General features: G+C 46.3%; 9 protein-coding genes across 19 annotated transcripts; 4 read left to right on the forward strand and 5 right to left on the reverse strand.

Annotated features, from left to right (window-relative positions):
* Positions 1–20,886: 20,886 nt before the first annotated feature.
* On the forward strand, positions 20,887–72,394 carry DCAF8 (DDB1 and CUL4 associated factor 8). Of its 10 annotated transcripts, none has more exons than XM_053604509.1 (14): positions 20,962–21,182; positions 22,269–22,342; positions 39,499–39,573; positions 44,826–45,490; positions 46,465–46,605; positions 49,088–49,182; positions 55,631–55,741; positions 61,549–61,621; positions 62,103–62,160; positions 62,663–62,770; positions 64,453–64,583; positions 69,507–69,626; positions 70,634–70,750; positions 71,358–72,394. In XM_053604509.1, exons 3-14 carry the CDS (start codon positions 39,525–39,527, stop codon positions 71,472–71,474), a joined length of 1,785 nt encoding a protein of 594 aa, XP_053460484.1. In that variant the 5' UTR covers positions 20,962–21,182; positions 22,269–22,342; positions 39,499–39,524; the 3' UTR covers positions 71,475–72,394. The 10 variants fall into 10 exon arrangements, with proteins under 10 accessions (XP_053460485.1, XP_053460484.1, XP_053460486.1 ...); XM_053604513.1 differs by lacking the exon at positions 20,962–21,182 and adding an exon at positions 21,189–21,352; XM_053604514.1 differs by lacking the exon at positions 20,962–21,182 and adding an exon at positions 21,372–21,481.
* A 1,273-nt stretch (positions 72,395–73,667) lies between these two features.
* Positions 73,668–84,271, reverse strand: PEA15 (proliferation and apoptosis adaptor protein 15). The gene is made up of 4 exons (XM_053604522.1): positions 84,083–84,271; positions 78,143–78,316; positions 75,731–75,886; positions 73,668–75,581 (listed from the first exon to the last, which is right to left on the reverse strand). The coding sequence occupies exons 2-4, from the start codon at positions 78,312–78,314 to the stop codon at positions 75,517–75,519; spliced, it is 393 nt and encodes a 130-aa protein (XP_053460497.1). The 5' UTR covers positions 78,315–78,316; positions 84,083–84,271; the 3' UTR covers positions 73,668–75,516.
* Positions 84,272–88,380: 4,109 nt separating this feature from the next.
* Positions 88,381–98,150, reverse strand: CASQ1 (calsequestrin 1). Its single transcript, XM_053604523.1, has 11 exons — positions 97,405–98,150; positions 96,202–96,286; positions 95,334–95,434; positions 94,477–94,588; positions 94,095–94,168; positions 93,619–93,749; positions 92,500–92,545; positions 92,020–92,074; positions 91,709–91,809; positions 90,771–90,845; positions 88,381–89,027 (listed from the first exon to the last, which is right to left on the reverse strand). The coding sequence occupies exons 1-11, from the start codon at positions 97,681–97,683 to the stop codon at positions 88,887–88,889; spliced, it is 1,200 nt and encodes a 399-aa protein (XP_053460498.1). The 5' UTR covers positions 97,684–98,150; the 3' UTR covers positions 88,381–88,886.
* A 3,481-nt stretch (positions 98,151–101,631) lies between these two features.
* ATP1A4 (ATPase Na+/K+ transporting subunit alpha 4) lies at positions 101,632–142,288 on the reverse strand. The gene is made up of 22 exons (XM_053604524.1): positions 142,136–142,288; positions 141,853–141,912; positions 138,390–138,593; positions 137,701–137,814; positions 135,871–136,005; positions 135,132–135,249; positions 129,830–130,098; positions 127,800–127,998; positions 127,449–127,558; positions 127,111–127,245; positions 123,813–124,002; positions 123,518–123,690; positions 121,291–121,427; positions 120,743–120,893; positions 119,946–120,114; positions 118,237–118,391; positions 117,965–118,088; positions 116,207–116,352; positions 106,207–106,340; positions 105,990–106,091; positions 101,932–102,023; positions 101,632–101,660 (listed from the first exon to the last, which is right to left on the reverse strand). Exons 1-22 carry the CDS (start codon positions 142,286–142,288, stop codon positions 101,632–101,634), a joined length of 3,099 nt encoding a protein of 1,032 aa, XP_053460499.1.
* Positions 142,289–148,105: 5,817 nt separating this feature from the next.
* On the reverse strand, positions 148,106–173,862 carry ATP1A2 (ATPase Na+/K+ transporting subunit alpha 2). The gene is made up of 23 exons (XM_053604525.1): positions 173,720–173,862; positions 168,955–169,059; positions 168,700–168,759; positions 166,368–166,571; positions 165,859–165,972; positions 165,469–165,603; positions 164,693–164,810; positions 162,511–162,779; positions 161,483–161,681; positions 161,250–161,359; positions 160,961–161,095; positions 160,135–160,324; positions 159,824–159,999; positions 156,297–156,433; positions 155,718–155,868; positions 155,439–155,607; positions 155,084–155,238; positions 154,711–154,834; positions 154,380–154,525; positions 154,051–154,181; positions 151,279–151,380; positions 151,038–151,129; positions 148,106–150,078 (listed from the first exon to the last, which is right to left on the reverse strand). Exons 1-23 carry the CDS (start codon positions 173,729–173,731, stop codon positions 150,050–150,052), a joined length of 3,063 nt encoding a protein of 1,020 aa, XP_053460500.1. The 5' UTR covers positions 173,732–173,862; the 3' UTR covers positions 148,106–150,049.
* Positions 173,863–188,802: 14,940 nt separating this feature from the next.
* Positions 188,803–195,763, forward strand: IGSF8 (immunoglobulin superfamily member 8). Its single transcript, XM_053607157.1, has 7 exons — positions 188,803–189,050; positions 192,016–192,393; positions 193,062–193,523; positions 193,890–194,297; positions 194,503–194,916; positions 195,211–195,340; positions 195,543–195,763. Exons 1-6 carry the CDS (start codon positions 188,993–188,995, stop codon positions 195,324–195,326), a joined length of 1,836 nt encoding a protein of 611 aa, XP_053463132.1. The 5' UTR covers positions 188,803–188,992; the 3' UTR covers positions 195,327–195,340; positions 195,543–195,763.
* A 169-nt stretch (positions 195,764–195,932) lies between these two features.
* Positions 195,933–205,401, reverse strand: KCNJ9 (potassium inwardly rectifying channel subfamily J member 9). The gene is made up of 3 exons (XM_053607158.1): positions 205,256–205,401; positions 202,050–203,016; positions 195,933–199,468 (listed from the first exon to the last, which is right to left on the reverse strand). The coding sequence occupies exons 2-3, from the start codon at positions 202,897–202,899 to the stop codon at positions 199,137–199,139; spliced, it is 1,182 nt and encodes a 393-aa protein (XP_053463133.1). The 5' UTR covers positions 202,900–203,016; positions 205,256–205,401; the 3' UTR covers positions 195,933–199,136.
* Positions 205,402–214,925: 9,524 nt separating this feature from the next.
* On the forward strand, positions 214,926–244,911 carry KCNJ10 (potassium inwardly rectifying channel subfamily J member 10). The gene is made up of 2 exons (XM_053605918.1): positions 214,926–215,173; positions 243,570–244,911. The coding sequence occupies exons 1-2, from the start codon at positions 215,057–215,059 to the stop codon at positions 244,707–244,709; spliced, it is 1,257 nt and encodes a 418-aa protein (XP_053461893.1). The 5' UTR covers positions 214,926–215,056; the 3' UTR covers positions 244,710–244,911.
* A 9,842-nt stretch (positions 244,912–254,753) lies between these two features.
* On the forward strand, positions 254,754–262,111 carry PIGM (phosphatidylinositol glycan anchor biosynthesis class M). Of its 2 annotated transcripts, none has more exons than XM_053605915.1 (2): positions 254,754–255,522; positions 260,634–262,111. In XM_053605915.1, the coding sequence occupies exons 1-2, from the start codon at positions 254,900–254,902 to the stop codon at positions 260,800–260,802; spliced, it is 792 nt and encodes a 263-aa protein (XP_053461890.1). In that variant the 5' UTR covers positions 254,754–254,899; the 3' UTR covers positions 260,803–262,111. The 2 variants fall into 2 exon arrangements, with proteins under 2 accessions (XP_053461890.1, XP_053461891.1); XM_053605916.1 differs by having other exon boundaries at positions 260,638–262,111.
* The last annotated feature ends 20,951 nt before the right edge of the window (positions 262,112–283,062 follow it).

The following is a 283,062-nucleotide window of genomic DNA, read 5'->3' on the forward strand; positions in this document are numbered from 1 at the left end:
GGCACTACCAAGGGCAACATAGACTCTGTCGTCCCCCCCCCCCAAAAAAAAGAAAAACACATCGTCTTGGCGATTTTAAGGATTCGTGGGGTAGATGCCAGGAAAGGGGGGCACAGACTAAATACATGTTTTACAGTATCACAACTGCGGGAAGAATACCCATATTTTATGAGTTGGGAAACAGGTGTACAGAGCCTGAGCTGACACTGATATCAAGGAACTCAAAGCAGCACTGTGGCAGTGCCGTCCCTTCCAGTACCTCCACCAGCTCTCATTACATGGAGGAAACACAGGCTCTGGTAATAAAATGAAGTGCTGGCCCAAATATGTATGTCAGTGAATCCAGGAAACCTACTTTATGGTCATTTCCCAGTTTCCAAATATTTAATCAGATTGAACATGTTTAACAGTTGGCAGAAAGCCCAAATAGAAGCTCCTGAAATTTTACCTCCACCTCTGCCAAGATAATAAAAAATAATGGAAGAAATTAGTCAACCCTTTAAGATTTAAAGGTTATTGGGGTATTGGTCTCCATCGTATCTTCATTTAGTTTCATCTATTCGACCCTTGCAAAAACGATAGCTTATAGTGGATAACAAAAGATTCGCGAACTTAAGCAAGTAATAGTTCCAGTTGTAGTGCCCTGTTGGATATGGATTCTTCTGTTGCTCTAGCTCAAGAATTAGCAAACTAAAGCCCACAGTCCAAATCTGGCCGGCTACGTGGTTTTTTTGTTTGTTTGTTTTTGATTTTTTTTGTGTGTGTTTTTTTTTGCAATTTTTGGCCAGGGCTGGGTTTGAACTGGCTACCTCTGGCATTTGGGGCCAGTGCCCTACTCCTTTGAGCCACAGGCACTGCCCCTGCTACATGTTTTTGTAAATAAAAGTTTTATTAACAATGAAACCATGATTATTTATTTATGTATTATGTAAGGATGCGTTAGTGCAGAGTGTAGCAGTTGTGGCAGAGATCATATAGCCTGGAAAAATATTTACTATTCGAAGTTCATGAGCCCCTGATTTAGTGAATGTGTTCTCTCAATGCCCATTAAGAGAAATATGAAAATAGTTTATATTCTCAAAGGATGGGCAGCATTGTGTGTTCACAGTCTTAGAGATGTTAATTCTCATCTTCTCTGTCATAGTCCAAAGAGTCCTGGCTAGTCTGCATAATAATCATGTTTTTTCTTATTTAAGGTTATGATGCTAATCAGGTATCAAGGATATGTTTACCTGATGACCAAGCAGTGTCAATTACTGTGGATTCCTTGGTAACATATATATACTCCATCCAGTGGTGGGAGATAAATCCTCCAAAGATGCAGCAGCCTGACACATTTGTGAAATTTTGAGGAGTCCAGTAGTCTGGAGCATTCTAGGACATATGTAAAGTCAAGAAGAGATTATTCCAGGCCTCTTACAGTTTTGGACTAAGCATGTTCTGTACTTAAGAATGCAAGAAAGGGCTCTGCAGCAGGTTGAGGGGGTCATATGACTTGGAAAATTTTGTCTCCAGAAGTTTAGCACTTATCTCTGGGCCAAACAAAGAAGACAAGTGGTTTGGGGAAAAAGTTTATAAATTTGCCAGCAGATGAGGATGATAGATTCTCATCTTCAAGAACTATTAGCATTCCTCTTATCAGAAATACAGAGATTTTGAAAGGGGGTTTTCAGCTTCAGGCTATTACCATTTCAACTATAGCATCTCCAGTAAAGATGACCTTGTGTCTATTGAGCCATCTCCTGTGTTTTTTTGTTTTATTTTGTTTTGTTTTGAGACAGAGTCTCACTGTGCCGCCCTCAGTAGAGTGCCATGGTGTCACAGCGCACAGCAACCTCAAACTCCTGGGCTCAAGCGATTCTCTTGCCTCAGCCTCCCAAGTAGTTGGGACTACAGGTGCCCGCCACAATGCCCAGCTATTTTTTGTTGCAGTTGTTGTTTAGCAGGCTCAGCCCGGGTTCAAACCAGCCAGTCTTAGTGTATTTGGCGCCATAACAACTGGGCTACAGGCACTGAGCCTGCCATCTCCTGTGTTTAATAAACTAGAAACAGGGTGGCGCCTGTGGCTCGGTGTGTAGGGCGCTGGCCCCATATGCCGAGGGTGGCAGGTTCAAACCCAGACCCGGCCAAACTGCAACAAAAAAATAGCTGGGCATTGTGCCGGGCACCTATAGTCCCAGCTACTCGAGAGGCTAAGGCAAGAGAATCACCTGAGCCCGGGAGTTGGAAGTTGCTGTGAGCTGTGTGACACCATGGCACTCTACTGAGGGCGATACAGAGAGACTCTGTCTTTACAAATAATAATAACAAATAAATAAAATAAGCTAGAAACTGGGCGAAGTAGCTCATGCTAGTAATTCTAGCAGTCCAGGAGGCCAAGGTGGGAGGATCTCTTGAGATCCAAAGTTTGAAAGCAGGCTTGGTGCCTGTAGCACAGTGGTTACAGCACCGGCAACATACACCCAGGCTGGTGGGTTTGAGCTCAGACTGGGCCAGCTAAACGATGACAACCACAACAAGAAAATAGCCAGGTATTGTGGCAGGTGCCTGTAGTCCCAGCTACTTGGGAGGCTGAGGCAAGAGAATCACTTAAGCCCAAGAGTTTGCAGTTGCTGTGAGCTGCCACAGCACTCTACCAAGGGTGACATAATGAGACTGTCAAAAAAAAAGTTTGAAAGTGAGTAGGACACTGGCCACATACACCAGAGCTGGTAGGTTTGAGCCCAGCCCAGGTCTGCTAAACAACAATGACAGCAGCAACCAAAAAGTAGCTGGGCTTTGTGGCAGGCACCTGTAGTCCCAGCTACTTGGGAGGCTGCAGCAAGAGAATCGCTTAAGCATGAGAGTTTGAGGTTGCTGTGAGCTGTGATGCTAGGGCACTGTACTGGGGGCAACACAGTGAGACGCTGTCTCAATAAATACATAAATAAAAATATTTTTTAAAAAAGTTTCGAAGCAACTTGAGCCTAGCAAGACCCCACGTCTGCTAGAAATAGACACATTAACAAGATGTTCTGCTGTTAAAACAAACAAAAAAAAACAACCAGCTAGCCCAGGCCAGGTAAATAACAATGACAACTGCAACAAAAAATAGCCAGGTGTTGGGTGGGTGCCTATAGTCCCAGCTACTTGGGAGGCTGAGGCAAGAGGATTCGTTTAGCCCTGCAGTTTGAGGTTGCTGTGAGTTGGGCTGAGGCAATGGCACTCTAGCCCAAGCAGCAGAGTGAGTCTTTATGTAAATGAATGAATGAATGAAACTAATGTAGGTTTTAATTTCCAAAAAGGGTGGAAGGGGTGAAAGAGACAGCTCATAAAACATTTTTGTTCTTTTTCTAGGGCTTTGTCTCTTGTTATATATTCCCCACTGTCAATTTCACCCTTCCTATCTATGGGAGGAGGGGCAACATAGTCATTGGACTACTTCCTGCTGAATTAGGGCTGTGTTTTAGATGGAAGTTTTATTTATGCCATTGCAAAGCTTTGGCAATAGATTTCCAAAAATAAAGCTACATTACAGGGCGGCTCCAGATTTTACTCCCCTTGGTACCTAAGACCAGTTGGATTGTGGGTCTTTACAGTCACCTTGTACATGATGTCTGGTACAGGTATGAGCAAGAAAGTAACATGGGATTTCTGAGTATGGTGCTATTAGTCACAACCTGTACGTGATCCAAGAGACCAGTTTGGATAATTCAGAAATTATATACAGGAATACTTGTACCAAAGGGGGGTTAATGTGGCAAACCCAGCAGTGAGACAGATAGTAGAAGAGGCAGTAGCCCAGGAACTCCTTACTAAGGAGTTGTCGCTCCATCCTATAGATTGAACACATAACCAAAGAAAGGTTAGTGAAAATATCAATATTTTCATTTTTCTTTTTTAAACAGATACTTGAGGTTACCCAAAAGTTGGCCCATTTACCAGGGCCTTGGGTCTACTTCCTCTATGGAACACCTTATTACTCTGGTATGATGGATCCAGGGTTTTACTCCTGGCAATTTTAATGAGGTTTGAGCTGTTAAAGGCACTTAATAGGGTCCTTTTCACTGTATATGGTTCAACATAGACCCGTCTATAAACGTGATTCACCATATAAACAGAAGCAAAAACAAAGACCTTATGATCATCTTAATAGAGGAAACATTTGACAAAATTCAGCACAATTTTATAATAACTTGTTAACAATCAGGCATAGATGGAAAATACCTCAAAATAATAAAAACCATATATAACAAACCCATAGCCAACATCATATTGAGCAGGGAAAAATTGAAAGCATTCCTTAGATCTGAAACTAGACAATGGTGCCTATTGTCAACTGCTGGAAGTCTTAGCCAGAGTAATCAGAAAAGAGAAGGAAATCAAATGGAGTTAAAAGAGCTGAAACTATCATTCTTTGCTGATGAGACGATCTTATTTCTAGAAAACTTCAAAGACTCTGCTAGGACACTCATGGAATTGATAAATAAATTTGGCAGTCTCAGTTTACAAAATCAGTGTAAACAAGTCAGTAGCATTTCTATATACCAACAACAGTCGAGAAGCAAATCAAAAACTCAATACATTTCACAATAGCAGCAAAGAAAATAAAATATATAGGAATATAAGAAGGTGAAAGACCTCTGCAGGGGAAACCATGAGTCACTGAGGAAGAAAAGAGCAGAGGATACAAACAAATGGAAAGCCGGACACAGTGCCTCACGCCTGTAATCCCAGCACTCTGGGAGGCCGAGGCAGGCGAGCCTGAGCTCAACAAGTTCAGGAACAGCCCCAGCTAGAGTAAGACCCCATCTCTAAAAATAGCTGGGTGTTGTGGCGAGTGCCTGTAGTACCAACTACTTGGGAGGCTGAGGCAAGAGAATCACATGAACCCAAGAGTCTGAGGTTGCTGTGAGCTGTGACACCATGGCACTCTACCAAGGGGTGACAAAGTAAAATTTTGTCTCAAAAAAAAAAATAGCCGGGTGTTGTGGCGGGCGCCTGTAGTCCCAGCTGCTCGGGAGGCTGAGACAACAGAATCGCATAAGCCCAGGAGTTGGAGGTTACTGTGAGCTGTGTGAGGCCACAGCACTCTACCAAGGGCCATAAAGTGAGACTCTGTCTCTACAAAAAAAAAAAAAAAAAAAAACTGAGGGAAGAGGATGGCTTGAGCCCAAGAGTTGGAGGTTGCTGTGAGCAATGAGGTTGAAACAAGAGGATGGCTTGAGCCCAAGAGTTGGAGGTTGATGTGAGCACTCTACCCAAGGCAAAAGCTTGAGACTGTCTCAAAAAAATAAACAAATGGAAAAATATATTCATGATCAGAGGAATCAACATTGTTAAAATATCTATACTATCCAAAGTGAACTGCAATCCCCATCAAAATAGCAACATCATTTTTTGCAGAGCTATAAAAAAAATTCTACACTTCATATGGGAATCAGAGCCCAAATAACCAAAGCAACCTTAATCCAAAGGACAAACCATGAGGCATCACCAGATTTTAAGCTATGCCACAAGGCTATAGCACATACACAAAACAGTGTAGTATCGACACAAGAACTGAGACATTGACTGACGGATCGGAACAAAAACCCAGATATAGAACCATCCTACTTTGCCATCTGATGTTTGACAAAGCAGACAACATACACTGGAAGAAAGAATCCCTATTCAATAAATGGTGCTAGGGAAAGTGGATAGCCACATGTAGAAGATTGAAACAGGAATCTGCATGTCTCGCTGCTCACAAAAGTTAAGTCATAATGGATAACAGACTTAAACCTAGGACATGGAACTATAAGAATTCTAGAAGATGGCTCAGTACTTCTACTCAGTGATTAGGGTGCTGGCCACATACACTGGGGATGGCGTGTATGAACCTGGCCCTAGCCTGCTAAACAACAATGACAACTGCAACAAAAAAATAGCTGGTCATTGTAGCAGGCACCTGTAATACCAGCTACTTGGGATGCTGAGGCAAGAATTGTTTAAGCCCAAGAGTTTGAGGTTGCTGTGGCACCACAGCTCACAACTTGTCAACTCTACCGAGGGAGACATAATGAAACTGTCTGAAAAAAAAAAAAAAAAAAAAAAGACTTCTAGAAGAAAATGTTGGAAAAACTCATAGACAAAGAGTTTCTTTTTTTAGAGACAGACCCACAAAAAGAAAGAAATGGGACTGAGTAGGATCAAAAGCCAAGGTGTTTGCCCTCTTTTGCAGGATAATGCATTTTCTTGGTGTTTTTTTTTAATAGACTTTATTTTTAAAGCAATTTTTGGTTCACAGCAAAATTTTGAGTGGAAAGCAGAGGAAGTTCTTGTGCATTTCCTGTCCCCTCCCCCCAAAAAACAGCCCCCCATAAGTATCCAGCACCACAGGGATACATTTGTTACAAGCATCAGCCTGTACCACCCACCACTGTGCGGAAAGTCCATAGTTTACAGCAGGGTTCGCTCTTGGTGTACTTTTTATGGATTTGGACAAACATACAAGGACATGTACCCTCCATTGTGGTGTCACACAGAATAGTTTCATGGTCCTAAGCCCTCCATGCTCTGGGATAATGCATTTTTACCCATCCCCCCAAAGTCAGGAGCAATCCCAGAAATGTGGCAGTTGCTTGATCATAAGAGGCCACACATCCAGCACTCTGAGAGGTCTGACCAATGAAATTGGGAATGAGAGTGGAGGTGGGGAGCGGGGAGACACTGCCGTTGAGATACAATTTAAACCAGCATTTTTCAACCTTTTTTGTCTCACAGCACTCTTGAGACAAACCATAAATTTCATTGTCATACTTAAATTATGTTGATCAAAAAAGAGTAAAAAAAACTGCTTTGAAATTTTCAAAAATAATTTAATTAATGATCTTTAAAATTTTTGCAGCACACCTAATATCCTCTCACAGAATACCAGTGTGCTGTGGCACACTGGTTGAAAATCACTGCCATAGGATATATGATTGAAAGGTACATAGTTGGGCGGCACCTATGGCTCAGTGAGCAGGGCGCCGGCCCCATATACTGAGGGTGGTGGGTTCAAACCCGGCCCTGGCCAAACTGCAACAACAACAAAAAAAAAATAGCCAGGCATTGTGGCGGGCGCCTGTAGTCCCAGCTGCTCGGGAGGCTGAGGCAAGAGAATTGCCTAGGCCCAGGAGTTGGAGGTTGCTGTGAGCTGTGTGACGCCACGGCACTCTACTGAGGGCCATAAAGTGAAACTCTGTCTCTACAAAAAAAAAAAAAAAAAAAGAAAGAAAGGTGCATAGTTAACATTATGTATGAGAACAGAGAGTAAAGCAGCTAATTCAGGGATTCAGGGATTTCCAACCTTTTTTTTTTCCTGCCACACATTGGAAGAAGAGTTGTCTTGGGCCACACATTAAATACAGAAACACTAACGAAAGCTGATGAGCAAAATAAATGTCCGTGTATAATTTTTGTGATATCTGACACCACAGATAAGCAAAATAGGCCTCAAAGAATCCACTTGTGGCTTGTGGGCTGCAGATTGGACACTTCTGTTAGTTACAATTTGAAAAAATAGAAATAAAACAGATCGGGCATCGCCTGTGGCTCAGTGGGTAGGGTGCTGGCCCCATATGCTGAGGGTGGCGGGTTTGAACCCAGCAACGGCCAAACTGCAGCAAAAAATAGCCAGGCATTGTGGCGGGCACCTGTAGTCCCAGCCACTGGGAGGCTGAGGCAAGAGAATCATCTAAGCCCAGGAGTTGGAGGTTGCTGTGAGCTGTGACACCAAGGCACTCTACCAAGGGTGATAAAGTGAGACTCAGTCTCTAAAAAAAAAGAAAGAAAGAAATGAAATGGACTCTCCCATGTTGAAATAAAAACCCACAAATAACAAACACAAACTGACAAGTAGATAATACAGGGAACTCCTTCCTGGCACAAATCATTTTAAGGCTGAAGCCTACCAAAAAATGGGAACTGTACAAATGAGAACCAAATTTTCCAATTCCAAAAGGGGATGAATCCCCCTCGTTCCACTCAACCATGATATATGCCCCCCAGTGGTGCCACAAACAAGTGCTCTTCCACAGGGCTGGAACATTCAACAGCCTTCCCCCAATGGGTGGAATCAAGGATCTCCATCTGTACACTAGGGTGTTTACTAAAATGGCCAAAGTGTTGCATCTCTTCCGAAATAAATTTCCTTTTCCTCAGTGAGGTTTAGATTGTGAGGAGCTGTGTCTAATTTGGGGGAAGGAAGGACAGGAATTCCCAGAGCTAAACAGGCTGTGGCAACTACTGGTGTGGTCCCTTACTCTTTCACCCTGAAAAGATGGTGCTCCCACTGGAGGACCCACAGAGTGACCTGGGGCTGCTGCTACCTGTGTCATCCAGCCACAGCAGCAGTCTGGGAGCGGCATTTAACCAAGGTGCACCCTAGGGATGCCAAGTTCTGATACCAAAACCCAATACTTATCTCTATGGACAAATGAAGAACAAGGACAAGTGGTTTGAGGAAAAGGAAAGAGAAGTTTATTAATTTGCCAGCACACATAGGAGATGGTAGACTCTCATCTTAAAGAACCATTGTCCTCCCTTTTAACAGAAATTCGGAGCTTTTAAAGGGACGATTTCAGCTTTGAACTATTGCTGTTCAACTATAGCACCTCCAGTGAAGACAATATCCTGATCTCTGCTCTGTTGGTTCTCTTGTAGTTTAACATATTACCCTGCTTCCCCGAAAATAAGACATCCTCCGAAAATAAGACCTACTTACAGGAAAGATAAGACGTCCCCTGAAATTAAGACCTAGCGCATCTTTGGGAGCACACCTTAAAGTAAGACACTGTGTCTTATTTTCAGGGAAACAGGGTAGAAACAAAGAACAGTTTTCTGCCCCTTTGATTACTGGCCTGGGGAACAAATTCTGGTTTTATTTCCCTAAGAAAGTTAAGAGGGCTTTAAAGAGACATCTCGTAAAACATTTTTGCTCTTTTTTCAAGACTTTGCTTCTATTACAATTTCATGACACTGGAGGTATCTATGGTAGGAAAAGATGTGAGGATTCTTTCCCTGTTAGGAGAAGTTCAGTCCAGACCTCCAGAATTCTGGAGTCAAGTGATGCCATTTTTATCAGAGAAAATTTTACACTTGAAAAATATCTCCTGGCATGCTGTTAAGCCCTGAAAGAGACACAGTGCCTGACTATGAGATATCAAGAGATTGTATGACCAGTTGCCCATGTATCCAGCTGGTTATCATCAGACCGCTCCAGTCATGAAGTTGAATGTATAAAGCAGTAATCCATCTTTTTTTTTTTTTGAGACCGAGTTATACTCTGTTGCCCTGGGCAAAGTGCCATAGCGTCATAGCTCACAGCAACCTCAAACTCTGGCTTCAAGTTAAGTGATCCTCTTGCCTTAGGCTACTGAGTAGCTGGAACTATAGGTGCCAACTACAATGCTTGGCTAGTTTTTCTATTTTTAGTAGGCACAAAGTCTTGCTCTTGCTCACGTTGGTCTTGAATTTCTGAGCTCAGTCTATTTACCTGCCTTAGTCTCCCAAAGTGCTAGGATTACAGGCATGAGCCACCACACCTGGTAGCAATCCATCTTAAAATTTGGGCAGTGCCTGTGGCTCAAAGGAGTAGCGCGCCGGCCCCATATACCAGAGGTGGAGGGTTCAAACCCAACCCTGACCAAAAACTGCAAAAAAAAAAAAAAGAAAAGAAAAGGTAGATTTGGGGAGCGGCCCAAGCAAACTTTACGGTATAGTTAATTTGAACAAGAGACCTCACCATTGACCATGCCATCTCTCTCTGTTGCATAAATATTTTTCTTAGTCACACCTATAGCCACATGAGAATTCCTTCTGCCATCTAACAGAGGAATTAAAAATTGAGATCTGGCTCATGGATAGATTGGTATGGTATTTGGGGTCAAGCCAAATATGAACTACGGCCTCTCAATAGTCCCATTCTGGAGTGACCCTGAAAGACAGAGATGAGGGGAGGTCCTCTTATTGGATGGAGCTTCAAGTAATGTACTTCATCATCCCCTTTGGAGAAAAAGTGACCTGACATAAGAATATATTAGTACAGAAACACATGGTCAGTGGATTGGTTGGTCAGGGGCCCAAAGGCCCAGTATAAGGAAAAGGGTGGGAACAAGGTTTGGTAAAGAGTGTTGGGATGGATCTGTGAGAGTGAGGCCATGTTGGTCAAGACTGCCCCACCTCTCACAGTGCTTGCAGGGTGTGCTCATGAGTAGAATCACCATAGTGGCAGAGATGGTGGCCTATTAGCATAGACTCTTCACCCACAGCTGATCTAGCTACTGCTATGGCTAAGTATTCAACATGTCAGCAATAATGACTGGTGCTGTGCCCCCAGTTCAGTACCACTCAAGGAGAACAACCAGATACTTGTTGGTGAGTTGATGACACTGAACCTTTTCTATTTTGGCTAAGGCATACACTTATCTTGACCAGGACTGATACATATTTTGCTTTCCATATTCTGTCTACAGTGCCTCAACCAGTATTAGCATCCAGGGACACATACTGGTATTTACTTGTATGGGGTCTTATTTAATAATGCCTGGGAACAAGAGAGCCACTTAATGGCAAAGCAGGTATGGCAGTGGGCACTTGACATTGGTCATATGGGCAACCGAGAACACTGATCTAACCAAATACCTTTCTATTGAGAAGGTGCTGGTCTATACCAGGTGCAGTGGCTCACACCTGTAATCCTAGCACTCTGGGAGGCCGAGCAGGTGGATTGCTTGAGCTCATAAACTCGAGACCAGCCTGAACAAAAGTGAGACCCTGTATCTACTAAAAATAGAAAAACTGAGGCAAGAAAATCACTTGAGCCCAAGAGTTGGAGGTTGCTGTGAGCTACGACGCCACAGTACTCTACCCAGGGTGACAGCTTGAGATTCTGTCTCAAAAAAAGAGAGAGATAGAAGGTGCTGGTCTAGTAGAGCAGTAGGATGGCTTTTGGAAGGTGCACTGTGGTGCTGGCAAGGATGGGGCACTATCTTTCACGGTGCAGCATGAACTTACTTGAGCATAATAGGGCACTTTATCACTGATAGGTTCTGGAACCAAGAGGTAGAAATAGGAATGACCCTGCTGAACATTACTCCCAGTAATTCATTTGAGGAATTTGTGCTCCCTATCTGCAATTTTAACCTCTGTAGGCCTGGAAGTCTTGGCTCCCAGAAGGGCTGTGTTTCTCCCAGAAACCACACTTAAAAGGTGGGGTTGACATCTCATCAGTTTGGACATCTAATGCCAGCAAATTTACAAGTAAAGGATAGAAGTTACCATACCGTCTGGGACAGTTGACTCTGATAATTATGGAGGGGCATTATGAAGGGGTAGGACATAGGATGCTGCTACATTAGAGGGATCTATATGTTATCCCTGGGATGTCCTTTGGTCCTTCCAGACCCAGTTTTAATTATAAGTGGGTAAGTAAACAATTATTGCCTGATCAGTAGGGGCTCAGAACTTTCAGGGACGAGAGTCTGGGTGACCTCCCCAGGTAAGCCATATAGACCAACAGAAGTGCTAGTCCAGTGGGAGATGAACCCAGGATGGGTGGTAGAGAAGGGAGATAATGAGTAAAATTTATACTTCAGGACCATAAGCAGCAAAACTACTCTCAAGTGTCCCTAGAAATTGTGACTGATCAGAATGTTGGAGCAACTATCTGTATAGAGTGAACTTAATGTACAAAGCAAATGTATCTGAGCAGTGCTAGAGGTGGGCTATAAGGGACATTATTGGTACCCTGTCCAGATTCCTTTAACCAGGAAAGGAGTGGAGGCTGCTGACAGCTCAAAGCTGCATCTTTCTCCTTAGAACTACCCTTTGCCAACAGAAGCCCCTTCTGGATCTTCTTGCTATGCTTTCCCTCCCAGGCGTAGCACCCTAGCTAATGGTGTGGTGTCAGTTTCTGCAAAGAAATCAGTTAGGATTCTGATAGAGATTGTATTGTCAATGCTGACATGCAACCAGTAACTGTGTTATCAACAAGAGATACCAGGATACAAAATTCCTCTTCCCTTACCTCAAAGTGGGACAAGTGTGGTGCTATTTATGTCCCAGAGTTCCCAGAGGAGGCTAAACTTATCACCTGAACCTGTATCTTTGCTTAACTCCCAGTCCTATCTTGCTTCCATCACTTCATTACAGGTTTTGAGATCATTCACTCAATTAGCCACATGTACAAAATCCCTTTCTCAGGCTCTGTTTTCAGGGAATTCAACATAAGGCAAATGAACAAGAGGTTCTAAGTGATAACAAAATAGGAGCAGTTCAGTTTGACAGAAAGTAGGGCAAGGATGAGTTTAGTTTTGGAATGTTAAGGTGTCAGGGCGGGGCATGGTGGCTCATGCCTGTAATCCCAGCACTTTGGGAGATCAAAGCAGGAGAATTGCTATATGCTAGCCTTGACAACAATAGTGAGACCCCATATCTACAAAAAATTTAAAAATTAGCCTGACGTGGTGGTATGCACCTGTAGTTCCTCAGCTACTTGGGAGACTAAGGCAAGAAGATCACTTGAACTTGGCCAAGAGTTGGAGGCTGCAGTTAGCTGTGAGGGTGTCATTGTATTCCAGCCTGGGCAACAAAGTGAGACCCTGTCTCAAAAAAAAAAAAAAAAAAGACCAGGTACTGGGTCTTCTATCTGTAATCCTAGCACTTTGGGAGGCTAAGATGGGAGGATTGCTTTTTGAGGCCAGGAATTTGAAACCCCGAGCAACATAGCAAGATCCTGTCTCTACCAAAAAAGAAAAAAAAAAAAGAACCTCAAACCACCAGATCAATCTCAAGAGCCCCTAAGAGTATCACCTCATTGTCATATTTCTAATATTATATTTGTTACTTATAGTGATGAGCATTGAGTATCAAGGAGGGTTAACTTTTGTGGTGGGTGCCTGTAGTCCCAGCTACTTGGGAGGCTGAGGCAAGAGAATCACTTAAGCCCAAGAGTTTGAGGTTGCTGTGAGCCGTGATGATGCCATGGCACTCTACCTGAGGTGACAGAATAAGATTCTGCCCAAGAGTTGGGGGTTGCTAGGAGCAGTGACACCACAGCACTGTACCAAGGGTGACATAGTGAGACTCTGTCCCCCCCCCCAAAAGGTACTCAGATGGGAAAAAAAGGACATAAAACTATATTCACAGGTGGCATTGTTTTGTATATAAAAAATGCTGGCCTGGTGCAGTGGCTCATACCTGTAATCCTAGCACTCTGGGAGACAGAGGTGGGTGGATTGCTTGAGCTCAGGGGTCTGATAGCAGCCTGAGCAAGACAGACCCTGTGTCTACTAAAAAACAAAAAACTTGGCACCACCCATAGCTCAGTGGGTAGGGCGCTGGTCACATATACCAAGGCTGAAGGGTTCAAACCCAGCCCAGGCCAGCTAAACAACAATGACAACAAAAAAATAGCTGGGCGTTGTGGTGGGCGCCTGTAGTCCTAGCTGCTTGGGATTACTTAACCCCAAGAGTTTGAGGTTGCTGTGAGCTATGATGATGCTATGGCACTCTACCTGAGGTGACAGAACGAGATTATGTCTCAAAAAAAAAAAAAAAGGGAGGTGGGCAGCACCTATGGCTCAAAGGAGTAGGGCACCAGCCCCATATGCTGAAGGCAGTGGGTTCAAACCTAGCCCCAGCCAAAAACTGCAAAAAAAAAAAAAAAGAAAATCCTAAGGAATCAACTAAATTATTAGACCTAATAAATGAGTTCAACAAGGTTGCAGGATACAAAATCAATATACAAAAATCAATTCCATATCTATACATTTAGAATGAATCATTAAAAAATAAAATCAAGGCTCGGCACCCATAGTTCAGTGGGTAGGGCCCAAGCCACATACACCTGAGGCTGGCAGGTTCGAACCTGGCCCGGGCTTCCTAAACAACAATGACAACTGCAACCAAAAAAAATAGCCAGGCATTGTGGTGGGCACCTATAGTACCAGCTACTCAAAAGGCTGAGGCAAGAGAATCACTTAAGCCCAAGGGTTTGAGGTTGCCGTGAGCTGTGACACTATAGCACTCTACTGAGGGCAACATAGTGACACTCTGTCTCAAAATAAATAAATCAAGAAAATTATTTCATTCATCAGAGTCAAAAAGAAAAAAAACAAATTAATAAAGGAAGGGGAAAACTTATATTGTAAAATTACAAAGCATTGTTGAAAGAAATTAAAGAGGATCTATTTAAATGGAAAAACATTCATGTCCACAACTCAGAAGACTTAACATTGTCAAGTTGACAACACTCTCCAAATAATCACCAGATTCAATGCAATCTCTTTCAGAATCCTAGAGGACTTTTTGCAGAAATTAATAAGCCAATTCTAGAATTTATATGGAATTAAAATGGACTATAATAACCAAAACAATGCCAATGAAGAATAAAGTAGGACTGGGCAGTGCCTGTGGCTCAAAAGGGTAGGGCGCCAGCCCCATATGCCAGAGGTGGCGGGTTCAAACCTAGCTCCAGCTAAAAACTGCAAAAGAAAAAAAAAAAAGGAATAAAGTAGGACTCATTCCTCAATTTAAGACATACTTACTATAAGACAGTGTGGTGGTTCATGCCTGGGTATTGTAGAAGACATCTGTAGTCCCAGCTACTCGGAAGGCCTCAGGAGGATCACTTGAGTCCAAGATTTTGAGGTTGCTATGAGCTGTGATACCATAGCACTCTACTGAGGGTGACAAAGTGAGACTCTGTCTTAAAAAAAAAAGAAAGAAAATAGATTGTTTTTTAGGGTTGGGTAGAGGGATGGAAAGATAGGGGTGGGCGATAATTAAAAGGCACTAGGTTTCTTTTTTCTTTTCTTTTCTTTTTTTTTTTTTTCCTCAAGACAGAGTCTCAATATGTTGCCCTTGATAGAGCGCTGTGGCATCACAGCTCACAGAAACTTCCAACTCTTGGTCTTCAGTGATTCTCTTGCCTCAGCCTCCCAAGTAGCTGGGACTACAGGCACCTGCCATAACACCCAGATATTTTTTGATGCAGTTGTCATTGTTTAGCTGGCCTGGGCCGGGTTCAAACCTGCCATCCTGGTGTATGTGGCTGGCGCTGTAACCACTGTACTATGGGCGCCCAGTCAAGGCACTAGGTTTCTATTTGAGGTGATGAAAATGTTCTAAAATTGATTGTGATGATGGTCACACATGTCTGTGAATATACTAAAAGCTATAATTATATACTTTAAGTGGATGACCTGTGTATGAATGATATATCTTAATGAAGCCATTTAAAAAAACAAGTGTAGGAGCGTGGCCATTTCAAATTCTTCTATGCTGTAAGCTCCACCGGCTGAAATAAAGCCCTTCCTCTTATAAACATGGTGTTTGGGTGCTCTTCTCTCCACTGGGTCTTGTCTTCCTGCAACATTTTTGGTTCCCTGACCGGGAAGCGAGATCACAGGAGGAGAGAACATGCACCTGGAAGTTGCTGCCAATCTTCTGGACACTCATGTGGGGGGCCCCTTATCACCCTGGGCGACGTGAACCACTGAGTGCACCAGGGAGGCAGCTTGGCCTCCCTGTGTGGACGCCTCAACTGGGTGGAGAAAGGACCCCCTTGACAGGTCTTCAAGGAGTCAAACACTAGGAGGAACTGACATGCAGGAACTAGTACCTGCACAGGGAGACGTATAAGGCTAGATACGATCCCTTAGACATAAGGGAGTCCCACCATTTGGGTGGAAGCGGGGTAGGGGCGCGGCAGGGGGTCTGATCAACCCCTGGGGTATTAGATCGCCAGCAGGCCTAGTGAGAGGAGTATGAGAGTGTGTGGATGTGATGTGACTGGAATGAACTCTGAGAGTGGGGTTGGACCTTCCCTCACAGGGCGTAGGGGAGTGTTGGTTCACCTCCTATGGCTAAGTGGCGATTTGGGTGGGAAATCAAGGTTGCCCAGTTTAGAAATGAGTTGGAATTGTGTACATGTGGGTGCTTGGAGAATGACTGAGATGGGTAACAATAGGTGAGTTTCTCCTCTTCACAGGGCGAAAAGCTTGTGTGAGTGGCTCTTTCTTCCCTGCTCCAACTTTGCCCCTGGGCTATTCTGAGCGAAACTGGAAGTTCCAGGTTTTCTGCTTTCTGTCTTGGACACAGGTCTACTCTTTGGCAGCCACGTGGCCATGTGAGACTTAGGGGGAAAATGAAAAGACATCAGAAGGGATGACTGTGTTATGGTTTTGTTACTAGAATTTCTTCAGTGAGTCCTTGGTCTTGGAGATTCAAGAATTGAGCCCACGTCTTGGTGCCTGTGGCTCAAGCGGCTCAGGCGCGAGCCACATACACCTGAGCTGGTGGGTTTGAATCCAGCCCGGGCCCGCCAAACAACAATGACGGCTGCCACCAAAAAATAGCCGGGTGTTTTGGCAGGTGCCTGTAGTCCCACCTAGTTGGGAGGCGAAGGCAGGAGAATCATTTGAGCCCAGGAGTTGGAGGTTGCTGTGAGCTGTGAAGCCAGGACACTCTACCCAGGGTGACAGCTTGAGGCTCCGTCTCAAAAAAAAACAAACAAAAAAAGAATTGAGCCCATAGGCCACAGATCGGTGATAAAATAGGATTTTGTTGGATGGAGGGGCAAACAGAGGGAGTGGAGAGCACCAGTGCTACTGGCAGAGGGAGGACACCCAAGTCAGAGGCCTCCTGCATGGGTCCTACCCAGGGTGACAGCTTGAGACTCTGTCTCAAAAAAATAAAAACCTCACTTTGTCACCTTGGTAGAGTGCCATGACATCATAGCTCACAGCAGTCTCAAACTCTTGGGCTCAAGTGATTCTCTTGCCTCAGCCTACCAAGTAGCTGGGCCTATAGGCGCCCGCCACCGTGCCTGACTATTTTTAAAAACAAGGTCTCACTCTTGCTCAGGCTGGTCTCCAACACTGGAGCTCAGGCAATCCACCCTCCTCGGCCTCCCAGAGTGCTGGGATTACAGGTGTGAGCCACTGCACCTGGCCTTTTCGGTTTGTTTTATAAGGCCCTTCACTCTCTTGCATTTTCTTATTTTTCCTACATCCAGAATAGTCCTCTTTAACAAATTTTGCTGTCCTTGCTTCAGCAGCACATATACTAAAGATTTTTGCTGGATATTCTTCCTCTCTGACTAAAGTCAGTTGGAATCCCTCAGGATTAGAGGTGTCAGTCTTTAAACTGCTTCTTTTCCCTTCCAATATTAAGTGAGTTTTCTCCATTCTATGGCTGTCTGTACCATCTACAACCTAATGACTCCTTAATTTATACCTCCTATTGTCCTTTCTCCTTTGTACTTCAGATTCATATTTCCAATAGTTTACTCAGTAGGTCTATTTGGAAATCTAATGAGCATCTCCAATTTAACATGTCTGAAATAGAACTGGATGTTTCCCCCCCAAAGCCTTCTCATGTTTCCCGACATGGTCTATTTCAGTATATGGCATTACTATTTATCCAGTTATTCAAGTAAATTACCTGAGACATCCTACCTTTGAGTCTTGTCTTTATCTTGCTTCTAACATTCAATCAAGTCACCTCTACGCCTTCTTTTTTTTTTTATTATTAAATCATAACTGTATACATTGATATGATCATGGGGCATCATACACTCGCTTCATAAACCATTTGACACATTTTTATCACAGTGGTTAACATAGCCTTTCCGGCGTTATCTCAGTTACTGTGCCAAAACGTTTACATTCTACGCCTTCTTTTTTTTGAGACAGAGACTTGCTCTGATGCCAGAGTTAGAGTGCAGTGGTGTCATCATAGCTCACAGCCTTAAACTCCTGGACTCAAGTAACCCTCTTGCCTCACTCTCCCAAGCAGCTAGCAGTGCAAGGATGTACCACCATACCTAGATAATTTTTATTTTGTTGAGTTGCCCAGGCTGGCCTTGTACTCCTGACCTCAAATGATCCTCCCACTTCAGCCTCCCAAAGTGCTGGGGTTACAGGTGAGCCACTGTGCTGGTCCTCTACATTGCTTTCAAATGGATTAACAAGCTGTGGTATATGTATACCATGGAATACTATTCAGCCATTAAAAAAAATGGAGACTTTACATCCTTCGTATTAACCTGGATGGAAGTGGAAGACATTATTCTTAGTAAAGCATCACAAGAATGGAGAAGCATGAATCCTATGTACTCAATCTTGATATGAGGACAATTAATGACAATTAAGGTTATGGGGGGGGGAAGCAGAAAGAGGGATGGAGGGAGGGGGGTGGGGCCTTAGTGTGTGTCACACTTTATGGGGGCAAGACATGATTGCAAGAGGGACTTTACCTAACAATTGTAATCAGTGTAACTGGCTTATTGTACCCTCAATGAATCCCCAACAAAAAAAAAAATCTATAGCAGAAAAAAAAAAGTATCTCTTTGATTCCAGCCACTTTCTACCACTTCCATTACAACACCAATCTTGCAAGTCTTCTGCAATAGTTTCCTAACTGATCTTTCAGCTTCTATTTTGCCTCCCTGCAGGCAGTTCTCAAAGAATCAACAGAGCGAATCATGCTACTCTTTTGCTCAGAACTCGTCATCAGTTCCCGGAACTCTTAGGATAAAATCCAAAGTCCTATCTTTGGTCCACAAGTCCATAAGTGATCTGGATCCCATCTTGTTTCTCCAACCTAATTTTCTACCTGTTCCTTTGTCACCCTGGCTTCTTTGCCAAGGACACTCAAGATGCAGGGTCTTCATGTTGCTATTTCCTCTGCCTATAATGTCCAAGTGTATGTAGCTTACTCTCTTAACTTCAGAGCTTTATTCAAATGTCAGCACATCAGAGGGACCTTCCCTGAACCACATAGTAAAAGAGCACACCCATCCTGGTAACCCAGTTTTACCTTGCTTTATTTTCCTTCACAGTCATCTCCATAACTTTATTTTATTATTTGCGTGTTTCTCTCTCTATACATTGCCAACCTCTTTAGTAATAAGTTTCTATCCACTGTTTTCTGCTTTATTTTTCCTTACAGTACTCTTCATAACTGAACATTGTCTGTGTGTTTCTCTCTTCCACAGTCCTAACCCTTGTACCAATAAGTTCTATGAATGCAAGAATTTTGATTTGTTATATTCACTGCTGCAGCCCCAGCACCTAAAACAGGACCTCCTATGTAGCAGGAATTCCATAAGTAGTTGTTGACAGAGAAAATGAAAGAAATGAATAAGATGGTTGGGTATTAAATAGCTACTTTATGCTGTAGCCCTTTTCTTTTTTTTCTTTTGTGTTTTTTTTTTTTGGCTGGGACTGGGTTTGAACCCACCACCTCCAGCATATGGGACCGGTGCCCTACTCCTTGAGCCACAGGCACCACCCGCTGTAGCCCTTTTCTGTATGTTGAGGATGAAAAAGACAATATTCTCTGCCCTGAAGAGTTAGTTTACATTTTAGTTGTATAGCTTGATTATAAATGTATGAGTGTAAGTTAAATGGTATAGGTTAAAAAAGTTATGAAAAAAACAATTCAGTGTAAGGAGGTAGAGGACAATGATGGAGTGACATTCCATTTTCATTGGAATAGCATTTCAGTAGAAACCTGATTAAGGTGAGAAATCAATCTTTTTTATATTATATTATTACTTGATACAGTCTTAATTTGTCACCCTCAGTAGAGTGCTGCGGCATCACAGCTCACAGCAACCTCAAATTGTTGGGCACAAGCGATTTGCTTGGCTCAGCCTCCCAAGTAGCTGGGACTACAGACGCCCGCCACAACACCCTGGCATTTTTCCAGACGAGGTCTTGCCCTGGCTCAGGCTGGTCTTGAACCTGTGAACTCAGGTAATCTACCTGCCTTGGTCTCCCAGAGTGCAAGGATTACAGGCTGAGCCACAGGTCGGACCCCATGAGAAATCAATCTTTTTTTTGAGAGAGTCTCAAGCTGTCGCCCTGGGTAGAGAGCTGTGGAATCACAGCTCACAGCAACCTCAAACTCTTGGGCTTAAGCGATTCTCTTGCCTCAGCCTCGCAAGTAACTGGGACTACAGGAGCCCGCCACAACGTCTTGCTATTTAGTTGGCCAGAGCCGGATTCGAACCCCCCAGCCTGGGTGTTGTGGCCAGCGCCCTACCCACCGAGCACAGGTGTCACCAGAGAAATTAATCTTTTAGTAAAGATCTAATGATGGACCTTCACAGGAAGGTCCATGTCCCCCAGGAAGTAAGTCCTGGGGCTGGGACATGAGACTAAGGCAGAGCTAGGCAGTGTGGGACGAGATGAAATCAGAGAAATAGACAGGTGCCAGATCATGTAGGGCCTTCCTTAGAAGTCATTGTGATAATTTTGAATTTTATCATGTGACAAGCTATTTGAGGTTTTGAGAGGGTAAGGGGATAATGTGACTTAACTTAGGTGTTTAAATGTCACTTTGGCTGTCCTATGTTTAACTGAAACAGGGCAATAATGGAAGTAGACAAACCAACTAAGTGTCTATTGCAGTAGTCCTAAGTAACGTACAATGACTTAAAATAGGATGGCAGCCGTAGGCGAGGAAAGTGGGGGTCAGGTTCTGGCACCCTGGCTTTCTGGCTAAAAAAAAAAATCCCCCAGCCTGGTAGCTGGTGTCAGTCCTTCATGGATCTATTAGCGTCAGGAGGAAGCAATGAGTACAAAATTCACCCCCATTTAACCCATTCTTGGAAACCTTCACATCACAACTTTTTTGGAGGAAGCCCCTTGAAAACTTTAGCTGCACCTCAAGTTTCTGCGCCCCTACTTCAGGAATGGGTAAACGGAGGCTCCCACGGGAAGCAGTCTCCGTGATCGCGATAAAGAAACCACTGAAGGAAACAAAGTCCTCAAAGGGAATGGTAGTACTTCAGAAGAAATTCTCTGGCAATAATTGCTCGTTCCCAGTGATCAAAAATCGGCAAACTGGCGGTCGCACAGGAAGTTGCCTGCCAGTTCCTCTGAAATGAGATTTATTTCATTGAACAAGTCTGCGCCGTCCCTAACTCATATTTATCACAAACTTTGCCTCCTAGGTAATGCGCACGCGCCCCTCGCTCTGTTTGCCGTTGGCCTTAAGCCCCGCCCCTTACGCGTCCTTCGAGGCTGGTTGCGAGCCGCAAGCCTGCGCGACCCCTCTTCCCTCAGTCTTCTCCAGCACCTCGTCGCAAACGGGGCCGGAAAGCGTGGCAGCGCAGGCGCAAGCGCAGAGAGCGGAGGCGGTCGTGGTGGCGGCCGCTGGCCAGTGTAAGATGGCGGCGGCGTTGGTGGTGGCAGTGGACGGGGCGGCGGGGCCTGGAACAGTTGGAGAAACCGCTGGCAGAAGGATGACCCAAGACGGGAAGCGGGCCGCTGAGCCTCGCCGGCTCCCGTGCTTGTAACTGCCCCAGCCGGACATCCCCCCTTTGACCTACTCGGTCCGTGTTTCGTTCCGGCTCGGCCTGACCCCCTCTCCCTGTCCGGTTCTCCGTCAGGATGGCCCTTACCCCTTTCCTAAGCTTCTAGGACTCAGATCCTCTTCTTCCCCCTGATTCGATTTATTCCTGGTAGGACTGGCTGCCCTTTCCTCAGGTCAGCTCTGGGTTGTCCCCAAGAGCCAGCACAGCAGTTCACAGGGATGTCTTGCTTCGTCGGATGACCTATTTGTGTTATCCCATTTCTCCGCTTAGATTGAGGGACATGGTTCACCCAGCGTCTACCCGTCACCTTTGGGCCACCGCGCAATGTGTCCCCCTCCCCCCTCCCAAGTTCTCAGGCCCAGCACCTTGTACAAAAGGCCGAGGTCCAAGAATCCCGGCGTCAGTTGTTGTTATCTGGTCCTGTACGCTTTGTAATATAATTTTCTTAATTTATCTCCCCAAATTCCAAATCTCTTAAGACTCCTCAGAACGGTCCTATTTGTTCCCTGTTAGTTGGAAAGCATCTGGTGGCTTGAATTTCTGACTCATATGATTGTTACTGGAGTCTGTAAACAAACCTGCAGCAGCGCTAGCTATCACGTTCTCTCCGGGATTTCCCCCCTTGCTTTGTGGCTTCTTGTTGAGTGGTTGTTTTGTCATGGTTTAGCGTTGAAAAGATTCAGGTTTTCCTTTTAAAATGACTTTTATGTTTTACTGGAGCTGGGAGATTACTTGCCTGGCTTCTAATCCTAGTGTTGGTTGATTTTATTTCCTTATATATGTGGGTTATTTGTTGAGTAATCAGAATTAGAAAAATTATTCCGGTTTTAAATAGTTCTGAGGAAGTCTAAAACTAGTGAAATGTGTTCATAAATATTTTTTTTATGTTTAGTAGAAGACATATCTTTGTCATGTAAACTTTAATTTTTCTCAGTCCTTCAGTGAATCTACAGACCTATTTTCTCGGGAACTCAGCCTGGCCTTACTTCAGTGATAAAAGGAGGAAAGGTGAGTGGGAGCTGAAGGCATTTAAATTCCTGAGTTCAAGACAGACCCAGACCTGATGCTGAAGTGCTGACTGCTAAAGTCATAAAATTCCTACCACAGTTTCCCAAAGAGTTTGGGTATTGTTGATGGCTTTGTTCCAGTTCTGGTTAAATTACTTTTACAAGTTTATTTGGTTGTGGGCTTCTTGTCTTTCTGTCCTAACTATTGCTGTATGTATTCAAATGACTTGACTTAAGCCTAGAAGTTAGTGTGTGCTCTTCACCCCTTGTTTTGCTCTTTTTCTTGTTATTCGTTTTCCTTTGTGTAGTTCACATTTTTCATGTTGTTGAAACTTGGGGATTAGTTTGCCTGAGTTCGGTTCAGCTTTTTGTCATATCAGGTCTCTTCACTGCTCATGGTTTTGAGGTGTCTTCTCTTGCCATTGAGAGATTATTTAGCTGTTTCTGACTAAAAGCTGGGAAGTGATGCTGCCTTTAATTAGTGTCTGAGGTCAGTCCATCTCAGAATTCCAACTTTTCAGGACATAGTCGGAAATTTTGGATAAAAAAGTGAAATAGTGGCTGCTCTTTTATAACTAGTCTGAAGAATTCTTGGTTAGCAGAAGAATCATGCAGTGCATTTAGCAGTGTGGGAGTTAGAATAGACTTATAAATGCGGTTTTTGTAAGGCTTTTAGGTATCTGGTAGCAGAGGCTCCTGGGTTGTGATGGAAGAGCTACATGGCTCTGGAAAGTAGGCCTGGCCAATTCTTAATATCTTTATGATTTATAGAAGGAAACGTTTGAGTGATGTTAGTGAATTTTATTCCTCTGATGCATGGATTAAAAAATGCTCATTGTGGGATAAAATTACTGATGATGGCGGGTGTATTTCAGTAAGATACAAAGAGAAAAGTAGTTTTCAGAGATAGACCAGATTTTAAATTCTGTACTAAGGTTTATTAGCCATGTGATCCTAGGCAAGTTATTTAAACTTCTTTGTGACAGTTAATTTTTACAACTCTAAAAGTGGTATAGTACCATTTATCCCCCAGGGTCATTGTTGGGATTATATGAGGGAACCTATATAAAGCTGTTAAGATTATGCCTAGCACATGGTAGACACTCAAAAAATATTTTCTCTTTTCTTTCCACATCATTGATACAGCTTTGAATAAAGCATTTTGCTTTGGAACACATTTTCCTGGTTAATTTTTTAAATTCATTTTTAATTGGTTAGCTTAGGTGTGTGCTTTGTAAGTGCCCACCTAGGATTGTCTTTTGAACATGATTCAGGGCAATCTGGTGGGGTTCATGACAAGAGCGCAGAGGGCGTATTAGATGATGTATATATACTTCTTTTTTTTGCAGTTTTGGCCGGGGCTGGGTTTGAACCTGCCACCTCTGGCATATGGGGCCAGCGCCCCACTCCTTTGAGCCACAGGTGCCACCCCGATGTATATATACTTCTTAAACTAAACATCAGGGATTTTTGTGTGTGTATTTTTGCTTTTCCTTGGGCTTTTTATTAAGCACACCTGGTGAGAGTTGACAGTGTGGTAATTAATTCCTTCCCTTTCTGTGATGATGCTTTTTTTTTTTTTTTTTTTAAAGACCGAGTCTCACTGTGTTGCCCTAAGTAGAGTGCTTTGGCGTCACAGCTCACAGCAACCTCAAACTCTTGGGCTTAAGCGATTCTCTTGCTTCAGCCTCCCAAGTAGCTGGGACTACAGGCATCCACCACAATGCCTGGCTATTTTTTGTTGCAGTTGTCATCGTTGTTTAGCTGGCCCGGGCTGGGCTCGAACCCACCAGCGTTGGTGTATGAGGCTGGTGCCATAACCATTGTGCTATGGGCACTGGGCTGACGATGCTTTTTTTTTTTTTTTTTTTTTTTTTGAGACAGAGCCTCAAGCTGTCACCCTGGGTAGAGTGCCACAGCAACCTCCAACTTCAGGCTCAGGCGATTTTCTTGCCTCAGCCTCCCAAGTAGCTGGGACCACAGGCGCCTGCCATAACTCCTGGCTATTTTTTGGTTGTAATTGTCATTGTTGTTTTGGTAGGCCCGGGCTGAATTTGAACTTGCCAACTCTGGTGTATGTGGCTGGCACCTAAGCCACTTGAGCTACAGGCACTGAGCCAGTTTTTCTATTTTTAGTAGAGAATGGGTCTTGCTTTTGCTCAGGTTGGTCTCGAATTTATGAGCTCAAGCAATCCACCGCCTGGGCCTCCCAGAGTGCTAGGATTATAGGCGTGAGCCACTGTGCCCAGCCAGTGACTATGCTTTTCACTTCTGCAACTACTCATTATGCTTGCTTTCTTTTTTTTTTTTTTTTAGAGACAGAGTTTTGCTTTGTTGCCCTCGGTAGAGTGCTGTGGCATCATAGCTCACAGCAACCTCCAACTCCTGGGCTTAGGCAATTCTCTTGCCTCAGCCTCCAGAGTAGCTGGGACTACAGGTGCCCACCACAACACCTGGCTATTTTTTTGTTGCAGTTTGGCCAAGGCTGGGTTTGAACCCGCCACCCTCAGTATATGGGGCTGGCGCTCTATTCACTGAGCCAGAGATGCTGCCCTATGCCTTCTCTTTTGCCATAGAGGGAATACATTTTTTCCAAGTTGTTGGGTGCTACAGTGATCATCATCACCAGATTATCAAAGAACTAGACCATGAAAAGGGCTCATTTCTTTCTGAAGTGAATCAGGGCTAGGGAGTTAGGAATGCAGAGTTTTTTCTTCTCAACAGGTGAACCATCTTAATAATATGACAGCCCAGATGAAGAATTTTGAGGGTGGGGTGAGGATAAGGTGGACTGAGACTGCATTTGTATTTTTATGATATCAGAAGATCCATGAAGGGTGAGGCAAAGAGTGGGAGGAAAAAAGGAAATAATGTTGAAAGAAGAATAACTTTGTTTATTTTGTTAAGTGCTGCATAAGAATCTCCTTCCTCCTAACCTGCAGGAAGGGTTTCACATTTTATATTCTAAGTGCTATCTGTGTATACAGTGAATCATTATTTCTAGTTTGTGGACCTCAGCTCTAAAATTTTTATCTCTGTGAAGATAGTTTTAGGGTTTTAGGTGTTACCTAAGAATTGTGACATCTCATTAGGAAGTATTTTCCTTGCGTGGCTTGGGTGAGAGGCTAGTTATGCTTGTGACTTTTTAGTTTCCATCACCAACTTGGGAAGGCATTTTATAATGCAGCCTATTAAATATATAAGAATCATTCCTAGTGCCATGGTTCTTAGTGTTCATTAGGACCAACTTAAGACAGAAGCTTGTCTTTTTTTTTGTAGTTTTTGGCCAGGGCTGGGTTTGAACCCGCCTCGTCCGGCATATGGGGCCAGTGCCCCACTCCTTTGAGCCACAGATGTCACCCCAGAAGCTTATCCTCAGAGAGAGCCTTTTTGTTGCTAGTTTAAAAAGTACTGGCAGCCAGGCACGGTGGCTCATGCCTGTAATCTCAGCACTGTGGGAGGCTGAGGAGGCAGAATTGCTTGAGCTCAGGAGTTCAAGACTTACCTGAGCTAGAGTAAGACCCTGACTCCTAAAAAAATGGAAAAACCCAGCCGGGCATTGCAGCAGCCACCTGTATCCCAGCAGCTTCTGGAGGCTGAGGTAGAGGGATGCCCAGAGTCCAAGTCTGAGGTTGCAGTGAGCTATGACGCCATTGCACTCTGTGCAGGGCATAGGATGGGACTTTGTCTTAACAACAACAAAACAACAAAAGAACAGTACTGGCATTTCAAAAGCTAAAGGATTCTGGGAGAAGACATTCTGCAGAGAAATATACCCTATTATGGAAGACTGAGATATTTAGAGTTTCATACTCTAGGTTCTTGATCCTATTAATAAGGTCAGTTACAGGCTTTTAAAATTATGAAGTGATTAGATAACTTCCACTTATGGTAGATAAGAGTTATTACTGGGTTGTTAACATATTTAGGAAATGTCCAGATTATAAAAGTAAAAAGATGAGCAGTGCCCATAGCTCACTGGGTAGGGTGCTGGCCACATACACCGAGGCTGGCAGGTTCAAACCCAGCCTAGGCCAGCTAAACAACAATGACAACAACAAAAATAACCAGGTCCTGTGGCAAGCACCTGTAACAGGTCTCAGCTACTTGGGAGGCTGAGGCAAGAGAATTGCTTATGCTCAAGAGTTTGAGGTTGCTGTGAGCTGTGACGCTATGGACGTCTACCTAGGGCAACATCTTGAGACTCTGTCTCCAAAAAAAGGTGAAAAGAGGTAACTAAACAGAACTATTTTTTTGCGTAACATTGGTGTTAAAGTTAGTTTTTAAGTCTCTTGAGTTTTTCTTTATTTTTTTCAAAGCAGATTGTCAGTGAGCCAAGATGATCTGTTGTTTACCCTCACCCATTTCTAACCCAGGTAACTTGAGTCAGTTGAATCAGCAACAGGCATGGAGGTGGTGACTATATATATCCTCATTTTAAAATCAAATGCCAGGCTTGGAGGCTGTAGCTGAATGAGTAGGGCTCCAGCCACATAGACTGAGACTTGTGGGTTTGAGCCTAGCCCTGGCCAGCTAACAACAATGGCAACTGCAACCAAAAAACAGCGGGGCACTGTGGGGGTTGCCTGTAGTCCCAACTACTTGGGAGGCGGCCGCAGGAGAATTGCTTAACCCAAGAGTTTGAGGTTTCTGTGAGCTGTGATGCCATGGCACTCTACCAAGAGTGGCATAGTGAGACTTTGTCTCAAAAAACAAAACAAAACAAAACAAATGCCAGTGAATTTTAGATTATAATAATATTGAAGTTTTTTTTTTTTTTTTTGAGACAGACTCTCAAGCTGTTGCTCTGGGTCGAGTTTCGTGGCGTGATAGCTTATAGCAACCTCCAACTCTTGGGCTCAAGCAATCCTCTTGCCTCAGTTTTTCTATTTTTATTTTTTATTTTTTTTGTAGAGGCAGTCTCACTTTATCGTCCTTGGTAGAGTGCCATGGCGTCACACAGCTCACAGCAACTTCCAGCTCCTGGGCTTAGGTGATTCTCTTGCCTCAGCCTTCCGAGTAGCTGGGACTACAGGCACCCACCACATCGCCCGCCTATATTTTTGTTGCAGTTTGGCCAGTCTGGGCTTGAGTCCTTCACCCCCAGTATATGGGGCCAGCGCCCTACACAATGAGCCACAGGTGCCGCCTAGTTTTTCTATTTTTCTATTTTTAGTAGAGACGGGGTCTTGCTTTTCCTCAGGCTGGTCTCACACTCATGAGCTCAAGCTATCCACCTTCCTCGGCCTCCCAGAGTGCTAGGATTACAGGTATGAGCCACTGTGCCTGGCCAATAATACTGAAGAATTTAGTTTTCATGAATGTACCCAGGAATCTTCATTGCTGTTAAAATTGTCAGAAAAGGGGGCTACCTGCTCATGTTTATTGATTTAGTCATTCTGCTCTTGGACTGGGAAGAAAGTCCTTGAAAGTTCTTCAAAAACTAATGTGTGAGGTGGCACCTGTGGCTCAGTAGATAGAGCGCCGGCCCCATATACCGAAGGTGGTGGGTTCGAACCTGGCCCCAGCCAGCTAAAACAGCAGTGGCAACTGCAACAAAAAATAGCTGGGCATTGTGGCAGGTGCCTGTAGTCCCAGCTAATCAGGAGGCTGAGGCAAGAGAACTGCTTAAGCCCAAGAGTTTCAGGTTGCTGTGAGCTGTGACACTGGCACTCTACTGAGGGGGACAGAATGAGACTCTATCTCAAAAAACAAACAAACAGAACTACGACAAGAAAACCCTAATGTGTGGTGAATTTTATGAATTAGTCACTTTTTTTCTTTTTTTTTTGTTTTTTGAGACAGCGCCTCAAGCTGTCACCCTGAGTAGAGTGCTGTGGCATCACAGCTCACAGCAACCTCCAACTCCTGGGCTCAAGCGTTTCTATTGCCTCTGCCTCCCAAGTAGTTGGGACTACTGGTCACAATGCCTGGCTATTTTGGGGTTGTAGCCATCATTGTTGTTTGGTGGGCCCGGGCTGGATTCGAACCCGCCAGCTCAGATGTATGTGGCTGGCGCCTTAGCCACTTGAGCCACTGGCGCAGAGCCTTTTTTTTTTTTTTTGAGACAGAGTTCTGTCACATTGGGTAGAGTGCTGTGGCATCATAGCTCACAGCAACCTCAAACTCTGGGGCTTAAGCAGTCCTCTTGCTTTAGCCTCCTAAGTAGCTGGGACTACAGGCACCTACCACAGTGCCTGCCAGTTTTTTCTGTTTTTAGTAGAGATGCAGTCTCACTCTTGCTCAGGCTGGTCTCTAACTCCTGAGCTCAAGCCATCCACCTGCCTCTGCCTGTCAGAATTCTGGGATTACAGGTGTGAGCTACCATGCCCTGCCAAATTAGTCACTTTTTATAGCAATCTTTTATCTCTACCTCTGCAAGACATAGTTTCTGGGCTAGAAGCCCAATTTCTCAAATACCACCTTACCCCAGAAATGTGTTATGACATAGATTATTTAAATTAATGTACTGCGTTTGCCAGTGGGGCATTGGAGAGTGATTAATATGACAGCGATGGCATCTTAAGAATGAAATGTGGTATGTTGAATGGATTGGGCCATTGCAAAAATTTTTATCATTGTATTGGAGAAGTTAGATATTTGCTTTTATCCCTCTAAGGAGACTACGTAAGGAGGTGTGGCCAAGTTCTAATGTGAAACATCCATGCTTCATTTCTTTGTTTTTTCCTTAGCTATCTGGAAAGCTACTGTAGGATTTACCTCTAGTAGTAGCAAAAAACTGTATTCCTCTGGTATACTTTAATCATTGCTGAATTATCAGGTATGTTTTGTTCCTTGCTTAGGACCCAGTATTAGACTCTGCTCTCTAACCTAATGAAGGTAGCAAGGCACTTCTTGATGTTTTAAGGCTCTTCATTGTTTGATTGTAAGTTGTACCTTTGGAGTGGCATCCTTTCATTTCTCTAGTGTCCTTTTCAGTGATTTAAGAGAAATTTGAAATGTGAAAAACAGGAACTGGTAATGGGAACCGAATTCTGTTGTAAAGGAAAATCCTTTTTCCAGTCCTTTTTCTACAATTGTAGAATCACAATGGGGAAAATATCTCCTTTAGAATTAAATTGAGATAAATGGGCTCAGTTATTACTATGCAAAGTTTCTGAGCTCTGCTGCTAGAGATCGGCACTTAAGGGTTAGAGTGCTATTCCTAACATAATTCTGAAATACTGTTGTTAGAATTAAAGCCAGTAAGCTGTAAACACTGGCATTTGGTATTAGCAACGGAGAGAGAAGACATTAATCCAAAGAAGAAATGAAGTTCCTTATTTATCGTTTGGTTGATGGAGGACTTCATCCTCATCTGTGGTGACTGCTTTGCTGTCCTACATCTTGGATATCTTCAGAACCTTTAAGAGGGAGAACTTAAAGAGGTCTTACTCAATTTCTGAGATAATTCCTTGGGGAAAGCTGTTTTCTTTTCTTTCTTTCTTTTTTTTTGAGACAGAGCCTCAAGCTGTTGCCCTGGGTAGAGTGCTGTGTAATCACAGCTCACAGCAGTCTCCATCTCCTGGGCTTAAGTGATTCTCTTGCCTCAGTCTCCCAAGTAGCTGGGACTACAGGCTCCCGCCACAACGCCTAGCTATCTTTTGGTTGTAGTTGTCGTTTGGCAGGCCTGGGCTGGATTCAAACCCACCAGCTCTGGTATATGTGGCTTAGCCGCTTGAGCTACCGGCACCAAGCCAGAAAGCTTACAATCTTTTCTCAGTATCCATTTTTCTGTGCTTTGCTGTAGCATTGGAAACATGGATCATCCTCATCTCAAAATAGTTCTTTCTACTTCTCTGCCCATTTTTCTGTTTATACTCTTTCTTCTTTTTCCTAAGGGTATGGGTATCCCAACATTTTCTTTGTTTTTTTATGCCCATTTTACAGAAATAGAATTCCCCAATATTCTTTCCTTGAACTTCTTCCCTCAGAGCTTTCTTTTCTTTCTTTCTTTCTTTTTTTTTTTTTGAGACAGAGTCTTACTATGTCACCCTTGGTAGAGTGCTGTGGTGTCACAGCTCACAGCTGTGGGCTTAGGTGATTCTCTTGCTTCAGCCTCCCAAGTAGCTGGGACTACAGGCGCCCACCACAGTGCCTGGCTGTTTTTTTATTGCAGTTTGGCTGGGGTCAGGTTTGAAACCGCCACCTTTGGTATATGGGACCGGCGCCCTACTCACTGAGCCATAGGCGCCACCCCCTCAGAGCTTTCTTAGCTACTGGTTTGTTGCTGTAAAGTTTCTCTTCTTGATTCTCTTCTTGTATTTCTGGCCCTAATTTATTTAAGTTCCAGACTTACGTTGGTTTCTCACTACCTTCCTAACATGTCAATCTGGATTTTAAACATATTCTAAAACCAAATTCATCTTTTGTACCACGTACAGCTTCTCATTTGTAGCATTTGATTTTCTCTGAGCACCAGACTCAAAAATTGTCTTTTTGACTCTTTCAGCTTTTTAAGTGGATATTAAGCCAAATACTTTATCTACTTGACAATGATTCTCATGTTGACCTGTTTTAATTCCCTCTGTCATATTTCTTAACTAGTCAATTATACCTTACGGTGTAGCCAAACTAGACTACACGTATACTTTTTTGGACATGTCACTCCCCTCGACCCCCTCTGAGACAGAGTCTCATTCTGTCATCCTGTCATGCCAGTGCCGTGGCATGACAGCTCACAACAGCCTCCAACTCTTGGGCTTAAGATATCCTCTTGCTTCAGCCTCTCAAGTAGCTGGGACTATAGGTACCTGCCATGATGCCTGGCTAATTTTTCTATTTTTAGTAGAGATGGGACCTAATTCTTGCTGAGGCTGGTCTCGAACTCCTGAGCTCAAGCAATCTTCTGGCCTTAGCCTCCCAGAGTGCTAGATTACCAGTGTGAGCCACTGCACTGAGCCTGACATGTCAGATATTTAGCTTCCATGTCTTTTCTCATTCTGGTGCAGTGGAATGGCTGCAATAGCATTCTGTTTATGCATTTATATTTAATGATACTGATACTTGTATCTCTTGCATCATACTTCTATACTTAATTGATTAGTTGGCTACAAAAGGGATTGTGACTGCCTTGTGTTATTTGTAGCTTCTGTATTGCCAGGTACATTGTTTCAAACCAGCATGTTTGTGTACAGATAGGCCACTGGGTGGTGCCAGAAGCCTATAATTTGTATAAAAATGGGCAGCCTAGAGCCTCTGTATGGTTGGTTTGCTCTGTGTTGTCAAATCCTCTGCACAGTAGAAATAGGTATTAATTTCCCTGATCCAGAAACATTCAGAGTTTCTTTCTCCTCTATCCGGCCTACCAGAAGAGATAGTATCTCCAATTACTTAAAAGAAAATAGCCCAGAGCTGAAGTCCTCCCCACCATAAGTATGTTTTATATAGTAGGAATGTCAGTGAATTTGGGGTCATTCTTTGATTTTCAGTGCCTGAAGTTCTCTGTCTGCTTAATAAATGCTTTACTACATGTATTGGAGTGCAGCTGGCAGCAAGTAGTCAGGAAAGCTGGCTGGAAGAGGTATTCTGAAGTAGAAAAATACTAAGGTAAGGAAAATGAATTTTAAATAAGTCATTTCAGCTTGAAAACAAAAATTGTGGGTGGGTAGAGTAGAGCTAGTTGATACCAGATGGACTGTGGGTCCTAGAAAAGCAGATTTGTACTTTGGATGGAGATCAGCCCTGAACAGCTGCTCAATTATGAGTAGTATGGGACATCTGTCCTCCTCAGAGGAAATAGGGACTGTGTGGCTCTCTTGTCTTAACTAATAATTGAAGTATTTTTTACCATCTCCTTTCAGTTTCAGAGGAAATTCTAAAACCTGCCTCATTTAAATGTGAGTAAAAGTTTATATAGGAAAGTTAAGCACTTGAGTAGTAGAATGAGACTGGCCTGAGAGAATGCTGAGATTATGTAAGTCCTGAGACTTGACAGAGACTGAGTTTAGATCTTTACTAAAGGGATCGACCAAGGACAGTACATTTTTTAGATGTTGATGTTTCTATTGGTCCCAAGGTACAGTAAAATTGTCAGACCATGTTCATAGATCCTAGATGCCAAAGGATTTAAAATGAGTTTGTGAGAAATGTAAAACATAAAAAGCGTAAACATACAAAGTACTAGTACAACTGCTAGAACTACTCTGAACTACTTTAAGCTTCCAATAGTCTTAGTTATCACCAAGACAATAGGATTTATGTATTTAGAATTCATCTTGCCATTAGTATGATTGCTGATAAATCACACAGCCAGCTTTGGTTACAGCAAAAATCCTTATAGCACTTTCATTTTCAAGTGAGAAGAACCAACATTTTACTCATTTGGGGTGACATATTGACCACTTCAGTCGACTTCTATTAATAATCACAGACTTAAGGATTTAGCATTTTTAATAACTGGATATTATCTGTCGTTTAACAATTTGCATGATTTCCTCCCCCCACCTCCCATTGCTCTCTCCTGTTCTCTTATTTTTTAGGCCACATTTATTGAGGTATAATTTACAATACAGTAAAATTTATACTTTTTTTTAGTTGACCCATTATTTGAATTCTGACACACAAAGTCACGTAACACAACCATGATTGAGGCATAGAAATTTCCATCATTCCAGAAGTTTTCTGATCTACTATCTCTCTCTGTAGTTTTACCTTTTCCAGAAAGTACCTTAAAAGTAATCATATATCGGGCGGCGCCTGTGGCTCAGTCGGTGAGGCGCCGGCCCCATATACGGAGGGTGGCGGGTTCAAACCCGGCCCCGGCCAAACTGCAACCAAAAAATAGCCGGGCGTTGTGGCGGGCGCCTGTAGTCCCAGCTACTCGGGAGGCTGAGGCAAGAGAATCGCTTAAGCCCAGGAGTCGGAGGTTGCTGTTAGCTGTGTGAGGCCACGGCACTCTACCGAGGGCCATAAAGTGAGACTCTGTCTCTGCAAAAAAAAAAAAAAAAAAAAAAGTAATCATATATCACATATCTGTTTGGGTCTGGATTCTTTTTTATTTATTTATTTCTGTAGAGACAGAGTCTCACTTTATGGCTCCCGGTAGAGTGCCGTGGCCTCACACAGCTCATAGCAACCTCCGACTCCTGGGCTTAAGCGATTCTCTTGCTTCAGCCTCCCGAGTAGCTGGGACTACAGGCGCCCGCCACAACGCCCGGCTATTGGGTCTGGATTCTTGCATTTACCCTAACATGTTTGAGATGTGTCCATGTTGCCTCTTGGATGAGTAGTTCATTCCTTTTTATTGCCCAGTAATATTCCATGGTGTGGGCATACTATTTGTTTATTTGTGACTCAGCTGAAGAACATTTTTTTCCAGTTTTCTTATGAATCTAAAGAAAACTACTAACACTCACCCATAGGGTTTTTTAACTTTTGTGAAGATATATTTTCCCTTTTCTTGGGAAAACTCTTGAAATGGGATTCTTAGGTTGTATGGTAAGTTTATGTTTAATAAGAAAATGTCAAACTGTTCTCCAAAGTGTACTGTTTTGAATTTCTACTAGCATATGAGAATTCTAATTGCTCTACTTCTTACTAATATCTAATGAAGTAAGTTTTCATGAGTATTATTATTTAAAAAATTTTATTTTGGGGTGGTGCCTGTGGCTCAAAGGAGTAGGATGCTGGCCCAATATACTGGAGATGGTGGGTTTAAACCTGGCCCCAGCCAAAAACTGCAAAAAAAAAAAAATTATTTTTATTTATTTATTTTTTGAGGCAGAGTCTTTGTTGCCCTTGATAGAGTGCTGTAGCATCACAGCTCACAGCAACCTCAAACTCTTGGGCTTAAGTGATTCTCTTGCCTCAGCCTCCCAAATAGCTGAGACTATAGGCGCCTGCCACAATGCCCAGCTATTTTTTGGTTGTAGTTGTCGTTGTTTGGCAGACCTGGGCTGGGTTCGAACCCTCCAGCCCCTGTGTATGGCAGGCACCCTAGCCACTGAGCTACAGGCACTGATCCTATTATTTTAAAAATTTTAACCCTTCTTATAGGTGTTTCCTATATTCTCATTGTGGTTAATTTATATTATTTTAATTTTTTTTTTTTTTTTTTGAGACAGAGCCTCAAGCTGTCGCCCTGGGTAGTATGCCATGGCATCATAGCTCATAGCAACCTCTAGCTCCTGGGCTTAAGCGATTCTTCTAACTTTGGCCTTCCAAGTAACTGGGACTATAGGCGCCTGCCACAATGCCTGGCTATTTTTTGGTTGTAGTTATCATTGTCGTTTGGCAGGCCTGGGCTAGATTCAAACCCTCTAGCTCCGGTGTTATGTGGCTGGTGCCTTAGTTGCTTGAGTATAGGCGCCGAGCCATATTTTTCTAATTATTAATAACATTGGGGATCTTTTCAGGTGGTTATTATGTAGTTCTGATTTGAATATATTCTAGTTATCATCCTTTATCAAATATGTATTTTGCAGATATTTCTAATCTGTCACTTGTCTTTTCACTGTCTTGACAGTGTCTCTTTAAGAGATTTTAATTTTGATAAATCCAGTTTATTAATTTTTTTATTTGTGCTTTTTGTTCCCTGTCTTAAAGAATAGTTGCCTAACCCAAAGTCACAGAGATTATTTCTTTTGTTTTTTCCTGGAAGTTGTATTGTTTTGTTTTTTTTGTAGAGACAGAGTCTCACTTTATAACCCTCAGTAGAGTGCTGTGGCATCACAACTCACATCAACCTCCAGCTCTTGGACTTAGGCAATTCTCTTGCCTCAGTTTCCTGAGTAGCTGGGACTACAAGCGCCCGCCACAAGGCCCAGCTATTTTTATTATTATTATTATTTTTTTTTTTTTTGCAGTTTTGCTGGGGCTGGGTTTGAACCCTTCACCCTTGGTGAATGGGGCTGACGCCCTACCCACTGAACCACAGACACCGCCCTGGAAGTTGTATTGTTTTAGCTTTTACATTTAGGCCTATGATCCATTTTGAGTTAGATTTTGCATATTCATATGGGTTGACGTTTTTTTTGGCTTTTGTTTTGTTTTTTGCAGTTGAATGTTCAATTATTTAATTATTCTAGTACAGGTTGAGCATTCCACATCTGAAATTGAAAATGCTCTGAAACCTGAAACTTGTTGAGTACCAACATCATGCTCAAAGGAAATGCCCATTAGAGGATTTCAGATTTTTGTATTTGGGATGCATAACCAGAATAATGCAAATATTCAGAAATCTGAAATTCAGTACACTTTTAGTCATGAGCACTTCAGATAGAGAATACATAATCTATATACATGATCTTTTGTACAGATTCTTACCAGTATTGGGGGAAAAAACAGCCCCAGTGTTTTTAAACAAGGGACGCTTGGTGCCTCTCTTGCAAAATACTTTTATCCAGTGTGCTAATTACTCTCTTATTAAAACAACTAGGTTACTGGAATTTCCTAGTGGAATTAAAATGACACTTGGGTCTTTTTCCCCCATCCTCTAATAGTTTACTCTTTAACCTTCAGTTTAGCAGGGGTTATGGTTATTTTTAGAGTACAGGCAGTAGAGTTAATCTAATTAAACTCCTCCAGCTGCCTAGGTCAGTGGGCTCAACAGCTCTTCCAAGCTCAGCATAATTTGCCCTGGACTGGATTTTACAATGGAAGTTAAAGTAAAACGGTGAATTTTTTGGGAATGCAATGCATTGAAGAATGAAGAAGATAGTTTGGATTTGGATCAAATATGGTTCTTAACCATAGAACCGTATAATCTGGTTCTCAGATTATAAAATTGAAGATTATATTTTTTTGGTGATGGAAAAGATTCTAAAGTGGCTCCTATACTTGGCCTAAGTCATAGTCATAGCATTTCTTTCTGCTTTAATTTGGATAGTATCTTGGCTCAGCTGCCATAACAAAATGCCATAGGCAGGGTGAATAACAGAAATTTACTTTCTCATAGTTCAGGAGGCTAGAAATCTAAGATCAAGGTGCCAGCATGGTTGATTTCTGGTAAAGGCTCTCTTCCTGGCTTGTATCTAGTTACCTTCTTGCTTCATCCTTAACTGGTGAGGGCTGGGGGAAATGGAAAAGAGTGCTAAAGAATAAGCGTGTGTCTCCAAATGCTCTGGTGTCTCTTATAAGGTTACTAATTTCCATCATGAAGGCTTCACCCTGATGCCCTCATCTAAAACTTACCTTGTAAAGGCACTGTCTCTAAATACCTTCAGTTTGGGAGTTACAGCTTCAGCTTATGAATTGGGGGAAGGGGTACACAAGGGGTTCATAGCAGGGCTGCTCTAGAGTTGAAGTGGTTTTAAGTTTCTTTATTTCGATTGACATTTATATTGTAAGCATAACGAGTCATACCCCAAAGTAGTTGGTTTTTATTGTTGTTGTCATTTTTTGACTTCCTAAAGAATTAGTCACCCAAAGTGGAAATTTATGCTCTCCCAATAGGTATGCAAGATGACCTAGTGATATATAGAAAAAGAAATGAAATGATGAAAAAGATTGTTGAAATATCTATTTGTTTTTTTCAGAAAAAATTAAGCTAAATGTTTAATGTGAATCGGTGTATGTACACACATATTGAGAGTTTATGCTCAAAATTGACACTGACAGAGGTTTATAATCAAAGTTTTGAGACTACTGCTACAGTAACTTACTGTAGAAATTTTAATATTTAATTCTGTCATCTCTGGAATTTGTACTTCATAGATAGAGTATGAAAATGAATGGAGAAATGAATTCCAGAGAAGATTAAGAAGCTAATCCAAGAGTACAAAGTATGTTAATGGCTTAGTGATGTCAGAAGCTTAGTGATTCTGCTAAACTCTGGCTTCAAAAATGTGACCTTTAGATGCTTATCTGCCTATCAACTCAGTGATTAAACAGGGTTGACATAATTGTTCATAGGATTTTCTCTACTTCTGAATTTAGCAATAAATTCGATCAGCTGTTTTCCTCAAGAGATCACTTCTTGGAAGAACCTTAACCTAATTTTTCCTAAAGACTACTCTGCAGTATAATATGGGTATGAGCTTCCTTTATCCCTCTTAGAACTGAGTGAAAGTGTAAGTTTTGGCTCCTCCTGGTCAAGGAGGCTGGGAAAGTATGTATGGTTTCTAGAGCAATTACAGGTTTGTAGGTCAGGCATCTAGGCTCCTGTAGGCTTAGTTTTGAGAAAGTATTCTGAGAATAGATGCGGTGCAGACATAGTATCCTAGACAGTGTTGATTCTAGAGGTAAGAAAACACCAGATCTGCTTTAAATTGACCATGATACACTGGCCTGCTTATGACTTTAGTTTTTAATCTTAACAAAGTAGTGCAATTGTTTTCACTACTCGTAGTACTTTTGCAATTACTGTGATTAATTTTACACTCCAGATGGGGGAGAAGATATTGTTGAGATGCTAAAGAATATAAACAGATTTCTTTTTTTTTGAGACAGAGTCTCACTATGTCGCCCTTGGTAGAGTACTGTGGCGTCACAGCTCACAGCAACCTCAAACTCTTGGGCTTAATTGATTCTCTTGTCTCAGCCTCCCAAGTAGCTGGGACTACAGGCGCCTGCCACAATGCCTGGCTATTTTTTGTTCCAGTTGTCATTTGTTGTTTGGCCCGGGCCAGGCTTAAACCCACCAGCTTCAGTGTATGTGGCCGTGCCATAACCACTGTGGTACAGGTGCCGAGCCCACCTGACTGTTTTTTTATTGCAGTTGTCATTGTTGTTTAGCTGGCCCTGGGTTCGAACCCGCCACCCTTGGCGTATGTGGCTGGCACTGTCACCACTGTGCTACGGCCGCTGAGCCATAAACACAGACTTTTTGAGAGGGAAAAAATAAGTTGGTTATACACCAACATAAGAGGAGGAAAACAGCATGCTTTGCATCTAGCGCTTCACCAATTTTTCTTTATGTGGCTGCTTTACATGGTTGTTTTTTTGCCAGCATTGTCTTTCATCATTACCTTTCCAGGTGTCCTTTCTACAAATTCAGCCTCAGCCTTGCTTATGTAGTATTTCTACTTTGCCTTATCCTGATGTGAACAATCTTTGGGCAACTGTCTTTTGGCAGAGGACATTTTTTATTCTTGGATTTCTGTAGAGAAAAGAGTAGGGGGTAAGGATAAAGATGGGGCTGCTTCTGGGATAATTGTTACGGGAATGAAAGGGCTGTTGAAAGATTAGAGGCCATTGTGCCTGGGTACAAGGACTGGTATCATAATTATACTTTGTCTTTTACCAGTGCCTTTTGTCCAAGGCATTGAAAAGGCTTAACAAAATTCTGGTCTGAATAATATTATTCTTTGCTCTTTGGAATTTACTGGAGGTGGCAGTGAGGCCCTGAAAAAAAAAATGTGTTATAGCAGCATGAAAGAAAATAAGCTAGTAGATACCCTGGTTTCCTAGTTAGGAAATGATTAAGTCTGGTGAAAGTTGGTAAATTAGGTGAAAAAATATTTGCTATTATATGAAATGGGCTGAGATGGTTTAATGGAAATGTTGCCCCTCCCCCTTTTGTCCCTGTGAGTTTTAGTCCTCAGAGAAAAGCAGTAGCTTTAAGGTCCTTAGGGCAGGGTGCTCCTGAGTTCTAATTCCAGCTCTGCTTCTTATAATCCTTAATTAGTATCTGTGCCTATAATAAGTTTGAAGCTGGGCATCTCAGTGAACATAAAGCCTAAGCTTTTACCCCAAGAGCTTGATTTCTTCTGTCTGTTGATGTAATGTAAAATGATACTTAGGATCTGAGCCACCTCATTTTGTTGTGAAGACAAGTGTTTTACAGAGTTTGTAGATACACATGACTATTTACATAGTCATTATACAGAAGACACATTGGGAAAGGGCAGTGCAAAAGCTAGCTGTTTGTATTGAGCTGAGACTCTTTGTTGACAATACCATCATTTCGTGGGTCTGCTATTCCAGGTTTTATTTTGGTTCCAGCTTTCCCATCTGAAAAGCCACTGCTAGTTACTCAGTGAATAGGGTAAAGAGATGGCAATTGACCCACCCTAGTTTTTCCCTTTATGAAATTTAGACTGGGGAAAAAAATCCTGGTGTGCTTTTTAGCAGCTGAGAAGCCATGTTAAGCACACACACAGAAATCATTTTTATAAAAATGAAAAATTCTGTACACTGTTACATCTCCTTGTCTCTTTTGTCATCTTTCCCAGGTTGTTTCCTAATTGTTTTATTTTCTTCCTCTCCCAAATTCAGGCTGGCTACAACAAACATCATTCAAGATGTCCAGCAAAGGGAGCAGCACAGATGGCAAAACAGACTTAGCTAATGGTAAGGGGCCAAAATGAAGGTGAAGCTAATTTTAATGTCAGCCTGAGGTTCTTCTTGTCCTTGCAAGATAGAGTGGAGACCTGGATTTTAGTAGAGGAAACTACACAAGAAACATCTTGGAATCTGGTACTTTTGCTCTTTGAAATTTTATTTGGTTGTTCTCAGAAGATGAGTAAAAGAGCTAGTTGTACTTCATTCTTTTCTCTCTCTTTCTTCCTCCCTCCCTTTCTCCCTCCCTCCCTCCCTTCCTTCCTTCTTTCTTTCTTTCGACAAGGTTTCAGGCTGAGCATGGTAGCTCATGCCTGTAATCCTAACACTCTGGGAGACCGAGGAAGGATGGTAGATTGCTTGAGCTCGTGAGTTCGAAACCAGCCTGAGCAAGAGTGAGACCTGTCTCTAAAAATAGCTGGGTATTTCGGCAGGTGCTTGTAGTCCCAGCTACTTGGGAGTCTGAGGCAAGGGGATCACTTGAGCCCAAGAGTCTGAGGTTGGTGTGAGCTAAGACGCCACTGTACCTCTACTTAGGGCAATAAAGTGAGACTCTGTCTTAAAAAGAAAAAGACAAGTTTTCACTCTGTTGCCTGGGCTAGAGTGCAGTGGCACCATCATAGCTCATAGCTCATTGTAATCTCCAGCTCCTGGGCTTAAGCAGTCCTCTTACTTTAGCCTCCCAAGTAACTGGTACTATATATAGGCACATGGCTACCTTGCCTGGCTAATTTTAAAAAATTTTTTTAATAGAAATAGGACCTTGTGTTGTCTAGGCTACTCTCGAACTCCTGGGCTTAAGCAGTCCTCTTGCTCAGCCTCTCAAAGGGCTAGGATTATAGATGTGAGCCACCATACCCAAACAGAGCCATACTTCTAAGAGGTCAGGTGGTTTGGAATTCTGGAAGCCAGAATATGGGCAGAACCTAGGAGATGCTGTTAATAGAGGAGAAGAATAAGATCCAATTGGTAATGGGGACAAGAGAGTTTTGGGGAAGGTGGAAGTTTCCTGATTATATATTGAGAGGCACCTTTTCATAGTAGGTCATACTTTGATAGAGATATTAGATAAAAGTTGAAGCTATAGTCCAAACCAACTAGGATTAGGGTTGCCTTCCTTCTGTTCCTTATTTCCTTCTCTTTTCTTCCATTCTTTTTCTTCCTTTTTTCCCCCTCTTCCTTTTTTCAGGGTCAGTGCTGGCCAGTACTGGGTCTAGGGCTGATGTGAAAGTAGGATATCAAGTTTCTAGTAGATTATAGCAGCCACCTGGGTTATTTGACCAATGCTGAGCCAACTTTAAACTAGAGAAATCTCCTTCAAGTGCATATAATTGTGCAGCACAAAGTCAGACTTCATTAGCACCATGGAGGTCAGGATTATAGGCTAAATTCTAGTTGATGTCATAGGTGGAGCAGTGAAGTTGAGGGAAGGGTAGTTGAGGTTTTCAGCATGCTTTTTTTATTGACCACTTGTTATTTTCTTACTACTGTCATTCATCTTTTATAAAGGAAAGTGGTTCAGGTTTTTTACTGAGCTTATTTGTAAGGTATGGGGATCTAGAGAAAGTATGCTGTTGATTTGGAACTTGGCCATTAGCTAGATCGGAGATTGGCAAACTGTAGCCTGCAGGCCAGATAGTTTCACTTGTTTTCTGTGAAATTTTATGGGAATAGTCATACGCCTTCCTTTATGTGGTATCTGTTGGTTGCTTCTGTTCTACAAGTTGAGTGGTTGTGACAAAGCTTCATATGGTCTGCAAAGCCTAAAATTTTTACTGTCTGACCCTTTACACAGAAAATTTGCCAATTCCTGCTGCACTGGATCTTGATGATTGACTGTTGGGGCTCTTGTAGTGAGCTTGTCGTACACTCTAGCCCTTATGTCAGAGCTTCTGAGGTCCTCCGAATTTATTAACCACAGTTTTAACAATAAATGCTAGTAGTTTTGATGTTTAAAAAAATTTTTTTTTTGCCTTAACCACTAGGAGACATTTTGATGATTTTTTTTTTTTGAGACAAAATCTCACTTTGTCACCCTTGGTAGAGTGCTGTGCGTAGCTATGCATAGTGCACAGCTCACAGGAACTTCCAGTTCTTGGGCTCAAGTGATTCTCTGGCCTCAGCCTCCCAAGTAACTGGGACTACAGGCACCCACCACAACCTCTGGCTATTTTTAGAGATAGGGTCTCACTCTTTCTCAGGCTGTTCTTAAATCTGTGAGCTCAGGCAGTCCACCTGCCTCTGTCTCCCAGTGTGCTAGGATTACAGGTGTGAGACACTGCATCTGGGCCAACATTTTGATATTTTGTCTTTCCTTCTCCAGAGACCTATTAGATGCGGAGTTATTCCTTCTAACCACTCCAAGCTTAAGCACAATTGCATTTTAAAAAACCACAGCCACTGGCTTAGCGCCTGTAGCTCAGTGGCTAGGGTGCCAGCCACATACAGAGGAGCTGGTGGGTTCAAACCCAGCCTGGGCCTGCCAAACGACGACAACTACAGCCAAAAAATAGCCAGGCGTTGTGTGGGCGCTTGTGGTCCCAGCTACTTGGGAGGCTGAGGCAAGAGAATCGCTTATGCCCAAGAGTTTGAGGTTGCTGTGAGCTGTGACGCCATGGCACTCTACTGAGGGCAACAAAGTGAGATTCTGTCTCAAAAAAAGCAAAAACACCTACAGCCACTAAACTTTCTTTTTTTCTTTTCTTTTCTTTTCTTTTTTTTTTTTTTGAGACAGTTTCACTGTGTTGCCCTGGGTAGAGTAAATACTGTGGTGTCACAGCTCACAGCAACCTCAAACTCTCAGGCTTAAGTGATTCTCTTGCCTCAGCCTCCCAAGTAGCTGGGACCACAGGCGCCCGCCATAACACCTGGCTATTTTTTGGTTGTGGTTGTCATTGTTGTTTAACTGGCCCAGGCCGGGCTAGAACCCACCAGCCTTGGTGTATGTGGCTGGCTCCCTACTCACTTGAGTTACAGGTACGGAGCCACACAGCCACTAAACTTTCTCAGCCTATATAACAGCATCAACAAATGTGGGTCTTAGGTTCAGATTTCTCTTTTCTTCCTTTTTCTTCTAGCCCCTAGCCCACTTGTTTTCACACTGTGCTCTTAGTTGAGGATTTTTGTTTTGACAGGAACTACTTCAACCAAAGCACTTGCATTGTTTACGTTTTCCAAATTTGATTTTGCCTAAGAGTTCACTGAAAAGCGTTTCCATTGCTTCAAAGATCTTCACAAATTACTGTACTAATCCACATGACTAGGTATTAAGGTGTTCCAACTTTGAATCTGAAACATCAGTGTGGTATTTTAGTTGAATAGCTCATACTAGAGTCACACACAGCTCATCTGCCTTTCCTATAGAGCTTTTATTTCTGGCAGGATAAAATATGTAGCCATCTTAGGAAAGCTGGCCATGAACAGTGTTTAGCAGCCTCATTCTCCCTTTCCTTTTTTTCTCACCTTGACACCTTGGGTTGGAAGTTGTTGTATTTGGCCCTAGGACATTGCCCAAGTGCTCACTGTAATATGATTTGGCTATTGTTAGATAAGAGAATGCAGTATTCTAATTGTAGGAGATTGGATCACAGTTGCAAAGCAGCCAAGTTATTTACGAACATTGCATACCTAGAAAATACTAAGCTTTTTTCCTCAGGCACTACTATAATACCCCTTATTTTTCTCAATTTTACATATGTTTCCTAATTTTCAATAAAGAGACTAAAAGGAAGGCTAAAAATTATAAGCTAGTGGAAGTAAATCAGAATACATTTATACTAGCAAAAGGTGATGAGAGCCCACTGAAATAATTCCTACTTACCTTTTCAACTTCCTTTCTTAGTAGATTTTAGGAATTTAGGGGAAGAAACCTAGGACCTAGACAAAAGGCATAATGTTGCTTTTGAAGTAGGAAATAGTTCACCTACACAGCTATAAGAGTGATTTTTTTTTTTCCTTTCCTTTTTTTGAAGATAGAATCTTCTGGCTAGAGTACAGTAGTGTCATCATAGCTCACTGCAACCTTCAACTCCTGTGCTCAACTGATCTTCCTGCCAAGTAGCTGGAACTACAGGTGTATACCACCATGCCTGGCTAGTTTTACTACTTTTTTGGAGAGGCGGGTTCTTGCACTTATGCAGGCTGGTTTTGAACTCTTTCTTTCTTTCTTTTTTTTTTTTTTTGAGACTAATCTCCCTCTGTTGTCCAGGCTAACATGCCATGGTGTCTGCCTAGCTCATAGCAACCTTAGACTCCTGGGTTCAAATGATCCTCCTGCCTCAGCCTCCTACATAGCTGGGACGACAGGTACCTGCCACAATGCTCTTAAATTTTTTCTATTTTTATTAGAGATGGGGTCTTATTCTTTGTCAGGCTGCTCCTGTACTCCTCAGCTCAAGGGACTCTCCTGCCTTGACTTCCCAGAGTGCTAGGACTTAGATGTGAACCACTGCACTGGGCCTGAACTCTTGACCTCAAGCGATCCTCTCACCTTGGCTCTCAGAGTGCTAGGATTATAGGTGTGAACCACTGCTCTTGTCCCAGAGTGATTTTTATCAGTTATTTTCCATCTTTTCATACAGAGATGGCCATGCCAGCTCTTGTTGGAGATAGCCATTCTTTTTTCTTATATTCTGTTTAATTATTTGCTGTAACTTATGGATGCCCATCTAACAGAAGAGAGTGTATGGTACTTGTATAAGGCACATTTCATACAATGTGCCAATGCTTTGCCTTTTGAACACTTAACTATAATTTTAGACTGCCATGAGATTCTTCACTTTTGAAGTACCTTTATTGTGTGATCTTCTCCATTTCTTGTTTTTTACAAAATTTTCCCTCAGAGAGTACTCCTTCAAAGTATGATATAGGCTGAGTTATAAAGAAAAATAATAAAAAAGGACTCGGGCAGTGCCTGTGGCTCAAAGGAGTGGGGTGCTGGCTCCATATAGCAGAAGTGGTGGGTTTAAACCCAGCCCCAGCCAAAAAAAAAAAGAAGTACTCATTACGTTCATTTGTATTGAAAACACTTTAACAAAAGTTCATTTCTTGGTCTTTCGATGTGATGATTTCTTGACTAAGGTAGGAAATCTTTTTTTTTTTTTTTTTTTGCAGTTTTTGGCCGGGGCTGGGCCTCAACCCGCCACCTCCGGCATATGGGGCCAGCGCCCAACTCCTTTGAGCCACAGGTGCTGCCCGGGAAATCTTTTTGATAACTCTCCTAGTTCCTTATTTTTTCCTTTCACCCATTTCTCACTAACATACAGGAAGCCTGTCTAGCAGTCCAGAGGAGATGTCTGGAGCTGAAGAGGGGAGGGAGACATCTTCAGGCATTGAAGTGGAGGCATCAGACCTGAGTTTGAGCTTGACTGGGGATGATGGTGGCCCTAACCGCACCAGCACAGAAAGTCGAGGCACAGACACAGACAGCTCAGGTGAAGACAAGGACTCGGACAGCATGGAGGACACTGGCCATTACTCTATTAATGATGAAAACCGAGTCCATGACCACTCAGAGGAAGAGGAAGAAGAAGAGGAAGAAGAACAGCCTCGACGCCATGTACAGCGCAAACGTGCTAACCGTGACCAGGACTCATCAGATGATGAGCGGGCTCTAGAGGACTGGGTGTCCTCAGAAACATCAGCCCTACCCCGACCTCGCTGGCAAGCCCTTCCTGCCCTTCGGGAACGGGAGCTGGGTTCAAGTGCCCGCTTTGTATATGAGGCTTGTGGGGCAAGAGTCTTTGTGCAGCGTTTCCGCTTGCAGCATGGGCTTGAGGGCCATACTGGTTGTGTCAATACCCTGCACTTTAACCAGCGCGGCACCTGGCTGGCCAGTGGCAGTGATGACCTGAAGGTGGTGGTGTGGGATTGGGTGCGGCGGCAGCCAGTACTGGACTTTGAGAGTGGCCACAAAAGTAACGTCTTCCAGGTGAGACAAGGGAGCATAATAGTAACTGAGAGAAAATTGGGCATGCATTAAGACAAATTGAGCTGCTAGCTGGAATGGGAGCTGGAAGTGAGTTTTAGGCGTTAGACATCAGCACTTGCCTCTGTCCTGGTTCCCGTAATGACTTCAATATGCTGAAAGATCCCATGGCAACCATTTGTGTCCTTGACCATGTGGACTGCTGAAAGCCTTATTATAGGTAGGGTGCTTGGAACTCATCAAGAAGGCATTAAATGTGTACTAATAGGCAGTATGGTATAAAAGCATAAGCTTTTGAACCAAACTGCCTGGGTTCAAATCCTGTCCCTTCCACTTACTATCTTTGTGATCTTGGGCAAGTTATTTTACCTTTGTCTGTAAAATGGGACTACTAACATATAGGGTTATGAAGATTAAATAATAATAGAAGCAAAGCAGTTAGAACCATGGCTGGTACTTAGTAAGCATTGGGTAAATATTAGCTCATATTGTTAATTTTTCTGTGGAGATTTTATTTTTTAGCCTCATCTACTGTATTGATACTAAACATTTATCTCTGAGCATGTTCTCTTTTCCTCTTCAACAAATTTCCCCTAGTTTTCTTTTCATATATGACAAATTTATGTTTGCTTTCTGAATCAAGGTAGATTTTCCTCTTTCATTGCTTGCTTTTCTCCCCTACCAGCTCTAGTTCACTTGAACACCATGTTCCAATTCAGCCTTCCAGAGCCAACCAAAATGATCTTGTACATCACAAGGTTTTTTTCTTTCTTTCCTTTACTGCAAGAAATTGTGCTTAGCAAACTGTACAAGAGTAGGAAAGCTGTGTTTCCAACTGTCATGTAAGAAAAGGTGGTAAATTGTGGTCAACGCATTTTTCTCTCTCAAATTCACTTCTTCCATTTCTTTTCTGTGTCCTTTTTTTTTATTCTTTTTTTTTTTTTCTTTTTCTTTTTTTTTTATTCTTAACACCTCAGGCCAAGTTCCTTCCAAACAGTGGTGATTCTACCCTAGCCATGTGTGCCCGTGATGGTCAGGTTCGGGTAGCAGAGCTATCTGCCACACAGTGTTGCAAGAATACAAAACGTGTGGCCCAGCACAAGGGAGCATCCCATAAGGTAAAGAAGCCCTTGCTCCAAACTCTGTGCACTCCAGATCCTCTGTGGATCTCAGCCAAGATCTTCTCATCTCTGCCCATTGTGTCACCTTTATTGTGGTCACTCCTTTCAGTCCTAAGGTTTGTAGTTAAGGAAATAAAAGCAGGCAGGAAAAAAAAAAAGGCAAGTATTTGAGAGACCCCCAGATCACACATGTATAGCATTCAGTTAGTTATATCTAGCCCCTGAGCTGAACTGTCATTACTTTGAAGATCCTTGAGGTTTCTTATATCCTCCAGACCTCTGAAGTTTACTGATTGTTTTTGGATCATTTTAATAGTTGCATAGTGCTAGTGGTTGGTTCCTCATGTGTGAGAGCTTTAACTTTTCCTGCTCACAACTTTTAGCTCACATATGGCACTATATCTGAGATTAGATAGAGCTGAGATTATAGGCCAAAATGTCATGGTAGCAGCCAGTGAGGAGCTAAGGAGCTACCCCGTCTCAGGTCAGGGTAGGCCTGGTGTTTGTCTATACCATGGAAAGAGGATGGTATTCTCAAACACCCTAAGCAAATATGTAGATGGACCTGGAGTATTTTTTTCTAGCCCAGATGGTTCAGAAAATGTGAAGATGACCTATTTTATTTTTACATATACATGTGTTTATTAGGTTTCCACTTTTTGCCTTCACAAAATTAAAAAGGCTTAAAATTTAACAACGGTAATGTTTAAGATAAGGACTAGAAACAAAAACCTCGTAAAGAACGAACAAAGGGGCGGCGCCTGTGGCTCAAGAAGTAGGGCGCCGGTCCCATATGCCGGAGGCGGCGGGTTCAAACCCAGCCCTGGCCAAAAACCACAAAAAAAAGAACGAACAAAGATAAATACATTCAGAAAAGAAATCAGACAATTGCTGCAACGAAGTATTAAGCAATAATAATAATAGTAATGCAAAGAAAGTAACATTCACATTGTCAAATAAGAGTAAGGACTAGAAACAAAAACCTCGTAAAGAACGAACAAAGATAAATACATTCAGAAAAGAAATCAGACAATTGCTGCAACGAAGTATTAAGCAATAATAATAATAATAGTAATGCAAAGAAAGTAACATTCACATTGTCAAATAAGAGTATGTCTATTATAGAATGTTTTGACTCTGAGGTTCAGTATGGCGTCATCAATTAACTTATTTTTTTCCCAAAGTCTCAAAAAATAGACAACTAATATTTATAAATATTTAGGAATACACCTAACAAAAGAGGTGAAGGACCTCTGTAAAAAAATTATGAAACCTTAAGAAAGGAAATAGCAGAGGACTTTAACAAATGGAAGAACATACCATGCTCATGGCTAGGAAGAATCAACATTGTTAAAATGTCTATACTTCCCAGAGCAATTTACTGATTCAACGCCATCCCTATTAAAATACCAACATCCTATTTTCAAGACTTGGAAAAAAAGATTCTGCATTTTGTATGGAACCAGAAAAAACCCCGTATAGCTAAGGCAGTTCTTAGTAATAAAAACAAAGCCGGGGTATCACCATTCCAGATTTTAGGCTTTACTAAAGGCCATAGTGGTCAAGACAGCATGGTACTGGCACAAAAATAGAGACATAGATATTTGAAATCGAACAGAAAACCAGGAAATGGAACCAGCAACTTAACAGCCACCTAATCTTCGATAAACCTAACAAGAAAGACTCCCCTATTCAAGAAAATGACCTATTTTTTTGATTCTTAAGCCTATCTCTAACCCACAAGATCACTAATTTTTAGAACTCAGATGTAGGGAATGAAACTTGGGCACCATTTTACTCTGTACCTGTAAAGAGTACAGAGTAAAGAGTACAGAGTAAAAAAGGGGTAGAAGAATTGATTTTTTTTGGTAGAGACAGTCTCACTTACTTGCCCTTGGTAGAGTGTTGTGTCACACAGCTCACAGCAACCTCCTAGCTCCTGGGCCTAGGCGAGTCTCTTGCCTCAGCCCCCTGAGTAGCTGGGACTACAGGCACCTGCCACAACACCCAGCTATTTTTTTGTTGCAATTTGGCCGGGGCCGGGTTCAAACCTGCCACCCTCGGTATATGGGGCTGCCACCCTACCCATTGAGCCACAGTCTCTGCCCAATTTTCTTTTTCTTTTTTTTGAGAGTCTCACTTTGTCACCCTTGGTAGAGTGCCATGGTGTCATAGCTCACAGCAACCTTGAACTGTTGGGCTCAAGCGATTCTTTTGCTTCAGCCTCCCAAGTAGCTGGGACTGTAGATACCTACCATGATACTGGCTATTTTTAGAAATGGTCTTTCTCTGGCTCAGGCTGGTTTGGAACCTGTATGCTCAGGCAATCCACCTGCCTTGGCCTCCCAGAGTGCTAGGATTACAGGCATGAGCCCCCACGCCCAGCCTCCTGAGACATTTTAAACGTATCCCATCCTCAAGTTAAAGGAATGAACTAAATGACCTCTAATTCTAATCTTTAAAAGCCTCTGTCTTTCAGTTGGCCCTGGAACCAGACTCTCCCTGTACGTTCCTGTCTGCAGGTGAAGATGCTGTTGTCTTCACCATAGACCTGAGACAAGACCGCCCTGCTTCGTAAGTATAGGAGTAGTATCTTTGCAGAACTATATCCTTTGGCCTTGAAACTATTTCATGTGTCCTGGTAATGTCCAACTCTCTTGGCCATCAGGATAGTACCCCCTTTGGGCCGATAATTAGAGGTAGTTTGAGGTTTAGGGAATTTCCTTCCTTTATTTCTCAGCAGTGAGATGCTATTCAGTCTACCTTCATTTCTCAAAGTTATTGTACTATATGTGGCCTTCATAACTTGATAATCTTTTACTCTCCATTCACTTGAGTGCTGTTCAACTTACACAAAGCATATTATTCTATATACTAGCTTAGAGATCCTCTTGTAAAGTTTTCAATGCAATTTTGTATAAAAACATACAAACAATTAAATGATAAATCTTGAATAAAAATATTGGTAGCTATAGTAGAGTTCTATCATAGCACTTTTCTTTTTTTTATTTTTTTATTATTAAATCATAGCTGTGTACATTAATGTGATCATGGGGCACCATACACTGGTTTTATAGACTGTTTGACACATTTTCATCACACTGGTTAACATAGCCTTCCTGGCATTTTCTTAGTTATTGTGTTAAGACATTTACATTCTACATTTACTAAGTTTCGCACATACCCTTGTAAGGTGCAGGTGTAATCCCAGCACTTTTCATTTGTATGTGAATTTGAGATTCATAGGTTAATTGTATCTCTTTTTAACCATGTGACATCATAAGAAGAATATAGCATTGTGTTCGGAACCAGGAAGACCTTGGTCTATCTCAACAGGCACTACTAGTTATGACTTACATAACCTTGCAAACCTCAGTTTCTCCAGGCTTACTATGGGCATAATGTCCTCCCTCCACTCCAGGGTTTCTGTGAAGCTATTATTTCTTTAAGATGTAAGGTCTTGCTTTTCACCCAGGCCAGAGTGCATTTGTCTGATCAGAGCTCACTGTAACCTTTGAATTCCTGGGGGCTCAAGCAACCCTTCTGCCTAGGTTTTTTTTTTTTCTTTTTTTTTGAGACAGAGTCTTAAGCTGTTGCCCTGGGTAGAGTGCCGTGGTGTCACAGCTAACAGCAACCTCAAACCCTTGGGCTTAAGCGATTTTCTTGCCTCAGCCTCCCAAGTAGTTGGGACAACAGGCACCTGCCACAGTACCCAGCTAACCAGCTAATTTTTGGTTGTAGTTGTCATTGTTGTTTGGCAGGCCTGGGCTGGGTTTGAGCCCACCAGCTCCAGTGTATATGGCTGGCGCCGTAGCTACTGAGCTACAGACGCTGAGCTGTTCCCAGGCTTCTTGAGCATCTGGGACTACAGGCATGTACCACCATGCCCAGCTTATTTGTGTGTGTGTGTGTGTATGTAGGTGAGGTCTCACTGTATTGCCCAGACTGGTTTGAACTTCTAGCCTCAAACATTCTCCTACCTTGGCCTCCCAAAGTGCTGGGTTTATAGGCACAAGCCTCATTGGATCTGGCCTTGTGTGAATATTGTTGGTATATGTATTTATTTTTTTAGTTTTTTGAGACAGAGTTTCATTATGTCACCCTTGGTAAAATGCTGTGGCATCGCAGCTCACAGCAACCTCAAGCTTCTGGGCTTAAGTGATTTTCTTGCCTCAGCCTCCCAAGTAACTGGGATTATAGGTACCCTCCACGACACCCGGCTATTTTTTTTTTGGTTGCAGTTGTCATTGTTGTTTAGCAGGCCTAGGTCGGGCTTGAACCTGCCAGCATCAGGTGTATGTGGCTGGCGCCCTGCTCACTGAGGTATGGGCACTGAGCCCATATGTATTTGATGCCCCAGCATAGTCTCTAGCTCCATGGCTGTAACTTATTAAGTTATAGTTACTATTTTAATTATTTTATGTTCCTTTTTTTCATTTTTATTGCTTTCGTAATAAATATATCTCATTTAAGAGATTTGAATAATGAAGTATACAGGTAAACTAAATGTTCCTGCTCCCTCTGGCATTCTCACTTCTTATTTTTCTAGCCCTCGCTAACTTGTAATTTTGAACACTTTTTATAAACATTTGTGTACCGAAATATATGCTTTTCCCTTATAAGTGGATAATTATATGTATATAGCAACATAGACATATGTACATATCTTGGTTTTTTCTTGTATGTTTGGACCTTTCTATGTTAAACCATGAAAGTCTATCTCACTTTTAATCATGAAGTACATGTCATTGGTGTGTACCATAGTTTATCACTACTTTGTTGATCAGTTTCTAGATTGTCTTAATAGTCTTAAAAATTATAAGAAATCTTGTAGGTCAGTACCACTATTGAGTAAGTGTTGTCAATGATTTACATAGGATATAAGTAAAATATAAATTAGGTTAAGGAATACAATCTGAAGGTTGATTGTTACTAGATCTCTATTTTATATACCCTTCATGAAGAAGGTTGTGAGATTACAGGCCTATACTGGAAAGGAAATATGTCTAAGTGATAAAGGGTCTGCCTCCTAGTACTAGCTCTCTAGTTCTCTATCTTTGATTAAAATCATTTAATCTCTTGAATTGAATAATGTTATTTCTGTTTTTAAAGTTCCTGGATTCTGTAATGATAATGGGACATTAGCAGGTTTTCCATAGGGAATGGGAAGGGCAAAATGCAAGAAATGATAATGAGTTTGTCTGATCTGTGTTAGAGAGTCGTGAATCAGAATGAGATCTTCTCCTATGGATCAGGTTCAGAGGGATTGAGAATGTGGTTCAAGAAATGAGATGAGCAAATGACTTTGACAGATTATTGAATTTAGATAAATGAAGTGATAGAGGCAGAAAATCTGGCTGAGAGTTGATCATGGAACTGGACCCCGCAATGCTAGACATATAAACTGAAATGGGGGGACATCAGAGAAACTTGAGAATTGGAAGTCCAAATTCTAGATTTTTTTTCAAGGTTTTTATTTATTTATTTATTGCCATTGTTGTTTTTAGCAGGCCCAGGCCAGGTTTGAACCCGCCAGCCTCGGTGTATGTGGCCGGCACCCTACCCACTGAACTATCGTGCCACCCCAAATTCTAGATTTGAGGAATGAGAGACAGTGAGTCTGCAAAAAGTTTTTGTATTAGGGCTGGGTGAGGTGGCTCATGCCTGTAATCCTAGCACTCTGTGAGGCCCAGGCAGGTGGATTGCCCTAAGCTCACAGGTTCAAGACCAGCCTGAGCAAGAGAGAAACCCTGTCTCTAAAAATAGCTGGGTGTTGTGGTGGGTGCCTGTAGTCCCAGCTACTTGGGAGGTTGAGGCAAGAGAATCGCTTAAGCCCAAGAATTGGAGGTTGCTGTGAGCTCTGACACCACTGCACTCTACTGAGGGTGACAAAGGGAGACTCTGTCTCAAAAAAAAAAAGTTTTTGCATTAGGGGCCCATAGTAGAAGTTGTGTTACAGGCTGGAATGGGATGGAGGGCAGATTGTGAAGGTCATAGCCAGAAAATCCAAGCCATCTTTTTGTATTAAGTTGATGCCTGAACATCTGTTTATATCAGAGGCATTTTTCTGTGAGGTTGGCATAGTGGAGTTTTTCTGTCATATATGTATGTGATAGCTGAGTCTCTGGAGTTGGTGAAATTGGCTAACATCTTAGGAAACAAGTTGGACTTGAAACTGTGGATGGGATGCTCCTTTAGCCAGTGGAATCCAGTTTGAGGTATTCCTCAACAGGATCCTTTGGTTTAATCTGTAATTATTTTTCTCTTTTTGCTGGGACATACCTGCTCTTTAAGGCAAAAATTGGCAAATTTGTTTTGAATTGTTAACTCTGATGTGAAAAAGGTTTTTCTCCTTATTGCCACAATTGATCTTTTTTTTTTTTTTTGAGACAGAATCTCACTATGTTGCCCTTGGTAGAGTGCTGTGGCGTCACAGCTCACAGTAACCTCAAACTCTTGGGCTTAACTGATTCTCTTGCCTCAGCCTCCAAGTAGCTAGGACTATAGGCGCCTGCCACAATGCTCAGCTATTTTTTTGTTGTAGTTGTCATTGTTATTCAGCTGGCCCAGGCTGGGTTTAAACCTGCCAGCCTTGGTGCATGTGGCTGGTGCTGAGCCAATTAATCATTTTTGTATATATAACACTTCTGCCTGTCCCTAAAGAGCTCAGGTCACTCTGCATTTATCCGTTGGGAGAGAGAAACATTTGCTTTAGGGGAATAAATTGAAGCATAGAAGATTGAGCTCTTTGTCAGGATTATGTAACAGTGGAGAAAGTACTTCATAATCTGTCCCTTAGTTTTTTCATTTTGCTTCTATATGGTAACTTTTATATTTGATCGCGTCCTTACGAAAATTCAAATTGTTGACAAAATGAGATGGGCCTTGGGAAAGGAGTAGCACTGGCTCCCACTCCTTTTCCATCTGAACCCAAGTTACAGCTGTGCGTTTGTTTTTCAAAACTGTTGTTATTTTGACATGTTTTCTACCTTGTGTTTTTGAGGGGTCTTGGGGGGGTCTCCTTAATGACACTCATTTTCAGTGACCCCTGTATTCTTTTAATGGAAAGATGCAGAGAGTTTAAAATCAAGTAAAATCTCTCCACTTTGCCTAGAGCAAGTCTAGGCTGGAGTGACTTTGACCATGCAGAGAAGATGCTAAAATAATTTCTTTACAAAGAAACTTGTTGTCATGGTTATCTTTCTGTTTCCATAGCATCAGAGACTAATAGAACCTTAGAATTAAAAATAAAAGCTAATGCTAAGTCCTTTCTTATAGTTTCTTTTTCTTTTATTTTTTGAGACAGAGTGCTATTGTGTAACTCTCGGTAGAGTGCTATGGTGTCACAGCTCACAGCAACCTCAAACTCTTGGGCTTAAGCGATTCTCTTGCCTCAGCCTCCCAAGTAATTGGGACTACAGGCGCCCACCGCAATGCCCAGCTATTTTTGTTGTTGTTGTAGTTGTCATTGTTGTTTAGCAGGTCTGGGCCGGGTTTGAATCTGCCAACCCCAGTGTATGTGGCTGGCACCCTAACCACCGAACTCCAGGCACCGAGCCCCTATAGTGACTTGAATGAAGTCTTCTCTTTCCTGTGAGTTTACTAATCTTCATGGTATTATTATATTTTACTGGCTGGACAATTTGATCTGGGAAGAGTATTCGTTAGTACCACCCTTAAGCTGGGACAAATTATGATTATTTAGCCAGATTATTCTGAATTTGTTGTTTAGCCAGATTATGCTGGCTAAACTTCTAAAGTTTTCTAGGGTTTCCTCAGGACCCTAGTCCCTCCTGAGGATCACCTGTCTTGTGTTAAAACCATAATAATGTGGAAATGCTCTTTCAGCCTTACAAACAGCTATGCTTATAAAAACCCTCTTTCCTAATTTGCTTCAGGTAAGGGAAAAAGAAAACTATTTTTGTCTGGATTGTGCCTGTGTTAAAAATGATGGCTGGTCATTTTTCAGCATGTCTTTTTTTGTTGTTTGTTTTGCTATATTGTCCAGGCTGATCTTGGGTTCCTGGGCTCAAGTGATCCTCCTACCTCAGCTTCCCAAGTAGCTGAGACTAATAGGGTGACATTACCGTGCCCAGATAGGTTATTATTTCTTTTTTTAATTTTTTAGAGATTGAGTCTTGGTATGTTGCCTAGGGTGGTTTTGAATGCCCAGCCTCAAGTAATCCTCTCACCTCACCCTCCTGAGTTTATTGTTCATTTTGTTTATTTATTATTTGAGACAGAGTCTCACTATGTCATTCTTGGTGGAGTGCTGTGGTGTCATAGCTCACAGCAACCTCAAACTCTTGGGCTTAAGCGATTCTCTTGCCTCAGCCTCCCAAGTAGCTGCGACTACAGGTGCATGCCACAATACCTGGCTATTTTTTTTTTGCAGTTTTTGGCCGGGGCTGGGTTTGAACCCACCACCTCAGGCATATGGGGCTGGCGCCCTACTCCTTTGAGCCACAGGCACCACCCAATACCTGGCTATTTTTTGTTGCAGTTGTCATTGTTGTTTAGCTGGCCCTGGCTAGGTTTGAACCTGCCAGCCTCCGTGTATGTGGCTGGTGCTGTAACCACTGTGCTACAGGCGGTGAACGGTTAGTCCACTTCTTAAATGAATCTGCCTGTACCTCTTTTTGTTCCCAGGTGACTGAGAAGATATATGGATAGTATTGTCAGTTTATTGACTTGATGGTATTGGACTCCAGCTGAACTGAAGCTTCTTGAGGAACAGTACATTCATGCAGCTTTAGCTTATGCTTCTTAAAGGAACACTAGAAAATGACTTTACTAGATGCTTTTTCCTAATATCCAAAGTAGGGTATAGTAAATGTAGGTGTTTTCTTGTTCCAACATTCAAAACAGACAACCAAAACACCTCATTTTTTTTCTTTTTACATGAGACTCTCTTTGGTTTCTTATTAGCCATGTCTGCATGCATTACTCTCTTGGCTCTCACTTACTATCACCATCTGATCTTTTGGCGAATATAACTTGGTATGCTCTTCTCCTTTTAAAGGAAACTGGTGGTGACAAAAGAAAAAGAAAAGAAAGTGGGGCTGTATACGATCTATGTGAATCCTGCCAATACCCACCAGTTTGCCGTGGGCGGGCGAGATCAGTTTGTAAGGTAAGTTTGTGGCTCTTTGTATCTTTGATAGTTGGAGACATTGACTTACTGTGTACTCCCACAGTAAGGAGAGGTATGAATTGCCTAGGAACCCATTAAACACTGTCCTAAATTTTTTCACCGTTTTCCAAAAAGTTTACATGTCTTTTGAGGTTTTCTCTTCCCTAATGTAACAATCTGGTGGCTTTACGTGTTGTAGAGATTATCAAGTTTTAAAGAGGTTTGATGAATTGACCAAGGTCTTCACATTGCTGTTAATACCTGTGTTTACCAGCAAGTTCTGTATTAGTATCTTCTGCCATCTTCGTATATAAATTAACGTACCCTTGAAATTTTAAAAAGTGGTTATGAATTTGGAAATACTGCTGTTGACTTGGGAGCACTCAGTTTGAACTGAAGGTTTTTGCCTCCCACTGTCCTACACCACTTTTATTTATCCACAGTGATAGCCTTTTTACTATGAATATCTGTTGTACCACTGGCGGTTGAGATATGTTCTGAAGAAAACAGACATCGTGGATTTAATCCCTATATGTACCAGTTAATTTCTTTTGATCCTTGGTAATAAACTGTATCCATCCCAATCTAGTTGGCCTCTATTAACTATATTTCTTTGGGATCATAAGTTTGAAAGAGAGGAGGAGCAGGATCACTAGAAAAATAAGTGACATTTGCTGTCCTTATGGTGGGTGAAGGGTATTTTCCTTTTGAAATGAGAGCACAATTTTATAACTATGTTGAACTTAATTCTGTTAATAAGAATCATGAGATAAGCTTTCAGAAAACATGAGCAATCACTTGTTTACTTGTTCAAGAATCCTGGACAAAACCTTGTTACTCTCAAAATTCCTTTCTTCTAGTCAATACTCAAATATGTAGCAACTGATTTTTTTTTTTTTTTAAGAAGAAGCTATTAATCAAAAAGGGTTATAGTTGTCCAAACTTCCAGTTGCTACCTCCTCCAAATTGAGCATTCGATGAAATTTCTAGTTGAGATTTTCCTACTTAGAACTCTAGATTGGTTGAAAGTCTTGTGTCTGTAAAGAATTCAAACACTAGAACTGAGATTCTGGAAGGGAATGGAGAGCTGGCTGCACTGAGATTGGCAGTTAATAGTGCCTTATTCCAATACTGGTACTTTCCCAGGATTAGAGTGGGCCTTAGAGTCTTATCATTTCAGCACAAGGAGTAGTATTTAGATCTTCTGGCTCTTACGATCCTCAGCATCTTCTATCCCTTTTTACATCCCAAGTTCTCAGCAGATAAGAGGCCATGACAGAAACACACACTGATCCTGCCCAGGCAGGTAGCCCTCTCAGCTCTCCAGCTCTCCTCTGACCTTATAGTTGTATCTCAAGTTCTGTGGTACCTCTTCGATGCAGCCAGCTGAATGTTTTGGGATTTCTCCTTTCTAACTCTTTCTTTGGAAGAACCTGAGAACATTTGTGCTGAATATTTTATAACAACCATTAACTTTTATTCCTAACCTAAAGGAATTCCTTCAAGGGAATACAGAGAAATAACTTACTCATCCTCAATGCTTTGCATCATTCGTACTGAATTTTAGTTTAGAATTGTAAAAAAGCACTTAAGGGAAGCTTTAGGGAGGCATGCTTTTTGGCCCATGACCAACAGAAAAGCAGGAAAAAGTAGACAAATAGAGTTATAGAGGTGAACCTTTTCTACTAAGTCTTGCTTATGTTTCAGAATTTATAGGAGTAGGCTGGGCACAGTGGATCACTCCTGTAATCCCAGCACTTTGGGAGGCCAAGGCAGGATCACTTGAGTCCAGGAGTTGGAGAGAGCACAGCCTGATCAACATAGTAAGATAGTGAGACCTTGCCACTACAAAAAATACAAAAGTTAGCTGAGTGTGGTGGCAGGTGTCTATAGTCCCAATTATCTGGGAGCATGAGGTGGTAGGATCACTTGAGCCCTAGGAGATTGAGGTTGCAGTAAGCTATGATATAAGCTATGATTATGCCACTGCACTCTAGTTCAGGAGACAGAAAAAAGAAAGAAAGAGCTTACAGGAGTAAAGAAAAGGATAAAGTACGATTGGTTAACATGTAAATTTTATGGTAAAGAATTTGGTATAGGCCCTGATTCATAAAGTACAGTTAAATAGTCCTTTTTCTCCCCAGTTCTTAGGCCAAGATCATCCACACACTGACAGAACATTAGATTAATAGCAGGGAGGAAAGAGCTACTTAGGGTAACAAGTTAGTGGGTACCTGAGAGCCTATGGAGAGAGATGCAGTATATTTGTTGAGAGGGTGCTAAAACCACTCTTTATGTGACTTAAAATGTCCAAGTCCTGCTATATGCTTAGAAGACAGAGGGAAATTTGTATTCATCTTTCTATCACCACTAACTCACAAAGGGTTGGCAAACTGTACTGCTTGTTTTTGTAAATAAGGTTTTATTGAAACACACTTGCTATAATGGTGGAGTTCAGGAGTTGCAGTAGAGACTAGGTATACCAGCTTAAAGTATTTACTATCTTGCTCTTTAAGAAAAAGTTCCCCAGCCCTTGGTCTAACATTACATCTAGAGTATAGTGGCTTATTAATAAATACTTGTGGAAAGAGGGAGAAGGGAGGTAAGAGTATCCCTGTAAAGAAGGACAAAGAGCGTTAGACACTGAGGAGCATAGAATGGTCCGTGTACCAAAAAGCACCTCATGGAGCTCAAATATTTGAATAGTTTTTACCAATTGCTGACTTGCTGAAGTTTATGTTGACCTAGTGACATATAGTGCTATTTATTTATTTATTTATAGACATCTTCTCACTCTGATGCTTGGGCCAGAGTGCAGTAGCGCCGTCATACTTACGGCACCTCAAACTTGTAGGATCAAATGATCTGCCTGTTTCAGCCACCCAAGTAGCTAGTAGTGCAGGTGTGCTACCTGCCACCACACTCAGCTAATTTTTCTGTTTTTTTAGAGACAGGTCTTGCTATGTTGCTCAGGCTGCTCTTCAACTGGGCTCAAGCCATCGTCCTGCCTCTCAGAGTGCTAGGATTATAGCCCAGACAAGAGCTATTAGTTTAAACTTAGTGGCCTGGCACAGTGGCACACACTGAAATCTTAGCACTCTGGGAGGCCGAGGTGGGTGGATCGCTTGAGCTCACAAGTTCCAGACCAGTCTGAGCAAGATTGAGACCCTCCCTACCAGTGACTAAAAATAGCCAGATGTTGTGATGGGTGCCTTTAGTCCCAGCTACTTGGGAGGCTGAGGCAAGAGGATTGCTTGCTTGAGCCCAGGAGTTTGAGGTTGCTGTAAGCTATGACACCACAGCACTCTTTAGGGCAATGAAATGAGACTCTGTCTTAAAAAATAAATAAATACACTTAGTTAAGAGAAAAAAACATATTATCAGCTGATAAATTTGCTGAAGGGTAGTAATTGGTAGTGTGGCCATCTTCTTTTTGTTTTTTGGTTCACTTATCAAACATTTCCTGATAATTCTCTGTATGCAGGATATTATTAAGCAGGGGATTATGGAGAATATGGAGATATATTGATTCATTCACTTACTTATCCAGCATCTATTTTGTGCTAGATATACCCTTGCCTAGACACAGTCTTTGCCTTCAAGGAAGATTTTTGAAGACACAGACATGTAAGAATTAAAGATATTAAGTAACTTACTCAGTATTACTCAGGTAGTAAGGAGAAGAGTTAGTATTTGAACTCAGATCTAACTACTTAAAGTGTAAACTTTGTATGCTAATTTTTCTCAGAGAAAGTATTAAAGACAAATGGCAAATTAGTATTTGGGATAGAGGGATCATTATGTTTAGAGACAAGGTAACAAGATTTGACATGGTATGTTTGAGGAAAAAGTTTTTTTCTGTTTTGTTGTTTGTTTTTTTTTTGTGTGTGTAATGTTTAGGATCTTGGAGGAGAAGTGGTAGGCTGCCAGACTAAAGAGTTTGAACTTTAATCAGTAGATAGTACAAAATCATGGAAGAGCTGAGTATGGTGACTCATATCTATTAATCCCAGCTACATCAGAAGGCTGAGGCAAGAGAATTGTTCGAGGCCCGCATTTCAAGACCAGGCTGGGTAACATAGCAAGACCCTGCCTCAAACAGAACAAAAGAAAGCAAAAAAACTAAAACCATAAATACTAAAATCACTGATGAGATTTAAGTAGTAATTCGTATGAAAAATTTACCTTTTAAACATGATTCTGTTGATAGGATGAGCAAAGAAATCAATTAGGATATTGTGGTAATTTAGGCAAAAAATGACAAGAGCGGAGGAGAAAGTTGATACATTAAAAAAATATACCCAAGGAGTAGAATTGACAGGAAAGAAATGACCTGATTTCTGATTTGGACACTTGAATTTTGGATAGTGCTATTAATGAAGATTCATGGGGCAAGGAGATGGGCTTGGAATGAATTTAGTTTTAGAAGGAGAATGAGTTTACTTTGGGGCATCCCAATGTTATACATAATTATAACATTTATATATAATACTTATATTTGTCAAAGATAAAAGTCAAGAGCTCAGAATAAGTGTACAGAATAAGGTACAGATTTAAGTCATGTATCCATGTGTAGGTGGTAGTTAAAGCATTGATAATAGAATTTGATAACCAAAGGAAAGTGGAGTAAGGATTTTTCCTGCCTTTCAAGGGGTGGACAAAGACAAGTCCATGAACAACAATGAGAAGTGGTTGGAGCTCAAAGAAAGAAGTGTTTGAGGGAAGGAGTAGTAAACAATGTCAGGGCTAGAGAAAAAGGCTTGAAAAGTATCTTGTTGGTTTTGACCTTCAGTGGTGAGTTAAAGGCCAAAGCCAGATTGGGATGGGTTGAGAAGTAAATAGAAAATAAGGGAGTGAAAATCTTGAATGTTGATTGTTCTTTCCAGTAATAGGCTGGGCACAGTGGCTCGTGCCTGTAATCCTAGCACCTTGGGAGACTGAGGTAGGAGGATCATTTGTACCCAGAGTTTGAGACCAACCTGAGCAAGAACGAGACCCCATCTTTACAGAAAAATTAAAAATAAAAATATTAGTTGGGCATGGTGGCACATTTTCTTGCCTGTAGTCCCAGTTCCTGGGGAGGCTGAGGCATAAAGATTGCTCGAATTCGGGAGTTTGAGGTTTCAGTGAGCTGTAATGACAGCACTCCACTCTAGCCCAGGAGGCAGAGTAAGATCCCAACTCAAAAAAACTCTAGGTTACTTGTTTCAGTAAAATTTAATAGTAAGTGATATAGAAGTTGAGAGAAGAGATTAACTACTCTGAGCCACTCCAAACGGATAGAATTGTGGATCGCCATTTGAAATGTCAAGTACTTGGATGAAAGAGGGTTTGGAAATGGACTGGGAAAGGGAGGACTTGTAAGGAAAAGTATGAACCAAAGCTTGGTTTGGAAAATATCCTTCATGTGATTTCAGTTGGCTGCTGCTTGCCAGTACATCAAATTGCAGCTCTTTAAAGGATCAGTCTATAAGTTATGACATTTTTTTTTTTTTTTTGACAGAGTTTCACTATGTCGCCCTAAGTAGGTGCCGTGGCTTCATAGCTCACAGCAAACTCAAACTCTTGGGCTTAAGCTATTCTCTTGCCTCAGCCTCTCAAGTAGTTGGGACTAAAGCCTCCCACTACAGTGCCCAGCTATTTTTGTTGTTGTTGGTTGTTGTTGCTGTTGTTGTCGTCATTGTTGTTTAGCAGACCCGGGCCGGGTTTGAACCTGCCAGCCTCGGTGTATGTGGCTGGCGCCCTAACCACTGAGCAACAGGTGCTGAGGCAAAGTTATGGCATTTTCATTGCTTCTTCCACTACAGAATTTATGACCAGAGGAAAATTGATGAGAATGAGAACAACGGAGTACTCAAGAAATTTTGTCCCCATCACCTGGTAAGATTCATGAAGGTCCAGTGGCTCCAGGCTTCCCTGACTTGAACCCCAGGCTGCATCCGATCTTGTTGGTATGGTGGGAAGAGCTTGGACTTTTGAGTCAGTAACTTGGATTTGAATCCTGGCTTTACCACTTACCAATATTGTGAACTTGGGCAGTCATTTCGCTTTTATTAGCTTTGGTTTTTTTAAATCAACAAGATAAACATAACAGTAACTGCTTTGCCTTGTGATGATGAGGCCTAATAAGACAGTGTCTATAAAATGGCTGGCACACAGCAGACAACCAAGAGAAGGCCCTAAGCCTCTCCCTCCCTGAGGTGGTCACATTTCACCAGTTGTATTCCTGTCTCTGCTGTCTGTCTTTCTCTTTCAATTTTTGAGAGAAGATGTAGGGGAGTTTGAAGGAAAGCCTGTTTCCTGAAGGTGGTATAACAAATGGGGGGGTGGGGTGTCAGTCAGTATCTGCTCCTTATTGCAGGTGAACAGTGAGTCCAAAGCAAACATCACCTGTCTTGTGTACAGCCACGACGGCACAGGTACGTGAGCAGGGCCCAGCTCCTAGGCTGGCACGCCTCTCTGTCTAGGGAGCGCTGGGCCAGTGAGGCACATGCCCTCCAGTGCTCACCACTGTGCTGGAGCTCCGAGTGGAGCAGCTGGGAGTAGCTGCCGATGGTGAGCACATAGTGGGAGGATGCAGATGACCCTTGGAGATGCCAGGCACCATTTGCAGACTGCTGCAGATGATATTTGGCAGGGCCTGTCCTGAAGCCCAGGCTTCTTGTCTGAGCAGGTTCTTATGCCTTTTACTCATTACTGAGTTAATGGGTATGATTTTTTCTGAGCATTCTGCTACCCCTGGGTTGGCAGTATGTTCCTAGTATACCCTGACTTGCCTATTGTTCCAACTAGGTAAGATGGGTGTTACACCTGGGTATTCGGAGGGGGCACTACTGGCAAGAAGCCCCACCCCAGCCCCCAATTCCTGGTCCCTGCTTTTTTCAGTCCTTGCCTTCACTGCTCTGTTCTTGTTCTTGGCAGAGCTCCTGGCCAGTTACAATGATGAAGACATTTACCTCTTCAACTCTTCTCACAGTGATGGGGCCCAATATGTTAAGAGATATAAGGGCCACAGAAATAATGCCACAGGTGAGACTGTCTTTCTAGGTCTCTGTGGCCCAAGTCTGTTGGCTTGGGAAATGATAGTATCTCATTGAGGTTGTGCAATGGGAACTGCTTAAGAAGTAGGCTGCCTGTGTCACGATAGGCAGTGTGAGGTTATCCTGAATCGGACTAGAGTTACATTTTCTCAGTGTGCTAGAGGAAAGAAGCTCAAGAGCTACTTTCGCCACTATAGTGATAATGCTTCTAAGTGGTGGGCATGGCATAAGACTAGGCACTAGGCTTTATTTTTTTTATTTTAGGTGATTTCAGAGTTGGCACAAATGCTTTGTTAGGGAGTCAGGGAAAACCCTCTTTACTTTTTTTTTTTTTTTCTGTAGAGACAGAGTCTCACTTTATGGCCCTCGGTAGAGTGCCGTGGCCTCACACAGCTCACAGCAACCTCCAACTCCTGGGCTTAAGCGATTCTCTTGCCTCAGCCTCCCGAGCAGCCGGGACTACAGGCGCCCGCCACAACGCCCAGCTATTTTTTGGTTGCAGTTTGGCCAGGGCTGGGTTTGAACCCGCCACCCTCGGTATATGGGGCCGGCGCCTTACTGACTGAGCCACAGGCACCGCCCAGCCACAGGCGCCACCCGAAAACCCTCTTTAGTTAATGGTACTGAATTGCCTAAAATGGGGGTGGAGCTTGTACCTCTAGGGAAGGAGCAGTAAATGATTTTTTTGAATGAGGCAGAGGAGGAGGAATGGTGTTAGTACCTAGCTTTAGATTACAATGAAGACTGGACTTTTTTGTTCCACTGTCCATGGTTCTCAAAGTTTGGGGCATGTCGGAGTCACCTGACATAAAAATATAGCTGCCTGGCCTTATTAACTTCATATAGTCTGGTTTAATTGGTATGGGGTACAGCTTTTGAGCATTGGGATTTTTGAAAGCTATCCATATGATTATGATATACAGAAAAGTTGAGAAATGATTGCTTTGGTTGTTGTTAACCACTTTTTAACAAGTATCTGTGATAATTTTGACTTAGAGGTAGTGAGCAGTTAGTTTTCCTTTTTTTCCTGAGCTGGTAAGAAGGGAGGGGAAAAACTTAGTGCTTTGATCTCAGTCTGCAGGCAGACAAAAGGAACAGTAACAGTCTCATGCAGTATTGGCCATAATAGTTAGGACTCCTGGCTTATTTTACTAATTATGATTCCAGAGAATTGAGTCCTGTTATTCATAGTCATGGTAGCAAGCATAGTTCAATTCCTTCTTATAAGCACTTGTGGCATATACCTTCATCGGTCTTAGATCAACTGATGACCCAAGAAGCACAAGGTACCAATAAAGGAGACATCCAAGATAATCTGAGAGCATAGGATATTGCTGCCTAAGAGTGGGTAGAGCAGGGATGATCCGGGTTGGGGCAGGTAGGATGTTAGACCTGTGGTTGCCTGATAGGGTATAAGGTAATGAAACTGAGGCTGTTGCTAAGGGACTGCAGACACCTGCCCTAGGATCTCTCTGGGAGAACATAAATAGTCTCTGAGACTGATTTGATTCTTGTAACTATCTATTATATATACATAATCTCTTTGCTTTGTGAAAATGAATTCTTTGGCTCTCAGTTGATTTAAAGTTTGTGAATAAATTTCCTGTGAGATAAATATATATAGGTCTGATGCCAACCTTATGTGGTTTGTTCTCTCATTTATCATTTCAGTAAAAGGCGTCAATTTCTATGGCCCCAAGAGTGAGTTTGTGGTGAGCGGTAGTGACTGTGGGCACATCTTCCTCTGGGAGAAATCATCCTGCCAGATCATTCAGTTCATGGAGGGGGACAAGGGAGGCGTGGTGAGTATGGTGTGCTGAGCTGGCTGGGTCCCTAGTCTCTTCAGTCATTAAGGTAGGTTTTAGCAAGTCCACTGAGAGCTCACCGTGACTATATGATACTGTGTCTTAGATGACGGCCAGCTAAATTTGAAAAGGCAGTATTAGGCCAGTGAAGTGGTATATACCTGCAGTCTCAGCTACTTGGGAAACTGAGCTGGGAGGATCATTTGAGACTAGGAGTTGAAGTTCAGCCTGGGCAGCATAGCAAGACCCTGTTTCAAAAAAAAAAAAAAAGGCAGTATAGCCTGAGAGTGCTGAATTTTTGATAGAGTATTTTCTTTCTTTTCTTGTCTTCTGTTGTTGAAGGCATGGTTTCTTGAGAAGAGAATGGGATCTTAAGGAAGAAATTCTGTCCGGAGTGAGATAGCATATCTCTAGGCATGGACCTTTTCCAAAAGAAAAAGCAGTGGCAAAAAGAAAAAAGAAAAAGCAGTGGCGTTCCAGGCACACCAGCTACACAGTGCTAAAACTGTCTCCACCTCTCATCCTTCAGGTTAACTAAGTAGCAATCTTGGCTGGAACCTAATCAGCAGATAAAACTAGGAATAGCTTTTTTTGGACAATATGGTTTATACATTAGATGACATGGTATTTAGTATTCACTTTATTTGATTTGATAATCTATTCATATAGGAGAATATCCTTTTACTTAGGTGATCCATTTTGAATTATTTATTTAGGGTTGAAGTGTCGTACTTACATTTGAGTGGATACAAAAACAAACATAATGTATGTTTACAAATAAGGAGAAAGCATATGTGGCAAAAATATTTTTTTTAAGTGGCTGAGCATATAATTGCTGTATAACTCATGATCCTATCACTGTCTGCCTGTCCTTTGAGTTCTTCAGACAACCTCTGTGGACATAGAGCAAAAGGGAATAGTGAGGCCCGAATTAGGGAATGAAAAAGGGTCAGCTAGATGTATCTGGTTAACTTTCATTTTTTTTTTTTTTTGCTTTCCTTTTTTGGGAAAGAGTTCAGTAGCTTTTTGTAGTAAGGCTTTTGGACTGCAGAAGATAGGAAAGAGACAGTTTGGAAGACTAGGTTGTACTGATCACCCAAGATGGCCTCGTTACCCAAGGCCTCTAAGGAATGACCGAGCCAGCTTGGTCGTGCTCGCTCGCTCGCTCTCTCTTTTTTTGAGACAGAGTCTCACTTCGTCAACATCGGTGGAGTGCTGTGGGGTCATAGCTCACAGCAACCTCAAATTCTTTGGCTTGAGACTCTGTTGTCTTAACCTCCTAGGTAACTGGGACTACAGGTGCCAGCCACAGTGCCTAGCTATTTTTAGAGACAGAGGTCTCACTCTTGCTCAGGCTGGTCTTGAACCAGCTCGGGCAACCCATCCACCTCAGCCCCACAGTGTGCTAGGATTACACGTGTGAGCCCCCACACCTGCCCTTGGTCTCCTTTTCATTCCTTCTAAGCTATGGGGAACTTCATAGAGTCCAGCCATCTCTTACTGAGGTTTATCTTGAGAGTGGTTTCAGAATTTAGAATGGTTCCATAAATCAGGATTCCATTCTTGTGTTTTTCTTGCCCTGATATAAGAGTGTTTTAGATTTTCTGTTGGTTTTCTCTCAATTTTGGGAACCTCAGACATACATAGATCTAGATCTTTTGAGGCCTGTAAATATAAGATGATCTAGAAGTTCAAGCGGTGTCTTACTGTGCCCTGTTTTATTCCCTTCTCTTCCATAGGTCCCCCTCTATTATCTGCAATGAACAAACCCAGACAACTGGAGTCTTAATGAAAATTATGTAGTAGGCAGGTAGTCAGAAGGCTGTCAGAAGGTGCCAGCGAATCCTTTCTTGATCATAAACTATTGTCTTACATTCTGTTCCACTGAGCTTTTTTTTTTTTTTTGAGACAGAGTCTCAAGCTGTCACCCTGGGTAGAGTACCATGGTATCACAGCTCACAGCAACCTCAAACTCTTGGGCTTAAGCGATTCTCTTGCCTCAGCCTCCCAAGTAGCTGGGACTACAGGCACCTGCCACAATGCCTGGTTATTTTTGTTGTTGCTGCAGTTGTCTTTGTTGTTTTAGCTAGTCCAGGCCTGGTTCAAACCTGCCAGCCTCTGTGTATGTGGCTGGAGCCCTACCCACTGAGCTACAGGCCTTGCCTTGCATTCTGTTCCAGAGAGATGCAGGGCTGAATGCACTCTGCGGGCCAGTTTGATTTCAGCACAGCCAATACCTGGGTTTGATGATTAATGGGGTTTAATGATTAATCCCGGTGCTCAGGTGGGGAGGGCATCTACTTGGAATGGGTGGGCCAGCCCTAGGCCTGAGTTTTAGTGATCCTAAGAGTAAAAGAGAAGAGATACAGAGACTACCCCCTGAGGTGAGTTTCCTTACTTGTTCTTGCCTCTGTATAAGCTGAATGATCCATACTGGGCCTCACTTGGCTCTTTCTGTTTATTTTATTTATTTATTTATTTTTTTGAGACAGAGTCTCACTTTGTCACCCTCGGTAGAGTGCTATGGTATCATAGCTCACTGCAAACTCAAACTCTTGGGCTTAAGTGATTCTCTTGCCTCAGCCTCCGAAGTAGCTGGGACCACAGGCACCTGCCACAGTGCCTGGCAATTTTTTGGTTGTAGTTATCCTTGTTGTTTGGCAGGCCCGGGCTGGATTCGAACCCTCCAGCTCTGGTAAATGTGGCTGGCGCCTTAGCCGCTTGAGCTATAGGCTGAGCTTCTATTGTTTTTTTATTATAAACTTTCATCAATGGGGGTCACTAGGTACCAGGGTAGACTTATAGCTGTTCGGTATCATAAAGTAAAATATTAGAGCCAGGCTGGTTCACACCTGTAGTCCTAGCACTCTGGGAGGCCAGGGTGGGTGGATTGCTTGGGCTCTTGAGTTCGAGACCAGCCTGAGCAAGAGTGAGATCCTGTCTCTACTAAAAGTAGAAAAACTGAGGCAAGAGCCTCACTTGAGCCCAGCAGTTGGAGGTTGCTGTGAGCTATGACACCATGGCATTCTATCCAAGGCGACAGCTTGAGACTCTGTCTCAAAAAAAAAAAAATGTTAAGAGCCAGAAGAGATCTTAGAAATTATTGTCCACCTTGTTTAGGTCTCTTGACTCTGTTTTGGGGACCTCAGACATAGGTTCCCATTGTTCCCATTCAGCCTCAGAGGGACAAGGGTGAGGGGTGATGTCAGAAGACAACTCCTTAGTCTCTCAAGAACACTTTAGTACTTGATCCCATTCCCTCCATTCTTCCACCCCGGTCATCTCAGCCAGAGCTCTTTTTGTGCTCAGGCCTTATTGACCTGAGCACAAAATGCTCAGGTTAAGTCCTGGCATTCAGACAGGTCTGATGACATTCTCGTCGGTTCCCCCAAAAGGCTCAAACTCAGGCACTATATATAATTTATTCTCTTGTTCCTCTTGTCATTGCCTTTGTCCTTAGTTTTCTAAGTTCTAAGGAATTGTTCCCCTGGGCTTTTTAATTTGCTGATTTATTCAAGCAGAGCTAGTTCAGAGTACCGGTCTATAGCAAGGGCTTATCAGGTTGTATGTCTCAGTTGTCACATATCTTTTGGTAATACTTTTAGTCAGTGGAGGTTTTTCCTAGTTCTTCTCTTGTTACAGGTGCACTGCCTAAAAGAGCTCAAACACAAACTGCATAATGAGCTATAAGTGGAATGGGGCAAGGAGAAAAAGAATGGGGTTTCTTTTTTTTTTTTTTAATCTATTTATTTTATTTAATTTTATTTTATTTTTTGCAGTTTTTGGCCGGGGCTGGGTTTGAACCCACCACCTCCAGCATATGGGGCCGGTGCCCTACTTCGTTGAGCCAGCACCACCCAAAGAATGGGGTTTCTATATTACTTCTAGCCTCAGACTTACCTTCAGCCTTTTCTGAGCATTTGTTTGTTTATTTGTAAAATGGAAGTCAGAGAAGGCTGGAGGTAACTCTTGTTTCTACATGTGCCCTGGCTCCTTAGCTGCTCTGCCAGTGCAGGCAGGGTGCTGGTCCTTGGAGGACTCAAAGAGGCTTTTGGCCCGGGGTGGTTTTCTTGGGTTCTAGGGCAGCTATAAGACGGAGTGCTTTTCCTGTGTGTCCTTATCTGACTAAAATTTGAAAATGCTTTAGCACTTAGATCTAGGACTCACATTTCCGGCTGGGATGGGAACTGTCCTGCCCTGCCCTGCCCTGCCCTGCCCTGCCCCTCTCTACCCTCCCCTGCTGCCTGCCTGGACCTCCTGTGTCCAGGTCAGACAGCAGGGGGCAGGAGAGCTTTCCAAAAGAAGGGGGGTGGCTGAGATTGAGACTGGGGGCCCCTGGTTGCTGCCTTGTACCATACTCTCCTGTAGCCGAGCTGTTCTGCTGTCAGGGCAGGTAGCAGGATGTTGCCTCCTGGGATATGTGTGCTCCTTCCAAGCAGATGTGACCCTCCATCACCCCCACGCCCAGCTCAGGCTCCTCTTCCAGCCTGTCTTCCTCCAGTTGTAATAAACAGTACCAAGTGAGTGTAACTGGGTGCTCAGCTGCTGCTTTCTTCATTTTTTAAAATTAATTTGCCACTTGTTAAAAGCCATTGAGATGGTTTTTTCCAGCCTTGGGCAAGTTGGAGCTTTGGAATCTGGAGTGAATGAGGTCATTTGGATCCTATTGCATTTTTGTGAAGCCAGCAGTAAGCCTGGCCAGTCACTCCCCCACCTCTACAGCTGTATCTGGGAATGAAGCCACCTCTTATACATAGGAAGTGATGGCTGTGCCTCCTCCTGTACCCAGTGTGTGTCTGGTGTTTTTCTCTACTGCCTCAGCCCTGATCAGAGGCAATTATTTGGCTCAAGGTGAGTAGTGGTTTTTAAGCCCTCCTCCCACACATCCCTGACCCTGTATTTTCCTTTCCTTCTGACCAGGTGAACTGTCTTGAACCCCACCCTCACCTGCCTGTGCTGGCAACCAGTGGCCTAGACCATGATGTGAAGATCTGGGCACCCACAGCTGAAGCTTCCACTGAGTTGACTGGGTTAAAGGATGTAAGTAGCTGACTGCAGAAGTTCTTCTTTTTCTACTTTTCCACATGTTGTTATGATTCCTTGTTATCATAGTTAGGAATAATTTGCTGCCCAGTTTCTTTAAAGGTACTGATTAGCCCTCCCCTCCCCCATTCCTGTCGTTGTTGTAGGACCAGTCCTACTCCAAGGGGCAGCTGTAAAGTACCACTAGTTGGGAATAGGATGGGGTAGGGAACATCTTCAAGAATTATTCTATTTTGGCTCGGCACCTGTAGCTCAAGCGGCTAAGGCACCAGCCATATATACACCAGAGCTGACGGATTCAAATCCAGCCCATGCCTGCCAAAACAACAATGACAGCTACAACCAAAAAAATGGCCAGGCACAGTTACAGGTGCCTGTAATCCCAGCTACTTGGGAGGCTGAGGCAAGAAAATCACTGAAGCACAGGTTCCTGTGAGCTGTGATGCCATGGCACTCTACCTAGGGTGACAGCTTGAGGCTCTGTCTCAAAAAAAATAAAACTATTCTGTTTTAAAGCCTCCCGTGGCTAGGTATGGTGACTCATGCCTGTAATCCCAAGAGTGAGACCCTATCTCTACTAAAAATAGAAAAACTAGCCAGGTGTCGTGGTGGGCACCTATAGTCCCAGCTATTTGGGAGGCTGAGGCAGGAGAACTACTTCAGCCCAGGAGCTTAAGGTTGCTTTGAGCTGTGATAATGCCAGAGCGCTCTACCCAGGGTGACAGAGTGAGACTCTGTCTTAAAAAAAAAAAGCCTCGGGCGGCACCTGTGGCTCAGGGGATAGGGCGCCGGCCCCATATACTGAGGGTGGCAGGTTTGAGCCCGGCCCTGGGCAAACTGCAACAACAAAAAAAAGCCTCACACTTTCTCAGCAGCTGAACCTGAGGTATCCTTCCTACTCTCATCTACTCCAGCTTCTGTCATGATAGGTCACCAGCCTTCTTGATCGAGTCTAGGGTTCCTATACATTGCTGCCCTCCACCCCCAACTCTTTTGGGTTTCAGGTGATTAAGAAGAACAAGCGGGAGCGGGACGAAGATAGCTTACACCACACCGACCTGTTTGATAGCCACATGCTCTGGTTTCTCATGCATCACCTGAGACAGAGACGCCATCACCGGGTAAGCTGGGGTTAGAGGTGAGCTCCCAAGGGCAGCAACCCTTTCAAGAGGGCTAAGAAGTTGGAGAGTAGTGAGTTTAAGGAGGAATCAGGTGGTCTCGGTTGGGTTTCCTACCCATTGTCCCCTGTCCCCATCAGAGCCCTCATACAGCCTTGGAAGAGCCCACCAGCAGAAGGGTGGTGTCTGCTCTTATTCTCCATTACCATACATGCACAGTGCTTTTCATAAAGGCAAAGGCAGGTGGGTAGGACAGAATTGAGAAGAAATAAGTCTCAGGTGACTCTTCTGTTTTTCCTTTCATGTCCAAAGAGGCCAGGACAGGAGGTGGCAAACTGGAATTTGACATGCTGCTGGTTTTTGTAAATAAAATTTTATTGAAGGCAGTCACACCCATTCTGTGTATTGTCTGTGGCTGCTTTCATGCTACAGTGAAGTTGAATAGTGACAAAGACCATATGGTCAACAAATCTAAAGTATTCAGTGTCTGGCCCTTTAAGAAAAGTGCTGCTGCTTTTTGGTTTAGAGCATCTGAATTCTAGCTAAGACTTAACAGGCTTGTCCTTGTTCCATCAAGGGGAGTTACTAACAAGCCTTTCCCATCCCACAGCGCTGGCGAGAACCTGGGGTTGGGGCCACAGATGCGGACTCTGATGAGTCTCCCAGCTCCTCAGACACATCGGACGAGGAGGAGGGCCCCGACCGTGTGCAGTGCATGCCGTCCTGAGGCCTCATACCTAGGTGGGCCGGGCTGGGGCTACCCACCCGATCCTGCCTGGGCAACCCTTTCCTGTCCCAGGCCCTTATGTTCAGCAGAAACGCACTTTGGACTTTTTGCTTTAGATAAAAGAAGGACATCCCAGGAGAAAGACAAACCAGAAGGGAATGAACCAACAGAGAGTACCTAGGAGTGGGAGTTGAGCCCTGCAATGGGGCTCATGGAGAGGCGCACAGGACTCAGCAGAAATGGCCTCTACTCAAAGCCTCTTTTTGGTGGGGAGAGGGGAGCCTATTTTGTTAACTGGTTTGGGATAGGGAATGGGGTTTCTTTTTCTTTAATCTCCCTTGTTTCACTTGGGCAGGGGGTTGGGGGGAACAACTGACTATTCAGTACCAAGGGGCCAGAGTGGGGGATAGAAGTGCCACTCTCTCTTTGGTTTACATTTTTGACCTTTTTTTTTCCCTTTGTTTTTTAAAAGTCTATGACAGTTTCATCACCCTTCCCTCCAGCAACCCTATCCCAGGATCCAGTTTTTCTGGGAAGTCCTTAGAGTCCTTGAACATCACTCTTCACTTTCCTTTCCACCTCATTTATTCTCTGTACTCACCACAGTGTTTTGCACTTGATTATGTATCCTTCACTCTCTTCTCGTCATCCCATCACCCCCTCAGTAGGTTAGGTGAGTGAGGTTGGGGAGAGGTGGGAGGAGGGGCTGAGGTGGAGGAAGAATAGGAAGGATGTTACCTCTTCTATTATTTAAGAAAAAAAGTTTGGTGGCAGCAATCTCCCTGTCCCTATCACTGTTAGAGGCCTAATTTTATATCTATAAATATATTAAAAAGCAAGTCAAACTTGGATGTATCAAGGTAAAATTGTCAAAGTTTAAATACCTATATATTCTCTGTGAATGCAATAAAGGGACTGAAAGGAAGAGCGAGCAAGAGTAATGATGTGGAGGTGACATCTGGGGCCAGCTCACCCTCTTTGTTTGCCCATTAAAGATTGGGGCTTATCCCTTAGGTTTTAGGAGACCAAGAAGGGAAGGATCCCCATCGTTCCCTTCCCTCCTTCCCTGCCTTGGTGTGGGTTTTGGGAAAAACAGGAAATTTCTCTCAACTCTTTTCCTCATATTTCCAACCTCTCCTTAAGTCTTATGGGGGTCCCCAGGATGGCTCTTCTAACTTGAGGCTAGCCTGTCTTTAAAACTTGACTGAAGTATGACTTTAAGAAGGGTGCCGCCACTGTAGATTCTTTCCTGATGCTCTTTGTGATGGAAGACACACAGAGGCTCGTACCTTTAACTTTAGCTGCTTTGATTCTTTAAGCCATTCAACTCCATGCCAGCTCCCTTCCTAGTGGAAGAGTGAAGGGGGAAAGACTTTCTGGGTTTGACTTTATACCTTGTCCACCTCTTGATATCTTGGTATTGAGGAATAAGTCAGTAATCTAAGGATTGATACTGGTGGCTGGAATTTGGACACTTGATCTATGGTCACTGAGTATGAAAGTCCCAGTTGAATTCTTGCTCTTAAATGCATTTGCTACTATTTTTTTTTTTTTTTGTCCCCAGTTCTCAAAAGATCCAATGAGTAATTCTGAATCCTGAGATAGTTTCTTTTAAACCAGGAAGGAGGAGAAAAGAGAGGATGGTATTCTCAGACACTCCTTCCTCCTGCCCCTTTCCTAGCAGCTCTCAGATGAGTTGTTAGCCGCTGCACGTCCTCCCTGACGTAGAGTGTGTGTGTGGTGAGTGAGTGTTCTGTGTTCCTATTGCTTGTGGGATGATGGGGCGGGTTGAAAACCATGCACTCTGGAATTTGTTGTATTTTCTCTCAGTAAAGCTTTTTTTTTTTTTTTTTCTCTCCTGACTGCTGTTCTGTGTGCTGTGTGGTCCATTTATGATGGACTGTTCTGGCTCTTCCCAGTCTAAGTACATGGCCCTGCCCTCTCACTCTAGACTAGGTAGTCATGTTTCCAGGGTTTGGGCTCTCAGTAGTACTTAGAAGATAGGGGCATATATTACTTTATGCCCCTACTTTATGGGGATATATTACTTTATTATATATATTACTAGAGTACTGCCCAGCCCCTATTCCATGCTACAAAGAGGGATATGAAAATATGCTCCCCCTCCTTTCCCAGTGATTTAAAGACTTCAAAATTCTGGTCACTCACAGAAATTTTAGAATCAGTCAGGTACAGTACAATCAATCACCTTTTATTCCAGGGTTAGAACAAGGCCGTGCACACTGCAGACAGAGGAGCACAGGATAGGGGTGATCTCACAGCAGTGTAAGAGGCGGGTGGGCAGGTTAGTCTTAGATTACTTTGCCTTACAGAGAAACTACTAGACTCTGCTGAAAATAACCCTGTCTCTCTTCTCCCATTCCCTCCATAAGGAACGCTCCTGTTCTCACTCTCACGTAACATACCCCGATGGAAGGACAGCTCATGCTCACATCCCCTCTCCCAATTAAGCAGGTATCTTTCTTTTAAAGGAGAAGCCAGACAGGGCTGGGGAGACTTGGGAAGGTCCTTTAAGGCAAAACCGTGGAGTCCTCGAGGTGTGTGTGTTAAGGCAGGTGTCCGCAGCAATGGCCAGAGGGGATGGACAGGCTAGACTGGGTTAGGAGTTGAGGGTACTCCCTAACCAGCCTGGCTTCTTCTTTCTTCCAACAGCCAGCCCTCCCTTCCCACTGAAGTTTTGTTCCTACATTCTAAAAGCTCCTAACTTCAGCTTTCTCTAGTCTCTGAGATTGCATGTGAGTTAAGTTTTTTAAAAAGCTTTCTTTTTTGTTTGGACTATGTAGCAATTTGACTCTGCCACTCCCTTCACTGTGGCATTCCCCTCCCACCCCCGCTCTGGCCTTAGACAATAAGTTAATGCTAGACACCACAAAAAAGGGCAGACGTGGCAGTGCGGGTTTTTAATATACATATATGTAGAATATATATGTACACACAGTTAGCACGGTCGGGGTGGTGAGAGGCATCTTGGACAGGCAGGAGGCTGGGGTCACTCACTGTACTCTAGTGGTTTGGCTAGGAGGCATCCACAAGCCCAAGGACCAGGGCTTGAGTGAGAAGGGTTACTAAGTCCCCTCCTGGATTGGATTGGGGTGGGGATCAGTGCAAAGGAAAACATTGCAGTTAACTTCACTTCTTTCTGGCTCAGGGTGTACTAGATCAAGGACAGAGGGAAAGACCCTGCAGGTGGGGTCAGGATTGGGGTTAAAACCTAAGGATCTCATCCCCGTTTCCCTAGGTTCAGAGTCAGTATATGCAACAGTCTGAGTAATAAAGGAATGGAAAAGGGTATCCCCCTCTCTCTGCCCTCATCCACCTCAGGCTCAGTGGTGCATGTTCCCAGCATAGTCTCTCCAGAGCACAAGTGGGTGGGGCATCTACTGCTGGCTGCTCCAAGGGGTTTGATCTTAGGGACCAGGAAGATCCCTCATACCCATCCTAGGCCCATGAGAGGGGAGCAGAAAGGAACCTGCTGGCATCTAAGCCCTTCAAGCTGAGGGTCAGTGAGAGACTGGACTCTTCAGTTAGTTCATTTGAGGGCACAACACTGAACTCTGGCTTTTCTTTGCTGCTTCCAGGTGGGGGTTGGGTGGCCTCTTCACCTTCCCTCCCTACTTTTTCTTTGATCCATCTACCTCCTCATTTCACCCCCACCTCAGCTCCTCAGTATAGGAAAATGTAGGTCCTTTCTACTTCCATACCTTAAAGATGCTGGAGAGTAGGAGGAATGTGCTGATTTCTATTTGCATAGAAGTAGCCCTCCTCCTGTCCTCCTAGAGTGGGGCACTAAGCCCCTCCAGCCCCTGACCCCCATACCCTCATAAGGAGGAACTAGATGAGCTAGACATATAGACATAACAGCCAGAGCGTGCGCACACGCACACACACGCGCACAGTAAGGGGGTTAGGACCAGGTTAGTAAATGGGTAGATGGGGGAGAGGCTTGCCCCCTCTTCTGAAGGATGGAGGGAAGGGAATGGTCTGATGAAGGTCCAACCTTCCTCCTCTTCCTCCACCTTGCTCAGGCCTTCTTCGGTGGGGGAGCCAATTTGATGATCTCTTCCTCAGAGGGCTGTCGGATAATATCTGGGAGCAAAAAGGGATGTGTCCAGGGATAGAAGTTGGGGGAGATGCCAGGTAGGCCCATTAAGCATCATCTTTCACTCTCCCCAAATTCAAGGATAACCAATTGGAATGGGCAGAGGTTCTGCTGTATTAAAGGCATGCCCTCTTACCTTTGTACTTCTTGGCACTGGGAATACGGGTTAGCTTGGTGTCTAGCTCATCCTCCTCAGAGATCTTCAGCACACGGGTTCTATAGTCAACCACCATAGTAAGCAGGTCCGGACGGCGTGAGATCTCAAAGATGTGCTCAATGTAGGAAAGGTTGTCTGGGGGAGGCAAGAGATGGAAGGTCAGAGATAGGCTGTGAAGGCTGTATTCCCTGGCTCTGCCAGACTTATATTCTAGAACTGAGGCTGAGGCACTCATACTGGTTATGGGAGGGGACAGCATTAGATGATGGGCAACCAAGCCAGGAAAAGAAAGCTAAGGCACACAAATGATGCAGACAGCTATTCCCAAAAGGGCAGATAGTTGGATCTGCGAAGTTTCTTGATTGTAGATTAAGAATAAAAAGATTTAGGGTAAATGCCAGGTCCCATATTGGAGGGAAGAGATAATAAAAAATTAACTTGCCTTCCAGATACCCCACACCCACCCTGTCCTTTTTTTTTTCTTTCTTTCTTTTTTTTGTAGAGATAGAGTCTCACTTTGTCACTTTCGGTTGAGTGCCATGGCATCACATAGCTCACAGCAACCTCCAACTCTTGGGCTTAGGCGATTCTCTTGCCTCAGCCTCCTGAGTAGCTGGGACAACAGGCACCCGCTGCGACACCCAGCTATTTTTTTGTTGCAGTTCGGCCGGGGCCAGGTTTGAACCTGCCACCCTCGGTATATGGGGCCACAGGCGCCACCCCCACCCTCTCTTTTTTCTACATTCTTTCCAACTAAGTATCAGGAAGAATTTGATGACAGTTTATGTAGGCCTGGAAGAGTGGACTCTCTGGTCAACCTAGGAGAGGTCCTCGGTCTCATCAGAAAGGGTATTCTGAATGAGAAAAGGCTCACACATCACCAGAAGAATGATTGCCAAGGCTTGGCCAGTTGCAGGAGTGTATAGGTGCCCTCAAACCTTCCCTAGCTCCTCCCACTGAGTGTTACAGTTGTCTTTAACTGTCACAAACCCCCTCCAGCCTCTCTGGTGTCCATGCTGTCCACACTGTGGTCAGAGTCATGCGTCTGAAGGGCCCTGACTGAGGCCCTTCACCTCACCCACCAAATGCCCTGTCACTTGCAGTCTGCTACAGCAGCCTTAATTACCTTCTCAGCCACCACTAAACACCATGTGTCCCAGGCAAGCCGACTAGGACTCTGCTTTTGCCAACACTCACCAAACACTCATTTCTGTACTACGTCTTCTGCTTGGCATGCCTTTTTTGAATTCTGCTTCCCACTTGCTTCCAGGGCCATCTTAAATATCAATTCTTCCCTAAAGCCCCCAGCTGCATGAAATTTCCTGCCCCTTGCCAGCAGTAGTCTCTAAAAGTGAATAAGAAGGCTAGGGTGCCAGCCACATACACCAGGGCTGGCAGGTTCGAATCCAGCCCAGGCCTGCCAAACAACAATGACAACTACAACTAAAAAATAACCCGGTGTTGTGGTGGGCGCCTGTAGTCCTAGCTACTTGGGAGGCTGAGGCAAGAGAATCGCTTAAGCCAGTGGTTCTCAACCTTCCTAATGCTGTGACCCTTTAATATAGTTCCTCATGTTGTAGTGACCCCCAACCATAAAATTCTTTTCCTTGCTACTTCATAAATGTAATTTTGCTACTATTATGAATTATAATGTAAATATTTGATATGCAGGATGTATTTAGACCCCTGTAAAAGGGTCCTTCGACCCCCGTAGGAGTCACAACCCACAGGTTGAGAACCACTGGCTTAAGCCCAAGAGTTTAAGGTTGCTGTGAGCTGTGATGTCACGGCACTCTACCTGGGGCGACAGCTTGAGACTCTCAAAAAAAAAAAAAAAAAGTGGATAAGAAAATGTTAGAACTTGTGGTTTGATCTAAATTTTACCATTTTGAATTTCTTTTTTATTACGTATATTATAATAGCATAGGAGTATCTGAATTTTTTTTTTTTTTTTTTTTTTTTAAGAGACAGAGTTTTACTTTGTCGCCCATGGTAGAGTGCTGTGGCATCACAGCTCACAGCAACCTCCAGCTCTTGGGCTTAGGTGATTCTCTTGCCTCAGCCTCCTGAGTAGCTGGGACTACAGGCACCCGCCACAACACACGGCTATTTTTTGTTGCAGTTTGGCCAGGGCCAGGTTCAAACCTGCCACCTTCAGTATAAGGGGTTGGCGCCCTACTCACTGAGCCACAGGTGCTGCCCAGAGTATCTGAATATTTTTTACTGATACTTGGGGGCATAATGAAAAGTATCTAAATGTCAAAACTGTAAAGCCTCCCATACTTTCTGACTCAGCCTTGTCAGAAGGGTGCACTTTGATCTCATTTCTATCTGCTGAATGAACTGAGCTTGAAAGGCTGATGGCAGGACCTCTGTGCTCCCCTCCCCTACCTTTGTCCAGCTTGTTGTGGCTCTCCAGGAAGCTAAACCAGGCACTGCCAGTAGTGATCTCCTCACTCTTTTCACTGGGAATGTCCTCCTTGCAAGCCGACTTGAGCTGCTCCAGATCTTCAAGGGTGATGTTGTTGGTCAGGTCCTGGAGAAGGGTCCCGTACTCAGCCATGACTGGGGTTGGGAGGCAACAAAGGGAGAGGAGTTGAACGAAAGGTACAGGGGTCTGCTTTACACAGTGGTGGCTCCCTACCCTATCTCCACTTTGTCATACCAGGCCAGGGCCTATAGCACATGGAGGCTGGGGGTGGCCATGGCTGAGGGAGAAAAGGAAGACCTAGGGAAGGTGATGGGGACAAACAGGAAGAAACTCAGAAGCTAGGAGCCAGGCTGGACCCTAGAGTGGCAAGTCATATCTCCTTCTCCCCACCATCTTTTCCTTCTTTTTCCCCCTCTAACAGTAACCCTGGCAACAGCTCCCCTGACTGAGGAGGCGGTTACCATAGCAACCTGCTCCCGACTTTCTCACCCGCTATCTCCCAAGTCCCCCCCAGCATCGCCCCACCCACCTGTAACCACTCCCCATGTCAGGAAAAAAACCCAATACTCAACACAACTAAGAAGAGGCTGTGGTAGTGAGAAGCTGAGAAGGAAGAATTAGAGGGGGTGGTAGGAACTCATGTTCTAGTTTCCATTCTTCCCCAAAAGTAAAGGGGTACCTCAACTCCCCACCAGCCCACTAATGACTCATTTTGGATGAATGCCTAGTTGCTTGGTCTGGTGGTTCCCTGGCCCCTCCATGCTTAGCCTTGTATTCAATCTTTAGGGCTCGAGGTGGGGGAAGCAGTAGGCCACTCCCACCTTTGTAGAGCCCATTTTCTCCCTTGATGGTTACCAGGCCCCCACTCAGCCCTCTCTCCTAGCCTTTGTGCTATGCCTGCAGCCCCCGCGCCCAAGAATACCAAGCGGCTGCCTCTGGCCCCTTGCCCAGTTCCCAGGCTGGCTGGGTGGCAGGGGGAGGGGAGTCTACATGCAGCTTTGGGAGAGTATGCTGAGGGACTGCTACCCCTTTTTGTATCAATATCCTGCTGGCACTGCTTTCAGCACAGCTTCCCACAGAGTACTGGGCAGGGCCAGGTCTCATCTTCACCCCATCCCTTCATCCTTAGGCTTACTTCCCACTAGGGTATGAACTGGCTAAGACAGAAGAAAAGAAGGTTAGACTTTAGAATGAACTTTCTGGATTTGACAAAATGTAAAACTTTACTGGTAAGCTAAAAAGGACTTATTTTCTATAAGGAGTATGTATTTCCTTCTAAACAGAAAAGCGAAGTGTTTTTTTTTAGAAAGTACATCATGTCATAAACACTTTATGACTAACCCAAGGGTTAGATGAGCTAGGAGCTCAGAGCTAGATGAACCTGTACCTGTTTGACCCTGCCTACAAATCGAGCCTGCCTACAAATCACCCAGCATTGGGCTGGGACTTCAGGTCAGAGGGGGCTGGTTGACACACTAGTCTTTCCCTTACTTCCGTCCGGTCTGTACTGCAGGGGAATGGAGGCAGAGGCATGCAAAATAAGAGGTGTGGACTTGTAAGTCCCCATTCCCTGCACTTCCCTTGTGGACCAGAATAAACAAGCCTCCCTTGGTGGCAGGCACCTTGACACAAACAATGAGCCAGACAGCAGGGCTAGCACGACCCCTACAAGAAACAGACGCTTGCAGGCATGCTCAGTTGCACAGCCAGGTGCCACCATACAGAAGGCCCAGCGGTGGCCCTGCCAGGCCGGGCCAGGAACAATGCTCTCTGACTGTCAGCACCAGGAACTGTCTCTGCCTTGAAATCTAGGTCATAGCAGCAGGCTCTGGAGCCCAACCACCCACCCCTCCACTGATAATCCAAGGACAGAAGTGGGGGATGTGGATGAGGGGGATGATGGGGAGGGGGTACAGAGATGGAGATAAAAATGGGGAGAGGTGAGGAGAGCTGGCAGGAAAAGGGCAGTATGAGAAGAAAACAAAATGACCCTGCCCGATGGAGGAGTCTCTGGGGCCTGAAAAAGAGGGCAGAATTTAGGGTTACACTCTCCTGCCTTCATGTGGAAGAAGAGTTTGTAAATATGAGAAGCCTGTGGGAGGAAAGTGGTGTGCGTGTGTGTCTTGGGAAGATTTAAGATTTAGGGCTCTGAATCTAAAACACATCTACAGAGGAGGTGGGCGGGAAGGGATTAATGTGTGTAACACACCCACCCACAAGTACTAGGGTGGGGAGGGCAGCTGGTAGGAAATTCTCGGTGGAAGATACAAGAGGCCCCTAAGAGAAGTTGGGGTGGGCATGTTAAAGTGGCAGAGGAGAGAGGTGTGTATGCCAGGATCCTGTGGATGCTGCTCTGTGGGTGTAGACATGGGTATCTATCTGTTGTCTGTATGTCCTGGTAATGGGGGGCAATGTGCCAGCACTGGCTACAAGTGTGTGTATGTAACTGTGTAAGCAGGTACATAATCATAGTTTCAGATCCAGAGGGGAGAGGAACCTGCAGAACGAAGGAAGAAAACTGGGGTTGGGACAGGGAAAGAGGCTGCAAATGAGGAATGGGGTTGAGGGGGCGCAACATCCAAAGCTAGAAGGCTGTAGCTCCAGTTCAGCTGTTACCGTAGCAACCTCAGTCTCCCCAGTTATTAGGATAATGATACCACTGGATGGGAGGGGTGTGGGGAATGGTGAGTAAGATGGGACAGAAAGGAATAAGGCCCCCTGAGGGAACAAAAAAGGGCAGCCTGCTGGCCTCCCTCCCTGGGGAGATCCATTTAGTCAGGCCTAGGTGGTATGGCAGCAGGGACAAGGGCATAGTTTGAGGGGGAATTTGCAAGTTGTGGGGAAGTGGAATCTCCTTACATTGTTCTTAAGTCTCAGTGATCAACTCTTTGTCACTGAGCTCGGGTGAGGCTCGGCAGAGCTCGGCTCTTTCATCCTCCATGTCACTTTCCTCACTAGAGATTCTGATTTCTTGAGAGCTTATGGAGAAGTGAAAAATCCTCCTGTTGTCTGGAGCAGTACAGAGGCTGCCTGGGAATCACCAGGCAGCCTGGGAGGAGGCCATTCTTGGGACAGGATACCAGGGCAGGAACCAGGAACTGGAGCCTCAGCTGCCAGGAAGCCAGTTCCCTTCCCTCCCAGCTTTCTGTGCTCACCACTTCCTCACACCTTCCTTCCTCCCTCTCCTTCCAAGCTGGCCCCAGGCAGCGCCCTGACAAAGGTCAAACAAACTGAGGCTGCTGAGCAACAGGGGCAGGGTAGGGGTTGGGAGGATGACATGACAGGTAAGTGCTCCACGGGCTCTGAGGGAGGAAGAGGTGGCTTGGAGTGCTTTGAGAAGCCTGGCAAATGGGATAACCACCTGTAGATGGGGTGGCAGGACCAAAAGAATTTTTGTGCATTTTGACTTTGATTCATGGTGGATTATCCCCTCTAAAATTTAAGAAGTGAGAAGGAAGCCAGAGGATTAGGCCAGAGGATTAGGAGTTGCTGCCCTTCCCTTTCACATCTGCAGCTCCCTAAGGCTGAGGGGAGAGGCCATTTCACAGTAGCAAGTACCTGTAGGGCCCTGGAGCAGAAAGGAAGGGGCTCCCAGACTCTTCTGAACTTGGGGGAAGTAATAAAGGAGGGACAAACAGGTGGCACAGGAAAGATTAAGTTTATAGCTATCATTTTAAATTATATCCAGGCCCCAAATTCAAGTAATCCTATAGTTTATTTCTTTTAATATCATACTCAGTTGGCTTCTTCCCTGTTTTTATCCTGCTTTGGGGGATTGGAGGGTGTCTTTATTTCTATAATGAGGAGGATGGTGAGGGTTTTAGGCTCCAAAGTCAGCCTGGGAACCTGAGGAGGCAAGATGCCTAGACCCTCAAATGTTCACTTTAGCCCAAGAAGCAAAGTGGGTTACCCCTGGGCATGAGGACATGGGCTAAACCTTTCTAGATGTGGCATCAGATACCCGGCATTAGGTCAGGCAAGACAGAGGATGGCTCATGACTCTCCAAGACCGAGGATGGCTGTGACTCTCCCTAGCCCAGCTCTGTCTCCAGTTATCTGGTTGTGGCACTTCCTGGTCCTATTTCTGTCTCTCTCCCATCTCTCTTCTTCATCCATTCCCTTTCTCCCTAGTCTCTCAGTCTCTCTCTTTTCCTCCTTTCCTTTCAACAGGTTTTCACTCCTTCCAGCTTCTCCTACTCACACATCCCACTTGGTGGTAGCCATGACTACTGAGGGCACCTAGGTTCTGTGATTCAGTTTCCCCATCTGAATCCTCGGAGCTACTATGAGAGAGTGGTGAGCGTTCCTCCTGCAAAAGATAAAGTTTTAGTGGGAGAGGCCTGGAGATCTAGTGGTGGGCTCCCCACTGGCTGGTTGAGACGCCCATCAACACATTGTGGCACTGTGTACTTCTGTGACCCCCTTCTTCATGCATAATACACGTACACATTATGGGCACAGGTGTCACAGGGGTGAGTGAGGGAATAGGCAGCCAAAGAAGCTGCAGCCTGAGGCATCACTGGCAATTTCTCCTACAAGTGTTTAACCACAAAGGAAAGAGCAATTAAAGCTAATCTCTTTGACAGCGCGCCCCCCCCCCAGACATGTAACTAAACAAACACGTTTGAGCACCCTCCCCTAACTCCCCATTCTGCCTTCATACTCCCTAATTTCTGAGCCTCTTTAATCCCTCCAGTACATTTCACACTCCTCTGACCTTCTCTGTCTCTCACTTCCTCTTTTTTCCTGGTTCCCTGACTGCCTCTGGCCCTCTGGCCCTTTCTCAACGTCTGTCTCCTTCTTACACACATTCCTCTCATTCTCTTTCTGATTTGGGCTCCATCCTTGGCTGACTCATGCTCATTCTTTTTCTCCCTCTTCCTTTCTTCCACCCCCTGCTCCATCCATGGGCCACTCATGCCCAGAAACTAGCCACTCCCACCACCCTAAGCTCTAACTGGTCCCAGCAAGAGAAGCCACGAGAAGCCCCTATCTTCTTTCACTCAGCTGAGAGCAGGCACCTGGTTCCTTAGCCCTCAAAATACCATCTCCTTTTCCTAGAGGAGTGAAATCACAATTTTCTCCCATCCTTTCCCACTGTTTTAAAGAGGGAAGCCTGGGGCTAGGAAAAGCTTTCCAGAAAATCAGGGTGGACATGGGGATGTTGGCCCTTTCTGTCCACTCAGCAGTTCTGTTAGACTGATGACTTGGAGCCACAGTTCAGTAGACTCCATGTGGGAGGTGGCTGGGGGTGTGCTGAGCTGTCTGATGCTTAGTGCGGGGACGTTTGTGATTTGGTGTGTGTGAGAGGATGTGTGTAAGCATCACATGGGTGTGTGCCACTGTGTGTGCTGGCGTGTCTCCTGTAGGTGTGTGTGTGTCCCTGTCAATTTTGACACGGATTCTATGACAGTCATAGATACACGTTACATACATCATTCATCTACACCCCCAGCTCTTTCTTCCCTTCGGATAAGCTGTGCCAGCCCTTCCTCTCCCCCAGGTGCGCTGGGCCGGGGGTGAGGGCACGTGGTGCCGGCGGGTGGCAGAACCGACACAGGGCTGGACCGAGAGGCCGCCTGGGAGGCGGGTCCGAAGCCACGGCGGGCAGGGCCGGCTGGGCGGGAAGCAGGCTGAACCCTAATCCCCAGGCCCGTCCGAAACCCGGGCCGCCGATCGGCTTGGAAGGGGCGGCCGAAACCACGCTACCTCCAGCACACGCCAGGCGCTGGGGACGCGGGGGCCGAGAGACGGAGCCCGGGGGCCTGACACCAAGAGGACCCGTCGGGGGTCCCCACGCTCCCCCATCTGGCCCCGGGCGTCCCGGATCCTATTCCCTCCAAGCCCAGACCCCAAATCTGCCCCTTTCCCGCGACATGTCGCCTCTCCACCCCTCTCACCGCCTCTGGAGCTGAGCGCTCAGGGCGCGGGCGTTCCCGGTTCCCGAGTAGCGTCCGGAGCCTCCTCCTCGGCTCCCGCCGCCGCCGCTTCTGCCGCCGCCGCCGCCGCCTCTTCCGCCCGCGGAGTCAGAGCCGGAGCCCAGCGCCGCCTCCACCCACCCGGCTGGCCGGTGATGTCAGAGCCGGGGAGGGGCGGGGAGTGGCAGAGGAGGGGGAGGGGAGGGGAGGTGACCAAGGGGCTGAGATTCTGGAAGACTGCGAGAATGGGGGACACGGTTGGGTGCAGGGCTGGAGTAGGGACGCTGCTGCTTCTCCCTAAACTGCGGAACAATTCTCATGTTTAATTCGTACTCAGATCACCCTCCTCCCTCCCCTTTTGGCCTTTGGATGACCACGGTGGCTGGGACCTCTGAGAAGCACATAGTTAAGTTCAGGTTTAGGGGTTTGGAAGGCCTTTGGTGACAGGGTTTTCTTAGCTGCTTGCCTTGGTATTTATGAGAACTTCTTGCCTTGCCTTAAGGGTTAGGGGTTCAGTGGTAAGTGACTGTTCCTTACCCATATTGGCGGTTGAAGGTAGGGTCAGGGTAAGCAGCAAGGTGGGGATCTCCTCTATTTGACCTGGGCCACGGATCTTCTCTCTGCAGAGTGTGCCAGCAGGTCCCTTTGTGTTTCTCTCACCTTTCTCAAATACACCGTCTCCTGCCTTCCCCCCATGATGTAATTTTATTTTCTGGGGAGAAAAAGAGTAGCAATGAGCTCAGCATGCAAATATAGACAACTAGCAAAGCCACACTTAGCTGTCTCCCAGCTCTGCCCCTCTGCCCAGGGCCAGTGTGGCAGTTCTCACTTCCCCTCCACCCTGGGACTTTCCTCCTCCAGATTCTTAGCTAGACTATAAGAGGAAAGGAAGAATTGGAGATAAATCTGTTCTCACCCCCATCTCCAGTCTAAGGGGTCTTGGCTTAGCTCTGGGCAGGGTCTGGTCCTGGGAAGGGGTCTGAGCCCTGGGTGGATCCTTCCTACCGACAACCCCAGCAGGCCTAGGTCTGGGGGGGTCCTTTCCGTGTTTGTACCTCTTCCTGGAACACACTGACTCACCTGAGTTCCAACCTGGCTGCTACCCTTCCTGAAGCTTCAAATGACCTCCTCCTTTCTTAGGCTACATTGCCCCTAGAAGAGGCTTAGGGCTCTTGCTGCTCTGAGTTTCATAGCCCTGCTCTTTGTCCCTCTCCCCCAGTGTGGCCTTCTCTGCCCCTCTGACAGAAACCCACCCCCATAACTTGCTTTTGTATGTATCATATTTGCTCTGTGTTGTAGGGACAAAACCTGTTTTGTTAACCCATCTTTGAGAGTCATTTCTAAGTGAAAGGCTTGAGTCTTCTGGAGGCAGTCAGGCACAGAAGACTTGGACTACATGCTAGCGCAACCCCTTCCTTGAGCAAGTTATGCTTCAAGCCTTAGTGTACTCACCAGCAAGGTGGGGGTGCCAATGCCTATTTTATAGGGTTCTTCTGAGATTCAGTAAGAGTAAGTTTCCAGGGATTAGAACAAATCGGTGCTTACAAAATAGGAGTGATTATTTAGTCAAGGGGCTTCCATTGACCTGTGCTAGACAGTAAGTGCCACAGTATTGTTATATTAACTTAGTGCCCACACTCCTTATTAAACATTTGTTAAATGGGTACGAGTTAGATAAATACACGGGTTCTGCTTTCTACACTCCTGCCACTTTCTCTAGAATGCTTCCTGAGGGCCAAGCGAGGTGGCTCACTGCTATAATCCTAGCACTCTGGGAGGCTGAAGCAGGTGGATTGCCTGAGATCAGGAGTTTGAGACCAGCCTGAGCAAGAGCGAGACCTTGTCTCTGGAAAAAAAAAAAAGTAGCCAGGAGTTGTGGAGGGCGCCTGTAGTCCCAGCTACTTGGAAGGCTGAGGCAAGAGGCTTGCTTGAGCCCAAGAGTTTGAGGTTGCTGTGAACTGTGACACCATGGCATTCAACCCCAGGGCAACTGAGTGAAGCTGTTTCAAAAAAAAAAGAGTGCTTCCTGAATTTGTCTGTGAAGAGTGAGAACTTCCTAATCTCAGACCTCATATTTTCTTTCTTTCTTTTTTTGAGACAGAGTCTTATTTTGTTGCCCTCAATAGAGTGCCAGTGGCATCACAGCTCACAGCAACCTCAAACTTCTGGGCTCAAGCGATTCTCTTGCCTCAGCCTTCCAAGTATCTGGGATCACAGGTGACTGCCACAATACCAGCTATTTTTTGGTTGTAGTTGTCGTTGTTTGGCAGGCCCGGGCTGGATTCGAACCTGCCAGCTCTGGCGTATGTGGCTGGCGCCCTAGCTGCTTAGCTATAGGAACTGAGCCTTTCTGTCTTTCTATCTTTTTTGTTTGTTTGTTTTATGAGACAGAGTTTCACTTTCTTGCCCTGGTAGAGTGCCATGGTATCATAGCTCACAGAAATCTCAAATTCTTGAGCTCAAGCAATCCTCCTGCCTCAGCCTCCCAAGTAGCTGGGATTACAGGTGCCTGCCACAGTGTGAGAGATGGAATCTCGCTCTTGCTCTGGAACTCCTGAGCAAGAGAAACTCCTGAGCTCAGGCAATCCTCAGCCTCCCAGAGTGCTGGGATTACAGGCTTGAGTCACCACACCCAGCCTTCATCTTTTCAGACTTAGACATCCTCCAAGTCTCCCAGCAACACTTTCATAACCTGATACAGACATGAAAAATATAACATCTGTTGAATTTACAGGCTTGTTGAGCTGTTCAGTCCTCCCACCTCCCCACCCCCAAATTCCTTTAGGTTCCCTGCATCCTGGGGCTGTCCAGAGTGACCATGGCTCTTCTTGCCAAGAACTCTGGCAGGCTGAGGTCTGGGGAAACCCCATGGTACAAAACATCTCTTCTCCTTCCCATGACTACCACCTGGGTCCATGTTCTGCCAGTTCTACTCCAATTATTGTTTTAGCAGTCTCTGATGGTGAGCTGGGCTCCTTACCTCTGGTGTCTTCGTCATCTCCCTTCCCTACATCCATTCTGCTCATTACTACAGATTCCATTTTGCCCCCTCCTCCTCAGCTCACAGGATTAAGTAAATAACTCCCTTGTAACTCAGCCTGGCAGCCACAGCATGAATTTTTCCTCTTGTCTCTCTGTGTGCCCCCAATATGACAATCACATCCTGCCAATGCTTTTGATGTTTCCCCCAACTGAGATGTCTCCTCCCCAAATCCTTTGTTTCCAATGAAATCCTATTCTTCAATTTAAAGCCTGGAAAGGGCTCACTTCCTTTATGAAGTTATCAAGCCCATTCTGATCTATCTTTTCTGAGTCCATTCTGTTCTTTCCTTTGTTCTTTCAACAAACTTTTTTTTTTTTTTAAGACAGAGCCTCAAGCTGTCACCCTGGGTAGAGTGCCCATGGTCACAGCTCACAGTAACCTCCAACTCCTGGGCTCAAGCAATTCTCCTGCCTCTCAGCCTCCCAAGTAGCTGGGACTACAGGCACCCGCCACAATGCCCGGCTATTTTTTTGGTTGCAGCCATCACTTTTGTTTGGCAGGCCCAGGCTGGATTTGAACCCGCCAGCTCAGGGGTATGTGGCTGGTGCCTTAGCCGCTTGAGCCACAGGCGCCGAGCCTCAACAAACATTTTTGAGGGAAAACTTTTTGAGTGCCAGGCCCTGTGGAAACAAAGAAAAAGCTTGGGTTCCCGCTTTCAAGGCACATGTAGTTTAGTGGGGCAGACAGACACGCAGAGGAAGAACTGTCCTAGAATGTGCTGAGCACTAGAATAGAGATGTGCATGGGAAGCGCAGCAGGGACCCAGCAGAGGGCAGGTGCGCGGGGCAGCCTCTGGGAAGGCCTCACTGGGGAAGCGTGTAGTATAATTGGGGCTCAGTCTTGATGTTCAAATAAGAGCTGCAGGGAAGGTGCTGTCAAGCAACACATAATCACTTAATTACAGATAGCTTTGTGCTTTTCTCCACTTGTTTAGTGTGCTTGTCTTGACTTCTCAGTGGGGCCAGTCAGCTCAAGAGCAGGGATAGGCCTGGCACTCTCTGTTCTCCCAGAGCCTAACAGCGGCACTGGACAAACACCATGTGTTCAGAAAAGACTTGTTGACTTGAAGCAAATAAATATTCCAGGCTTGTCTGGTATAACTGCCTAGAGGGAGCCCCAAATGCCTCCTCTCACAGTTCCCTACTCATTCCTAATGAGGCACCCACACCTAAATCCCCATCAGAGAGAGGCCACCTCTTCCTGCCATAGGGGTGAGACTTCATCAACAGATACTTGCTCGTGCTGCCCCAGATCTCTTTATTGAGGCCTCTCATTTGACCCAAATACATTAACAAAAGATTGCTGACATACAGCCCCAACACAGTTCCTCCCTTCCTCCTGGCCATGGGCAGGACAGCTTGAAGGATACAGGATTTGAGGGAGTCGGGGATGGCTGTGCATAGAGTGGGGGCTGGGGAAAGAAGATGGAAGCCCATAGACAGGGCAAGAGGAGAATCATAAGAAAGAGCATGGGGAGTGAGGGAAGAGACAATTAACAGATACAGGTAAGTTATGGGATAAGAAACAGAAGTCACATGAGACAGCTGGGCTGGTGTTGAGGGAAAGTAGCTCCTTGCCTCATCAGATGAGGGGGTCAGGGACTCAGCACCCAGCAATAGACCCCAGTTATCCCTAAGACAGAAAATGACCTATTGTCCCTGGAGGAGCTCAGGGAAGGAGATAAGGAAGGCAAGAGGGAGCATAAGGAGAGCACGTGGGGCTGGGAGATGGTTGCCACAGCAACTAGTCATCATCATCATCATCGTCATCGTCATCATCTTCTGTGTTGATCTCTCCTGACAGCACATCCTCCAGCCAGTCCTCCAGCTCCTCGGCAGAAGGTAGGTCCTCCTCATCATCCATTTCCATCCATATGCTATCTGCCTGGGAGACAGCATAGGCAGAGCACCAAATTAGCCCCACCACGTCTTTGGACATGTCCTCCCACTTACTGGATTTTGTATGTCTTTCCTGCATCTCAGTCTCTTCCTTTCATCTATCAATGGCCAGGAAAACTGTCCAGGTGAGGGTTTAGGTTAAGGTAGTGACAGGTAGGAGTGGAAAGAAAAGCTAGGGGAGCCAACAAGACTTCTCCTTTCAAGTGGCCTTCCATGGTCTTGCTCATTAAGTTTCCTAAAACAGCTCTCTCTCTTTTTTTTTTTTGAGACAGAGTGTTACTTTGTCACTCTTACTAGAGTGCAGTGGCCTCATAGCTCACAGCAACCTCAAACTCCTGGGTTCAAGCAACCCTCTTGCCTCAGCCTCCCAAGTAGCTGGGACTATGGGCATCCACCACAACGCCTGAATAAATTTTTTAATTTTTGTAGACTCAGGGTCTCACTCTTGCTCAGACTGATCTTAAACTCCTGACCTCAAATGATCCTCCTGCCTGGGCCTCCCAGAGCACTAGGATTACAGACGTGAGTCACTGCACCTGGTCCAATAGACCTCTCTATCGTGCCTTTGGTGGCTTCTCATTGTGTGTAAGACAAAGTCAGTAACTGTTCATCATTCATGGCTTCTCATAACCTGTTCTTCCAGTACCATCTGAATAAGTTCTAGATTCTCAAGCCATACACATTACTGGCCTTTTCCTGAACCTGACACTCATTTTCCTACTTTTAACATTTTGATCTTGTTTTTTCCTAATTTGGAAATGACCTCCAAGTCATCACTTGTTGAAATTTTGTATGTTATACATAGTGTCCATTTTCTTTTTGTTTATTTATTTGTTTGTTTATTTATTTATTTTTGAGACAGAGTTTTACTTTGTCATTCTTACTAGAATGCTGTGGTATCATAGCTCACAGGAACCTCAAACTCTTGGGCTCAAGTGATCCCTTTGCCTCAGGCTCCCAAGTAGCTGGGACTACTGGCACCCGCCACAGTGCCCCGCTATTTTTAGAGGCAGGGTCTCACGCTTGCTGCTCAGGCCAGTCTCGAACTCAAGAGCTCAGGCGATCCACCCACCTCAGCCTCCCAGAGTGCTAGGATTACAGACATGAGTCATTGCACCCAGCCCCACAGTGTCCATTTTAAATGTCATTTTTAAACTCTTCTTTGATTCTTTAAGCAGAAATCACTTTGATTTCTGTATCTTTCTAGCATTGTATTTGTATCTTTATTATAAAGTTTATCAGATCTGGCCTTGTTGTTAATACCTGCCTACCTAATCAGCCTGGGAATTCTATGAAAGGAAAGTCTGTGGCTCATTCAATTCAACATTTTTGAAACACCTAATATGTGTGCCTGAGCAAGACTTCTGCCCTCAAAAAGCTCAAAGTCTCCTGGAAGAGACAGTCTTAATACATAAATAGCCACATAAACACCATATTCTCAATGCCTAATGAACTCTGGGCGTGCCAGGGAAGGAATGCTTCTAAGTGGGATATCTGGGTTATGGAGGAGAAAGGATTTGAGCTGGGCCTTGAAGGGTGAGTCACTCATTCCAATGGGTGAGGACAGTGGCTTGTTCAGATTGTGAATCTCCAAGTCCATCCAGCTGTTAGATGGGACTATCTGCTTCCTCTAGGAAAGGCTCAGTTCCTGGTTAGCAGAGAGGAAGAGAGCTAGCTCTGCTAGGAAGTAGAGTTGGGGGTCAACCAGGGATGAGGGAAGGACACTCACATCAGTAACATTGACAACTCCTATTTGTGGGGCTGACAAGTCGATGTCAAATGTCTTCTCCCAGTATGGGACCAGCTGTAGAGAAATCCAAATATGGCAACTTAATGGATTTTAGGAGCACATGAGTCCAGGAGGGTGAGTGTGAAGGTCAGCCCAGGGATAAACAGAGGGGACAGCATGAACTGGCAGTGGATGGGAAATGATTCCAGCTGTGGGACCTGAGGATGGTGGGCAGAGCTGAGCAGAAGAGCAGAGTGCCCAGAGGGAGAGTTCGGGGGGCCGGCCAGGCACTCGGGCCTCTGTCTGAAGAAAGCTGGACAGGAGGTTGCTATTCTGATCCAGACTTTGCTACTGACTGACCTTGCGGCGAAGGTCAAGTCACTGTTTCTCTGTGGCTCTCAGTTCCTATAGCTCTAAAATAAAGTAGTTATCCCATTGATCACCAATGTCCTCATGTTTGTGTTGTTCTTTCAGTTACTTGCTCAGTAACAAGTACTAGGTGTGGGGGTTCATCTGGAAACAAAGCCAGCTCCTGAAATATAGAACCTCTGTGCTGTGATTCTGTGGTTGAGTGTTATTGTACCTGTGTGCACCCATGTGTACCCGTGTATACCTGTCTGCAGGGCTGCTGTGCCCATCTGCTCACTAGAACTCTGGGTTCCTTTAGGAGGCAGCCCTGGCATACAGCTTCCTGTCCAGCTTCTGCTCTGGGAATTGTGTGTTATGTTGAGTGTGATTCACGCCCCCACCCCCACCGTTTCCCCTGCTCAGGAGGCTTTCTGTGCCCAGAGTGCCCTTGAGCATGCAGCAGGCGTCACCTCCTGGGGTCCCACAGCTAGAAGATGGGGACAGGAACTCTGAAACAAAGCCCTCCCTAAGAAGGTACTATAGTCTAAGGCCCCACCTCAGGAAAGCAGGGCCTGGGCCATGTCTCTTACCAGCGGAAAGTCATCAGGGTCGACCCAGATGATGCTAAGATCGGGGTTTTCAGTGTTATCTTGGGCCACAGCCTTGAGAGTCTCTAAGAATTCGAAGCCATCTTGGAGGGAACACAAGTGAGAAATGTGAGGTAGGGTAGAGAGGAAAGGGACACAGGACAGGAGTGCAAACCTACTTCCTTGCTCCCGTTGCCACGTGCCTGGCCCCAGGCTGCTTTTGCCAACTCCTCGGAAATGCCTCCCAGGGAGGCCTGAACCACTTGCCCCACTCCTGAGCCTACGCCCTCCCCCCCTCTCCCACTCTTTCTCACCAGGATCAGCTTCCTCTGCAAAGGCCACAATATGGATCCCATCCATATCGTCCTCCTGTTGGGGAGAGAGGGAGAGCAGGATGGAGAGGGGTCCTTACTATGCTCCCTAAAGTCAGAGTGCCCAGAACAGATCCTAGATGTTCCCTGAACCTGAATTTTGTGGTAATCCGGCTTCTGGACCAGATATATTCTTGTGATAGTAACTCTTTTCTAAGTGACACCATCTCTTTCAGCTCTGAGGCCCCGGGCCTCTCTGGTAATCCCTTCATGCCCAGGGTTCAGGGCTCCCGCCTTGTCTTCACCCACTATGTCTGTCTTCCAATTCCTGACTTGTTCATCAGAATAGAGATCCTTCTGCTTTGCTGATGCACTGTTTTTCCTACACGTGGGCCTGAGGAGCAGCAGCAGGAGTGTTTCTAGGCTTTGAGTCTTCAGCCACCCATAGTCCCCATGGACCTGGCCCTGGCTGGGGGCACTCACCCAGGTCTCGTACATACTCTCAGGCTTCAGTTTCCGCAGGGTCGATCTAGCAGAGACAGGTGGAGCATCATCACTCAGTGGGCGAGAGGGATACCCCCTTCCAGAGTGTCCTAACAGCAGAGGCTGCCTCTGGGTCAGGCCCAGGGCACAGACAGCTTGTGGCCCAGAACAAAGCCATCTGGCAAAGCCTAGCTCTGGGCACCAGGCCCAGATCATTGCATGGTTAAAGCAGTGGGAGAGGGGTGGGTGGGCAAGGGGACAGGAAGAAAGGTAAGAACGGAAGATCCGGGTATTCATTCATTCATTTATTTACTCATTCACTCATCTAATGTGATTGAGTGCCTGATGTATCCTAAGCACTCTGCTAGGTGCTGGGCCTGGGGACATGCTCCTGCCCTGCTGAAGGGGCCACTATCTAGTGGGCAGGAGAGAGTAAGTAGCATTCACACTGATGTGGAGTGAGGAAAGGGAACTGCGTGTGAGCACAGGCAGGGGTTTTCAGCCTCAGCACCCTTAACATTTGGGGCTGGAAATTCTATGTTTGGGGGGTCGTCCTCAGCACATAGTCTTGTTAGCAGTGTCCCTGGCCTCTGGGCACTAAACACCAGAAGCAAAACCATCTCTGGACATTGCTAAATATCTCTCGGAGGGCAAAATCTTACACCCACCTCAGCACTCTCTCTCCTCTGCAGAGAACCACTGTTGTGGGGTAATGTGTTAGGAGGAATATGGACCAGAGGTGAAGTCCTAGTTCTGACATTACCTGTGGGACCTCTTTTGCTGAGAGGGCTACAAGGATTAAATACAATAATAGAGGTAGAAAGTGCATAGCAGCTTGTGGCAGGCCACAGGCATTCAACTGTCTTTTGTTGATGGGGATTATTTAAGTCACAGGCCACATCATGGTGAACCACACACTTTTATGGAGAACCTTCTCTGTGTAGGGATCAGGGTTAACCACTGGGGTGCAAAATAATATAATGACAAGTATCAGTGTGTCAGTGAGCGCTAGTGCCCAGATGTTCATTCATCCCTAGGTAAGACCAGCCTGTCTCGGTGGTGATCTAGCCCCGGGGTGGGGGTTGGCTGCCCTGCCCAGGGGTGCCCCCCAGTCCCCACCTCCTGTGCTCTGTCACGAAGTTGACAATCTCCTCTTCACTATTGGGCTTGTCTGGGATGGTCACAGGCTCGTCCATGAAGGCTTCATAGAAATCGATCTCATTCAGTTTCAGGGTTAGCTTCTTTGCCACCTTTGAGAGAATAGGCAGGAGTGAGTGGAGCAGGGGACACAGGGTCACGGTGAGAGGCAGTATGATAGGGGAACAAATGTTAGAAAGGGAGTCAGAAAACTTGGATTCTTGACACTGCTCTGTGACACTGGACAAGTGTTTAACTTCTCTGGGCTTCTGAGAAGAGTGGGTTAGATAAACTAAAGCCCCTCTTCAGCTCTAAAATCTGTAGGGCAGGAGGAGCCTGGGAGCTGGGTGGGGATGTCAATGTGTGGGAAGGGACTAGGTCCCTCTGCGGTTTGGGAGAGGAGGCTGGAGAGCAGGTCCCTCTGCAGTCTGGGAGAGATGCAGCCGTGGGATGAGAACCTTGCTGTCGAAGGTGGCGAAGAAGGGGATGTAGGGATGGAACTCCTCAGCCGCATCCTCGAAGGCTTTGTAATCTGAAGGGGGAATGCAGAGTCAGTCTCTGAGGGAACCAGCGTCGACTCAGGGCCATCCCTGTTTGCCTCCCCCACTTCTTTGGCTGGTGGGGTTCATTCTGAGACTCAGCCTTCTAGTCCTCTGAGAGTGGGCAGAGTGCAGAGGGCTGTAGCGGGGGAAAGGGGCAGGTTGGAGTGTTTGTCTGGATGCCCTGCAGAGGGAGGGCAGATGTTGGTGAAGCTGATGGCAGCCAGAGGAAGAACTGGACCCGATGTGTGGGAAGACAGGGCTGAGGGTGAGATGGAGGTCCTTTGTGAGGGTTACCCACGCTCTGAGTCCTTGCTCTTGAAGTAGCCAATGAGTTTGTTCTCATCCTCAATGTTCTCAAATGCCTGCAGCTCCCGTTCCCCCTCAATCAGTTCCACGGGGTCCTCTAGGACCTGAAGGAGCAGCGGCATTAAAGAAAGGGTGAGTCTCTGTCCTCACTGGGAGGACCAGGTGCAGGGGTCAGAGACAAGAAGGTGGGGGGGGCTGGAAGAAGGGGCTAGAGATATGTGTGTGGGGGGAGGTGTATGAAATGTGTGTGTGGTGTGTGATGTGTGTGTGTGTGGGGGGAGGTGTATGAAATGTGTGTGTGGTGTGTGAGATGTGTGTGTGGTGTGTGAGATGTGTGTGGTGTGTGAGATGTGTGTGTGGGGTGTGAGATGTGTGTGGTGTGTGAGATGTGTGTGTGGGGTGTGAGATGTGTGTGGGGTGTGAGATGTGTGTGGTGTGTGTGAGAGGTGTGTGTGCATGTATGTGAGATATGTGTATTTGTTGTGTATGTGTGGTGTGTATGTGAGATGCGTGTGGTGTGTGTGAGTGGTATGAGTGGTGTGTGTGTGAGATATGGGTGGGAGATGTGTGTCTGTTGTGTATGTGTGGTGTGTGTGAGAGAGAGAAGTGTATGTGGTGTGTGTTAGAGAAGTATGTGGGATGTGTGTGGTGTGTGTGTGGTGTGTGTGAGGTGTGTGTGGGATGTGTGTGGTGTAAGATATGTGTGGGCGTGTGGTATGAAATGTGGGATGTGTGTGTCGTGTTCGTGGTGTGTGAGATGTGTGTTCTGTCTGTGCAGTGTAAGGGGGTGGCAGGCACTAAAGGACAGTGGAGTCTTAACAAGGCGGCCCGGCCCAGGGGAGCCCTCACATCCAGCAGAAACTCCACCAGGGTGTCGGCAGAAAGCTCTCCATCGTACTCTATGACTTCGTCCCCCTTGAACACGTAGATGCTGTCCTCTTCAGTTAGTCCTGAGGGGTGAGCCGGGGTGACCAGGATGATCCCAACCTTCCCACAGACCCAAGCGTCCAAATCCTGGGTCACAGCCCATCCCGTAATCTCCCAGGACCCCACATCCTCTGCTCACACTTCCCCTGTCCCTGGGTTTAGCTCAGAGGCTGACCTGGCCCCGGGCTCTAGGAGAAGCTGGGCCACCAGGTAGCGAGAGAGATTCTAGGAAGATTCGTCCCTTTCTCTGCCTGCACTACCAGAGCTGGGTATTCAGGCTACCCCTCTGAGGACTCCGGCAGCTGGTTCCCAGGCCAGCCCTTAACTCGCTGTTACTGACCAGATGACTTCATTATTACCAAGCGCCCAGCCCCCATCCACAGCGGGAGTCCAGGCTCAATTCTGTGCTGCCCCCTGGTGGCCGGGCGCTGTAACGCTAGCCGCCCCTCTCGATGGGGAGGGGCGGAGCAGGAGCTTGCAGAGGCCTTGCAAGGCGGGCCTGTGGCCCTTGGCTCCCCTTCGCCCAGCACCTAGCCACGTTCTTAAGGTAAATATAGAGAATTCCTCCCTGGACTCTTTCTGGGTCTCTGTAAGGACTAGAGAGGCCAGAACTCCCAGCCATAACTCTCCCAGTCTCATATTTTCTCCCCCGCTTCCAGAATAAACTTTGTGGATAAACTTGGTGGAAGAGTTCCCTATCCCCCCAGATTCCAAGGCCTACTCAACACATTCTCCACTAGAGACCTCCCCCAGGGTCACGGCCACATTCCCCTCTCTGCTACTCCCTTACCTAGTTTCTTGGCCACAGCCGCATCCTTCTCAGAGTCCACCAGCCCGAAGCCAACACCCTTGTCTTCTAAGACTTGGGCTGCTAACTGAAGGGAGGGTTAGGGTTAAAATTAGCTCCTGGAATTCTTATTAAACTCAATTCCTCATCTCATACTTTCAAGTTGGGTCAGTTGGGGTGCAGGAAATATGAGTTAATCTTGACCCTATGCTAAGATCCAGAATAAGTTCTCTACAACCTCACCTCACCTTGTCTCTGGTTCACCATTTAGTTCATGAGTATTTATTGCTAGTTTGCAGTATGCTTATTACATTGAGCTTTAGGGCACTGCACACTGCCGGGTTCCTGAGGATGCTGAGGCATCTGGCTGTAGAATGTCTGAGGGCTCTACACCTCCTCAAGGGTCAGGCCCTGCCCTCCATCCTGATCAAATGCTAGGCTCAGGATAGTGTGATGTTGGAAGTCCCTGGGATTCTTCAGAATGACTGAGAAGATTTTTAAAGGGCAGGAGGGTGGGCATGGGCCTGGGCATGTTGCTGAAGAATGAGAAGGCCGAGAGCTGAGAATAGATGTTACCTCTCATCACCCTGGGAGGGAACGAGACTGGCAGGACTGCATAACTGTGCAGACCAGACCCAGCGTGCCCCTTTCACAGTCTACTCAGCCTGTCCTTAGCCTGTGGACAGTCGTGCCTACAGGGCCTCGTCCCCCCAAGCTTCCCAGCTCAGCTCCCAATCCTGATTCACTCTGCTGCCGGCATAGCTTGCAGCTTCCCCACATTCAGCACAGGCTTAGGCACCGTGATTCTCAGGAGGGTGGGAAGGGAGGCAGTGGACAGGTAGAAGGCCAGGGAGACTGAGCACTGAGGGTAAAAACGTTTAGCTCACTAATCAGATGGCAGGTTCTAGCACTCAGCAGAGGCACATAGAAATGCCAGCCATGGTCCTAGTGTGTCACCCTGAAATGCTCCAAGCTCTGGATGAGTTGGGGGTTACTGCATACCAAACCAGGGAAGGAGACACAGAAGTCTGGACAAGGAAACTTCAGCGCACCCAACTCCTAGAGGGGTATGTGTTGGTCATGACAGGGGACCTGCCACACTTCCCCCCTCCTCCAGATCCTATTCTCAGAGATCTGCCTGGGCATAAGGCAGAGGACTACAGAGAGGGACTGGGCACGCTCTGCAGGCCTATAGCCCCCACTCACCTCCAGGATTAGCTCTTCCATCTCGAATTGTCTTTGTGAGGCCTTGTCATCCTCGGGGGGCTCGTGGTAGAGGAGTGCCAGCACCTCATACTTCTTGAACACATTCTTGTAGTTCTTTGCGTTGACATTGACCACACGATCCACACCATCATACTTGGGGAAGTCCAGGCCTTCCTCCCCCTGTACCCCTGACTTGGGAGTCCCTAGCACCAGCAGTAAGAACAGTACCAGCTGCAAAGCCGGCACAGCTCTGGCCCCCATCCTGTCTGTAGTGCTCATGGAGGTAGGGAGATCTGGGTCCGCTCTCCTGGTCCAAAAGAGCTTAGCTGGGAGGGAGGGGCCCCTGGGTCCTGAATCCTGAGTTAGGGGCTCAAGGTGGGGGTGGGGTGTGGAATGGCCCAGAGCAGTGGACAGAGGACACTGCTGGGTCTTAGAGAAACTGCCGACAGAGCCAAGAGAAAAAGGGTCAGGAGAAGGAATAGGAGCAGGGGGCGGGGATGGAACTAGAGCTGCCCCCTGAAATTGGCACCCCTCAGTCCCCACCTGGTCCTGTCTAAATATGTCTCTGTGGTTGGCAGGAGAGATGGATAACCTTCTGAGGCCAGGACAGTTCCATGAGGGCTGGAATCCTCCCACCTCCTACGTCTCTCCCCCAGGCTCCAGTGGCTCCTTTCCTCCCCTCCCCCAGTGTCCAGGGCTCCTCAGCCCCTGTCCCCATGCTGGACTAAGAGCTCATCGCCATATTAAGAAAGGAAAAGGGAGAGACGCTGAAGCTAAAAATAAGACCAGATGAGTCGGAGGTAAATGAAGCTGGGGCTGGGGGAGGGGAGGTGTAGGGGTAACTAGGGAGAGCCGAGGGCAGGGCAAGAGTAATTAGAGAGTAGTTAAATGTAGGTGGAAAGGAAGAGGTATCTGATCAGGGGCTAAATTGATGATCTAGGACAAAAGGGGGACAAAAGTGGTATTGACACGACATCTTAAAACCTGGGGCTCTTCAGTAGGTTAAGTGTTTCTTTGATCCTATGGAGGAGAGGGAGGCAGTAAAATTGCAATCCAGGCTGCAGGGAAGAGACCCTCTGCACTTCCCTTTAAAGAACCAGGACCAAAGATGAGGTCATTCTCTGAATAAAAGATGGAGCCTTGTCCAAGACCGGCAACTTGGCCTGGCTCCAACCAGTTTCCTTGGCTTCACTCAACACTCCTAACTCAGGATTGCAGGGGAAGCACAGGGTTGGCCCACATATCGTCCTGCGGAGATATGAATGTGGGGTTTCTCTGCCCATAAGGCCCATAATGAGAAGGGAAATGTCATTTGGCTGCCACCTTATGTGTGCACTCTCTCCTCTGATCCTATAGGACTTTGTTTTCTAGGGCAGAGTAGGAAGGAAGGATTCTCCAGGTTGCATGATTCCAAGGAAAGTGAATAACTACTATTTATTCCTATGTCTTTGACAAGACAAAGAAAGGATCAGATATAAATACTCGGGGGGTGGGATTAACACTAGGAAAACATGAAGAGGTCAGCTCTGCACCCTGAACCTAGGTTGTTAATTCTGCACCCCCAAGGCAGAGTTGAGGGGTAGGGGCTTTAACTTCTGGATCCCAGCTTGGAGGTGAGGACAGCGTGCATGAATCCAGTTCTGGGTACCTAGGAAGGAAGGACCCTCTTTATGGCCCCATAGAGCTCTCACCATGCACAGGTAAATGGGGCACGAGGGAGACTGTGCTCTCCATGTTCAAATCTGATGCCCCCCACCGCATCCTGAGTTGGGTGATTCTGGAAGAACAGTGTTTATTGTAGGAGCATTGAATAATGTTAGTAGAATAACTTTCCACACTCCCAGGGGAGGGACCTTAAACAGTTAAGCAAGGAGGCTGCAAAAAACCTCAAGAACGCTGCAGGAGTTGGTCCAAGAGAGACAGCTGTCACTGTGGCCGGGGAGGCCAGAGCTGGCCTAAGTGTAGCACATTAGAGTAGAAGAGACCTCAGAATCCCATTTCCCGGTCTCTCAGAAGAGCAACGTGCATGGAGACATACAGCCAGAGCAAAGACACCTGGGAGAGATGGCAGTCCCACCCAGAAGAAGATGACATAGATGACTTCCAGGCCCAGTTTGTGCTTCTGCTGCATTCTGGTGGGGGCGTGCATTTGCACAGAGACAGTGGAATATTACGACTATAATGTAATATCATGAATCTGACATTTCATACCCCCAAAGGTATGAGATGGGACTCCTTGGTGGCCTGGGCTTGCTCCATCTCCTGGTGTTCTGTAGTTACTAGACATTTTTATCCATCCCGCTCCCTCTTGTTGCCCTCTTGGGCTCCAGTTCCACCCTTACCCTTTCCAGCACTCACCCCCATCCTTCTCTGTCTGATGCCTGCTCTCTACTTTCTCCCCATTTCCCTTCCCTTCAGGCCACTGGGCTTAATAAGCCTCAGCCAATGGTATCAAATGACCCTGAGTTGGGGCCTCTGTATTTTTAACCCACCAGACACCCGAAGCTCCTGCTACTGAAACCTGAGGAGCTGACCCCTTGGTGCACCCCTTCCCCCCCACTCATGTATACCCTTGGCCCCTCGATCTTTCAGGGTCTTGTTCAGCTGCATCAGCAGCTGTGAAAGGACCCCAGACTGGTACAGCCCCATCCCTAGGAGACCTTGTGTTGGAGGAGGGAGAGGACCAGGATGGTGAGAGAACTCTAAGGAGGGGCTGATAGAGGGGATAGTAGGTGGCTATACCTTAGGGGCCTCCTCCTTGCTGGCCACCGCCCTTCCTTCTCTAGACCTATCCATAGCCCTCCTCCATCCTTATCCTATTTTTGTTTTGTTTTGTTTATTTGTCTATTATTGACCCAGCCCTCATCAAAACACTAGTGTAAAAAGTAGTTAAGGGCACAACTTCTGGAATCAGAAAGATCCTGGTTTCCCCATCTATAAAATGGGGTGGGGTGTTAGGAAAATATCTATGTGAACTTTGTGATGGTGTGTGCAAACCCCTTGCCCAGTATTAGGCATGGTGTTCAGTCACTTAATACATGGGATTTGCTTTTGCTAACAGCTGGAGATTTGCTCACAGCTTTCCTTAGCATTCCTCTCTCCCCTCTTCCTTCTTTTGAGTGTAGCCAGCCCTCTACTGTGAAAGAGGTCTGAGAATGAGCTGGCCAAGGGCAAAGTGGAAGGGTTTACAAAGCAAAGGCAAGCTAGTGGGGGAAGAGGGCAGAAGAACCGCAAAGACGAAAGGCTCCCATGACTTCTCCTCATCCCAGAAGGGATGAGGGAGGCTCAGCTTTAAGGAGTGTCCATCACCCTGTGATGGGTGGGATAGAGCAGGGTGGGGTGCTTTGCCTGAAGTGAGGCCTACAGTGCCTCAGAGAGTGTTTGTGCCTCTACTTCAGGCGACACCAGAGAAAACAAGCTGGGGGATGGGATGGGTCAAGGTGTTCTAACAATGGAGGGTGAGGGGCAGGGACCACCAGTCTGGCTGGAGTTCTTCCTCCTTCAGACCTTCCTCAGCTGAAGAGGGCCACTCACTGGTGGCCATTCCCAGTCACTTCCCTTCTCTGGGCCTCAGGCTCTTAATGGACAAAATTAGTTTTTTTCCAGCACCACCCTGTGGTCTGTAGGCTGGTCTGGGGACCCCAGCGAGGGATAAGAGGATCTGCCCTGCCAGCTCCCTGTTTGGATGCCCCTGTTCCCTCTATGGTGTGTGGCTCAGATGCTCCTCTCATCCCCCTTCCTTCTCTCTGATCCCAGATGGACTTTGTAGTCATTTGTCCTGTCCTGGCTGTCTAGGGGATCAGAGAGCGACTTTAAGATGGAAGATGGATGCCTGATTCGGATTGCTTCCCAGCCTGGACAGTCCCTGAATGATTTCCTCCACCTGGTCATCACGGAGACCTGAGAGGAGAGCTTACAGGGAGCCCTGCTACCCCAGAGTCAGCATCCAGCCATGTGAGAGCTATTCCAAACATTTACTCTCCAGACTGGCTGCTGTATTCAACAGGACTATGCCCCTCCCCCGGGGTCCAGCCAGACACAGGCTGGGTGTCCCCTCAACCCACCCCATCTTCTGCCTGTGATCCCCTCAGTCCAGCCCCAGGAGGGTCTGTCTCTCTAATCCAAGGTAATTCATCCTAGCATTTCTCTCAGATGTCATGTCAAACTCATAATCCTGACCCTTCTCCTGACGCCCTCGTCTCACACGAAGCTCTTCCTCTGCCGAGTTTAGTAGTACGTCTCCCTCTCCAGCCAGCCTGTGGAAGAAAAGAGGCCAGTATGAACTGAGAGCAGGCACAGGGGAGGCATCCTGGGGAGACAGGTGGAGGCCTGAGGTCTGGACACATGGCACAGAGGCCTGGTCGGAATAGGGCCGTTCAGCTGAAGAGTTGGGGGTTAGGGTCCTGGCACGGCACACACCGGGTGGTGAGGTGGGGAGAAAGCCAGTGGGTCTGGAGGAACTGGATAGGTTGGGAGAGCGAGTTAGGGACTGGTGACCACTCAGAGCAGGGCCCAGGGGAGCCTCACCACCAGGCCGTTGGCGAATGATGTATCTTCTGGTTTCATCATAGGCAAAGATAAGAAAGCTGTAGGGAATGGCACAGACCCACCACGTTAGCCTGCAGAGAGCAAGAGTCAGTCAATGTGGCAGGAGATACAGGGGCCAGAGAAAGACAAGTGTCCCGTGTGTGCCCGGGACTGTGCTGAGTGCTGGAGACAGGGAGGTGATTAAGGTTTGATTGGTCTCTAGCTTTAAGAAGACCACAACCTGGGCGGGTGGGGGAGGGTGTGTGAGAAAGAAGGGTGCAGAGGAAAAGCCAAGACAGCAACATAAGAAGCCAATGAGGTAATACGACGAATGTCATATTAAAGGTATGTGCAGTGTGCATGGAGCTTGTCTACTGACTCCTGCAGAATTGCTGAGGGAGACCTCATTTGCTCTCTGCATTCTCTAGGCTTTGCACCCTCAAATGGGAGGTTGTCAGAACAGGATGTCTGTCAGAAACATTCTCTAGACCTCTTGTGTGGGGATACTTCACCAGGGAATATGTAGACTCTTCCATACTACAAAGATGGGCACAGTTTTTTATTTTTTTTATTTTTTGAGACAGAGCCTCAAGCTTTCACCCTGGGTAGAGTGCCATAACAGCTCACAGCAACCTCCAACTCCTGGGCTCGAGTGATACTCTTGCCTCAGCCTCCCAAGCAGCCGAGACTACAGGCACCTGCCACAACGCCTGGCTATTTTTTGGTTGCAGCCATCGTTGTTTGGCAGGCCTGGGCTGGATTCAAACCCGCCAGCTCAGGTGTATGTGGCCGGCACCTTAACCACTTGAGCCAAAGGCACCGAGCCTGTTTTTTTTTTTTTTGAGACAGAGTTTCATTATGTCACCCTCGGTAGAGTGCTGTGGCGTCACAGCTCATAGCAACCTCAAACTCTTGGGCTTAAATGACTCTTTTGCCTCAGCCTCCCAAGTAGCTGAGACTACAAGGGCCTGCCACAATGCCCGGCTATTTTGTTGTTGTTGTTGCAGTTGTCATTGCTGTTTAGCTGGCCCAGGCCGGGTTCAAACCTACCAGCCTGGGTGTATGTGGCTGGCATCCTACCCACTGAGCTACGGGTGCCACTGGACACAGTTTTTTCTTCCTGAACCTCTCTTATAGTTAGGGACCAGAAAGATGGACTTTGGAGAGGGGTTGAATCCAGACCACAGTTATTCCCATGGATGAGAGAGACAAGAGATGGCCTAGACCAGCATTGTCTAATAGAAATACAGGGGCTGACTCGGAGCCTGTAGCTCAGCAGCTAGGGCACCAGCCACATACACCAGAGTTTGCAGGTTCGATTCCAGCCCGGGCCTGCCAAACAACGACAACTACAACCAAAAAATAGCCGGGCGTTGTGGTGGGTGCCTGTAATCCCAGCTACTTGGGAGGCTGAGGCAAGAAAATTGCTTAAGCTCAAGAGTTTGAGGTTGCTATGAGCTGTGAAACTATGACACTCTACCCAGGGCGACAGCTTGAGACTCTGTCTCAAAAAAAGTAAAAAATAAAAAAAGGGGGCTGTCTGGAAGATGTCCAGCCATTGTTAATATAACTGAATACTTTCCAGACAGCCCCCCTCGTGTAATGTGAGCCACATGTGAAATTGGACATTTTCTAGTAGCTACATTAAAATAAGTAAAAAGAAACAGATGAAATAAATTTTAATAATTTTATTTAACCCAGTTTATCCAAAATATTATCATATCTATGTGTAATCAATATATACTTTTTTTCTCTTTTAATTTTTTTTTAGAGATAAGTCTCACTCTGTCTTTCAGGCTAGTGTACAGCAGCATAATTATGGCTCATTGCAGCCTCCAACTCCTGGGCTCAAGCAATCATCTACTCCTGTCTCACTCTGCTAAGTAGCTTGGACTACTTGCACACCACCACACCCAGCTAATTTTCTTTTTGTAAGTTTTTGTCGAGACAGAGTCTCACAATGTTGCCTAGGCTGGTCTTGAACTCAAGGCTAAACCATCCTCCTGCCTCAGCCTTCCAAAGTTCTGGGTGAGCCACTGTAACATAAACATTATTCATGAGATATTTTACAATCTTCTTTTCAACCTAAGTCTTGGAAATCTCGTAGTTTTCACTGACAGCACATCTCCAACCCAGACACTAAATTTTCAATGGTTACCAGGGAAATGTAGTCTAACCAAAACTATGAAGTTATAATAATAGAAAAATATTTCACAGTGCTTTAGTTAACTTAAATTAATTAAAATTAAGTAAAATTACACATTCAGTTCCTCAATCTCTCTAGCCATATCCCAAGAGCTCAATAGTCACATATAGATATTGGACAGCACAGGCCTAGCCATGGTTCATTCTATATAAACATACACCCCCAAAACAACATTCATATATCCCAAATGGTCACTCATTCATTCAACAACAATCTTTGTATGTCTGCTCTGTGTCTGCGTTAGGTATTTGGGAAATGATGACCTGTCATTTGAGGAAAGGAGTTTGAGACTAGCCTGGGCAACACAGCAAGAACCCTTGTCTATAAAAATAAGAATAACTAGCTGGTCATGTGATGTGTGCCTGTAGTCTCAGCTACTCAGGAGCTGAGGCAAGAGGATCTCTTTAGCCCAAGAGTTAAAGACTACAGTGAGCTATGATTGTATTCCTGCATTCCAGCCTGGGTGACAGAGTGAGACTTTGTCTCTAAGGAAAAAAAAACAAAAGAGAGAGAGAGACTTACTTAATTTGGAAGGTCACTCAGTTTTTTGTACCCCAGCAGTAACAGATTATGAAACAATGTTATTAAACCTTTTAGCCCCAATAATTAATCTAGCACAATATCTGGCTCAAATAAACCAATCAACATACATTCCCCGATTAGTTTGATTTTACCATTTCACAGTTGTATCTATATAAAAAAAATCACATTGTAAAAAAAAAAAGAAAATGATGACCTCATGGTCTTTGATCTCCAGGGGTTCAGGAGAATCAGAGAGAAGAAGGTGAATGCACATTCAAAGAATCACAACACGAGGTGCTCAGTTTTATGGGCAAGGTTTACACCCATAAACCTCTCTGAGTGCTTGAGAGCTCAGACAACCCTCAACTGCATTTGTTATTACTTTTATAATGACATTTATGCCCACAAGAGTAAAGCTCCTATAGCAAAGCATTCAGCCTGCTTTGGGCTTTATACCCATTTCTATAGGTAATCTTCACAACTCTGTGCCAGGTCCATACCCAGCATGTCATCATTGAGACTTCAGGTGAAGCTGAGGGTCAGCATGGTTACAAACATGTCCCAGGTTGCAGGGTATTACGCAGTAGTGTTGAGATGCAGGCATGGGATTGTCAGTATCTGAGGCCTGTGCCAGTGTTTCCTATTAAACGTTGAGCATCCACACGAGGTAAAGAACATGTACAAGACTGCAAGGGATGGAAGGGTGGACAGAGTGTAAAATGCAGAGAAAGTGAGTTGGAAGAATTAACAGAGGCTACCTACGCAGGGTGGGGTAGTGGGGATGTGGGCGGGATGGGACTTTTGCTTTTTTTCTCTCCAAATTTTTTAAATAGGATTTTTCCACAACAAGCATATCCTAACGTTAAAGCAAAGCAAAACAAAACAGAACCTACAGTTGAAGAAGGCAAGGCATCAGACAATAAGAGTTTCAGCAGGCCCACTTGCATACATACACATTTAAACATATTTGCATAAGTACAACAGAATTAGCTAAGCATAGATTAAGCTATTTTTATGGTTTCTTCAGCTCTAAGCAATATGTGTCTTTGGACAGCTACACCACACTGAAAAAGATTCCACCCTGTAAACACTGATGAATCTGCTAAATTTGCAGGTCTGGTGGGTTGTGATCACTTGGCACGGTCTCTGGTACCTCTCAAAGTAAGATCCATTTCTCGGAGCACAGGTGACTTTCTTTGTATCACTGAGTGTAGCCCCATCTATCCCAGCAGCCCCTAACTTGTGACTTTCCTATTCAGACACATACTTCCTCCCACGTGCTGTCCCTGTGCCTGGAGAGCCCCCTGCTTGCACCCATTCCCCTACTCACTTGAGTGGGTACATGCGCATGGCCAAGGCCATGCCTGGAGTGTAGGACAGAAACGCAGCCAGCAGTGTCTCCTCCAGGAGCCCAACTAATAGGATCTTGTTTCTGTGAAGAAACATTTATGGGCATGACGGAGTTAGAGAGGAAAAGGCACAGGACAATGGCACGTCCCCATATACAAGCTTGGGGGTGTATTGAGGCCATTTGGTGGGACTCTCACTTTAGCATGCCCTGCTGGAAGACAGAGTTGCGTCGGGTCTTGCAGATGATGAGGTCAGCCCACTGCACGATCACGATGCTGACAAAGAAGGCTGTTTGGCACGTGAACTCCACCACCTTGCGCTGCTCGTAGGTCTGGGGGGAGGGCGGGCAGACAGGAGACATAGGTGTCAGAAGGCGTTTAGAGGGCTTGGCACCCGTAACACTGTCGTTATGGCACTGGCCACATGTACGGAGGCTGGCAGGTTTGAACCCGGCCTGGGCCAACCGAACAACAATGACAACTGCAACAAAAAAATAGCTGGGCATTGTGGCAGGTGCCTGTAGATCCAGCTACTTGGGAGGCTGAGGCAAGAGAATCACTTAAGCCCAAGAGTTTGAGGTTGCTGTGAGCTGTGACACCACGGCACTCTACCGAGGGCAACATAGTGAGACTCTGTCTCAAAAAAAAGAAAAAGAAAGGAAAAAAGAAGGCGTTTAGCGGCACTCTACGGGTTCCTCTCTCTCACAGCCTTCAGGACCCTGGGTCTGAGTTGAGCACCCTCGCTAGATGCCCACAAGCATTTTCCAGGGTGTCCTATGATTTTTTTATATGTTTTCTTTACCTGACTGAGAGCTCCTCAAGGACAAGGATGTAACCGTATTTATCTTTGTGTTTCCTCCCCATGCTAAGTTTTGTGAGTGGCCTGTGGCATGGCTCCATAAATATTTACCAGATTAATAAGAAGAGTGGTGTAGAAGAGGGTGTGCTTAGAGAGGAAGGCAGAATCAGAGGACAGAGGTCAGAAGGGAAGGTAGGGCCAGAGGGCAATATTAATACAGAGGGAAAGGAAGCCCCAAGGAGTGGTACCAGATAGGAGACATTCATTCATTTTATACATAGGAAACTTAGAGTCTAGTGGGGAAGAAAAATCCTATGTTGGTACAATGGATTATGAAAGAGAGATGACAGAGGCTATAGGAACACTGAAGGGGTGCATTTAAATTAGACTGGAGAAAAGGCTTATGTTTTAAAAGATAACATAACCTGGCTTATTATATCCTCAATGAATCCCCAACAATAAAAAAAAAAAAAAAGAAAAAAGAAGAAAAAAAGAAAATAAAAGATAAAACAGCATGTTTTTATATAAGTTGCAGATCAAAGAAATTTGAAAATACGTAGGACTGCATGACACTACATGTCAAACTTCATGGAATGGGGTCAAAGTCGAACTTGGAGAGAAATACAGAGCCTTAAATGATTAGAAAACAAAGGCTGAGAATTAATGAGCCAAGTGTGGCACCAGGAACGAGCTCAATCAGCACATTAGTGTGCATCAGGCCACACCCCCACCCCCTTACTTCAGTTGTCACAGTGCCGCTCCCCAGAATTTCTTGAAGATTTTAGTTTCTGAATCACTGTTCCTCTACTCTTGCTCTGACCTTGTTTTGTAGATTTAAAGATCCATATCCATGATGCTTCTGATACCCTGGTCTCATGGTTCTTGATCTCCTTCCTCCAGTGATATTATTTGTCCTTTATTTTCCACTGGGTCACTTGCTGCCACGGTTAACCTCCAGATATTACCCTTTCCAAATAGGTGCGTTTGCCTTGCAATTTTGATTTGAAGCCTCTCTCCTGTTTTTCCTCTCTCTCTCCCCACCATCTTTATCCTTCCATCTTACTTGAGTATCTCAATTCCAACATTTTTTAAAGATTTCCTTAGATTTATGATCCTTTGAGGAGATATACTATGTATTTGGTTATCTGTCTTCCTTTCTGTGCCCACCTCCATCCCTAACTAGAAATATGCTCCAGGAGAGCAGTAACTTGGTCATTTTTGTTCACTGCCATTTCCCCAGGTCTTAGAACAGTACCTGGGACATATGAGATGCTCAGTGAGTATTTGCTGAATGAATGAATGAATGGGGATCAGTGGAATTAATGGTGGAATGGAATCAATGGAATCAATGGAATAATGGCGCCATGTAGAAGGTGAGGGGCTGTGCTCACTTCTAGCAGTGTGCAGTGTCCTTCCTGGGTGGGGGGTTTTGTATAGATTACCTACAAGTTGCAATAGTGGGAGAGACATGGATCCTGCCTTTATGGAGTTTATCCCTCAAGGCAACTGTTCTCAACATGTTTTTGTAATACCTCAAGATGTCTTAATTGTGCAAGGGGAATTCTTGTCACCTCAAATTATTTTTAATTACCTGTAATTTATTATAAATAAGCATGTGTCACCCTGCATCTTAGTAGCAGGGAGGAGACACCAGGCTGTACAACTAACAAGGACTTGGGTTGAGAGTTGAGGAGATGCTGGCAGGTGCATGATGATGAGTGTCATTGGATCCTGAGCAGGGTTGGTAGCTGAGAACACTGACATCTGATGGCCTCATAAGGGTCAGGTAACAGAAGCCAAGTGTATATGAAGGGGCCTCTTTCCAACAACTCAGATTTGAACATGTTTTTGAGAAACCTGTAATCAACGTGGTTTGCAGACATCACAGTGAAGTGGGAAGGGATCAGGAGTCAGAATTCTGGTCCAGCCCTTCTAGGCATTCACGTGGGACTCTGAGCACTCAGTTTCCTCATATATAGGATGCTGAGAATGGACTGTATGTCTTCTAGGGGTCCATAATTCTAGTAATAGTTGGTGTCATGTCTCCCACTCTTAGAAATAGGGCAGCAGTGTTCATAGATACTAAAAACATACTCACTAAAATTATACAACTCATACTGTTGGGGAGAGGGCTTCAGTTTGAGCCGCCTTTCTTTCTTTCCTTACTTTCCTCCCTCCTCCCCTCCTTCCTTCCTTTTTTTTTTTTAAATTATTTTTGATGCACCATAGATGTGGCCCCACCCATTACCCTCCCTCCACCAAAACCTTCCCCCTCCCTTCCCCTTCCTTGGTCCTTTCCCCATAGTCTTGTGCTATAGTTGGGTTATAGTCTTCATGTGAAAGCTATAATTTAGCTTCATAGTAGGGCTGAGTACATTGGATACTTTTTCTTCCATTCCTGAGATACTTTGCTAAGAGAATATGATCTTCTTATTCATGAAAGAAACATGAAAGAGGTAAAGTCTCCATCTTTCTTTAAGGCTGCATAATATTCCATGGTATACATGTACCACAATTTGCTAGTCCATTCGTGGGTCGATGGGCACTTGGGCTTCTTCCATGACTTAGCAATTATGAATTGGGCTGTAATAAACATTCTGGTACAGATGTCTTTGATATATTGTGACTTTTGGTCTTCTGGGTATAAACCTAGTAAAGGAATTATAGGATCGAATGGCAGGTCTATTTTTAGGTCTCTAAGTATTCTACAAACATCCTTCCAGAAGGAACGTATTAGTGTGCGTTCCCACCAGCAGTGTAGAAGTGTGCCCTTTCCTCCACATCCACGCCAACATTTCTGGTTTTGGGATTTTGTTATGTGGGCTACTCTTACTGGGGTTAGGTGATATCTCAGAGTAGTTTTGATTTGCATTTCTCTGATGATTAAGGATGATGAGCTTTTTTTCATGTGTTTGTAGATTGTGCGTCGGTCTTCTTTAGAGAAGTTTCTCTTCAAGTCCCTTGCCCACCCTGAGATGGGTTCACGTGTTCTTTTCTTGTTAATACGTTTGAGTTCTCTGTGGATTCTGGTTAGTAGACCTTTATCGGAGGTATAACCTGCAAATATTTTCTCCCATTCTGAGGGCTGTCTGCTTGCTTTACTTACTATGTTCTTGGCTGTGCAGAAGCTTTTTAGTTTGATCAGGTCCCAGTAGTGTATTTTTGATACTGCTTCAATTGCCTGGGGAGTCCTCCTCATAAAATATTCACCCAGGCCGATTCCTTCAAGAGTTTTCCCTGCACTTTCTTCAAGTATTTTTATAGTTTCATGTCTTAAGTTTAAATCTTTTATCCAGTGAGAGTCTATCTTAGTTAATGGTGAAAGATGTGGGTCCAGTTTCAATCTTCTACAGGTTGCCAGCCAGTTTACCCAGCACCATTTGTTAAATAGGGAATCTTTTCCCCACTGAATGTTTTTAATTGGCTTGTCAAAGATCAAATAACGGTAAGTGGCTGGATCCATCTCTTGGTTCTCTATTCTGTTCCAGACATCTACTTCTCTGCTTTTGTGCCAGTACCATGCTGTTTTGATCACTATGGATTTATAGTACAGTCTCAGGTCTGGTAGCGTGATTCCTCCTGCTTTGTTTTTATTGCTCAGTAATGTTTTGGCTATTCGAGGTTTTTTCTGATTCCATATAAAACGTAGTATTATTTTTTCAAGATCTTTAAAGTATGACAATGGAGCTTTGATAGGAATTGCATTAAAATTATATATTGCTTTGGGCATAATGGACATTTTAACAATGTTGATTCTTCCCAGCCACAAGCATGGTATGTTTTTCCATCTGTTAACATCTTCGGCTATTTCTTTTCTTAGAGTTTCATAGTTCTCTTTATAGAGATCTTTCACGTCTTTTGTTAGGTATACTCCCAAATATTTCATCTTCTTTGGCACTACTGTGAAAGGAATAGAGTCCTTGACTGTTTGTTCGGCTTGGTTATTGTTGGTATATATAAAGGCTACAGATTTATGGGTGTTGATTTTGTAGCCTGAGACATTGCTATATTCCTTGATCACTTCTAAAAGTTTTGTAGTAGAATTCCTAGTGTTTTCCAGATATACGATCATATCATCTGCGAAGAGTGAAAGTTTGATCTCTTCTGACCCTATGTGATTGCCTTTTCTTCCCTAATTGCAATGGCTAAAACTTCCATTACAATGTTAAAGAGCAATGGAGACAATGGGCAACCTTGCCTGGTTCCTGATCTAAGTGGAAATGATTTCAATTTAACTCCATTCAATACGATATTGGCCGTGGGTTTGCTGTAGATGGCCTCTATTAGTTTATGAAATGTCCCTTCTATACCAATTTTCTTAAGTGCTCTGATCATGAAGGGATGCTGGATATTATCAAAGCTTTTTCTGTATCAATTGAAAGAATCATATGGTCTTTATTTTTAAGTTTGTTTATGTGTTGAATTACATTTATAGATTTACATATATTGAACCAGCCTTGAGACCCTGGGATAAATCCGACTTGGTCATGGTGTATAATTTTTTTGATGTGTTGCTGGATTCTGTTTGTTAGGATCTTATTGAGTATTTTAGCATCTATATTCATTAGTGATATTGGTCTATAATTTTCTTTTCTTGTTGGGTCTTTCCCTGGTTTGGGGATCAAGGTGATGTTTGCTTCGTAGAATGTGCTGGGTAATATTCCTTCTTTTTCTATATTTTGGAAGAGGTTTAGTAATGTAGGTACTAGTTCTTCTTTAAATGTTTGGTGGAATTCTGACATAAAGCCATCTGGTCCTGGGCTTTTCTTTTTAGGGAGATTTTGTATAGTTGATGCTATTTCCGAACTTGATATAGGCCTGTTCAACATTTCCACTTCGTTCTGGCTAAGTCTTGGTAGGTGGCATGCTTCCAGGTATTGGTCGATTTCTTTCAGATTTTCATATTTGTGAGAGTAGAGTTTCTTGTAGTATTCGTTAAGGATTTTTTGAATTTCTGAGGGGTCTTTTGTTATTTCATCATTACCATTTCTGATTGATGAAATTAGAGATTTTACTCTTTTTTTCCTGGTTAGGTTGGCCAAAGGTTTATCTATTTTATTGATCTTTTCAAAAAACCAGCTTTTGGATTTATTGATCTGTTGTGTAATTCTTTTGTTTTCAATTTCATTTAATTCTGCTCTGATTTTGGTTATTTCTTTTCTTCTGCTGCATTTGGGGTTGAAGTGTTCTTCTTTCTCCAGTTGCTAGAGATGTTCCATTAAGTTATTGACTTCCTCTCTTTCCGTTTTCTTGAGGAAGGCTCGCAGTGCTATAAATTTCCCTCTTAGGGCTGCCTTTGCAGTATCCCAGAGGTTCTGGTAATTTGTGTCTTGATTGTTGTTTTGTTCCAAAAATATGGTGATTTCCTTCTTAATCTCGTTTATAACCCATGTATCCTTCAGCATAAGGTTGTTTAGCTTCCATGTTTTTGTATGGGTATGCAGGTTCCTGTTGTTATTTAGTTCAACTTTTATTCCATGATGGTCTGAGAAGATGCAAGGAATAATTTCTATTTTTTTAAATTTGCTGAGGTTAGATTTGTGGCCTAGGATGTGGTCGATTTTGGAGTATGTTCTGTGGGCTGATGAGAAGAATGTGTATTCAGTTTTTTGGGGATGAAATGTTCTGTAGATGTCTGTTAAGTCCAGATGTTGAATGGTTGAGTTTAAATCTAAGATTTCTTTGCTTAGCTTCTTTTGGGAGGATCTATCCAGGACTGCTAAAGGGGTGTTAAAATCTCCAACTACTATGGAAGTGGAAGAAATTGAGTTGCTCATGTCTGTTAGAGTTTCTCTTATAAATTGAGGTGCGTTGTGGTTGGGTGCATAAATATTAATAATTGAGATCTCATCATATTGAGTATTACCTTTAACAAATATGAAGTGTCCATCCTTATCCTTAATTATTTTGGTTGGTTTAAAGCCTATTGCGTCTGCAAACAGGATTGCAACACCTGCTTTTTTCTGCTTTCCATTTGCCTGGAATATAGATGACCATCCCTTCACCTTGAGTCTATATCTGTCTTTTAATGTAAATGCGATTCTTGGATGCAGCAGATATTTGGCTTGAGTTTTTGTAGCCAGTCCGCCAACCTATGCCTCTTTAGAGGACAATTTAAACCATTCACATTGAGAGTATTGATAAGCCTTTCGAGAGACCAGTGGACATTTTTAATCCTTTTGTGACTGTGGAAGTTGGAATTTGATCAAAAATTTTTTGGGTGGGTTTACTTTTGTGGTGGAGAATTACGCTGGTCTTTATGGAGGATAGGTCTAAGAATGTCCTGGAGAGCTGGTTTAGTTGTGGCAAATTTCTTCAACATGTGAATGTCGTTGAAGTATTTAATTTCTCCATCATAATGAAGCTCAGTTTAGCTGGGTACAGGATCCTGGTTTGAAAGTTATTTTGTTTTAGGAGATTAAAAGTCGATGACCATCCTCTTCTAGCTTGAAAGGTTTCAGTAGCGAGATCTGCAGTTATTCTGATATTCTTTCCCTTGTAGGTAATGGTTTTCCTTCATCTGGCAGCTTTCAGAATTTTCTCCTTCATATTAACTTTAGTGAAATTGATTATGATGTGTCTGGGGGATGTCTTATTTGGGTTGAGTTGTGCTGGAGTTCTGTAACTGTCTGCTATCTGAATTTTGGAATCTCTTGGCATATCTGGAAAGTTCTCCTTCATAATCTCATGGAGAAGAGACTCTGTGCCTTGTGAAGCCACTTCATCACTTTCAGGGATCCCTATAAGATGAATATTGGTTTTCTTCAAATTATCCGAGAGCTCTCTGAGAGAGTGGTCTGTTTTTGCTCTCCATTTCTGTTCTTCTTTGAGGGTTTGGGAGCTTCGAAAGCTTTGTCTTCAATGTCAGAAATCCTTTCTTCTGCTTGCTCCATTCTGTTACTGAGGGATTCTGCTGTGTTTGTCAGATCTTTGAGGGATGCAACTTCTTGTCTCAATGTGTCAAAATCTTTGGTCATTTGGTCTTTGAATCTGTTGAATTCTTGAGATAACTTTTGGAATTCTAATTCAATCTTATTTGCTATCCAGATCCTGAATTCAATTTCTGACATTTCAGCTATTTGTTTGTGCATGGGGTCTTGTGCTGTTTCTGCCCCATTGATCCTTGGGGGAGTTGACCTACTCTGATTATTCATATTGCCAGAGTTTTTCTGTTGATTTCACCTCATGATTGTTTTTCCCTGTTGCCTCTGGCTGTCCTCAGAGTTGGGGAGGTGTCTCTCCAAGATTAGACCCCAGTGGGATCACTCTATTGTTGCTGGATCTTTGTAGGGAGTGACCCTGTGTAGTTCCTCTGGGGCTGCTCTAGCTAGGGAGTTCTGGTTGTGGAAGCAGCTCCGGTTTGTGACACACCCGGATCTAGCAACAGGGTTGGGGGTGGTGCGCATGGTTCTAGGAGTGCCAGGCGCCCAGTGACTTTGGCACAGAGAGTCCAAGGCTCCAGCAGTCTCTGGCCAGGAGAAGAGCTCTGTGCAGAGGCAGGGAGGGCTCCAAAGGGCATGGAGCTACCAGAGTCCCTGTCCAGATGAATGGGCTAGTGTGGAAGCTGGGAGGACGCAGGGTTGCATGGCTCCCGCAGTTCCTGGTCAGGGAATGTGGAGGCCCGGTGGATGCGGGTCACGGGTCGGGGGTCGCTGCACAGCTCTTATGGAGGTCTGGGTGGCACCAAGCCCAGGAGTTTGAGGTTGCTATGAGCTGTGATGTCATGGCACTCTACCCGGAGCAACAGCCCACGGCTCCAGTGTGCCAAAACCATCTCACTCTGCCCCTAAGGATTAAGGCTGTAAGGCAGCTCAGCCCCTGCCTTTAGGCTGCTCAGTCAGTAGGTTACTTTGACCTGCCCAATCCTTGCTCTGAGACCCTGAGAGCGGAGCTTGCCAGGGCAGTTCTTTTGCAATGGCTTCCTGCACCCAGCTCAGTGGCTCAGTCTGGGGCCCCAGACAATGCCCAAAGTTCTTTACACTCCTGCTCAAGCTCTCCCCAAGGCAGTTCAACTGAGTGCCAAGTCCAAGAACACCGAAACAGTTCACAGGTAAGGCCTTTCCGGTTTGCAGTCTCACTGCTGCTTGTACTTATGGTTGCCGGCGTGATTAGGTCGATGGAACACACACAACCACTTGCCAGTTTTCCACTGTTTTTGTCCTCCTCTTTGGGTCCAGAAGTCCCTTGCTAGCTCCCTGTATCCTCAAAGGCATGATTATAGGCAGATCCCACTGGCCAGAGATGCCTGGAGTCTTGTCTCCCCAGACTCGCTATTCCCAGTTGCAGGGAAGCTGTTACTCGGCCGCCATCTTTAATCTCTCGAAATCACTGACGACCACCTTCCACGAGATCACAGCCACCTTCCTTCCTTTCTTTCATCTCACTATGTCACCCTTGGTAGAGTACTGTGAAGTTACAGCTCACAGCAACCTCAAACTCCTGAGCTTAAGCGATGGTCTTGGCTCAGCCTCCCAAGTAGCTGGGACTACAGGTGCCCGCCACAACACCTGGTTATTTTTACAGATAAGGTCTTGCTTTGGCTCGGGCTGGTCTCCAATCTGTGAGCTCAGGTAATCCACCCACCTCAGCCACCCAGAGTGCTAGGATTACAGGCATGAGCCACCACCACCCTCATTTCCTTAGACATTAGAAAGGAGTACTACTGCTGCATGTGGTGGCTCATATCTGCAATCCCAGGACTCTGGGAGGCTGAGGCAAGTGAATTGCTTGAGCTTAGGAGTTTGAGACCAGCTTGAGCAAGAGCAAGACCCTGTCTCTACTAAAAGTAGAAAAACTATCCAGGCATTGTGGCTAGGACTATAGGCACCTGCCATTATGCCTGGCTATTTTTAGAGATGGAGGTCTCACTGTTGCTCAGGCTGAGAGATTCTATCTTGAGAAAAAACTATGACAGACAGGCATATTCTAGGTTTCAAAAGTTTGAAATGATGTGGAAGGGATATACAAAGAAAACAGGTTTTCAGATTTTAAATGATATTATTTTAACTCTCACGGAGTGAGGGTGTATAACAGAAGAGCCAGCATTTGTTTCTGGGGCAATCATGGTTAAATCCTGGAAAAACAGAAATCACAGAAAAGTTGATACAACAAAGACAAGCTCCAGGACCAAGGGAACCAAAGGGTCCAGGAAGGTAAGGATGGACAACAGATAGTAGAAATGAACAGAAATGAGGTTATTTTAAGGACAGAGATGACTATTGGCCGGTGTGCCTGGAGACCAAGTTTGATACGAGAACGCTCATGCAGGGTGGGGGATGAGGGATCGGCTCTGTCCAGTGCCCCTCTTTCCCCTCTTCACACGTTTGCTAGACTCACTCTTCCATTTTCCTCCCTCACTCTTCCTGGTCACTTTCTGCTACCCTATCCCATCTTGCTCACCCACTGCTGCCCGTAGCTGTCCTCCAGGTCATTCAGGTTTCGATCTTCCCAGGGGAGGCGGATGCCCAGCAGGTCCATAGGCTTAAAACCATTCTCAGCCAGGATCACAAAGTAGGTGAAGAATCCAGCCACAGCTTGTATCATCCCTGTGAGCAAGACAGTCACAGACAGGGTGGGGAAATCTGGTTAAGAGAAGGGCTCCAGGCTCGGCACCCGTAGTACAGTAGGTACGGTGCCAGCCACATGCACCAAGGCTGAAGGGTTTGAACCCAGCCTGGGCCTGCTGAACAACAACAACAACTGCAATAACAATAACAAAAATATAGCCAGGCGCTTGTAGTCCCAGCTATTTGGGAGGCTGAGGTGAGATAATTGCTTAAGCTCAAAGGTTTGAGGTTGCTGTGAGCTATGATGCAACAGCACTCTACTGAGGGCGACATAGTGAGACTCTGTCTCAAATAAATAAATAAATAAATAAATAAATAAATAAATAAATAAGAGAAGGGCTCCAAAAGACAGACCATGGAAGGGGTGAGGGCTGGGATTGTGGGGTGTTTGAGGGACATGGCTAAGAGTCTTGCTACCAGCCCTCTGACCTGTCCTCTCCGTGGGACTTGTCTCCAAGCCCTGAAATTTGTTTCTAAACTCTAACCCAGAGTCATCTTTGAATCGCATCATCTTAAAATGAAAAAGGACTTTAAGGGCAATTTATTCTCTGTCCTTATTGAGTGCTGGACTCTGCTTCCTGCATTTCCCTTGCCATTCAGACATTCACCAGGTCCTAACCGCTCCCATTTCTCCAATCTGCACCTTGCCTCTCCCTAGTCCAGACCTCTATGCCCCCCATGGCTGGACCATAGCAACAGCTGACATTAACATTTGCCTACGAACTGCGGCTCCTCCTGACAATTCTATAGATAATTCTGACATTATTATCTATATTTCCCAAATAGGACAACTGGACCCAAAAAAGCTTCCGTTATTGTCCAGGGCCACCTAGATAATCAAGGCACAGTTAAGATTCATGAGTCTTACTCCCAAATCCTTTTTTTTTTTTTTTTTTGAGACAGAGCCTCAAGCTGTGGCCCTGGGTAAAGTGCTATGACATCACAGCTCACAGCAACCTCCAGCTCCTGGGCTCAAGCTATTCTCCTGCCTCAGCCTCCCAAGTAGCTGGGGTTACAGGTGCCTGCCACAACGCCCGGCTATGTTTTGGTTGCAGCCGTTATTGCTGTTTGGTGGGCCCGGGCTGGATTCGAACCCGCCAGCTCAGGTGTATGTGGCTGGTGCCTTAGCTGCTTGAGCCACAGGCGCCGAGCAGCTTTTTTTTCTTTTTTAATGCTGCTTGTGTAGAGACTAAGGGCTCCACCAGTTGGCTTATTTTCTCTTCTGTAGCCACTTTGAACTTCCCCTCTCCTCAGGTCTCCTACACCTGGCCATGTATTTATTTACTAGTCTAAGCCCTATCCTCCAACACCAAGTTTAAATCCTATTTCCTACATGAAGTCTCTTTAACTGCTCATAATTGGTGACCCTGTTTACTTTGTAGACCCTGCATCATGTTCTGTCTATATTCATTATTTGATGCTTGGAGTTACTTTCATTTTGTTTACGTTTGTTCCTTTTCTGCTGGACTCTAGGTCAAAGGCAGATCAGAGATCAGCACTCAGCAGTTTGTTGTTGAGAAAATCTCTCCCTGTCCTCCAAACTGAGATGGCACTCCCCCCCTCCCTCCACCTCTCATCCCTCTGGCCGCACCGATTTGTCCATAGGCCATGCCAATGAGACGCTCGTTCACTAGCTTATCCGTCTTTGGGTTCCGTGGGAGCCTCTTCATGATGTCGCTCTCAGCCGGCTCATAAGCCAAGGAGATGGCAGGGAGCTGGAGGACAAAGGGTGGGCATGGCAGGGATCACAGAGTTGAGAAGGAAACTCAGTGGTAACTCCAGCTCTGCCCCTCTCCCTTGGCACAGGTTTCCCCTACGCCTTAGTCCATCTCCCAGAAGACCAGGTCCCAGCGTGGTCCTCACCATGTCCGTGCCCAGGTCGATGCAGAGGATAGTTATGGTACCCAGAGGCAAGGGCACACTGAGGACGATGAATATCAGGAAGGGGCTGACCTCAGGGATGTTGCTGGTCAGGGTGTAGGCGATGGATTTCTTCAGGTTGTCAAAGATCAGGCGGCCTGGGGTGGGGGAAGGTCAACTTTTCCATGAGAAGTACTGAGAGAACACACCTCCCTCACACCAGCTCCTAGACAGGCCACTACAGAGAAGTGTCATCATCCAGGGGAAGGGTCTGGATGTCCTAAAACCTTGGTGATCCCAGTTTGGGCTCTAAATTGTGTGATTTTTAGTGAGAACCAGGATTTATTAGCATGCTATGGCCATGTACTATGTTCTGGGATTCAATGTGGCTAATGCTATCTGACCTCTGAAAATTAAGCACAGTTGGATCTAGTTTAATCCCGAGATGTCTGAACATGTCAGTACAAAAGCCTTTACAAGATTAAGACTGAAATGGAAAGAGCCTGGACTTGGGTTCAAATCTCATCTTCTGCCATAACTGGTTGTGACCTTGGACACCCTTCATGTCTCTGAGCTTCACTCCTGCTGGGCAAGATTGCTGAGTCCTTCCCTGATCACCTTTTCAAAGATTGTAACCTCTCCCTGAACTCCCTGCTTTATTTTTTTCCATCACACTTATCTTCTTTTAACATACATACCATTTACTTATTTTATTGTGTCTCTCTGACAGTAATTAAGTTACAAGAGGGCAGGGGCTTGTGTCTTTTACCTCCCTAACTCCTGTATCCTCAGCATCTAGTCTAGTGCCTTGCAATAGTCAGTGCAAAAGATAATTTATCGAACTGAATGGACATAAAATACCAAGCAAAGTGTTAGGATCATATTAGGTTTCAATAAAATGGTAACCATTATTAAAATGTGGTTTGTTGTGTTTTGGTAAGATAGCTCCAGGCAGAAAGCAGGGAGCCTGGGATGCAGAATTCTAGGGCTCTCCTGTTCCCCACTGGGCCTTCTTTTTAGAATTCTCTGAGAAAGAGGGTGCTGAATTGGATTCATGCAGTCAATTCATAGATCAGGCTCCACTTGGCCCTTCTGTGTCACCATAATACAGGCACCAGGTTTAGAGGGCCCTCCTAAAGATTGTGGAACATGGAGCAGTCCCGGGGTAGGCTACATCTTGGAGCCTGCTGGAGACCTACCTGGACCTAGTGAAAGGGCAAAGAAGATACTGTGCCGCACCAGAGTTCCAGTCTCCCTGGTACATCTGGACTTTCTTCTGATCTCATAAAAAAGGGTTGCAGCTCTCTCCCCCTCTCTCCTCTCTCTCTCTCTCTTTTCTCCCCTCTCTTTCTTTCCTCACTCGTCCTTGGTGTTGTCCTGCAACATCCCCCACTCACCAATAAAGACCTTTTGTACAAGCAAAAAAAAAAGGGTTGCAAATGGTTATGTCCTATGTACTAGCAGAATCTAATTTGTAAGATTTTGTGTTACAGTAATTTTTTTTCCCAGTCTGAATAGCAGCAGTTCTCAACCTGTGGGTCATGACCCCTTTGTAACAATGAAAATACATTGCAGCATTAGGAAGGTTGAGAACCACTACTGTACAGGATCATGGAGTTTGGATGATGGGCAAATGGGATGGAGGTAATGTAAACCAACTCCCACCTGAGTCCCTGGTCCAAGTCCCACCTCTGGGCACCCTGCTTCCTCACCCTCCTCCACCCCCGTGACGATGGAGGCAAAGTTGTCATCCAGCAGGATCATGTCGGCCGCCTGCTTAGACACGTCAGAGCCAGTGATGCCCATGGCAACACCAATGTCAGCCTTCTTTAGGGCGGGGGAGTCGTTCACCCCGTCCCCTGTCACAGCCACGATGGCTCCCTGGGGAAATCCAGAGAGAGGAGTGAAAAAATTACAGTGTCAGCTTTAGGACCAGTCCCAAAAGTCTATTTGATCTCAGCACCCCTAATTTCTTTTTCTTTCTTTCTTTCTTTTTTTTTTTTTTTGAGACAGAGTCTTATTATGTCGCCCTCGGTAGAGTGCCATGGCATCACAGCTCACAGCAACCTCAAACTCTTGGGCTTAAGCGATTCTCTTGCCTCATCCTCCCAAGTAGCTGAGACTACAGGTGCCTACCACAACACCTGGCTATTTTTGTTGTTATTGTTGTTGTTGTTGCAATTGTCATTGTTGTTTAGCTGGCCCGGGCCGGATTCAAGCCACCAGCCTTGGGGCATGTGGCCGGTGCCATAACCATTGTGCTACGGGTGCTGAGCCTCCCCTATTTTATTGATGTAGTTGTGCTTGATCTAGGACTCTCTTCCTTTTCCTGCTCTCCCAAGATATTTGAACTATCAAGGAACCTCCAAACCAAAGGCCATCATGGAGGTCCAAGATGGGATACTATCTGGAGGCTTCTCTGGCTCCCACACGTTCCTCTGCTTGGTTTGGAGCAAGGCTAAGACACATGATTTCTGCCAGATTCCCGGGGCTCCTTTGCCTTCCTTACCAGTCTCTGACACCCCTCTACAATGATAAGCTTCTGCTGAGGGGAAGTCCGAGCAAACACAATCTCAGTGTGGTCTAGGAGGATCTGGTCAAGCTGCTGTGAGTTTAAATTCTTCAGATCGGAGCCATGCACCACTATGGCTTTGGCAGCCCTGAGGGAAGAGAATTTCAAAAGGCTAGTTCTGAGTGTTGAGAATTCACCAGGGGTCCTGGTGCCAAACTTACCATAATCTCCTTATTTCTCCTTTTAACCCAGTCTTCTCACTTGTACCTCAGCCTTATGCTGTCCCCAAACTGACACATCCCTTCCCTCCCCACTGTGCTGACCACTCTTCTCTTTATTCTACCTCTTTCTCTGTCTTGCTTCCTTTATTCACCCACTGTCATAGTCACTTGGTTATTTTCCTGTCATGTTTTAGTTTGTAATGTGTAAACGCCACACATCCTGCTGCTGAAGGAGACTCCTAGAACTTTAGTTAAGTGGGATCTGGGCGGGGCAGGCTGAGGATGGAAGACAAACGGCAGACCTGAGTTCTTTAGGGATCTCACCTGGCATCAACCTGGCTGACAGGGATCCTAAGCCGAGCAGCAATGTCCTCTACTGTCTCAGAATCTTCTGAGATGATGCCCACACCCTTGGCAATGGCCTTGGCTGTAATGGGATGATCTCCTGTAACCATGATGACCTGGATTGGGAAGAGGAGGGAAGAGGAGCAGAATCACCTCAGAGAGGGCCTGGACCCTTCATCTTTCTCCTCTAAGAACTAACAGACTGCTGATGTCATTCAATGAGGGTTTTAGGAGTATATTCACAAGAACTTGTAGCATGGATCAAGAACTTTGCTCCTGTGTCTTCAACCCTTGGGAGTGGGTCGAGACTATCAGACTATAAAACCTACCATGATTTGGTTCTAGATTTTCCAGGAACAAGTCAGAGATTTGAGTGTATTACTATATTCAGAATTTCATTTAATTGCTCCAGAAATGATTCTGCTTCCTTAAGCACAAAGACAGAAACACCTACACATAGAACAAGTGGTAATAAAGGAATGTCCAGAATAATCCATCTGCCTAGCAAAATTTCATCTAGGCTCAGTGCATCCAAATCCTCCCTCCACTTCTCTTCTTTCCACTACTGTATCTTTCTTTGTTTCAATTCATTTTTGGATATCTGCTACCTGATTCTGTCCCATTCCCACACAAAGATCATGCACTTATGCTCTGTGCTTTCGTAGCATTCCATTTCTCCGTATTTCTGCACGCATCACTTCTCTGTGTGCTGACTGATTGTTGGTCTCTCCTGTGCTGGACTGAGAGCTCTTGAGTTTCTTGGTCTGTCACAGTGCTGAGTACATACTGAGCCATGGACAAGTAATCATCAAGTGAAGGAAAGAAGAAGTGATCACTACCCTGAGTCCAGGACCAGGATTCTCAAGTCTCCCAGCACAAAGCAACTTTGGAATTCTTTTTCTGGAATGGCCATCAGAGCTGTTGTTGTATGAGATCTGACAGGTTCATGAGCTCATCCTAGAGAAAGTGCTTTGAATCGTGGATTAGGTGGAGGCATCTGTGCATAGCTTCCCAAGGGGCGTACTTTGAAGGTAACCATTGTGTTGTTCAGCAGAGGCAGGTAGCACTTTTCCTGGGATGAATTCATGAACGTGATTGTCTGACCTCGTAATGACACAGGTTAACCCCCAGAAAAACTGACAACAGTCACAGATCTAATATAAACACAGCCCCACCAGTGAGCATCAAGTTCTCCTTAAAGCCTTGCAGTCTCTCTCTCCTCTAACCCGGCCTCCCTCTAGTCTGGGAGCCAGGACACACAGGAGAGCTGGAGTACAAGGTAGGAACAGGAAAGGTGTCAACATTCAATCAGCAAAAACATGTCTGAATCTCAGAATTCTACCTGGGAGATGTGGGATATGGAATGACTCAGAATTGGAGGAATTCTATTGCTGTCAACCCATGAAGTCCAAGGCTTGCCCTGACCAAAAAGGACTTTCTACCTCTGGGTCTGTTCTGCTGCTGAATTGCACTCTTGGTGTATTCTGTTCTGGTTTCCAATTTTTATTCCTAGACATGTACCTGTCAGGGCAGGTGCTCATGCCAAGTCAGGCCTGTCCGGGCTCCCCTGGCTCTCAGGGTCTTGTCCCCACTATACCTGCTGCAGACTCCCCACCCTCATGGCCTCCCTCTCACAGCCCATCCTGGCAGTGACATCTTCTAGCACCTTGCTATTCCTACTGTGGTCTGCAGACCAGCTGCAGCACGTCACCTGGGTGCTTATTAAAAAGCCCGAAGCCCAGCATGCCCTTGACCTACTGAATCAGGATCTGTATTTGCCAAAAAAATAACAGTAGTAATAATAATAACCCTCTAAGGGAGTCACATCCACATTGGTTTGAGAAGAACCATTGTAAGACACTGGTTCTCAAATGTGTCTATTCGTTGGAATCTCCTGGAAAGTCTTTAAAAGTGCAGTTGCCCTGGGTCCCATCCCAAGAGTTTCTAATTAAATTGGTCTGGGATGTGACCTAGACATCCGATTGTTAGAGCTACCCTGGTGATTCTAATGTTCTATGCAAGTAGAAGTCTAACTAGAGGGAAAACTTACTAGTAAGTATCTCATAAGATAAAAAATTACAAGCCCAAGGAAGCAGAAATCAATTCAATTAAACCCAGGTTATTAAGCACCTACTCTGTGCAAGGTTGTCTGATATCTGCTCCAACTTGTGACAGGTGGGGCCCTCTGGGGCCGGTAGGTATTTACCTTAATCCCTGCACTGCGACACTTGCTTACAGCATCGGGCACTGCAGCTCGGGGAGGGTCGATCATGGATATGAGGCCCACAAAGCAGAGGTTATCCATGGGAAAATTGATCTCATCTGTATTGAAATGGAATCCCTTGGAGAAACTGCTAGGCAGATTCAAGAAGCAAAATCCTGGAGAGAGACAGAGGGAGGAATCAGAAGTCCTTATCCTGCTCACTCCAATACTCTAGATTTTTCACCCCACAGTAACAGTTTGATGTCATTCTTCCAAGGCGTCTTCCCCAACTCCTCACCTAGCACACGCTCCCCCAGACCCCCCAGCTGTAAGTAGGCGTCTTGGAATTCTTCCTTTATGTCATCGTTCAGTGGGTACTCCTGCCCATCCAGAAGGATAGTGGAACAGAGCTCCAAGATCCTCTCGGGAGCACCCTTCATCAGCAGCACATAGGCATGGGAGCCACCCTCCCGAAGGTGGATGGACATCTGGGGAGAGAGAGGAGGTTTCCGTAGAACAGGAGGAGAGAGAGAGAGCGAGGGTCAGGGCACAAAGCAAGGGCAAGGTTTCGAAGGTAAAATGACAAGTGACCATTTCTCACCCCTATTTCTTCTGTCCCCTACCACCAGTCAAACCTGACCCTATGTTGATCCCAGCTCTGCCCCCTTTCCAGGAATCCCCAACCTGGTATTACTTGCACAGGGAAACTCCATTATCTTCTCAGCCAGACTGGGAGCTCTGTGAGGGCAGAGCCGGGCACCCTCACTGTCCCTGCTTCCTTGCTGACCTGGTGGCCAGAGAGCACCACCCCTAGTGAGGCTAGTCGAGAAAGAGCAGGGTTGGCAGGGAAGGAAGCTTGAAGAGTCTGAAGACCTGTGTTCTGGGGCTGGCAAGAAAGCTCTGCGTCCTCAGGTCAACCTGTTTAACCACGCTAAACCTCAGTTCCTCAATAAAATGTGAAAGTTTCTGTCTTGCCTCCTTCATTGGGTTTTTATGAGAAATAGTGAAAAAAAATACTTTGAAAACTATAAAGCAAAATCCAAAAATAGGTCAGTTATTCTAGTCCCTGGGCCACTGTCTCCTAAATGCATGGGAAGTCCCCTAAGAGTGGCCAGCGAGTAAGGGCCTCCCTTGTAGGTGTGGCTGGAGGGCATATTCAGCAAGGGAACCTGAGGAGACACAGCCAGGAGAGAAACAAGTGGGGTTGGGTTTTGTGTTTCCTCCTGATCTCTAGTTTGTGAAAAGGAACTCTCTCTGGGGTTCCTCTGGTGCTTGAAAGGAAAGCCCGCCAGCCCCTGCCCTCCCCACCTTGGGTACAAAATCAGTGCATTGGAAGGAACTGTGGGAACACAGAGGCCAGACTGCACCGCCCACAGGGAAAGCAGGGTGGGAAACCAGTGTGCAAAACGCGGGTACGTTCAAATCTCCCCCGCTATGTTCACAATATGCTTAAGCACTTAAGAGGAAAAACCTTAACTTGTTTAAGCTGTAAAAGGTCAAAAAAGCTCAGTTTTCTGAGTGCTCCATAAATAATCTGTGGGATGAATGAAAGCCCTGGAAGGGTATAGAAGTCCCACTTAAGTTGGTAACTTGGTCACAGAAAAATCACATCTTGATAGAAAATTGCAGATAAAAATGACGGCAGGAGAAATCCCAGGAACTGCCTGGACAGAGTGTCTTCTTTGTTCCATTTCTATCTCGGAGAGGGATAGAGACTCAACTCAGCAAACCACAAATAGGCTAGAGACGTCCTTTGAAAAGACTGGCGTGCCTGCCTTCAGAGGAGCTAAAACATGCGCCCGACAGAGCAGGGTGGCCAGTGAGCTGACCTGTCACTCTTGGTGGACTGCCCAGGGCAATTTTGTCATGAGAGCTGGATATATTCAGTAGGTCGGAAGAGGCACTGATGTAGTCATTTGGGGGAAAGTCGCTATCTGTTGAATGTTCCAGTAAATGTTGTGAATACGTTTTGCTTTTATTTTGAATCACATGGAGGGAGAGATCCCTAATTCTTTCCAGCCAGAGGCTTTGCTCCAGTCAAAGGTCCTGCCAAGCCACAAAATTCCTGTCTGGTTAGTGAGGCCACTGAGCATCAGAAAAAAATAGAAATTAGTTCACAGTTTGAGCCTAGGAGACTTATTACACTAACTAAAAACCACTTGAGACAAAAAAGGATGAATCTATTTAACTCTTACTTGCTCAGTCTTCAGTATGAAGATAAAGGTATAATTTGGTTTTTAAAACTGTATATAGCTTGTGTTATTATGTGTTTTTTAAGACAAAGAAATAAAACTGAGCTGGGCATGGTGGCAGGTGTGTGTCTGTAGTCCCAGCTACTTGGGAGGTTGAGGTAGAAGAATCATTTGAGACCAGCCTGGGCAATATAGCAAGACCCCATCTCTAAAATACCCCAAATAAATAAAAAACTGGAATGACCTGAGAGTCTCATTTCCTCTGTTTCCCGTACGTGAATGCCTGGCCTTTTCGGTAGTGTGTGGAGTTGGAGAAGCCACTCCCCCGGGCAAATCATGATTGCCCCATGGAACTCAAACCTCACGTCAGTCATGGTAATGCCCCTGTTCCCACTTTCTATCATAATCCTTTCTTCGAAGTCTACCAGGATTCCCACTTGGGAGAGAAATACTGTCTTTCCTGTCTCTCTCATGGATTTCATTGATAGAGCCACCACGGTCTCTCACTCAGCATTTCCCTTCCCTTGTCTACTGTCCCCTGGATAATGGATCAAAATGTTTCTGGGAAATGAAAAACTTCATGAACACAGTAGAGACTTCTGATCACCTACCTGATGGCAGCTGCTATAACTACAGGCATGGAGTGAAAGGAAATACTTAATGGCTAATGAAATAGTGTCATGCAAATGAAACTCAATTCTGCAAAGGCAAGTCTCAGAGTAGACACAGAGGTGCCTCCTAACAGCTGCACATGATGTTAACGTGACTTTCACCAACCAGCCTCTGCTGCTTATGGACATTTCAGAAAGCATTTTATGACTTGTTTTCTCTACAAGTGGTGTAGGCTCAGATCCCTGCTTAGGACCAAATGTCTCTTCCTTTATCACCTGTTTCACCTCTCTTCACCTGTTTGTCACTTTCTCTCTCTCTCTCTTTTTTTTCTTTGAGACAGAATCGTACTTTGTTGTTCCAGCCAGAGTGTGGTGATGCCATCATAGCTCACTGCAACCTCGAACTCCTGGGCTCAGAAGATCCTCCTGCCTCAGCCTCCCAAATAGCTGGAACTACAGGCATGTGCCACTGTGCCTGGATAATTCTTCTATGTTTTTGTAGAGATCGCGGGGGGTGGGGGTCTTGCTATGTTGCTCAGGTTGGTCTTGAACCCGTAAGCTCAAGCAATCCTTCCAAAGTCAGCCTCCCAAAGCGCTAAGATTATAGCCATGAGCCACTGCACCTGCCTAGGACTTTCACATGAGGCGAGCCTTCCTCTTAACTGGGACACTGGGTCTGTTAAACGATTCCACTGCTCAGAGAGGAAGCTGAAGGCAAAGGCAAAGCTCCCCTTTTCCCTGAGTGATGAGCCTATGCCCCACCACCATTCTCCTATCTTTGTTAGTTCTGTACCTGGTATTTGTTGGTAGAATTGAAGGGAATCTCTGCCACTTTTGGGTATTTTTCTCTCATCTGTGCCACAGAACCGTGGGACTGCTCGATGAATTTGAGGAGGGCTGACTCAGAGGCATCACCTGTTGTTGTCCTCTGCCAGGATAGGGTTTGTATAATTAGCCCCCGGGGCATGCTACTTGGGCATGGGGCTTACCTGTGACAACAAGGATGGGGATAGAATAGGGAAGGGAGGGGTGCCTGGGGAAATCACTGAGCGCCAGGGAAGGCAATTTTTAGGAGGGGACAGATTATACCCTGGACACCAAGCTACCCCTTCTCCCTTGTAGGCCTGACACCTTAGCCACGGGCAAGGTCTCCTGTTGAGGCTTAAAGTCAGCCCGGTTGCAGAGGCCAGCGATCCTGGCCAGGATAAACCAGGTATCTGAGCCTTTGGCAAATGTTCTCCCTAGGGAGAAAGAATGGAAGAAGTGTGAGCAGGAGATAAGCGAGTTTAGAGCAAGGGATTATTGACATCCTGTTTCAGACCCCAAAACTTTACAGAGACAACAACACTTCCTTCCTCCATACTGCCCTTTTCTTTACTCTGCTTTCAGCCTCTCCTCTCTGCGTCTGGACTCACCATTCCCTCTCAGCTCACCCATCTGCACCAATCCCTCCACTCTTGCTCCACCAGCACCCCTAGTCACCAGTCTGCTCTTCGCTGGTGTCAGCCTCATACACGACCCTATCGAACCATAAGTGGGAGACCGTCATGCGGTTCTGGGTGAGGGTGCCCGTCTTGTCTGAGCAGATGGTGGACGTGGAGCCCAGCGTCTCCACCGCCTCCAGGTTCTTCACCAGGCAGTTCTTCCGTGCCATGCGCTTGGCTGTCAGGGTCAGGCACACCTAAAGCCAAGGGAAGAGAACACACAGCAGACACGGATTGTTTGCATTTTGGAAAATTGGTCATTTTTATTGCGATTTTAATTTTTTGTACTTATTTCCCTTTTGTTCCCACCTACTCTTTAGAAATTCCATCTGTGGCTGTGGTAAAGGAAAATTAGAAAAGTGGTTTTGGTTTGTGCTTTATGGCAAGAGTTCCAAAAAGAACGTATTCATTTACCAGGGTATCAGAGAATGATCCTCCTCCTTCCCCCTGAAATGTTCCTCTCCCCCATTGTTCTGATTCAGCAGCTTCTTTTCTATTTAAGTGCAGGCCACACCATACAGACCAGATAGACCATGTAGACAGCTGATCTCTGATTATGCTATTAGATGCTGTACGTGGAGGGGCTTGTACCAGTAGTTTAAAAAAAGAATGGGGAGGAGATGACCATGCTGGGAAAGACTATCACAGCATTGAAAAGGACTTGAAAAATCATTTAAGCTGAAAGATTTTTCTTTGTTTTTTTTTTTTTTTCTTGAGGCAGAGTCTCATTATGTCACCCTCGGTAGAGTGCTATGGCGTCACAGCTCACAGCAACTTCAAACTCTTGGGCTTAAGCGATTCTCTTGCCTCAGCCTCCCAAGTAGCTGGGACTACAGGCTACACAATGCCTGCTATAAGAAAGATTTTTGATCATAAATTCAGTGTAAGCCAGGTATGTGGCAAGGTTGTTTTAAAAGCTAATGAATTGTTAGGCTGTGATTATGTAAGTATGGAATTCTAACCATGGGACTCAGGGTTATAATTTATTTACTTAATGACGCGTCACAGCTCACAGCAACCTTAAATTCTTGGCTTAAGTGAGTCTCTTGCCTCAGCCTCCCAAGTAGCTGAGATTACAGGTGCCTGCCACAACACCTGGGTATTTTTTTGTTGTAGTTGTCATTGTTTTAGCAGGCCCGGACTGGGTTTGAACCCCCCAGCCCCGATGTATGTGGCTGGCACCCTAATGACTGAGTTACGGGTGCTAAGCCTGGTCTCAATGTTTTCATGCTAGTCTAATTGTACCCTGAACATTATTCTCATTTCTATTTTAAGAAGAATATTGATAACCTGGAGCATACCCCAAACAGGTGATCAGTAAGGTAAGAAGTCTGAAGACTATGCCACAGGAAGAATGGCTAAGGGAAAAGGGATTGTTTTACCTTCCATCCAGAGAGTCTGAGGGGATTTAACGGCTACCATCAAAAAGCTAATGGGTTAGTCTGTAGAAGAGGGAGAATTAACTTATTTTAAGTTTCTTCAACTGGCAAAACTAGGACTAAGCAGGGCATCATATTTCTGCTTAACACAATGAAATGTAACAAGACCAATCCAACAAGGAAATGAATGACAAAAAGGGGTGGGCTTCCCTCTACTAGAAATATAGTAATCATCTTGCATGGAAGTTTAGAGGATATTCAGCCATTGAAGAACTTTGAAGGACTTTCCAGTAAAATTCTGTAACTCTGAATTCATTTTCCTCTATAAATTGGCAAATAAATTGAGGCCTGGAGATGTTAAGGTGATTTGGACAAGTTCACCAGCCAGAGCTAGAACTCACTCCTAGTGACTTATAATCCAATCTTTTTTTCCATTGAAATTTGTTTCCTTTCTTATTGAGGAGAAAGAGAAGGCACCAGAAAATATGAGCAGAGGAATCCAATGTAATATTGGGAGCTAAATTATTCCTGACACCTGTATACACACATCAGGAATACTCTGCACTTGAGAATTTCAAAAACAGAAGAGATACTAGTGATTTCATTTCCCTGGGGTTCCCCAAGGCCACCTGCCCACTTGTCTACTCACTGTGACTGTGGCCAACAGCCCCTCAGGCACATTGGCCACAATGATGCCAATAAGAAAAATGACAGCCTCCAGCCAGCTATAGCCCAAAATAAGTGAGAGCACAAAAAAAGTGACACCAAGGAAGATGGCCACCATGGTGATCAGATGGATGAAGTGTTCAATCTCAGCAGCAATGGGGGTCTGGCCAACTGCCAGGCCTGATGTCAGGGAGGCAATTCGGCCCATCACTGTGGAGTCTCCTGTTGCAATGACAATACCCCGAGCTGACCCTGTGGATGAAGGGAGAGGGACGATGTGACTTTGTGATGTAAGACATGTATACATTGGTCTCTTTCCCCAGCTCCTGACATAGAGTTCCTGAAATACTTTGGGAGAGGGGTGGTAGGAGAATATTTTGTTTTCATGTTTGTTCTTTGATGCAGATTCTCAACAAAGAGCTCCAAGACCTTTGTAATTCCTGGAGTGGTAGGAACGTCTGACACAGAACTCCTAAATCTCCTGTGTTTCCTGTGTCACAGGAGAATCTTTGTTCCAGTGAGGTGACTCTTGGTTCCTTAGAGCCTCTTCCAAGCCCCTTCCCACATGCCTTGCTTGCCCTACGTATCTCTTCTGTCTGGCTGTCATTGGTACTCTTCGTAATATCCTTTATAGTAACTGAGTAAGTGTAAGTAAAGTGTTTCCCTGAGTTCTGTGAGCCACTCTAGCAAATTAGGCAAACCTGAGGGCGGATGTGTGGGAACCCCAATTTATAGTTGTCAGTCAGAAGTATAGGTTACAACCTGGGACTTGTGACCGATGCCTGAAGTTGGGGGCAGTCTTTTAGGACTGAGTTCTCAACCTGTGGGATCTGATGCTATTTCCAGGTGATCTGCAGTCCCAGCCCCTGGCCATGGACCAGTACCAGCCTGTGGCCTATTAGGAACTAGAGGCTCAGGAGGTAAGCAACGGGTGAGGGAAGTTCATGTGTATTTACAGCCACTCCTCATTACTCACATCACCACCTGGGCTCTGCCTCCTGTCAGAGCAGTGGCAGCATGAGACTCTCACAGGAGCAGGAGCCCTACTGGGAACTGCGCGTGGGAGGGGTCCAGGCTGTGACTCCTTATGAGAACCTAATGCCTGGTGATCTGAGGTGGAGATGAAACAAGCTTGAATCATCCCCAAATCATCCCCCATCCCCTTGTCCATGGAACAGTTGTCTTCCATGAAACTGGTCCCTGGTGCCAAAAAGGTTGGGGACTGTTGAGATAGATAGTATCTAAACAGAGTTGAATTTTGGAACACCTGGTTTATGTCTTCTGGAAAATTGGTTGTTGGTGGGGAGAAATCCTCACACATGCTGGATGTAACAGTTCTGTGTTCAGTGTGACTTTAGGGAAACAGAAAATAAAACTCTTCCTTTTTTTACCAGAGGTGGTCACTCAAGATATGCCAAGTCTGAGTTGGCAAGGCTGTTGGGTGTGGGTCCCACAAAGAGAAAGCTGTCAATGGTCAAAACAAAGTGGAAACTCAAGGCCCTCTGGGAGGTTATGCTGTTCTGTTCTCCTACATTTACTTTCTACAAATAAAGGTCTCCTAGTCTAGAAAAATCTCTGAAGAGATTTTGCAGTTCTCCAGAGATACCCAATTTTATTGCCTACTTGCCTTCACTGTCAAGAAGGCCTTCATTACACTTAATCTAAATATCTTTTGTGGCTTGTGTATTTCCTGCTTTGCCCTTGTTACCTGTCTGGTAGCGTCCTATGTTCATCTTCTAACATCTGCTCATCCTCTAACCCAGTAGTTCTTAACTGGAGGCATTTCTCATCCTACGCCCTGCTCCTAGCAACATTTGGCAATGTTTGGTTGTCCCTTTTGCCCATCACAACTGGGGTGGAGAGGGTTGCTACTGGCAACTGGTAGGTAGAGGCCAGAGATGCTGCTAAACAACCCACAGTATCCCCCCCACCCCCCGCCCCAACAACAAAGACTTGTCCAGCCCCAAATGTCAGCGGTTGAGAAATTTTGCTTTAGCCTGGATTGCTGGCTAGAGGATTGCTCAAGCCCAAGAGTTTGAGGTTGCTGTGAGCCCCATCCCTGCCTTGCTGGCTGGAGTCACTCTGACCTCTGCTGGGTAGCACAGGCCATAACAGCTGGACTTCTGGGCCTGTTAGGGTCCTTTTCTCTCCAGTGGCACCACTCCTGAGTCAGAAGGGCAGTTGGAAAACATGCTTGGCTTCACACACACAGTCAGAGTATAGGTTACAACCTGGGACTTGTGACCGATGTCTGAAGTTGGGGGCAGTCTTGTATGATTGAGTCCTCAGCCTGTGGGATCTGACACTATTTCCAGGTAGATCTGCAGTCCCAGCCCCAGGCCATGGACCAGTACTAGTCTGTGGCCTATTGGGAACTGGGCCACACAGCACCTGTATAACCTCATGACGCTAGCCACTTACTACATCTTGAAATGAGGTGCAATATAAGATTCTTTGTTTAAAATAATTCTTCCTACCTTACCATAATGTTGAAATTTCTACTATTAGAGTTATGGAATCAGTCAGAAAAGCAACATATTATGGAAATACCACTTATTCTAGAAGCAGAAAGACTCAGGGCTAGAAGTTCAACTTTCTAAATCACTAGCTCTTTTCCTTTGGGCAAGTCACTTCACCTCCCTGGGACTCAGGCTTCCTCATCTTGAAAATGGGATGAAAGCACCCACAAAGTGGTGAGAATGAAATGCTTTTAAAAGATCTTAGGGGAACATTGGTCACCTAGTAGGCACCCAATTATTAGTTTCTTTCTTATCATTTAGATGAATGTAGGGTCTCCAGAAGGATTAATATGAAATTATACATGTGACCGAGGAGGGGCAGCTCTAGTCTAGGAGCTGAAACCAACGTCATAACTTATGGCAGCTAGCAGTTCCTATTTCTAAGGTCAGCTTCAGCTAAATGAGTCTGAGAGCAGGGTCCTACTCATACAGCAGATGGGTCAGGTCAATGTGTTTGTGGAAAAGGAATTCTGGAAAGGTTCACAGTATGAAGCATCCTATAGATGAGCTTCAAACTGGTTACCACAGATGTTCACTGAGCCTGGTGGAAAAATGATAGAAAAATACTTGCCAGATGCTGAAGGGTTTCATATTTTTGGTGGGGTGGGAAGATGAGTAGAGTGTATGGTGTTATCTATTCCTATTTTTTGCCATGGTTTAGTCTACTCTGTCGCCTTGGGTAGAGTGCCATGGCATCATCATAGCTTACAGCAACCTCAAACACTTGGGCTTGAGCAATCCTCTTGCCTCAGACTCCCGAGTAGTTGAGACTACAGGTGCCTGCCACTACACCTGGCTAGCTTTTCTATTTTGAGTAGAGATGGGGTCTTGCTCTTGCTCAGACCTAGTCTAGTTCTTCATTTTTATTCCTTCTGCTATGACTTCCTCGGGCTTGCACAGGTTATTCCCTTTATGTCTAAAGATGGGATGGTTTGATGTCAACATGGAAAGGTTAAAAAGGCTGAGCATCCCATATCCAATGCTAGGCTGGCTCCTTCATATGCCTTCCCATTATTGCCAGAGAACAGCTTAGGCTCTGTTGATGATGCATGTGAGAACCCAAGGAGAGAAGTTTGAAACACAGCCTTGTCAAGGTCCATAATGATGAGAGCTGGGAGGCAAAGGTAAAGGCATAGGTAATGCTACTCGTCTGTAAATTGCAGAATAATTCCTCATTTCAACAGTCAAGAGCTCCTTCAACTCATTCCCACTCTCTTGGTCACGTCTTGGCTTCTATTTATCTTCTATACACCCCTTACCACCTAAACAGACCCTTCTTTGGTGCAATGCCTCCCAACACTTTCCTTCTATCCCACATCTGAAGCATATATTCAACTGGTGATAAACTTACTTTGGAAGGGCAAATCAGGGATAGGATTTCTTCCTAAAACCTAATATAGAAATCTAGTGTCTTTGGAGATAGCTCATTAACTTGCATCTTTCTGTCCAGTCAAGGTTTAAAAAATTATTTTAATATGTATATTTTATTTTCCAACTGGATTATTTCTGATAGTCTATTCAGTCTTAACATTACCCTTATCCTTTAAGACTTTTTCACATTAAATACTTAATTACCAGAGAGGTCATGAGTGATCTTTTGGTGCAGAGGAGGGACTATGGGAAGAGCATGGGCTTTGAAGACAGACCTATGTTAATTCCTGACTTTCCCCTTTTCTGTTGAGTTGGACTTTTGGGCATGGCACTTAATTTCTTTGAACCTGAGTCTTTCATATGTAAAACAGGGGTAATATTTGCTATACACCATTGTGAGATATCTTCAGAGAGATAATATCTATAACATTTGACACATTCTATGCATTTAATAAAAAACAGGTATTTCTAAATACCCAAACATTGATTCTTAAGCATGAATAATGGTTTTTCAAGTATGTTTCAGGTAGTCTTTAGGCTTCCTTAAAGCAAGAGGGCAAAATAGAGATCAACATAATAATATTGAGTCCCTGGTCATCAGGTTTTTTTTCTTGTCATCAGTTTTGTTTATGTGTTTGTTTGTTTCTAGAGGCAAGAGTGCAGTGACACAATCAGAGCTCACTGCAGCCTCAAACTCCTGGGCACAAGTGATCCTCCCACCTCAGTCTCCTGAGTAGTTGGGACTACAGGTGCATACTACTACACCTCGCTTTTTTTTTTTTTTTCTTTTTTTGTAGAGACAGGGTCTCACTATGTTGCCCAGGCTGGTCTTGAACTCCTGGCCTCAAGTGATCCTCCCAGGTTGACCTCTAAAGCATTAGGATTACAGGTGTGAGCCACCACATCTGGCCCCTTGATACCATTTTGGCCAGAAGTACCTCCCCATTAAACGATGTTCTAAGTTCTAGGAGTAAAGCAAAATTTGGCAAAAACTAGGTGGCACTTCTGGTAACCCAAATTTCCACTGCCAGTATACTCTGTTGGAGAGAGGAATGATTACGTCTGTGCTATTTTCAGCTCACAGAGCAGAGTTCATTTACTATCTGGAATAATAGTTAACAATTATAGGTCACAGACAGTGTATTAGGCCTTGTGCTGAACATTTTATACATATTACTTCAATCCACACAAAAATCTACGGGGTAACAACTTTTGGTATCATCATTGAGTACATGTGGAAATGGTGGCTTTGACCTTTCACCAAATGTCACACAGCTCATGGGAGACGGAGAATTTAGCTTTTACTTACCCCACTAGCTTTAGAAGATAGTTACCGAAATTTTTTTGTTTTGGTCTCTACTTTTGAATCTATGCTACTTAAGATGTGATATTCACCTTCCACACAGTTGGTGGAAAAGAAGCAGATGTTTCGTGTCTCCAAAGGGTTCTCATGGGTGAAATCAGGGGAGCGGGTCTGGGGTTCTGACTCCCCAGTCAAGGATGAGTTGTCTACCTGGGATGGGAAAGAGGATGAGTTGTAAGGTGAGCATGGGAAAAAAGGCAGATTCGTTTATAAAGACAATGTATCTGACCACACCATCACTGTCATACAGAAAAAAACAATTTATACACTATCACCTTGACTTTAGCAAAATTGCACTTGTAACTAACTTCTCAATGTTTTTTTTTTTTATTAAATCATAGCTGTGTACATTGATCTGATCATGGGGCATCATTCACTAGCTTCACAGACCGTTTGACACACTTTCATCACACTGGTTAACATAGCCTTCCTGGCATTCTCTCAGTTACTGTGCCAAGACTCTTACATTCCACATTTACCAAGTTTCACATATACCCTTGTAAGATGCACCGCTGGTGTAATCCCACCAATCCCCTTCCCTCTACCCACCTCCCCCCTCCCTCCCCTCCCTTTCCCCCTTCCCCCTATTCTTAGGTTGTAACTGGGTTATAGCTTTCATGTGAAAACCCTAAATTAGTTTCATAGTAGGGCTGAGTACATTGGGTACTTTTTCTTCCATTCTTGAGATACTTTACTAATTTCTCAATGTTGTGAATAGGTCCCTACAAGACCATGGTTGGCCTCTCCTCATAGCTTTCCACCTCTCCTCACCTTACATCCTTGCGAAGAAATAATCCGGAGGTCAGCAGGGATTCGGTCTCCACCCTTCACTTCTACCAGGTCTCCCAACACCACCTCTTGTACGTTAATCTGTATCTTCTCTCCTCCTCGAATTACTAGAGCTTGCTATGGGAGGATAGAGCAAGGTCATTTCCAACACCTGCTTCCCCCATCCTACTTGTAGCCTGGTCTCTTTCCTTCTTACTCCCTTTTCTTATTGTCACTCATTACAACATTCTTGAAGATGTCTTTAGTAGACTGCAAATTCCTACCATAGATGTCTGTTGGGCTGTTTGCGCTGTGACATTGATGATGTTCAGATTAAAAAGTGGGGTCTATCTCTCCAACCCTAACACTGAGCTTGGCCATGTGACTTGCTTTGGGCCATAGAACATTAGCAAATGTGATGCAAGCAGAGGCTTAAAAAGTGCTTTCAGGTTGGTCCTCGCCCTATTGTTTTTGGGAACCTCTGTGCCACTGTATGAACACGGCTGAGCCAGCTACCTGGGAGAAGAGAGATCAGGAAGAGAAGGCCTCAGCTGTCCTAGTCATCTCAGCTGAGGCCGCAACACCTGTGAATGAAGTTGACTCAGCCCATCCAGCACCAACCGAGCTCAGCCCAGATCAGAACAACAGCCCAGCCAGAGTACTATGAAAAGTAGAACGTTTTCAGCTACTCAGTTTTGAGGTGTTTGTTAGGTGGCAAAAACTAACTGATCATTTTCAAGCTCCTACTTTAAAACTATCAAAGCACTTTGTCCCCAAACTCCTACCCAAGAATGGAATTGGGTTATTTTGATACCAAAGGGGGATGAAAATTCTGGGCTATGATGCTAGAATATGATCATTATCATCGGGAAACTTTAGAGCACATTCCTTTCAAAGTTTTCAGCCTCAGGACCCCCTATACAGTCTTATTTTTGCCAGGTACTTTTAAAAACCTTTTACTTTGAAAATAATTTTTGAACTTTCAGAAAAGCTGCAAGAATAAACATATTACCAACAACACCTGTATCACCTCTGCCCAGACTCACCTATTAACATTTTACACTACCTGTTTTATCATTTGTTCCCTGGCTCTATGTGTGTATGTTTTTCCTGAACTATTTAAAGATAAGTTACACATATGATCTCTTTTCCTAAAATATTTCAATGCACATTTCCTGAGCATTAAGATATTCTCTTAACTACAATATAGTTTCCAATTTCAGTAAGTTTTTCTTTCTTTTGCAATTTGGCCAGGGCCTGGTTCGAACCCGCCACCCTCGGTATATGGGGCCAGCACCCTACTCACTGAGCCACAGGCACTGCCCTCAGTAAGTTTTACATTGATATAATACTTTAATCTGCTGTTCATATTCCAGTTTTGTCAATTGACCCCAATACATTATTTACAGCATTATTTTCTCCTCTGGCACAGAATCAGGTCTAGGGCCAGGTACTACATTTAGTTGTCATGTCTCCTCAGTCTCCTTTATTCTGGAACATTCCCACAACTATTTTTTGCCTTTGATGTCATGGACATTGGAAGAAGCTAGCCTCTCCACCAATACCTGCCTTTTTTAAAAATAGAATGTTCTCATTTGAGGTTTGTCTGGTGTTTCCTCCTTAGATTTAGACTGTACTCACTAGCACAGATGTCTTCATAGGCTACCCTGTCTTTCTCAGGGTCTCACAACTTTTATAGGCACTTTGAAGGCCTTATCACCAGCCTCACTCAGCTCACTCATTGTCCGATGTTCTTCTCCAGGGGACTTCATAGTTGTGTGTGTGGTCACATTCAATACCTTCTTTCACTAGATCCTCCCTCACCAGTCCTACCTGTGGCACCATGTTCTTAAAAGATTCCATGATCTTGGAGCTCTTGGACTCCTGGTAGTAGGAAAAACAGCCAGTGATGATCACCACCAGGGCTAATACGAAGCCCAGGTACAGCTAGGGTGGGGAAAGAAAGAATTAATCAATGGGTCCATCTCTTCCCCTTCATCCTAAGAAAATCCGCTGGCAAGGGTAAGAGCATTTTCTCCAGGTGTAAGAGATCATAGGGCTGAATTGGAGAGCAGAATCTGAGACTGGGCCAGCACACTTGGCTTCTTGATGAAGGAACCCTGAGCTATGGTGAGCACTCAGCAAAATCCCAGGTCAGAGAAGACCTGTATCTTCCTCTTCAGGAAGGATATTCATGTGGTGGGGAGCAGATGGTGAGGGAGGCTGGGAGGAAGGAGATGAAGAAGTTAAAATTGTGGGGAAGAGAAAGGGACTACAAAATGCTTTGATGCTCAATTGGAAAGATCATCAAAGGACAGCGAGTTTTTTGGGGGGAAATCCCGTAACTCAGGAAGCTGAACCAGTAGCTTTCTAGATAAAAAGAAAGGGGACCCAGGAGGGACCAAGGGTTCCCTTAGAAAGTGCTGGGAGTATTAGGGATTTAAGGCAGAGGACTGCTGAACAGAAGAGAAACAAGGGCTGACATGAGACTGGGCTGGCCAGTATTAGTTGAACAGACTCACATTGTCTTTCGTAGTGTCCTTATGGAAATGTAACTGGACCTCATAGGCCAGGAAGCAGAGAATGGCCCCAGTCCATAAGAGGAGGGAGAAGCCACCAAACAGTTGTTTACAGAATTTGACCCATTCTGGAGTGGTGGGAGGTGGCGTAAGTGCGTTGGGTCCATCTCTAGCCAGGATTTCCTTTGCCTTTTGCGGGCTAAGGCCCTGTGTGGAGAAAAAATAGGGATGGAGAGAGAGCTGTGAAAAGAGAGGTAGCTGTAGCAAAGGTAACCTACCACTTACAGCCCCAGCATGAGTCTAGGGACCAAAGAAGCTCTATGAAGGTCTGGAAGTTCTTCCTAGATAAGGTAGGATTTAAAAATTTGGTTTATAGAAGAGATACCATTTAGCATACTTAAGTAGAAAGTTTTTTTTTTTTAATTTATGGATTGATTCATAAACCTTTTTGAACTTGAGCAGGTGTCTTGAGGCCTGGTACTGTGGTAAGGTGCTGAGGCTACCAACATGAATAAGAATGATCTCTATCTTCAGGAACCTCTAGTGGGGAGACAAATATATACAGATAATTATAATGTGCAGGGCCAATGTAATGATGAAATATCGCACATAATGTTGATAACATATTGACACCTGCACTTTGACTATCCAACTTGGAATAAGTTCTAGTGTTTGGTAGCATAAGAAGGATGGCTATAATCAACAATAATTTATTGTATATTTTAAAACAACTAGAGGAGCGGATTTGAAATGTTACCAACACAAAGAAATGATAAGGTGAGGTGATACCTTACTTTAATCACCACACACTATATGCTTATGTCAACATATCACATGTACGCCATAAATACATATAATAATTATGTATCCATAAAAATTTTCAAAGAAATAGGCTGGGTGCAATGGCTTATACCTATAATCTCAGCACTTTGGGAGGCTGAACTGAGAGGATTGCTGAGGCCAGGAGATCAAGACCAGCCTGGGCAATATAGTGGGATCCCAACTGTACAATTACAACAAAAGAAGAAGCCAGGTACAGTGGCTCACTCCTACAATCTTAGTACTCTGAGAGGCCAAGGAGGGTGGATTGCTTGAGCTAAAGAGTTCCAGACTAGCCCTGAGCAAGAGCAAGACCCTGTCTCTACTAAAAATAGAAAATTAGCCAGGTGTGGTGGTGCATGCCTGTAGTCCCAGTTATTTGGGAGGCTGAGGCAGGAGAATCACTTGAACCCAGTAGTCTGAGGTTGCTGTGAGCTACCAGGGCACTCTAGCCTGGGGCAACAGAGTGAGATTTTGTTGCCAAAAAAAAAAAAAAAAGTGGTGGAGGGAGGGTAATGGGTGGGGCCACACCTACGGTGCATCTTAGAATGGGTACAGGCGAAACTTACTAAAGGCAGAATACAAATGTCTACATTCAATAACTAAGAAAATGCCCTGAAGGCTACGTTGAACAGTTTGATGAGAATATTTCAGATTGTATATGAAACCAGCACATTGTACCCCTTGATTGCACTAATGTACACAGCTATTATTTAACAATAAAAAAAAGAAAGAAAGAAAAAAAACAGCTAAAGACATGAATTTGTAGATTCTCATTCTAGTCTTGTGCACAGCTTATGTATTTATTCCTTTAAATGAAATTGATAGTAGAATAAAACCTACCAATCCCCACTGGCCACTCCCCAACCTCCCCCTGAAACATCCAAGGGGTCTTAAGACTCTTTCAGGGAGTCTCAAGATCAGTTTTCCTACTTTACTAAACCATTTGCTCTCTTTCATTCTCATTCTCTTAAGAGTATAAGGTGGAATTTTCCATTACATAATCCAATATTCCAACAGATTTAATACAGAAAAATACAAGAATCCAGCTATCTTCTATTAAAAAGCTGGTTATTAAAAAGGTTTGCAAAAGTGCAAGATGCTTGATTCGGTGCCTGTAGCTCAGCAGCTAGGGCTCCAGCTACATACACCAGAGCTGGTGGGTTCAAATCCAGCCTGGGCCCGCCAAACAACAATGACAACTACAATCAAAAAATAGCCAGGGGGCGGCGCCTGTGGCTCAGCGGGTAGGGCGCCAGTCCCATATGCCGGAGGTGGCGGGTTCAAACCCAGCCCCGGCCAAATAAAAAAAAAAAAAAAAAAAAAAAAAAAAATAGCCAGGCATTGTGGTGGGTGCCTGTAATCCCAGCTACTTGGGAGGCTGAGGCAACAGAATCGCTTAAGCCCAAGAGTTTGAGATTGCTGTGAGCTGTGATGCCACAGCACTCTACCCAGGGCAACATAGTGAGACTGTCTCAAAAAAAAAAGAAAAAAGAGCAAGATGCCACTAATCTTTTTTTTTTGTTTTTAAAAATATGGTTATCTGTCAAAAATATTATTTATGCTAACATACAATGAATTTATTCTTGTTTTTTTTATTTTTAAAAATGTATTATTACTATTATTTTTGAGAAGTGTCTCACTATGTTGCTCTTGGTAGAGTGCCATGGCATCACAGCTCACAGCAACCTCAAACTCCTGGGCTCAAGTGATTCTCTGGTCTCAGCCTCCCGAGTAGCTGAGACTACAGGTGCCCACCACAATGCACAGTTATTTTCAGAGACAGGGGTCTCACTCTTGCTCAGGTTGGTCTCAAACTCCTGAATTCAAGCAGTCCACCCATCTTGACCTCCCAAAGTGCTGGGATTACATGTGTGAGCCTAATCTTGTTGTTTTTAAACAAATTGTGAAATACTTTTCAAATTTCTCAATTGTAATTTTTAATATGGTAAATATGGATAGATGTAAACTACATAAGTGAAAGCTCTTTTGGATCCTTGATGAATAATGAATGTAAAGGGTCCTAAGGATAAGAAGCTTGAGAGGCATTGCCTTACACCATTCTTACCTCTTATCTAGTTCTAAACTTTCTTTGGGGTAGTTACCATTATCATCCTTCTCTAGGTAATGTTCTGTGGAACTTGGCCAGAGAGTGGTAGGAGGTAAAACTTTGGGCTGGAAGTTAGAGGGCTTGACTTCTACCTCTACTTTTTGTTAATAGATACTTTTTGTTTATATATACATATTTTTTTCTTTTAATTTCAAATCAATGTGAGGGTACAGATGTTTAGGTTATACTGTTTTCAGTTCTAAGATAAAGTTTAAGTTGTAGTTGAGCCCTTCACCCAGGGGGCAGGCTGAACACCCTCACATTGTGCATATTAGGTGAGATCCCGCCAGTCACCCTCCCTCCTCCTCCCTCTCCTCTCCCACCTTTCCCCTCTCCCTTGGTAGACTATATTTATTTTTCTTTCAGGTGGGCATATAGTTGTTTATATATTGGTTTCATGTTAGTATGGAGTATACTGGATACTTCCCCCACCCCCCCATCTTTGAGATACTTTACTAAGAAGAATGTGTTTCAGCTCAACTTTTGCCCTGTCAGACTCAAATTCAGAGTCAGAGACCCTCTGCCTCCCTTACTCACCTTTGTCAGGTCCACGGAATACTTGGCACTCAGCTCTTCCAAGGTTAACTTGTGATCATCCTGTGGGGGACAGTAGAGTCATTGAGGTGGTGACCCCTCTATGATCAGCTGACCCACCACCTTCTTGAAGTGGTGACCCCAGGTCAATTCCAGGGAGGGAGAAGCAGGTGGCTGTGGCCTGAGTGGTTAATTCTCAAGGGAAGAAGTTAAAAGACATTTAAGCTTAAGGCCGAGGAGTGTTTTCAGAGGGCAACTTGTCAGCATCCATTTTGGGTGTTCTTACCATGACCACTTCCTTCTTCAGTTCCTCTAAATCTCTCTTCTTTTTTTTCGTCTTCATCTTTGTTTTCTTACTAGATTTGGACCCCCTTTTAGATCTTGGGCTTGGATTCTGCTCATGAGGAGTCACCGTCCCTTTTTTCCGCCCAACCCCCATACTTATTATCCTGGATATAGCTGACCCAGCTCAAGTGGTGGGAAGAAAGCCAAGAGGGCGGAGGGTGTGGGGGTAATGGAAGGGGAGAGGGGGAAGAGAGGGGGCAGCACTATGGCTGCAGACGGAGAAAGAGGGAGTCAAGCGTGAGAGGCAGGGAAAGGGGGAGGAGGAGGAGGAAGAATCTGGAGTGAGAAGTGAGGGATGAGAAGAGCCAGCTGGGAGTCTTGAGGGGGTGAAGAAGTGAGGAGGAGATGAGGAGTGAAGAGCAGGGCCTCAGGAAACGGAGGGGAAGGCTGCCTAAATGATGAAGATGCCACAGGGTACTGGTAGGTGGGAAATATGGTGGGAGTGAGGAAGCAGAGGGAGTATCAGGGGCACTGGGAGCCCCCCAGCCCCAGGTCCTGTGATTGCCATGGCAACCACCCTCATCTGGCCTCACAAAGGCCTCATGCAAGTTCTAACCAAGAATCCAGAATTCTCAGTCTTTGGGTTTTGAGGGTGACCAGAGCAGGCTCTGCTATAGAGAGATTCTCCTTTTGAGGCAAAACTACAACAAAGCACTCATGTAGTCCTGTGATCTTCTGAGGCTTAGAGCTATACCAGATAGCTGACAAAAAATAAAGCCAGGTACTCTGTGTGTGTGTGCTGGTTAGTGAGGCACGTCTCTCCACCAGTGTTGAGTTAGATCATAGATCTAACATAGATCGCCTAGTTTTAGGCCATCAGCTAGCAGAATAGAATAGATAAGATCTTGGGCTTTTGAATCAGTCCTGGGTTTGAGTCCTGACTGCTCAGCCTGCCAGGGTTATGGCTTTGGGCAAGTTACCTAACCTCTCTGTGCCTCTCTTTCCTTCCCTGTAAAGGGGGATACTAGCTACCTTGTAAGGTGGCAAGAGTGGGGATTAAAGTGAGGTGCTCAGCATACAGCAGCGTCTGATATGTGCAGAGTGTGTGCAGTAAACAGCTTTGAATTCAGCGTTAGTCTTATTTTTGGCTTAATGTGCCACTCTTCCTAGTGGGAGTGAAAATGTGCTTTCTACAAGTTACCACTGCATTTCTTCATTTTAAAATGATGTACTTCTTTATCGCTTCCACTCACTTTCTCTGGCATCTCCCTAAGTACTTTGACAGTACTAACTGTGCATATTCTTTACGTGTAGATTTTCGTCTACCTCTTTTGAAGAAGGAGCTGAAGTAGCTATGTACCTCTATCAATCATTTATGGATTTTTTTCAGTTATGTGTGTCACAGACATTTCTCCCTTTCTGTTGTTTGACATTTATTTGATTGCATTTTGGTTGGTCCTGCTTCTTAAAAATATGATTACACCTGAAAATATCCATCTTGGGGCTGATGCAATCCCCTTTCAATATTCAGAAATAGAAATGTTCCCTTCTCAATTGTGATAAGTGATCATCTATTTCCTTAATAGATTGGACTTTTCTTCTTTACTTTTAATAAACACCGAACGTCCCACTCTCCCTCCCTCCAAACTCCGAGTCTCCACTGCTGAAGTTACTGCTATTAGCAATGTGCTGCATAGCCTTTCAGTCTTTTTTCTACTTTTGTACAAAGAAATATCTAAAAGAAGATGTTTAAAAATTGTGATACAGTCATTCCGCTCTCATTTATCAACCTGTCTCATTAAGCTTATTTTTTTATGTGGCTACAAGGCATTCTATATTTGGTCAATTCTATCCTTCCCATGACAATGGATTTATAGGATATTTTTCTTTCTTTTTTTAACCATTAAGACCATTGCCACAGTGTCATCCTGATGTATAGGTATCTTTAGACCATTGAGCTTCTATTTCTGTTGAATCAATTTCCTGTTGCTGAGTCATAGGGTACACTCATTTAAAATCTTAAAAGACTCTGCCAATTGCTCCTAAAAGAGCTTTATCTATCTATACCCCAACAAGCAGCAAAAACGTGCTTGCTTCAGCAGCACATAGACCAACAAGATGCAAAAATGTGCACTCATTACATCTTTGATCACAATGAATGACCTTGATCTTTTACATTTGTACCATTATAATTGGTGGACTTTGGTATCTTGTAGTTTTATTTTGCATTTCTTGGTTGTCTATGTGAGAATTTTGTCTTGGTTTATTGGCTTTATGGACTTTATATTTCTTTTCATGAATTGCTCTTCTTATCATTTGCCCAATTTTCCACTGTTTCCTTTTGTATATTGTAGAAACCTCGTCATGCACATTACAAGCATTTTTTCCTAGTCTTTGTGTTTAATGTAGATCATAAAATTCTTAAGAATGAGTTTAGAACTAAGATCAAATTGCTAAGTTCATCTATGCCTCATCTATGTGACAACAACACTTGGCCTAACTTTGGACATGGCAGGTTCCCAACAGCAACTTTGTGGAGATAAAATCATTTGAAATTATTTTTGGAAACTCCCTTCTGTTCTACAGGTCTTAGTTCAAAAATCCACCTCTTCTGAGAGGTCTTCTGTGATCGCCACATCCAAAGTCACCCACCCGCCCCAACCCTCTATCCATTGCTTGTGGTCTTCACAGCACATTTTACCCTGTGAAATTATCCTATTTATCTGTTGACCTGTCTGGTTGACTTGTTGTCTGATTCTCCATGAAGCCAAGGACCTTTTCCTGCTTATTCATGGCTGTAGACCTAGCCCCTGAAATATCTATTGTATTAGATGTTGAGTATAAAGATGTTGGAAAAAAGAAAAAGAATTTCTATCTTTATGGAAATTATTCTGGAGGAGTCAAAGTGTAAATAAACAAAAATGTTTATTTAAATTATATGTATATAATTTTATATATTACATCGATCTAAATTTGAGATACTAAGTAGCCTGGCTATTTTTAGAGACAAGGTCTCGCTCTGGCTCAGGCTGGTTTCAAACCTGTGAGCTCAGGCAATCCACCCACCTTGGCCTCCCAAATGCTAGGATTACAGGGATGAGCCACCTCACCCAGCCCTCATGCTATATTTTCTATCTCCCTAATTTTTAGGGATACATTTGATTCTTAAAAACTGATACCTTGTGCCCTGTGACTTTGAACTCATCACTTCTTGGATTTTTTGTTGTTGCTGCTGTTGCTTTGTTTTAGTTGACTTTCTTAGATTTTTAGTCATGTTCTTTATTTTTAAAAGTTTTTATTTTTTTAGACCTTTTAAATACAAACTCCGTATTTAGGACTTCAAATGTTCTTGCTGTTATTTTTGTTGCTGCTTTATTAGTTATCTAGACTTCCTATATCCCTGGCCTCTGAACATGATCGTTTTATCTGATACACTTTTTCCTCCAACATTTTAATCAGGAATAAATTTTGAATTTTACTGATAGCCTTCTTAACCTCTTTTAAAATGATTATTTAATCATTTTCCTAGTTAATATTAGTTGTTAGAAACATTTTCCTTGTATTCCATTAGTGGTGGCAGTCAAATTATTTATTTATTTGAGACAGAATCTCACTGTCGCCCTGGGTAGAGTGCCATGGCGTCATCATATCTCAGTCAAATTATTATTTACATTAATTATTAAATTTTATCAAAAGACTACTTGTGTCACAAAATAGGCTAGGCAACATAAAAGTATTTTCTATATTCTAGTACATTTAAAATAATATAAGGACATTCTGTGAGGAATTTGGAAAAACTTCTCCACTGAATTTACTGAAGCCAAGGATGTTTTTGAAAGACTTTTTTTGTATTAAATGTCTTCCTTCGATATTGATCTAATCACTTTCCTATTTATTTATTTATTTATTTTTGCTGCATTGTGAAAATTTAGCCTCTGTCTCCGATACATTATCACATTTCCTACTCTGTACTTGAAAAGGAAATGGCATGAAAAGCATTTCTGCTAAGTCAGAAATTAGCCTCGGTGTCTCACATACACCTAATAGGAAGATTCTCTCCTCCTTTTGCTAAGATCCCCTTGCCGAGTGTTAAATCTCTTTGGATCTTTTTTCTTAATCCCCACTGCATCTTTAAGATCACATCTTCTCCCTTCCTGAGGTTCCAATCCATAGGTCTGCGCTGTTGCTACTGCTCAAATATTCATTTTCCAAAAATTCCTGGCTCCTTTCATAGCCTCCCAGTCTGCGGTGCCACTCAGCTAATCAGGCACCCTCTGTGCCCACAGACTTCCTGTGTTTGCAGTTGCCGAGTACGGCATGGTGGGTAAGAGGGCTGCCCTGGAGTCAGCCTGACCTAGGTTTGAATCCAGCTTCTGATGCCTACTCTCTTTGAGACCTTGAACTAGTAATTTAACCACTCTGAGCCTTGGTTTTCTCATTTGTAAATCTGAGCTAATAATACACTTCATCTTATTGTAAAGATCCTTTCAGTCATCCATCAACTGTTAGTTGGCTAGGGTGTGTCAGACGTTTTATCAAATGCTAAGGAAGAAGATGCTGAAGAAAAGAAAAATAATCTGTCTTTATGGAACTTATTCTGGAGGAGTCAGACAAACAAACAAAAGTGTAAATAAATAATATATATATTTAAATTTTATGTATATATTTTTGTCTATTATATCTATCTCTCTAAATTTGAGGTAGTGAGTATGTATGAATAAAAGAGAGTGGAGAAAGAGGAACCAGGAGTGATTTTATTTGAGGCATGGTGAGGGCCTTCCTGAGCAGGTAATTTAAGGAGTTATCTGAACAAAGTGAGGACACCAGGCTTGTGAAAACTGGGGCAAAAGTAATTCTGGCAGAAGGTCCATCAGGATAAAGGCCTAAAGGTGGGCTTAAAGAAAAAAGAGTGTGACACAAATAAGAGTGTGACATAGTCATGGCACAAAGTGAACCAGTTAATGCCCCTATACCCACTACTGTCATCCACCACCATCTTAGAGTCATACTAAGGAGACCGCAATCTGGCTTGGGTGAGAACTGACTTCTCACCACTATTGTGAGACCCTTGTGAAGGCTGTGAGAGCTGGAGTCTTCCTCTCGCACAGTCCCAGAGCCCCCTGGAGGAACGTGCAACCCCCCTTCCATTTCCAGCACGGGTGTCCCTCCGTACTGCAGTGACATTCTGTCCGTGAAGGTCTCCCATGTCTGCTGCTCAGGTGAACTTCCAGTACTGACTGCATCCACCTTATGCCCTCCCCTAAGCACAGCATGCAGAGCACAGCTCTCACATAGGGCAGATGGTTAACTAGCGTGACTCTTAGGACCCTCAGCTGTCTCCTTCCCCCACCCTGTCAGGTTGAGAGTGACCTGATTTGGGTCAGGAACAGAAAAAGCAGAAGTGATCCTGAGGATTTGGGCCCTCATAGACTCATGGGACCTCCCCTGTCCAGGACAAACTTTGTGGCTCTTGGGGCTGGACCAGCCGTGGGCAGGGAGGTCCCAAGGATGTTTTCTTCTAGGTTCTTTTGCAACCTAACCTCTCCTCTAGCTTTCTCAACTGACTTCATCTGCTCCCAGATCATTCTCCTCTTCTTGTTAATTCCTCTATGAGTCAAGTTCTGCCACAGCACACGTCTATATACCACAATTTAAAAGGGAGGCAGGCTCGGAGCCTGTAGCTCAGTGGCTAGGGTGCCAGCCACAGACACTGGAGCTGGTGGGTTTGAATCCAGCCCGGGCCTGCCAAACAACAAGGAGAACTACAACCAAAAAATTGCTGGGTGTTGTGGCAGGTGCCTGTAGTCCCAGCTACTTGGGAGGCTGAGGTAAGAGGATAGCTTAAGCCCAAGAGTTTGAGGTTGCTGTGAGCTGTGACACCATAGCACTCTACTCAACATGGTGAAACTCTGTCTCAAAAAAAAATAGAAGGGAGGCAAATATAAAGTATAGAAATGATTTATGAAAGATATTCCTTTTTCATAAAGAAATTTATTATTTTCAAGTACATACACAGTGCCTCAAACTAACGGCTTACAAAAGGTCACCCATAAAGATACGCTAGATGTTTCTTTAACAAATACGTAAGAATTGATGATAATTAGCCCATGCACTCACTACCTCTAAGTGGAAGTAATTCTACAGTGCCTAAAAAGTATTGGTTTATGTAGACTAAATAGGCCACCCCTAGCAATATTGTTTATGCTCTTAATTTACTAAACAAATATCATTTTTTGATTGTGCAAAGATAAACTTTTGTCCACAGGTAAAAATGTCCAATTAATCGGGCCCAAGTTAAAATGGTCTCCCATTTAGAATTCCAAGCCCAAGGCAATAACTCACTTACTTCCAGGTACTTCTGATAAAGCAAAATTCCAGTGTAATGAAATAATAGCCCCTGGGATTATTCATGAACCTGACCTAATGTTTCTCTTTTGTGCTTTTTTCCTTTCCGCCTTAAGTCTCCATTCTCCTCAGGTGTCTCTCACTTGCATGGCTTACTAGGTCTCTCTGCACTGGATGGTCTAGTGCCAACAGACTTAGAGGATGGGCAGAGTTGCCTGCAGAGCAAAAATGTCAGGTGGGGAGGGAGCAAAGGGAAGAAAGGCATCTCCCCTAGGAAACTGAAACCAGCTCCCCATGTTGGGGAAGTGGGCAGAAAAGCATCAGAGTGAAGGGCACTCGCTGGGAGGAACAGTCCTGCCTGTGAAGGTCAAAGACAAGTCTTCTAATATTTTCCCTCTTGTTGTCCAAAGGTTCTGACCATGTGCATGGCCTGGTCTGATTCTGCATGTCCCTGGAAGACAGGAACATTCTGGGAAGTTTCCACCCTGATTCCAGCCAATGGCCAGGGAATTCCTTTCCCAGGGCTGGCTTGGCAGTGCCCAGGAATGACGCAGGTTCATAGAAATGGGGACGAGGGGGAAAGGGGTGGGAGGGGCTAAAAAGGAGCTGGCAGAGACAGTTCCCCTGAGACAGCATGGAGCTTCCAAGGGCCCAGCGTTGCATGTGTTCCTCAGCGTGCCTGGGAGCTGGTGCTTCTGTGACCTCTGGGTCCTCATGGACCAAGAAGAGCACTGACCCAGGGTCAGCGGGAACCCCATGGCACACGAGTGTGGTGTCTCCGAAAAGCTCCCCACACTGCCTCTGCTGCTCTGATGAGACCTGAATTTGGTCTGCCAGTGGTTCTAAAAGGCCAGGATGTAGGGCTAGAGCCCACTGGGTCTATCTGTAGACTCTTGAAATGCCACGTGCTTGTTCTTGGTGTTTTGTCTCTCCTTCTGCAGCCAGCCCTACCCCAACCTCCAGCCAGTCTACCCAGCTCCCCTCTCCAGGTCCCTAAACCAGCCTAGATGGGAGGATAGTGGCCTCTGCCACTAGCTTCCCCTTCTGGTCTCAAGCTCTTGTACTCATCAGAGGAGCCTTTTGTGACTTCAAGGTCTGAGGTGGGAGTCAGTCCTCACAGAGCTGGGCAGGCAGCTAACCAAGAGTTACAGTGGGCCGCAGAGTGAGGCTGGAGGGCTAGAGGGACATGTGGTGACTGGAGAGACTTTTCTTTTCCCTGCCTTTGATATTGATCTGGTATAGTAGGAGGTGGGGGTGAAGAAAGAGGGGACGGGGAGGAGTGGGGTAATCTTCAATTCCTCAGAAAAAAATAGACAACATAGTGGAGAGGGATGCAAAAGGGTCTAGGGAGGGGCCCTAATATGTGGTGTCTAGTCTGACCGCTCACAGCCAGGGCTACAGGCAATCACCCCAGCCTTATTTACGCTTCACCTGCAACTTAGCCTGCTGAGTTGCCTCATTGCCTCTCCCCCAAAATACCACCCCATTTTTTCCATCCCTCTCCATCGCCATCCCCGTAACACCTCCAGAGCTCCCATCTTCCCCGTGCCTGCTTCTTCTTCCAGTGAGCTCAGTAGTACGTCTCCTTCTCCACCCAGCCTGTTGGAGAGATTGGGGGTAGGGGTTGCAGCGTGAGCTTAAGAGAAGGCAAGAGATGGAGCTCCTAGGGGGTTGAGCCAGAACCAGAAGGCTGGTGAAGGGGGGTGGGGAGGCAGCTACAGAAAGCTGGCGGTGTGGAGGAGACCCAGTGACCTGGGCCACAGATGAGAGGAGAGGAGGATGAGCCTGCCATTAGAGGAGACATGTTCAGCACAGTGGAAGGTTGGACTGGAATAGGCCAGCGGACCAACATGCAAATGCCCACAGGACCTCTTCAGGTAAGGAGTGTCTAAGGGAGCAGCTGTCTATTGCTGCTGTGCAGAAATGTGACCATGGAGTTGACAGCTCTTCTGAGTTTTCTAAAGTCAAATTCAGATTTAATGTGAAAGTCCCTAACTTTTGGATATTGGGCTAATTAAAAAACCCACACACGCCCCCAGTACTAGGCAGGTCAAACCAAGCATCATCTTCAGACTATATTGGTCCGTAGGCCATCCCTTGCGAACCTCTAGTATAAGTGATCCAAAATGCTTATTGGAAAACAACTTGTTGGTTGATGCCTGGGAATCAGGAGGCCTGAGTTCTGGGGCCAGTTTTGCTACTTCTTGGTTTATGACGCTGAGCAAGTAAATTCAACTCCTTAATTTATCTGTAAAATACGGAGGTGGAACTATACAACCTTAAAGGGTCCTTCAAATCCTGATGTTCTGTGATTCTAGGTGGAAGGTGGAATGGTTAGTGAGTGGACCATTTTGGAATTAGGTGGGACTTGGAATCTGAGAGGAACAGGGAGGATAAGTTCAACAAGTCAGGGCTCCTGGGACCCAGCAGCCCAGGATCGGAAGGACAGGAGCAGCAATCACAGCGAGAGTGGAAGGTGGGTTTGGAGCCCTGGAGGGGTAGCTAGCCGTGGGGGGCTGGGCCTTGGCTGGGACTGGGTGCTGTGTGGAGGGGCTTACCACCAGGGTATCGCCGCAGGATGAGCTTGCGGACCTCATCATAGATGAAGATGAGGAGGCTGTAGGGGAAGGCACAGAACCACCAAGTGACCCTGAAAGCAACGGAGGACAGTGTCAGGAGTATCAGACGTCAGCATGATAGGCGCATGAAGTGCGATTCAGGCCAGTCAGAACTTGGAGCTTAGGAGGGGCTCAAGGTTGTCTATGCTACTCATGCAGGTTGCCCTAAAAAGACACTCACTTGAGTGGGTACATGCGGAGGGCTACGCCCATGCCCGGGCAGTAAGAAAGAAAGGCAGCCAATGCCGTCTCCTCCAAGAGCCCAAATATGAGGATCTTGTTCCTGGAAAGACAAAGAAAGGAGGGTAAATAGTATTGGAAGAGAAATTGAGGCAGGAGAGATGTAGGGACAATGCTGGGGAAGAGGAGAGAAGAAATGTGAGGGAAGGGGTGTAAATGACTTCATCCCATGTTCTCTTCCAACATTTTCTACTCCGGCTTGATGCAACCAAGGGAGGACGTTATTTTCTTTTCCTGCGTACTGATTTATCTGCAAATGCTATTGCACATGTACCCATTCATGAAATATAGTTGTTTCTATGTGTGGGGTGACATGCTCTGTACTGGAGATGCCACGGTCAAGGTGGGGCCTGCCCTCGTGCAATTTATAATCTTGTCATTGCTCCAGGCACGTGGACTGTGGAAGTGCCCTCTCCCCAGTAAGATACTTTGGAAGCAGGGCCCACGTGCGTCTCTTCCACTTCCTGGTAGTTGGTTGTTCATCACAGATATTTAATGAAGAAGAGATTGTTTGCAAAGTTTTTAGTATAGGGGATGCTCACCGCATAGTAAGTGGTTAACATCTGTGTTCACTGTATCAGTATTGAAAAGCAGAACAGAGTGGAGTTCTGAGGGCAGCTTCTGCAGTCAGACAGGTGGGGCCTATTCCCAGTTTTCCACTTACTAGTTTGGGTTGTAAGTGATGTGTAACTTCCCTGAGCCTCTTGTTCCTTCTCTGTAAAATGGGGATTTTACCTTATATAAGATTGCAGGGAAAATTATAGGAGACAGAGTCTCAGGCTGTTGCCCTGTGTAGAGTACCATGGCGTCACAGCTCACAGCAACCTCAAACTCTTGGACTTAAGCGGTTCTCTTGCCTCAGCCTCCCAAGTAGCTGGGATTATAGGGGCCAGCCACAACACCCGGCTATTTTTTTGTTGCAGTTGTCATTGTTGTTTAGCTGGCCCAGGCCTCATTCGAACCTGCCAGCCTTGTACACCCTACCCACTGAGCTATGGGCGCCACCTGGACCTTTCACATTTTTATGCACAGCACCTCCTAATGGAGCCAGAGGTTCTCAGACTTTTCACTCACTAAGCAGCCTTCTTATTTTTCTTCTATTGAGACCACATTTTAATTGATCTTTGTTTTTCAAGCTCCATTGGTTAATAAGTAATGAATACAGTCCCCTATTTAAAATTGATTAGAAATATTTGTGGCTTCAAACAGACTGTAGGTCAGTGTGTGATCCCTATACTTCATACTTGCTCTTGGCTCTTCCTAAAAACGCACATTAGTAAGCCTGGTAGCCTTCTCATAGGTCAGTGCTTGATTTCCATGAAGCTTTTCAAAGTAACACAGATAGCATCTCTGCAAATCCACACTCCCCCCACCCCCCTTTCCTGCAATGGCCCAGGTACCAGGATGAGACCCGAGATGTTCTGAGGCCACATCCGGGTTTGTTATCCTTCTCTGCACCCACTTGGCTTTCATTTTGTCCCTTTCCCATTTGCCTCTCAGATGGGCTGGACACAGCTGGTTTTCCTCTGTTCCCACCTCTCAGTGCTGTCCATGCCCTGCATAGTAAGACCCAGGCCCCAAACCATACCCAGTTTCTCAGACGTTCTGCTCCTTATTCTCTTCTAATTGCGTTTTCCTCATTAGTATTTTTAGCTTAACTAGAATCTCCTTCCAGGTATGTTTATTTATGTAACAAACTTTTCACTTTCGTCTTCTTGGGATCTTAAGTGCTGTTAACTTCCCCAGAGTTTTGGCATCTTCCCTGCCCCTCTCCCTCCAACTAAGAAATTGTGACTAAGCTTATTTGGAGTGTTGGGCCTATTGTTTATGATAAGAGAAAAACAAAGAGATCCAGGATGATACCTTCGGTGCTCAGCCACCATCCATGCCAGGATCACAAAGTAATTACTGAGTGCCTAACTCTGTGACAGGGGAGCCACCACAACAGAGGGTGGTAGCCAAGGGCTTGGGCTTTAGAGACAGAGCTGGGTTACCTTAGGCAGGTCATTTAACCTTTTAGGGAGCCTCTTATCCATGACACATAAATAATATAGCTACCTCACAAAGCTACAGGATGGACAAAGAATTCGTGTGCAATTTATATTAGTTTACTATTTAAACTGCAAACTTTATGTCTACCCCGTATTGTGAGGTTACACATGTTTGCTATGTGCGTTTGCTCTGCGCGTTTGCTAGTAGGGTGCCCGGGCAGCTGTAACTCCCATTCTGAGAAGGCGCGGAGCCTGCCTGAGCTGCTGGGGGCACGTGCTGTGCAACAGGCTGCCCGTGCTGAGCTGAGGGGGGCACAGGAGACTCCGGACCTGGGGCTGGGCTAGGAGGCACTGAAGAGCTGGGGATGGGGAAGGGTCTCTCTGACCTCCCTGATGCCCTCGGATCCTCCTCCACAGGCTGCCTGATCTTCGACGGGATCAGGGAAGGGTATCAAGGGAAGGAGGAAGAAAAGAAAGAAGGAAGGGAGAAGAAAAGGTATGGAGGTGGAAGGAGATGATAACAAAAGCACACTTAAGGAGCAAAGTTAGAGCTCATTACAAATAGTCACACCATTCCTTCCTCTCCTCTGGTCTGTTTCAAACCCCGTTATTTTAGCTGGACAGTTAAAAACTGATGCCCCTCGCGGATCTGGGGGGGGGGGGTGTCTAGGTGACCTGGAAGTGGAAGCTGGCCTGTGAGGGGTGCCGGGGGTGGCACTCACTTCATGCCCTGCTGGAAGACTGAATTGCGGCGGGTCTTGCAGATGATGAGGTCAGCCCATTGCACGACCACGATGCTGGCAAAGAAGGCTGTGTGGCATGTGAACTCCACCACCTTGCGCTGCTCGTAGGTCTGGCCGGCAGAGAAAGGGGAGAATGTCGGAGGACAGGGTGAGACTAGATCGCAGTGTGGCCTCAGGGTAGGGGTTGAACCCTGGGTACCTTGTCCACCCCAGTCCTGAGGCCCCATTTGCCACTACTGGCCTCCCCTGCCGGGTACTCAGCACCCCTCCTCTGCACTCATGCCTGTGCATTTCCCAGTGCCACTCACCCACTCCTGCCCGTAGCTGTCCTCCAGGTCGTTCATGGAGCGGTCATCCCAGTCGAGGCGGATGCCTAGCAGCCGTGATGGCAGGAAACCGTTCTCAGCCAGGATCACAAAATAGGTGAAGAAGCCACCCAGTGCCTGAATCATCCCTGTGGGCAGGGGGCAAGGCAGGGCCTGGGTCAGAGAAGGAAACAGAGCGGCCAGTCCTCAGGGCCAGAGGTGGAGTCCCTGACCCTGGGGAACTGGCTCCTGTCCTGGAACTTTGCTTGGGGCTTATCCTCCAGGAGGCTGGGGAGGAGCCCTCTGGCATCCCCTCGGAGCCCTGGGCCCGCACCGATCTGTCCGTAGGCCATGCTGATGAGCCGCTCGTTCACCAGCTTGTCTGTCTGAGGGTTCCGCGGCTGCCGCTTCATGATGTCACTCTCAGCTGCCTCATAGGCCAAGGAGATGGCAGGGACCTGCGTGGGGTGGGCATGGAGAGGGAGGAGTATTTGAAGGGAGGTGACAGGAGCAGTAAAGAGTCTTTGACACAATTCGGGGAGCATTGACTAAGGCCTTGTCTTTTTCCAGGCCTGTGCTTATCTTCTCTGTACCCGTCACAGCCTGGGCAGCTGCCTGGGGCCCCTCTCCTTCCCCCTCTCTGCCCCTCTAACCTGGTAGGCCCTCATGGCCACCTTGCCTGTCCCCTGCTCTGCCTCTGGGCTCACCATGTCTGTGCCCAGGTCGATGCAGAGGATGGTGACAGTGCCCAGAGGCAAGGGGATGTTGATAATGATGAACAGCAGGAAGGGGGTGATCTCGGGGATGTTGCTGGTCAGAGTGTAGGCGATGGACTTCTTCAGGTTGTCGAAGATCAGGCGGCCTGTAGAGGAGGCTCTGAGGCATCTGGAAGGTCATAGGGACCCTTCCCCATCCCTGACCCCAGAGGCATGGCTGCCCGATTTCCCCAAAGAGGAAAGTTGGTATTTGAGGGAAGCTGCAGCAGGCTGGGCTGCCCCAGGAAGCTGGAGCGGGTGCAGCATGATATGTCCCGGACACCACCCAGCCGCCCAGCCTGCTCACCCTCCTCCACCCCCGTGACAATGGAGGCAAAGTTGTCATCCAGCAGGATCATGTCGGCCGCCTGCTTAGACACGTCAGAGCCAGAGATGCCCATGGCAATACCAATGTCAGCCTTCTTCAGAGCAGGGGAGTCATTCACCCCGTCCCCTGTCACAGCCACGATGGCTCCCTGGGGAGAGGACACAGCCAGTGCCCGGGATGAAGCCCCCCTGGGTGCGGCCCCTTGCCCTGTCCTGCCTCCCTGCCCACCTGCCATCGTCCTCCAGTGCTGCTGCTCACCTGCCTCTGACATCCCTCCACAATGATGAGCTTCTGCTGAGGGGACGTCCGGGCAAAGACGATCTCTGTGTGGTTCTTGAGGATCTCATCCAGATGCTCTGATGTCATGTCCTTCAGGTCGGAGCCATGCACCACACACGCCTTGGCTTCTCTGGGGAGGGACAGAAGGGCTGACTCTCAACATCTCTGGGCTGCCACCTGCGCCCTTGCTTCACTCTCTTCTCCTCGAGGCTCATTTCCCCCAGTCCTCTCTGGGGAGGTGATGCTAACTCCTCAGCATCATTACAGTCATCAGTGCATATTGCCAAGTCCTGGGCTGGGTCCTTCAGACATATCTCACTCCTACAGCAGCCCTGTCATGCTTGGGCTGAGACAACCGGGGCTCGGGGAGGCAATACGATATCTCTGATGTTAAACAGCTGGTCAGTTGCATAGCTGGACAGACTCAGGACTGAGGAACCAAGCACAAAAGTGGCAGAGGTAGGTCCCAGAGATTTTGTCCAGATATCCCCAGGGACACTCCAGCCTTTTGTGGGAGAGGATGTGCTGAGGGAGACAGGGTATCCTGTGTAGTCTCACCTAGGGTTGACTTGGTTCACAGGGATGTTGAGCCGGGCGGCAATGTCCTCCACTGTCTCATTGCCCTCGGATATGATGCCCACGCCCTTGGCAATGGCCTTGGCTGTGATAGGATGGTCCCCTGTCACCATGATCACCTAGCGCAGGGGGAAGAGAGCAAGGAAAGCAGTGTTACAGGCCCCCCCCCCCTTTCCCAGTGTCAGGAACACCATGAGATGTCAGGGGCTGGCACATCCTAGCCAAGATAATGGGACTGTGTGTGTGGGTGTGTGTGTGCGTGTATTCGTGTGAATGGATGAGGAGGAGAGACAATGACAAGCTATGTTATATTCAGGGGAACAAAGATGTTTGCTTAAATAGAGGGAAACGTCCATGACAGAGTAAGAAGTGAACAAGAGTTCCTTGGAAAAGAAGCCACGATTCTTTAGGATGATTTGGGAGATTTTTTAGGAATTTGGGTTTCATGGGTTTCAAGGAAATCAGAGTTAGAAGGACCCTTTGTTTCCTTAGTTTACAGACGAGGAAACTGAAACTTAGAGAGGGCCTGTGATTTGCTCAAGGACCCAGGACTGAGACCTGATGATCTAAGTAACTATTGTAATATGATCAGTGCAGCAATCTAACTGGGTGAGCAGGGAAAAGATGAACACAGCACCCCTGCCTTCGACACCTTGCTCATCTGCCCCTGACATCCCGCCATAGCGTGCTTCACACTGGATAATGTTTATTGCTGTCACTGCAGTGTGAATGGAATTGGGGTGGGGGTGCGTGGCCGGCACTGCCAGCTAAGAGGCCATGATGAGCACTAGGTGATCAGAGCGGGGCTAAGACGGCATTTGTATGTGTGAGCTCTGGGGGCAAATCCCACAGTACTTAGAAGGAAGTCTCTCTAGGCCCCACTACCTTCTCCACCATCCCCACCACTTCAATCAAACTGCCCCCAAAGGCCACATGGGCCTCCCAATTGAATAATGAAAGTGTCTTTATGGTCTTTACCCTACTCAACCTCTCTGAGGCATTTGCCACTGTCGACCAACTCTCCTTGAAACCTTAGCCTCCCTTGGCTCCACAGACCCCCCTCCATTCCCAGTTCTCCTCCCCTCCTCAGGATGACCTTCCCAGCCCTTAGGGGAATGGGAGGAGCCGTGGCTTTGGAGATGGTGAAAGACTTAATTTTAAACATTGACCTTGTCTAGCTTTCATGCTTAGGCAATTCACTTCATCAAGAGGATGAAGGCCTACCTTTCCAGGTGGTCATGAAGGTTACGTGGCATCAGGTGGATGCCCAATAAAGTTAGTGGTGTCCTTCCTCCGTGCCCCCTCCACACTGGTTCCTCGTCCTGCACTTGCCCCTATATGTCAGTGTGACCCAGGGTTTTATTCTCCTCCCTTTCCTGACCCATGTTCTCTTCCTGGGCAATATGATAAAATGTACTAAAAACTATAGTTTGCACCCTTGTGCTATTGAGATTTGAGTCTGGTTCTGACCCTTGTTTATGGGCTCTATGCTGTATTCCAGCTTTCCCTGGAGGATCTCTCCTAGAGTATCTTATATATGCTTCAAACTTACGGTCAAATTTGAACTCATAATCTCTACTCCCACCACCCCCATCAAGCCTGCCCCTCCACTCCCTGCTTACATATACTGTCCTCTTCGTTCATTCTGAGCCTTTCTCTCCTATGTCTTCAACCTCCTATACTCACTTTGTCCAAGTTCTTCAAACAGGGCTCAAATGCCACTTCCTTCCATTCTCTTTATCATTGTCCTCATTCGTGTCATTGTCCCTTGTCTGAGCAACTGCAGTGGCCTCCCCAAATCCAATCCCTCCTCCATCTATGTAGCCTCCTAAAAGCTAGACCTGCTCGGTGACACCTGTGGCTCTCTGTGGCCTGCAGACTAAAGCCCAAATATGGTGTTTAAGCCAAGTCCTTGTAATGGTTCCTAACCCAGCATTCCAGTCTCAATCCCTGGTGCTTCTGGCACCATCCCCCTGTGGCCTGCACACATGCTCGGTGAAGTCCAGCCATGTGTCAGGGCGCCCACTGTTCCTGCTCCCTTGCTGCCTTACAGATACTCTTCAACCATCAAAGCCCAGATCAGGTATCATACCCTCTGTCACTCTCTGATTCCTGGAGGCAGAATTAGCTGTTCTTCCCAGGCAGGTCTCTGCCTAGTCAGATCACAGTGAGAAGCGCCTCCCGGAGGAGGAGGATCATGGGCTTCACATTCCCAAACCACTTCTTACCAGCAGGCTTATTTTGAAAAAGCTACTCACCCACTCCCAGTTTCAGTTTATTTTTAAATGGGGATAATGATGCCTACCTTGGAGACAGTGGTTATGGGGTTCAGAAATGACATATATATACAGCACCAAGTCCTTTGGTGTGATAGTTAAGAAATATCAGACTGCTTTGGCTCAAATCCTGGCTCTATGACTTACTAGCTGTGTGGTCTTGGGCAGCTTACTTTGTGTCTCAGTTTCCCTCTCTGTAAGAAAGGGAAAATACTAATGCTTACTCATAGGGTTGTTTTGAATATTAAATGAGATCATACCGCTTTAGAGCTTAGAATATTGCCTGATTTATATGAAAGTTCAAAAAATAATCGACTGTTTTTATTATTAGAGTATCTGCCCCCATAATAGGTGCTCAGTTACCCTAACAACTATGACTGTTCTGTGATTAGTTGGAAAGACATCTGTTTTCCCTGAGACCTCACACACTGAGGAGGTGGGGCCTTGTGTCTTGTTCATCTCTGTGTCCCCAGTGCCTGGTGCAGTATTTGACCCTGAGTTGACAGGCTGCCTTGAATTTATTTGCCTACAGGTAAGATGTTGCAAACAGAAGAGCAGCAATGAAACCAGAACAGGTGACCTGACAAGAGAGCTGGTGAAGAGTCGTATCTGGGAAACAGGAAAGTAAGCCCCAAGATGGAAGGAATTTTTATCAGCTTATTAACTCTAGTACCTTGCATGATGCCTCATACACAGTTGGTAAAACAATAACTATTTGCTAAATGAAGACCGAACATAGCACAGAGAAGGGAGTGGTCAGTGAGAAGCCATTGCAGGTAAATGAGAGAACCCAGGAGAGGTGTGCTTGAGTGGGAGATGGTCTGTGGGCGTCTGGGGTGAGCCAGTGGGAGCAGAAAAAAGCTTGCTAATCCCATTGCAAATGATTAGAGAGAGCAGAAGTTGGGAAGGATAGGATCACCAGGCCTCCAAGACAGGGTACCAGGCCATGCTTGAAATCGGAGTGGAAGGGCATCCCTCATCCCATGCATATGGGACAGTGAGCTGTGCCACTAAGGAAGAGTTGGGCATGATATCTGGCCACTCTAAGCAAGAGGGATGAGGGTGAGAGCTCCCCTGCAGAGGTGAACCTTTCCTCGAAGATGGACAGGTGGTCAGCCTCTCTGAGTCAGTGTGATGGAGGCCACCAGTAGCCTGGGTCTTTTCCAGGCAGCAGTCACTGCTGTCCCTTGACCTTTACCATGAGGGAGGTGAGGATGGAGGGGAGGCCAATACCTTGATGCCTGCACTTCGGCACTTGCCCACCGCATCTGGCACAGCAGCCCGGGGAGGGTCGATCATGGACATGAGCCCCACAAAGCAGAGCTTCTCTGTGGGAAAGTTCAGCTCATCTGTGTCGAACTTGAAACCCCGAGGAAACTTTCCAGAGGGCAGATTCAGCTGACAAAAGCCTGAAGTGGAACAGAAGGGAGGCATAAGAACAGCAGAGTGGCTGCCTGGGAGTCTTCAGAGCCCCCCATTCCAGGAAGGTCAGCAAGGCTTGGCAATCTCCTTCCCAGCCCTCCTCCCTGCTCCTGGCCCCTCACCCAGCACACGCTCCCCCAAGCCTCCCAGCTCCATGTAGGCATTTTGAAAGGCATCTTGCATCTCCTTGTCCAGCGGGATCTCCTTGCCCTGCACAAGGATGGTGGAGCACCGGTCCAGGATGCGCTCTGGCGCCCCCTTCATCACCAGCACGTGGCTCTGGGGGAGGTCTTCCCGCTCGTGGATGGACAGCTAGAGAGAGGACAGGCAGTTACAGAGAGGGCCAGACGTTGGGTAGCTCCAGGGCCCAGCACAGGGCCTGTGTAGACTGGTGGCTGGGGCAGAATCTACCCTTGAGAAAATAGTCTTGATCCTTCAAAGATTGCTAACCAGGGGAGAATCTCCAGGTGTGAGAGGTTCTTGGAACTCACAGTCCCAACTCTTGTAACCTGAGCATTGCCTCCATGGGACAGTCACTCATTCAATACACACTTATTGAGATCAGTGAAGACAGGCACTGTGCTAATGGCTGGGTGGCCCCCACTGCCACAGCAGCCTCAGGCTGTGCTCCTGTGTCTCATGCAGAATGTAGCTGAGATTGCCTTCTTGCCGTTCAAGATGCCTGAAGGCTGAAGGATGTCATGGAGGGGGTTACAGAAATGTGTTTCACCTGAATGGGATGGGATAGTTGGAGGGCTAGGCCAGAGGATGGGGCCAGTGGGGGTGATACCGTAGGGGGTTTGGGAGATGGGGTAGGTGTATCAGTTGTGCTGGGTGTGAGGGGACATGACCCTTAGATGCCACCCTCCGATTGATGTTTCCCCCTTGGTTTTGCCCACTCCCATTTCTTTCCCTCTCTCTTCCTTTGTCCCATCAATCCAGCCAAACCTGGTACTTATTGGTAGAGTTGAAAGGAATCTCTGCCACCTTGGGATTCCTGTCCCTCATCTTCCTCACTGAGCCACAGGACAGCTCAATGCACTTCAGCAGGGCTGACTCAGAGGCATCACCAGCTGTGTCCCGCTGCCAGGAGAGAAAAGAAATTAGGGTCACAGGGTGGGCGGGAAGGGCGTGGAAGACCAGGCCAGAAGGACACTCGGGCCCCCAGGGCAGCCACAACGGGTGGGAGGGAAAGCCAGGCATCAGCCAGGGGCCTGCTGCGTGTTCCAACCCCCACCTTGGACACAGAGATGTTCTCCTGCCCAGCTTTGAAGACCGCACGGTTGCAGAGACCAGCAATCCGGGACAGGGCTGTCCATGTGGGAGATCGTTTATCGAAAGTGGCCCCTGTGAGGACATGAGGAGAACTAGGAGCGTGGCTCCCCTTCAGAGCTTTCCCTCAGTCCCCCTGCCACTCTGGCGCCCTTAGCACCCGCTGTCCCCTTCACTCCCTCTGGAGCACCCAATCACCAGACTGGTCTTCTGTGGTGTCAGCCTCATGGATCTGGTTGTCAAACCACATGTGGGCGACTGTCATGCGGTTCTGGGTGAGGGTGCCCGTCTTGTCTGAGCAGATGGTGGACGTGGAGCCCAGCGTCTCCACCGCCTCCAGGTTCTTCACCAGGCAGTTCTTCCGTGCCATGCGCTTGGCCGTCAGGGTCAGGCACACCTGGTAGAGAGAGAGAGGGAGAAGAAAAAAGGGTGAATCCTGGAGCCGGTGATGACCATGATCTTACTCTGGACTATGACTTTATTCCTTTATTCCTCCTCCTTCAATCCCACGCCACTAACACGTGTGGGTGGGACCTAGCTGTAAATGGCAAATGTGCGTGATTTTACATGTGTTGAATTGCAACTGTGGGTACATATGAAGATGAAAAGCCCAGCAGGCAGTTGAAGGCATTTGACTGGAGCTCCAGAGAGCAGCAGAGGAGAGTGGGGCAAAGGGGTGGGAGGTCATGTGCACAGAGGGGATGCTGGAAACCAGGAGGAGGTGGGCTCTCTCTAGGGGCTTATGAAGACCAGAGACCTGAGGCCTGAGGATCAGTGTGGGGGGACAGGGAGGGGACTGAGGAGTAGAAACCAGGATAGTCACCCATGAGTAACCAACAAAAGGGAGAATCCTAGGAGGGTTGACAGAGTATCTATTTCAGAAGCAGAGCTGGGGATGGGAGCTGAGAAAAGGTCACCAGATTTGCTAGTCTGTCACTGGTGACCTTAGAGCCTTCCCAGGAGAGTTGGAGCCTTAACAGGAGTCCCAGGCTCCAGGGGGTGAGCGAGGGTGACCGTGACATGCTCCAGGGAAGAAGCTGAGAGCCATGTAGAGATGCCCTAAGGTTTTCAGACCCATGCTGATTCATATCTAAGTAGCATCTGATGTACAATGTTAGAGATTAGAAGGGAAATTACTGAGGAGTCACAGGCACCTGCGCCTCTCTCCTTTTGAGGAAAGGGTAGTGAGATCCTCCCCCAGTGGCACTTCAGCTTGACCCACTCACAGTGACTGTGGCCAGAAGCCCCTCAGGCACGTTGGCTACAATGATGCCGATGAGGAAGATGACTGCCTCCAGCCAGCTGTAGCCCAGGATGAGGGACAGCACGAAGAAGGAGACCCCCAGGAATACAGCCACCCCCGTGATCAGCTGGATGAAGTGCTCAATCTCCATGGCTATGGGTGTCCTCCCGACCTCCAGGCCTGAGGCAAGAGTGGCTATGCGGCCCATCACTGTCCGGTCACCTGTGGCAATTACGATGCCCCTGGCAGTGCCTGCAACATAGGAGAGGATACAGGTTAGGTGTTTTGTGACTTCTGGAGGACTGGAATCCTGTCTTGCTTTCTGAGCAAGGAAAACCATTGCAGAGACATACTCAGAGGCTGGAGGCCACTTCCAGCAGATTTTAGGCACGTGCCTCACTTGGGTTGCTTTCCCTGGATAGATTGACCATCTCAGAATCCAGACAGCAGTAAATGATTCTCCTGTGCTTGGACCCCTGGAGAAGCTTTGCAAATAATCTCAAAATTCAAATCCAGGAGAGTCAATAAATGGAATAAAAATTTCCTGTGGCATTTCAGTAAAATCAATCTCATACTTTTTGTCATCCAAAAGTATACTATGAACACAGAGTAAAAGCACTCACTGTGGATTTTCTGTTTAGTCTTAGGATTTTCTTTCTCAACATCAGAGGGAAGTAGGCAATTCCTACCTTGTGTGACATCACAGGGGTTTGGGAGAAGGAAATGTATAGTGGAAAGGTGTGCATGTTGGAGCCAGCCAAATCTGGGTTGGAATCCTTTTTTGAATTCCTACCCTGGGGTTGCTTGAATATTTAGGTCAGGTAGCACTGTTGTACACCCAGACCAGAGTCTGAAGCATAGGAGGTGTTTAGCACATTTTGGTCCATTCATTCCTCTCCTCTCTTCAAAGCCAAGTGCAGAGTAAGCAATGGGAGTGTATTACCAATTGTGGGAAATGTAAATTTCAGAATTTCAGTACACTAAACATTTAGGCAATTTAATGTGTGGTGATTTGGGTTGTAGAGCCAACCTTCTGTATCCACGGATTCCACATCTGCAGAGTCAACCAACCTCAGATGGAAAATATTTAAAAATAAATGACTAAATAAACAAAAATAGCAATACAACAATAAAAAATATGCATTTAAAAACCAATACAGACTAACAGCTATTTACATAGCGTTTACATTGCATTAGATCTTGTAAGTAATCTAGAGATGATTTAAAGTGTACAGGAGATGTGGGAAGGTTATATGCAAATACCATTGTCATTTTATATAAGGGACTTGGGCATCCATGGATTTTGGTACTTGTGGGGGTCCTGGAAACACTCTCTTGTGGATACCGAGGAATGAGTATGATTCCAACTTGCTGAAGGAGGAATAAAACCCCAGAGAAATATAATATTCCAAAGAGAATTGAGAAATGAGAGGGGCAGGTGTGCACTGGGGACAAGGCCACCTGTGGTCGAGTGAGGCTTCTCCCCTCCCACCATCTCTTACCTCCTGCTCCTTCTGAGTAGTGGCCCCTGGCTTGACTGCACAGGCACAGATTTCAGTTGTGCCTGGGCCCCTGCCCTTCAGTGACGGCCCCTCTAGGAGTTATTTACCTTTGTTTGTCTCTAGAACTCAGTACTAGGCTGGCAAGCTGGGCAGCCTGTGCTCCCTGAGCAGTTTTTGTTTTTGTTTTTTTGGTGCAGCACAGGCTTAGGTGAAGCCTGGAGGACAGCCCATGTGCTTACCTGGCCTGAAAGCTTTCTGGACCCTCCCACAGCTTGGGGCTCTGGTCAAAGCCAGGGTCAGAGAAGGAAGCGACTAGAGCCTCAAGCAGTGGAAGTCCTTGGTCAAATTCAAAGACGTCTAGGGATCAAGGGTGGTCTAGAGCATCTCTATGTGGTACTTGTGCATGTCTGCACACGTAGGTCCAGACCCATAATCTGAAGGCTTTGAACCCATTCAGTCTTGGGGTGGAGAAGAGATTTTCCTGGGGAAGGTGCCTTTCCCACGGAGTCAGGCTGCCCCTAGTACCTTGCTCTCTGGAGGGGACAGTTTCTGTAACATTTGGGGCTCTCTGGATCCTCCAGTCCCGCCCTCTATGGTAGAGCCAAGTTAGTAGAACCACAGCCCCAACCCAGACTGAGGGTTCTGGATTCAAACTCTTCTCACCTTCAACACAGTTGGTAGAGAAGAAGCAGATATTGCGGGTCTCCAGGGGGTTCTCATGGGTGAACTCGGGGGAACGGGTCTGGGGCTCTGACTCGCCTGTTAAGGATGAGTTGTCCACCTGAGGAGGAGGGGATGTGCCATCACCAAACTGACAGGCTGCTTGTATGCATACATGTGTCTCTGAGCCGACTGCAGCCATTCTCAACCATCATGACACGAGGGACAATGTCAGACCCTCATCACACATTTATGGCGTTACTGTTATTGCCACTGCTCTGGTTGAAATCCTGACCCTTACTGATGCCTTCTGTGACCTTGGGTTACCTACTCATCCAACAGAACTTCCCTCTACTCATCTGTAAAATGGGGAATGTAAACAGAATCTCTGCATGGCACAGCACGGGTCTATCCTTAATATTGCAGTCTATAAAAATGGCACTTCCTAGGGTTGCTCAGGACACAGTCTGGGTGGCCACATCATTCTTTCAGAGTTAGATTATTAGACTGCACATGTGAATGTACATGAAGCATCTGGACACACAATTGGTACTCAATGAATAATTATTGAAAAGTAGGAATCAAAGTACTAGGAGAGACAGAGCGTTCGCAGCACACAGAGGCATGGAGCCACTCATAAAGTCATACTCTGAGAGAAGGATCAGCTGAGAGTGTGGGGGAAGGTGTTGACATTTGGACCTGGGTCTCCTGACCTATAAACTTCTAACCGGGCCCTCTTGGCTCTATACAGCCTGCCTGCTTCAGGGTGACCATCTCACCTTACAGCCATGAGAAGAGATGATCCGGAGGTCCGCCGGGACACGGTCTCCGCCCTTCACCTCCACCAGGTCCCCCACCACCACTTCCTCTGCATTGATCTGCATCTTCTCTCCTTCCCGGATCACGAGGGCTTGCTGTGGGGAGGCCACGGGCATCTCATGAAATGTTCAACTCTACACCTGCCTTCCTCCTCTGGTCTCCCACTGCTCCCCCAACCCTACCAAGGGGAAGGAGAAACCTCCATGCCTATGAAAAACTAGTTCCTGGTGTGGAGCTCTGGAGTGTCTTTTCTGCTCACCTCTCTCTTAGAGCACAAGGAATCAAGAGGGATGAGTTGGACACTCCCAGAAATCGCAGGCCCCAGCTCAGAGCCCAGCCCTGCCATCTACCTGCGGCACCATGTTCTTGAAGGAATCCATGATCTTGGAGCTCTTGGCCTCCTGGTAGTAGGAGAAGCAGCCAGTGACGATGACCACAGCTGCCAGCACCACACCTAGATATAGCTGGGGAGGAGAAAGGGTTTGAGGGACCTGCCCCTTCCCCCTACCACTTGGGATGAACGAGTCCAGATTTTGGGACTGGAAATGAGACTGGTGGAAAAGTCCTCCTCTCTAACCTCCCCCTCTCTTGCCACCTTCCAATCTCCTAAGACTAGAAGGGGCAGGGAAGTCTCAGGAAGTGCCCAGGGCTAGGACTTGGAGGATGTGCCTGTGTGTGGTGGGGGAGGTGCTTCCTGGATACATATGGAAACCTCACCCCTTCCCAGCCCGCATGCAGTGCTGAGGGACTCTGAGGGACTGTGATGTGACTGTTTTGTCTCCCCTCCACCCGCTGGTTGGAGGTTCAGGGTTGCAGGACACAGTCATGGGCTGGCCCAGGAGTCAGCTGTGCTGCTCACATTGTCATTGGACGGTTCATCCTCCATGGCCGCCTGGATGCCATAGGCCAGGAAGCAGAGGATGGCTCCAATCCACAGCAGGATGGAGAAGCCCCCAAAGAGCTGACGACAGAACTTGACCCACTCTGGAGTTGTAGGAGGTGGAGTGAGGGCATTGGGCCCATCGCGAACCAGAATGTCTTGGGCCCGCTGGTTGGTGAGGCCCTGAAGGAGGGAGAAGAGGTGTAGAGCGTGCACACAGAGCCAGCCCAGCTTCCACCATGCATGTCCCTTCCCTCTTAGACAGGGGAATAATGTTCAGGTGGGGAGTAAAAATCCCACTTGGTTGGAAGAGGCAGGGGACTATCCATTGGGAGAGCTCCACCTCTGTTTACTGGATTAAGATAAATTTTGTTTTGGGCCACAACATCTCCCCTGGAGGCAGCCTGGATAACCTTCCCAGAAAGGCACCTTAACCAGATCTTCCCCCACTTCTCTTCCTTCAGATCCCCCTTTTTATGAAGAGTTGTAGGGGAGTCCTACACTATTGACCATCTGTGTCAAACAGCTTTGGCAATTGCCTGTCACTTTTCATAGGAAGGCTCACAGACCCTGTTCCCTCTGCCCCAGGCTGATTCAGAGGCCCCTTTCTGGATCCCATGCTTGATTCCAGAGCTGTCCTCACCGTATTGCCTTGGAATTCTACAGAACTTCTTATTTATCTACATTTATTCATTCATTTCATAAATGTATATTGAGCACCTATGACATGACAGGCACTGACGTTGACTCTGGGGATCTAGAGACAGACAAGACTGACAAAGTCCCTGCCCTTGTGAGCTCATGATCAAGAGGGATGATACACAATAAACACATACATATTAATGCAGAGAGTAAAGAGTGTTATTAAGAAAGATAAAGTGGATAGGTGCCCGTAGCACAGTGGTTATGGTGCCGGCCACATACACCAAGGCTGGTGGGTTTGAACCTGGCCCGGGCCTGCTAAAACAACAGTGACAACTGTAACAAAAAAATAGCTGGGGTTGTGGCGGGCACCTGTAGCCCCAGCTACTTGGGAGGCTGAGGCAAGAGAATCACTTAAGCCCAAGAATTTGAGGTTGCTCTGAGCGGTGAAGCCACAGCACTCTACCGAAGGTGACATAGTGAAACTCTGTCTCAAAAAAAAAAGAAAAAAATAGATAAAGTATGGAGAAGAAATAAGGACAGAGAATTTTAGAAAAAACTATTAGGGACAGCCTGTAGAAGGAGATATGCACCAACTCAATTTTTCTTTTTTTTCATTTTGATACAGAGAGTCAGTTACTCTGTTGCTGTAGGCTGGAGTGCCCTGGTATTAACTCACCTCACAGCAACCTCAAACTCTTGGGCTCAATCCTTTTGCCTCAGCCTCCCACGTAGCTAGGGACTGTTGGCCACATCACAATGCCCAGCTGATTGTTTCTCTTTTTAATAGAGACTAGATACACTCTTGCGCAGGCTGGTCTTAAACTCCTGAGTTTCAGAGATCCTCCGGCCTCAGCCTTCTAGAGTGCTGGGATTACAGGTGTGAACCACTATGCCCAGCCCACCCACTACATTTTTAATGAATGTTTGTTTTTTTTTTCCCCCAAAATGATGGGTTTGGCAATCTGACTATGCCTCTTACTATTTCTGTGACCTTGTGAAATTACTCTTCCCCTCTGTGTCTCTTTGCTTTAATTAACAGGTCTATGAAACCTATCTTGTAGGGCTGTTATAAGGATTAGAGTAATACATACGTAAAGCGTCTAGGTTGGTCTGGTGCCTCATATCTGTAATCCCAGCACTTTGGGAGGCTAAGACAGAAGGATAGCTTAAACCTGGGAGTTTGAGGCTACAGTGAGCTATGATGCTGCCACTATATTCAATCCTGGGCCACAAAGCAAGAACTTGTCTCAAAAAAAAAAAAAAAAAAAAAAAAAGAAGTGTATCCTAATGCCACACATGTAGCAGGGGCCCACCGAATTACTGTCATTAGAGGAATGGGTTAGCTCATGCTCCTGTGTGTCAGCTCCATGGGAGGTTGGGTGTGACTAAAGTTGCTTGGGGTAGAAGTCAGGTCTCAGCCTGGAGGCCCTCTGGGGCCTGGGTTCTAGGGAGCTCTGGCTCCCAGGGTATATAGGGAGAGAGCTTTGGGCTAGGAAGTAGGGGATCCAACCTCTAGTTTGGCTGTGCTACCATCTAGCCATGTAACCTCAGGCAAGTCTCCTGTGTCATCTGTTAGAGGGCTGGTGATAGTGTGAAGGCTCCTCCCTCCTGATGGGGCGCTCTTCTCTCACCTCTTTGCTTCCCTCGTTAAAAGCCCTCCACTCACCTTGGACAGGTCCACTTGGTATTTGCGGCCCAGCTCATCCAAGGACAGCTTGTGGTCATCCTGGGGAGGGAAAGGCCAGTTACTTTGGGGAGGAGGTTGAGTGAGTGTATCCAGATGGGCCTGAGGCCCTGGGGATGACAGGGGTGAGATGAGCAGCCCAGGGGCACAGAGTTTCTCTGAGTGCACTGGCGCCAGGGCAGTCGTCCCTGCATAGGCCCCTCCTCCCCACCTGGTGGCGTGGGCTCTGGGTCTCACCATGGTCACTTCCTTCTTCAGCTCATCCAACTCCTTCTCTTTCTGTTTCTTCTTGCCACCACCATTCTCTGCAGTGGTGGCGGCAGGTGAGTACTCACGTCCAGCCTGCGAGGAGGCAGAGCCCAAGGAGTCAGGGAGGCCAAAGTTGGAGGCTGCATTCCTGCCAGGCAGCTGGGGGCCCCGGCACTGGGATTGGGGGCCCTGGATTCAGGGGCAGCGATTGTCTTGGGGGAAGAAGCAGGGCCGGAGGCCAGAGGGACCCCAGGCCTTAGCTCGCAGACTATTGGCAGAGCCACGGGGCTCTGCGTGTGACCGGCAGGGAGGGGAGAAGGGCTCAGGACTGAAGAGCACTGCTTTGTGGTTTAGGACTTCCGGCCACTGATCTTTTGCTAAGATTTTGTTTGTTGAAAGGACCCTGCTGCTAAATACAAACCAAAACAAAAATTAAAAAATCCGCCATCCTGTGCTGTTTGGGAGAATTCTGGAGGGGACTGGGCGGGTGGAGTGTACTGAGGGAGTAGGAATGTCTTTGCCCAATACCATGGGTATTCTCCATAGAGAGGAGTAGAGACTCCTCTACTAGAGGAGGAGTTGGGAACCTGGTGAAGCAAGAGCTTGTCGGGAGCAGGGACAGACAGGGAAGTGTCGGAGGAGACTAGGGTAGAGTGGCAGAAATGGAAGAGGGGCTGGTGGACTGAGAGAAGTTGTAGGGGAAGGGTGAGAGTGTGACAGGGAATGGGGACACAGGTGGGCTGGGAGCCCCCTCCATCTTGCTGGGCAGGCTTGCCTACTCCTGGACAGAAGGCAACTCACAGGACTTGACACCCCAAAGTACAAGTGGACAAGAAGGGAACTGGGCCCCATTTGTCCAAAAATGTATGACGTTGTAAATCTAAAACTAACATTCGTGTCACTCTTAGCTCTGAGCACTCCTGGGTCATGTGGGTGAATCAGATGGACATGTTGACTGTGGCCTTATGAAGCTCCCATTTCCTCTTCCTCCCCAGAATCTGGGTTCTCCCCACAACCCAGGCTCCAGGGTCTTCAGGAAACTTCTCCTTCCATGGGAGGAAATGACAGCTTAGCAGGGGGCTGGGAAAGGCCTGGGGTGGCCATGACAAGTGTCAAAAAAATGCCTTTTCACATCTTCTTATGCCCAGGCCCCTGTCCTTCCACTCCTTCCAGATCCAGGGTCCCTGTCACAGAGGGGCTGCTCCATTTCTGCCTGGCATCTCTGTTTCTCACTGGACTCTACAGACTGCGCTAGGCTTTCAGGTATGAGCTTTTCCATACTATGAGGTCTGGGTTTTTTTCTGCTATTAAGAGTGGATAACTGGGTAGGATCAACAGCTAAGTTGTTCGCCCTTTTTTGCAGGATAATGCATTTTCTTCCTTTTTTTTTAGCAGACTTTTTTTAAAGCAATTGTCAGTTCCCAGCAAAATTGAGCAGAAAGTAGAGAAAGTTCTTGTGTATTTCCTGCCCCCCACACAAACACAGCCACCCTCACTATCAGTATCTAGCACCACAGGGATACATTTGTTACAACCGTCAGCCCGCACTGTACCACACCACTGCGCACAAAGTCCGTGGTTCCCAAGAGGGTTCACTCTTGGTGGGGTGCATTCAGTGGGTTTGGGCAAATGTATAAGGTCATGCACACTCCATTGTGGATCACACGGAATAGTTTTTCACTGCCCTAAATCCTCCAGCACGGAGGGATAATGCATTTTTACCCATCCCCAAAGAGTCAGGAGCAATCCCAGAAACGTGACAGTTGCTTGATCACAAGAGGCCACACATCCACACATCTGAGAGGTCTGACCAATGAAATCTGGAATAAGAGTGGGGGCAGGGGAGCAGGGAGACACTGCTGTTCCAGGAAACTAACAATCTAAACGAATATGAGCTTGGGGAGGCTGGGTACTCAGAAGCGCTCTTCTCGGAGAAGGTGACCAGTAAATTGCACACTTGTCTCCATCTGCAGCATCTGGACATCTGCTCTATTTTTGGCCTCCTAAAGACTGATCGTCTTGGGGAGACTGAAGCAGCCCAAGGGAAGGGGGGGCAGGTCTTGTGAGTAGTTCTCCCTCTCCCTTCCCTGGGCAGCTTATGGGGGTTCATTAGTTGGGATGGATGGAAATGCTGTAGATTCACTAACTCCATCCTCAGTGGAACAAGGCTGAGAAAAGGATGAAATACAATGAAGGGGCCAGAGGCAAGAGATCCAGCTGGATGTGTGACCCTCAGGAGCTTCATGGACAGGAGCAGGCCTGGGCATGCAGGGAGGAGGGGGCAGAGCCCAGAGCAGTTTCTGTACATTCAGATGTGAAATAAAGTCTATGAAAATTGGAATCAAATGTGCACTTTTAAAACACTTGCTGGCCCCCGCACTTTGGCATGTTGGGTTGCAGCTGAGCTAAGCAGCTCCATACCATGCCTCCTCTCCCCCAGCTCCCACCCTGTCCCCCTGCCGGCTCAGAGCTTGGGACACACTGCCCCTTCCCCCCTCCTGGTGTCCTGGCAAGGATCTCAGGCTCTGCAGCCAGGAACCTGCGGAGATTTGGGGCCAGCCGCTGCCCAGGCTAAAAAGAAAGAGAGGAAGCAAGAACACCCCCTCCTCCCTTCAGTCTCCCTCCCCCAACCACAAGTCCCCCCTCTGGGTCTTGAATGCTGAAGGAGAACAGAGAGTTCTTTTTGAGAAAGCCAGAGGCTGGGACAGAGTGGGGGCATCTGGGACTCTGCCAGCCAGTGCTCCCCCACCTCAGCCTCTCTGTGGCAGCTGGAGAAGGCTGGGCTCCCTTCTCCCCAGTGCTGGCCCTTCCCCCAACTCCCACACTGTCCTTCATGGCCACAAGGTGATGGGGGGACAACAGGGCCTGGTTCTGGAGTGGAGATGCAGGGAAGAAGGGATTGGAGGTGAAGTGACCCCCCCTACAATGGTTGTGGGATGCTGTCCCTCTTCGGGGATCTACTGGCAGGTTCTACGTTCCAGGCCCTAAGTGCCTCCACCCCTAGCTCCTGGGGATGGAGGATGAGAGAAATTGTCAGGAGCAGGACCCCTCAAGCTGCATCCACCTTGCTCCAAAGTGCAACAGGGTAGGGGGCCATCTTCCCACTCTCTCTCCATTTGGGTCAGGGGGTGGGATCTTATCTGACCCAGGCAGTCCTGGACCTCAGCCGGGGACTCCTTTCTGTGGGGAGGGAGAGATGTCAAGGTGCAGTTCAAGGTGCCAAACAGCTCATCTTTCCAGACTGTGACCTCTGCCTCTGTGAAACTCACACCTCACAAACCCCCAGGCCTGTGCACATGCACTGAAGTGAGACTTGCACATTTGCAAACTTGCCTGCTGAGACACAAATGCAGGTACTCCTTCATGCATATCTGCAGGACCTGCAGCCTGCAGAGAACACGTGGTCTCACACGCACGCACACTCGGTTCTATTTATAGCTCCCACCCTAGCTCAGGAACCCTGGTGTCCAGGCTCACAGTTTTCCCAGCTGCTCAACTCTGCAACAACATGTCCTTGCCTGGCTTGTCCTGAGCCCAGAAACTCACCCACAGGCTCCTGCAGGCACTGACCCCTCACAGCCTCCCTCTGTTCACCAAGCCCTTTCCTTCCATGCCTTTTTTTTTCTTTTTCTTTCTTTCTTTCTTTTTTTTTTTTTTTGACAAAGTCTCACTCTGCCCAGGCTAGAGTACCCTGGCACCATCACAGATCACTGCAACCTCATAGTCCTGGGCTCAAGTGAGCCTCCTGCCTGAGACTTCTGAGTAGCTGAGACTGGGGGTGCCTGCCACAATGCACGGCTAATTTTTTCTATTTTTAGTCAGTGTGTCACTCTTTGTCAGGCTGGTCTTGAACTCCTGAGCTCAAGGGATCCTCCTGCTGTGGCCTCCTAGAGTGGTAGGATTATGGGCATGAATCACCACACCCGGCCTCTGTGTTTTCTTTTGCCAGCATTCCAAAAAGGGAAAGCAGCCAGGCACAGTATGTGAAGAGTTTGGGTCACTTTTCTCCATATGGGAATTTCTTTTCCAAGAATTCAGAGCCCTGTCCCTGCCTGCCCCATCGTGGCTGTTAATCTTCCCCTTGGCGTAGCCATCATAGCTGAATGCCACGGATGGGGTGGACTAGTGGGGGGCGGGGGCAGCTCTCACTAGCCTCTGGGAGAGTCCTCAAAGCCCATGGCCCAGGGACCGGAGAACAGTGCTGCTTGGGACATCCGGAGGGTGCTGGGCTGGGGGCACATTGCTCTTCCTCCCCACACCCTTCCCAGCTGTCCCTGGCACTCAGGGCCCACAGAGCTGGTGTCCGGAACTGCTTGGTGATTCTGAGAGCAGCAGGCTCCACTGCCCCTCTCCAAGCTTAAGCTGGCCCCTACCCCTCCAGGCTGACTCGCCCAGGAGTGGAGACTTTCAGAGGTAGCAAAGGTGGAAGGACTACGCGTGCAGAGTTGTGGTGGGAGAGGAGGACAAATGGGGACAAATGGGGCCAGGGACATGGAAATGGGGTAGAGGGAGAGCTGGAGGGGCTTGGGGTGGGGCTGTGGGGTTAAGGTGCTGGGCTGGGGGCGGGTACAGAAGAGAGGTGCCTGGCGTGTGAATGCCATGGGATCCAGACACGGTTTGCAGCTTGGAGACTGTAGCTCCAAGTTCCAGCTGTCCGCTTCTCCCTCCCTCCACATCCTATTTCCACTCCAGCCTTTTTCTGTAGCCTCCCTCACCCTCCGGAGAGCAATGCTTGCTCTTTGGGGATACTCACCCCACGGCCCATCTTGGGGCAGAGTAGCTGAGAGACCTTGGCTGGAGAGGTCACCAGGAGGATCCCAAGCTCACACTGGCCAGCTTGGGACAGCTGGAGACCCTGGCAGACAGACAGAGACAGCCGAAGCAACAGGGTAGCTTTAAATAGGTCCTTCTCCCCCTCTCCCCCGCCTTCCCCTCCTCGGGAAAGAAACGTTTGTTGAAACAGGATCCCTGAGGACTCCTCCCCTCCTACCCCTTGAGCTACTGGCCCTTGACAGTCCGTTTGTCCTGCAGCTTGTTCCCTCAGCCCCCTCAACCCCTTTTGACCTGTGGTAGCCACAACTGAGGGAGGTGAGGGGAGTGGGCTGGGGCAGAGAGTGGGAATCTGCCCCTTAGGAACAGGCTGAAGAGGAGCAGTTGGGCTCAGATGCCCAGGATGCCATAGGCCATGTGGTCTAACCCTTTCTCTTCTTTTCCAGGTGGGGAAACTGAGGCTTAGAGGGATTAAACAATCTGAGCTGATAAGACAGAACCAGAACTCAGGTCTCCTGAGTCTACATCCAACATCCCAGAGAAAGAAAGAAACAGAGATTATTCCCTCCGCCTGTAGAGTTGCAGAGCCAGGGCCAGCTGTCTAGGGGTGTCATTGCTGCTTATCTGATGAAAAGACCCAAGAATGATGAGCAAAGAAAAGAAGGGAAACCAGAATAGGCAGAGAGAAAAGAAAAAGAAAAAGTTAGACTTGGAACCCAGAGCTGGCCCTTGCATGTAGGCAGCTGGGAGGGGGCCCTGGTGGGAGCCAAAGGTGGCTTAAGAAGCAGCATGAGTCTGGAGATGGGTGAGAGGGTGTCCCCAAGGCCTCCCAGATGTAAACTCTCCAAAATTGGGGAGGAAAATGAAGACTCCTGGGGCCAAGGGCAGACCAGAGATAGCAGGGTCTGAAGGACCAGGAGGGCCACCTGGACCCAGCCCTACAGCAGTTTGATGACATCCCCGGCTTTTGATAACCAGTCTGTGGTGTGGACGTGTCTCTCCTTTTATCACTGCTGAAGAGCTCTGGGCTGAGTCTGAGTGGGGTTGGCAAGTGGTGAGGGGAGAAGTCGAAAGAAGACAACACAGAGCCTCTGGGAGGTGCGTGGCAGTCTATGTCATGGCAGACCCCAGATATGTGAACTGGAAAGAGCCACTGCCCCTTCCTCTAGAGGGGAAGGGAATGTGTATTGAGCGGGATCTGGGTTAGACAGAGGGGAGGCCTTTCTGCCTGGAAGCATGGGAGAAATACCTGGGAAGGGGGAAGGGGCCTTGCCTAGGCTGGATGGGCCCTCTGCAAGCTCATCCTGCACAGGGAGAAGGGCAGAGGAGATGACCCAGGACAGGGCTGGCTGTCTCGGGATGTCGTTGCTGTTCGTTTGATGAAAGAGCCCAAGAATGCTGCGCAAAGGGAAGAAGGGAAACAAGAAGGGGCAGACAATAAGGAAAAATCTTGCCCCACCTTCCCTTGGGAGTAGTCAGAGGAAGGGTCCTCCTGGAATACCCCTATTTCTCTGGGCACAGAAATGGCATGTTGGAGGGCAGCTGCCTGGGGGCAAGTGTGAGCCTCCTGAGTGCAAAGGAAACGAGTAAGAAGGAGGGACAGGTGGTGGGGGCTGTGGCTCAGAGGCCTGAGGTGCCCGCTGGCTGCGTGGGCTGGGTCGCTCTCTGGCCCCAGAGGGAACTGCCTGCAAAGAGATTATCAATCTCCCCTCCAGCAAATCCACTCTCAGAGCACAGGGCTCACATCTGAATTCCCTAAATAACTGGCCTCCTTCAGGCCTGCAGTTGAGATTTTCCATTACAGGGGTTCGGAAGGTCACTTCCCACTTCCACCCTCCTTCCTGCCCTGGGTTAGAGACAGAAAGGGTGGGTAGGATGGGGTGGGCATAGGCCTCCTCCTGTCTTTCTGTGGTCCCGGCCACTGACCTGGGATTTGGGCCGGGGGGCAGCAGGCAGAGGGAGGAAACAGTGCGGGTGTTGAGAACATGAGGGACGCCAGCTCAAGACCCCATGGGTAGAGGAGAGAGTGAGAGGAGAGTAGCTGCTGGAAGAGTGGCCCAAAAGTGGCTGGGGCATTCAAAATGGAGACAGCCTTGCCCTGGGGCTGTGGGAAACGATGACTTGGGGTTAGGAAGCCCTGTTCCTTCCTTCTCCAGGACACACAGTGAGAAAAGAGAAAACTTCAGTGTCAGAACCTGGTGGTGTGCAAGCTTCAGGCACTGGGCTCGAATGGATTTCATCCCCCCACCCCTTGCTCCTGCTGGCACCTCCCAGTACTGCCCAGTCCTTCCAAAGGCCCTGGCTCTGGTCCCTGTAGCCAGGCTCAATACCGGAAAGGACAGTGCCCTTCCTCTGCCCCTAGAGCCTGCTGGGGCTCCCTGCCATGCTCTGTATTTGGGCTACAGCACAGCCCCACTCCCCTATCTGGGACTCAGAAAGGCAAAGGGGGGACATGACACCCAGGGCCCATCCTTCACCCACACTTCACTGACGACCCTCCCTGCGTGATGGGAGGTGGGGCCCTGGGGGTCTACTTCCTTCTCTCACCTGCCCTGTATCTCAGACTGTAGGCCATAAACGGGGGAGGCACCTGATCCTTTGATCTGGAGGGCCAGAGGTGCCAATTTGGATCAAGGCCTCTGGAGCAGGAGGAGCAAAGGGGAGAGAAAGACAGGAGGTAGGAAGACCAGAGACACTGGGCTGGGAAGCAGGCTTGAGAGAAGTGGTAGATCAGAGAGGGGTCCACAAAGGGCAGAGAGGAGGTGGAGGTGGGTAAGAACAGATCTGGGAGGCAGGGACGTGTGTCAGCTGTGCGTGAGCACAAGTGTAGTTAGTGCCCAAGGGGGACCTAGTGGGTGGGTCCTGTGTTTGGTAAGAGGCTGAGGCTGAGCCCATGTGAATGTGCCAAACAGTAATTCCAAAGGAGGAACTGCTCGGAGGACTAGAAGGTGATGCCTGTTTGGAAGTGTGGTCTATCTATTACAACCCCCGCTATCTCTGCACAGGTGTGGCCAGCACACAGGTGCGTGTGTGCCTGTGTGTGTACATGCATGTGTTTGTGTGGGCCAATGGGGAGTCCATGTGAAGCTGGGTGTGGGCGTACGTGAGAGTCCATGGGAGAATGTATATGTGCACAGGGAGGGGGTGGGGACACTGCTCAGCTGCAGATGGGCTTTCAAGGTCTCCAAGAAACAGTTTTGTTTCCTAAGTGACTAGCCTCCTGGGGCCTCCAGCCCAGACTTGAAGGTTGTTTCAAGATCATGAAAGAGAGAGGAGGAGGAAGAAAGGGGAGGGAATGAAGAGCTGGGAGGCTCTGTCACCCCATGTCCCTCTTCCCACCCCCTCACCCCACTTCTCTGCCCCAGTCCTGCTCTTCCCATGCTCCCCTGGGCTGCCAGGCCTCCCCGTGAGTCTCTCCTCTCTCCTCTCCCTTGTTCTGTTCCTCTAATCCTCCCTTTCCTTTCTCCGTTAAGATCTGTGGGTTTGTCACTGTGTTAGACTTCTGAGGCCTTCTGGGGGGAAAGTTTTCTGCTTCCAAGACAGGCTCATCTTGGGGTGATAGGATAAGGGGAGCCCAGAGGGCCTGGCCTGCCTTGTCGTGTCCAGGAAAGGTGCCTCTTGACTCCCTCTTCCTCTCTAGCCCTCTCTCCTCCACTCCCTTGGAGCATAGTCACCTTTGCAGTTGGAAGTTTGGACTCAGAGCCACAGGGTGGCTGCACAAGTCCTGCTGCTTCCTCAGTTTCCCTACTGGACCCCAAGGATAGTGTTAGGTTTTCCCTCCATCTCTCTCTCGACATTTGGTCTTCTGTTCCCTTCCTCCTTCTTTTCAGTCTACTCAAAGCAGCACATAAAAATCTCTTCCTCTGTCTCTCCTTGGTTCAGTCCTCTTTAATGTCTCCCCCAGATTATTTTTGTTATCTCTTCTATTGTTAAACCACATTATATAGCATTTAGGAAGTGGGAGGAAAGTGTCCGGAAGTATTTTCCTCAGTCTCTCCGCCTGTGCTCCACACCCACGGCTTGACCTGACTCCCCTCTGTGTTTGGATAGCTCCACGCTGTCTTCCTACCTAGACACACGGGTGGAAATCAGGGAAGAAAATGAAGGGACCCTGTGTGGTCCAGGGGGCCCGTCCCAACCGTGTTCCCGAGATGACAACTCAGGGCTGTTCGGTGCCTGTTTTCCCCTCTGCCCCCACCGACACCCCAGTTGGTTCCCAGTGCGTCTAACGTGGTGGATGCTCGCTTGCAAGTCAGGTCAGCTGAAATTGGTCCTACTGCGCTATTTGCACCTGTGTGAGCATGGAGACAAGGCTTCTCTGCTCTGGCATTGTCATTGTCATCTGAATGACAAGGAATAGGACTAGAAAACCTCTTGGGTCCCCTTCCAATTCTGATGATTCTCAGATTCTGGGATACTTCCCCTCAGCTCAGGTGAAGCAGCAGAAGTTACCTGCAGCTATATCTGTGCAAGAACCATCAGGTGGACCTGGGTTCAGCAGGAGATCCAAGGGCGTGGGTGCCCCATCTTGTTTGTTAAGCAGGCCAGGTGCTCCTGCTTTATTAGTGGAACCTGCAGAAATGGGCCTGACCCCTTTAACTCTTGGTGTAGAAAAGAGGAAGGGCTCAGATTTGGGTAAAGACTACCCTGGTTTCTATAAGAGGTCCACTAAGAGAGATGGAACAAGGTCTGGGTATCTTTTGGGGAGAAAGGCAGGGCTGAGGTGAGGCTGGGAAATCTTGGCATCTCTTGGCTGGTATATGACCAGCAGATACCAGAGATGCCTATTTCCAGATTCTCTGAGCTAAGTATGTTGGAGGCACAGGGCAGATAGGGTTAAGGGGCCTTGCTGAGTGTGGGGGGCAAAGGTCACAGCTGGGCCCTCTAGGGTTCCTGTTTTCCTTTGATTCCATCTGGGGAGGGAGGGAGCAGCCCCCCACCCCCCTGAGGCAGGTTTGCTTTGGCTGGAGATCTGACCCAGCCAGTGGCCCGGAGCACCCCGCCTCCCAGCTCCCCCTATCAAGAGGCAGCTTGGCCTGGCCCCCAGCTGCCTCCTTCCTACCTCCTTCTTCCCCTGCTAGGCCCCCTCTGCTTGGCCCAGGATGCAGCTCTGTTTATCTGCCTGTCTCCTTTGGCATTCTGCATGCTCAGCTAGGGCAGGGTGCCCTGCAAACATCTGGCATGCAGGACCACTCCCTCCCTCCTCAGAACTTCAGGGAGCTTGGCCTCCGCTGTGCCTCAGTTTCTCAGAAAGCACACTCTTGGGTTTCTGTATGAATGTTCTCACTACTGTTCCTTGGGGAATGTGAGCACTCCCTCCCCCTGTAACTTAATCAGCAGTATACATATTTTGTGATGCTATTGCTCCATTCATTCAACCAGCATTTGCTAGGCGCTTACTGTATGCTGTATTTTGTGCAAGGTAACTGGAGCGATCACTACAATCAAGGCAAACAAAATTCCCACCCTCACTGTGCTTTTGCTCAGAATCTTATGCCCTCTAGTCACTAAATCACTGCATCTCATCCTTTGAACTTGTCTTTCCAGGGCAAGCTCCTAGCACTTGGGGAATCTCCCCCACCAATTATTTTCTCAAATGTCCCCTCCTCTTCCTCCACTTCTTTACCTCTGTTTCTGGCAAATAAGACTGGGTAGGCCTGGGCTCTGCCTTTTGCCTCAGTGAGTCTTCCATCCTAGCAGTGCAGGAGCAAAGGCTGAGCCACAGCACACTGGAAACCAATCTGGACTGGGCTAGAGGGAGAGCAGAGGCTCTCAGTGTGGAATCTGCTTTACCACTAACAAGCCATGAACACTTGACTAAGTCCTGTACCTTTCATCAATAAAGTGAAGTGTTGGCCAGGGGGCAGTGTGCGTGCCTATAATCCTAACCTTCTGGGAGGCTGAGGCGAGTGGATTGCTTTAGCTAACTAGTTCGAGACCAGCCTAAGTAAGAGCTAGATCCCTCTCTCTAAAAAAAAAAAAAAAAAAAAGGCCAGGCATTGTGGCAGGCACCTGTAGTCCCAGCTATTCGGGAGGCTGAGGCAAGGGGATCACTTAAACCCAATAGTTTGAGGTTGCAGTGAGCTCTGATGCCATGGTACTCAATCCCAGGGCAACTGAGTGAGACTTTGTCTCGGAAAAAAAAAAGAAAGAAAAAAAAAGTGAAGTGTTGGGGTGGGGACCCTGCTGCCTTGGGGCTGCACGTGGCCTTCTGGGTCCTTTTGACTGAATCCAATTTTACGAAACAAATCTTATTTATGTATTTATTGCAACAGAGTGCAGTGGCATCATCACAGCTCTCTGCAACCTGAAACTCCTGGGCTCAGTGATCCTCCTGCCTCAGCTTCCTGAGTAGCTGAGACTACAGGTGCCTACCATTGCACCCGACTAGTTTTTTTCTATTTCTAGTAGAGACAGTGTCTCACTCCTCCTCAGGCTGGTCTCGAACTCCTGACCCCAAGTGATCCTCCTGCCTTGGCCTCCCCAGAGTATTAGAATTACAGTTGTGAGGCTCAGCACCTGTAGCTCAATGGTTAGGGCACTGGCCACATACACTGGGGTTGATGAGTTCAAACCTGGCCCGGGCTTGCTAAACAATAATGACAACAACAACAAAAACAAACAAACAAAATAACCGGGCGTTATGGCGGGTGCCTGTAGTCCCAGCTGCTTGGGAGGCTGAGGCAAGAGAATTGCTGAAGGTCAAGATTAGTTTGAGGTTGTTGTGAGCTATGATGCCATGGCATCTACCCAAGTTGACATAGTGAGACTCTGTATCTAAAAAAAAAAAAAATTACAGTCGTGAGCCTAAGGAATTTTTCTGTGAAGTTTAGAATCAGTCTAGGGGCCACACTTGAATCAAAAGGTCACAAGTGGTTGTGAGGCTTGAGTCAGCAGACAGGGTTGAGAACCATTGAGCCAGATTGTCCCCAAGATCTGTAGCTTGTGGTAAGTAGCAGTTATGAGCATTCGTGAACCCCAGACTCATGTGCTGAAGCTGCTGTGTAATGATATCAGGAGGCGGGAACTTTGGGAGGTGATGAGGTCATGAGGGTAGAGCCCTCCTGGGTGGGATTAGTGCCTTTATAAGAAGAGGCACGAGAACGCTTGCTTCCACTCTCTGCTATCTGCCATCTGAGGATGCAGCAAGAAGGTAATGGGCCCTTACCCCATGACAGAGCTGCCAGTACCTGGATCTTGGACTTCCCCAGCCTGCCGAGCTGATGCAGATAGCATGTGTTACTAATTTAGTCCTCAAGACAATTCTGTTTTGTAGATGGGGAAACTGAGCACACAGACCCTAAGCTTACCCAGGTAGGGGAGCTGGGATTCAAATTTAATTTGTTTCCAGTGCCTGCACATTTAACTTCCATATTGTAAGTCCCCATGGAAGCTTCCATCCTGGGTTCTTGTCTCCAGGTACACATGATCAGAATCTCCCCATACAATAGCGGCAGGGAGGAGTGCTCCAGAAGGTAAAGGGGAAGGTGGGGTGCTAACAGCACACATCTGTGTTGAGGCTGGCCCTGCTGGCTGTTGGGTGCATACCATGGCATGTAGAGGGCAAAGGGACCCGGAGAGGGAGCAACATGAGCACAGGTTCAGAGGGCTGAAGCACCAGCACACAGGGAGCAAACAAAAGGCAGTGCTGGAATGGGCGCTAAGGGTATTTCACAGAGGGCCTCGAATGGCAGAGTAAGTGCCATTCTAAATGCCAGTGTTCCCTAAAGGCCCTGACAATGAGAGTCACCTGTGTGCTTTTGAAAACTATAAAACAGGCTGCGCATGGTGACTCCCAAATCCTAGCACTTTGAGAGGCCAAGGTGGGAGGATTGCTTGAGCTCTGGAGTTCAAGACCAGCTTGAGCAAGAGTGAAACACCCATCTTTGCAAAAGATAGAAAATTTAGCTGGGCACTGTTGTGTGTGCCTATAGTTTTAGCTACTTGGGAGGCTAGGGCAGGAGGGTTTCTTGAGCCCAGGAGTTAGCGATTGCTGTGAGCTATGATTGCACCACTGCACTCTAGCCAAGGCCACAGAGAGAGACTCCATCTCAAAAAAAAAAAAATCTATCTATCTATCCATCTATCTATCTACACACACACACACATACAAGCCAGCAGGCATATCTCTTAGACATCCTGATTCGTGAGGGTGGAGATGGGTAGTAGGAATCTGTATTTTTACCACAAAACAAGTTTGAAAAATATTGCTATAAACATCATGGAACTATGTAAAGTCCCTGAGCAGGGGAGTAACTCACTGACACTGTGCTCTAGGAAGGCTCGCCGGATTAGTGAGTGCACGTATGTACCCGGCAGCGTGTTGGGCCGGAAGGGACAGCCTGGTAGGGGCTATAGGTGGTGAAAAGTCTGGAACAGGACAGTGGCCATGACAGAAGATAGGGATGCATAAGAAAGATCCTGGGGAGGTAAGATTTCAGCATGTGGCAACTGATTAGATGCCAGGGCAAGGAAGGAAGGAAGGAGTTGAAGGTGTGAAGTGAGTTGAAGGTGTGAAGTGAGTTGAAGGTGTGAGGTAGGGAAGAGAGGAGAGGAGGAGAGAAGCTCCAAGTTTGCTTTGGGCATATTCAGGTCGAGGCGGTACTAGCAGGGTTCCAGGGGAAGGTACTCAGTGGGCGATAGAAATGGGGACTAGAGCTTGGGCGTCATCTGCACAGAGATGACCCCTAAGCCAGGAGAGCAGAGGAGGTGGGCAGGGTAGGGAAAATTGGACAGAACCATGGGTGACACCCCGAGCAGGGAAGGAGGGTCTGGAAGATGGTGAGGTAGAGGAGCAAGAGAGACAATTAGACCTGGAAGCTCATAGATGAAAATTTTTAAGGGGCAAGAGACAAAGAGTTTCGCGTCTCAATTGCACAGAGATGACCACTAAGCCAGGAGAGCAGAGGAGGTGCTTTCACCTGGGGTGATGGTTTGTGCTGTACTGATGTGGCACAGAACGCAGGATCAGAATGCCTGGATGAGAAACTTAGGTCTACTTCTAGTTGGCCAAACATTTTAGCTTCTCTGATCTTCAGTTTCCTTAATAGCTCCAACTTGCAGAGTTGTTTTGAGAATTAAAATTTCCGTTAAATACTAGCAGGGTTGCTTTGAGAATTAAAATTCCCATTAAATACTAGCTATCATTTTCTGCCTGTAATTCCAGATGTCCCGGCCTTCAGTCTACAACTTCTCTTCCACCTTGATCCAATCTCCAGCACCCTTCCTGCCCTAAAGGCCAAAGGCTGGGGCTGTTTCCTGAGGGATGAAAGGTTTGGGTTCTGAAACAGGAGGAGACACTTTCGGTCAGCTGTGGATGACCAGTGTAAGGTGGACTCCAGAGGAAATCAGTGTCCCCTGTGGAGGCGCCATGGCCACCAGAGAGGAAGGACCCAGATTCCCTCTTTCATCATTTCCCTGCTCACACACTTGCTTAGTCACTCAGCAGTTGTTCACTGAGCTGCTTCTCCTTGCCAGGCAACTGTGCTGGGTACCAGGGCAGAACAGACAAGAGTTAACAGTGGCCTTGAGAAGCCCAGGGCCAAGATGGAGAAGCAGATATAAACAAGCCCTGTAATTACAATGCAGAGTAGGAAAGGCCATCAAAGGGCTGAGGACAGGGTGTGGGAGCAAGGGGAGGGGGGTCACGTTAGCATCAGGACTCCAGGCTCACAGTCCTTCCCAGGGCCAGCTCGTTCACCCCCACGGTTCCATCTGTTTCTTTGTTTTTACAATCTTTATTTCTGGCTTTGTTTTCTCTTTACTTTCCTAATAGAGAGCCTTTGGAAAAATTCCACCCTTGTTTCAGTTGGACTGGGGAAAAGAGGAATTGTTCAATCTTTAGCCAAAATAGCCAAGGGGTGCCAGGTCCCTGGAGCATCCAGGTGGACAAGTGGAGGAGGCAGGGACTATCTGAGGGAAACCAGGGAGAAGACCGAAGCACCAGGTCAGGGAGAGGTGCAAAGGCGGGAGTGCACTGGCTGAGCAGGTTGAGGGGGCTATGTGCCTCCCTGCCCTCTTCCAGAGCTTTCCCTACAGCTCCAATCCTATGTTCTGATTGGAGGGGACAGTCAGGACCCCCTTCATCCTCAGATGCTCTTTCCTCACCCAGGAAGCTTTGGAGGGCCGGGCTCCAGGGTTAGAAGTGAGTCTGACATGTCTGCAGCAGAGGGCTCTGGTTGTTTGTGTGAAATTCCCTAATTCCCTCCCTCCCCACCCATACCACCGCCACACACACACACAACTCTCATTGTTTCCTCTTTCCAGGGCCTCCAGCGCTGCACCGTTCCCTCAACAAATATTTATTGAACACCCACTGTGTGCTGGAAGCTGGAGCTACATAGTGGAAAAAGACAGTTATTTCAAAGGGTCGCATCGGCACACGCATCCACACATATAAATAAAAGTGACCAGGTTGGGGAGGAGGAAGAAGAATGGGAAGCTGAAATATGGGAGTCAGGTAGCTTGTGTTCGACCTGGGAACTACCACTTGGTAGTTATGCGACCTTTGGGTACATTATGTAACTTCTCTGTGCCTCTGTTTCCCATCTGCAAAATAGAAACAGCCACAGTACCTGCCTCACGGGACTGTCATGAAGGCTGAGTGAGTGCACCGTGTGCCCGCGGTGTCCAGCACGGAGGAGGTGCTCAGTGAGTGTTACCAATTACTATGCGTCCTTTTCACCTCACTCCACAGCCGTGCATAGACAAACTCACAAGTGACCTGTTCTCCAGATCTGCCTCTTGCTCAACCTCCTGTGACTCAGGAACAGCCACCTAGTGCTAACCATCTCCTTCCCCCAGAGACTCAGCTACAACACCCTGCCCACAAACCTCTGTCTAACCAAACCACTGCAGGCTGCTGCCCTCCTTCCACCTCCACCCGCCCCAGGCTGCTCAGGTTGGGGAAGAAAGGGTATTGCGCTGTAGGCTGCCTCTGCCCCACACTGCCCCAGACATATGTCGGAGCCCCTGGTTCCCTCTGAGTTGGCTGGGAATGGAGGAGTGGGGTGGAGAACGTCTAGGGTAGAGCCCAGGCACCCACCCTGTGGTACTGGGGAACAAAGAACTTGTCAGGGGAGGGAGGCTGAGGGGATTCCAGTGCCTGGGGATTCATGTGTGGCATTCCAGTGTGGGAGGCAGCTGGCACTCGCTCTGGGTACAGAAAAGGCAGGGCCCCCTCAGGAGTCAGAGCCAAATTGTGCTAAGGCCCCGTTGGCACTGTGGCTCCACTATTCCTGAACAGCTATGCCACCTCTTGGTGTAGGGGTTGAGAACCGGGGTGGGAGTGTGGGCTCAGTCAGAGAGGGGGGTTTAGGGAGTGGAGACATACACACGCACACACATGCACCCACACGCAGTCCACAAGGGTGCAGATGCTTGGCCCAGGCAGGAAAGGGGGAGAAGATGGAGTGTGAATGTTTGTAGGTGTGTGAGTGGAGGAGACGGCTGTGTGGTTCTGTGAGAGTGTCTGAGTGTACATGAAGTTTGTGTGTTCACCGTGGTGTGGGCACCCCCTGTTTTGGTGTGTCTCTGCACGGGTATGTTGTCCAGGTGAGGGTAGGGTTTTGACCTACTTCTGTCTTTGACTATGCTTCAGGCTCTTAGCAACTCTGCGAAGAGATTTTTCCTTTTTGGGAAGGTAGGAAATATAGTTCATCAGGGAAGTATGGACCAGCCCTTTATAAACACACAGATCATAGGACATTCTTGTATGTGATCCTGAGCTCTCCACGCAGCACATTTAGAAGAGAGAGAGCTGAGTCCTGTGTGCGTTTGTATTGTTTCCATATGTCTTATTGTCTGCTGAGTATGTGTGCTTGTTTATTTGATGTGTGTGTCACTCTGTCTCCTAAACAGTAAGTGTGGCTATAGCTGGGAATGTGCCTCTGTTTGCGAGGCTCATGTTTAACTATGTCTCTAGTGATGGTTGCTTGTAAGAGGCAATGTAACAGGGCTAGAGGCAGAGGTCCCACGGTTAGACAATCCCAGGTCCAAACCCTGTTCTGGACAGTAACCAATCCATTACCCTTGGACAAGTTCCTCAGCTTCTCTATGCCTCAGTTTTCTCACAGAGATTATAATAGCACTAACCTCATGTGGTCCTGGTGAGGATTAAATGAGGTCATGTCGCACACCTGGCACAGGTCAGAATATGCTAACTGTCTTGTATTTGAATGTGCTCCTCTCTGACAGCCATGTCCCCTTGGTTGTGACTCCAGTATGTGATATCTCAGCCAGATTATAATGTTTTGTTGGGCACAGTGTGGATCTTGATTATTTTTAACAGGACTCATGACAACTCAGTGCTACCCCGATGCCTTGTACCTACGTCGTCTGGAGGTGAAATGAATGAAACAAGTGTGTGAAACAGGACTGATACACATCCATACTGGCTAGTGCACAGTGGGCTGGTGGGAATCTGGGGATGCCACAGTGACACTGCAGTGCAGCCTGGCACACATGACTATGTTTCCTAAGGGTGGGGGACCCAGGCATTGGGGGGCCCACAGTCACTACTGTACACCCCACCCATGTCTCTCTGCAGCCTCAGGCTCCCTCCCCCTTCATGTCTCAGTCTGGCCTTGAAACTCCTAGAAAGGCCTCCTTCCTCTGCTCACCCACGTCTGGCAAAGCCTTGGTGCTGGGAAACCTGTATGTTTTTAATGGGTGTGACAGCAGTTACAGGAGTGCTCTTCAGCCTGTGCGATATATTCTTTGTGCATCGCTCTGTGGGGGTGTTTGTCTGCGAGGCGTCTTTCTGCTTGAAGCCCCTCTCTGTGACAGTGGGGACATGTGTCTGTGCGCAATGAGCCTCGTGCCTGGGGTTGATTTTGGTTCCTGGCTCTCCTGGTTACATAAGCCTCAGCGGGCGAGCCAGGCTTGGGCTGCGGCTCCCCCTGCTGGTCACCTCTGGAAGCCGCAGGCTGGAGAGCCGCCTGTGGAAAAAGTTGTGTTTTCTTGCTCTTCTGGGGCCTCCGCCTCTCTGGAGACACCAGCCCATTCCTTAATACCTACCTGCTCTTTCCTCGCCCCAAGCCATGGGGTGAGGGAGGGTCCCTCAGTTCTCTGAGAATGCTCATACTAGGGTTTGGTTATCACTTGTGTACGAAATGTCTCCCTGGTACACATGACTATGTTCCCTAAGGGCAGGGGACCATGTCAGCCTTGTTTACCAGGCATCTCCAGTGCCCAGCACAAGGCTGGCCCAATCAGTATTTGTTGAATGAATGAGTTTACCAGGGGAGAGAGTCTTGGAAGAAGGGACAGTAGAGCGTAAGAAGATTTGCGGCTTTGGGAACAGATAGGCCTGGGCTCAAGTCACATATTGGCCACTTTAAAGCTGTGTAGCTATAGACAACATACTTAACCCCCCAATCTCGGGTTTCTCTTTTGTTAAATGATACCTTGCAAAATATGCGGTAAAGACTAGAGCTGATACTCAAAAGGGCTTTACTATGTAAAGCAGTTCATAAATGGAACCCATTGTGATGGTGATGATTGGTAACATCTTTCATCTGTCAAACATCAGGAAGGCATTGAATCTACTTCATTCCTAAATAAAGGGAGAGCGGTTTTCCTCCGAAAATTTCCCTATGACTTTCAGTTTTCACATAGCGCATTATACCCGTGGATGGATTTAGACGAAATGGGGCTGGAGAAACCAGGCTGTGGATTCATCGGAGTGAGAACAAACAGGCATCTGCACCCTTCCTGGGCCAGTCCTGGCGTACTGGCAGGCGAGGGCTGGACACTTGACTTCCTTTCAGGGCTCTAAACATTCTGCCTCAGAGTTTCTCTGAGGTTCCTGAAAGTGGCTTCACCTGGCAACTCGATGGGACCTCCTCTTAGTTAGACACTGTGCCAGGCTCTGGGAAGAAAAACCAGGAAGGTCTGATTTGGCCTTGCCCCTTTCCCTCTCTAGCCCTTAGTCTCCTCCTCTGTAAAGGGGGTAGGTGGGTAGAGAGCAAGTGGGAGGGTGGGAGGATGAGAAGGATAGGTCTGGGGTTGGACGGTGCCAGGTGAGCTCTGGAGTGACTTCTCACTGATGGCCACTTTAATTTTTTTTTTTTTTTTTTAAGGAGAGAGGTCTCATTATGTTGCCCAGGCCTACCAGATTCCTGGGATTACAGATGTGAACCACTGTACCTGGCCTGATGGTCAAGGAGAGCCTTGGCTTTGCAGACGTGCCTGTTCCTTCTTGGGTTCAGCCTCACCCTTCCTGCCCCTCCCCACTCCCCACCTCCCTCACAGCTGAGGAAGAGGCAAAACTCTGGGAGGAGGATTGCTCCATTCCCCCACCCTTCGAGGAACAGAGCAATGTCCATCTCTCCTCACTGGACATACAGACTCCTTCACCTAAATCTCTTACGAAGCAATTCAAAGAATAATTTAAAACCGAAAACAATTCTCCCCTCTCCTAACTCGTGTTAGTTACCCTGTGCCAAACACCTTATCTACAATATCTCAGTTAATCAACACAATAACCCTTTGGGTGTAAGTCACTAAGGTCAGTTCAATTTGCGGAGAAGAAAACTGAGGTTGATGTTGGTTAAGTAACTGGACCAGGATCACCTAACCCGGAAGTGACGGCACCCATTTTCTTTTGGTGTTGCTTTCGGAGGGGGAGACAAACAGGCTTCCGGTGAGCTTTCAGAGCCCCAACGCGTCCTTCAGCTCAAACCTCTCACGTTCAGGAACACCAGCTTTGCGCCCACCCCCCACCTTAGCAGGGTTTGCAGCGAGGATAGTCTCACAGCAAAAACTGGACTCTTAAGTTCGTGGCCACAGTTACCTCCCCAACCCCAGGGCCCATGCACCCAACTGTCCGGGGAAAGCTGGCAGGTGCGGAGTGTGGCGTGCTCTGTGCCAGGGTGGGTGGGGATTAGGATGCGCCGAGGCGTCACCAGCCCTCGGGGGCCGGGGGCGGGGGCGGGGCCAGTTCTGGGGGCGGGGCCTGGTCCAGTGCAGAACCCGGGATGGAGTCTGGTGGGGCGGGAACCGGGGCGTGGCGGGGCGGGGACCGGGGCGGGTATGATCCCCGAAGCTGCTGAGGGCGGGAGAGACAGCTAAGGGAGGAGGGGAGGAGAAAGGAGAGGAGGGAGGGGACTTGGCAGCTCCCCGCTCAGCTCCGCTCGGCGCACCCACGCCTCGCTGCCCCGCTTTCTGCCCCCCACCTGGGCATGCGCCCCCTGCGGTCCCGGCCCCCCAGAACCGGCGCCGACCCCCGGAGCTTTCCCAGAGCCGCCCGCGCAGGATGCGCGCCCTTGGGCCCACGCCGCTGCCGCCGTCACTGCTGCTGCTGCTAGTGCTTGGTAAGCCTGGCTCTAGTCCCGGTTCCCGGCCCCGCCGGGCAGGTGCCTGCCACCCTGCACCCAGACCTGCCCGGCCTCCTCGGGATTTTGGAGCTCCTCACAACCCCTTCTTCGTCAGTGGTGTCTCTAGCCTCCCCAGGCTCGGCGCCCAGCTGCCCCTTGTGGCCACCCGCTGAACCAGTCAACAGCGGGAGGGCTACCAGCTTCAGGCCATGGGCTAGGACCCACTGAGGGGCTGTCCCACTCACTACCGGGCCTCTGGGGACAGGCCTCGCTTCTCAGCCAACATACCCGAGTCCTGGGTTTGCTCTGCCAAATGCTTTGACTCCTTTCTGTCCCATACTCGGCTCCAAGACTGGCCTTGGGTGCCCGCCCTGCGTGGGCTGTGCCTGCCTGGCTTCATAATTGACCCAGAGTTGGCTGGAGGCCCAGGGGAGAGTTCTGCCCACAGTCTTTGAAGTGAGTCCCCCCTAATTGCCCTCCTCATCGTCTGAGGTTGGGGGCAGTTCCCTCTCACTGTATCTCCACCCTGTGCTGGGTCCCTTTTTGCCCTTTTTCCTCTCTCCCCAATGCACTTGGGCCTACACCCCCCCACCAGGTGTCACACCCCCTTAGTCTCAGCTTCCTTGGTTCAGGAGAAACCAGGTTCCATGAAGATTGATCCTGGCATCTCCAAGCACCCTGTGTCTGTCATGGTGGGTGTTCATGAGGAGGTGTTCGCGCCAACCTTCTCTGGGTGTTTCGGATAGTGACAGTGAAATTGTTTTTCACCTGAACTGGAGGGCTCCCTGTAGGAGGTGGTCTCTGGGAAGCGGGTGGCATGAACACAGTGAAATTGCCTGTGCATGTGTTGGGGAGACTGAAGCCGTCAAAATGAGAGTGCAGTGTGGGGGTTGGGGGTTGAGGATATTGGTGGTGACTTCAGAGCTGCTGTAGTCAGGGCAGAGGCTGACAGCTCCAGCCTCCTGGTTCTAGACCAAAGCTCCATAGTGGCACCAAGCAGTCCCCCCTTGCTGCAGGCCCCTGGGCCCCATGGGGCTAGAATGAGTCCTCTCCTTGGAGCCCTGGGCAGGAGGCTGGAGGAGATACAGAAAGGGTGGAACAGTGGGGCTGGTTGCCTAGTATTTGGCCTGTTTTCCCCAGTGGGCACCATGGAGCAGGGAGGTGCCCAGGGGAGGTAGGGAAATGCAGTTCACAGGGTTGGAAGAGGAGGCTGCTGAGATCTGAGCAACCACTGCATTCATTTCACAGATGGGGAAAACAAGTCACTTGCCCCAGGGAGCACATTCAGATCTGACTCCAAAGCAGACCTCTGCTCTCCCTTCTCTTCTGTGGCTAACAACAGAGGAAGTGCCCTGGCTAGAGAGAGAGAGCTTGAGTGGCAGCTGATTTCCTAAGGCTGTGGGGGTGACTTTCCCATGGGGATCTCCAGCATCAGCAGTTGTGGAGCCAGGAAGGTGGGAGCCGTCCTTTCTGAGCAGAATCTGTCCTGAGGCAGCCAGAGAAGGTGTCAGATTGGCCATCTCCACCTCCACACAGATTAGGAAACGTGCCTGGGGCAAGGCCCTCCTGAGTCACACACTGGTTCCCTGTCAGAGGTGGGAGCTCTTAGTTCTCCAGTGTGGAAACTGAGGCCCAGGAGAGGAGGGCTTGGGCTGGGGCCCTAGAGCTGGGGGTGGGAATGGGGCTGCAAGCTGACCTCCTGATTCCTAGTCTGTGCCCCAACCAACAACAGACCATGAGTTTTCCCCGTGACTCAGCCAGAGGAGGAAGGAAGGGGCTAAGAGCCCAGCTGGGGGTTGGGGATAGGTAGTGCAGATGCACTGTTCTAGAGGATCTAGAGGGCAGGGTTTGACCACAAACTCCTGGGTATTTCCTCTAGCGTCTACAGGCCAGGGATATCCCCTGGGAGGCCTGGCAGTGATGCTCTGATTGGTGAGGTCAGTACCTTCAGGCCTCGCCTTGGAGTTTCCCTGTCTTCCTCCTTGGTTTTGTTCCCTCTGCAGGGGGTTTATAGGAGTCATCCAGGGACAACAGGATCTTGACCGAGGCATTGTACTTCCCCTGCCTTACCTTTTTCATCTGTAAAATGGGGGGGGGGGGAGTCTGCAGAAGAATGGATGCCAGGGGCATCTGCTGGGGTAGGGTGAGGCAGAGTGGTTTGGCCTCTGTAAGTAGAGATGAGAAGGGGTGGCTGGGGGTTCAGTGCCTCCCCAAGGAAAGGAAGCTATATGTAAATCAATACACTGCACATGCAAATGAAGGCTTCTTAGGGATTTGGGGAGTGTGGTGTGTCAGCTGGGCTAGCCCAGAAGGTTGGCAGGCACTGGGGGAGGGGATCTTCTGTCCCCAGGCCAGGGCAGAGCCTGGATCTCTGGCCAGAAGCCCCAGCTGCCTTGAAGCCCTGTGGGATGGGAGAAATAGTGAGCTCATGGAACAGCTGCAGGGAGGAGGGCATTGTGTGCTGAGGACTGACTGGGTCTATGCCCCATCCAGCTCAGGCCACTGGCTTCATTGTCCTGGCCCAGGTGACACAGCTGAGCCACAAGCAGCCCTGCTGAGCAAGATTTTGTCAGCTTCCCTCAAGTAAAGGAGGGGGGCATGTAGTCTCAGAATCCCCTCAGCAGCAGGCTCCCTTGACCAGGCGGGTGAAGAGGTGCGGGTGGATTGAGGCGCAGCAGGAACCAAGGCTCGGTTAGAGCAGGAGTCAAAGGACTCCTCTTGGCTCCCAGCAGTCTGAGACAGCTGGGTTCTGGGCAAACCTAGGCCTATCTGACTTCCTTGAGCCCCAGGGGTCTACAGACCCAACATCCCTTCCCTGTTCTCATACCAGGGGCCCAGCTGTGCACCAACTTTCCCAAGCTATCTTTCCTTTCATAGGCAGGGGTCAGGAATAGTGCTGGTGGGCACCAAGTGCATAGAATGGGGACCCAGGTCTCTCCATTCCTTCTGTCTTCCTCTACAGGAGTCGGGGGCTGGGCTCGGGAGGTGCTGGTCCCTGAGGGGCCCCTGTACCGTGTGGCTGGCACAGCTGTCTCCATCTCCTGCAACGTGAGTGGCTACGAGGGCCCTGTCCAGCAGGACTTTGAGTGGTTCCTGTACAGGCCTGAGGCCCCTGAGGCAGCACTGGGCATCATCAGTACCAGGGACTCCCAGTTCTCCTATGCTGTCTTTGGGCCCCGAGTAGCAGCTGGTGAGCTGCAGTTGCAGCGCGTACAGGGCGATGCTGTGGTGCTGAAGATCGCCCGCCTGCAGGCGCAGGACGCAGGCGTGTACGAGTGCTACACGCCCTCTACTGATGCCCGCTACCTGGGCAGCTACAGTGGCAAGGTGGAGCTGAGAGGTACTGGGCTGAGGCTGGGGCTGGGGCCACATCTACTCTCAAGATACAAAGTCAGGGCTGGGAGGGACCGCTTTAATTACCCTTCAGGTTTTGCAGTTGAAGCACTTGAGGGCCAAAGAGGTTAAATGACTTGTACAAAGTCACCCAACAGATCAGTAGCAGGTGTGAGATTCAAACCCAGATCTCCTCACTCTGGTCCTGTGTTCTTACCATATCACGGTACCCCCTGGGAAAAGGGGAAGCGGGTCTAAGGTGTCCAGTCCCCTCCCCATTCCTGACGGGGGTGGGTTGAAGAGACTTTCCTCCTGGAGAGTGCAGGACCCACACCTGGAGGAGAGGGCAGAGGTGGGGTGGGAATTAGACCAGGGAACATTCTCCTTCTCTTCAGTTTCTTTGTCTTCTGAAAAGGAAGATAGAGCTACTTTTATGAATATTTCAGAGAGGGGTCAGTCTCAAACATAAGGGTGAGTGAGCAATGAACTTGTTTTATGAAATTCAACAAGTATTTATTGAGTGCTTGTGGTGTGCCCAGCTCTATGCTTGGCACCACTGAGTTACGGAAGAACTAATACAACATGCAGTCTGTTTAGGGACATAGATTGTACGCAGGAAGCAGTGACAAAGGCTGCCGGCTCCCTGCCCTCCCTCACTGCAGCCATCCTCTCCAGTTCTTCCAGATGTGCTGCAGGTGTCTGCGGCCCCACCTGGGCCCCGAGGCCGCCAGGCCCCAACCTCTCCCCCACGCCTGACAGTGCACGAGGGGCAGGAGCTGGCACTGGGCTGCCTGGCACGGACGAGCACACAGAAACACACACACCTGGCAGTGTCCTTTGGGCGGGCTGTGCCTGAGGCGCCAGTGGGGCGAGCGACTCTGCAGGAAGTGGTGGGACTCCAGTCTGACTTGGCGGTGGAGGCAGGAGCTCCCTATGCAGAGCGGCTGGCTGCAGGGGAGCTGCGGCTGGGCAAGGAGGGGCCTGATAGGTACCGAATGGTGGTGGGGGGTGCGCAGGCAGGGGACTCAGGCACTTACCATTGCACTGCCACCGAGTGGATTCAGGATCCAGATGGTAGCTGGGCCCAGATCGCAGAGAAAAGGGCTGTCCTGGCCCAAGTGGACGTTCAGACACTGTGTGAGTACCACATATCCCACTGTGGGAGCTGGGAGGGATGGTATCTTGGGGGGCACCATGGCCCCTGGGGGCAAGAGATGGCCATGCTTTGAATCCAGGGACCTTGTTTTCTACACAGTGAGCAGCCCTGTTAGCACTGTTTTCTCTCTACCTCTCTTGATGGGTTTTCTTTGCTCAGAAAGTGGGTGTAGAGATTGGAGGGCTGTGGCTGAAGGATGAGATTCAGGCCCCTGGGTGAGGTGTGGGGGGGGATGGTCAGGAGGCCTTGAGGTTGCTGCTTTCAAGGAAGGAATAGCAAGAGGGGGAGTCAGGTGCTTCTGGGTCCTCACCTGCCTCCATGACACCTCTTCCCCACTCCTGTTTCAGCCAGCCAGCTGGCAGTGGCGGTGGGGCCTGGGGAACGTCGGATTGGCCCAGGGGAGCCCCTGGAACTGCTGTGCAATGTGTCAGGGGCATTGCCCCCACCAGGCCGTCATGCTGCATACTCCGTGGGTTGGGAGATGGCACCGGCAGGGGCACCTGGGCCTGGCCGCCTGGTGGCCCAGCTGGACACAGAGGGTGTGGGCAGCCTGGGTCCTGGCTATGAGGGCCGGCACATTGCCATGGAGAAGGTGGCGTCTAGAACCTACAGGCTACGGCTGGAAGCTGCCAGGCCTGGTGATGCGGGCACCTACCGCTGTCTTGCCAAAGCCTATGTTCGAGGGTCTGGGACGCGGCTTCGTGAAGCAGCCAGTGCTCGCTCCCGCCCACTCCCTGTGCATGTGCGGGAGGAAGGTGAGTGGAGGTTGGGGCTGGTGGAGCCACTGTCCTCTTTCCGTGCCCCTCTCCTGCATCAGTAGCCTCCGCATGTCAGCCTCACACTTCTCTCCTACTGAGACTATGGGAGACACCCTGAGTTTCCTGGGTGTTGCTTGGGTAGCAGCCCTGACCTCACACCCCCCTACTCTGCACCCTCTGACCCATGTCTTGTGTTCTGCAGGTGTGGTGCTGGAGGCTGTGGCGTGGCTTGCAGGAGGCACCGTGTACAGGGGAGAGACCGCCTCCCTGCTGTGCAACATCTCTGTGCGGGGCGGCCCCCCTGGGCTGCGGCTGGCTGCCAGCTGGTGGGTGGAGCGACCTGAGAATGGGGAGCTGAGCTCAGCCCCTGCCCAGCTGGTGGGTGGCGTGGGCCAGGATGGTGTAGCAGAGCTGGGGGACCGGCCCGGAGGAGGCCCTGTCAGTGTGGAACTGGTGGGGCCCCGAAGCCATCGTCTGAGACTACACAGCTTGGGGCCTGAGGATGAAGGCGTGTACCACTGTGCCCCCAGCGCCTGGGTACAGCATGCTGACTACAGCTGGTACCAGGCAGGCAGTGCCCGCTCAGGGCCTGTCACGGTCTACCCCTACACACACGGTGAGTGTCCCCCTTCTTCCCAGCCCCCCACCCTTACTCTTCCTTTCCCATAGTCTGACCCTCCTGCTGCCATCCTCTCAATTTTCCCCTTCTTGTCACATGAAAAGTCTTGAAAAGCCAGCATTCCACCTGCCTGCATGGGTCCTCCATGGTGGATGCTGAGGGGCACACAGTGGGCAGGGAGGGGTGTGTGAATGGGGTGGGTCCAGAGGACTTGATAGGGAAAATGCTGCAAAGTGTGACAGAGTGAAGGACAGTGGCATCCACCCAACACAGCCATCATCTCTCACCCAGCCCTGGACACCCTATTCGTGCCCCTGCTGGTGGGTACAGCGGTGGCTGTAGTCACTGGCGCCACCGTCCTTGGCACCATCACCTGCTGCTTCATGAAGAGACTGCGAAAACGGTGATCCTCGCTCCCCAGGTGAGGGAAAAGAACCCTCCAACCTTGCCTTCCTCGGGTTTTCTACCCCCAAGCCTTGAGCTGAGCTGCTCCCTCTGGGCCCAGCCAGAGGAAGGGCAGCCAGCTCAGCTCCGCAGGGGTCCTGCTGGCAGGTGAGGCCCAGAGGGAGCCCCAGGCAAGGCTCTGCCCTGAGCCTGCACCACTCTCTCTCCATTTCCTGCAGGTGTCGACTGTCTGCAGCCTGGCTCCAGCCCTCCTCAGGTTGCCCGGTTACCCTCTCCCTCTGTCCAATTTCCTTTAATTTATTTGCCCCCTGACCACCCAGAAGTGGGAGGCATGGCCCCCATTTCCCACTCCTTCCCTTCCACACCCCTCCCTTTGGTCTTTGGTCTTGATCTCATACCCATACTACAGGAGGTCATTCCCTGCCCTGGAATTAGTTTTTCTAAAATGTGAATAAACTTGTTTTATAAAATCCAGGCTTGGCCATATCTTCCCATGTCAGGAGACTGCAAAAGGTTGGGGTTATGTGGCTGGGAGGCTGTTGGGGGTTGACTACCTATTCTGGACAACCCAGACCTTTCTTCCCACCATAAACACCATCTGGCCTTCATAGCGCATGCCACCCAGCCCAGGAGGCAACACCTGGGTTCCATCTGCTGCTTGAACTGTCAGTGCTGACCTAACTCTGGACAGGATTTCTATTTGAGGAGGGGGACAGAGAAAGGGAGGGTGGGTTCCAGCTGAGCTTGGCACCAGATCCCCATCCCTCTCCTATGTTATAGGGAAGGTGCTTCCAGGGATAGGGCCCTTTCTGAGCTCCCCAGACTCCATCCTACTCCGTCTCATTCTCCTAGTCAGGATCTCTGGATCTGATGCTTCCCACCAGGGCCTGGGGCCTCAGTCTTTTCCCTTATGACCTTAATTATTCCATCTGACAACAGAAGGACAGAAGCCCCAGAACACAGTCACCTGGAGCCTAGGTGGCGCGGACTACGTCAGTCAGGGCAGGGCCTGTGGGTCCCCAGAGTGCTGCACCTGTGTACACGCCCACGGCTTCTTCCTCCCACTTCAGCACCCTAGGGGCTCCCTGAATTTCTTTGCCTAAGGATTCTCTGATCCTGAAATCCTTAACTGCATTGCACCTTAAAAGGTATCCAGTCTACCTGTTTCATTCAGTTATTTAAACATTTATTGAGCATTATTAGTTTGCTAAGTGTCATTTTTACAGATGAGGAAACAGGCCCAGAGAGTGATTTGACTTGCCCAGAGTCATAGAGCTAATTAGCAACAGTCTGTGTCAGGACTAGAACACAGGTCTCCTGACTTTGCACTGTACAATGGCGCCCTGAGTGGTGACAGTGGTGAAGAGACATGCGTCAGTGTCTCTGACTTCCAAGGGAAGGAGGGGCCCACTCCAACCTCATTTTCTCTGCCTGTCCCATTACAGTGGATTAACTTCCATGTGAGTGTGTGCAGATGCCACTCAGCCCACCCCTATTGTCCAGACTGTGCCTGTTTCATTCAGTTAAACCCAAATGAGTCTCCATTCTGCACCCCAACATCTGTTCTTGGGGACCAGCCAATGCCAGGTTTAAGGACCTCATCTTTCACTAAGGGTGACCCAGGTGGTTCTTGACATCCATGCCTAGCCTGAAGGAAAGGAACTGGGGTGTGAGTCCTCTCTGAGTGGAGCCAAGCTGGGATGGGCTCCCTCCATGACCCCTTTTCCTGCTTCCAGGAGACGTGGTGCCCTGGAGTGGAGACACGGTGCCCCACCAGACCCCTGCTGCCCAGCCTGGAATGCCGCAGACCAGGGAGCTTCCCCCAAGGGGCTCAGACTTTTATTAAAGGACAGGAGTGGGATGTGGCCAGGACCTAGGGAGGAGGTCCTTGCTGGGGTAGTACTGCTTGGGACCTGGCGCCCTGGTCTGAGGGCGTGCTTGCCTGGCCTGCACTTCCTCCAGGAGACCCATCTTGGGTCCCCTTGGCCTTCTGCCCCTCCCAAATTGCCACTGTCTCTCCTCACCATACAGGGGCTACTGCAGGTGACTTAGATGAGAGCAGGAAAGGGTTGGCACTGGCATAGAAATATGTGTCTCCAGGGACCCCATGCCAGCTGGGCAGACAGCTGGTCCCACACACCTTGAAGTTTGGGCTTCTTGCTTGTTTCTGTCTCCTCCACATTCAATCCTGCCTCTCACCCCTATAGGGATTCTACCCTTTGCCCCAGAGCCCTTCCTGCCCCAGATCCCCATTACCTTGCAGAAACCCCTTTAAGTTCTCTCTGCTTCCTCCTGTCCATCTGGCCCACTCATTTTCCCAATCACCACCTCTGCTGTCACTGTCCCTTTTGCACCAAAAGTTGAGTTCCTGGGCCCGAAGTTCAACTCTTTAGGCTGGGTTTCAGGTCCCCTTTCCCACACACGATACTCTGATATGCACCCTTAGATTCTCTGTCCCAGAGGTTCCTCAGCTTCTCCCCAGCTCTCCCGGCTTGCCTGCCACATCTCCTTTGGCTGCCAAGTCTTTGCTCAGAGCAGTGGTTCTCAGTGTGGTCCCCAGGCTGGCAGCAGGCAAAATGACCTGGGAACTTGTTAGAAGTGCACATTTTTGGTCTGCACTCCAGACCTATTGAGGCAGAAGCCCTAAGAGTTAAGTCAGGTGTTTTAACAAGCCCTCTGGGTGGAGGTCTTCTCACTGCCGCTTATATCGTCCCCCCGCAGCCTTACCCAGGTTCCAGCTTTCTGATTACCCTCCAAACGTGCTCAGGTTTTCAGTTTGAACCACATCTCCCAGGGGATCCCTCTGTTTTCCCATGTGCCCTATATTCCCAGGATAGGAACCAGGTCCTTGAATGTCCACCCCCTGTGGCACGCAAAGATTTGAATGACTCTTCCCTACTGTGGCCCGAGGACAAACTCTGCTTTCCCAGGAGCCCCCTGTGTCTTAGCCTTGGTGAACTCACTGTCTAGGTCTCTCTCCTGGCCCTTTTTCCTCCTCAAAAACCTCTCAATCTTCCTGCCTCTGCAGTAGTTCCTGTAATGTCTCCTTCCACTGTTAGAAAATAGCCACCCTGGTCTCCTTTCCCAGCTGCAGTATCTCTCCTCACGGCCTGCTTCCCTGTGCCTGCCCACCCATGGACTAAGGCCATTCGCACCTTGCTGAAGCCCCCTGCAGCCCACCACACTGTCACAGTGGCAGGGGTGGAATTGGGAGGGCACCTCCTTATCTGTGCCATCTGCCGGCTCTGTCTCTTCTGGTTCAACTTGGGCTACTGTGTCTATTTAGACAGGTGTGCCATGCCCAGGGATGCTGGCTGAAGAGGTGACTGGGGACAGCAATCCATCCCACACTCTATTCCTGGAATTATGTACCCTGGTTTGAGGCTGCGTCTCTCTGGAGGAAAAGGTGCCTCCTAAGACGTGCACCAAGGTGTTCTGTGTCAGCAGCAGCCCTCAGTGCACCAAATGTCCTTTGGTCCATTTACCTGTCCCATCAGCTGTCTTTACTTGCCACCACCTTTCTACCCAACCTCCATAAGTTCATCCTTCTGTCCATCCATCCACCCGTGAACAGAGGTGAAGGTCAAACACAGACAGGCTTGTGTGTTCACCCATCCCCACCCTCCATTTTCCTGAAATCAGGACCGCTCCTTTCCATAGTGGATCCTAGACTTGAAATTCTGCAGGGGCCTCTCCAATTTCAGCACATTTCCAGGGACCTCACCTGCTTCCTCCTCCTCCACCTCTGATATCCAGCTCCCACATACCTGTGTCTGGCCCCTGGTCTGTCACAGGGGTCTGGAGGAAACTGGTCACACCTTGGACTCACTCTCTGGGGGTGGCAGGCAGCCATTCTGTTCCTTGTCAGCCCCAGCTTCCCCTCCAGCCCCCTCCCCTGCCCCCTCCTCCTCCACCTTCTCATCCAGCCGGCTGGGGATAGACCAGTAGAGATGGGCATCGAGGCGGGCTGCAGCTTCTGCCAGTTCCCGGGCACTGCACGAGGGCGTGGGCACCTCAAAGGTCTCATGGAAGCTGGCATAGTCCACCTCATAGAAGCCATCCTCCAGGGTCAGCACCGATGTGAAGCGGTGGCCCCACAGCACCTCGTCCACCAGGTAGGAGCTCCGAGCTTGGCATGTCATTCCTGCAGGGAGGGGCATGGTCAGGGGGATCCCAGCCCCAGGCTTCCCTCTCCCACCTCTCTTTTGCTTATTCCCAGCACCGTTCCCCCCCTACCTCCCTCTTGTCCAGCTCATCTGCTCCCCAACTCCTGTGCTTATTAACTCCCTTACCTCTTTTCTGTTCCACAACTCCTCTTACTCTCCAGCCCCACTTTCCCACCACTCTCATTTGCTGATGCCAACCGGAGACACCAAACCTTGAAACTAACCTTAGAAATCATCTAGTTCAACTTCCCCTTCCATACAAGGCTCCCCACTGGATCATTCCCAACAATGGGCATCTAGCTTATACTTGATTACCTCCCAGGATTGCAAGCTCGTCACCTCATAAGGAGCCCATTCCTGTGTGTGATGGCTGTAATAGTTGGGTTTGTCTTTATGCAGAGCTAAAATTTGCCTCCTGGGTTTTATTCCTCTTCCAGTCCACACACCTTTGAGTATCTAAAAACAGGAACCTCAGATCTTCTCTTCTTTTTTTTTTGGTTTTTGGCCAGGGCTGGGTTTGAACTCACCACCTCCGGCATATGGGACCGGCGCCCTACTCCTTGAGCCACAGGTGCCGCCCAGGTCTTCTCTTCTTAACTGAACATTCCTGGCTCCCTCAACTATTCCTCATTGACTTTGTTTCCCAAAACTTTGCCTTCTTGATTGCAAATCAGAATGGCCAAGGAGGGACCCTTTAAGTACTTTGAGTGTGATAAATTCCCCCGTTATGGGCTGATCTCTGCATTAGAGAGGGCTCATCATCTCTTCTGGCCATGGTATTGTAACTAACAGGGCCCTAGATTACATTACATAAACATCTTTGGAGGCTGCATCACATTGCGACGACATCAAGCTTGTGGCCAACTAAAATCCCCAGTTCTTTTTTCACCAGAGCTCTTCCATGCTGTGCTTACATAAGTGATTTTTTAAAAGCCTAAATGTAGAATTTTATATTTATTCCTTTTAAATGTCATCTGGTTAGGTTTTGGCTCATTATTCTTGCTTTTCAAAAGCATTTTGAATCCTGAATCTCTCACCCAAAATATTACCATCGTTTCCAGCTTTATCTCTCTAGAAAAACCAGACATGCTTCCATCTCTATCTTCTGCACCTCATCCTCCCCGGTCCTCCTTGACCTGGGCCTGTGTCATATTTTCCCTGTTGGGTCTATGCACGCCCAGGACAGGTCATTCTCCTCCCACCCCAGGTCTCTCCCCCAACCCATGTCCATCTTAGAACAAGAAGGAAAACATTTGTTAACCAGAGACTGTCTCTCAACATGGAAAGGCTGGCCCTGAGATATCTTGGGGACATTGGTATTTGTCAGTGAAGGCTGGAATAGGAAGTATCCAGAGGGAGAGAGGAAAAGGCATAAGGGACACAGGGATGGAGGGGCTGAGAAGAATAAGGGGCTGGGGGGTACAAAGGGAAAAGAAGGTCAGGCAGGAACTTCCCTGAAAGGAAGGGGCTGGCCTGAGACACTGGCAAAAAAGGAGTGAGAGCTGGAGAGAGGAATGAAAAGGAATGCAGTATGTGGGGCAAGGGGAAATAGCCAGGGCCAAGCCAATTGGGGTGAAGGAGGAATGGGGAACATCAGGGGGCAGTTGGAGTGGGAGTGTGAAGCATAGGCCCAGCGTGAAGGGTCTGGGAAGGGACCCCAAGGCACCAGCTTGCTGGAGAAAACAGCAGAGTACTGCAGCGCCCCCTCGTGGGCCTCTGGTTCTTCACCTGCAGTTTCATCTCCCAATTTCTAGATCTCAAGTCCCAAGAACCCTCATTTGCGGTTCCTACCTGTTCCCAACCCCTCCCTTCATTGTGTCTGAGTTGGAGGTACTGACAACCCAGGAGATTTGCCAGTTTATTTTTGGGAAGGGGGTAGACATGGTAGTATCATCTATTTCCCTTATCAGTAGATATTTGAGGTTCTTTTGATGAATGGGGAAACTGAGGCAGAAGTGAGACCAGGTATTAACCTCTCTTTGAGGTTCAGCCTAGGAATAACTCAGGCCATGGAAAACCTTCAGCATCAAATTCCAGGGGCCTGGATCTCTGCACATTGAGAAAAGTCCTGATCCAACCCCTTCTTCCTACTTCACTAAACCCTGAAGGCAGACCGCCTCTGTCCAATCCGGGCATGTCTTTTTGTTGGCTTATGACAGTGGACAATATCTTTAAACTTTCGTTAGGGGAACTCTCATCTCTGAAAAATGAACACAATGACAAAAAATTACCTGCAGAGGATTCTCGTTAGGATTAAAAGAACTCAGAGGTGTGAAGTGCTTTGGAACTATGCACAGACACAGCTATCACAGCACTCTCCCTATTCCAAGTGGCACACACCTCTCAGCCCAAGCCCCTTTAGGGGAATTCCTCTGAGTTCTCTCTCCGTCCACCCCCACATCCCCAGTTCCCACCAGGTCCCCCTATCTCACCTCATCCCTCATCCTCCACCAGCCTCTCTATCCGCACTCCCTTCCTCCGCCCCTCTTCTTGCTCCCGCCTTCCTCAGCTCTGCCCACCCCGCGCCAATCCCGCTCCCCTCTTCAGGCCCGCCCGCACCCGTGGCTTCCACCATGCCCTCCAGGATGACGACGATCTCGAAGTCGTCTCTCTCGAGGGCGCGGCGCGACGCTTCCCAGAAGGGGCTGGCGGCGTCGATCTCGTGGCTGATGACCAGCGGCGAGACGAGGAAGAGGCGGTCGTCGCCAGTGTCGAAGCCCACGCTGAGGTCGGTCTGGTGCAGCGGGATGAACTCGCCCTCGAGCGTCTGGCGAGAGCGGATGAGCTTGGCGCGGATGGAGGCCTCGACGATGTGCGATGAGCGCAGGTCGCCCACGCGAAACATGAGGCAGAGGCGCCCGTCGCGCAGCGACACCACCGCGTGCGAGGAGAAGACGAGGGTGGCGGCGCGCTTGTTGGGCTGCGAGATCTTGACGAACATGCAGCCCACCATGAAGGCGTTCACCATGGAGCCCAGAATGGCCTGCAGCAGCAGCAGCACGATGCCCTCGGGGCACTGGTCGGTGATGACGCGGTGCCCGTAGCCGATGGTGGTCTCTGTCTCGATGGAGAAGAGGAAGGCGGCCACGAAGCCGTTGAGGTTGTTGACGCACGGCGTCCACGCGGTGTCCTCCAGGTGCTCCAGGTCGCCGCGGCCGTAGGCGATCAGCCACCAGATGGCGCCGAAGAAGAGCCAGGTGAGCGCGTAGGCCAGCACGAAGAAGAGCAGGCTGAGGCGCCACTGCAGGTCCACCAGCGTGGTGAACAGGTCGGTCAGGTAACGGTAGGTCTCGCGCACGTTGCCGTGCTGCACGTTGCAGCGGCCGTCCTTCTCCACGTAGCGCTGGCGGCCGCGGCGGCGCGGCGGCTCCTCGGGCCCCGGCGAGAAGGCGGCGTTCTCCTGCGCCATGGCGGCCGCGGCGTCACTGCGAGCGCTGGGGACACCCGCAGAGCACCGGGGGCCCCGGCGGCCGCAGCCCGTCTCCCCTCGCGGGGCTCCTCGGTGGCGCTAGCGGTCCTGCAGGGGCTTAATAAAGGTTTACTCAATCAATGGAGCTGCGCTGGATGCTGGGTGACCCCCGGCTAGTCCCTTTGTGTCTCTGAGCCTCAATGTTTGCATCAGTAGAATGGGAACAGTGCACACAGCTCTAGCTGCTCCCCCCGCGCTCAAGAACTTGTGAGGATCAAATGGGATAATATAAGCGATAACTGGATAGCACTATGCAAGTTCAGCGATTATTTCCAGGTGGAGAAGCTATCAGAGATCTTGGTGCCACCAACTCTAGCTGGGGTGTGTGGCTACTCACAGGCACGCTGGGGCAGAAGACCCAGGCTGGGAGGTAGTTTCATGAAATCGTTTGACTGGGGGTTCTTTTTTTTTTTTTTTTTTTTGCAGTTTTTGGCCAGGGATGGGTTTGAACCCGCCACCTCCGGCATATGGGGCCGGTGCCCTACCCCTTTGAGCCACAGGCTGGGGGTTCTTTAGAGCAGGCAGTTAATCCTCTTCTGCTATGTGGACCCCTCCCTACCCTAGGGACTTCCGCCCTCCTTTCCCTAGGTGTCAGTGCATCGCACCTCCTCTCCGTCCCTCCCACCTGTGACTGTTGACTGCATTGCAACCTGCAGGTCTAACCAGGCCCTTTTGAAGTTTACCCCATGATTGACTCACAGAAATTCTTTCCCATTTTCCTGTCCCTGGACCTCACTCTACACTCTCCCACTTCTTCCTCCCTTCAACAAGCTTACAAGGAGAAAGATGGGGAACTGTGGGAAGCAAGGGCTAGACGTCATGAAATCTCCCCTGGAAATCCTCCCTGTGGTCTAACCAGAATCATTACTGCTCTTGTGTCAACCTGATTTTCCCTGGACGTTTCCCCAAAGGAGACAGCCTGAAAAGTTGGAGGGGACCCAGATGATACAAGATCAACACATATGGCAGGGGTGAAGGAAGGTCACTAAGAGTTAGGGTTGTTTGTCTCTAGTATCCTATTCTTCCTGAGAGACAGAGATCAGGTCGAATAAGCACTAAGCACCCACATTTATTTCCCCCCAGCCTCCCACCTCCATTGACTATCCTAACATCAGCCCGCCCCCACCTGCCATATGCCCCAAAGCCCACATTCCAAGCAAAGTGTACCTGATTTTGCTTTAAATTCTCCCTGAGGTGCTCTTTTAGCTTCAGTCTGCCTAGGGAGGGGTCCAGGACGCATCCTTAGGCACCCAGGGTCCCTAGAATAAGGACTTAAGACTCTTCAACCTTCCTTTCTCTTTCTGGGAATCATTCTCTTCTCCCACCCCAAGGAAACCTGGGATGGTAGTGAGGGGGTGGGGTGGGGGATGGAGGAGTGTGACATAAGGATCACACAGATGGTCTGACCTGGTCCTGGGGAGAAACTGCCTGGATATGTAACTCTAAACCCTCTAAACCCAGCACTCCAGAATTTTAGGTTATGGAGTGAGGTGCTCTGCAACTAGACCTTTGGAGTGGGGCATGTGTACTGGGATAGAGAGCAGGAGAATAAACCAAAAAGAAATGGCTTAGAGCTTATGGGAACCCCCATATTTATTTTCCATGGAGTCAGGGGACATGGGCTCCAGGAACCCCATGACAATGACAGATTAGGGTCTACCTCTCCCCCTTTTCCATCCCTGCAGCTCAGGATGTCCTGAGAAGTAATCTCTAAGCTTTAACTGGCTCAGAGACCCCAGGTCATGCAGGAAAGTATCTGGGTCTCATGCACCCTAGCTTTAGCTCCAGGTGGGCTTCCAGATGTTCTCTCAGGGTCTTAGGTGGTCTAAGCCCCCAGTCTGTCTGCTTAGACAAATCTCTGCCCAGGGATGGAAGGAACCCCAATATCTGATCACCCCCCAAATCTCTCACTTTCCCTCTTGCCAGGGAGCTAGGTAAACCTTATGATTTTCCCATCTCCTGTCTTCCTGAGGTGGGGCCTGCATTTTTCTCATGGCGAAGGAAAGGTGTGAAAATGTTGTATCTCAAGATCAAGGACTTCCCTCCAAGAATTCCTGTTCTTCCAACCTACTACTCCTCATTGCTTGTGCATGCTATGACCCCTTTCCAGAAGTTCCCAGTACCACGTTTTTCTGGACCCCTGTCTCCTCCCCCTACAGAGTGCTGGGCAGCAAGGGGGCTTATCTTTCAGACAGAGATCTGGTGAAAAAACTCCCTCAGGAACCAGATCCTCCCAAACCCCCACTTGCCTTGGAAATAGGGGCCCAAACCCCAAGTCCCCCACAACTCAACTCACAGCACGTGGAGAGGAGAGTAGTCGGCAGCAGAGACCCCTGGGGGGTGGTGTCCATGCTCCTGACACCGCCCCCCACGGGCCCCCTTGGAGGGTGGGAGCCGTAGACACTGCTGTTTCTCCTATATGTAGCGGCAGCTCTGCCTAGGACTTGCTATCTGTGTCATCCCCACTTCCCAGGCTCCCCTGCTCCTCTCTCGTTTCCAAGGCAACCAGTCTGGCGACAGCTCCAGAGCATCCCCCTCCCTTCCTCAGTCCTGGGTACCACTAGGGCCTGATCCACACGCCATAGCTATTTTTAGTCAAAGTCCCTCCTCCTGGACAACTCAGAGCTCTCCTCTTCACCCTTTCATCGGAATGGAAAAAAAAAAAAAGAAAAGAAAAGCAAAGCTGGCATGCTGGCTCTTTCCTAAGAAGCTCCTTGGTCTGGGAAAATACGGGCGCTGATGTGTTTGGGAATAAGTTTCCTGGGGTTTCAGAAGGCCATTGAGGCAGGCAGCTTACCACCTCCAGCAGGGGGTCGTAGGGCAGGTGTTGTTTAAGTCAGGCCCACTTTCACCATCTCTTGTTTTGGGAGAGGTCACTGATCTGGAAGGAGGCAGCTAGAGGGAAAAGAAACCCATCTGAAGAAGGGGGCAGGGCCAGGGGTTCTAATCTCTGTCACTGATTTGTGATGTGACTCATAGGAGTCACTGCACTTTCCTAAACCACAGTTGTTTCATCTTTCCCAGAGTGTGGGCATGTGCAAATATCCCCTTTCTGCCTGCTTCGTGGGGTGTGCAGGTCTTATGAGGCACTATAAGTGGTAAGGCTTTGAAATGTATTTTGTTATTAGCAAAATGCCTAGAGACAACTCACATATCCAGCAGAGGGAAAAGCCTAAGTTAGGGCTTACTAACTACTCACTCAGGAAACTGTTGTGGATTACAAGTGCCAGGCAATGTGCTGGTTACAGAAAAGAGTAAGTGCCCGCCTGGGAGGAGAAAGGCACAAACACACACTATTGCTTCTACTAATTCATTGGGCATCGACCATGAGTGAGACACGTGCTCATGACATCCCATGGCAACCCTGTGAAATAGAGGCCATTTTTCCCAGTTATAGATGAGGGAACTAAAACTGAGAAAGGCTAAGTGATTTACCTTAACCTGAGTGACACAGAGTTGGACAGAGGTAGCAGTCAAACTCTCACATCTGTGTCACGACCATGTTTTTTAAGACTATTTTTTTAGAGCAATTTTAGGTTCCCAGCAAAACTGAGAGGAAGGGTACAAAGATTTCCCATCTGCTCCCTTCCCCCCCACCCACATGCACAGCCTCCCCCATTGTCCTCCTTCCTACCAGAATGGCACATTTGTCACAATGATGCACCTTCACTGATACGTCATCATCACCTGACCTGCACAGTTTACATCAGGATTCACCCTTGGTGCTGTACAATCTGTGGGTTTGGACAAATGGCGGATATTATATCCTCCGTCACAGTGTCATACAGAGTAGTCTCACGACCCTGAAATTCATCCTCCCTCCCTACAACACCTGTCAACCACTGATCTTTTGACTGTTTCCATCCTCTTGTTTTTCCCAGAATGTCACACAGCAGGGATTGTACAGCATGTAGCCTTTGCAGATCAGCTTCTTCTGATTAGTAAGGTAGTTCAGGGGCCTCCATGTCTTTTTATGGCTTTGTAGCTCATTTCTTTTTTTCGGCACTGAATAATATTCCTTTATCTGGATGTACTACACTTTATCCGTTCACCTCCCAAAGGACATCTTGGTTGCTTCCAAGTTTTGACAATTATAAATAAAGCTGCTCCCAACATAAGCATGCAAAATTTTTGTGTGGACACAAGTTTTCATTTCCTTTGATAGATACCAAGAAGCATGATTCCCAGATTGCATGGTGAGAGTATGTTGTTTTGGAAGAAACTGCCAAACTGTCTTCCAAAGTGGGTGTACCATCTTGCATTCCCATCAGCAATGAATTCTTTTACCTGTTGCTCTGCATCCTGGTCAGCATTTGGTATTGCCAGCCTCATGCTCTTTTCAAAAAGTTACACTGCCTCAGCCGTGTATTATCTGTAATATATCAATACAAGAGGTTACTGCAAAGCCATTATAATTACTATGTTTATATATGTGAATGTGTATATAAATGCATTGTTACATTAAAAAGAAGAATGTATATATATTCTTATAAATCAATCATGATTATATAGAAATAGCTGCAGGGATGCTGATAAAAAATTTAGAGGAATGGAAATACTTCAATGTTTATTTTTTCTCCAAGGGAATAATTAAAAGCTGAGAGTGGTGTAGAAATGTAAGGTGGGGGAGGCATTTTTTATCAGTATTATTATATACAAAAGATTGATCTGCTCTTCTCCAGATCTCTTAGAGTTGGAAAAAGAAAATATGAGCAAGAGAAGAGGAATACAGAGAGATGGACACTGAGGGAACTTTCTGGAATAAGCTGGCCAGGTGAAAGGGGGAACTGAATAGTATATGCTTGGGAGGAAATGGCTGGGGTTTAAATCCCAATTCAGTCCACTACTACCTGAGTGACTTCAAACAAATTGCTTAAGGTGTCTAAACTTTAGTTTCTTCATCTAAAAAATGAGAACAACCATATTACTCATCTCTTGGGGGTTGTCTTGAGGACTACATATCAGGCAATGCCCCTGACACATTGTAGGTACTTAGTCAGTGCTAGCTACTCTCTTCTTTTTCTTCCTCCTCTTTGTCTTCTTTATGCTCATCCTGGTCACCATCATCACCACCCCAGGATCTCCTGAAAGACCCACCCAGCCTGTGCCACCTTCTTCTGTCTGGTACCAGGAGGTGGGACCTGCAGGGGGTACTCCTGATGTACTGCCCTCCTTTCCTCAGCCCTCCTGCTGGTGTTTTCTTGTTGTTCCAAGTGGAAATATCGAGTTTTCAGCCTGAGATTGGCATCAGGAGTGCTGTTAAAGCCCCAGTCAACATCCCTGTCTCCTGGGCCTGGCCCTGTCACCTGAGCCTTGGGACTGCTAGCCTGCCCTTCTCTGTCCTGCCAAGTGGCCGCTCACGTTGGTTCTACTGTGCCAGGCGCTCTGAGAGAAGAAATTAAACTCCTGGGCAAGAACACATTTGCATAGAGCTGGCCCCATTTGCTGGAGGGGAAGTCATAGGGCTGACAGGGGCCTCCAGAAGGTGTTTTCACCCAGCCCTCCTTATTAGCAAGACTAGGTTCAGGGGGTTCAATATAGTTGTGATAATGGGAGATCAGGTTTGGATCTGGAAAATATTGGGAGCAGGAGGGGCATAGCGGGGGCCACATGGCTAGTCTAAAGAGGAGCCCACTCTGGGCAATGCATTCCTTGTAACATATAGCTTAGAAAGCAGGGAATACACTGTGGGGGCGGGTAGAGAAAGTTTCCTTCCTCCAGCAGATGCAGCTCTGAGCCAGGGTGCAAGGACTGGCAAGCTGAATGCACTTCAGTTCGCAACTGTCCCCATCAGCAGGTGTCTTTGTGGCAGTCCTGGGATTAGGCAATCTGGGGAGGCTTCCTTGAGAAGATCATAAGATATCTTGTGCAATAGTTTGGAGGTGGGAGATGAAGCTTGATGAGCAAGACAGGAGATGGTCCAGGAAATGAGCTTAGTGGAATAGGGAGTCCAGTCTGGTAGATTAAAACAATTTGCATAAATTCAAGGGCAATAGAATCCTGGAAAACTCAGAGCAGAGGAGGGATATGTTTGAAGGAGTAGCTGTAGCAAATGATTAGAGTGAAACAGGGAGAAGCAAAGCACAGGTCAGACAGACAGAGCCCAGCTGGGCTCGAGACTGAGCTTGTGCTTGCCTGGCTGTTTTCAGCTGAGCAGGGGAATCAGAAGCCTTCTCATACACAGGTCCATCTTGCTTTTGGGACTGGGTGGAGATAGACCAGGATTTTAGACGTGGTCTAGGGTTAGCCCGCCCTTTACAGGTAAGGAAAGGTCTCAAGAGGATGGTCAAGACTATGATCCAGGCCTCCCAATTGCAAGTCCCTCACCGTTTCTTTTTCCCTACTGCCTCCTGCCTACTGCAGTATATTGGGTATTAATAGAATTTCTACCTATTGGACTCAATTGGAAAGGCACTAGAGGAACCATCTAATTAAAGAAAATCTTTCTTTCCAGTTAAGGAAAGAATCTTGTAGTAATGTAACTGCGCATCCCTTAACGTATGTTTTACAAATGTGGGTTGTGGGTGTTGCCTTTACATAATGATCAGTTAGTGACTGATGGGGGTAGGGGGGATATGGCTCAGTCCCTCTCTTGGATTTCTCTTCTGTGGCCAAAGTCATTCAGCTACAAATTGGCCTGCTACTAACAGAATTTGGTGAACATCATGGAAGCCTTGGAATTCTTTGTGTGTTGAGCCACCTCAGTGTCTCTATTCTTTCCAACCATGCCCTGGACTTAAGTGTCACTGTTCTGCACCTCTCTCACACCTCCCTGCCCCAAACTTCCCTGATTTCCCTCTGTCTACACCCAGCCTCAAGCTTCCCCGATTCCCTCTGTCTACACCTGCTTTTCCCAACAGAAGCCCCTCATACTGCTGCCCACTTGTGAATTTTCCTTCTAAAACAGGTTACTCACCCTACTCACCCCTACTCTCTTCCTTTGCTCTGAGAGAGCCTCTGACCCATTATGAACAAGGAGGTAAAATAAGAGATAAGACCTAAGTTGGAAGGGGATGGATCTGAAAGGAGATATTAGGAGTAATTGAACAAGCACAGTTGCAAAATGGAGAGGAGAGAGGGAGGTCATCAAAAAAGAGGGCTCCGCTAACTGCTGTTTTATGTGGTGGACATTGGAATTTTTCATACCAACGTGTGCTCAGGGGTCATAGCCTCCAGTTGGCAAGATTATGCTTACATCATGCAAATTCCCTCTGGTTCTATCCTCAGACAAGCTTTAGGGTCAAACATATGTGGATTCAAGTCCCAAATCTTATACTGTCTAACAATGTACCCAGAGGCAAGTCACTTAACCTCTGTAAACCTCAGTGTCGTCTCAGGGTCTGTATTGCACAGGAAGTGCTCACACATTTATTTCCTCTGCCTCTAGTCCCTGCTTCCCTGCTGGGCTTCTCGTGACTGTTTTTAGCACTTCTCTTTCTACAAAAAAAAAAAAAAAAAAAGAAAACTAAAAAGTGGTATTTGATATGTACAAAACAATATAGTTAATAAATATATGTATATGTCATAAAGCATAGTTTGAGTAGAAAACCTTAATTTAAGGTTTTGAAGTGGTGTTGAAGTTATTCGTGTCCTTTCCCAGAATCTCACAGCCCTGCTGTTCTGGGACTTGTAAACTCTTTCTAATTGCCCTGTTCTAACCCCCGCCCCCCATCCCACTCTGAGTGAAGGTGAAGGAACTCTTCAGGAGACTCTTCACCACAAGGTCTTTCTTTCTGCTCCTGCCTTCTGAGTCTGATTTCCCTGCCCTCTCAGAGGAGCACTCCAGGAGTTGAGCAAAGGAGTTTGGACTGTGACTTATAAGCAGGGGGCACCTGTTTGGGGTTTCATACAAGGACATAGGGACTATCATGCTGATAAGTTGCCTCTTCCTTTGAGACTGAAGAGAAGGGTCAGCGTGGATGAGGTCCTGGGCAGGTACTGATCTTTCTTTCCTGGTAATGCTCGTGGGAATGGAAAAGGACATCCTAGACAGATATAACAGAGGGAGACTCCACAGAATTTGGTGGCTTAATTGCCATTTCCAGGAATGAGGCACAGGGCAAGGGGAAAGAGGAAGAGGAAAAATCGCTTTTAATTTCTTAGCCTGATTGACCAAGAATAACACAGAAATAAGGAAGTCACAAGCATGCCCAGCCTTGGAAGGAAGATACTGAGTTGGGTCTGGGTCCAGTCAAGTTGGAGTGGAAATCCCCTGCAGACAAGTGCAACCTTGGAGGTGAAGCTCCAGTGAGAGCGTAGGGTTGAAGTTAGAGATTTGGGCGTCACTCAGAGACAGCAGTTGGAGCTTTGTAAGTGACAAAGGCTCAAGGATGAAGGCACAGAAAGAGAACACAAAACTGACCTTGCCTACTAAAGGAGTGGGGCGAATGCAGGTTTGGTGCGTAGAGACAGTGGAAGAAGCTGAGGCTGGAATGGCACCAGGTCCAAGTTATAGTGGCTCTTCTGTTCCAGGGTGAGGAACTTGGTCTTTACTAACAAATAGTAAACTATTAAAGGTTTTTATTTTTTCTTTTTGAGACAAGAGTCTTGCTTGGTGCCCTGGGTAGAGTGCCATGGTGTCATAGCTCACAGCTACCTCAAACTCTTGGGCTCAAGCAATCTTCTTGCCTCAGCCTCCCAAGTAGCTGGGACTATAGGCATGCACCAAAATGCCCAGCTAGTTTTTTCTATTTTTAGTGAAGACAGGGTCTCACTCTTGCTTAGGCTGTTCTCGAGCTCCTGAACTTAAGCAATCCACCTGCCTTTGCCTCCCAGAGTGCTGGGATTACAGGCATTGAGCTACTGCACCCAGCCGTTATTAAAGGTTTTTAAGCTGGGAAGTGACATGGTCAGATTTGTGTTTATGAGAGATATATACATTATTGGTGTTTAATTATTTTTAAAGAAATTTATGGTCTGAAGAATCATTAGAGTGGAGGAACATAAGCTGTGGGATGACCGGTTAGAAGGCTGCTGTGAGAGGCGATGGTATTCTGAACTATAGTTGTGATAATGGGAGAGAGAGGAAGGGGGCTATATTTAGACGATTTAGGCAGTAGATGCATTGGTTAAAGGAGATGAGGTGAGGAGGAATGAAAAATGTCTGCCACGGTTCTGGTTGTGTGATGTTGGTTTCCATGTATATTCACTGCGGCAGAGAATAAACAGGAGCATTTTTGTGAACAAAATGACATGTTTTACTTTAAATATGTTGAGTTTGAAATGGACATCTGGGTGGGTGAGAGATATTGATATATGGGTGGCAGTTGAAGCCAAATGCTTGGATAATATTTTTGGAAAAATAATAAGTACACAATAAATGTCTGTTAATGATTCCATAAGTTATTATAGTTCCTTTTGTCTCTTCTCTGGTGTCCTTCATATTTATTTTGGAGTTTTACCAGAGCCTCCAACTTTTCTCTAACTCTGAATGTCAAGACGTGTGGCCTCCCTGTTTGGCGCCTGTAACACAGTGGTTACCACGCCAGCCACATACACCGAGGGTGGTGGGTTTGAACTTGACTTGGGCCACTAAACAACTGCAACAAAAAAATATCTGGGCATTGTGGCAGGCACCTGTAGTCCCAGCTACTTGGGAGGCTGAGGCAAGAGAATCTCTTGAGCCCAAGAGTTTGAGGTTGCTGTGAGCTGTGACTGACGCCACAGTACTCTACCAAGGGTGACATAGTGAGACTCTGTCTCCAAAAAAAAAAAAGACTGTGGACTCCTTAGGATCTGTTAGGACTCCTATTCCTGGTGCCTTAAAGCTCTTATACCAACCTTGCAGGCTGGCCCTCAGACATATTACCACCCTGCCTCATTCCTAGGGACTTAAGAACTTGAAGAAGAAAAGCTAGGAGATCATTTTTAGTGCATTGCCCTGGCTTCTACTGGGTTTCCCTCCTCTTCAGTAAAGTTTTCAAAAGTGTAACCTGTACTTGCTAACAGTTTCTCATTTTCTTTTTTTTTTTGTTTAGTTTCTCATTTTCTAATGGCGACCCCTGTAATCCGGTTCCCACCTTGATCACTGTCCTGAAACTGCTCTCAAGTGTCACTGGTGATTCTCTCACTGCCAAATCCAGCCCCTCCGCTCTCAGCACCTGCTGCCACTATTAGAACCTCCTCCTTAACAATCTCTCCTGCCTTGGCTCTTGTGACATCCGTTCTCTTTGTCTCCTTCCTGCCTTTCTGGTGGATTCTCTGTCACTCTCTGGCAGTCCTGCTTCCCATCCTCTAAACGCACGTATTCCTTACCCTTCCCTCTGTGCACAGTCTTTGTTAGGAGCGCCCTTGCTCTTAGGGCTTCAGCTCGCCCTGCCCTGGCAGCAACCTCCTCCTCCTCTCTCTAACTCTGAACCCTTTCTACACTTCTCAGCTCTGAACCTCTTCTTCCTCCATCCCCATCTCCTCACCAGCTTAACTCCTCTCCTGGGCTTCCCTATGGCCATCCTGAGCTCACAATTCTCCTGATATCTAGACCAGAGACCCTGGTGTGATCTCTGAAGCCTCTCTCGTTGGCTCATCATATCAAGTTAGCCCTCAAATTTTTTCATTTTCTTTTGATTTTTCTGTTTTCTAATTCATCTTGTCTGTTCTGCTTTTCACTGTTGCCACACTGATTTGGGCTTTCATTTCTTCATGCCTACCATATATCAATTACTTTCTTATCTAGTCTACTTCCCTATTCTGTCTCCTGGATAAAGCAATCTTACTCACCTCCAGATTATTCCTAGAATTATGCTATGGCGTTGTCTATTCCCGCTCAAGAGTTTTTTCACTTGCTTTCCACTGCCTACAGAAACTGGCCTGAACATTAACTGATAAGGCTTTATAGTTACTCAAACACTATGCCTGAGGAAGCCCAGGTCCCCCTGCCCTTCCCCAGTGAGGACTATCTGAAATGCACATTTACCTATCTTATGGTTTGTGTAGGTTAAACGAAGCTAAAATGTCTAGTTTGTTTGCTTTAGCTCCTGGATTTATATCAATTCCACATGGTAACACTGGTTATTGATTAGTAGCTAAATGTCTATGATGAACAAAAATGGGGGAATAATTATTTTCTTCCCTAAAAAATGCTGGGGGTGATTGTGAATTAAAACCTCTCAAACATGGATTCAACTAATAAAACAGGTCTTTGATGATGAATAGGTTGAGAACCACCATCATGAACTCTGGTAAATGGAACAGCTTGATGCTGTTTCCCAAGCAGACGAGCATTTTCGCGTCCCCACAGGACTTGGCTACGTGGTTCCCTATGCTTTAAATGCCTTCCCCACCATCTCTCAGTACCAGAATCCTCTTCATTCTTTGGGACTCGTATCGGATTTCGCTTCTTTCCTCCCACATCTGCTTAGGAGCCCCCTAAGCAGAGAAAGTGGTCTTTGCTTCTTGCACGTCGCTGCGGGTTCCGACCTCATCTTTCCTTTTGGACGAAGCCAACTGTGGGATAATGTTCTGCGTGTTTAGCACCCAGCACCGCCCCCTGGTACCTAGGAATCCGGCGCTACACGGGAATAGTGCGGCCCCCGGAGTTCAGACCCGCTCCGCCCAATCCCACTCCCGGGCGCCGCCTGCAAGGCCACCGGGCTGGTGCTGAATTCATTTCCACTTCATTACCGCGGACCTAGTCCCGCCCCCGCGGCTCCGATCTCTTTCCCCGTCTCTGACACGACTGCCTCCCTTTTTCTTCCTTCTCCCTTCCCCTGTCATCCTGCCAGCTCGGCTTCTATCCCGTCGCGTATCATCTCTTCATCTCTCTTTCTCCGCAAGGCTGTCTGGGTCTCTGCCTTTGGGTGTTTCTCTCTGTGGCTCCCTCTGTCTGGGTCTCCGCTTCCTTGCCCCTTGCGCCCCGCCCCCTTCCCAAACCCCTCCAATCCCGACCGCTCGAGCCTGGCGCTCCACTCTCTCATTGGTCTGTCCGGAGCCCCCCGACCCCGCCCGCCTGGCCCCCCTCAGGGCCCCTCCATTCACACAAAGTTTGGCTCTGGCCTTGCGGAGGGAGGGGGCGGCCCGGCCCGGCCCAGCTCTGCCCCCGGCCGGCCCGACCCCGGCCCCGGCCCCTGGACAAGCCCTTATCTGATCCCATTCCGGGTTTATGAGTCCTGGCCCTGCCTGTCGCACAGCTCCGCTCCTCACTCCAGCCCGCCCCGTCGGTCCATCTGTCCCGCTGCCCCGCGGCCCATCGGAAGGGCCACTCCACCCCGGACCCAAGGTAAGACCCAGACCCTGATGGAGTGCTGCCGCCCCGGCCGGGGTCCTGTCCCTCTAACTCTCCAGAGACATCGGGACCCCCCGCCCCTAAATCCTTACCCTAGCCGGCCTCAGTGATGCGGTCCTGTTCCCCTACCCCCTTGCCTTGGGCAGTTCAATCGGAGCCTCCTGAGAAGGGCTTCCCATGAAGGGAGCTCTACCCAGGCTGGTCACCTCAACCTTCTAATCTAAGGAAGGGGCTTCCCTGCTGTCTCCTCCCACTGTGGCTGCATCGTTGCTCCTCCAATTCTTAAGGTGACCACCAAGCATAGCTACACATCCCTCACACGGGCACACCAGACAGCGCCCCCTCCTCCCGGTATGGACAGGTTACTCCCGTGCCCAGCCCTTTCCCACCTCCCCATAGAGTGACAATCACACAGTGACAGCCACTGATCACTAGTTCACACATGAGGAGAAAAACAGATACTTGTAGCCAATCTCTGCCTTCTATTCTGACTTGGCTTCCACTTCAAGATACCCTTCCTCATTACTCCGCACATCACCCCAGCTGTTTCACACTAAACTCCCCAGAAGGCCAGGAGTAGGGCCATGACTAGAGCAGGAAGGGTGGATGGGAATCTATAAATTCATTCTCCAGGCAGAGGTGCCCCTTCCCATTCCACCAGGAACTAACCAAGGGCACCTGTGTTAGCAAAGAGAGAAAGCTGGGAACTTCCTGATTTGGGGGAGGAGAGCTGAACCCCAGGATGCGTAGAGGACAACACTGAGAAGTTCTGTGGTAGCTTAAGTTTTCCTTCCAGTAAATGGGTGCCCCTGACAGGGTGAGGCAGCTTGGTTAGTAGGATGGTGAAGAAGCTGGTACAAATTTGAACCCAAAGGAGGCCAGAGCTCACAGCCTGGTTGTGTTGCTAAAACAATATAGATTCTAACTAAGGATTTCTGGCCAGTATGCTCTTGCTGTGCTGTTTAATTTCTTTTCTCCCTGCTGGGACTCCTTTGGACAGTCTGGGTGGGAGGGAGATGATGATGGGAGATTAGGGGCCAGCATGTGAGAGGTGCTCCTTGTTTAGAGGAAGGCCTGGAGTACATAATAAAGAAACCAGCCACCAGTTTGGGGGGATTGCAGTCACCACTGAGTTCAATTTAGTTTCATCCTGAAACCTGCTCCCTAATCTCCAGGGATTTCTGAACACACTGTTGGCACAATGGTGAGCACCATCCTGTGCTTGGGCGGTGGGGCTTGTTAATTTCCCAGCGTGTAGACTAGGTCTGGGGGACCAAGTCTAGAAGGAGCCTGGTGTTCTGGCTCATAGCTTGTTCTTCAGGGAGGAGGAAATTGGGTAGAAGGGGGAGGAAAGGCATCATGCCAGGGAGAGGGTCCAGGGTGGACTTTGGATGCAATAGGCATGGCCCAGGCAGTGCCAACTCCTCCTGCCTCCCCTCCAGTCCTTTGGTGGTGGTGAGGGAGGGAGGAAGGGAGGGCATGTTGGGGGTGATCTGGGCCGGACCAGCCTCCCAAAGCCTTTGCCAACCTGGGTCCTGAAAGGAGCTGCTGTTTTCTGAGCCATCCCCCCCACCCCCCACCCAGAGCCTGAGCAGCCAAGTTGTCTCTGCGGATATCAAATGGCAATGACTCCACTGAGTAGGGGTGGGAGGGTGGGAGTGGCCGTGGGGGGGTCAGAGTTATGGTCCCATTCCTTCTGTGGCTTTAATGCAGAATCCCACTGCTGCCCCCTATCCTGAAGGAAAAAAAGCTGTCTCTCCAACAGCTAATGCACCTCCAGTGTGTGGGTGCTTATATTTGTGGGGGGATTAGTTATCCACTGGCATCCCCCACCACCTCTGTGTGCCCTACCTGCACCCCTGAGCATGAATGAGCTCATTTACAGCTCCAGCTTTGTTAGTTTGAACTACAAGGGAACAGACTGGCAGAAGACTCAGGGAGTGTCCTTCCCTTGTTCAGCCTAGGGACAAGTGAAGCTGGACTCTTGCATCTCGGTGGGCTCAGATGAAGTGCTTTGGAGTCCTCATCCTGTCATGGATGGAAGAAGGGGTTTAGGGTTGTAGGAGTGGACCATGCAGAAAGACCCATTTCCTTGAAAGGAGACTTCCGGGCCTCCTAGCAAAATGCTTGGTTTCTGCACACAAGAAGGAAAACTAGGCTGAGACCCCTAGCATTGGTGGAGAGGGAAAGAGACACTGGGCAATGGCGTCCCTAAACTTTCCTGCCAAAGATTATTTAGGATGGAAGAAAAAAGCCTCCTCTCTCCCTCCCTTCCTCGGCCTAGATTCTTCTCTTGCCTGACTGGTCAGTGCTACTGTCCAGGCTGAGGCCAAGCTGTCCAGGATAGCAGTGGGGCCCTGGAAGGGAGCAGAGAGAAGAGATAATCCAAGGCACACACCATTCAGAGGAAACTGCAGAAAGATTGGAGAGAAAAGGGAGATTTGGAATCTAAGTGTTTTAGCACCCAATGAAGGGTGGTTGGCTGGGCAGCTCCAGGGAATGAGAGCTTTCTGAGTTTATCACACCACCTCAGTCTCTCCCACAGGCTGAGTGCAGTGCTTTTCCTCCTTGTCTGAATTTAACCTACACGTTGCCGCCCTTCTTTATGGAGAAAGTGCATCCTGGGATGGCCCCTCTTCATCCCCTCCCCCATCAAAACCTTGAAAGGGCAAAGAGAAAAGGATTGTGGGAAACACCCTCTGTGGGTGTCTGCCAGCTTGAAGCCTGGATTTGAGGTGGTGGGGGAGGGGAAGGGCTGGCTCTGGAATGTGAGGGAGAAGTAAGAACTGAGCTGTGTGGCCTGGAGAAAGAAGTGGAGAAGCTGGGGGTTTAGAGGACTGAATGAATACTTCTGGCCTCCAGGAAGACGTAACACAGAACGGACTGGCAGGGCCATCCTGCTACTCTTCCAGTGGCAGAAGAGTTGGGGAAAGGGCTAGGGCTGCATCAAGAAGGACTTAGGCTGGTTTCAAGAAGTGCATTCAACAAAAGCAACAACACTTGAAATGGAGATTGGGGAGAAAAGGAAGAGCACCTTCTGGTCCAAAAAATATCCCAACTCCAAAACGGAGAAGCCCATCATTAAAGTTGTCCAGGGGCCTCTGTGGGACGGCCCACACAACTGCCCCCTGCTGTCCCAGGCTCTCTTGTGCTCTGGGAGACAGTGGGCACAGAGGGGAGGAGCACAGCCTTGAAGTCAGACTTCCTGGGTTTAAATCCCCTTCCACTTGGTAGCTAAACTATTCTCCTCCTCCTTACAATGGGGCTAATAATAGTTGTGAAGATTAACAGAGTCAATATTTGTAAAGGGCTTGGAATGGCGCTTAGCATATAAAAGGTGAAGGTGTTTGGTGCTGTGGCTTTCTCACCTCTATAATTTTAGTCTGTTCTGTCATTTTCCCCAGCCCTTCACTGTGTTTTTTCCTGAGATTCTGTCCCAGGTCTTTATCCTTCCATCCTTCTGCAGTTTGGGAAGGTGGAAGGATGATCAAGTCGTTTCTGAGGAGGCTCCTGTCTTCTTCACTGCAGCAGGCTGGCCAACATGGAGGCTGGGTCTCCACACCCACAGTCCCTGCTTTGCATAAGTAAAAACATAACTTCTCTTACAGCCACATACCCACATCTCTCCCTGCCTCCCATGGCCCTGCCGGTCTCCCTTCTCATTCTCATCCTGCCTGGAGTTTTCCTGGCTCAGGGGGTGTCCCCACAGCTTGTCTTAAGTGTGTGTGCCCTCCTATTCTTGTGTCTCCTCACCTGCTGTCCATCCCATCAGCTGATGCCCAGGGCAACTACTCAACCACCTCCCTGACTCCAGCCCCCATCTCTCTCCTTCATTCCTTTCCTTTACTCTACCAAGGAGCTATCACTGTAATTGTCATGAAGCATCAGTTTAATCTACCCCTTCCCTACCCAGACACACCCATTGGCATTAGACAAAAGTTTCCCAATCACAGTCTTCAAGAGAATTCTTGCTTACCCTCGTCCCCTCCAGCACCCTATCTTTTGGGATTGTGCTCTTCAGACCCTGTCCCTGGGGAGTGTATCCAATGGTAATCTCTGAACCATACTCTTCCTCCCACCTCTCTTGCAAATTCCTGTTTCCTTCCCTGCTGTGCCATCTTGCTACCCCCTGGGTCTGTGACTTTGCCATGCATGGAGATGTTGGAGGGGCATCCTGTCTCCTTCAGTAGCCTGGGGGCTCCTCTAGGGTAGGGCCTGTGCCCCTGTCAGATTGGTGAAGGCATCTCTTCTCTTCCTGGACCCCTTGGCATTCAGCAAAGGGTCTAGCTCCTAGGACACAGTGGTTACTGTCCAGTTTCTTTCTAGCAGGAAACCTTTCTGATTGCTCATTCTGGGGGAAGGATCCTCACTTCAGAGGTTTATGTGAGCATCAGAGCAGGGTGTGTATGAGATCCTATTATTCAACTCTCTAGGGAACCTCAAGAGAAACCCCTCTCCTATCTACCATGTGCCCCATCCTATGGAGATGGCATCACCTTAGATTACAAGTAGTAGACCCTAGAACCTCCAATTTACAATGCTCTAAGCAATGCTGGCCCACATTTAAGAGTCCCACAGAGTCTTGCTCTGCTCACCAGGGTAGTCTGTCTCCATTTTGATGCTGGGCTTATCAGAGAGCATCTGGAGTGGAAAAAGGAGCTAAGGCCAGAGTCTGTCTGGGCCAACTCCAACATCGTGAGCATACCTCTGAGAAGCAGCTTGCAAGGTGGGAGACATGTGGGGACACCTCTTACATGGGGTGTAGGTCTGACTTCTTAGTGCTCCATTCTCTCTGGACAGCCCCCTCAGCTCTGTCCCTGACCCCTGTCAGCCCCAGGTAATGCAGCCGGGCGCACACCCCCTCCTAGTGCCTAAACCTTGAGGTTGACCCTGTAATAAAAAAGATGTGGGCAACTGGCATGAGGGGAGGGTGAATTTGTTGGAGTCTAGAGCAGAGGTTCTCAAACTTAGATTTCAGGACCCCTTTATGCTCTTAAAAATCAATGAAGACTCCTGAGAGTTTTTGTTTGTGTGGCTTATATCTCCCAATATTCACCATATCAGAAATAAACACTAGGGAGACTTAAAATAATTATTAATCCATTTAAAATAACAATGATAAACCCATTGCATATTAACATAAATGATATATATATCTTTTTTTTTTTTTGCAGTTTTTGGCCGGGGCTGGTTTTGAACCCGCCATCTCTGGCATATGGGGCTGGCGCCCTACTCCTTTGAGCCACAGGCATCGCCCATAAATGGTATATTTTAATGAAAAATAGCTACATATTTTCCAAAGTAAATAAACAAAAAGTTTAACAAGATGAGCGACCTTGTCTTACATTTTCAAACCTCTTTTTAATGTCTGATTTAATAAGAGATAGCTGGTTTCTCATCTACTTCTGCATTCAGTATGTTGCAATATCATCTGTCATGTGGCTTTTGGAAAACTTCACTGAACACTGTGACAAAATGAAAGTGAAAAGGAGGCAAGTAATGTATTAATAGGATTATTGAGAAGATAAGTTTGACCTTGGTATATCTAAAAGTGTCTCAGGAACCCTCGATTGCCCCTGAACCACACTTTGAGAATCTCTGTTCTACACAGGAACCTCTGAAGACAATTTCAAAAAACCAGGGTCACTCCGAATACCTTGGCTGATTTCCTTCTGCTGCCCATGGTCTTTTGAACATTTTTCCTAGAGAGGAAGCATGGGACAGTGGTTAGTCACCTAAGTTCTGCCTTGGTTCTTTTGCTTACTAGCTGGTGACCTTTGACAGATTATTAATAACTCGGTGCTTCAGTTTTCTCAACTATAAAATGGGTCTTTAAAAAGGCACCTACTTTTTAGAGTTGTTGAGAATTCAGCAACATGATACTAGAAAAGGGCTTAGCATACTGCTCAATGATTTGAGCTCTTATTATATTCTGGAGCCTGGTTCCTAAATCTGCAGCCATCCGCCCAGAAGGAAGGCAGCTGAGGGGGTGATCCATCCACCTTACAGATGGGGGCTTGGCCCAGAGAGGGAAGTGACTTGTGTAAGTTCCCAGTGAAAGTTGGCAGGCAGGGTTACAGGGCCCCAACCCAGGAGTTCTCACTCCTAGCCCTATAAGACTCTTTGGGATGGGCGAACGGTGCAGGTGTGCAGGGGAATAGGTCCTGAGAGGGGGAGGGAAGCAGATCTTAGTGAGCCCTCCAGGCCCTAGCAGAGCAGCAGGAAGCCTTGAGGGCAGACCTTTGGTCTTTTGATAGGACTTCCTTACATTTCAGCAGAGGAGAAAGAAAGCTGGGAATACATTCTGAAGCCCAGAAGATGTAGAGTGCCCCCACCCTCTCTCCTGGGGCTCGTTAGCCAGGGGCAGGGGAGGTCTGTGATTGGGTGACACTGCCTCTCATGTGGTGCCCCTTCAGGTCACTGCCCTCCTCCCCGCTCTCTCCCACCACCCCAGGCCTGGCAGCCCTCTTCTGGATCCAGTCCCCCACCCCTACCCCTTGTGCTGTGGTGCCATAGGTCAGGACATGGCACCTTGGAAAGGCAGCAGGTGGTGCCGAGGATGCTAGTGGGGTTTCCTAGGCAGGAGAAGGGAAGCCTCTCCCCACAGACTGGGGAAGAGGAGGAGGCAGACAGACAGATGCACACACTGGGGAAGAGCTGGTCCTGCTCACTGGCCTTTCAGCCAGAGTCCCCTGAGCTGGGCTCCCAGCTCCACTTTCATCAGTTCAGGCTGAACTCCCTGGAAGAGTCCATATGTGTGGGGACCCTTGTCCCTAATTGCAACTCCCTACTTCCCCTGTCGTGGCCACCTCAGCTTCCAGAACCACAGCAGGTGGAGGTTTTATGAGAGAATGCCACCCCAAGGAAGTAGAAGCCCATGGAACCCCCAACCCTGAGTGCGTGCCTTTTCTGCTTAGGTGGCGTTCTATTGCTCCATTTGTCCTCTCCTGCCCACACAATTCCCTTGAATAGATGGTAAAACTGAGGCAAAATGTGGGTGGACTCCAACTGCCCACCCATTTCTTTCTATAGCCCAGCCTGGGATCAGGGGCCCTGGCCTCCCTCAGCTCTCCCCCTCCATCCTTGTCAGTCCCTGTGGCTTTTTGCACTTGGAAGCTCCTTTCTGGAGAGTGGCAGGTTTGGGGGCCCTAGTCTAGTCTCCTCCCCTGTCTCCTGGGCAGTGCCGTCAGGGGAGCCCCTGTAGGCTGAGCTCTCCTCAGTGGCAGTCTGGAAGCCCCCTCACCCTCTGCTGCAGCCCCCCAGCTCCCGTCCCTGGGCTGTGGGACTGGGAGAGGGCTGAGGGGCTGGCTCTGCATGCTAATGTCCTGCCCATTGTCAAAGCCCCTTTGTGCCAGAGAGCTCCATTGAGGCGGCTCTGGGGCGGGCACAATGGGGGCTCTGTCCCCTAGTTCCCCCAAACAGTCACCTGCTTTCAGAGCCTCCCCACCCCCCTCGCCCCAGTGTCCGGATAGCCCAGAGAGCTCCGGGAGGGTGTGTGTGGGGGTGAGTGGGCCCAGGGCCAGGGGGGATGGGCAGGAGGTGACCCCCCCTCCCCCCCGCCCCAGGCAGGCTGCAGAGGGCACACAGAGGGGAGAGGCTCTGGCTTCCAGGGTGGGGCCGTCTGTGGGTCCAGCTGGAATGCAGGTTCTGTAAGGCCTGAGGCAGGAAAGGGCACTCAATGGCCAGCCCACTCCACAGCTCCACTCGGCCAGCCGGGTCGGTGGCTGCCCACCTCCTCCCACCACAGGGACGCCCTTGGGGCTCACATATGCAGAGACACACAGGCACACGCTCAACTATGCAGCCCCACACGCGGCTCCCATTCACACAGCAAGTATCACACCACGCCGACACACACGAACACACACAGGCCCGCACGCCTGCGCCACCGTCCCCTGGCATATGCACCCGCACGCCTGCCACCCGCCCCGCTCTTTTCCTTTTGTACCCCCTCTGGCGGCCGCAGGCGTCTCAACATCACCTCCCCCATGACCTCCCTGCCCTCTGCTGCTCCAACACAGGTTATAACAAGTTTGCACTTGTCCTGACCTCGAGAATGTGGCCCTGGGGCGGGAAATGTCCCGCTGCCCCAGACCGCACCTGCTTATACGTTAACCATGGCACAGCCTCTCTGAACTCTGAGGGCGGCTCCTACCCAAAGCAGGAGAAGTAGGTGGGCCAGTGCCTTGGCTCAGAGCTGGGTCAGTACACCGGACAGAGCTGTATGAATAGCTAACCCCCTACCTGGCCTGCACAGGTCCAGCGAGACTGTCCTGTGCCTTTGCCAAGGCACATCCCTGGTAGGACAGTTACCATTTTCCCAGCAAGGCTGGAGAGGGGAGGTGATGGCCCAAGCAGTTGGTTTCAAAGCTGGGACTAGAATGGAGGTCTCTTCCCTTTAAGTTTTTATGGTTTTTCACTATCCGTTCATGAGATGACCCACCTCACCCCATGTGCAATTTTAACAGGGCTAGCTTCCCCTTCCCCTTCCTTGGGAAGTAGGGAGGGCATGGTGGTGTGAGGCAGGAAGAAGCACAATTAGTACAGGCACCTTAAATGGCTTCGAGGTCTAGAAAGAACCTCCAAAGGAGGTTCAACTCCAACTTCCTGTAAGGAGGGTGAGCCCACCTTCTTTCATTTCCTACCCCTGCTGGCCCCACTTCTGCTACTTACTGAGGATCGCCAGAGCCAGCAACCCTGCAGCCTCCTTAGCTAGCTGGAGTTTAGAGTTGGAGGCCTCTACCAATTGCAAGCCCTTGGTGATGCCTTCCCAGCTAATACCCAGGGTCTGCACAAGCACCTGCAGGGATGTCTCTGCCTCTCCTACTATTCTGGTCTGCAGCATCTTCTGGCAGCCGGGAGCACATGCGGTAGGAAGGGAATTAGGGGGGTGGGCTCTGAGATCCCAGGGACTTGAGGGCTGACTGTGCAATGGGGTGCTGGGACCTGGGAGGTGGATGGGGGATCACAGCTGCAGAAACTCTATTAGATGAAGAGCTAAGCTGATATTGGCCTGCTCATCTGCAAATATAATTGAGTGCTGATTCCCAGGAACTTTCCCTTACATAATAATTGCACAAAACCCCAGAGCCCTTCTGCCCCTTCTCTTCACCCCTTACCTAGGATGCTCCTCTCCGGCTACCGGGTCTTCCTTAGGATGCTTCATTCATGTGTCTTCCTTCCTGCAAAACAAACCTCCCCCAGCCCATGTTTTCCATGCAATTCTTCTGCTTCCAAATATCTCCTGCTGGAGAAGGAAGGGATGCCCAAAGAATAAGGTCACCCCCTGCTGTACTGGGGCAGGTGGATATGTAAGAGACCGAGGAGTGTGAGACACCCACCTCTGGATCTAGTCCTACGGCTAGTCAGGGTCTTCGTGAGGAATGTAGATAAAGAATGAGTGGAGGATGAGGGAGGGGCAGACAGCTAGCTTCCCGGAGTGGTGGGAGCCCCCCTTAGACGTCTCAGCATCAGGGTCAGAGGTTGCTCTCCCTACATGGGACGGGAGCCCCGAGAAGGAAGTTGAGAGGGAAAGTGGCTCTATCCCCTAAATAGACGAGCACCTTTGGGTGTCCATCTCCACCAAGCGTACAAAGATGAAGAAATTACTTAGGTAGCAGCAGGTAAATTTTGACTTAACTGGAAGAATCTCCCAGGCAGTACTGGGCAAAGGAAGGAACAGGAAGAGGTGGAGGGCTCACTCTGCCTTCGCCGTTAGTCACCTATTGGACAGGGACTGGGTGGCCTGGGAGATAGTTGCAATAACTCTTAGTGTCCTGTGGACTGGGGTTTCCTACAGTTTCAAAGGAACTCTCTTGATCATTTTCACATCCCCCAGCAAAGTCATCAATGAATCTGTCCCCTCCCTATGGACCTCCCCCTTTGCTGTTTATTCGAATTCTTCTTGTTGACATATTTCTGGTCCAGTTGTTGCAGGGTGAGGGAAACCCCTGAGATTTGTTGGCTAGAAGAGCCAGCTCAAACAGACTGGGGGCCATGGCTAAGGTTGGATGGGGAATGAGCTCCATGGTTGATGTTCCAAGGTTGGCTCCACACTCACTAGCACTTGAGGATCCCAGGGTCAGGAAAAAGATCTTATAGGAAGAGAGAAGGTGAGATGAGGAAGAAGATCAGGGTTATTCTGACATGAAATGATATGAGCTACTAGCTAGCTGTGTGATCTTGGGAAAGTTACCCACTTCTCTAGGTTTAGCTTCCTCTTTAGTAGAATCAGAAGATTGAATGGGATGATCATAGAGGATCTCCCAGTATGAATATTCTATGACATGGTACAGTAGCAAGATGACAAATACAACTCGCAGTGCTATCCCTTACTGGAAGTCCTCCTGGGCAAGTTAGCAATGTCTCCACATCTAATTTCCACATCATTAATATGAAGGCAGCACCTGCCAACCACCCCCCGGGAGGACAGGATGGAGCACTGCATGAATGCTCAGCATTGTGCCTGGCACACAGTAAGGGAAGTCCATGGTACCGGGGGAGTGCAGATACCCATATATGGGAGCCTGCGCCCGGGGCCAGGGCATCTAGAAGGGCTTTCCAGAGAAAGTGACATCTAAGCTGAGTCCTGAAAGAGGAGTAGAAATTCATTAAGCAAAGTGGGAAGAGGAAGAGTGTTCTCTTATTTGCAAAGAACTGTTGCTAAGAGAAAGCGTAGTTTGTTCAAGAACAAAGAGAAGTTTGGTGTAGATATAGGGTATGTGTGAGGGGTGTAGACAGACGATAGATAGAGATGGGGGGGGTGTCAGCGGAGACCTGGTTATAAAGGACTCTCTTCCATCTGTCATTCTAAGGGCTTCAGACATGTGGCCTCTCCACTTCCTCTCCAACCTCTTTTTTCTACTTTTCTTTCTTCCTTTCTCTCAAGACTCATTCTTCTTGTTCCTGGTCACATGGGCATGAAGAAGCACTGGCCAGTCCAGGGAGAAGCTTTCAGTCCAGAGTTGTCTGACTCTGCATCAGTTTTTGGTCCAAGCCTGGAGTTTTCTGTCTCTCTCCTTTCTCATCATGAAAGAGGCATCTACCTCCCATAGAAGACTCTGGATTTCTTGCACCGAGGCAGCTGTGGGCCTTGGTTTCCTTTTATGTTCCTCTCACTGTAAATAGTGGGGAGAGTGTTGCTGGGTTGGGTCCGAGGGCGGCTAGGAGTGAGAACTGAGGGAAACCAGAGAAAAGACTGGGAGGAGGCTAAGCCAGTGCCCCCAAGTGTCCAAAAGTTGAAACTTCAGCGGGAAGTTCAGAGAAAAGACTTCCCAAGACGAATGATGTTGCACACTGCACAAGGGGCCGAAGGGAGGAAAAAGCAAAGTAGACTATCAGTCCTACAGGCTCTTCTGAGTCAGGAAACACCAGCCACTGAGAAGGACACAAAGGTGAACCAAATACAAGCTAAGAATCAGTTCAGAAGAGATTCTCCTTGTTGGGGATGATGGGGTGCTTCCACATTGAGGTGAATCTTCTGCCTTCCCCGGTCCCCGCACTACCTCTCAGCTTCTCTACCATTTGGGCCCAAGTCCTCCCTCACCACTAGCCAATATAGCTTGTAAGTTCGAAGACAAGAAGTGTGTAGAGAAGGGGCCTTCAGCTGGGATCTGGTCAGCCTCCCTCTTTGCTCTCAGGTGGAGAAGCCTGTCTGGCATGGGACTCCAGAAGCAAGTCCTATTGTCCCCTCTTCAGTTTCTTAGACTCTGATGGCAGATCAGATGACAGCTCAGTGGCTCACTGGCCTCCACCCCAAGAACCTTATCTCCTGGGGCCTGGCCACCCTGGGCCTTGAGAGGGCTGCCAGCTGCCCAGAGCCCCTGAGGCCAGGGGCAAGCAGGACTCCAGGGGCAGAAGGACAATAGTCAAGAACCTTCTCAGGGTGGCGCCTGTGGCTCAAGGAGTAGGGCGCCGGTCCCATATGCCAGAGGTGGCAGGTTCAAACCTAGCCCTGGCCAAAAACCAAAAAAAAAAAAAAAAAAAAAGAACCTTCTCTATGTCCAGTATTCCTCAACACACACTTTCCCACCTCTTGGCAGGCTTTGGAGGAATTATATGGAGGTACAATGAAGACTAGTTGATTGGAAGCCCTCTTCAATTCTGGGGTTGTAGTAAGCCCTACCCGGCAGACCATCACTGCCCTGGAGAGAGGAGTAGGGTGGTGGTTTAGCTTGAGCAGCATGACACCTACCAGAGTATGGAGAGGCAGTGTGAGGGAGAAGCCGGGGGAACTTGGAGACTTTGCCATTAAATGTCAGCAAGTGACTTTTCCTCTCTCAGCTTTAGTTTCTCTAATTCAGTAGAAAATTTTCCTTCATGGGAAAAGTAGGATAATAATACCTTTATTTGCATAAAGGCCTTGCAGATTTCACATATTTTATCTCACATAATACTGATTACACAATGGAAGGGTTTATAGCTTCCTTAGATGATGAAACTTGGCCCTAGAGAGATTAAGAGATTGACTGAAGTTCCCATAGCTAGTAAATGACACAGACTAGGATGGCACATAGTGGGAAAGAAGAATAGGTAGGGACTTTTGGCTGTGCCTCAGACATGCCAGGATAACACATTAGGTTTCATTTATTAGGCTAAGTCCATTTGATTGAAATTGGCTATCTGTATCACTATGTTGAGAAAGATTCTGAGGCACAGTTAAAAAATAAAGTACTGTGATGAACTAGTAATATCTGCTAAATGGCGTGTGTGTGTGTGTGTGTGCTTGTGTGTGTTTGTGATGTACTGTACAGCTGACATCCATCCCTAGCCCAGAATCACCCAGACACTTCATATCTAAGTGCTACATCTGTACTAATAAGCTAGGTTGAATTCAGGTATCAGGTGAAAATGGCTAACATTTAGTCTCTGCCTTCAAAGAGCTTACAATCAAAAGGTGGTGTGGCAAAATGTCCCAGGAACATAGTGAGAAAGTACATATTTCTGCCTGGGAGCCTAGGGAAGGCTCGACAGTAGAGAAGAGTTTGGGGCCTTGGAGGATGAAGAGGATTTGAAAGGGAAGTGAGCAGGCCTGGAGGGGACTCAGGGGCATGGAGAGGGTGTTTTGAGCAGAGTAGGCTGGCTGAACAAAGGCCTAGGGACAGGCAAGTGGAGTGTAGGTCATGTTCCACATGGCTGGAGTATGGGCCATGAAGGGAGAATGTCCAAGGGGAGGCTGTGGAAAGTAAGGTGGAGTGAGACAGTAAGGATTTTGAATGCTATGCCAAGAAGTTTGGGTTTCATCACAAAAGCTGTGGGAGCTCACTGAAGAGCATACAGCCCTGTAGGAGGATCCGAGAGAGTTGTACAGGGCACTGAGGCCGCCGAAGGGATGGGAAGAGGAAGGCGAGCCTGGGGGCAGGAGGACCAGGAGATCATCGCAAAGCTTCAGGTGAAAGAGAATTTGAGGCTGCATTGGGGCAGCTTTAGAGGACATGAAGAAAAGCCTACAAAGGCAGAATTGATGGGCCTGGTGACCAATTGAATGAGGGGCAAGAAAGAAAGCTGGGGCGACCCTAAGGCTTCTTGGGTACTTGAGTAATGCTGTGAACAAGAAAGGAAACACAAAAGAGACTCCTTTTTGAGAAAAGAGAATACTAGTCTGAACATATTAAAATTAGAATGCTCCAGGCCCAGGGAACTGGCAAGTATTTGGATATGCAAGGCAGAGGTGAGGTGGACTCCATGGAGAGGCTGAAATGGTTGAGGAAGGTAGAGGAGGAAAAGGCCAAGGCAAAATTACTGAGAAATGCCAAGATTTAAGGACAGAGGATGTCACCAGAGCTGTCTCTCCCCACCAGATCCATGGTCTCAAGAAGTTGAAGAATGAATTCATGGGCCAGAAGACAGAGTGGCCCAAACCAAAGTTTATTGATGGAGAAGGCCTCCGAGGCAGTGGTAGGGGTCCCAAATGGGTTGCTGCTGCCAGGTTGGGATTTGGGGGATTTTCTACCTCCCCCAGGGTCCCTCTCTCATTGGTTTGTGTCATTTTTGTCTTGTGCCTTAATTGGTCTCCTCTCTCAAGCTGATAGTTTTTATCCCTTTTACCTAGCAATTCTGTTCTCCTCAAGTCAAGGGCTGGGAGACATCTCTCCTCACCCACTTTCTTTATTTGTACAGCTCACCACCAGCCACAGTATTATTGGCTAGGTCCCAAGAGTCCATGTGGTTTCAGGTGGGTTTTGGGTACCCCTCCCGACTTCCTCCTGCTCTCTTGGTTTCTCTTTCTCCCCCCTAACTTCCCTTTTTCCCCGCGTATGCCCTCAAGGAGAGATCATGGCAAGAGAAGTCTGAAGTAAACAGAATTAGAGAGAATTTGGAGAATGTGGTGTCAAAGAGTGACAATGAGACTGTCCACATCCCTGGTGCTTCACCACTCACACAGACATACGCGATCTCATTTAGTTCTCCCAATTCCTGTGTATTATTGAGCTCTTTTTGCAGATAGGGGAAATGGAAACTCAGAAGCTTAAGTGATTTGCCCCTAATCATAAACCCCAGAAGTGGTGGAGCTACTTAAGAGTTAATCAAGTTCTACAAAACCAGTGGATCCCCATACTTCAGCACATACAGAAAGAGTGTAGAGAACAGACAGGCTGGTCACCATTCTCCAATGGGGCAGAGACTGCTGGGGCTAAGGGCTGAGAAAATACCCTTGGATTTAGTGATTGGAAGTCCAGCTCCGACCTTGGAGAGAGGTTCTTTTGGCTTTATCTGTCCCCAGCGTGGCGGGGGTGGGGGTGGGGGAGCAGATGGAATTCTAAATGGGTACAAGTGTCCACATTTTGAAGGTCGTTGTTAACTGTTACTTTTATTGTTATTATGTATTATTAGATTGCAGTATTTGATGTCATTGATATGGGACTCATTTTTTAAAATTGGCAATTTCAGATGGTTCAATCTAATATTATATTATAAGGGGTGGCAGGGTGCAGTGTCCCTTAGACAAGTAAGGGCAGCCTCGAGGCACCCGAGAGCCCTGCCCCCTAGTGGGGGCATAAATCTTCCACTCGGGGCAGAGACCAGCAAATAGCTGGTGAAGCTTGACATTTGTGAGTCCCCCTTTCCCTTTAGGGTTTCCCCATCACCCATCTATAGTCTTGCCAGCTTCCTGTGCTGGAAAGGCAGCAGAGGCTGGAAGTGAACTCTCCTGAAGGCTGTGTCTAAAAAATACTTCTCATAGGTAAACTAGGATGATCTCCTCAACCAGTATCTGTGGAGACAAGTTGGGCACAGATTTCCCCTATGGAGAATCTTGGGGGCCCAGGCCAGGTGATGACTGGTTGGAGATATGGGGCAGAGAATCCCTTCTCCCCATATGAAGAAAGGACCCTAAACAGACATCTTGTTCATCACTCTTTTTCTCCCTAATCCAGTCCAGACCCTCTTGAGATTTTTTCCCCAGTGTCCTTGGGAACCTTTTCGGCATCTCATGTCTTACAGATAACAATAAAATAACAACACCAGAAGGAGTTATTCCCATATATGCCATTGCTTCCAGCTGAACCTTAGCACTGACACTGATTTTTCTGGCTCTTCAGTCAAGATGAGGAGGGATGAGTTCACATCTCTAAGCACGCGTTCTTCTGAGGGGAGGACCCAGGTCTGGCCGTGCTCAGAGCCTCTCTGGTGTGCTAGAGAGGGAGCTGAGAAGCAGTGGGGCACCCTCTGTCCTCAGCTGAACTTTGTGTAGTGCCAAGTAGCTCACAAAGGACCAGCTCCCTGCCGAGCCCAGGATGTGCTGCCCTGCTGGCCCCTCTGTGGCACGGTGGTGACTCAGGCAGGCAGTGTGATGGGGATGGTGTGAAGGGCTGAGAGGGCAGGTGCATCTGAAAGGCAGTGTCAGTCTGCTGCCTGAGCCAAGAAGTCGTCCCCCCTCTCCTGCCAGGGAAAGAGGGGGTCCCAGAGATGTCAACCTCTAGGTAGATCTCTGCAGGGACACTGTTCCCTTTTAGCAGGGGAAAAAGACATTGCCTGGGGTGGAGGTGGAGAAAGGGGAATGGTCTCAATCAGCCCACACTGACAGGCAGGGTGGTGACTGAGCAGAGGAGAACGTCTGCTGTGGCCCCATTTCTTTGTCCTTCCCTCTCTAGACTGGACAACACATGGGGGGGAAGGAGTGGGGAGGTCAGAAGGGCCACGAAGAGGTTACAGGCTCCCAGGAAATGCTTTGAAAGCTTTTATCCTTTCTTTTGATCAGACTATGAGAACTTTCCAAACGTTGACACAAGGGAAGAAAAGCCTATTCTTCCTTGGACCAAGGCCTCAGTGTCAGGCTGGGGTTACAAGACGGGAGGGAACGGGGGAAGGAGAGCAGAGAGCGGGAAACAGAGGCAACAGTGATTCAGCTGGAAAGTCAGCCCTGGACACACACGCTCCCTTTTTCCTACCTCAAGATTTGTGTACATCTGGCTCCTTTTCTATTTGTTTATTTTCCTTGGGGCACAGAAGGAGGGAAATTAATGAATAAAGACGTCAAGTTTGAAAAGAATCGCAACCCCGGCTCCATTCTTCTTCCAACCTTGAGGGCTTACATAACCCTGCCCTGCTTTTCTTCCTGCCCTCCTCTGTACCCTCTCCTTCCTCTTCGCTTCCCCTGTGTCTCATTGAGAACACTTGGAAGCTCAGAAGAGCCTCTTTTCTATCCCAGTGCTGCTGATCTCCTTCTGGAGGCCTCAGAGGTTGCTATTCAAGTTGGGATTGTCCACAAAAGAGAGAATATGGTTGGTGAGGGCAGGCCAAATAGCTGTTTCCTCTTTCCAACAAGGCCAATCGGAGGAATGGGACCAGATTGCAGTGGGGGGCGCTCTGGCTGGACTTGTAATTTTAAAGCAAGAAGTGACCTTGATCCTTCTCTAGCACAGCACCTCACAAACTGTATTCTTTAAGGCAGAGGAGAGGGAACCTGTGCCCCAGAAACCATGGGGATGAGCCTTAAGCTGCCACACATTGAACGTCCTTGACGTCTATTTTTGTTTAAAGCTATGTAAGTTTTTCATTCTACTTCATCTTCATTGTTAGTTTAGTATTCAAGTAATATTTTCCCTCAAAATCTTTAAGCAAAAAAAATTTTTTTCTTTTTTTTGAGACAGAGCCTCAAGCTGTCGACCTGGGTAGAGTGCCGTGGCATCACAGCTCACAGCAACCTCCAACTCCTGGGCTTAAGCGATTCTCTTGCCTCAGCCTCCCAAGTAGCTGGGACTACAGGTGCCTGCCACAATGCCTGGCCATTTTTTGGTTGCAGTTGTCATTGTTGTTTGGCAGGCCCTGGCTTGATTTGAACCCACCAGCTCTGGTGTATGTGGCTGGCGCCTTAGCCGCTTGAGCCACAGGAGCCGAGCAGCAAAATTTTTATATTCAGAAAATACACTGAATTTAGTCCTGTGGCTTTGAATGCCTCCTGGCACACTAGTGATGCCCTTGTTTGACAAGTGTGGAACTAATACAACTCGGTGTTTCACAGTGAAGGAAATAAAGGCCTGAAAGGCAAAGAGACTGCCAAGGTCACAAGTAGTCAGTGGCAGAGTTGGGTTGGCACCCATGTGTCCTGCTTCCCAGCCCAGAGCACTTCTGGCCAGGCAGTGGTGCCCAGATCCAGGGAGGGTCTTGCACATCCTTGCTCCTGGTTCTCTCCTCATTCTCCAGAATGCTTGCACAGACATGCAACTAGCCCAGCTGGTGAAGATGAGTGTGGGTTTGGAAACCAGCCAAGTCTCAGATCCTGAGACTGACAGTGCTCAAAACCCCTTTACTTGTGAACAGGGCTCTCCCAATACACAGCACTTGAGTGTGACGGGCACCAGGACAGAGAGCAAGCAGGGGCCATCGTTCCCTATTTCTCTTCACCTGTTCATCGATTTATACCCAACAGTGATTGGTCCAGGAAGACCTTCACACTTAAAGTAATTGGGCTACTTAATAGCTATAGAGGATACTTCTGTCTTCCTGGAAACTGCCTCCCCTTCTGATCTCATTTCCAAATCCTTAAATCAAGAGGCTCTTTTCTAGAGGGAAGAAGTAGGGAGAATAGGAGGCCTTCGGGCTTGAAATGCCTCTATTAATATGGATACCTGGGCCCTGGGATATAGAGGGAAGAACAGAAGGATAAAGTGTGGTAAAGAATTTGAAGGTGAGAGTTGTGATTAGATAGACAGCAAATTGTTCCTCCAGGTCACCATTTTCAAAATCAGGTCTCCAGAATGTGAGATACAGAAGACCAGAGAAACTATGAGGAGGGGAGGTGACAATCAGAGAAATGTGGAGAGAATAAAAGGCAAAGAAGAAAGTGAAAAGGAGGATGGAGGGGACATTCTAGTGACAGCCAGGATGAAACATGAGACAGGCAAATGTGCGGTGTAGGTGATAAACAGGATGAGAAGGCAGTTGAGAGGAGAGTCCGAGAGAAGGAACCGGGTCAATAAGGTCATGCCCCGCAAAACCGGGAGCAGACACAGGGGACGAAGAAACCTCAAGGGAAGAGCATTGCCTCCACCCCTCAGACGTGTCGCGTTGGGAGCATCCCTGACGTGAGTTTCCACACTGGTCTATCTCCTGCTCACCTCCAGCATGCCCAGGGTGTCATCTGCTCTGGCTGTCCAGTGATGAATCAGCTTGGTGAAGGCAAATTCACTATCAAATTATCTGGAAGTTATAGAGAAAAGGACTTTGGAATCCAGCTAGAACCAGGTATAAATCCTAGCTCTGCTACTCACACATCGTGTCATCTGGGCTCTCTGAACCTCAGTTTCCTGAGCAGTGATTATGAAGACAAGAAGGCTTGTTGGACAGAGTTGTTGCAGAGATGAAATGTCAAGTGGCAGTCTAAAGTAGACATTCAGTAAATGATAGTCCTTCTCCCTTTCTCCTTCTGTTTCCCTGAACCAAACATTCTGAAGAGGAAGTAAGCTATGAACAAGAAAAATCTCTCAGTGGCTCTGTGGAAGGATGTCCCACAGGCTGGGGCACAGGGGAAGAGGCTGGGGTTCTGCACCTGAGCCTGGCAGGGGCCCATGCCCTGGCTGTTGCCCTTATTCCAGCTGGCCTTCATGACCTTAAACACATGATGCTGGCCACAAAGCAGGAGGGTGTGGAGGGGTCAGAGCACTCACTGTCTTCCGTTTGTCCTGTGTTCCCAACACTTCAGCCAAAATGAACGGCTCCTTATTCCCTGCCTGGGCCTGGGTCACCTCAGGGCTCATACTTTGTACCTTCTGCCCATACTGCTGCCTTCATCAGAAGGGCCTCTTCTTGACTCCCCCAAACTCACTCTCTAAGAGTCCAGATCTCACCAATCATTTAGGCTCATCCCAATGCTGCCTTTCTCCATAATGTCTTCCCAGAGTGAGGCAGTCAGGGAAGGAGGAAGCAGCTCAACTCCTGGTTGTTACTAAGTATGTTTCCTGACCTAAATGAGGACATCCACATTCTTATAGGATTGTTTGAGGAGTCATATGAGTTCAGATAAAAAACAACCTAGGCTCGGTGCCTGTAGCTCAGTGGCTAGGGCACCAGCCACGTACACCAGAGCTGGCGGGTTTGAATCTAGCCTGGGCCCGCCAAACAAAAATGACAACTACAACCAAAAAATAGCCGGGCGTTGTGGTGGGAGCCTGTAGTCCCAGCTACTTGGGAGGCTGAGGCAAGAGAATCGCTTAAGCCCAAGACTTTGAGGTTGCTGTGAGCTGTGACACCACAGCACTCTACCCAGGGCGATATAGCGAGACTGTCTCAAAAAAACAAACAAACAAACAAAAAAAACCTAGTCCAGTCCCTAGCACATAATAGGTGCTCAGAGAATACATGTTATTCTTCCCACCCCGGATCCTTTGAGCTAGATGTCTGTTTTTCTTTTTTTATTTTATTTTATTTTTTGTTGTTGTTGTTCTGTTTTTCTTTTTTCTTTCTTTTTCTTTTGAGATTGAATCTCTCTATATCGCTCAGGCTGTTCTTGAACTCCTGGGCTCCTTCCACCTCAGCCTCCTGACTGCCTGGGACTACAGGCACATGCCATCACTAAATTTTTTTTTTATTAGAGTCTTGCTATGTTGCTCAGGCTGATCTTTGAATTCCCGGGCTCAGGTGATCCTCCTGCCTCCCAAAGTGCTAGAATTACAGGTCAGGCGGTTGGAATAAGCTATCATGTTTGGCTTAGATATTACCTTTTCTTTCACAAATTCCCCTTGTACTTCATTGCCACCTCTTCTATGGCACTTAACACTTCTTGCTTGTTTTATTTTTGCCTCCCTTATCAGATTGGAAGCTTCTCAGGATAGAATCTACATCTACATCTGATCCATTTCTATAATTCCATTGCATATTTTATTTTACTTTACTTTAATTTTATTTTTACCAGTCTTTTCCTGATACAGGATCCAGTGCCTTGTTTAGAATCTGGTACTCAGTGGATGCTGAAAAAATATATTTATTGTATGAATGCAGGAAAACACAACTCACACTTTGTGTTGTAGCTAGCATCATTACCGACAAAAACATTTGGTTTGTCGCATATCTGTTAGTGTTAATAATTACTTATCTGGGTTTCCATAAGTACAAAGGAAAAAAATCATAAGAAATATCAAGAGAAGGGTGGCACTTGTGGCTCAAAGGATTAGGGTGCCAGGCCCCATATACCAGAGGAGGCGGCTTCAAACCCAGCCCCAGCCAAAAACTTCAAAAAACAAAAATAAAAAATAAAAACAATTTTCTTAAAAAAAAAAAAAAGTGTAGAAATATCAAGAGAAGACACAAACAAGAAGGGAGAAAATGTGAGGCCCTGGACCAGGGTTCCTATGAGTTCCTTACCTTGTCCTCTTTCACTGGAGTGGGTAGGGAGTCCCCCCCCACTCATTAACTCAGTCATCGACTATTTCTCAGGCACTTACTACGTGTCATAGATCTGATCTATGCTGATCTTTAGGGTAACCAAGGTCGTTATGCCTGGATCTGTAGTAGGAGACAGATGATATGCCAAGTATGGAGAGACGTGCCATACAGGTACAGATGGATGTCCATACGCATATGCAGAAACTCAGGAAAGGGAGGAATTACTTCAGGCTATGGCAATCAGAGAAGGCTTCATGGAAGAGTTGTTATTTGAATGGGGCTCTGAAAGGTGAGACTTGGGTATGTAGAGACAAGAAGGAAGAGAGGACAGGAAAAAAGAGGAGCACCCACGACCATATGAAGTTGGGAAAGCACAGGTGTGCACAACGGGGATCAGGGAATGGCTGGTTTGTTGGTGGTGTACCATCAAGGAGAATTGGCAGGAAATCAGGCTGGAGAGGAGGTTTATTTTATTTATTTATTTATTTTTGAGACAGTCTCAGTCTATGCCCTGGGTAGAGTGCCGTGGCCTCAGAGCTCACAGCAACCTCAAACTCTTGGGCTTAACCAATCTTGTCTCAGCCTCTCAAGTAGCTGGGACTGCAGGCACCTCCCACCATGCCTAGTTGGCTTGCTTTTATATTTTTAGTAGAAACCGGGTCTTGCTCTTGCTCGGTTGGTCTAGAACACCTGAGCTCCAGGGAACCTCCCACCTCGGGCTCTCAGAGTGCTGGGATTACAGGTGTGAGCCACTGCGCCCAGCCTGGAGAGGAGGTTTACAAGCAGACTGTGGAAGGCTGTATTTGCCAGCCTGAATTTGGCCTCTTTTTGGTACGTAACAAGGACACATTAAACTTTTTTGAGCTGAGGAAGGAACTGAGACAGTCCCAATGTAGTGAAAAGTGTGTTTGGGAGACAAGGGACTGAGCATGAGACCAGTTCTGAGTGAAAAGTGTGTTTGGGAGACAAGGGACTGAGCATGAGACCAGTTCTGCAGGGTCCTGAGTCACATCATCTCTCTTAGCCTCAGTTTCTTCATTCATAAAACAAGGATGGTAATCTTCATATCTCATAGGAAAGCCATGAGAATAGAATATGAAAGGTTTTGTAAAGTACTGGATATATCTTCACTGATTCATGATCAGAGGAGTATTTGAGGAAGAATAATCCAGCAGCAATGTAGGATGGATCTGAGTAGAGAGAGAAAGGAGACAGGCGACAAGTAGGAGGCTGATGCAGTAACTCTGTATCAAGTGAGGCATCAAGGAGCTGAAGTAAGACAGTGAAACAAAGGGGGAGCCACAGCGATAAACCCACAAACCCACAGCAGACGACGTTAGGGGATTGTGCAGCTGAAGAAGGGGGAATAGTTTGAGATGACAAGCTTTGAGCTTGGGTAACTGGGAGGATGATGGCACCATTAGCTATTTAGGGAACCAAAGGGGAGCAGCAAGTAAGGGAATTAAGAGGATTCCTTCCCATTCAGAAATGAATGCATTTAGTATTCATATGCCAAAGCTCCTTTCTGCACCGCAGCAGAGAAAACAGATAAAGCTCTTTCCTTGGGGAGCCTCCAACCCAACAGGTTTTGGAGAAGGTGCTTTAAGTTTCCCTGAGCCCTCCACTTGCTGTCCCTGGGAGGGAGCTGAAGCAGCCTTTCCAGTCAACTAATTTAGCATAATCAACTGCAGTGCTTCCTAGCAATTTACAAGGTTTATTCTCTCCCCATCCTCCTGCAAATGGAACAGCTGACCCAGAGGAGAGCTGACATCTTTTTTTTTTTTTTTTGAGACAGAGTTTCACTATGTCCCCCTCAGTAGAGTGCTGTGGCATCTCAGCTCACAGCAACCTCAAACTCTTGGGCTCAAGCAATTCTCTTGCCTCAGCCTCCCAAGTAGCTGGAACTACAGGCACCCACCACATGCCTGGCTATTTTTTTGTTGTAGTTGTCATTGTTGTTTAACAGGCCCAGGCTGGGTTTGAACCTGCCAGCCTCAGTGTATGTGGCCGGCTCCCTAACCACTGAGCTGTGGGCGCCAATCCAAGAGATGACATTTTGAGGCTTTCTTTGTCCACCTTCTGAACAAGGGATTTGTAAGCATCTGCAGCATCAGTGAAGTCTGTGTAAACTCAGGTCCTTTGTACTCTGCCGTGGCTCCTCCTAAAGGTTTCCAAAAGTCAGGCCTCTCCCATCAGGCAGACCAGGGCTGCAGCTCTCACTGGAGCTTCTGCCTGCCCTGACGGGACGTTAGTCACACCTTCACTCTGTCTTTCTTAGCAAATATAGTAGGTACTGACAAATGGGTGAAAGGCAGAGTCTATGACCTTCAATTAAGAGCACACAGATGGCAAACAATGGTAAACAAACCATTGCAAAGTACTATAATATTTCAAAATAGGAATATGTACAAGATGAAGCATGGGATGCTGGCAGTGGGAGGAGGAAACGAGAAGATGAACTATTTTCTTGGAGAATCAGGAAAGACGTCAAAGGGTGTAACTAACGCTTGAGTCAAATTTTGAAAGGTAAGGAGGAGATCATCAGGTAGGCAGGGCGCAGGGCACGTGAAAGCAGGTCCAGAGGTAGAAGGGACCAGCCGCTGAGGCTCTCCATAGAGCTGGAGTCCAGGGCATGTGTGATTGTCAAGAGTAAAGGCAGAAGGTGGGCAGAGGCCAAATCATGAAGGGTTGTGAGTGCTGTGCTGAGAGGTTTCCAGTTTATCCTGAAAACAGTGGGGGCCATGGCTCAACTGTAGTCACAAGAACACTGTCCTTACTCAAGACAGTGTACTCAAGAGCAGCCCTGTACTCAAGAAAGGCTCTGATGATCTCTCCATTATTCTGGAGAATAAATGACTCTCAGGTGAAGGAAGGCAGTTCCAGGCGGGTCTTCCAGGCAAGCAGCCGCAGGTGGGAGTTTAGTTGCTGCGGGAACATGTTTGGCACTGCTGTTAGATATGACTGACTTTTAGAGAAAGAATCATTAGAAGAAAAAGAAGGTGGATGTCCCTGCTTCTATCTCTTTCACCACTCAGAGGCTGGGCTTCAGAATTCTGCCACTGGAATTTGGCGGGGCCTGTTTTGGGGAAATAGTGCCCTCTAGAGGGAAGAGCTTGCACGTTTGGGGTGGGGCAGCGACAAACCATTTCCAGAGCTTTGGCCAGCTTCCTTCCTGGCTGCCTGGTCCGCTTGCGGGTGGAACGTGGCTGATTGTTTATCCGTTTCTGATTCTGGCCACCCAGGAGAACAAAGCTGCCTGGCCGTGGGAGGTGGCACAACAGCTGGGAGTGGCAGATAACAGCTGGAGGTGGCAGATAGAAAGGCTGGCAACATCAGGCACAACAGCTGGAGGCGGCAACCATAACAGCCAGAGGCAACTAAAAGGCTAGCCGGTAGCCCGGATCTCCAGAGCTCATGAGCCTAATAGCCTTAGTGCTGGCGTCTGGAAGCTCCGGGCTCTGACTTCTCTGTCTCAGCTTGGTCCGCTGTACAGGCCACCACAGAGGCACCTCCATGAGAATGAAGCTGGGGTACATTGAAGCAGTTTCTACAGTTAAAAAGTTCTGGACCAGGAGCCAAAAGACCTAGGTTTTCTAGTTCCAGTTCTACCACTAATCGATTTGGGGCAAATCTCTCTGAGCCTTAATTTCTAATGATGTCTTTCTCACCTACCTCATAGTATGAGGATCAAATGACATATTTTGTCAACTTTAACATGATAAATAATTGTAGGCTATTATTTTGAGAATGATAAGCAAGGCTTTCCTTGGGCTCTAAGAACTTCCATTCTTCCTGATATACAGAATCCCCCAGCACAAAGCTAGGACGTCCATGAAGGATCCCTGAATGTCACCGTAGAAAGTGTGGGGGTACAGGTAGTTGGAGGACACAGGCATCTTGGCCCTCCAGGAACACAGGTAAAGTCTTTTTCAACCTCCTGTCCAGAGCTTAAATCTCCTCTATGGAATCTCTAAATGCTTGTCCAACCTATCTCTGAAAACCTTCAGGGACAGGGCACTCTTTACCTTTGAGAAGCCCTTTTCACATTTGGAGAGTCCTGATTGTTGCCGTGCTCTTAGTAATTTCAGTCTAAAATCATTTTCCCTGTAGTTTGAACTCACTGGTCCTGCTTGTTTCCCTTGGAGCTCAAAGAACTCATTTAAATCTTTGATCACAGAAAGCCCTGGAAATCAGTGTTTGCATGTGCACATCCATTATGTCCTGCAATTTGTTTGTTCTCCTGATTGTACATGCCCGGTTCCTTCGGCCACTTCGCATTGGGCTGGTCTGCATCGTTCCTTGATGCTGCAAGGGTGGGATGAACACAGCAGGGTAGAATCTACTTCTTATTCTAAAGACTTTATTCAACTAAAGTAGCTTAAGATTGCTTTGCTTTTATGGCAACAAAAACACATGAATAACTCATACTCATCCTGTATTCTTTTCTGCTAACATATTTAAGTTTCTTTCATGGTGCTGCTTGGTAAACTCCATCTTCTCAGGTAATTTTTGGGCCCAAGAACATAATCCAGCATTTATCCTTTTTGTTATATTTGGCCCATTCATTTGGCTCCTTTTAAATCCGTTTTGCCTCAGCTCTTGCATTTGTCATCCATCCCAACTTTGTGTCAGCTGCATAACTGATGGCCATAATATTCTATAGCTTTGAATGAAATCAGTGTTAAGAACACAGAATAGGGCAAGGCCAAAGATAAAGCTCTCTGGTACTGCGTATATCACTAGAAAACTAACTCCAGGTTATCATGGTCCACATACCAGAGTTACTGATTTTGAAGTCACTTTATAAGATTAGAATTCTGTTCATTTTTCTCTACCTTTATTTTTATTTTATTTATTTATTTTGAGACAGAGTGTCATTATGTCGCCCTTGGTAGAGTGCTGTGGTGTCACAGCTCATGGCAATCTCAAACTCCTGGGCTTAAGTGTTTCTCTTGCCTCAGCCTCCCAGGTAGCTGGGACTACATGTGCCTGCCACAATACCCGGCTATTTTTTTGTTGCAGTTGTTTGGCTAGCCCCAGCCAGGTTCGAACCCGCTACTCTTGGTGTATGTGGCTGGTGCCATAACCACCGTGCTACTGGCACTGAGCCCATTTTTCTCTATCTTATTCCCAAGGACATAAGAGATTTGTCAAACATCTTGCTGAAGTTTAGGTATATATTTTTTATCTATTGCACTTGTCTGATTTGTCAATTTGGTAACATTATCATAAAGGAAATTAGCTTATTCTGTTGTGATTTTTTTTTCTTGATAAGCCCATGCTGGGTCCCATTGATAATTTACTTTCCCCTACCCTGCATGCCTCCTCACAATTTTAACATTCTATTCTAGAATCTTGCCTAGGATCAATATCTTACCTGTTTGTCTGTGGTTTGTAAACATACTTTACTTTTTGAAAATTATAATTATGGGTGGTGCCTGTGGCTCAGTGGGTAGTGCATTGGCCCCATATACTGAGGGTGACAGGTTTAAACCCTGACCCTGCGGAACTGCAACAACAACAACAACAAAATAGCCGGGCGTTGTGGCGGGCGCCTGTAGTCCCAGCTATTCAGAAGGCTGAGGCAAGAGAATCACCTAAGCCCAGGAGTTGGAGGTTGCTGTGAGCTGTGTGATGCCACAGCACTCTATTGAGGGTGATAAAGTGAGACTCTGTCTCTACCAAAAAAAAAAAAAAAAAAAGAAAATTATAATTATGTTCACTAATTTCCAACTTTGCAGCACTTCCTCTGTTCTCTAATACTTCTTAAAATCTCTTACAGAAGTTGACCTCTTTTTTTCAATAGTTTGAGGATCAAATGAAAAGGCATGCTAAACGTGTGAACTCTAACATGGTTTATAGACACAGGCATTGTGGTGGTGGTTTGTTATTATTACTGCTAAGTACTAAATGGGGATTTAGTTGGGCTCTAAATATAAATTCTTCAAACTTAACCATTTTAGAGCTTTTTTTTTTTGTTCCAAAGTGACCAAGGAGATTGGAGAGTGAACAACATCCGAGTCTAGTTGAGTAGTCTCGCACGGACTCAAGTTCCAAGTGGCCTAGGGGCTGGTAAAATGGGTATCCTGTTTGCCTCTGAACATTCTTGGGATTCTCATCCACTGGTAACCTCCAATTCAGTTCCTGTTTGGATTGGATACGAATGGACCCAAATAATTTAGAGTTTTCCAGGGGCAAGGCTAGAGGGAAAATAGGGAATGGGGCAGTGTAAGGATGAAATGCAATGTTCAGATTTTGTGAAGTGGAAAGACCAAACTCCCCAGAGATCACCCTGCTCCTTCCCACAAGATCTGGCCATCAGACTCAGAGTATAAGGGCTCAAGTGATTAAAATTCTTTCTCTGCTGGAAAAGTACAAGTTTCTCCTTGGGCAGTGATGTCAGGCACCTTGTATTAAGAGAACGTCTCCTATTTCAGGACTTTGTCCCACTTTCTGCTATCAGAACAAACAGCAATCCTGAATTTGAGCCTGTGCAGACATAGCTGCTACTTAATTTACATTCTTGACTCTCTTGCTTCATTCAGCCATGACAATTTTGCCACCTACAATCTGGCATTTCTTCCAGTCCTTGGGGAGATGTCCCAGTGCTGCCAGGAAGCTTGTTTAGTGTGTTGTTTCTCTTTCACCATTGCTTGTGTGTGTGTGGCGTAACGTTTTTCTTCTCCATTGCACATTGGAAGAAGAGTTGTCTTGGGTCACACACTGAATACACAAAACGAAAGAAAGCTGATGAGCAAAAAAAAAAAAAAAAGCTCCTGGATAATTTTGGCAACATCTGACACCACAGATAAGCAAAGCAGTCCTCAAGTGCTCCACATGTGGCCTACAAATTATTTTTTAAGTCTTGTCTGTGTTTTTCCTACCATCACCCTAGATTCTAACCTAACCAAATTTCCCCAGATGATGATAAGGGTGGTGATAAAAAATATTTCACCAGGGGCTGAATGCTGGAGAACATTCTTAAGAGTAGAGGAATAGGCAGTTTCTGCTATTTTCTGAGCCAAATGAATATCTTAGTATCACCAATGGCCATTCATTTGGGGGTGGGAGAGAGAATAAAGAAATAATGTGTATGTGTGTGTTAAGAGGGATTCGTCTGGAAGGATTTCAACAGGTTAGCTTTTCATGAGGGTGGGGAGGGATCTACTTCAAAAATAGAGGTCTTTACAGAACTGGTTTTATGGTGAACAGAGATCAGTAGAGCTCTCTCTCCTTAGTCTCGTCCCTGCCTTCAAGGAACTAAATACTCTCTCTCCCTTTCTAAGAATTACAAATATCAGACTACATTACAATTATTTGCTCACTGAACGTGTGTTTTTCCTACAAGGCAGTGAAGTCTGGAGAGCAAGGATGATGTCATTTTCATCTTTGATTTACCAGCACCTTGCATATGACCTGGCATACAGCAAGTGCTCAATAAACGTTTGCTAATAAAATGACAAACAAGTGGCACTCAAGTGAATGTTAATTCCTCCTTCCCACTGAGAGGTGGCTGGGAGTTGGCTGGATTTCTACAATAACCTCCACTGTGCTGTCTTGCTCCCCCCAGATGACATCAGTTGCCAAGGTGTATTACAGTCAGACCACTCAGACAGAAAGCCGGCCCCTGATGGGCCCAGGGATACGACGGCGGAGAGTCCTGACGAAAGATGGTCGCAGCAACGTGAGGATGGAGCACATTGCTGACAAGCGCTTCCTCTACCTCAAGGACCTGTGGACAACCTTCATTGACATGCAGTGGCGCTACAAGCTTCTGCTCTTCTCTGCCACCTTTGCGGGCACCTGGTTCCTCTTTGGCGTGGTGTGGTATCTGGTAGCTGTGGCACACGGGGACCTGCTGGAGCTGGGCCCCCCGGCCAACCACACGCCCTGTGTGGTTCAGGTGCACACACTCACTGGGGCCTTCCTCTTCTCCCTGGAATCCCAGACCACCATCGGCTACGGCTTCCGCTACATCAGTGAGGAATGCCCGCTGGCCATTGTGCTGCTTATCGCGCAGCTGGTGCTTACCACCATCCTGGAAATCTTCATCACAGGTACCTTCCTGGCGAAGATTGCCCGGCCCAAGAAGCGGGCTGAGACCATCCGTTTCAGCCAGCATGCAGTTGTGGCTTCCCACAACGGGAAGCCTTGCCTTATGATTCGAGTTGCCAACATGCGTAAGAGCCTCCTCATTGGCTGCCAGGTAACAGGCAAACTGCTTCAGACCCACCAAACCAAGGAGGGTGAGAACATCCGGCTCAACCAGGTCAATGTGACTTTCCAAGTGGACACAGCCTCTGACAGCCCCTTCCTCATTTTACCCCTTACCTTTTATCATGTGGTAGATGACACCAGTCCCTTGAAAGATCTCCCTCTTCGAAGTGGTGAGGGTGACTTTGAGCTGGTGCTGATCTTAAGTGGGACAGTGGAGTCCACCAGTGCCACCTGCCAGGTGCGCACTTCCTACCTGCCAGAGGAAATCCTTTGGGGCTACGAGTTTACACCTGCCATCTCGCTGTCAGCCAGTGGTAAATACATAGCTGACTTCAGCCTTTTTGACCAAGTTGTGAAAGTGCCCTCTCCTAGTGGCCTCCATGACAGCACGGTACGCTATGGAGACCCTGAGAAGCTCAAGCTGGAGGAGTCATTACGGGAACAAGCTGAGAAGGAGGGCAGTGCCCTTAGCGTGCGCATCAGTAACGTCTGATGGTCTGTTCCCACTTTCCCACCCCTCTTGTCTCTTTTCCTCTTTTCAATGCCCTGAGTAAAGAGTATTACCTGGGCTTGCTGGAGATCCCCAGAAGCACCCATCCTCCACTTTAATGCAGTGGCCTGTCAGTAATCTAGGCCAACTGGGAGTTGAGTTTTCCTCCTACTGCCCCCTTTTGCCTCCCGCTGCTTCCACCCCAATATATGCACCTCCCTTAAGCCAGGATGGGGGAAAGAAAGGGATTAGGCTGAAGTGGCTTAGACGGCCTCAGCCATGCTTGGAGACTTACTTTAGGAGGACCATGCAGTTGGATGGATAGACTTCCCCCACCCTCCACCACAACCAGAAAGTTTGGTGACCAGAGGCTGGAGTCCCCTCTATCTGTCTTCCCATCTAGAAAGTTCCCTATGGCAAGACTCTCTCTGATGGTCACTTTGGGGTCTGTGCCCTCAGACATACAGGAATCTGGAATCAATTTATCTTGGGCCCTGTTGAAAGAAGTCAGAGTTTGTCATGGTGTAGTTAATTTCTGCTAGTGACTCCTGACTGTAACCTAGGAACATGGTCACTACCATTTCCCCTTTCTAGTTTTTCTAATGGACCCTCTCAAGATACCCAGTTCTCTGTAGTCAGAGAACTGGGGTTGACTTAGAAAACATCACCTGTCCTGGATTCTGAACTCAATTTGAAGGAAGGGAGGATAAGGCAAGGGAGTTCCTGTCTTAACACTCCTGCTATACTTAAACTAGATCCACTGGCCACTGATTCCCCAGGAAAGTTAAACCAACCCCACCAAGTGGGCAGGTTCCAGAGTGCTGTACAGAGCCTCGGGGATTTGGTAATGCTTTGCTAAGGCCTGGGCAGAAGCCAAGCTCTGTGGTTGGCAGCCTCTATTCTCCCTGTTGCGCCTCCTGGTGCCTTTCTGAAAAAGTGCCAGTTATTTCATTAGGCAATGGTGGGAGGGAAGGGAATTATATACCTCCTGATCAAATAATCATGGTCTCTCTCAGTCATTCTTGAGACTTGGTATAAAATGATGAAAATCTGTGTCATCTCTACTCTCCTCTGCCACAAAGCCAGTTTCAGGCATGTTAGAAAGCATTCTTTAAGAGGTCAGACTCGGGCCATTCCTTGTTCCCTGGTACAGACCATGGGAGGATTCAGGGAAGGAAGTATAGGCAACAGAACTTTCTCTAAAGGCCCCAATCCTCAAAGTGCTTTCCGGTCTCAGTAGGTACCAAGGAATGCCCAGTAAGTGTTTTTGTAGAGTCTCTGTATGAATCAAGTAGCAGTATATTTAAGGTGATCTCAGCCAACTGTTAAAAGCTACTCACTTACACAGAATATATACATGCATTTGTGTGCAGAGCCTTGCAGAAAACTCATAAAATGTGGAGGCTAAACCCTTGCTCACAGCCTACCATAACTGTGCAAGGTCTTATTATATTGATGTCTCCTTGAACTCAACTAACTATATCTTGAAAATGAAGATCCTTTAGTCCCCACTTCCTGTAAACCACACCATTCCTCTCCAGCTGTCATGAAAACAAGAACCAGAAAAACTTGAAAATCTGAACAGAGCATAGAAGGCAAAGAGCCAGCTTTGCACTCTCAGCTTTATTCACATCAGACTCACCTGATTTCTTTCAATGTGTGAGGGCAAAATGTACTAACAGGGTGTGTGTGTGTGTGTGTGTGTGTGTGTGTGTTTTCTCCATTGGCAAGTTATCCTCCACTGGCTTCTTTTGCACACTGTTTCTCTCCTGAAAGAATTATTTTCTTCCCATTCCCCTGCTGTCTATTCTAAGCCCCAGGACTCTCAGATTCTTGGATAACAAAGTAAGAAGAGAACGTTTTCTGACTTACCCTCTTTGAATTGCCTCCATTATCCTGAGCTTTGCTCTAAGTTGCCCTTTAAATCATACTGTCCTACTAATGTGTTTGGGCATGTTCCATAAGTAGCCCCTTGGAACAATTCCTCTCACTCCCACCCTTAAATTGTTCTTTAAATGACAGTCTGTCTCCTTTGACCTGAAATCCTCTTTCAGGCAATAGGCCAAGCTTCATTAGCAATGAGGTCTGATTAAAAAATGGGCTCCCACACCAGCCATGGACTTGGAATGTCAAGAGTACTAGGGGCAGATTTAACGGGGTGTGTGTGTGTGTGTGTGTGTGTGTTCAGAAGATGGCCAAAACAAATGATGGGGGTGGACACCCAGGATGAAAAGATGGAAAAAAATAATGCAGGGGTGGGGGGAACCAGTGAAATCAATGAGACTCTTGAGTATCACTTGGGCTAGGAGATAAGAGGTGGGTGGAGGCTCAGGGAATTAGGATATGCCACATGTGAAAGGTTTATCTAAGGAGAAAGAAACAGAGATAATATATAGAAAGATGTATATAGATTTATATATGCCCAAATATACTGAATGTACAGAAAGGAAGTATTCAGAGACCTTAGCCTCGGTGGCAGATATCTTGTCCTGGTTACGGGGTAGGACACCAGATTTTCAGACTTAACAACCGGTGATCCTGGTTTCAGCATGGAAGGAAGACAGCTGATGAAGAATTTCAGGTTTGGCAATGGGAAGGCTGGAAGCTACTCTTCAGAAATAAAGAGGCATCCACCGAACCTGTGCTACTGATAGGACTGGGAAGTGAGGAGCAAGGAGGACACTGGGGAGGAGAGAAACTCCATCAGTGGAAATCTTGGAAAATCTACTACTTATGCTGTGTGTCCCTGTCCCAAGCAGCATCTTGCCACTGTAGCACCTTATAAAATAAAATAAAATAAAATACCTTTCATGTACCACTGTATTTCCCTTTCTTCCATAGAAGTGGGAGCAGCTGCAGCTCCAGCCCCTGGAATTAAATTGAGAAGCTGAATGCCTTGGTGTATGGGAGACACCACAGGGAAGCTCAACCCTAGAATCCAAATGCGAGGGCTGAAGAAATTGTTAGGCCCAAGATATTCCCAAGGCAGAGACCCAGTCCTCAATGTGGCTGCAAGCAGCCCAAAGAGAATGCCATCTATGCCAGAAGAATCCTGGCATTTGGGCACGAAGCGTTGTATTTTAGTTTTGATGCTTCTGTATGAAAATGGAGTGCAGCCATCAGCTGCCTTAGGGGTTGGTGTGGTTTCATGAGAGGCTTCTGAAATCCCTGCATTCTGCTTCACTTCATTATCCCCTCTTCCCCCATCAGCTAATAGGACCACCCAGGGATTTCACTATGAGGTCTGAGCAGCACAAAGAAGCCAGTTATATTATTGTTATAAGCCAGGGACACTGAGCCCTCCCCAAGGCTGCTACCCTGGTCCTCTAGTCCTGCTAGCTAACCTAGTTTATTTGTAAAATAACACACTACCTTTGCTGTAAAGTTAGCATGCGCCTCCAGGCTCAGTGACGGCCAACTCTACAGAAGCAGACATCTCTAGGGATGGTTTTTCCATTCATTGCATTCAAGACTAAACCAGGTCAAATGTACCTGGGAAAAAAAGGTGTGAGGTTTTTTTGGTTTATTTTATTTCTGTCTGTTCAGAACAAGCTACTAAATAAAATGGATGCCTCTGTGGTTGTCATTCTAGCTTCTTTTAGAAATCTAAACCAATGCTGTTATCAAGGTCTGAGTTATACAGGCACACATATGGGAAAGAAGGGTTGACCTAGGCTGTGCAGACAGAACTGTGCGTGGCTAGGCCTCTTCCTTAACATGCTTTTCATTGATGATATCACCCATTCCTTCCACTCCTTTTGTATACCTCCCTCATTAACTTTAGGATTTTTTTAATTAAGTACCTTTCAAATTAAGTTTTTAAGGGACAACATTTAAAGGGACACGATTTTTCAGATTTAAACTGAAAATTAGCTCAGTTTATTGTTAATACAGCAAAGTCAAGTTACTTTGGATTCTGGGCTTTGTGCCTTTGGCCAGTGATCACAAGCTCAATTTCCCTTCTGTGCTATCACATAGACTTTTTGCCAGTTTTCCTTATATGTTCTCAAGGTTCTATATACCTATTCCCTTCTTGTCTATCAGGTAATTTCTCCCCCATATCTCAAATAAATGGATTTCTCTACTACCTTATCTATCACTAGTCTGAGAAAGGTCTGGTTGTCAATATCCAGCCCCACATTCTGAGGAGAAGCAACAGATCTTATAGTCACTGGCTCTTGTTCCCCAGAAATGGAAGGATAAACAAAGAGGGAGAAAATTGGATCACTAATCATCATAAAAACACTTATACAGGTTTGGTGCCTGTAGCTCAGCCACATACACCAGAGCTGGCAGGTTCGAACCCAGCCTGGGCCTGCCAAACGACGACAACTACAGCCAAAAAAAAAAAAAAAAAAAATAGCTAGGCACTGTGGCGGGAGCCTGTAGTCCCAGCTACTTGGGAGGCTGAGGCAAGAGAATCGCTTAAGCCCAAGAGTTTGAGGTTGCTATGAGCTGTGACACCAGGGCACTCTAACCAGGTGACATACTGAGACTCTGTCTCTAAAAAACTAACAAACAAACAAAAAACCCAGAACACTTATATACAACATTTAGAAAACACTACGTGAGGTATATAAGATACATAAAGTGGTGCTGGGCACAGTGGCTCAAGCCTGTAATCCTAGCACTCTGGGAGGCTGAGGCATGTGGATTGGTTGAGCTCAAGAGTTTGAGACCAGCCTGCACAAGAGACCCTATCTCTGAAACCAGCTGGGTGTTTTGGTGGGCACCTGTAGTCCCGGCTGCTCGGGAGGCTGAGGCAATAGGATTGCTTGAGCTTAAGAGTTTGAAGTTGCTGTGAGCTATGACATCATAGCACTCTACCCAGGGTAGAAAGGTGACACTCTTGTCTTAAAAAAAAAAATACATGAAACGTACAGTTCCTAAAAGGTTGAAGAAACCTACAAACTTGTGAGAAAAGAGAGATAAAATAACAAATAACATATAACAAATTAATGGTAAGGTATGTAATAACAAAGAGCATATACTAGTATCAGATACAGTATTCACAGCATGTTCTAAAAAAAGTGAGAACTCCATGGAAAATATGTCATAGGGACAGGCACTAGGCAAAGGATGGTATCAATCTAAGTGGTCTAGTTAGAACATATTTGACATAAGATTCAAGAAAAGTCAGCAAATATTTACTGGAGTTCCTATTACATGGAAGGTATCATTCAGCTAATGAAGAAGACATGGGCTCATGCCTGTAATTCCAGCACTCTGGGAGGCCAAGGTGGGTGGATTACCTGAACTCAGGAGTTCAAGAACAGCCTGAGCCAGAGAAATACCTTGTCTCTAAAAATAGCTGGGTGTTGTGGTGGGAGCCTGTAGTCCCAGCTACTTGGGAGGCTGAGGCAAGAGAATCATTTGAGCCCAGAGTTTGAGGTTTCTGTGAGCTGTGATGCCACAGCACTTTACCAAGGGCAAAAGAGTGAGACTCTGTCTCAAAAAAAAAAAGAAAGAAAGAAAGAAAGAAAGAAAGCAAGAAATAAAAGAAAAGAAATAGAAGACATGGTACATACCATCAGTGGGAGTACAAGAGTGGGGTTTTCCATCTGTTATTCCTTCTGTGCATCTTTCCTCACTATTGGCCAATCCCGAATCTGCTTAATTCTTACTATGCCATCTTATATCAAATCCTACTAAAAGATATAACACTTAACACAGCTGCAATTTTATGTTACTTGTGAATTTGTTTGACCAATGTTTCTCTTACTCACTAGACTTTATGTGTCAAGTGAATGGGATTCACATCAAGGGTTTTGTCACTACTACAGCTCAGCACCTCGCACAGTGCCCGGCATGTATAATGCTCAATAAGTGTCACAAGAGGGAAGGAATGGAAGTAAGGAAAGAACTTGCCTAAAGTATGCAGTGGAGCTGGCATATACTGATAAATAACCATATAAGATGTAGATAACATATTTCACAAAACATGAAATAATTAACTGTTAAAAAATAGAACAGACAATAAACATCACTGGGAAGGAGAGATCATTTCCACTGTTGAGTTCTAGGAAGAGTTTAGAGGAGCTGATGTTTGAGCTCAGCACTGAAGGACAAATAGTGTTTAAGTGAGAAGAAGTAGGATTCTTTGTGGGTGGTACAATATAAGCAAAGTATCATCGGAAATAAGCACAGGAATATTTAGGGAACAGATAGTAAACCTAGAACAGAAGGCTTTATAGGTAAATAAGTTGAAAAGTTAAAGTAAAGCTAGATAATGAAGAGTATGAAATGCCAGGCTACAGAGTTACTATTTTTTCTTGACGCAGAAGGTATTTGAGGAAGGAAAGAATCTAAGCAAAGCATTGTACTATTTATGAACATCAATTTAGCAGTAGAATTGAGACAGGAGACACTAAGCCAGGTAAGAGACTTTTAAAAGCTTGGGGGAAAGGTGATTATCATAGATCCTAGTATAGTACAGGTGTTTAATATATATTATTAAATTGAGCTATTGAAGGTCTGAACTAAGGTGCAGGATCCTGGGCATAGGAAGAATTAGGAGTGGATTGAAAAAAAGTTACAAAACAGGACATATGAACAAGATCTACCAAAAAAGTGTGTGAATTAATCAGGGTTCTAGCAGGAAACAGATGGTATTCTCAAAGGGCTAATTGGACATGTTTTAATAAGGGGATTATTTACAAAGGTGTGGGCAGGTTTAATAAATCAACAAGAGATAGTAAAGTGCAGTAAGACACCTTTACCAGCTTTAGACATGAAGGGGCAGTTACTGGAACCATGACAGGTGCACCTAAGGGAGAGCGCTATGGTTTCAAAAAGAGCTTTAGGTAGAGGAACTCAGACACTGCCAAAGATCTGCCAGTCCCTCCCATGGGATTATTCTGATAAGAAGCCTGACAACAAGGGAGACTGAGTGAAGCTGCCCATGAAGTGTAACCTCTCAGAGCATAGGTCAGGGTAAGAAAGAGGGACAGTGGATATGAAAGGATAACAAGAGCACATGCAGCATAGTGAACAAGGTCAAAGTCCTAAGAAATCTAGGGATGAGCTATACATATGTGTGCTCTCCCTGGCCATTGGCTCTAAAAAGGATGGAAATCTAGATGAAATACAGTGAAAGGGGGAATTAAGAAAGATTGTAAGTAATAGTCCAAGAGGTAAAATGAAAAGTTTAGGACTTGAAAAAATAATGTAGCTCTTTCAGGGAAAGGGGAGATGATAGAGTCCCTAAGAAAAAGCTCAACCTGAGGTCTACAGACTATGATGCCTCTATCCCAACTAGAAATAGTAACTAATGTTGGACTTCTCTGACCAATGTGTTTTATAGGACTCCAGTCTCTTCTTCATTCCCATGACTACTATCTACACCTCGCTCCTTTAACTGACTTCAGTCACATGCTTACTTTCTTTTGATTAGTTGTTTCCTTATGGACCCCAATTTGGTACCTCCTGTCTCTACAATGTCAACCATATTGGGACAGATTGGCTGAGGTCTTTCTGCCATACCATCAGCCAGAAGAATCCTTAGTTAATTTTCAGACATCTACTTCCCATATTTTCTACCTTCTGGGGCTAAGCTTTACTTATCTATCACTTGCAGAGGAAAAGAATAAATCAGAGATGGAGTCACACTAAGAGAGAATATCAGAAAGACTTAGACAAGAGATCAAAGAGAGGAGACAGAAAAATTCGAATTCATAATCAACATTTTATTGGCAAGTCAGCCACACAGTGATTAAGACACTCTGGGTCAGACAGATTGGATTTTAAGTTCCAGCTATACCACTAGTTAGCTATGTAACTTAGGAAAATTACTTACTCTACATGAGCCTTGATTTATGTGTAAAGGTGGGGACATCTACCTTACATAAAACGTTTTTAGTACAATGCCTGGTACAATGCAAGTAAGTTCTCAATGAATACGGCTATTATAAATCATCATTATCATAATTATTATCATCTCAATGGTGATGTGCTGCCACTGTGTAAATGGCCAATGTACTGCAAGGAAAAAAATGGTTAGAATTATCCACCTAATTATATCAAGGCATAATTATTTCCCCCTGGATATATAATTAAACCAAGGCATATAAAAGGACAGAGAGCAGAATGAATGTGAAATGTGTAAGATTAATATGGTTTGTCCAAAGAATAACTGTGAACTGTAGGATGGAGGAGTGGAGGGTAGTCCTGAGAGCTGCATGTTCAGACCAGATGAAGTCACCTCCTCTCTATATGCTAGTCTAAGAAGACTTACCTTAGGAAGCAGGCTCAACCTGTAAAATCAAGTCAGTCAGTATTTACTAAACATACCATGTACCTAAGAATACAATAAATTATGAGGAACTGAAAAATATTAAGGGTGAGATATAACTCCTACCCTCAAGAACCCCACAATCTCATTGAGAGGTCTATGAATATGATATAAAATAAAGTATCAAATTCTGTAATGGAGACTGTAGGTGCAATAAGTGACCACAGAAGGGAAAGAGCTAATGGGCTGGAGTCCTTAGTGAGCAATTCATGGGAGTAGGGTTGGAGTGGGGTGGGTGAAGGGGAGGCAGACCTGGACATGGTAAAGGATATTTGAAAAGGAAAAGAACTGGGGGCACTCCATGGGTGCCACTCTAGAAGTATTCTGATAGGAGGAATGTACAAAATCAATTCAACTTTTACTGAATGACTACTACTATGTCTAAATTTGATACTATGTTAGGTGCTGAAATACAGAAAAGAACATTATCTCTGTTTTCAAGGACCTCAAAGTGCCCTGATGGAAAACTAGGAGAGAGAAATAAACAAAAAAATCCCAGTTATTACAAAGTAGCATGACAAATGCTGTAATGAAAGAATGACCAGCAAGTTTTGGAGCACTGGGATGACAGACACTGGACACGACATTTGCATGTCAGGACAGGGTATTCTGTATGAGTAATTTTCTGGAACTCAGATCCCTTCTGGCACAGTCCAGCTGACCTCAGACAGTGGAAAGGAACAGCATCTAAATCCCTCTGCAAAAAGTCAGCTGAGAGGTAGGATAAGCTTTTTGGAGTTAACATTTAAGCTGAGGCGTGAAGAGTAGGTATCTGCCAGGGTGACGCAGGAGGGCAACTTTGGCAGAAGAAATTGCAAACACAAATGTACTGAGCCAAGGCCTGACAAAGTTTAGGAATTCAGTGAAGCTGCCCTGTCCCCCTTCCCATCTCTTCCACTTAGTTTTGTTGGATGAAATATAAGCTACCCCTAAAACCCAAATCTCAGAAAACTGTGAACTAAAATAAAATCTTAACCACCTCCCTTGAGAAGCACCGCCGTTTTGGCCCAAGCCAATGCACACCTTCCACGTATTGATTTAAGACTTTACCTGTAACTCCTATCTTCCTGAAATGTATAAAACCAAACTGTAACCCCACTACCAGGAGTACTTGCTCAAGGCTTCTTGGGCGTGGCTTCGGGTCATGCTCCTCAAATTTTACAGAGTATGGCTTCCTTTCCGAGGACATAACCAACTAGTAATTTTTTTATTTTTTTTGTTTTTGGCCAGGGCTGGGTTTGAACCCGCCACCTCCGGCATATGGGGCTGGTGCCCTACTCCTTTGAGCCACAGGAGCTGCCCCCAACTAGTAATTTTTAAATGTAAGTATGCCCCACGTGTTGCACGGGACACACACATGCTGGGTTCCTTTTAACGCATCCTTTCCGGGCTCAGGGAGCACAGACCTCCGTTAATACCCGCAAGCTGGTGGAGTTAAAACATGAGGAAAATAAAAAAAAAAAAAACATTTATTTTCCTTTCACTAGTACATTTTTCACACTCAGTCCCCAGGTCGGAGCTGGGGAACTAGGGGCTGGTTACTCACAAAAAAAAAAAAAAAAAGCGCACTCCGCTCCGCAAAAATACCAGCCAGCTCCAGCTTTCCCGCCTACCCAGGGAACGGAAATCCCGCCTCCTCCGGACCAAGAAGCGGAAGCGAGGCAGCCAATCGCGGAGAAGGCAATTCTCCCACTGGGACAACAGAGAGCCTGGCTGGGAACCTGCTACCGGAAGCAGGGAGGGGGCGGGGCTTGATGCCGGAAGTGATAGTCCCGCAGTTGCAGCGGTTGGATCGCCGGCAGGTGGGAGATGCGCTGCCGACCTGAGCCGGAGAACCAAAGCGCTGGTTAGGGGTGCGAAGGCAATTGGAGCCGGGGCTGAGCGGCTGTCGCACAGTCAGGTCATGGGCTCGACCAAGCACTGGGGAGAATGGTTCTTGAACCTGCGGGTGCCCCCCGCCGGGGTATTTGGCGTGGCCTTTCTTGCCCGAGTTGCCCTGGTTTTCTACGGGGTCTTCCAGGACCGGACCCTGCGTGTGAGGTATACAGACATAGACTACCAGGTCTTCACAGACGCCGCGCGCTTCATCACGGAACGGCATTCTCCTTACCTGCGGGCGACGTACCGGTACACGCCCCTGCTAGGTTGGCTCCTCACTCCCAACATCTACTTCAACGAACTCTTTGGAAAGTTTCTCTTCATCAGCTGTGACCTCCTCACCGCATTCCTTCTCTACCGCCTGCTGCTTCTGAAAGGGCTGGGGCGCCGCCAGGCTTGTGGCTACTGTGTCTTTTGGCTTCTTAACCCCCTACCTATGGCAGTGTCCAGCCGAGGCAATGCTGACTCGATCGTCGCTTCCCTGGTCCTTATGGTCCTGTACTTAATAAAGAAAAGACTGGTCGCATGCGCAGCTGTGTTCTATGGTTTCGCGGTGCATATGAAGATGTATCCTGTGACCTATATCCTTCCCATAGCCCTACACCTGCTTCCAGAGCGCGACAGTGACGAAGGCTTCCGTCAATCCCGGTATTCTTTTCAGGCTCGTTTGTACGAATTCCTGAAGAGGCTGTGCAGTTGGGCTGTGTTGCTCTTCGTAGCAGTTGCTGGACTCACATTTTTTGCCCTGAGCTTTGGTTTTTACTATAAATATGGTTGGGAATTTTTGGAGCATACTTACTTTTACCACTTGACTAGGCGGGATATCCGTCACAACTTTTCTCCATACTTCTACATGTTGTATTTGACTGCAGAGAGCAAGTGGAGTTTTACCCTGGGAATTGCCGCATTCCTGCCACAGTTCATCTTGCTCTCAGCTGTGTCTTTCGCCTATCACAGAGACCTTGTCTTTTGTTGTTTTCTTCACACATCCGTTTTTGTGACCTTTAACAAAGTCTGCACCTCTCAGTACTTTCTTTGGTATCTCTGTTTACTGCCCCTTGTGATGCCACAAGTCAGGATGCCTTGGAAAAGAGCCATTGTTCTCCTAATGTTATGGTTTATAGGGCAGGCCTTATGGCTAGCTCCTGCATATGTTCTAGAGTTTCAAGGAAAAAACACCTTTCTATTTATTTGGTTAGCTGGTTTATTCTTCCTTCTTATCAACTGTTGCATCCTGATTCAGATTATTTCCCATTACAAGGAAGAACCCCTGGTAGAGAGAATCAAATATGAATAATGTATGTTCCGTATTTTATGGCACTATTACATTCTGATGTGGACCCGAGGAGAGCTTTGGAAAATTGTTCTGAACATTCTATGCACTCTAGTGAAAGTTTTCATGTTCCAATAGAAGTTATAAAACCTATGTTTGCCATATATATAAATGTGACACAATACTTGAGGTTCACCCTCTAAGAAATCTTAGGACTCAGTTATGTGGGACATGATGGGAAGTAAATGTTACTTGTTTGAAATTGGGAGGACTGGTGAAACTATGAGATGCTCCTATGTGAAAGAGTCTTAAAGTAGAAAAATAGAGGATTATAGAGGCATAAAGTTTAAGCCAGTATTTGGCGCACACTTACTTTTACCACCTGACTAGACAGGTTATACTGTGTTACTGTTTTGAGTTTTATCTTATCTTTTAACCCCCCCTTTCTTTCTAAAGCTTTCCTGACAGCTGTGAAAATTCATAAAGTATTCCTGAAGTACAGATTTTTTTACATATTAGTACTACAATGCTTAGTTGGGAAAGTTTTAAAATTCTGTATTAAATGTGGGGGCTTAGAAGATAAATAATCCAAAGAGTTTACATTGTAATCATGTTTCATGTATGTGTTTTTCAATGCTCAGTCCCACTGGTATTAGACTGCCATTTGGTTTTATACAAAAAGTATTAAATTTAAATTCATTCATCTTTATGCTTGAGCTATTACATTTTTGAAAATACCATCTTGCTTTTTATGTTTGACATCTCTAAACACACAAAACTAGTAGGACATTTTAGTATACTCCCCTTTGTTTTTAAGTTTCTGGTTGCTAAAAACAATTTCTCATGTAGAATTTTAGTCAAGTGTTATCTGTGTTATAAAAATAAGTAGTGGTAGATTTTTGGTGATAAAACATTAAATTGTTAGTAAACCATTTCTTAACTTAAAAAAAAAAAAACTTATAAAAATTGCCTGGTGGAAATGGAGATGTGTGAGGAAGACTGAAAAGCATGAGAAGCATTCTAAAGAGCCGATGGTCTTCAAGTCCTGACAATTGAGCAGGTGGAGATTGTGGAAACAAGGCTTTAGTGGACACGTCTGTTTCCCTTATTGCTGTAATATTTCTGGGGGAAAAATGCTTTGAGTTCAAACAAGCATTGTAAAAAAAATTCTTTTTTTTTTTTTTTAAACATAGCCCATGTAGGTTTGGGACTACCTAACTCTCTAAAGTACTGTAGCAATATATAATTATGATTTTGTGATTGCAGTTTTAAAAGATGAGTAATGGGGCTGGGTATGGTGGCTTATGCCTGTAATCCTAGCACTCTGGGAGGCTGAGGCAGGTGGATTGCTTGAGCTCACGGGTTTGGGACCAACCTGAGCAAGAGCAAGACGCCTGCCTCTAAAAATAGCTGGGCGTTGTAGGTGCCTATAGTCCAGCTACTAGGGAGGCTGAGGCAAGAGAATCATTTGAGCCCAAGAGTTTGAGGTTGCTGTGAGCTATGATGCTACAGCACTCTACTAAGGGTGACAAAATAAGATTGTCTCAGAAAAATAAATAAATAAATAAAAGATCAGTAATTTAACAAACTATTTCACAGTTAAAAAAAAAAAAAAAAAGGCTGGGCTTTGTGTGCACTTGTAGTCCTGGCTACTTGGAAGGCTGAGGTGGGAGGATCACTTGAGCCCAGTAGTTCATAGCTAGCCTGGGCAACATAGCTAGATGACTCCATCTCAAAACCACCCCCCGAATAAAGTACCAGAGAAATGGTATATTTCATGCCAATTCAGCCCTAAAAAATCCTTTCAGAGAGAGATGTCTATAGGCTGTTGATAATTAAGAATGCTATTACTGGCAGTATTTCTTTGATGGATACCTTCTGGTACATGCCACTACAGTGGGTAGTTTCTCTTGGGCTCTTGTTTGGGTGAAAATAGCTGTCAGTTGTTGAGAACAGTAACCTTCCTTAGAAGATCTAGTTTCACATCCCACCTTAGGTCTTATCTTGAAGTCTCTTTGTATGTGATTGTTTACCAGTGGCCTTCCAGCTGTGGTATTCTGACTCCCTCCCCATTCTTTTGTAATAATTAAAAAATAATGTTTTTGATAGGCAAGGGAAGGGGTGGAAAACAAATAGAATTTCATTATCCCAAAATATTAATAGTTGCCTTTTTTTGTATTCTTGACTTTTTAATAATTATATTTACTTGGCAGGGTTTTTTTTGTTGTTGTTGTTGTTTTTTAACATTCTTTGTTGTGGCTTACTCTTCATACTTATCATTGAGATTGCTGGACATTATGTGGCTGTTCACGTTGTACTTGCATCATTCTTTCCCTATTAGAACTTGAGGTTGCTTTTTATTTTTAATATTCTAAACAAGATGGTAAGCATTTTCTGTGTTTTAGATCATTCCCCTAGGACATTCTTAGAAGTCAACAAATTTCAGCTAGGATCTTTGGAGAGAACTTTAACTCCAGATCCTGTAGGCAATTCCTTTTTAAAAGACAAGTAGATGTTTCTTAAAAGAAGCAGAGGGTATTTTGAAGTTTAGATGCTGCAAAACATCTGGTATGTTAACTTGAGAAATGATTTAATTTGACTCCTTGGGGAATTTTAATTTTTCAATTTAGTTTGGTTTTCTGGTTTTGTAAAATTTTTTGGGGAGGGACTTCTTTTCACTTGTAATCCATTTGGTTTCCTTATTAGTCCTTTGAAAGAGTCCTTTAAAAATTGCATAGGACTTTGGCTTATTTTCTACATAATTTATTTTCTTTTTATAACACCCCTTAAAATCAATGTGGCCATTTATAGATAAGCTTTAATTATTAGATTAAGAGGAATGGTTCTCATATTAGTCTGTGTTCCGAACAGAGGGAACAACATAAGTTATTTTCTTCTATTATATAATTGCCTTTTCAATATCTTTGAAATGTGGTCCTTAATTAGCCTTAGAAGAATTTCCTAATGTGGTCCTTGGAAAGGCCAGTACCCCACCTCCCACCGGCCCCCCCCCCACACACACACATACTCCCCTGAAGAGGTGTTAGTTACCAATTTATCATCTGGACTCTTATAAGTGACATAAAATTATTTCACTCTTATAAGTGACATAAAATTATTATAACTTGTCTTTTAGTTAACTTGCGACTGAATATAGTTATTTCTCTAATATCAACTGTTTCAAGCATTACCATCCGTACTATGAGTGGAAAAGGACAAAGATGGAACATTTTACCTGGGATAGTCCCTAAATGCAGTGTCTTGTTTTTTTCTTCAGTGTTTCTTATGAATTATTTTAAACATTACCCCTATAGCCATCATCTAAGTTTAACAACTAATATTTTGCCATATTTGCTTTGTATGTATCATTTTATTATTTATATGTATAATTTTTTTCTGAACCATGTGACCTTGCAAATATCATTTGCATCATTGATGCAAAGGCACATCAGCATATATCTCCTGACAATGTGTTTCTTACACAACCATGGTGCCATTTTCTAGGGTAATTTAACATCCTGTCAGTTTTCAGATTTCTCCAGTTACTTTGTGTTTAACCTTAAAAGAACAGACCAATCTTGGATCTTGAAGATTTTTTGAGAGAAAGCATGATAGATAATCCATAATGAAGATGTTTGCATCTTTTTCTAAATTTTTTCTTTATCTAGAGAAAAACACAAGACCAGGTTTATTTCATACAATATTATTCACACATTTTTTCATTTTCTAATTTATACATAAAATACAAAGAAGTGAAGTTAACATTATTTCATATGAACCAATAAGAGCCAGGACTTAGACAAACTGGTCTAGAAACAGTTCTAAATTTTTTTTTCTTTATTTTTTTTATTAAATCATAGCTGTGTACATTGATATGATTAAATTTTTTAAGCAAAGAGAACTAAGGGGTTTACCCTTCATCACAGTTGAACAAATGATTCTGTGTGTGAATTTTTTCTGTCTCCCTCCTAAAAAAAACTTAGGGTGGTAATCCCTATGTTTTCCAGGTAAAAGATTATACACATTTGGATTCTTAATATCCAGCCCTTTTGCCCTCCAACAATAGCTGATTAACTTATTTTACATCTGATGATGTTTAAGTTTTTCACAACCAATTGTACCTAGTCCGCCATATATAGTTGTATTTAGTTTTCGCAGCAAACCACTTCAACATTGATATCTAACTATAGGTAAACAAAGAGGCTCAAAGATTAAATGAATTGCTAATAAGTAGCAGAGCTAGTGCATTCCCTCTCCCCCTACTTTTTTCATTATATTATGTTTTGGATTTTTTCAGAGTACCCAGAACTAGCAAATGAAGACTGCTACAAAATAAATGGAACTCAATACCAGCTCTGACAAATGTCTTGTCCCTTTGTCCTTTCTAATTGTTCAGGTGTTTGCTTAAGGGGCAGTCTTTTTCATCTGTCCCAAGTTTTTGTTGTCTCTAAATTATTTTCTTTCTTTCTTTTCTTTTTTTTTTGAGACAGAGCCTCAAGCTGTCGCCCTGGGTAGAGTACTGTAGCATCACAGTTCACAGCAACCTCCAACTCCTGGGCTCAAGCGATTCTCCTGCCTCCGCCTCCGAAGTAGCTGGGACTACAGGTGCCTGCCACAACGTCCACCTATTTTTTGGTTGCAGCCATCACTGTTGATTGGTGGGCCCAGGGCTGGATTCGAATCCACCAGCTCAGGTGTATGTGGCTGGCACCTTAACCGCTTGAGCCACAGGTGCCGAGCCCCAAATTATTTTCTTTAATGATTCCAGATTTTAACAATCCTTGCCCACATTCAAACCTTCTCTCACCAAATTGTATGATTTCTTTGTACTGCTGGCTTCATCATATCCCTTCCCTTCATTGCCTGGTCTAAGAAGTTGATTTGCTCAATCACATCTTAGTCCAACGGTTTGTAAATCAAGCTGTGGAGAGTATGTGACCAGCATTTTCACAGGGTAGAAATATTAAATCACTGTTAAATATTTCTTGCTGTGCAGTGTGCATTCTGCACTGTGCAATGACACTGTTAAAAGTCATCCCAGACTGATAGTGTGATGTGAGACAGCATTGACTCAGCTTAGATTTAAATTCCTGTGTGCAGCCTTGAGCAAGATTATCATAACTAGATACATTAGCTTTCTGTTTGCGAAATGGAGTGATATCATCTTTATAGAATTGTAAGGATCAAATGTTTGAATTTGCCCACGGTGATTATGCTGATAAGGAACAAGCCACTCCTTTAAAGAAAGAACTCTTTGGGGACTCTAGAGTTAACCCCTCACCCCAGCCAGTCTAATAGTTATAGGCAAGAAACCTGGATTTACAGAAAATAATTGTTTTAGGGTGGCACCTATGGCTCAAGGAGTAGGGTGCTGGTCCCATGTGCCAGAGGTGGTGGGTTCAAACCCAGCCCTGGCCAAAAACCACAAAAAAAAAAAGAAAGAAAATAATTGTTTTAATTACTTGTTACTATAAAACTTATTCCTTCTCACCTTGATCTGGTTCTTTGAAAAGATAGTAAGGCTTACATGTGATGATGTATGGACAGATTCTTCAGATGTCTGGTTCAGGCTGGACACTTGTACTTGTGTATTCCTGTCATACATTAGCTGACTCTATGCAGTGGAATTTGGTTTATGTTCTAAAATTACACCACTTCTTTTCTTCATTGTGTCAAGGGGGATATTCAGGAGTTGGTGTTCTGGAGATGGATGCACATGTCTTCTGTGGGGTCAGAAGCATCACAATAGCATGAGCATTTATTCAGCATTGAACTACAGCCATTCATTTAGTAAAAAACAAGCTTTCATACTCATTATCCTGAATAGAAAGCAGACAAAATGGGAATATTTCTAGCCCCTCAAACACTCTGCTAATTGCTGTGTCTGCTGTGTAAAATGAAATGACACAGTGACTATTTAAAAATAATTTGGAGCATGAATATTTGAAGCTCAGTTTATTTTATGAAGGAAATTTATGATCTTTGCTGTCCATTCTTTTGGCAGCTATTTATAGCTCCAGCCCTGTGTCAAGTCCTGTAATAGATGAGTAACACGAAGTCCGTGCTCTTAAAGAGTTAACAATAAAAACAGAAATATACTCATTCTTACCACTGACTTTAAGCAAAAAGAAAAAGAAAAACATACCCAAGTATAATAAAATGTCATATAAGACCCTATTAAGTTCTACAACAATGCTGTGATTTGTAAAATGGAGTGAGGGTAGGGAGGTGTAGAGGTTATCATATTCCTATTTTACAGATAAGAAAGTTGAACTCAGAAACAAGTGACTTTCCAAGGCCAAACAGCTGGTTAATGACAAGTCTAGGTTCTTGTCAGTTCTGATTCTAATTCTGCTTTATATCACAAGTCCTTTTTTTTTTACAGTTTTTGGCTGGGCCAAAACTGGGTTTGAACCCACCACCTCCGGCATATATGGGGCCGGCACCCTACTCCTTTGAGCCACAGGTGCCGCCCAAGCCCTTTTTAATGCTGTATGATCACAGGAGATTACAGTAGAAAACTTATTTAGCAGATGGCTTCATTTAGCAAACTGCTTAGCAAAAGGCCCTGAGTGTTTTCTGTGTGCCAGGCATTGTCCTAGGTGTTGTAGATGCAGCTGTGAGTGAGGCAAAGACCTTCATGGAATTTACATTTCCATGAATAAGCAGAGAATAACCAAATACGGGATTATGATGGTTGTCATAAAGAAAAATAAGGCAAGCTAAAGCAGCAAGGAAGGGGACTGTGTGCTATTTTAGGTGAAGGGATTAGGGAAGACATCTTGATAAGGTGGCACTTGAGCAGAGACCTGGGAAGTGAAGACAGACCACTATCCGATACCTTGCTGAGCAAAAATCAGTGCAGAGGCCCTCAGAGGGGAAGGAGCCTGGTGTATTTAAAGAACAGTGACAAGGTCAGTCTGATTGGAGTAAGGAGCAACCAGTATCTAATTCACATTATCCAGCAGAACAGCACCAGTGCTGGGTGAAAAATATAATTCACATGAGTATTTTTATTGGTCTATCTATAATACAATAAGTTTGGGCCTATTTTTTTTCCCTGACTTCTGAGCACATGCTAATTTGTAAGGACAATGGAGTATGTATGTATACAAGTAGTACTACAAAGTACTTTCACACATTATTTTGTGATGAGTGGTTTTCTTAAAATCCCATTTTCGTAGATGAGCCCCCTATAGCTCAGAATATATACTTTGCTCAAGGTACATGAAGTGGGATAAGAATGCAGGTCTTCTGGAGCCAAATTGACTACTTTTTGTATAACACTCTTACATTTAGCTGTGATGAACAGAAGATGACCCAATGGATTTTAGAAGGCAGGGAATTCAGGAAAAAGTTGTCCAACAAATCTTCCCTTCATTAGTAAATACTAGGAGCCTACTTCATGCACTCATCTAGGAGTATAAGGGTAGTCCTGCCTTCAGGAAACTCACAGTGCCTGATCGAAGAAGCTGGTGAAAAGGTGATTATAGCTCAGTTATAAAGCAACAGTTAGTGTAAAATACACAGAAAGTAGTTTGCTACTCCTAGTCAGATCTCTCACAGAGCCTTGTACATGCTAGTACTGAGATGTTTGTCATCTTGCTTGTTTTCCTTTAATACTGGGTAAGTACTGATGACTTTCTTTGAAACTATTCTGCTTAAAATCACTCTGATTTAGTCCCAGCTACTCAGGAGGCTGAGGCAAGAGGATTGCATCAGCCCAAGAGTTTGAGGTTGCTATGAGCTCTGATGCCATGGTACTCTACCCAGGGAGACAGATTAATCAGAAAAATCACTCAGATTAATCATACCTTTGATAATCCTTAGCTTTGCTCACAAGACCTTTTTATGATCTAGTTCTTGCCTACATGTCCAGCTTCACTGTTCACTTCCCTCCACCTTCCGGTCAAACACCAAATTATACAACCTTTTTGTGTCTTTGTATCTGCTTTTCCTTTGGCTAAAATGTCCTTTCCCCCCTTTTCTTCCTCACTGGCTACTGTTTGGTTAAGGATGACATTTGTGAAATGTTCTCTGACATGTTAGCTCTATGGCACAGCACAGATCACGTTGTACTGTGACTGTGCCATCTAGACCATGAGCTCCCCAGGGAGAGGGATTATTTCTTATTTGATACTATTTTCCCAGGGCTTTCCCAGATCCAGGCAAAGATGGACAGGAAGAACCCACATCATGGAGATTCTGGATGTGCCTCATGCTCTCCTAGGTTTGTTGAATTAAGTTGTACAGAAGTCCATCAAGGGGGAGCTGGGGACAGTGTGGGCTCCTTTGCACAGTGTCAATGGCAGGGGCTGTGAAAGTGAAAAGAAAGCAGCTTCTCAGTGCCTGTCATTTTAAAATGCCATCACTGTCCGCCACATTTTCTAAGTAGACTCTTATAATCACCTCCGATTCTTTCTCCTTCACATACTACCTGCCCCCAGCTAATCACTCACTAAATCTTGTCAGTTCTACCTGTCCCTGGAGCCTGCTGGCCTCTTGCCATTGTCATTGCCAGTTCTTCAGTTCAGGTCCTCTTTATCTCTCATCTGGAATCAATAGCTCCTGACTAGTCTTCTTGCTTTCCATCTCTCTCGCCCTTCATTCCACCTCTCATTTATCCTTCCCAGTCCTGCCAGGATGTGATTTCCAAATCTCTTTGTGTCACCATCCTGATAAAAGCATCCTAGGGGACTCCGTGACCTGCAAGAAATCCAGATTCTTTAGCATCCTCCATCTTGCACCAATTTCCTCCACTTAGCCTCACTCTAGCTGGCTGGATATTGTACAGTTTCTTGAAACTACCACGCTCTCGAGCCTTGGCGCATGGTGTTTCTCTGCCTAGTGAGCGTGCTTCCCTCCTGGCCTTCAGGTGAATTGCCACTCGTTTTTCAAGGCCCACCTCACAAGCCTCTTCTATCAAGAGTTGTGCAAGGTGAGGTCATAGAGAGAGAAGGTTAGCTATTAAGGAAAAAAAAAGAAAAATAGGGCCAGAGTTGTAAGATTTGATATATAATCTCTATTAATGCACTTACTGTACTGTATTATAGTTATTCTTGCATTTGTCTCTTTCTCTCGGAGTTGGTGTTTTGTGTTTATATTCTTAGCATACAGCATAAGTACTCCGCAGTTGTTTGCTAAATAACAAACAATAACAATATGTGTGCTTTTCACATATCATCTCATTTAATTTAATCCTCAAAACCATTTTCTGTGATAAGTGTTTGGTGACAAGAAAACAAGCTCAAAGGGATAGACATTCCTCAACACACACAGGGTTGTGGGCTTGTGAAGAATGGTGCTGTTAAAGAAAAAAAGAAAAATAGGTCCATGAACCTAGGTCTGTTTCACTTTAAAACTTCCCCCTCTTGAGTGAAAAAAGAAAAATAGGGTCAGGAACCTAAGTCTTGGAACCTATGTCTATTTCATTCTAAAACTTCCCCTCTTGAGTGATTCTAGGGGGCAATTTTGCCCCCTTCTCTGCGGACATTTGGTAATATCTGGAGACATTTTTGGTTGTCACATCAAGGAGGGTTATTGGCATCTCCTGGATACAGGTCAGGTATACTGCTAACATCCTACAATGCACAGAAAAGTCCCTCAACTAAGAAATATCTCGCCCAAAACTCAGTAGTGCCAAGGTTGAGTGTCTCAATCTCTCTGAGTTGCTATAACAAAAACCATATACTTGGCAGTATATAAATAACAGAAATTATTTCTCACAATTCTGGAGGTTGGTAAGTCTGAGATCAGGGTGCCAGCAGACTCTGTTGATGCCACTTTCTGGTTTATAGACAGCCGTCTTCTGGTTTCGTCCTTCATAGCACAGGGGGAGAAAACTCCCCAGAGCCTCTTGTGTGAGGGCACTGATCCCCTTCATGAGGGCTCCACCCTTATGATCTAATCACTTCCTAAAATCCCCACCTCCTGATACCATTACTTTGAGGGTATGAATTTTTAGAGAACACAGATATTCAGTTTATTGTATTGAGAAACTTTCTCTATGTCATATTGATGGAAAGCAAATAATCAAAATAAATGCATCCATTCCTCTGTGGGGAATCAGTCTGGGCTGAAGACAAATTTTGGAGGTTTGAGGCCAGTCATGAGCCAATGGCATTTATAGGTGGAAAAAAAAAAAGACTATTCTGTCTCATCCTTGACCTGCCTCCTCTTTTGTGGTCTGTCTTCACTGCATTCGCTCAGTTTTCCTCTTTCTATCTTTTCTTCCTTTCTCCATTTTTCCTTTTCCTCAGTAGCTCTAATTTAGCTTGGGGAAGGCAACCCCAACAGCTCCAACATTTTCAAATCTATTTTCTAATTAGAAGGTAGAGTCAGTATATAGGAAGCTACAGGTTTCAAACTGACACCGTCTCTAGAATCTGGGAACAAGGCCAAAAATGTCACCTTCTGAAATTGACAGCAAAATAGATGAGATTAATCGCTATGATAATCTTCCTGGAAAATAACTCACCTAAGAACTTCTTGGTAAGTGTGCTGCTGATAAGACTTGGCTGTTTCCTGTTCTCAGCCACAATCCAAGAATGCCTCCTCAGGAAGGCAAACATTTAAAATGTAATATGTGGGATGAACTAGCAATCTAGGAAATTGTAAAGTGTTTGTCCTGAGGAAGTGTTCTAATGGAGGACACTTCTAATGACTCCCAAGTGTAACTGCTTGTAATTGTTGGGTATGCTTTGTGTTTTTGCTTTTCTTTCTCTGAGCATAACAAATCCTATGAGAGAGGAAATAGGTTTATTTTATTGATGTCTCTGCCAGCAGAGACATGGAAGAGTCATTGCTAGAGAAGGTGGGAATTAGTGGTGAGTGCATGTAAGGGGGCGGCCATGGTCACAGGAGTCTTATTCCTCCCCTGAAATGATTGTTAATCAGAAGCCCCCAAACCCTGGTTACGTGCAAAATGTGTGTGTGTGTGTGTGTGTGTGTGTGTGTGTGTGTGTGTGTGAAAGAGAGAAATAAAGAGCGAGAGAGAATGTGTGTGTATGTATTTTATTTTCCCTGGGGAAAAGGTCTGTAGCATTCCTTAAAGGGGTTCCTGACCTCCAAAAACTAAAGCCCCCCTGCCCTGGTTTTTGGAGCACAGCTACTGGGGATAATGAAATAGAAAGAAGACAACCTAGGAAAGGCAAGAGAAGTGAGTGTCTCCTTTCTTTTCAAAGTTCAGATTTAAGGATTGTGCCTACACAAGGCCCCTTAACATACGTGGATGAGGTTCCCAATTTTATCACAAAAATAAGAAGCCCAGCATGCAATGGAAAGATGAACTGTAAGCAAACATCAAGGCAGAACAGAAGACTGGCCTGCAGGGCACTGGAGGGAAGTACAAAGGGTGAAGAGAGCACTTGGAGAGAAGGAAGGAGAGAGAGGATGGTTGTGTGTGGGCCTGTGCACACATGTGGGATGCGGGGAATGAATACTAAATTCTTCTACATATGCCAATACCAATGCTGAGAGTAGATTCTACAGATGCCCTGGGGTTGCTGACAGTAAGAAAAAGGTTCTTTGAGGATGAGTCCTAGGAAGCTGACAAGGCAATTAAGAACATGTCCTTTTAAAGTTCTTTTCAGGCTTGGTGCCTGTAGCTCAGTGTTTAGGGAGCCGGCCATATACACTGAGGCTGGTAGGTTCGAACCCAGCCTGGGGCCTGTTAAACAACAATGACAACTACAACAAAAAAATATCCAGGCATTGTGGTGGGTGCCTGTATTCCAGCTACTTGGAAGGCTGAGGCAAGAGAATCGCTTAAGCCCAAGAATTTGAGGTTGCTGTGAGCTGTGATGCCACGGCACTCTGCCAAGCGCAACATAGTGAGACTGTCTCAAAAATAAAATAAAATAATAAAGTTCTTTTCAGTTGTAAGTTTCAGAAACCAACTTTAGCTACAGGACTCATTTAAAGGATACTGGGTAGTTCATAAATTCCAACAAAAGAGCTGAACAAGGAAACCTGGGGAGGCAAGAAATTGGGGACTTTCCTAGCAGGTGACCAGCTCTAGTGACCTCTAATCTCTGGATCTCTATATTTAGGATTTACCCAAGAGAGAAGTTAACAATGGGGACAGGTCCCAGAGAAAAGGAAGTCATGAGCCAAGGAATCACCGCCGTTGTTGTTGACCATAGTCGTCAGCATTACTGGTTCAGAGCAGGTGACCTAGCTTGAAAACACTGGGAGACTAGTACCCAAGTCTTCTATTGCCAGTTACATACTGTATGCTCTCAAGGCACATTCTGAGTTTCTTAACATTAAAAAAACTAATTAACAGGATTGGTGTGGGAATAGGGGGGAGATCTTTCAGGCAAAGGAAACAAAAAGGGCAATGGCCTTTAGGTAGGATGAACTTGGCTGCTCAGAAATAGAAAAAGGCCCTTGTGGCTAGTGACTCATTCTCAGAGAGTGGGGAGTAGCATAAGGGCATTCAGAGGCTTGATGGCCTCACACGGGACTGCAGACCATGGTGAGAAGTTCAGGGATTTGTGCTTTCCTAGGGGTAATAGAAAGCCACTGGAGAGATTTAAGCAGATATAAATTACATGTACAAAAACCACTCTGGCTACCCAGGAGAGAGTGGATTCTAGAAAGGGTTAAGTCAGAGAGACAGCACTAGAGATGGTGAGCACTAGGTGGAGGCAGCGTGCCTCTTTGTTATTTTGCAGCAAGAACAGACAGGACTTGTTAATAGACTTGAAATCCAAAATGAATGCCGGGCTTTTGGCTTGGGCAAAAGCCAAGAGCCCAACTAGATGGATAGTTATGCCCTTTACTGAACTGCGAAGAAGGATGGAAGGAGTAGATTTAGGGAGAAAGACATCCCGGAATTGATCGTGTTGAGTTTGAGATGTCAGCTGTTTCACAGAGAAAGCCAGAGGGGCAGTCGGATACCCATCGGGGAGTCACCGTATCACAGTTGTCACTTAGAGGCAAGGGCCGCATGAGATTGCTCAGGGTGGGTTGGGCAGCAAGTAAGACTGAGCTCTGGGCTCTGTGGCTTAGGAAGTCTAGCTGGCCAGCAAAGAAGACTGGGATGGGGGGTGGTTATTTAGGTTAGAGAAATGCCATTTTGTTTTTCACGTGTGGGCTCTTAATTTGTATTTCTTAGTAGATAAACATTTGTAATTTCTCTATGTGATATTCAGTTTATTTTGGACATACATTCTTGTTTATGAATATATTTCTCAGATTCGTCTAGTAAATGTCACACCTTTGCAGTTCCAGACTTTTCCTTGTTTAAATCATTGGCAAAATCTTTCTGGTTTCCCTTTCCATGTGTTTGCGCAGCTGGCAGGAGTTCACTGGGCTTGGGAGGAAGGCCATGTCTGCCAATAAATCTCTCTTTGGACCAGTAAATATTTGGAGAAGGTCCATTAACCGTATTAAGTGGTCATGGATAAACCAGGTACTTGTGGGCAGCTCTAATAAACCACATGCAGGGAATCAACTTTGTAGATTATTTGCAATAAAATTTTGATCTTACATAGTGTTAAATTAAAGCCCGCCTAAGCTGTCTTGTGGCATTATGCATATTTCTGAGGTAGCTCTTGTCATCATTTAGCATATGAATTTGTTTCAAAAGCAGTCCAAGCAAAGTAAAAAGGTAAGCCTGCTGATTATGTATGGTTTATGTATTTATACACATATATATGCACAAAGCAAACAAAACCATAAGAATTATACAGGGTGTCCATAAAGTTTGTGTGCAATTAAAATAGTTGGCAATTTTAAATTGCACACGAACTTTACGGACACTGTATAGCTCCTTTTAATACAGTTTAGTACCTATTACATATCAATCAATTAGTCCCCCTAAGGACACTAGCTTTCTTTATTTTTCTTTCTTTCTTTCTTTTTTTTTTTGGGCTGGGGCTGAGTTTGAGCCTGCCACCTCTGGCACATGGGGCCAGTGCCCTACTCCTTGAGCCACAGGCGATGTCCCACATCTTCTTTATTTTTCAAGTAAAAACAAAATTTCCCCCCCTTTTTTTTTTATCAAAACAATAGATTAATTATAGAAAAATGGGAATAAAGCTTTCCAATTCTAAAGGGAATTTCAAACACAACAGTCATCATTACCCACAATCCAAAGATCTCCCCACTTAATACCTTAGGGCAGGAGAGGGGATCCTGCAGCAGAGGTCCACAAGTGCAGCCTTTTTTGACTGGATCAAAATTTTACCGAACAAATTCTTTTATTTTTCTTAATGCATTTTTGTTCATCTTTTATATTTTTATTTAATTTTTAAAATGAATGTATTTAGAATACCAAAGAATAAAATAAATTTCAACAAAATACTCTTCCCAGATTCACTGGTACAGTTAGAACATTAGTAAACCGTAAGGGCTAACTTGACAGCTGCTCCACTCATGAGCTACTTCCCCTGCCTGCCTGGGGCTACTACCACAGGAGGCTGGTTGGTGAGAGTTTATGGGGATAGGGTACGTCAGTCTGTTGTCAGCTTTTGACAGTGGGGCACTGTGTTTCTGTTTGAAGTAGAATCTGTGAATAGTTGCACAGCTCGATAGTATTTTTTAAAATTCTGTCTACTCAACAGTCAAAGAAGACCAAGAGAACACGGAAGGAAGAAAATCCTTTTAGTGAGCATTGGGAACTGCCAATATTATCTTGTTTCTGCTAAAGATAAGATGATTTGCTTGCTTTCTGATACTGCAATATCAATCTTAAGGAAATTTAATGCTCAACAGTGTTATAACATCCATCAGACCACAGTATTTTAAGTTATAAGGAGAGGCATGAAAGTTTGGATTGCAGAAATTAAAAGGTGAAAAGCAAAAGCAAGGACAATTCTTTCAAGCAGCAATAAAACCTGGAAATAATGCCACTGAAGCAACTTATAGAGTAGCTTATATGCTCGGGAGAAAAGGTGATGCAGAAATTGTGAAGGCATGCATTGTTAAGGCCGTAGGATGCTTAGACCCTGGCAACTTGGATCCACCTTCCGTGATGGGGAAACATGAAGAATTTATTCCGCAGATTAAAAAAAAAGTATTAGCAGATCCAGATGGTCTCATTTCTTTTTCAAAATCTCTGTGCTAAAGGTACTATATTAACTTACACTTCGCTACAAGAATTGTTAACTATATTTGTGCAAATGCAACCTGGCATCCTCAGCCTTATAACATGCTAAAATTGAATGATGAGGTATTCAGTGTGGAATAGCCCTATTATTCTAAACCTTTAGTCTCCAACCCCCAGGGGAACAAACCTGTACCCCTCCATGGTCTGTTAGGAACCCAGTTACACAGCATCATTGCCTAAGCTCCACCTCCTGTCAGATGCGCCCCCATCTCCCATCCGTGGAAAAATTTTCTTCCACGAAACTGGTTCATGATGCCAAAAATGTTCCGTTCCATGACCTGTTAGGAACCAAGCTGCACAGCCCGAGGTGAGCAGAGGGCAAAACTCTATTTGCATCTGCTCCCTGTCACTTGTATCACTGCCTGAGCTCCCCCTCCCGTTCCATCCTCCCCCAATAAAACAATTGTCTTCCATGAAACTGGTCCCTGGTGCCAAAGGGGTTGGAGACTGCTGTTCTAAAGTGTATTGGCTAGTGCAAGGACAAGTGTTAGCCAAAATTTTATCTCTGTGAAAACATCTAGTTAAGTTTTATGAAGAACAGAATCAGCAATGTGAATTATTGTGAAAAGATTTCTATAGGGATGCAGCATTTCTGTGTGATATCATGTCAAATCAAAACACCTTGAATATTTCTTTCCAAAGTAAAACTAAGTGGCAAAAAAATTCAAGCTATCTTTTTCTCAAAACACTTCTTCAAAAGGAAATTTCAGATGAATATTTTCTCTAGTTAGCAAAGGTTGGTCATTGGTGAGCAGGATGATATATGAGAATCATCTGAAGACTACACACTTGTTACAGACCTAGTGATCGGAGAATACAATGAAGGGTTCACTGACAGAGAATCATGACATCACACTCAAGGTAGCATTTTAGCTTCACCTAGTTCATATCACAAGGCCCTTAAAGAACTATAGATGGAATTAATTAAGCTCTCACTAGATGACATTTTAAAGTCATTGTTTGATGCTAAGAAAGATCCAATTGAAATATGGGAAAATGGAATACCCATGCCTTCGGCAACATACCTGAAAAATGCTTCCTTGCTTTTCAGCCACTACTGTGAATCTACATTTCCTTACCTAATCAAATCAAGACCCCCTTAAGGTCACAAATGACTGATACCCATCGAAAGGATCAGATAAAACTCCAGCCCTCCATGCTGCAACCAAATATTCAAATGTTTTCCAACAAAAGGCAGATACAACAAAGTCATTAAAAGGTTAGTTAGCTGGCCCAGTGGGTCACACGTGCAATCCTAGCACTCTGGGAGGCTGAGGCAGGTGGATTGCTTGAGCTAAAGAGTTCAAGACCAGCCTGAGGGAGAGCAAGACCAGGACTCTACTAAAAATAGAAAAACTCACTGGCATTGTGGGGAGTGCCTGTAGACCCAGCTATTCAGGAAGCTGAGGCAGAAGGATCCCTTAAGCCTAAGAGTTTGAGGTTGCTGTGAGCTATAATGCCCTAGTACTCTACCCAGAGTGACAGAGTGAGCTCTGTCTCAGAAAAGAAAAAAAAAAAAAAAAGAAAAAGGCTAGTTAACTTAAAAATTAACAAATAGTTTTCATTTTTTATTAAGTACCTCATAGTTAGAGTTTTACAAAATAATGTACACTTTTAAGTATATCTAATTGAAGTTTCTTGAATGCAGCCTCATTTAACTACAGCTAAATTAATGTGGCCTCCACGTGAAAGGAGGCTCCTTGATCTCTCCCATCTTAGGATACATCCTTCCAGATCACTGTGGATACACTGTGAAGTTTGGCATCATGCCATTCATTATAATTTAAAATAAGCTTAAAAAAAAACTTAGCAGTGTCTTGTGAATATCTTTCAATAGTACCCCATAATAAATATTCTTCAAGACTTTCTTCAGACTTTAAGTGACTGCCAAGAATTTCGCAGTATGAATAGACTAATTTAGCTATTTACAGATCAGTGTTTGCATTGTTTCTGGTTTTTGTTTTTGTGTTCTGCTAGTATATCAATAAGGATACCTTTGTCACTAAACCTTTTCCCACAGTATCTTCTTATTTCCTTAGACTAAACTTTTGGAAGTAGATTTGCTGAAGTAGAGCATTCTGATGCAGTTTGCCAAATTGTTCTACAGGTTGAATTAATATATACATCTACCAACAATAATTGCCTGTGTCAACACTGGACCTCAGAAATAATTTTTAAAAATCTTTGTCAAATCAAGAAAAAACAATGGCCTCACATCATCAGTTTAATTTGTATTTCTTCAATTACTAATGACGTTGAACATTTGTCATCTGCTCATTGGTTACTGGCATTTCCTATTTTATGACTTGATTTTCCACATCCTGTGTTCAATATTCTCTGAAGATGCTTGTTACTGATTTGCAAGATCCCATGTGTTTTAAAATATTTCCCCTCTTCTGTCATTAGCCTTTTATCTTTTGACCTGAAATGGTTAAAAAGTATATGTAATTTAGGTCAGTTTTTCTTTTTATGATTTTTGTATCTGTTGTCATTTTTAGACAGCATTCCCCAACTCAATATTATATAAATTTTTACCTATGTATTTTGAGAGGAAGATTTGTCCTCAACATTGAGTGGACAGCTGATCTGCTGGGCTCAGGTGGAACAAACAGGCAGAAGATGGGAGATCGTCTCTCTGTCCCTTCTGGAGAACGCTACTGTTTCCTCCTGCTCTTGGACATCAGACTCCAGGTTATTTGGCTTTTGGACTCTGGGACTTGCAGTGGCTTGGCAGGGCTGTTGGGCCATCAGCTTCAGACGGGGGCCTGTGCTGGTGGCTTCCTTGCTTCCCAGGCTTCCAGACTTGGATTGAGTCATGCTATGGTTTCTCTGATTCTCCAGCTTGCAGATGGCCTGTTGTGGGACTTCACCTCTGTGCTTGTGCAAACCAATTCCCTGATAAATCCCCTTTCATATTTTCTGTTGGTTTGGTCTCTCTGGAGAAGCCCAACTAATACAATGATTATGATGGCAGACCTCTTTTACTGTAACTGACTTTAATGGGAATGCCTATTGTATTTGAGTTTTAAGTTTGAAGTGAACATTTGTTATTTTGTCAAGAAAATATACAGTTCAATAACATAGGTTCAAACTGTGCAAGATCCACAGACACTGATGGAAGATTCAGTATCCATGACTTGAGAAATCCACATTTAAGGAGGGCCGCTTTTCCTATACTTGAGTTCCATGGGCTGACTGCAGGACTTGAGTACATGTCGATTTTGGTGGGGTCCTGGAACCAATCCCCTGGGGATACTGAGGGTCAATTGTACTTTTTTGTAGTTCTCCAACGGTTTGATTTTTTATTAATATCAGTTTGAATTTGATCAAACAAAATAAACTTTCGCCATCTATTTTTTTTTTTTTGAGACCAAGTCTCAAAAGGCCTGAGAGTCTCAATGGCCTTTACCCAGGCCATTGTCACCCTGGGTAAAGTGCTGTGGCATCACAGCTCACAGCAACCTCAAACACTTGGGCTGAAGCGATTCTTTTGCCTCAGCCTCTCAAGTGGCTGGGACTGCAGGTGCCTGCCACAATGCCTGGCTGTTTTTTGTTGTTGTTGTTGTTGTTGTTGTTGTTGTTGTTGTTACAGTTGTCATTGTTGGTTGGCTGGCCTGGGCCAGGTTTGAACCCACCAACTTCAGTGTATGTGGCTGGCGCTGTAACTACTATGCTACTGGCGCTGAACCTTCACCATCTATTGATATTATCTTCTGATATTTCTCTAATTTTAACATATTATACTAAAAAAAAAAATATTATACTAAGAACTTTTCTAATAGTTCATATTTCACATGGTTTGAACCATGTATGATATTTTTATTATAAATCCTATCAATATTTAGTAGTGCCTAATAAACTCTAATCATACACTTCTTAATCTAATTTGCCTTTAAAAACAATTAGAAAATTTGTATCTTTTTTCATAAATGAGATTTGTCATTGTAATCTTTCTGGTTTCGGTACCATTTTTTTTTTCTTAAAATATAGTTCATCTAATATTCCTACTGCTGTTCATGCTTAATTTTTTATTGCACTAACTGGTACATTCTTTAATTCTTCAGAGAGTTAATTTTTCATTTATATATTGTGATGGCAATTTCATGCATCCACTTGACTGCACTAAGGGATGCCCCAATAGCTGGTAAAATATCATTTCTGCATGTGTCCATGAAGGTGCTTTCAGAAGAGATTAGTATTTGAATTAATAGACTGAGTAAAGAAGATCACTCTGCCAATGTGGCCAGGCATCATCTGATCTGTAGAGGATCCAAATAGAAGAAAAAGGTGAAGAAGGGTGAATTTGCTCTCATTTCTTAAGCTGGGACATCCAACATCTCCTGCCTTCAGATGTCAGCTCTGCTGGTTCTCTGGCATTTGGACTCTGACTGGGTCTTATACCATTGGCTCTCCTACTTCTCAGACCTTTGGGCTTGGTCTTGACCTACACCCTCAGCTGCTCTGAGCTTCCAGCTTGTAGAAGGCAAATGGAGACCTTTTTTCAGCTTCCATAATCAAATAAGCAAGTCACTCATAGTAAGTTTCCTTCTTTCTTTTTCAAAACAGAGTTTCACTCTGTTTCCCAGCTTGGGGTGTAGTGGTGTGATCACAGCTCACTGCAGTCTTAAACTCTGAGCTGAAGGAATCCTCCTGCCTCAACCCCTGGAGTAGCTGAGACTGCAGGTGCATGCTACCATGCACACTAATTTAAAAAATGTTTTTGTAGAGATGGAGGCTTGCTGTGTTGCTCAGGCTGGTCTCAAACTCCTGGCCTCAAGCCTCAAGTAATCTTCCCAGTTGGCTTCCCAAAGTGCTTGGATTATTGGTGTGAACCACCTCACCCAGACATACATTTCTTTCTGTCTTTCTATATACCCTATCGATTCCGTGTCTCTGGAGAACCTCGACTAATACATATTATTTTCTTTACTTTTTACAGTTGTAATGTGAAACGTATTAAACATACAGAATAATGGTAGTATACTTTTGTACAGTTTAAAGGATAATAATAAAACAGTCACCACTTAGCTTAAGACAGAATAGCAGAAACACCTGGAAGTTGCCTTCCAATTGCATTCCTCTTCTTCAGCAAAGGAGAATATGATCCTGAATTTTGAGTTACTATACCCTGCAACTGGACACAGTTGCTGACACCTGTAATACTAGCACTCTGAGAGCCTTAAGGTGGGTGGATTGGTTGAGCTCAGGAGCTCGAGACCAGCCTGAGCAAGAGTGAGACCCCTTCTCTACTAAAAATAGAAAAGTTAGCTGGGCTTTGTGTCTGGTGCCTATAATCCCAGCTACTTGGGAGGCTGAAGCATAAACCTAGGAGTTTGAGGTTGCTGTGAGCTAGGCTGACACCATGACACTCTAGCCTGGATGAGACTGTCTCAAACACAGACTTTTGAGAGTCTCATTCAACAGAGTAAGACTCTGTCTCAAAAAATATATATATATACACATGTATGTTCTTACCTACATATATATTATATATACCTTTGCTTTTTGCTTATATATATATATATATATATCTTTTAACAATATGTTCTTTCATTTGACTGTTTTTGATCTTTCCATATACCCATGGTCCTTGGCTTACAATGGATTATATCCCAATAAACCCAACACGAGTTGAAAATATTGACATTGTCAACTTACAATGGGGCTTTCCAGAGATAGCTTCATTGTAAGTTGAGGAGTGTACTGAATGTGTATTGCTTCTGCACCATGGTAAAGTCGGAAATCCTAAGCTGAACCATTGTGAATTACAGAATCCTACAGCATATGTATCTGTATGACACTCCTTTTGCCCAGTATTATGTGTATGTGATCCATCCATGCTGGCATATGAGCTAAAGCACACTCATTTTCACTGTGGTACCATTGTCCATTATACAAAGTTATTATCTGTCCGGCTATTCAATGACATTTTTGTATTTAAGTTGCAGAGTAGAAATCTGCTATTTCTCAGTGTAAGTAGCCCATTTTGTTTTGTTTTCAGGCTTTTTTCTTTATGTTTGACATTCAATATTTGCTAGAGTAAATCCAGATGAATCTTATTTTATTAAGTTTGCCTGGCACTTCTCACAGTGGCCCCTTTATTTCTATGTCTGATGAATTTTCTCCATGTTCTCACCCTCATAGTGGAAGGGCTGTGTTTGAGCACTGCAGGAACAGATATGTGTGCCCTTATCCACTATGTGTCCCTAGGAGACTTGTTCAGTCTTGGCCCAGGAAACAGGTCTATTTTTTAGACCTTAACACCTAGAAAGTCTTTTGATGCATAAGGTGTAAGAAGAGCAGTGTCCATGGCTAAGTGACCTTACCTATGGCCGAAGCCCTCCCCCACCCCATCGACATGGCAGTTGAAGCCCACAGGGGCAGCATGACCCCTCAAGCCAGGGTGGCCACCCTCCCCAGGGGCAAACCTCATTTGCACCTCTGCTCCATTTCCCTCCCTTTCTATGTCATGCACAAGACGTGAGCGTACCTGGGACAACCTGGCCCTTCTTGGGAACTTCAGCTCCTGTTCCTTTCTCGAGGTGGTCGGTGGTAGGGTTTGAATTTGGCACTACCCTACCCCAAATGTCATTCTAATGATCCACGCTTTCTGGTCCCTGTCACACTGAGGCATGGAGGGTTTGTCCTGTTCTGTGTTGCAGGTCATTTTAACTGTGAATCAGGAAGGGAAGATGTTAAATGCATTGACTCGGATGGTCATTTTGGACTGGGAACACTACCTGCTTCACTTGCATTGACTCTCAAGTTGAAAAGTGGGCCTTTTGTGTATTCATGATGTTTCCCAGAACCTGGCAAGGAGGGCAGGGATGGATGGAAATGAATGGGCAGCTTTTGTTTTCCAATCCATACCTTGAGAAAATCCCAGCTTAATCGGCAGGTTACAAGGGAAACTGCCTGGATGCTACCTGGGATTTATAGGTACCTGGGGGATAAACATTTGTTTCTAATGTCAAAGAAGACAGACTTTTCCTTGTAGGCTCTGGACAGCAAAAAAAGAGGCCAACCATTTGCCAAGCACATTTTAGACAAAAAAAATACAATGGAAGAGTGGACAATGCCCTTAATATTCTTCCTTTGCAGAAATCGTGTGACTAGCATTTTCTTTGACTAGAGATGGAGTTTATCTCTCATCTAATCCTGAAGTCCTGAGATATGTGCCTGCTTGTTCAATGTCACCTACGGCTCTTTAGTCAGCCTTTGAAGAACAGGACTGTCTTATGATCACATAGATATGTTTTATTGTCTTAAGGGCCTGACAAATCAGGGATACTTTCTCTTTTGAGAAATCTCTAGTTAAATTCCCCTGTATTGGCCTAAAGTCCCCTCAATATTCAGCATACAGTTAAGATTTCCCCTTTCTGTCAGGAAACCAATAGGATTACCAAATTGTGACTTTGTTTATTGTTCTTAAGTAAGTTATTTTAGAAATTCATATTCATCTTTCCAAGAGAAGATAAATTATACATATTGCAAAAAAAGGAAGAAAAGACATAGTGACTGGGCAATTCCCCAGGGAAAGGCTCTTTGTTCTCTGCTTGCTGCATAATGTGCCTGTTAGTGCAAACCTGTTATTCACTGGGTCCAAGATGGCAGTGAGTAATGATTGGGAGACTCAAGCTTACCATACTGATTATTGAGAAGATGACTGAAAGGCAGAATATTTCCCCTTCCAGAGTTATCCAATTGTGCTGTGGGGCATGGCTGTAGTCTAGGTATCTTCTTCCTTGCTTGGAGATAGGGTAGGGTAGGGTAGGAATGGTGGTCTTAGCTTTCTCAGATAATTGAAAAGGAAACTTTATCTTCAGTCGAGATCTGAACACTGAACACATCACAATCAAGTGTTTCTTGGACTTTTTAAGACAGAAGAAAAAGGGGACAATAAAATACCTCTTGGGGGCGGCGCCTGTGGCTCAGCAAGTAGGGTGCTGGCCCCATATACCGAGGGTGGCGGGTTCAAACCTGGCCCTGGGCAAACTGCAACAAAAAATAGCCAAGGGTTGTGGCGGGTGCCTGTAGTCCCAGCTACTCGGGAGCCTGAGGTAAGAGAATTGCTGAAGCCCAAAAGCTGGAGGTTGCTGTGAGCTGTGAGGCCACAGCACTCTACTGAGGATGACAAAGTAAAACTCTGTCTCTAAAAAGAAAAAAAAAACCTCTTGGATTCTTTTATGCCTATTAGAGTGTTGAAACTTTCATCATGGTGTCTCTAACACCATTCGAGTGGGCCCAACCTGGGAAGGAGGGCATGGCTGATTTGGTAAGGTTCTAAAGTAGTACACATCGAACCTTTTGATTACAAGAAGACAGATTATGCAGGGTGCTAAGAGACAGAGACAGGCCCAGGCTGAAAGAACTTGACTCTCTATTTTCTTTTCTTTATTATGTATAATGCTAGACAATATTTAGGCACTGTCTATTCCACTCCTGGATCTGTGCAGAAGATGGGATTCAATTGTCCAAATAGGCCTTGAGCATAGAGCTGGGTGCAGGGTGTGCTCACAGCAAGGCCCCTGAGAATAACCAGTGGCCTGTGGTGGAAGGGGAGCTATTCTGACCCCTTTTATGACTTCCTCAAGGGCAGAAGTCTGGATCAGTGGAGTAACTTCCTTAGTTATTTAATAACTCTGTGCCTCAGTTTCCTCTTCTGTGAAATGGTGATAGAAATAGAAAAAATAGAATGTGCTTTTTAGAGATGTTGTGAAGATTAAATGAGCTAAAGCTGTTGGGACCATTTCAGGGCCAGGGTACATGCTTAATCTATACTAATTATTCATGGCGTGATGATTACCTTGTTTGTTCATTGAAGAGTAAATTTCTGTTCTTCAATAGAAATGTTTAAAAATCAAATAATTGGATTTCTAAGTGAAGATGAACTTTTAATGGTTAAGTTGCAGATATAAGTCTTGTTGCAGATACAAAGCCTATTTTCTTGATTGGGACACCCAGAGCCTATATGTACTTTGCTTAAGCACAGTAGATTATACTCGCAAAGTCTTTTAATCTCATCTGATTCTCACGAGAAGGAACACGGCTACATAGTGATGGCAGTGGATCTCAACTCCAGCACAGTTCTTCCCAAGAGACTCCTGACACATTCATTTTGTAGCAAAGATGCCTTCCAGCAAGATTGACTGTAAAAAGAATTCTCTCTCCCATTTACTTGTATTATAAAATCAGAGATACAATCTCATGAAAAATATCTCCCAGTTGATTTGACAAAAATACTCAATTAAGGAATGAGTAGATAATGTCCTTGTTTTATTGTTTTATTTCACTATGAAACTTTAAGTTATTAAAGGGACGAGGGCTGGGATTCCCATTTTTGTAGCTCATAAAGCTACAGGATCTTGAAGTTTGGGAGCAACAGTGAATGTTGACAATGGGGTGGTCGAATCTATATATAGAAACATTTTTTAAGTATGTGTAGTAGAATATTTTGGGAACTTTTAAAAAAGAAGACTTGTGTATGAAAAAATAAAAAATAGATGTGCCTAGATGTGGGAATGAAGCGAGGAGCCACGCTCACTGGGCTTGCTTTGACCAGGCCTGTGGGTGACCTGAGCACTCTGAGGGGACGATTGCAAAGCCTCTGCCTCCTGCGTGGTTCAAGATGAGGCTCCTGGGACCAAATGACTTGACCAGGCCGCCTACACAGCTACTTATGGTGAAACCAGGACCAGGACTCAGACCTTCAATGGTACTGGGACCATTGGTACAGGACCTTCCTCCTGCTTTCTCTATACGAAAGGAATTTCTGTCATTTCGAATTAGACTAGTAGAATTGAGCACCATCCGGCTCCTGTATTTCCTGTGAAAGTTAGTTGCATGCAATATCACAATATATCAGTAGATGGCGCGATATACCATAGTGTTGTGCCTATGAGCTGTCTGAATTTTGCTTGAACTTTCCTTCCTTCCCTCCTTCCTTCCTTCTTTCTTCTCTCTCTCTCTCTCTCCCTCCCTCCCTCCCCCCCCCTTTTTGAGACAGAATCTCCCTTTGTCGCTCTTAGTAAAGTGCCAAACTCTTGGACTCAAGTGGTCCTCTTACCTTACCCTCCCTAGTGGCTGGGGCTGCAGGTGCCGGATAGTTTTTCTATTTTTAGTAGAGGCGGGGCTGGTCTCCAAATCTGAGCAATCCATTTATCTTGACCTCCTAGATTACTAGGATTACAGGTGTGTGCCGCCGCGAGGGCCCTTTGCTTGATTTTCTTAATTTGGGAGGAGTCTGCAGATTCCTGGGAATCCCTGGACCAATTTGGGAGATCCAAGAGAACTTTAAAAACTGTGTTGATGGAAAATTTCAAAAAGAGTTATTTAATCCATTATAAAGGCAAAACTCTTAATTTAATTGAAGTTCATTTTTAATAGGAAAGAAAAGGATTTTTCTCAAATTGAGCTCCCTGGATGAGAAGTGTAGTGGGGCCCTGGGGATGCCCTCCTCCCCCACAAGCTTCTATTCAGTCAGCAAGGCCTCCCTCTCTGCTTCCTAGAGAGGAGTGGGAAGGAGTGAGGGGCATAAGATTTGGAGTCCAGTACAACAGGTTTTGAAATATGGTTCATTCATTAGCTGTTTGATCTTGATTATGTTATTTAACCTCTTCTAGCCTCAGTTTCCTCAACTGTAACATAATGAAACTGATCAGATGGTGTTGTTAGGTTGAAATGAGATGATATGTGAAAATCATGAAAAAATATGTGAAAGATTAACTGTCATTATGTTAGGTATGATTATTTCACTTCGTAAAAGTGTTTTTATAGCCAAAAACATCTGAAAACTACAGACTAGTCCAAGTTTCCATTTTCAAAATGTGGGAACTGGGACTTAAGAGGACAAGTGCTGTGGTTCTCTGATTAAGTTTCACCATTCATAATACTACACAGTTATTTATGTAAAACAATACAGGCCCGGCCTAATCTTTCACAGGTGTATCCCTCCCTACTTGGGGAAACACGATATGTCCCTATTTGAATGAACAAAACTGACAGAATACAAAACAATCCTTTGCTTTATAATTTAACATGCCAAATAATACAGTTTATTTTTACCTTTTATGTTTATTTGTTCTGTTTGTAAAAGTAATCCAGAAATGTCTATAAAATTTCAACAAACGATGTGTTTAAGCAGTGATTCTATTGATGCAGTTAAAACATAGGTAAATAAACATAGGTGTTCTTATAACTTTTCAACTAGGAATTAATGCTTTGATTTAATTGATTCATTTATTAGGCAAATATCTTGGTTGAGAATGCTCACATTCACTGAATACCTGTTTTGACTACTAAGCAAAGGCTTTAATGAAGTAGGACTTCATGGATGTGTGGCCTTATGATGTTGGTTGCTTCAACAAATCATTGGCTGAAAGAATAATTCAAAGTGTTGTGGGGCCTGTCCTCATTTGTAAAGTAAATTTACTTTTAGCTTTCTATTGAAATCCACCTATACATTAAAAATTACCTTCTCTTTTCCTGAATTCCTGAGATTTCCAAATAGTTATCTTTAAAGAAAAGCAATTTCTTGAATCTATTATGATATAAACTCATGAAATCCTATGTTATCTGATACCAAGAGAGAAAAAAAGAGAGAGAGAGAGACAAACGTCTGGGTCCTGGAACCAATAATTTGAAGTTCTGGCTATTTTGAAGTTTGTCTGTGGTAGTCAGGGCAAAGCGGAGAGACCTTTGGAATCATGGGATATTAGTCTGTTTAAAAAGTGGTTTAGTTAGCTGGGCGTTGTGGCAGGTCCCAGCTTCTTGGGAGGCTGAGGTAGGAGGATCCCTTGAG

This window comes from Nycticebus coucang, chromosome 10 (assembly GCF_027406575.1).
Source record: "Nycticebus coucang isolate mNycCou1 chromosome 10, mNycCou1.pri, whole genome shotgun sequence".
NCBI lineage: Eukaryota > Metazoa > Chordata > Mammalia > Primates > Lorisidae > Nycticebus > Nycticebus coucang.

Excerpts from the sequence above, each read along its gene's own strand:
- ATP1A2 (XM_053604525.1), bottom strand. Across the intron at positions 161,360-161,482 it reads CACCACAGAAGACCAGTCTG|GGGCCACTTTCGATAAACGA; the intron begins GTGATTGGGTGC and ends ATGTCCTCACAG. Across the intron at positions 161,096-161,249 it reads AGAACATCTCTGTGTCCAAG|CGGGACACAGCTGGTGATGC; the intron begins GTGGGGGTTGGA and ends CTCTCCTGGCAG.
- KCNJ9 (XM_053607158.1), bottom strand. The coding sequence starts at position 202,899 with ATGGCGCAGGAGAACGCCGCCTTCTCGCCGGGGCCCGAGGAGCCGCCG. Across the intron at positions 199,469-202,049 it reads GGGCATGGTGGAAGCCACGG|GAATGACATGCCAAGCTCGG; the intron begins GTGCGGGCGGGC and ends CCCTCCCTGCAG.
- ATP1A4 (XM_053604524.1), bottom strand. The coding sequence starts at position 142,288 with ATGGGGGTTGGGCGGAAAAAAGGGACGGTGACTCCTCATGAGCAGAAT. Across the intron at positions 121,428-123,517 it reads GTCGCAGTGCAGGGATTAAG|GTCATCATGGTTACAGGAGA; the intron begins GTAAATACCTAC and ends TTCCCAATCCAG. Across the intron at positions 102,024-105,989 it reads ATGCGCATGTACCCACTCAA|GCTAACGTGGTGGGTCTGTG; the intron begins GTGAGTAGGGGA and ends TGCTCTCTGCAG.
- KCNJ10 (XM_053605918.1), top strand. The coding sequence starts at position 215,057 with ATGAGTCCTGGCCCTGCCTGTCGCACAGCTCCGCTCCTCACTCCAGCC. Across the intron at positions 215,174-243,569 it reads CACTCCACCCCGGACCCAAG|ATGACATCAGTTGCCAAGGT; the intron begins GTAAGACCCAGA and ends TGCTCCCCCCAG.
- IGSF8 (XM_053607157.1), top strand. The coding sequence starts at position 188,993 with ATGCGCGCCCTTGGGCCCACGCCGCTGCCGCCGTCACTGCTGCTGCTG. Across the intron at positions 189,051-192,015 it reads GCTGCTGCTGCTAGTGCTTG|GAGTCGGGGGCTGGGCTCGG; the intron begins GTAAGCCTGGCT and ends CTTCCTCTACAG. Across the intron at positions 194,917-195,210 it reads GGTCTACCCCTACACACACG|CCCTGGACACCCTATTCGTG; the intron begins GTGAGTGTCCCC and ends TCTCTCACCCAG.
- PIGM (XM_053605915.1), top strand. The coding sequence starts at position 254,900 with ATGGGCTCGACCAAGCACTGGGGAGAATGGTTCTTGAACCTGCGGGTG. Across the intron at positions 255,523-260,633 it reads GAAGGCTTCCGTCAATCCCG|ACAGAGCCTCAAGCTGTCGC; the intron begins GTATTCTTTTCA and ends TTTTTTTTTGAG.
- PEA15 (XM_053604522.1), bottom strand. The coding sequence starts at position 78,314 with ATGGCTGAGTACGGGACCCTTCTCCAGGACCTGACCAACAACATCACC. Across the intron at positions 75,887-78,142 it reads CCACAACAAGCTGGACAAAG|ACAACCTTTCCTACATTGAG; the intron begins GTAGGGGAGGGG and ends TGCCTCCCCCAG. Across the intron at positions 75,582-75,730 it reads CAGTGCCAAGAAGTACAAAG|ATATTATCCGACAGCCCTCT; the intron begins GTAAGAGGGCAT and ends TTTTGCTCCCAG.
- DCAF8 (XM_053604510.1), top strand. The coding sequence starts at position 20,902 with ATGAGATTTATTTCATTGAACAAGTCTGCGCCGTCCCTAACTCATATT. Across the intron at positions 45,491-46,464 it reads ACAAAAGTAACGTCTTCCAG|GCCAAGTTCCTTCCAAACAG; the intron begins GTGAGACAAGGG and ends TTAACACCTCAG. Across the intron at positions 55,742-61,548 it reads GGGCGAGATCAGTTTGTAAG|AATTTATGACCAGAGGAAAA; the intron begins GTAAGTTTGTGG and ends CTTCCACTACAG.
- CASQ1 (XM_053604523.1), bottom strand. The coding sequence starts at position 97,683 with ATGAGCACTACAGACAGGATGGGGGCCAGAGCTGTGCCGGCTTTGCAG. Across the intron at positions 95,435-96,201 it reads GGCTGTGGCCAAGAAACTAG|GACTAACTGAAGAGGACAGC; the intron begins GTAAGGGAGTAG and ends CTCACCCCTCAG. Across the intron at positions 92,075-92,499 it reads AGAGTATGTACGAGACCTGG|GAGGACGATATGGATGGGAT; the intron begins GTGAGTGCCCCC and ends TCTCCCCAACAG.